At 39.0% G+C, this 243,793-nt stretch overlaps 2 protein-coding genes and 2 long non-coding RNA genes across 7 annotated transcripts; 2 read left to right on the top strand and 2 right to left on the bottom strand.

Moving 5' to 3' along the window:
- The first annotated feature begins 1,416 nt into the window (after window positions 1–1,416).
- On the top strand, window positions 1,417–43,068 carry LOC111092296. 4 transcript variants are annotated; one of them, XR_005378649.1, is made up of 4 exons: window positions 1,417–1,500; window positions 13,901–14,034; window positions 36,833–36,999; window positions 41,717–43,068. It is a non-coding gene; the product is annotated as an uncharacterized LOC111092296 (long non-coding RNA). The 4 variants fall into 4 exon arrangements; XR_005378647.1 differs by having other exon boundaries at window positions 13,901–14,036; window positions 36,830–36,999; XR_005378650.1 differs by lacking the exon at window positions 36,833–36,999 and having other exon boundaries at window positions 13,901–14,036.
- Window positions 12,425–13,624, bottom strand: LOC119877539 (ubiquitin-conjugating enzyme E2 N). The gene has a single exon (XM_038573760.1). It carries the CDS (start codon window positions 13,565–13,567, stop codon window positions 13,109–13,111), a length of 459 nt encoding a protein of 152 aa, XP_038429688.1. The 5' UTR covers window positions 13,568–13,624; the 3' UTR covers window positions 12,425–13,108.
- A 3,682-nt stretch (window positions 43,069–46,750) lies between the features above and the next one.
- On the bottom strand, window positions 46,751–148,012 carry ADRA1A (adrenoceptor alpha 1A). The gene is made up of 2 exons (NM_001195843.1): window positions 147,126–148,012; window positions 46,751–47,274 (listed from the first exon to the last, which is right to left on the bottom strand). Exons 1-2 carry the CDS (start codon window positions 148,006–148,008, stop codon window positions 46,757–46,759), a joined length of 1,401 nt encoding a protein of 466 aa, NP_001182772.1. The 5' UTR covers window positions 148,009–148,012; the 3' UTR covers window positions 46,751–46,756.
- On the top strand, window positions 116,305–118,047 carry LOC111092295. The gene is made up of 2 exons (XR_005378646.1): window positions 116,305–116,619; window positions 117,884–118,047. It is a non-coding gene; the product is annotated as an uncharacterized LOC111092295 (long non-coding RNA).
- Window positions 148,013–243,793: the final 95,781 nt, after the last annotated feature.

The raw sequence follows: 243,793 nt of genomic DNA, 5'->3' as shown, positions 1-243,793 counted from the left end.
CCTCAGGATTTTTGGTGGTGTCTTAAAACAGAAGTGCCTGATAGACAGGGCATACATGTCTTCTACAGTATTTCTAGAAAAATCCATGTTGGTAGCTCCTTGTTACCTTTAAACTAGTATAGTTTGGGCCGGCCTGGTCAGTGGCTGTGAATTTTAAGAGATCTGTATTAGTCAGAGTTCTCCAGAGAAGTAGAACCAATAGAGTAGAATGTGTATTCTGCAGAGTGAGTCAGCAGGATGGAGACCAAGAGAGCTGATGTGTGATTCTGCTCTACACCTGAAGATCTGATGGAGTAGTCCTAGCCCAACGGTCAACAGACTGACAACCTCATGATCCAGTTAATATTTGAGTTCTGGCCTGAAGGCAAGAAAATGCCATCGTCCCAGTTTGAAGACAAGTGGGCTTTCTTACTCATTAGAGAGTTGGCCTTAGTGTTCTGTTTAGGCTTTAAGCGATTGGCCAAGGTCCATCCCTATACTAGAGGCAATCTGCTTTACTCAGTCTACTGATTTAAATGTTTTTCTCATCCAAAAAACCCTTCACAGAAACACCTGGAATAATATTTGGGCACTTCCCCAGTCAAGTTGATGTATAAAATTAATCATGAAACTCTTGCCTGTCTCCGATCACATATGTCAATTTTTTATATCTTTTACCCTCTATGATTGGGGGAAGGGAGGAGACCAGAGTGAACATGGAATAGTCCAGAAGCACAGCATCTCTTCTATGTTTAATAGGACTACTTTTGGGCCCTGGGCAGGGGTCTCAGAGACAGAAACCCACACTAATCATAAGGAAAAGTGTCTTTGTAAGAATTGAAGCACAAGAACATACCTTATACCCCAATTGGGGTGGGTCCTGATTGACAGAGTACTTTTGGGAGGTGGGGAATTAGCTGCTAACAAAGCAGCAAATCTTCCGTGTCAAAGAAATACTACTCACATAGACCAGTGGTTCTTAACTTTGCACACCAAAACCCCCTGGGAGCTTTAAGAAATATGGATGCCTGGATCCCACCTAGAAATTCAGAATCAATTAGTCTGGATATGGCCTGGACATTGGGATTTAAAATAAAATATATATAGTAGTATTTACTTTTTTGGGGATATACGTTCTTATGAGTTTAACACATGTATAATAGACTCTTCTAACACCCATCACAATCAGTATACAGAACAATTCTAACAAATTGTTAGACAAGACAAGAAAGACGCTGGGTAGATTAAATTGTCCTGGTTCAATCTTTGAGATGAGACCCCAATTTGTCCTGGTTCAATCTTTGAAATCAGACCCCCCCCAACTCCACCTCCAGGCTCAGACTCTGGCTACTATGGATCTGTTCTTTGTCCCTATAGCCCCACCTTTTAAGAACCTCATGTAAATGGAATTATATGTATGTCATTTTTAGAACATTGGGATTTTAAAAAGATCTCCACATGACTCTAATGTGCTGCCAAGGTCGAGAACCACCGACATAGCCTGTATGGTTTATTCCTTCAGTAAGTGTGAAGGCTGCTTCCTTCTTAACTGAATGAGCAGGGACTTGGGATGGAGATCCTAAGAATATTCCAACACAAAATCCAAAAAGGCTTCCCAAAATCATTTTTAGAGGAAAACAGGTGATGCAAATTATCGAAAAGCTAGTCCAGATAAAAAAAATATCCTAAAATGGGATTGTTCTAGGAGCTTAAAAATAGGGAACAAGACTTTCTTGGCAAAGAGCAGCATCGGATGACATGCGAGAGCTCTGTCTCCTCTAATGGCCATACTTGAGGGTTTGCACATAGGGGAGGAAATAAGACACCATTCATTCAGTCCAAATGAGTAAATTATGATTGCCGCCAGATGTCCTCAGGCAAAAACGGAATTTCAAGCAAACGATAAAGCCTGTGTCGTTTTTTGTGGCACTTCTTTGTGAGATTGTCGCTGAACTACGATTATTACAACAGCGAGGTTCTAATTAAGGCACTGTGTACCCTGAGCCAATTCACCACGGGGGATATCTCAGATGGCTTCGAGGATAAAACTTATTGGTTTTTAGTGCATTCCTCTGTGTCAGGGGTTCAGGAAAGAGTTCCCCTGGAGGAATGACAGCATCCACCCGCTCCTTTATAAGCTAGTTGTGAAGGCAGGATTGCCTGCCTTCCTTGGACTATGACCCTATGTTCTTTTTTTATTTTTTTTTAAGATTTATTTATTTATGATAGACATAGAGACAGAGAGAGAGGCAGAGACACAGGAGGAGGGAGAAGCAGGCTCCATGCCGGGAGCCCGACATGGGACTCGATCCCGGGACTCCAGGATCGCGCCCTGGGCCGAAGGCAGGCGCTGAGCCGCTGAGCCCCTGAGCCACCCAGGGATCCCCCGACCCTATGTTCTTTATGCACCTTCCTCTCTTATTATTAAACCCTATCCTCAGGGAGCACCAGGAAGGGCATTGAAATTTAGACCTGAGTGGAGGGTAACTTTGAGGAGGCCCCTCGAGCCCATCAGCGTCCACCACACCATATGCAAATGTATTTTGGGGCGAATTTATAGTTGAGTATTTCCTAATGGAAGTAGAAGCCTCTCTGGGTAATGCTGGGAGGCCAGGAAGAAGAAAATTAAGCTTCATAATTTAATGTAACTGCCTCTTTTGGTTTTGTGAATTATATCAAGGGAGTCAGTGATATTGTAGATTTGAATTCACCTAAAAATAGCCAGACTGCAGACCTGAGACTGCAGAAGGTATTCTTCTGGCAACAGGGATACTAGTCTCTTGATAATAGAATAACTTGTAGACACTGTGTTTATTGAGAACAAATTGTGGTTTTCACCAAAAGTTTATGAGGGCTGGGAGCTTACTTGCTCCATTAAAGTCCTGACTTCAAGTCCTGAGACTCTGCATTTGAAGGCAAAGAACTCTTACTGTATTATTGTTGGTCCATTAAAAAATACATTTCTTTTTTTTTTCTCTGTGTGGGTCTCCCATTGGACTGAAGTTCAGGCTGGATGATTTTTAATTCATTTCCTTCTCAGTCAATATAATGGGCAAGTGTTGGGCAATGAAACAATAATTGAAATGGTCATCACCATCTGGATTGTTTTAACAAAAGTCAATCACATACTGTCTGGATGCTAGGGATCTGTTTGGTGGCTTAGCTATCGCCTCACTGCCAACAGTAGGTCTGGGCAGATACAGGTTCAGTTCAGTAGCCTGGGACCTCAGGGTTTTCCTCCTTCTGAGGTCTGTACTCTTGTGTATCAAGAAGCAGGTGATGGGTGCCCGGGTGGCTCAGTGGTTGATCATCTGCCTTTGGCTCAGGATGTGATCCTGGGGTCCTGGGATCAAGTCCTGCATTGGGATCCTCACAGGAAGCCTGCTTATGCCTCTTCCTATGTCTCTGTCTTTGTCTCTCTCTCTGTGTCTCTCATGAGTGAATAAATAAAATCTTAAAAAAAAAAAAAAAAAGAAGAAGCAGTGGTGTTGCAGCCCTCTATTGTCGATGGATGATAATGGTAAAGGCCTCAGATCAAAAGCCAGAGTGGGAAGAAGTGAATCTGATGTTCTCAAACAAGATTTAGAGTTTCCCAGCACAGACACTTTTGGCATTTTGTGCAGAAATCTCTCATGGATTGCAAGATATTGGCATACTTGACCCCAACCCACTAAATGCCACTCCAAGTCATCTTGAGAGCTCACACCTAACAAACAGTTAGCTAGCCAAAAACCCAATCAACAAATCCTGCTTCCATACACTTCCCAAATGCCTCAAGTGGGGAGTACTGAATATTAGAGAGAATTTCTGGAAAAGAAGACTATAGGGAATGATCCAAAATGATGGAAGTCTTTGTTTTCTTTTAAAGAGGTTGTTTTAATTTATTACAAAAGTTATTAAAAATTTAAGCAATATAAGAGTGTATAAAGTAAAAAGAAAATGTCTATAATACCCCTGATGACACATTTTAAAAAGATTTATTTATTTTGAGAGACAGAGCTTGGGCCCATGCAAGCAGGGGAGAAGGGCAGAGGGAGAAGGAGAGAGAGAATCTCAAGGAGAGAGAGAATCTCCATCTAAATCATCCAGCCTGAACTTCAGATTTTGTGTTGAGTGCGGAGCCCAATGCAGAGCCCAATGTCACGACCCTGAGTTAATGACCTGAGCTAAAAACTAAAAACAAGAGTCAGACATTCAACCTACTGAGCTACACAGGTGCCCCCTGATAATACATTTTTAGTAGTAAACAGTTAAAGACATGTCTATATGTGGACACAGCAATATTGTTTCAAGGAATCTGTTCCTTAGAAATGATATCACTGTTATGTAAAGATATATATATATATATATGAATGTTTGTGGCAGATTTACTTTAAAAGCAATGGAAAACAACCTGCATGTTCACTTATAGGAGAGTTGTTGAATAAGTTATGTTATGTACCATTAAAAGTGGCCAAAGTAGATCTAGCTATCATAATTCATCCCAGATACATTATTCATTCCAAATGTATTATTAAATGAGAAAGCAGGATATAAATAATTTTGAATAGCAGGATTCCTTTTTCATTAAAAAAATGTGTGTATGTATGTGTATGTGTATGTGTATGTGTATGTGTGTATCTGTATATGTGTATGGTTTAGACCCAGGAAAGAGATGTAGTGAATGGGCATTCTTTGGGGATGGGATTAGATGGGGGGAGAGAACTTGAGGGAGAAAGATGACTTTCTTCCTTGACATAATTTTAAAAATTATATTGCTGACTTTCAAATTTTTGTGACTTAAAAATGTTTTAGTAACACTTTTTGTTAAATTAATTTGGCCCTTTAAAATTATGAAATAGCATAGGAAGATCAAGCAGTTATAAAGCAGTCGAATATATTTGATGCATAGTAGACAATCAGTGGCATTTAGTGAAGTAAATTGGAAACGACAAATCAAACTGTGAATTTCACCTGGAGTTCTTAAAAGAGTAAAAAAAAAAAAAAAAAAAAAAAAAGGCTTTCCAATTTGAGATAATTGTAGGTTCACATGTAGAAAGCATCTCATGTGTCCTACCCAGTTTCCCTGGTGGTAACATCAAGCAGAACTATGGTACAATATCATAACTTGCATATTGACATTGATAAAATACATGAACCTTAGATTTTCCCAGTTTTGCTTGTACTCATTTCATACTGTGCATTTGTATCACATGTGGAGATTTTGTATCCATGACTTCCAGTCAAGATACTGAAGAATTCATCACCATGAAGATCTCTTCGCTGCCCTTTATAATCACATGAATGTTCATAGCAATTTTATTCATAATACTGCCAAACTGGAAAGAATCCAGCCATCCTTCCAGGTGGCTAAACAAACTGTGGTACCTCCATCCATATTCCTCAACAAGAAAAAGGAATAAATTCTTGATGCACATAGCAACTTGGAAGAAACTCAATGGAGTTCTGCTGAGGGAATAAAGGCTAATCCCCAAATGTTCCCTACTCTATGCTTCCATCTCTGTAACATTCTTAAAATGACAAAATTATAGAGACAGAGAACAGATTACTGGTTGTCAGGGGTTAGGGATGGGGTGGGTAACAATCGAGACACATTGTGGTCACAAAAGAGCAAGATGAAGGATCCTGGTGGTAGTGGAACTGTTTTTAAGTACTTTTCTTAAAAAAAAAATTGTAATATATCCTTTTTTAAAACAGAAGTAGGATCATTTTATATATACTTTTTTGAAATTAAGTTTTTTTCCATTTAATACACACTACCTATCTTTTCATAATGCAGGGGTATCTCATTTTAAAAAATAGTTACATATCATTTATAGGATAGATGTATCATAATTTTTAACTGGTCTCCTATTAATAGATTAGAAGGTTGTTCTCTATTGCAAATAGTGATACACATTTTAACAGTAAACTGTTATATAAAAATGTGTTTCAATAAGCATCTCTGTAGATACAGCTTCATGTGCTAGTATGACTTTGTAGAACAAATGCATAGAAGTGGAATTGTTTGGCCTGAAGCACATTTTAAATGTTGATATAGATTTGCCAAATCATTCTTTAAGGTATACTAATTTATACTCCCCTGTCTATTTCCATGTACTTACATATGAATTTTAAAAGGATAAAGGCTTGTTGGCCTACAGAAGTAGTAAAATCTGTTCAGAAATAGAAGCATGAGAGGGGTCAGGTTCTGTTACACCCAGGCCCATTCAATCAATAGGATCTCTGCCCAGCTTCGAGATCAAGGCCCATGGAAGCACCTCCAACTTTAAGAATGATCCAAATTATTTGTAGATTTGTATGAGGGTTTTCCAGAAAAAATAGAACTGATAGGATGGAGGTACACACACGCAGAGAGAGAAGGGAGAGATTTACTATGAAGAATTGGCTCATGTCAGTACGGAGATTGAGAAGTCCCATAATCTGCTGTCTGCAAGCTGGAGACCCAGGAGAGTTGGTGGTGTATGTGAGTCTGATTCTGAAGGCCTGAGAACCAGGGGAACTGTTGGTATAAGTCCCAAGTGCGGCCCAGGAGGAGATCTATGTCCAGTTTGAGCAGTCGGGGGAGGGAATGAATTCTCTGTTCTGCCTTTTTGTTCTATTTGGGCCTTCAATGGATTGAGTGAGGCCTGCCCACACGGGGGAGGGCAATCTTCTTTAATCAGTTTACCAATTCAAATGCTAATCTTTTCTGGAAACACCCTCAGAGACATAACCCAGAATAATGTTTAGCCATATAACAGAGCACCCCCGGATTCGGTCAAATTGACACATAAAATGAATCATCACAAGGCCTATACTTGCCAAACCAGGAAAGTCTCAGTCCATCCCAACACAGAGAGAGGGCAGCACATTGAATGGCTCAGGACAATGGCTGGTCCATGTAATTTCCCAGAATAACTGCATGCTTGCTTTTGTCTTCTGCTTTGTGTTCAACTCCTGGCTCTCAGAGCCCTGACTCCATGGGAACTCAGTGTCTGAGGTTTTTCCTTTCAGTTGTGACGGCTTCTCCCGATTTCCCTCTTTGATTGACTTGACCAGTCTTTGGCCAAGTTTTGTGAGTCCACCTTACTGTGGTATCCCTGGAGCCTTGCAGGAGTGACTCACTCTAGATGCAGTTGAGCACAATGCTTAGGAGCACAGACTTTGGTGCTAGACCTGTCCAAGTTCGAGTCTCAGGGTTTTTCAGAGCACTGATTCCAAGTATCTAGAACCAGTATCTCACTGCTCTGGCTCCTTATGTGGCTGCTGCACTGCTGCCTCACTTCTTTTGCTGGGAAGCCCTGTCTCTGTTTGTGACTACCATGGACTCCCTCACACTCTGGCCTGTGCAAGGAGGAGCACCTCCTCTGTTTCCCCCCAGCATAACTCTAGCCAAGCTATGCTATGATCCTCGCAGGCCTGGCCCTGGTGTGTCCATATCTCCTGAGGAGACCAAGTCTTCCCAGGGCTGCACTGCTGATAAGCAAGTACCTGGAAAAAGATGACACACACATCCCTCAAGAGCAAAAAAAAATTTTTATTTAAGGATTTGAGAGTCAAAATAAAAATTTAATAAGGATAACTTTTGTAGATTTCATAGATGCAAGCATGATTAGGCTCCCAAAGAACCTAAGTGAACTTACTAAATAGAACACTTAACCCTGAGCCTAGATCACCTCCATGTGAATTATTTCCTGCATCTGCAGAAAACATCTCCATAACTTAACAGGGCTCACAAAGTGGTCTCTTCCAGAACAAAGAGAAGTTCTATCTTGAAGAGAATTTTGTTCTTCACCATAACGTGCAAATACTTCTTGCAACATTGCAAATGCCAGCTTTGGGCCTTGGATAATTCAGAGCTGCCATTGTAGGGACCTATGCTGACCGTCTTTGGGCCCCTTGGAGGAGGCACACTCAGGCACTGAGTGATGTAAGCTATTTTCTGCCGCATGAGACCTTCCTAACAATCTTGAGAGATGAGGAGACCAGGAGTTACATTTTCCAGATGAAGAACTTTAGAGAAGCTAAATGACCGCACAGCTATATATAGTTGAACTGTGACTGGATTCTAGACTTTTGAGTCCCAATCTCAAAATTCACATCATAAATAGAGGTGATATCTACTGAACCCCCAAAAGGCCATCTTGAAGGCCAATCTTCTCAGCTTGTTAATAGTCTTTCAATACATTTCAAGTTTGGTAGAGTTGATTTCTTCTACTTGTGGTCAAGTATTCTGTGTGCTACTTAATATTTTCTAGCACATGCTGAGCTCAGTTAAGATGTACTGACTGTACTTGGACTTGAGTCAAATGATCTAACCCTCTGTTGGGAGCTTGAAGTCAAATGGTGGAGGTCACTGAAAACCAGGCTAAAGAGCTTGCAAACTAAGAATGTTTGAACCATGGAATAGTAATCATTTGAAAGTGAGAGACTCAAGCAATTAACTCATTCAAATTTAAAATTTATTTTAAAATTTATTTTAAGGTTTTTTATTTATTAGAGACAGAGAGAGCAGCGGGGAGGGGCAGAAAGAGAGGGAGGAGACTTCCGGCTGAGCAGGGAGCCCGATGTGGGGCTCCATCCTGGGGCCCTGGGATCATGACCTGAGCTGAAGGCAGGTGCTTAATCGACTGAGCCACCCAGGTACCCCTTCAATTTATTTAAGTAGATTTTTTTCTGGAGTTGATGGCATGCCTGGACATGTGTTCACATAGGCTGTATGTTCAAGCCTTTATACCACATTCCTCCCTGCAAGAGAATTGGACAACCAGAGGTGGGAGGATGCCGATTATTAAGCTTCAGAAACTTATGTTTGCATGTTTGAATCTGGAGATCAGAATTGGATATCTGGTTGGCCAAGTCCTGAGGGCTCCTCAAGGTCAGGTCTGGGATTTGATTTTTACCCTCCTTCCAAGCTGAGAACTTTGCCTGCTACTGTTTTGTGGAATCTGGCAGAAGAATCAAATCCCTTGAGTCAGAGATAAAGGGCTTTGTTATTCCTGACACATACTGATACTCAAAAATATTATTTCTTGTTCATCTAAAATTCAAATTTAACTGGGCACCCTGTACTGTTTTTTGCTAAATCTGGCAAGTTTCAGCACAGCACATTGCATGAACATCAGCAGATTTGTGTTCGTTGGTGGTCAAAGCCTTGCATCCCTGGCATGCCCAGCCAACCACGCAGGAACACAGGAGACCCATGGGGGCAGTGGCAGCTGCATTGGCAGGTGGCTGAGGAACTGTAGGCATCTGCGTGCTCCACAGCAGAAGTGTTTTTCAGTCATATTGGTGGGTGTGCGGGCTCCTGGCGACCTGAGCCAGCAGCATGTTTCCTCTCACAGCAGTGGCCATGTCTCAAGTAGCTGAGAGCCAAGTGTGGGCCTGAGGTTTTAAGGCCAGCTCTCTGATATTTGGGTAATAATTCTTTTTTCTTTTGCTCTCCTAGCCTTTCCCCACAGTCTTTTTTCTTTTGCCTTTGCAGCCACTATAGCACATTTAAAGCTAGCTCCCTGCATTAGATTTCTCTTTGAATTATTATTTATTTCTTTTTAAAAAGATTTTATTTATTTACTCATGAGACACACACACACAGAGGCAAAGACACAAGCAGAGGGAGAAGCAGGCTCCCTATGGGGAGCCTGAGGCAAAACTTGATCCCAAGACCCCGATCATGACCTGAGCCAGAGGCAAGATGCTGAACCACTGAGCCACCCAGGCCCTCTTTGGATTATGTAGAGTGATGCATATTTTCCTGGCTGGACATTGACAGATATACCTATGCCGGCATACTCTTACTTAATAAGACTGTGAGTATAGCCCAGTGCTCAGCATGTCATGGATGAATAAGAAATACACTTAAAATGAATTAAATTATTGCTGGAGATTCATAGGTACAGATACAGGGTAACATTATCCTAAAATAAATGGGAATCAAAAGCACTGGGGGATGTCACAGGAAAACCTTTTCAAGCCAGGTATAAAAAATGATGGTGTTCGAGAAGACATTATGTGTATAGTTTAGAAGTGTAGGCAGTGGAAGATAAGTTATTGGACTGTAAAAGTTTATTTTATTTTTAGTGCACTTTCATTCATAGTATTAATCACAGCATCAAAGTGTTATTCTCTTTTATAAATCTCCCCAAATGATGAAGTGAAATACAATATCACATTCACAGAAGAAAAGTATTTTAGTAGCGTGAGTATAAAAGTAAAATTGGATATTCTGCATTCATTGATTCAATATTTATTATGTGCTATGTGCAAAGTACAGGGTTTTAGGTATGTATTAAGTGACCTTTCAGATATAGTATGTCAGTGTACATGTAATGATTCTCAAGGGAATCTTAAGACATTCTTCTTGGAAGTGACGAGCTTGGTTTCTCAGCTTCTGTCAAACATAAATTGTCAGAACTGATTGAATGTGGGATGTGGGTTGAGAAGATTAGAGGCCAACTGGTATTTACATTATTATTTGGTTTGCTAATAAATATTGCTTTATTTCATTGCTCCTGTGTCAGGAGCCACTAGAAGAAGAACACTGCCTTTAATTACAAAAAGAAGATCCTGGAAAAATGTCTCACTCAAACTGTAGCTGGAGAGAACCTGCAGAAAGATTTAATGATTCCAAGTTGCTGAGTCTCTGATTTTAGGGATCAGTGGTTCAATGCTCATCCACAGAGTTGGGGCTAATTGCTACTCTTGTGTATCTCCCCATGATGGTTAATTTTATGTGTCAATTTGGGCCATGGAATGCACAGATATTTGGTCAAACATGATTCTGGGTCTGCCTGTGAGGGTGTTTTTGGATGAGATTTACATTTGAATTGGTAGACTGAGTAAAGCAGATTGCTCTCCCCAGTGTGGGTGGGCCATATCCAATTAGTTGAAGACTTGAATAGAACAAAAGGGCTGAGTAGGAGGGGACTCCTTCTTCCTGAGTGCTTGAACTGGGATTTTAGCCTTTTCCAGCCTTTAGACTCAAACTGAAATATCAATTCTTCTCCAGCTTGCCTTGCCTGCTGCAGATATTGTGACTTCTCAGCCTCAATAAATTCTCTCTGTAAACACACATACACATGTACACACACACACACACACACACACATTGTATTGGCTCTGCGTCTTTGGGGAACTCTGACTAACATACTCTCTAAGTTGAAGTAACAAAGGTTCCTGTGGGGAAGGGATGCAAGGAATTTAAGAAAAAAGTTATTCTACCTTAAAGAACTTAAACTATGGGAGACAAAGAAATACAGAAAGTTAAATAACATAATTCAAGTAATTGCTCAAATATTAGCATAAAAGATGTCAAAATGCAGTGCAAGTGTCCCTCAAATGGAAGATACAAACGATAAATGCTTATCCTTCATGCAGACATCATCAGAGAAGACTTTTTGGAGAGTTGAGGTTGAAGATGTGTCAAACGGATGAGAAAAATAAGAGAAGGATTTCTAAGTGTGGATATGGGAGAGAAAATTGTAGCTTGGTACTGAGTAGAAAATTCTGGTAGAAATGTCAACTTGAGGTAGAGGGAAAGGAGACATAAGACTGAAATGCAGGCTGAGGAGATTGCAGGGGGCACTGAAAACTGGGCTAATGAGTCTAAATTAAATTAATAAGTTATGCATTGCTAATGAAGATTTGCCAAATCATCCTTGAGAAGAATCATTTGGTGGGTATAGTAGGTTGAATGGTATCCCCCCAAAGGATATGTCCACCCAGAACTTCAAAGTATAACCATCTTATTTGGAATAAAGATATTTGCAGATGTTATTAAGTTAAGGATCTTGAGGTGAGATCATCCTGGATTAGTTTGGAACCTGAATCCAATGACAAGACTCCTTATAAGAGACAAGAAAGAAGGAGACACTGAGAGATACAGAGAATGCCACATGAAGATGGAAGCAGATATTGGGTGATGCAGCTATAAACCGGGGAATATCTTGCAATTACTAGAATCTAGCAAAAAGTCATGAAACAGATTCTCTCCCAAAGCCTCCAGAAGGAATCAACCTTGCCCACACATTAATTTTGGACTTCTAACCTCCAGAACTGTGACAGAATAAATTCCTATTATTCTAAGTCTCCAAGTTTGTGGTAATTTGTTATAGCAGCCCTAGCAAACTAATGCAATGAGGATGTGTAGGTAGATTATAATGGGTAATGAGCCTAGAGATGGAGCAGCTAGCTAGTAGTAGTATATTTCAACAATTCAAGTTATTTCTATGAGCTCTACTTTGTCAACGCAGCGTGCCTGTGTTGATTTCTCATAAACTCTGTCTACATGACATGAATACTAAGTGGTTGAAAAAAATGAGTCCAAATTTATGTATCAGAAAATACATATCCTAATAGGAAATTTAAAAACATAATCAAATGTTTATAACTGTTGTGTGATGGTTAATTTTATTTGTCCACTTTTTTTTTTTTTTTTTTTTTTTTTTTTTTTTTTTTTTTAGAATAACAAAAAATATTTTACTAAAACATAAGATTTACAGAAGTTTCCAGACAAGCCATACAAAATGGTCACAAGCTTTTTCTTGAAGGAAGGATTCTACACTTGACAGCAAAGTCACAATGTTATTAGTGAGGGCTGTGATGTTTAATGTTCCCATTTTGGTTCAAACAATCAAGCTTGTCCATCTACAGCGTCTAAATAAAGTTAGACTTGGCTAGAGAGCATATTCTAAAGAACTGGTTAGCTGCTTTTAACCGATGCAATTAGATCACCATAAAAAGGGGGAAAGGAGCCCATAGAATTAAAATAAAACTACCTCTCCCCCTCAAAAATAATAATAAAGAAAAACACCCACACCCCTGCAGCTAACCCTGACAACTACCTTCATTCACAGTGCTTTATACTTAAACCATGATGGGGGAAATGAATAAAAGCAGAAGAGGGGCCACTGCTTTTAAACGTTTCACAACAATCCAGATGGTACTTCTAGCCTCTGCTCATGCTTTACAACAGTGAATCAGGACAAGACATAGATTTGCTAATGTGCATTTAATCACCAAAGGACTGAAGATGTCTGGGCTTTTATTCTGTAATGTTTCTAAGACTGTGTCCATTAAATGCAAACAAAAAAGGAAGAAGTCTTGGCAGAACAGGAGAAGTGATGCACACTTGATGATCAGATCGGTTTTAAATATTATTCATGGCATATAGCCTAGTCCATGCTCTAGCTGTTTCTATGGCTTGGGCTTCGTTGGTCTTCCACTGCTCCGCTACATCATTTGCTAACGGATCATCTGGATTGGGAGCACTTAACAAAGCCTGGATCGATAGCAGAACTGTGCGGATCTGCAGTGCTGGGGACCACTTATCTTTCAAAATATCTAAACATATTCTTCCCAACTTGTCTACATTAGGATGATAAATTTTGGTCATGAAACGTACTTTAGGGGCTGCCATTGGGTATTCTTCTGGAAGGAATAGTTCAAGTTTAAAAGTCCCTCCCTCAAAGGGGGAATCCTGGGGGCCAGCAATGACCACATGAAAATAACGGGCGTTGCTCTCATCTGGTTCTGCTTTAATGCCAGGAACCGGTTCTGCCAGCAAACGCTGGGTTTCCTTGATAATCCTGCGGGGCAGCCCGGCCATCTTGTCAGATCCCGAGTTCGGCCTCTGCTCTCGACTCCCGCTCCGCTCGCCTCACGCACGAGTCTTATTTGTCCACTTGAGTGGGTCATGGGCTGCCCAGATATCTGGTTAAACATTGTGTCATGGAGTGTCTGTGAGGGTGTTTCTGGAAGAGATTAGCATTTGGTGAACTGAGTAAAGCAGATGGTCCTTACCAGTGCAGGTGGGCATTATCCGATCTGTTGAGGGCCTGAATAGAATAAAAAGGCAGAGGAAGTTTGAATTCACTCTTTCTGCCTGATTGCTTGATCTGGGACATTGATCTTCTCCTGTGTCTATTCCCCTGGTGCTCAGGTCTTCAGATCCAGGCTGGGTATACAATTTCCACCTTGGACCTCTGGTACTTGGACCTATGAACAACACCACCAACCTTCCTGGGTCTCAGGCTTGTGGATGGCAGACTATGGGACTTCTCAGACTCCATAACTGTGTGAGTCATACCTCATAATGAATCTCTTTATAATAAATATAGTAAATCTTTATATATGTAGGTCCTATTGGCCTGTTTCCCTGGAGAACCATGACTAATACAGTTGTGTTTAAATAAATTTCATGAGATAATTTCTAAAATGGATGAATCCTTAAGGACACACTCCTACAAGTTTACTTATTTTCCCCCCTCCTCCTTTTTAGTGCAGCCCATCTCCATCATCATTCTGGAGGTATTTGCTGAATTAGGATGAGTTACGCAGGAGCCTCCACGGGCTAGGCTGAGGGGATTCAATTCTATAAATGAAGATGGCTCAGGAAAATGATGATACTGATGACATCCACAGCAACTATGGTTTTGAGGATTAGGAAATGTTGTAGACATTTACAGGCATCAGTTCATTTCATTCCCCCCAGTGACTTCCATCTTATCACATAAGAAGTTACCCAGGCTTTGAGAGATTAAGGAATTGGTCAAGATCACAGAACTGGTCAGTGACTGCCTGAGCTAGAATCTAAGTTTGTTCAGCTCTAAAGGATTATTGAACTCTTCGCCAATCTCCTCTGTAAGTAATCATATAATCATGGAATTGTAGAACATTAATGCTGGAATTGCTATTAGAGATCATCTAATTTAGGGGTGAGGTTTGCTTACATACTAAGGCCTTAGAGTGTGGTTTTATCTGACCTGGGACCTGGATCTAGGGCTTACCAATAAAGACATTTTCTGCAGTACTTTCGCTGTACAAAGGGAAAGATGGTATGGCATGGAGAGTATTTGATGGCATTCAGTTTTCTTTTAAGAGCAAAGAGCTTTCTAGGAAAAAAAAATAGCAGTAATGCAAAGGTCAAGGCTGATGTCTTGTGGGAAGAGTAGGGCAGATTGATTTATGGGGATTGGAACAGAAAATGTGGTTTAAGAATGACAAAGAGGAATAAAATAACATGGCTTGGCTAGGCAGGTATTCTGATGCTTGTTTATATGATCCTGGTTAGGGAAGGCTTAAGAAAATGCCATTTAAGGGAACTGAGGCTGTCATTTGCAATAAGGTGAGAAAATTTTAAAGCCATAATGAAAAAGAAATTAGAAATTCTTTGGTTAGTGTTAAAACTGCAACCCCACTTAATTTATTCTTCTGGTTAACAGATATTTTGAGTTATTGCTACGTGCCAGGCACTGCACCAGCCACATGGATGCCACTGGAATTCTGGCAGAAATGGTCCCCACCCACATGGAATTCAGTCCAGTCAAAGAGACAGATATTGGCCAAATAATTACAAATTAGTTATGTAATTATTATTTAATAAGTGCTACCAAAAAGTATGGGATACTGCAAAGCTCTACAAAGAGGATCTGACTTAGTCGTGGATCTAGTGGTGCTTAAACTGAGATCCAAAGGATGAGTAGAAAGAGACTGAGTGGACAGGGAAGAACCTTCCAGATCCAGGTGCAGGAAGCAGGTAAGTCAAGAAGCTGTAAGGCAGAGTGAAAGGAGAGCAGTGAGGGGAAGTGAAAGAGAGGCCTGCTCAGCCAGGGACTTTTTAAGATTCTGGATTTTTCCTTGAGAGCCATGAGAAGTTGTTGGAGGGTTTCAAGCGGGGAGTGACATAATTGATTTGGCAGGAGACCAGAGAGGGATTTGGGCCAAATCCTTGTTAGTAATGATTAGTTGTCACTTGCCTGGCCTTGCTCTTCTTGCCTAAATGGCTTAGAAACCCAGCAGGAATAGTTGTGGGTAAAAATAAGATGCCAGATTTTTGGATCCTGACTCCCCTCCTCAGAATCCTTTTTTTTTTTTTTTTAATTTCTTTATTTATTCATGAGAGACACAGAGAGAGAGAGAGAGAGAGGCAGAGACAGGTCAGGGGGAGAAGCAGGCTCCCTGCGAGGAGCCTGATGCAGGACTCAATCCCATGACCCTGGGATTACGACCTGAGCCAAAGGTAGATGCTCAACCATTGAGCCACCCAGGCATCCCCCTCCTCAGAATCCTAACCTTACACTGCTGGGGGACTGGGGCATCTGCATAGGGCTTTGCCTTGTTCTTTCAGATCCTGCTAGTGTGGGACCAGATGATCTTGTCTGTGCTGAATTCTCATTGGAAGAGAGCAAGCACATATGGTGGGGGAAGTTCTTAAAGGATAAAGTTGTGTAGTTGGCGATGGGCAATCAGTTCTAGAGCTGGAGCAGAGTCAGTCTGGCCAGTCACCTTCTGAAGGCCATTTCCATACTGCAGCAGGTGAGCTCTGGCCCTGCAGAAAACAGGGATTCAATTCAAAGGCCACAGTGGACTCAGCTCAAAAAATCTCCAGGGTGTAGGGTTTGAAGGTTGGATATGGCTTGGCATTTATTGCTCTCATCTCTTTATTCCTCTTTATCCTGCCCCTTAAACCGGCTGACAGTTCCTTAACCTGGGTATCCAGAAAGAAGGATTTAAGGGGTACTACTGCAGTCCAGAAATGTTGAAAAATAAATGCTTGTATTTCCAATGTGCTAGTATTGTCTATCCTAGGACTCAAACTCAGAGTTTGAGGGTTTTTTGTTGTTGTTGTTGTTGTTTTATTTTTATTTTTATTATTTATTTTATTTTATTTGCATTTCCTTGTCCTCAGAAACACTTTTTAGGTGCAATATTTGCTGAAAAGCCCAGTATCATCGTGGCTTCCCTGAGTCATTGAACATCCTTTGTGCCCTAAATGTATGCATAGGTAAGGGGCATTCCCCTGGCTCACTCTGCAGCCACCATGGTGCTTTTTAAAGTCTTCTCCATGTGTCCCTCACAAACCCCAGAATAACCTCATGTATCGGGACAGGGATTTCTAGAGGGTCATGATATAGATAATAGATCCTCAAGCACAGGCTTGGTTGCACTTGGGACAGAAAGAGCATATAGCTTAGACAACCTTGGTATTTGTTATCTACTTAGAGATATATCTGGAAAGACAGCTAACACTCATGTAGTGCCTTTTCTGTTTCAGGCCACCTATGTGTCTAAGCTGTAAATATATTTTGGCTCATGTAAACCCTACAATAGCCCTGCTAAATAGATGCTATTGTCACTCTCATTTTACGAATGAGGAAACTAAGGCACAGAATGGAGTTTTCATTGCTAGTAAGAGGCAGAGCTAGGATTAGAATCTAGGCAGTCTGGTACCAAAATCCATGAGGTCAAACACTCTACTACATGCCTCTCTAGAATGAAGAGCAGGGGACTGACTGGGCTTCTGGTCATCCATTTGTAGAGTGTTTTTTTTCTAAATGGCAGATGCTTTATGTCATATAGTCTGTCCAGCTTGCTATAACAAAATACTACAGACAGGTGGCTTATAAACAAGAGAAAGTTGTGAAGGCTGGAAGTTCTGAAGAGGACCACCTTCGAGATGATGCTGACTTCTTGCTATGTCCTCACATGGTGGGAACAGGGAGAGATTCCTCTGGGGTCTCTTTTATAGAGTATAAGTAGAGGCACTGATCTCTTTTATGAGGGCTCCACCCTCATGACCTAATGCCTCCCGAAAGCCTTACCTCCTAATACCCTCACTTTGAGTGTTAGGTTTTCATCATATGAATGTGGGGGGAACTCAAACATTCAGATCATAGCACCCTGTTTATAAGTCAGAGTGGAGACTGTGGCATTGGACAGAGCGTGCACTGAATTTGGCTTTAGGTACCAGGGACTCAGGGATCAAGAAGAAGATAAAGAGAATCTCTGAAATTTTGAAAATGGAATTTAATTGGAAGAGACACTGAAAGGAATAAGGAGTCCTCAGAAATAGCTTGAGAACCAGAAGGGCCACAATTCACAGTACTAAAATTTTCAGATAGTCACAGCTATTTCAAATAGTACTTTATGAGGGAGAAGTTAGTTTCTCTTGTTGATGGGTGCCTCTCCCCCACCAAAGAAAACTACAATTTAACCCTTTAGTGGGCAAAATCTCCCAAATGACTTTTAGTTCAGAGAAATACTCTTTTAGACTTGCTGCTGGCCTAGTAAAAAAAGAAGCCATGAATTATTTTCCTCTTCTTTCTCTCCATTTTTGTCTACTTACTCCTTTGAGAAATGTGAAGTGCCAACCATACTCCATGGCTGTGCTAGAAGTATGTAGTCTTGAAACCCACCTACATGTAGGGTATCCAGCCAAATAAAAGGATGGGTGCTTGTTTTGGAAGCTGCTGCAAGGAGTCATATCTAATTCTGAATTTGCTTCTGCTTTTTAAATTCTGAGACTGGGAGGAAATACAGAGCTTTTGAAAGGTGTGATTGATGGTTGTCTAGGGTTGGCCCTACTCCAGTTTTAGTGGTACTCATGAACATGATGTCCTGGCTCTGCCTGCTGAGGAGCAGACTCAAGACCCAGGCCCATGAGACCCTCTATTTGGGCTAAACCAGAAGATGGGATTGAAGGTTGCTATGACTCATATTTTGTAACTTAGAGTAGAGGCATCTAAAAAGATTCATTTTGTAGTACCATGACTTCTCTACAGGTATAGGATATTGAATTGATAGAAAAGTCAGTTTAAAATATAAAATTATAATATGGTGAGAAAATTGATGAGATATTTTGAATATCTCATACCTCTGGAATACACTGAATTTGCTTATCTATTGCATTTGGGTGGATGAGAGCATTGAGTACACTTGGAAATGGAAAATAAATGAAATGGCTTCTTTTTTTTTAAGATTTTATTTTTAAGTAATCTCTACACCCAGTGTGCAGCTCAAACTCACAACCCTAAGATCAAGAGTTGCATGCTCTATGAACTGAGCCAGCCAGGATCCCAATGAAGTGGCTTCTTGACTTACTATTTACATTGACACCAGAATGAATAAAATTCAAAGATTTCTGGGCATAAGAGAAAAGATGTATCTACCAAAATTCTGGGGGACTAAATGCCTACCTTCTTTATTCCATGTCGGTTTATAGAAGCAGTGATGAGAACTGAAGGTTAGTCATTGGAATTTGTTGGAATTAGATAACTATTTAAAAAAATAGATTTAGACCTGACCTTATATCATAAACCAAAATAAATTCCAAATTGAAGGAAGAGTTAAATATAACTTATAAAACTGGAAAGATTGAGAAGAAAACGCAGGTGAAAATCATGTTGTGGCAAAAGTCTCTCTAAATGTAACCTAAATCGGGACACCTGGGTGGCTCAGTGGTTGGGCACCTGCCTTCAGCTCAGGTCGTGATCCTGGGATCCAGGATCGAGTTCTGCATGGGGCTCCCTGCCGGGAGCCTGCTTCTCCCTCTGCCTGTCCCTCTCTCTCTCTCTCTCTCTCTCTCTCTGTGTGTGTGTCTCTCATGAATAAATAAATAAATCTTTAAAAAAATGTAACCTAAATCAGAAATCATAGGAAAATGGTAACATTTGACTGGTTAAAATGTTTTTAAAAAGTGAAGCAAAATAAAAGCCTGTCATATAAAAACACAACATGAACACAATTTAAGACAAGCAAAACACTCAGAAAGCATTTGCAACATAGGTAATAAAAGTTGAATTTCGGGTCTGCCTCCAGCTCAGGGCATGATTCCGGAGTTCTGGGATCGAGTCCCACATCGGGCTCCCTTCAGTGAGCCGTTTCTCCTTCTGCCTGTGTCTCTGCCTCTCTATCTCTCATGAATTTAAAAAAAAAAAAAAAGAGAGTTGAATTTCTTGGTATATAGAGTCCTTACAGCTTAATAAGAAAAGGCTAACACTACAGTGGAAAAAGAGACACAGGATGTACAAAGAAATGAAGATATACAGATTGTCAATGAATTTATGAAGGAATGTTTCACCTTCCTAGGAATCAAACCATACTTACATAGCAAAAGGCCATTCGGGTCTATCACATTGAAAAAGAAGACAATGGGATGATAACAGTGGCATGAGTGGTGTGAGAGCATTGGGACATCTGTGTTTGGGAATGCTGCTGGCAGAAAGGTAAATTGACACTTTTCAGATGGCAATGTGGCCATCTGTATCAAAGACTTAAAAATAGGCATGAGCTTTCAACCAGAAGCTTCACTTCTATTTATTATCTCCACGAACTAATTGTGGGTATGTGCAAAGAATTAGCCATGAGGTTGTTTATAGAAGTGTTTTATAAAAGCCAAAAATCAGAAATAACCTCAGTGTCCAACAGTGGACATTGATTATGGAACTCACGCTCTGAATGAATAACAGAAAATTCTAGCTATGAAAGAACTAAATAGAGCCCAGCAGGGTTGAGGGCTCCCCTGTTCTGGTCTCAGTGACTTTGTGCTGTTCCTCCCTCCCTCTGTGGGGCTGGTATGGTTGAGCCCTTGGAAGGATGTCCCCTCTACATGTCCCCACTGAGAGATGTATGAACCTTTGCCCAATCCTGCCTTCCATCCCCAGCCTTAGCTGGGTTTAGGTGTGTCCCTGCTCAGGAGGAAAGGCCCCTAGCAAAGATATTAATTTATGAACTAAATGCCATTTTAATAAAAAAAAATCCCAGTGATTTTTTTTTTTCTTAGAACATGACAAACTAATTCTATGGTACTGAAAATTTCCGGTAGATTAAACAGTTAAGGCTCATCAAAAGCTTTTGAAAAAGGAAAAAAATCATGTGGGGAGCTTGTCGCAGTAAGTCATAAAACATACTATGAATTCCCCAGCAGGGTTTTTTTCTAAAGATAATAAAGCATAACTTGCAAAGTTCCTGGGGATTGATACATGGCGGTTGATATCATTGTATTCCTGGTATAGTTTAGATACATTTGCTGGATTGGAGGTACAATAAAAACAGTGCCTGCCTTCTCATCTCTGCTGTTGAAATAAGGATTGAGGACTTCTGTGTGGGATGTGAGGAAGGGGTTGGTTTGGAATCCAAAGAATGTCCAAGGTTTGGAACAGCAGTGGAAGCAAGTGATGCTGATCTGGGACAGGTATGTTGAGGGCCTGAATAAAATTGGAACCCAATCAATCAATCAATCAATCAGCATCGCTCTACAGTTCTGATTCTCTAGCTGCTTGACCCCGGGCAGGTTACTTTATTTCTCTGGACCTCTGTTCTCTGATGGGTAAGATGTGCGTTAGAACTACCATCTGTAATATTGCTGTGAGCAATAGAAGTAGTGCATGCAAAGCAGTTAGCATACTGCCTGGCACATGGGGAGCATGTCATAAGGGGGAGAAATGATTGTTTCTGAAGCACACAGTTTTGTGAGGCTATGCAGGGCGAGGATGACTGAGCTGGGGCACTGAGGCCTCACAAAGTCTTAGGCTCCAGCCATGGCAAGGAACAAAGTAGGAGACTGAGAACATGGAGCCATCAAGAAAGATGGAGATGATTTTCTTGATGTTTCCAAGCACACCAGTAGTCATCCTGGTGGTCTTCGATTCACGTAGGTCAAGATCAGGCTTATCCACGTATTGGCTGCCATTCACTGCCGATTGCTCTGCTCCGGCCCCAGGAGTCCACTAAGCCCTTTCTCTGATGAAGTCTGAAACTCAAACCATCTGTCATGTTGTTTTTTCTTTGCAGACACACTATTTTAAAGTTGCACGAGTGGACTGATGGAGGAATCTATTTCTTGTCGACAGGCCCAGCTTGACATAGGCCTACTCTTGACATTTCTGATCAAGGCAAGAGTGTCAGTGGAGGCCCAAATGCCAGCATCTTAAATCAAATCCAGTCCTCCTCGCTATTCCCAGATTCTGTATTTGCAAAATTGTCTACTTGCTAAAAATTTATTTATAGCTCCCAGATCAATACTTGTGGCATTTTTATGATCATTGGTAGGTTCCCAGCTGAGGTCGAAAAAAGCAACACTGCCTTCCTTATTTCAGCTCTCGTATTAAACAAATGTCCTTTTTGCTTAGCTAGTGTCACTTTTTTTGCACTTTTGTGCTTTTTGGGGGGATTTTGCTGTTTAAAATCACCTCCAAAAGTAGTGCTGAAGTGCTATCTGGTGTTCCCAAGGGTGAGAAGGCTGTGACGCCTTCCAGAGAAAACATCTGTGTTAGAGACGCTTCCATCAGGTATGAGTTTTCATGCTGTTGGCCATGAGTTCAATTGTTGATGAGTCAACAATACATATTCACTAAGGTGTCTTCAAACAGAAACGCACTTTAACAAGGTTATGTACTGGTGAGTTGACAAAAAGTTGTGCTCAAAGTTTCACAGGAATATGACCCTGTATCTTCCTTAGGGGCAATGATTCAGAGTTCTCTATTTCAGGATTTGTGATGACTTTATCAAACATAACTGCTGTGAATTAGGAGATTTGACTCTATGTTCTTCCTCCTGCTAGGGCAAATATACATTTAGAATGACCTAGAAAGCAGCTTCAAATGGCACAACCTGTGCTGGAGAGGTGACCCCTGGCCTGAGGTTCCCATCTGCCTTCCCACTCCCCAACTCCTCTATGTGCCCGTGTCTGGACTCTGGGGGCCACAGGTCCAGGCTCTGCCCACAGCCCTGGAAAGCAGCCCCTTGGCCACTCCCTGGCCTGAGGTGGGGAGATGTGGGGAGAGGATAGGGCAGACTTGGGAAGCAATTTCTGGGTTACCTGGCAGGGCATTTGGAGCCTAGGGTACTGGACCGTGGTGAGAAGTTTGAAGAGGTCACCCTGGCCTCATAGATTTCTTGCCATACCCAAAGGGAGGCCTCTGAAGGTCAAGGCTGAGGGCTCTATTGCCTGTCTGGACAGCTGTTAACCCCAAGCCCATGGGAAAGTGTTGCTTGCCAGTCAGCGTGATTTTCATTTCTCTTGATTGTTTCTCAGGTGACTGCTGTCCAAACACTGAACAGGGACCTTGCGCCTGAGGCACAAGAATCTGTCCTGCTTCATTCCAGCATTTTCTCCTCTAAGTTTACACCTGCTGCTACAACTTGAAGATGTCTCTTCCAAATGTGGCTGTGAATTCTTCTCATAACTCAGTATTCCTGGGTGGCCACAGGGAACTCAGCCTGGAGAGGAGGGTTTTTTTTTCCCCTTACTAAGTATTTAATCATAATGTCACAGGACCTGTCTTGTCCTTCCCAGAGGCAACAAGCAGTGATCAAATCAGAAACTCCCAATTACCAGCCAACAGAGGGGGGGCGCAAGGGTATTAACTCAAGCTGCCATTTTTGCAAGTACTGAGGAAGAGTGTTCTTGAGATGAATTCTAGGAGGAACTTTTTCTGGAAGTAATATCTGGAGGATTTCAAGATGTGAGTTCGAAAGGAGGCTTCCAGCTGCGAGGCTAGTAGTGACTGCCAAAGGAATAATAATGTGCAGTGCCTTGATTGAGTGTTGACATTTCATTGGTGCTAGGTCTCTCATTGGTTTCTTTCTAGAAAGTCAGCAAATCTGTCATACCAGCTCACTCATGGGATCATGAAATTAGTGTGAGGGCTCCTTACTGTAGCTGAACATGGGAGAGTTTTTTTTTTTTTCATATTAGTTTCTGGTGTACAACATGATGCTTTAACATTTATATACTTTATAGGGTGAAGACCAGGCTAAATCTAGCTAGGATCTGTCATCATACAAATTTGTTACAATATCTTTAACTATATTGCCTATGCTGTACATTTACATTCCCATGACTTATTATCTTCCAAAATTTATTTATTTTAATTTATTTTGGAATATAATTATCATAAAATGTAGTATTTGTTTTAGGTTACAACATATTGACTTGACAATTCTGCATATTATCAATCTCACCACAATAAATATAATCACCATCTGTTACCATACAGTGTTATTACAATATTATTGACTACATCCCTTATGCTGAACTTTTTTTTTTTGTAAATTTATATTTTATTGGTGTTCAATTTGCCAACATATAGAATAACACCCAATGCTCATCCCAACAAGTGTCCCCCTCAATGTCTGTCACCCAGTAGCCCCCACCCCCCCCACCTCCCCTTCCCCCACCCCTAGTTCGTTTCCCAGAGTTAGGAGTTTCTCATGTTCTGTCTCCCTTTCTGATATTTGCATGGGACAGTATTAAACTGACAATGCTTGCTTTGTGAACTGGGGACTACTGTCCCCAAGCAAGGGATGTCCAGGGTGTCCAGGGATGCTCCATGGCTAAAGATCCTGCCTTGCTTCAGAAACCCCATGTCTTAATTTTGGGAAGAGAAAATATCGTTGAATGTAGGTATCGAATATGCTTTTGCAGAGAAGATACACTAAACATTTTGTTAAAAGCTTTATTATGCACAATGCTGTAATTCAGGGTAGCATTTGAATATGTCTGCCTGGCCACAAGTTTCTCTTTCTTCTGGGCCAGAATGTGAGGTTTGTTAGAACCAGAGAGAAAATATGGCTCTGGCATTTAACAGCTGGGAAATGGAACAGGTGCTTAAATCCCGCCGTGCCTCAGTTTGCTCATCTGTAAAAGGAACATACTATGTGCTTTAAAAGCTGGCTGTAGGGGCACCAGGTGGCTCAGTAGTTGAGCATCTGCCATTGGCTCAGGTCGTGCTCCCGGGGTCTTAGGTTCAAGTCCTGCATCGGTCTCCCTGCAGAGAGCCTGCTTCACCCTCTGCCTATGTCTCTGTCTCTGTTTGCTCATGAATAAATAAAATCTTAAAAAAAAAAAAAAGCTGGCTGTAAAGAGCAGGTTGGGCAGAGTGTCTAGAGTACCTGCCACATAAAGGTGTTTGAAGCCACGTAATGAATGGTGACATAGTTGCTGACTCTTTGCCCAGGGTCCCCAGTTTCATTTTTGGCAGCTTCTTTAATGCCGGGATAGCTCCTGATTTTAGACATTTGCAGGTAGTCAGCCCATCCACTTTGCTTCATCACTGGGTTTTTGTACTGCCTTGAACTTGGCTTCTTACTGGACTTGGGGCCCACTGCTCCCCTGACCTTACAGAGCATCCTATGTGCTTGGGGTTAGAGGGAGGAGCTTTTCCCTACTATTTATCTTTCTTTCCATCCATCCCATGGAGGAGCTTAATCAGATTGAAGAGGTTGGAAGAAACAAGTAGGGCAGGCTCAGCTCGGGCTCTTTGTCTTCTTTTATCCAGTGAGCTGGCCTCTGGGAGTCGCAGTGTCCTTCTGCCCCTCCAGGCTATGCCATTCCTAGGTGGCACCCTCACCCCTTGGGCCCTGGGCCTGCCCTTCCCCCAGGGCAGCCCCACACAAAGCTCATTTGCCCGTTCATATAAGCTCAATCCTCCAACTTGGGGTTTTACTAGCAAACTCCCCTCTGACAGTCCAATTTCCAAAGCTATCATAGCACATTGGTTAAGGGACTGGTCTCTGGAGTCAGAGAAACTGGTTTAAAATAGCTAGCTTTGCTACTAAGGTTTGTGTATGTTTCCAAACTCCTATATCCTGCTGGGCCTTAGTTTCTCTTCCATAAAAGGGGGAAAATAATCAAATCCACTTCATAGGTTGGTTGGGAGCATTTGATGAGTTAGCATATACAACACATTTAGAACAATCCTTAAGTAGTAAACAAGTGTTAATTAATTGCCATTCCCTGACCAATTTTTTTTTCTTAATTTATTCAGAACTTGCTGAGGGAAGGTGGATAGTGGGTCCCAGGCCCCTCAGAGACCCAATTCGTCCTCCTCCATGGGTCCCCTCCACTGCTGCCATGGCTCCCGAGCCAGGGCCTCTCCTGGTCATTCCACCTGCCTTGGCTATGATTCCCATGAATTTCTGCTCAAACACATATACATTACTTTTCTTGTTTTATTTTTATTTATATCATTTATTTATTGGTTATTTTAAAAGATTTTATTTATTCATGAGAGAGACACAGAGAGAGGCTCCCTGAGAGGGAGCCCGATGCAAGACTCGATCCCAGGACCCCGGGATCACAACCTGAGCCAAAGGTAGAGGTCGATCACTGAGCCACCCAGGTGCCCTTTTGTTGCTTGTTTTTATTTTTATTTTTTTTTTGTTTCTTGTTTTTAAACAGACTATTCTCTCTGCTGAAGAAGAAGGGAACAAGATGGAAATTGAGTATTTGTCTCGTGTTCTATTATTAGTTGTCACTACCCCATCCTGTCCAACTATGGGCCTGTCCCTTACTCATCCCATGATTAATTCAAAGAGAGTTAGTACACCTCTATTTCTTTTGGCAGACTTCATAACATTCTGCTTGTTTTGGATTTCCACCTTTAGGAAATCATTCGGGCAGATATGAACATCTGTGTGGTAATTATTCTTGATAATTGGCCTTTTATTGATCTTTAGCAGGCTTCTTTAAAAACTGAGCTGCTTAAGGAGACATCTCACTGCACCCACCTCCCCCATACCCTTTTACTACCCAATCCCCTTTTGCTCTTGGAAAACCTTTATTGGCTGGGTGCGGTGTGTCAGGGCTATGGGAAGGCAAGATACCCATTGCCCCAGAAGAATGTGCAGTTCAGTGCTGTATAAGTCTTGCTCTAGGGAGTCTTGAGGGTCCCATAGAGGCCACCAGGGAGAGGTCGTGTGTGTGTGTGTGTGAGTGTGTGTGTGTGTGGTTGGGGCTTTACACTACTCCCCACATCATTCCAGTACTGTTCTGCTTTTCTTTGTTCTGCCATAGTGTGCTTCTGTGTAAGATTCCATCCAAAGAAAGGATTGCACTGTTTTTTTTTTAATAGTTTGAAAACCATTGACCTAATTTTTTCCACTGAATTTATGCAGAATGGCTTTTTATAGTGGTTTAACTCTCCCAGCTTATGTTTGGCCAACAAGATGACAGAGGAGTCTAGCCAAGGCATCAGCACCAGTCACCCAGAGTCAAACAGGGCCGATCTCTGAAGTTGTCCCCTCAGCTAAAAGGCTCACCTTCCGTGTTGGAGCAAGACCTTTCGTGGTCTGGTCTAGTACTATTTGTGGCAATACACGGGATTTTTTTAGGGGAGGTACTGTATATAAATTGACCCCAAGGCAATCTCTGAAGAGTTCCAAAAATATTTTAAGCAGTGACAACACTGTTGAAATAAGTTTATGGGCTCCTAAATATGCTAGAAGCTCTAAAATAAGCTCTAAGTCTTTTTGTAGAACACATGATATCAAAATGTAACTTTCCAAAGGGCAAGAGACTGGATTTTGCTTAATTAACTTTGTAGGATGTCTGTAAAGGCAAAACCTCAGAGATCTAAGATAATTGGGGATTGACCAACTGCTTAATCACAGAACTATAAAAATGCATCCGCTATAACCGATCAGAATATCTGTGTATTCTGCTTTTATAAAGATATTTAAAAGATCCATATGTTTGCCTGCACACAGAGCATTTCTGGAAGATGCTCTAGAATGGATGTTTCATGAGGCAACATCCCTGGGTTTGTTTATTAATGGATCCTGAGATGGTGCCTGGCATATAATACATGTTCAATAGATACATGTTGAATGAATGAATTCACAAGAAAATGGTAATGGTAGTTAGTTTGAGGGAAGTAGGACTAGAGATGGAAGTATTACTTTTCAACTTACACTCATACATGATATATCTGTGGGGAGGGTGGGAAGAACGTCTGCTTCTCTCCTTGTACTTCTACCTCTGTTCATAGAAAGGAAGAAACTTTGGATTTATTTTCATTGGTGTCCTTTGCTCGTAAGGCCCCACCTCTGCCGAACTGAGGAGAAATGTACACTCTGCCTGGTTGTTCTTGGACCTTACATTCTTAGTGGGCAGGTTTCCACTCTTCTTCCTTCAGTTCCCATCCTCATTGCATTGTGATCAGAGCTTCACTTGGAGAAGTAGGATGTGACCATAATTATACTTTCAATTTTAGCTTTCTTTTTTAAATATTTTATTTATTTATTCGAGGGGGGCGGGTAGAGACACAGTCAGAGGGAGAAGCAGGTTCCACAGAGAAAGCCTGATATGGGACTCGATCCCAGGACTCCAGGATCATGCCCCAGGCCAAAGGCAGGCCCTAAACCTCTGAGCCATTCAGGGACTCCCCCAATTTCAGCTTTCTTACCAGTGCCTTGTTCATAGGGCTGAATGGAGTGGGCATTGGAGTTTGTTCTTAAAATCTGGACACTTCTTCTTCTTCCTCTTTTTCTTTCTTTCTTCTTTCTTTCTTTCTTTCTTTCTTTCTTTCTTTCTTTCTTTCTTTCTTTTTATTTATTTATTTTTAAGTAGGTTCCATGCTTAATGTGGAGCTCAGTGTGAGTCTTGAACTCATGACCCTGAGATCAAGATCTAAGCAGAGATCAAGAATCGGAAGCTCAACTGACTGAGTCCCCAGGTGCCCTTGGACATTTTAGACTCAAACAAGTTGGTTTAAGAGAGCGTAGGTGGAGGACACCTGGGTGGCTCAGTGGTTGAGCTTCGGCTCAGGGCGTGATCCTGGAGTCCTGGGATCGAGTCTGCATTGGGCTCCCCGCATGGAGCCTGCTTCTCCCTCTACCTGTGGCTCTGCTCTCTCTCTCTCTCTCTCTCTGTGTGTGTGTGTGTGTGTCTCTCATGAATCAATAAATAAAATCTTAAAAAAAAAAAAAAGAAACCATAGGTGGGAACAGAGCTCTAGGGGATGAATAAATTCTACTTTGGTTCTTGTCTTTCTATGCATAGTTCTTGCAGAAAGAACTGCAGAATGCCCTATGGTAGCATTCAGGAGCCCCAAACTCATCCCAACCCCTTGATGCTGCAGTGAGTTAATTATTTACTTTGTCGTGTACATATATTATTTTTGAAAAGAGGGTGTGGATCAGAACATAATAACGGAGCGAAGAGTGGGCACAGAGAGAGTAGTTTTTCTGTCCACCTACGACAGAATAATTATTTTTCACAAACTCTGTTGGAGGCAATTTGCATTTATAAACAGGAGAGATAATAATAATTGGCTCGCAGAATGATTTGGCATTAAGAGGCTCTTTGAGGAAACTGGCTCACAGGATCATTAAATGGTTATGTAAAAATGCCAAAGAATAGAATTTCAGTAAGAAACTTTTGCAGTCTAGAACAGAGACTAACAAACTCAGTGGAAGTGGAGTGGTGGTAAGGAGTCAATGTAATATAATATCAAAAAAAAAAAAAAAAAAAGGATCACAGTACTACCACACATATTCCAGAGGAGTGGCTGCACTAGGAATTAAGGATGAACACTTCTGCTCCTCGGAAATGGTTTCTGCTTTGTGCCTATACAAAGTGGTTCTATGCGGTAAGCACAGAAATTCTTTACATGTTTCAGTCTGATGAGAAAGTGTTACCATTATACACACAGATGGGCTTAGGCTACACACTAGTAAGGGGCACAGATGGGACCTGTGGTGTGCTGAAGGTGGCTGTACAGGCTCCAAAGGGGCAACCGTGTCCAATCTGTTCCTCAAGATATGTTCTATGATGTCATGTTGGCCACTTGATATCTGTCAGTGTAGGAGAATTTACATCACAGAAATTGGCAAATACACCACATGGTATGCTTTTTTAAAAATGTGTTTTCCTCTGACATATGGTTGCTAAACTTTTACTGACACATCACTGGTTAGGATTCAAACCCGGACAATGTGATTCCAAAGCATTTTGACAAAGATGCATGTTTTCATGTCAAATTATTGATAATAGTACCATAAATTATAATCAGTGGCAGAACTGATCATGTCTCCTTTGTTTCTGTCTTCCATAGTTTAGATCCTGGGGCAAAAGCTAAATTAGTTGAAAAGAGAAGTCATCAGGATAACCCAGTAATGCTAGTCCGCAAACTAGTTATGCCACTTCCAAGCTCTGGGAAAATAAAGCCTGAGCAACTGCAAACTTTCATGTATCTCCGGATGCTCTTCCATCCTGTATCTGCCTTCCACTGCCCAAGCTCGGGGGGGGGGGGGGGGGGGAGGTCCAGGGCCACCATCATGACAACTGAGCCATCATGACAACTGAAATGTGACCAACAGAACATCTGCAGGACCACCATTTGGCAAAACCCAAATCAGTATAGGAGATGTGACTCTATCATTTGATTTAGACGCTAAGGGTTTTGGGTAAAAAATATAATGACCCTTCATCACCAGGAGGGCAGTGGTCATCTTTGTGGGCAGTCACACTGAAAATTGCTGGTTACCAACTAGATGTCAGGCATTTTTCAAAACATTTTACAGACAGTGTTTTATTTTATTATTCCAGCAGTAATCTGAGTGATGTATAATAATCAACCCTGTCTTTGAGAAGAGAAAACTAAGATACAGAAGGGTTGAATAACTGGCTTGAGATCATATAAGTGGCAAGTGGCTGAAGGAATTTGAAGCCTGTGACAATCTGACCCCACTGTTCTTGTCCCCAGTGATGCCATCATGATACCTTGAGGGAATGGGGCTCAGAAGGTAATCCTGAGCCTTGCAGGTTCTGAGAACGTGGTCAAATGAGAATCTCCACTGAAGAACTCCTGTCAAATCAATCATGTTGCCCATGACCTTCTCCTGACCACTAGCCTCCCTAACCTATTGCCTTGGCTTTGGGTCACTTAATATACCCAGCCTTAAAGACATTCAATGTTCTCCTATGCCTGATTCCACTACCACATTTCCCTCCCTCTAATCTGGATGATGCTGTTGGATTTTGGCTCTTACCTGTGCTTGAATGCTGCCAACCAGCATATTTTACATCTGTGCTCTTTGCTGGTCAAATCCCAACTCTCCTTCTCTGAGCTGCCCACTCCACTTCTCAACTGACATGTTAACGATACATTATGATCAAAGAACCAGGGCGCTGTGTGTCTAAAAGAGGTTTAAAATATTTTATTAGGGAACATACATCAATATTCAACAACGCTTAAATATTATGGCATCCATATTTAGAAGGACAATATAAATGCTTATAACCTGAACAGTCACTTTATTAAACAAATAAAATAAACTCCTTTTAAACAGTGAACTGTATGATTCATAAAGTATATTTTTTCAATAATTTATTCATCTGCTTAGGAATATGTACATTTGTTTCCTTCAAAAAAAATAACCGATGTGATTATTCACCACATCACATCATAAAACAAATGAACCTGTAAAAATGGGCATGTAGAAAATTCAGGAACACATAACCAGCACATTTCAAAGATACTGAATCGATTTGAAAGGAATTAGATGCTTCAGAAGCCATTGCAGTCAGCCTGGGTGTCATATATATGCATCAATACAAAATGCTGCAGCAAGTTCAAGTATAATGACTCACATACATGAACAACTTAGTCTGACTTGGGTGACAATTCTCTTTTACAGCATAGATCACATACCAAACTCAGCAAGGCTCAGATGAATTTTGTTTGTTCCACGGAGGGCAAGGTCATGATATCAACTCAATCAACCAAATACTAAAACCTGGAGAAGATGGCGTAGTCCACAAATACTGCATAGTTAGAAAATGTCCCTGCAGGGACCTTATTCACCGTGACAATTGCAAGGGCTACAGGAAAATCATAGCAGCTAAAATCAGCCAGTCAGCCCACATTTGCTTCTCTGGCAAAGTGGAAATGCCATGTTTGTATTTTGAACAGATCTAATGAGTAGACAAGCAGAAAAGCTGCAGTAAGCCAGGAAATGTTTTTAAAGCCAGGTTCATGTTTAAATGGCATCAGCTTTATTTACTAAAATATAGTTTTAATTTCACAGACAGAATGAACTTCCAGAATTATTTTCCTTAGTTCCAGCAAGTCAAGTCCTTCCCAACTGCTAATTGATTGTAGCAGTGCAGCTACACTCAGGTCTCATTTTATTTCAGTTGCTCCCACCACATCTGCTGCATTGGGTTTGCAAAATCTGCCAGTTACCCTTTGCTACTATAGCAGTGTCTTGATACCCACCTTCCAATGATGGATGTTGTGAAAGTAGCCTCGAGGGACTCTAGTGATTCTAGTGATTTATATTCTGCATTTTTGCATGGTGGGGAAAACTCCTTTTTAAAATATTATATGACATTTTTGTGCTAAAAACAATTCTTCAATTTTAAAAAACACTGAATTGCATCATGTAAGATTTACTTGCAAAGACTTCCTAAGCATTGGGTTATTCTTATGGATTAGCCACTTCATGTTCAACAAATGTTTATTTGCACAATGAGAAATAGACTTTTTTTTTTCTGTTTAGCCATCCCACTGTAATGCTGTGTGCTAAGCCTTGAAAACAAAGAGAATCAGACAACTGAGAAACCAAGGCCTTTCAATATTCAGTCAAGCCTAACATAGGAGCTCTAGCAGGAAATCCCCTGGCTCATAATTTACGGGTTCTTCCTTGTTTCATCCTTGGCTTAAACAAAGTAGGAAGAAAATCAGGCATGATTTTCCTGCATGGGACTTGAGGTATGAGGTTTGTAGAGCCAACTGGCTGCCATGAAATAGAAAGCTGATTTCCATGTGACCTGTCAAGCTGGAGGGAGAGGCAATCCCAGCACGTGTGTGAGGTTCACCAGTCCCTGGGCCTTTGCATGGGTTCAGTCCTTAGTTGCTTGGAACAACTCCTTCTGTTTCCCACTCCATTTTGTCCTCCAGGATCCAAATTAGAAGTCACCTTTTTGAAAAGCCTAACTCCAAGGGTGGCTTGGGTGCCTTACACTAAACTCTTTTGGTTCTGTGTGAATTCTTGTGCCACAGAGCTTTACCACATTTTACTATAATTGTTGACTTTCCTGTCCTCTCCATAGACCTTGAGGACAAGGACCATGTGTCCACCCTTGTTTCCTCCACTGTCTGGAGCTCTCCTTGAATATTACAGAATGGACAGAGGAGCAAAAGACTGCTGTGTGCAATGACAGCTTCCCTTGGAAAAAGGTGATTTGGTTATGCAGCATGGCTTCCTCAGCTTTTATGGAGGTGCTAGAATTTGAGGGACATGAAGAGAACTTTAGTGTTTAATGTTTAAGAATGCAACAGGGGAAGTCGTCCTGAGCAAAAATTGCACTATTTTCTCCCTAAATGTGTCTTTCTGTCTTTATATCCACAGTCACTCCTTAAATCACTATTGTCCCAGCACTGACAAGGGTAATATATTAGACTTGTGTCTTAGATGAATGCTTGATAAATAAGTAAATCCATGTGGCAGGTAAGAATACAGTTTTCAGAGTTGGATTCAAAAGACAATGGGTAGCAGGAAAGGGACCTGGGCTGGGCACCTACTTCATTGGGCCGTGAAGACAGCACTAATGGACATGAAGTTGGCTTCATGTAATGAATGAGTATATGTTCCCTCACAAAAAAGGCACATTGACCTTTAATGAATTATGTTAATACTTTTAATGTACCAAGCATCATGTATCAACATGACTAAGATTGTACCCGTTTGTAGAGTGTAGAGTAAGAATTCTTACTACAAACTCAACATATCCGTTTTCACGGTTATCTTTTACTTTGGTAGAGCTGGTTCTTTTTAAATGGAGGCCCATATTTATTTCCCTGTTGGTTAACGCAGTTCCGTTCTGGTCCCTCTGAGGTGATGTTCTCAGTTTTCCTTCCCCTAGCACTGAAAGAATGAAAAAACTTTTAAATGTGGGCCAACACCAACCCATTCACCCTTGCCCATAACTCGGCTTCCCAAAACCCAGAAGACCAAAATAGCCATAGACCGTGTTTACACAAAGCAGAGTTGGGCCAAGAACTTTATCCCCGAAAGTGACTTTCCCCTTCCATGTAAAACAAGTTTGAGATTCCGAGTTATGAGAAACCATTTGGCAGGGAGATGGTGGCAGGTCCCTGTCAAGCACAGCCTCTGAGTATGGCTGCCTGCCCCACACAGACTGAGCCATGGGGAGTGGAGCTTGCAGTATGGATTTTCCTGTCAAGCCACCTGCATGGAAGGGGCCTGCAGATCATTTAAGAGGGTCCATAGAAGTACCAAGGTTCTCACTGACAACTTGAAATTAGAGCTGAGACTGAGTTGATGTTTCCATGATGTGGGTTTCAGTTTTGACTGAAATAAAAACTGCCTATGGGTCATGACTGGGAATTTGCTGTTTTATCTTCTAAACACTTCTGACAGTAACCCAGGCCAGGTGGTGCCCTATTTCTTTAGATGGTTTTAAACCGAAACCTTGCTTCAAATTTTCTACTGCCTTCCAGTGGCCAAAATCATTTCTCTTTCTCATAGCATCATTTCCATAAACACAGACACACAATCTTTTATATAATGACTGCATGCTACACAGTGTCTTTCATAGAACAACCATCATAACAAAATACTTCCTACTGCCAAGTAAGTAGTTAATTTGAAAGAGATTACAACCGCTGGCCCTCAGACAGGTACTCTTGTTCTGGGCTGCCTATAATCTGAGAACTTGGCTTCAAAGTAGTTCAGTGAGTCTGATTTTTAAAAATTAAAGCAGAATGCTCTGGTGAGGGTATTTCTAATCCAAAGAAAATAGCATAGTTGTGGTAGGCAGTGGGGGCAGTGGGGGTGTTGATAACAGAAACTTGGAATTTGGTGCCTGCATTCTAAACTTAGGAATGATAGCCAAGCAATGGTACCACACCTCTTGTGACTTTCTCATGAAAGACTAATTAGTGTCTTGAACTGGTAACGACCCACTTCTGGACACAGATCAACCCGAACTGGGATTTATGGAAAGCAAAGTGAAAGACTTAATTCCATCTTTTCCTGCTTGTGGAGTTCTCAGTGCTTTAAGATACCTTAAAGGTGTTATAATAAAGTTGTATTTATATAGCATTTGGGAGGGGAAATGAAGACAGAGAAAGAGTGCTAGCATTTATTGGGGGGGTCTACTATGATTCTGTGTGCTGTATCAGCCCATGAGGCATTTTCATGTGTGCCAGTTTATTTGCTTACCTCATTTCACAGTGGAGGAAAATGCAGTCAAAAGAGGTCAAATGACTTGTTCAGGATGTCTTAGGTAATAAGATGGGGCCTGGAATTCAGCCCAGGCCTTGTGGCTCCCAGTCCATGGCTCTTCCCACAACCCTACTGATAAGATCCTGCTAGTTCTCCTCTGATGACTGGTTCTCGGTGGAAGAGGTAAGGTCAGGCCAAGCCAATGGCCAGGACAGGTGAATTAAGTGCAGGAAGAGGTCCTGGAAGGCTCAACTCTTTCCAGTCTTTGTCCTTTTCCTTACTCCCTGCAGACTTTACTCTGTATTCTTCTCACACCCATATCACTGTACCGGTTCTCTGTGAAAACGCTTCTTTTGTAAGGTGACTGTAAAGTCTTACATTTTAGAGGAGCTGGATGGCCCAGGCATTTGAGCATCTCTTGATTTCTGCTCAGGTCATGATCTCACAGTCGGGAGATTGAGCCCCACAACAGTCTCTTTGCTGGGTGTGGAGCTTGTGTGGGATTCTCTTTCCCTTTCCCTCTGCCCCTCTTCCTGCTCATGTACTCTCTTTCTCTCTCTTTTCCAAATAAATAAATTAAAAAATAATCTTACATTTTATCATTTCCAAATGTGCAAAGGACTTGGCACATAGTAGATGCTCTAAACGTATTTTCTCCTACTTAAACTTTATACCTCATCACAGTGCATCATACGGAGCGCACTCATTTCCTTGTCTGCAATATTGGGTTAAGTAGGTGTGGTGTTACTGGAAAGTGGGCTGCCTGTGACTTGTTATACCCTAGAGACAAAAGGAGCTATTTTCTTCCCTCTGCATTTGATGAAGAAAGCATGTGTTTTGATTCAGGCTTTAAAAGCTGAAGCAAATTTTCTGTTGCAGAATGTCAGTGAGTGTGTGCTGAAGTTTAGCTATCAGGGTGGCATGTGATGTTCAGGATAGGAAGGCAGAGGGTGAAGTGAGCTCCTGGAGATGGAGATATAAGCAAGTGTGGGACCCTCCTTTTTAATCCAATTAGCCCCTAGACAATGTTCAACTCCCCCTTAAGAGAGTATGTAGAAAACTAATAATTATTTAAATGTTTGTAATACTTGCTTGTTTTGCTCTTTTTTTTTTTTTTAAGATTTTATTTATTTATTCATGAGAGACATAGAGAGAGAGGAAGAGACATAGGTAGAGGGAGAAGCAGGCTCTCCGTGAGGAGTCTGATGCGGGACTTGATTCTGGACCCTGGGATCATGACCTGGTCCAAAGGCAGACACTCAACCACTGAGCCACTCAGGCAGCCCTTGTTTTGCTCTTAAAAAGATTTCATCACTTTACTTTTTTAATAGCCTTCTTGTCAGATTGCATTTGGGCACCCTTTATTTTTGATTAAAGCTGCCCATCCACCTACCTATTCATCAAAGCTCCCTCTTTCCCTGCCCTCTACAAGGACTGTCATCTCTGCCAGGACACACGGGCTGGGTGGGGGAGGTGCTGCGGACTGCAGAGCATTCATCCTGCTGCTCCCCAGCTTTTGATTAATGAGCCAGAGGCTTTCCAACCTTTGAAACTTCAATTAGCCAAGCTGCAGAGCTGAAACCTTTTCATTATGAAGATAAAGCTGGGTTTAGCAAAAGGAATGGAGACCAGACTGGGGAAGAAAAACAAGTTTTTTTCTCCCTTCTCCTCCTCCTCCTCTTCCTCCTCCTTCTTCTTCTTTCTTCTTTCTTCTTTCTTCTTTCTTCTTTCTTCTTTCTTCTTCTTCTTTCTTTTAGTGGATAAATCAATAAGCCATTGCTACACTCAATCAAATCTGTTATTGGATGGTTTGGGCTTAAATACACTTACTACTCTGGTAGGCCCTGGCTTTTCACGTGATTTTTCCTCCTGTAATTTCTAGATGGGATTATAACTGGTGAAGCACAAAGTTTTAGCCATCAAGGCTGTTCCATTGTGATGGATATTGCAGGGCCAGAAACCCTTCCAATTTGAGAAGTGCCCCAGGGAGGGGGCAGGGGCACGGGAAACCAAAGTGGCATTGTTCCTTGCCCAGAAAGCATGACGGGAGATGCTATGCAGTTAGAGCAGTCCTGATCCTTCCAAATGAGGGTAAATGTTCTTTGCTTCTCAGCAGGAACCAGGCAGGAGAGAAGATATCATTCCATGGCTGCCAGGGAAGTACTATGCCAGCAATCAATTTGTCTACTATAAAAGGCTTAGGTGGGGTTGATGAAACAGAAATGGGACTGAATTTCTCAAGAGAAGCAAGGTGACCAGGCCAAGACACTCTAAAGCCACATGGTATGGACAGCAGCACTCGACAGGCAGGAACTGCCATGGCTAAGACCCTAAACTAGAGGCTCTGAGGGCTGGGGCAGGACTACTGGGAGGTGGTCTCAAGAGGATTAGAATTAAAATGCCTTTGAGCAGGGAATGGCTGTTTCCCACTCATATCCAATCAAGTTAAGTGTCGCTTCCTTTCCTTTATTCTTTCTAGGTTGTGAGACATGGTGTAGGAAAAGCTACCTGAAGGCTCATTAGCACCCATTTTCCATGCTGCTATTGACATAGGGCAGACATGACTGAAATGGCGTTAGGTCCCCCATCGCTGGGATTGGGGCCCCGAGGTGATCACAGCCTACGGCGTGCTCCTCTGTGACCCATTTCCTGGCACTGGGTTCTGCTGTTGATTCTTCACCCGATTTTACCGCATCTCACCTTGCTTTCAGGGTGCAGGGGCTGTCCCATTCATAGACAGTGGTCTGCTTTCCTGGATGCAGAGGTCTCCGAGATTCAGTGCTTGCCTGACTCAAGATAGCAGATAACTTGGGATTCCCCATGGCTGTGCTCTGCACTCTGATTAGAATCCCACTATAACTTTTCAGAAGTCCTATTACTACTTGAGCCTTCCTGGTGGGGCATCTGATATTTCCAAATGCCCTGTGGACCTGGTCTCCCAGCCCCTGCCTGTAACTAGTGCTTGGCTCTGGTCCCTTGTCTCTTTTTGCTCAGCAGGAGCAAGGATCCTTAGCTAGGATCCCTCGGGGGCTGAGGACAGTTCTGGGCATCCGAAGTGTCATGACAGCTCCCTCTCTCCAGGAGTTTTAATCTGGTTGAAAGACAGAACTTGTATGGGTGCAAAGTACTTTTAAAGTGAAAAAAAATATAGATTTTTAAAAAAGCAACAGAAAGATAAAAAATAGAGTGCACAATTAACTATCGAACACAGTTTAGAGACAAATACTGTAGGAACTCAGAGAAGATAGTCAGGAAGGGCTGAATCTGAACTTTTGATTTGGGGGAAAGAATTGTGGATAAGATTTTATAGGCAGAAAGGAGAGAATGGGGAGAATGGTTTATGGGGTAAATTGTCCCTTCCCAACCCCAATTTTATATGTTGAATTCCTAACCCCCAGGACTTCAGAATGAGACTGCATTTGGAGAAAGTTTCTTTAAAGAGGCGGTTAAGGTTAAATGAGGTCATTGGGGTGGGCCCTGATGCAATCAGGCTGTGTCCTTAGAAAAAGAGAGAAGAGGGAAGAGGGAAGGTGATGTACGGACACTGGGAGAAGGTGGCCAGCCACAAGCTGAGGAGAGAGGCCTCAGAAGAGACAACCTTGCAGACCCTCGATCTCAGATGTCCAAACTCCAGAACTTTGAGAGAATAAACATCTGTGTTGAAGCCTCCAGTCCGGGGTACTTTGCTTTGACGCCCCAGCAGACTACCACAGGGGGTTACACATGCATGGAGCTGTGTCAGCAAAAACAGGAGAGGACCCTCTTCGTAGAGGAGAGAGGTTCCTGGCACAGAGTTATGATGAGAGAATAGAGAGAGTCCATGAACAAGTTCCAGCGGCAGAGTTGCTGGCAGGGACGGGGACAGATGGGAGCACCAGCCAAGGAGCACCTGTCACCTGGTTGAGTTCTGTTCAGTTTTGCTTAGGGTATGCCTTCTGAGGGAGCAATCATTGCTTAATGCTAACCTGAAACCAGGTTTGCTTTGGGATTAATCACGTCTTGAAGGCACTAGGGCCTAAGAGGGAGAATGAAAGGTAAAGGCACACAGAGGCTAGAGACAAACGATGCAGAAGAGAATGAGAAGGTGACATCGTAGGGCTCAGTAAAGACTTCCAAAATGTCAGAGCGAGAGGTGGCGACTGGTAAAAGAGGTGCTCACCCATGGGTGGGCATGGAAATAACAGGAAACCACACTTGACCAGCAGCACGTTGTGTCTGCACCTGCTTTCAAGTGGAACTGACAAGTGCAGACAGACAGTCATGGGGGCACAGGTATAAGTCCTCACGGGGGCGCCCATCTCCTGCCCGGGGCTCCCCGAGGCTTCAGGGACACCAGCTTGCAGTCTCAGGCCTGACTTGGGGAGGGGACAGAGGAGCTGCGGGAAGCCCCCTTTGCCACCCAGGGCAATGCACAGAGCAGGGTATCCATGGGAACAGGCACCCTCTGGGGCCAGGGTACCTACCCCATCATTTGTTGCTTGTCAGTCTGAAAAAAGTAGAGGGTGAATCATGGAGAGAGAGGCAGGGACAAGGAAAGGAGACTGGGAAGGACGGAGGGACAGGATCAAAGCTGAAGGGAACACAGAGAGGAAGGGTAGCTGCCACAGAGCACCAGCCCAGGCCTTCCTTTCTGGGCCCAACCGAGGCACTGCTGTTAGTACCAATATTTTTGATAGTGTTCCATTATTTCATATATTACTGATGTCATTATCAATATCTGCAGGTCCTTTCTCATCAGTTCTGCACCTGCTACCATCCCATGTTCTACCCCCCTCGCCCCGGCCCTGGCCCTGTCACCGAGTCTCAGGTCTCAACACTGTGGATCTTGTCCTAGGCCACCAGAAGAGCACCCCTCGTTTCCAACTGACAGCATCTGTCTCCCCTCACTGCCCGAGAGGACGGGGACGGGCATGCTAGCTTTGAGAGTCATGGCTTCATCGTTGCAGGGGATGGCTGAATGTTTCTCCATGGCAATGTCATTTTTAGTCTAGTAAGGTGATTTCAGGCTTAAACTGAAATGAGAAACAGGGAAAGAAGAAGGAAAAGGATGAAGAAGAGAAGAAGTCCCGCTCGAAGTGAATTTTTGTCTTTGGAAGATGTCCCTCCCCTCCAACATCTCTTTCTGTTACCCTGTTTCTTGGTGATCCCCAAGGTGGACCCTCAGATGTCCTGGCACAGGGTACCACAGTCAGAAGTCCTTCCCAAGGAGCCAGGTATGGCCCCCAATGGCCTCTTGGGACCACCACTTCAACAGGCTCCAGTGCTCCGGGAGGGATTTCACATCAGCTGTGGGCAAATGGCACCCACGGGTTGTTGCTACTTGCAGAGTCAGCTGGGTTATGCTGGGAAATTTTGCCAGTGGGGTGAAAAGCTGAAAGACCCTGTCTCCACCCCATGGATGCCCTGGACTTCTGCTGCCTACCTGTTCTACAGAACCTAACAGTAGGCAGGGGTGGTGGGTGTTTCCCTCTTGTCCCAATACCTGGGTAAAAGTTACAATGACCTGCTAGAGTATGTCTTTTGGGTGAATGGGTTACACAGAGCAGCCTCCTCCTCCCCCCAAGTATGAACTTGTCACTTCATCTAAAAAATCATGCAGGTTGGAAATATTAATGTGGTCAGGTAGAGATATATCAATGGTATATTTAAAAAAAAAAAGATGCTTGTAAGTTGAACACTGAAATCCACTGCTTAGCATTATTATTGTTCCTATACCATAAGTTAGAGATAGCATAGATCAAGGATGGCAAATTAGGACAATGGGCTAAATCTGGCTCATGGCTGTTTGTTTTTTTTTTTTGCTTCTTTGTTTTTTGTTTTGTAGGGTTGTTCCCTCAAAAAGCAAAAAACAAAAAAGAAGATGCGACAAAGAGTGTATGTTAATGCCTCAAATATTTACTATCTAGCTATTTACAGAAAATGTTTGCCAACCCCAGGTGTACATTAAATATATTTTATTTTTTTACTTGGTCTGGGAACACCCTTCTCCTCCCCCATCTGTAACAATGATTCTTGGAAAAATTTGTTCTTGACTTGCAACAGATGAACTTGGAACACACCCAGCTCATAAGCTGGGGATTGTCTGCGCCTCTTGGGACTTTTTTTTTTTTTTTTTTTGGTGCCAAATGCAGTGCCTGGTGCAGGAGAGGAAGCAAGCAGCTTGCTGACAATGACAAAAGGATGTAACAACAACCCTCAGGCTCACTGGAAGAGGAGCTTCTAGAAACTTCTTTTGCGACCTTTGCATTCCTGAGGTTCTTAAGGTGTTAATCACTGCTGGCTTTGCCTTGCTTGTCACCCTGTTGAGCAAACCAAGAATCCCTTGCCCCGATTACTTCCTTAGCTCTGGTGCTGCCTATCTAGGGAGAAAGAACAGAATCACATCTGTTTGTCCTTTAGCCAATGAGAAAAGCATAGACAAATATGCACTCAGAACAATCTTGTATTGCCCAGCCGCTGGCAGGGGCAGAATAGGAGAGAAGGTGCCAATGGAACTGAAAATATGGATCAGAGATGAACGAGTGACATAGGAAATTCATGGTCTCAAGAAACACAGAGGACCCTGGGGATACTGAGGGTATCATGGAAAACAGAGTCAGAGGCTGGATTTGGGGCTATTCAAAGCATCATCCTTAAGTCTCTATGTCTCCATGTTTCTTCATATGTTAAGTATAGATAATACACCCTTCCTTCTCTTTGTCCCTCACAGAGATGACTTGAGATAGGCGAAATTACTTGGATAAGTACACAGTGTTACATAAATGGGAAGATATACAAGCTTATGTTGGGACTTCCTGTCTTAGCTTCTTTTCTATTGCATCTGAAGGCACCTCCTGTACTCAGGCTTCTTTTTTTTTTTTTTTTTTTTTTCGTACTCAGGCTTCTTAATAGACTGGTGCCTTCATTATTGTTTTCTACAAATGCAGTGTGAATTTGCTTGTAGATTTTTTTCACCTGATTAAGTCTGTATTTCTCATAGTTTAGCTCTAATCATTTCCAGCTTATGATGTGGCCATGTTGACTGCAATATAGAGGGAAAGTGATGTAACGACTCCTGAGCCACATGGAAAGGAAAGACAATCAGTTTGTCTTTGGAAATGAAGAAGCAACCAGCTTCAGGACAGTTCCTTGCTTATCAGTTGCAGCAAAGTGTTACTAAACCAAGCATCCTGCTTTGAGCGATGTCCAGGGTAAGTCTTCCTCTTCCTTCTCAACACTGCCCCCTGCCCACCATCATAACCTTCCTTTTAGGTAGGAGACTCAGGAATCCGTGTTGCGGTAGCAAAGAAGAAATGATATTTTCCTGCACAGAGCAGATAAGCTCCATCCTGTGCCCCCACGACATCTGGGTCTGGGGCAGGGGGCATGAGTGAGGCAGTGCTGATGGGAACAATGGAAGAGCCTGGGTGTCCTCTGCCGAAATCCTAACTTGCTTTTGCCAGCCCAGTCACCAAAGTCATCTCCACTTGCTCATCTTGCAGGGACTTTGGAGGGCCAGGAGGCCACTGTTGTCATTGCTTTTTGAAGACGGTGGACCCCTCAGCAGCCTGGACTCAGCCCTGCTCCCCAGCACAGTATGTAGACAAGGAGCAGGTGCCAACAGTGTTCCAACCAGGCTGGACCGGAGCTGTGTGCAGGTGGTTTCAGGATTAAAAGTCCTAGTAGTATAAAAAGAAATCAGAGTAACAGTGAGCACACCTCTATTGCCTTCCTACTGGCCACCATTGCCTTCTTTTTGGTCACCCTATTTTTGCTTGCAGAGTTTACCTTCCATGTGCTTGGGCTCCCTTCTCCCTTTGTTGACGAGCAGAGCTCTTTCCTTAATTAAGTCAACAAGTACTCATACGCAGAGGCAGCATCTCTTTTGGCAAGAGGACCTGTGCAGAACCAACCCCAGAAGCAAATGAGAATGTTTGTCAAGCTCTGATTAAGTAGCTGTGATTCAAGAGTGAATAATTACCTGCCCCAGCAAAGAGTTCCTAAAACGTTCTTACTCCTAGGCCGTGACCACGAGACTTACTAGACCAGAAGGTCTGGTGATGGGTTGGTTCACTTTGAGGCGCTGAGGCAATCTGAGATACTCAGGGCATAAAGCTTTCATTTGCAAAAAGGAATCCAAGAACAAGTGGACACCAGCTAACCCACAGCCATGGCTGCCAACTGGTTATTCATTTTCAAAGACTGCCTATGTCTCTGGGCACCTGGGGATCAGCATTATGAGCTGTTCCCCTACGGGGACATGCATGAAATCCACGTGTTTGACGTGCTCTCTGGGCTCTGTGTAATACCTGGTGAAATATCTCTTATTCCTTCTCTCTGTCTCTTCAACTCAAATAAAAAAAAAATGTTGGAATACAGGTGAGAGTGATGTTGTATTTGTTTATATTTATTGTAAAAAGGGATATACTTCCTGAAAGTGTGTCAATTGACTGTGATTGGTACTCAATAACCCCGACATCCTAAGCGACGTGTTTCATATCCCCAACTGGGTTTTGCTATTCTAAGCCAATGTGGCCTCTTCTGCATTTTCTTACATGCTCACCTGCTCCCAGTTTGATAGAATTTATCTTTCTTGCAAGGCCCGAATAACTTTCCATGCCATTATCCCCTAAAAAATGGTGCAGTCTGAAAGGTAGGCACCCAACCCTTCTGATTATGGTCTGTTTTGGGGATTTGGCTGGGCTGGAGTCTGGCAGTAGATGTACAGAGGTTTAATTGGAAGGCACATCCCCAAGAAACAAAACGTTAAAATGCTGCATGGTTTCATATCCTCAGCATAACCAATCCGAACTGGAGTACATCCCCCCTTACTGCCCCCACTGTTTAGGAGGCAGAGGCACTGGAAAAAACGTGTAGACTTTAGTGTTAGGCAGATCCAGGATTGAATCACGGTTCCTCACTGGCCTAGGGTGAGTCCTTAATCACTTCTAACAATCAGATTTTTCCCTTTGAGATAGAAATGTGAAATTGCTATGAGGTTTATAGATAATGGGGTATGTAATGCCCTGTCAATGCCTGGCCCACAAAAGAAGCTAACAAAAAAGACTTAAAAATATATGTATTTACCCCCCAAACCACTGTCCACCACAGATGGACAAATCCAGGTAAGTAGTGAGAGTCCGAAACCTTAATATTTTGGAGTGTTAGCAAACACAAAGTGATGACAGGCAGAACGATCTTGGATGAGACAGGAGTAAGGCAAGCGGAAGAAAACTGTGACAAGCAAAATGCTTTCTTGAAATCCTTGCCATAGCTTAGGGAAATGTTTAAGTAGAAAGACTCAAGGTCTTTCTTAATGCATACAATTCAAACCACAGAAGAAACTCAAATTTTGCCTATCCCATAATGTCAAGTGGATTTTTTTTTTGTGATGTTTAGACAGTCTCAAAGCAACTGCTTTTTATAACACATTAGAGAAAACATTTTGACCACTGTTACTCTGGGTAAATTCTTCGAACTCCAAATAGAAGCAGTAAACATGTGAGTATAAATATGACAATCATTTGTTTAACTGTGACAATTTTAGAGAGTTTTTTGGCATGCTCAAAGGTACAGAGATTTTTGTGGATGAGTAAAAAATAACTTGAGTATTGTTTATCCCACTTCGACTAAGTCTTGGGTGACATTATCAATTTTTTTGTAAAACTGGCGTGTTTATACCTAATATTGTGTTATGGGAAAGGAAATAAATGTTAAAGTTTGCCTCCCTGGAGGGACTGGGGTTGGTGAAGAGTGTAGCAGATAATTATTTAAGGACAGTTTCACATGAATACAATTGTCATGGACTTTTATCTGATGACCAAAAGATTTTCTACTTGTTTGTTTTGATTAGAAGTGGCTTTGATGCTAGTTTTCTGGTCATCCTTAGTTTTTCAAAATCTAAAATTTAAATTTGTCTGGAAACGGTGTTTAAAGGGAGCCATATTTTATGGAAGCAAAACAATTACCATTCTTTTCATGGGCGTGCTCTTCCTGGAAAAGGGAGCCTGACCAAAGTGGTTTTTAATATTCAGATCCTGAAAGAAACTCAACAATGAAATGTATCTTTCCTATCAAGGCAGAAGACAAGTGAAGTTTGCATAGTCAAGTCCTTCTCTGATGCTTTTATCCATAATAGGACACCACATCTGGTAGAGCTGTTATGGGACATGCAGACAGACTAGAAGAATCTAAAAATCCAGCCAATATCTAACGCCAGAATCAACGTTATAAGCACAAGGCATAGCGCCTGTCTGGTCAGCAAGACATTCTCCAGAAAAGGCTGAAAAAGCAAAACATTCAATGTCCAGGCATGGCCGACAACAGCCTCAAATCCACATGCAAACATCCCCCCGCCCCCCACCCCCCCAACCATGGCAGTGCGCAAAGATATTAGCCTTCAAGAAGCATTTGAAGACATTTGCATTTTGCCCCATAGGAAGAAGAAAAGATAAGGAGCCCCTGCCTTGGCTGTGAAAGCTCAACAGGAGCCACAACCTACTTTGAAATTCATAGAGGAAATTACTCAAATAGGGGGAAGAGGTCACCGAAATGGTCAGTCCAGCAGTTTCAGATCAGCGATTCTGGTCACCAATTATTCCAAACCCATAAATCGTATTTTAAACTCTTATTGTGGAAAGTGAAAAATATTTTAATTCGTTACATATGATAATCCTCTTCCTCTCTAGTCATAAGCGGAGTTATTCAGGGTGACCAGAATTTGGTATACAGAAAGAATGTTCCCCAAGTTCCCGTAGAAAGTGGGAACAGATGAAGTGAACGGGCTCCTGGATCTTTCAACGGGATTAAATGGGCTTCTGTTGAAAACTATTTGCAAATTCCTGCTTTAGACGATTTTCTGGCGACCAGTCAGTATCCTCCCAAGCTAAGCACGTGTATCTCTCAAAGTTCAGGAAGGATATACCTGGATCATAAGGCTCATTCCACCATGCTACATGTGCATTCAGGACCTTGAACCTCATTCATTATGCAGTAGCAAAGCCGCTGAGGAAAAATGGAAGTCCAGCTGTGCCTCTCAAAATAGTATAAGCTCTGGATTTTCATAATGGTGTTCTGGAAAAGGTAAGCGATTTGCCAAGAAAAGCCTTTCTGGGCCACATCGAAAAGGCTGTGCAGGAAGTTTGCAGCCTCTTAGCATGAAACCAGCACCCACCCCACCCCCTTGATCTTTGAATATGTTTCACGAGAAGCCTTCCTTGATTTGATCTTGGAACTGCTTACTGGAATTCTTTCTGTAGCAGTAAAGTTGAAAAAACCAACCCTCATCTCTACGGTCTCCCATGAGGAAGAGCCATCTTTTTGCAGACTGTCTAGACTCAAGCATAGAGGGTTAGAGGGTGTGGCTCCACCAGTTCAGACACATAATGAGTGCCCCTCACCCTCATCTCTAGGGAATCGGGGGAAGTATCCGCTCAAATTGCAGCAAAAGGTAAATCTCACTGTCAAGTTTCACCCAAGTCAAGAAACGATATGGTCAGAAATGGTGGAATTTAAAACGTGCTCTAAAAATAATGTGCCTGGATATTGGCCACCATCTTAAGGCTCTTCCTCTCAGGGCCCTCTCCTCATAAATATCCAACGTGGCTGTCAGTAAGTTTAGCCTGAAAATAAAATCCCCTCACTCCATCAAGAAATAGCTCCAAACTTAGAGTGTGTGCTCAAAATATTCATGATGAAATCATAACCTTATATTTATAGTCTTTTGGATTGTGTATGACATTCTGTTTCCCATGGTGTTTTTTGTTGCAAGGGCCAGACGTGGAAAGCAGCCTCAGAGGATGACCGAGAGAGCATTAGCCTCAAGGAAATGCTGTTTATCATCATTTTGAACTGGATGGTTGTGTGACATCCTCCTTCTTCCCCAAGCCCTACCCACTGCCCAAGAGTCGGGTCTCTTCCCCCATCCCATTCCCAGGCGGTCCCCAGTCTCATAGTCCTGTCTTGTCCTCCAGGAAGAGTGAACTGACCTTCCAAGTAGGAAGTGGGATGGGTGCCTAAGCTCATCCCCCTCAGTCCCCTTCCTTCTGACCTTTCCTGTCCTCTAGACTTCCTCCCCATTTTCACTGAGGGAGATGGTGTGGATCTTAATGGTTGGAATTTGGTGGTTCTCTCCATGGCTGGGGGTCGAGGGCCCCATGCAGCAGCACACCTGCAAAAAGCTTTTACTTCTCACCCGGGCTGTGGTGCAGGCTGACTGGTCTTTGGACACTGTAATCCTGGCAGATTCACGGGGCATTGAAGAGAAAACTTTCCATTCACAGACCCCATCCGTCTTGGAGATCTTATAAAAGGTCTCTCCTGATCCCACTGGAATGCGCACCAGCTCCTTGGGCTGCCCCTCCAGGGTGTGGCTGGGCTGGTGCAAGGTATAGCCCAGGGTGTGTTTAGAAGACTGCTTTCTGCGGAGACACTGGATTCTCAAGACATTCTGAAAGGCCTTTTTAAACTCTTGACTGGAGCACGGATATATAATGGGGTTGATGCAGCTGTTTAGGTATCCGAGCCAAAACGCTATTTTAAAAACTGTTTCTGAGGGCTTGAAATCAGGGAAGAAAGACCCTGGAAGAAAACACAGATTGTACATATTATTTGCAAGCCAACAGGCCAATTGGCTAGGAAAACAAGCAAAGAAACCAACACACGTATTTTTACATCTCTAAAATGTTTCATATGATTCCAAATGCATCTGCGTTTCTCACGTTTGACTGGTTAGCCCCTATGTGTCATATCCTCAGCGGCTGTTCTCACCTCGTTCTCATGTGCAAGAGCACGTGAGAGCAGACCCACTGGGTGGGTTTGTACCACTTCTCATCAACATCGCTGGATGGCTACGATGCAGCTTTAAACAATGAAAAAATGAAATTTAGGCTGAGTCCACATATGTGAGTTGTTTTGACTGCGTTTAAAAACAAGCTGGAATCCATTAAAATGGTCCATATTAAAATAAGGTTACCTAAATATTCCCTTTGTTCTTTGATGTGGAGTTGCATAGACACAGCCTAAGTTAGTATGCATCCCTTCTCTCCTGAACATGGAAATTGTGTTTTTTAATGAGAATCCAAAATTCACAAAATATTGGCTTTGCCAACTTTTGGCCAGCAATTTTCTATTATGCTGAAATTATGCTGGTTATTGTTGATGATGCCTTGTGATGGTCTAGTATACTCCCCTGCTCAACATGCGCCAAGGGCTGCCAAGTGTTTGTCAGGCTCCTGACACTGAAGATCCTTCACCGTATGCAATGTAAGCTGGCTTCTAGCATTAATACTTTTACTCTAACCAGACTCACTATGAACTTGACCCATCATGGCTCATTTTTCAGTCCTCTCAAGTTGTGTCTTGATGTCTAAAATGTTCTTTCCCATCTTTTTTATCTTCTCCAGTCTTATCCATTAATTTACATGGGAGGAATCACATTTCAGATCTCTTGACATCTTACAGAGTAACAGTCACATTGTTCTTGGTAGCAGAATGACAAAACAATGGAATCTTAGAGCCTGAACGATCTTAGGGATTATCTTATTTAATTACTCAATTTTCAAACTTAAAAAACAGTGATTAAAAAGGTTGTTATGAACTTGATTCCGACAGTGAGGGATAGTCACTGCCATGGTGATGGGTAACGGCATACAGAACTCATAGCATTCTTTATCCTCCGCACAACTTTTTTTTCTTTTGCATGAGCCCCAGGTCTTGATTTCATGTCTTTCTTTTTCTCTCTGCTCGACAGATGCATCAGAGTCATGACAAACTGTTGGGAGTGCTTTAGATACACTCTGGCAAACATTGTTCTGAAATTCAGCAGGGAATCTCACAAAGACAAGTGAAAAGTGAACTTAAATATTCTAGAACCAAGGAAGATGAACTGGTACAGTGGTGGAAGGGAGCATTTACTACCTCTAAAGCGTGCACACACACACACACACACACACGATTGTTGTTATGTGAGAAAGTATTATTTTTCAGCTCCAAAGCTTTTAATGTTTTCCTATAATTTTAATGGAATTTACTCATATTGAGTGCCTTGTTTGCAGTAAATGCTTTATATACAATTTTAAAAAAGATTTTATTTATTTATTCATGAGACATACAGAGAGGTAGAGACATAGGTGGAGGGAGAAGCAGGCTCCCTGTGGGGAGCCTGATATGGGGACTCGATCTTAGGACCCCGGGATCACGACCTAAGCCAAAGGCAGATGCTCAACCATTGAGCTACCCAGGTGCTCCCTTCACATGCAATTTAATCAGCATTAGTAACATTAAGACTTATGTGACTCCTATCAATATCCTTATTTTAGAAAGGAAGAAACTGTAGTTTAATGGGGTTGAATAACTCAGTTCAGGTCACTCAGGCAGATAATTAATTAATGGTACAGCTGGAATGTGAAATCGTCCAGTCTGACTTTAGGATCTGTGTTTCCTTATGGACTCTCAAAATATGTTGGGATAACAAATTTTTTGAGAAGGAAGATGGTGTGTGGGGAGTGATGAAGTACGCAGTTGGAGGAAGTGAAATTGAAAAGAATGCTTTTCAAACTTCATCTGAGAGGCAGAGAAAATGGCCATTGCCATCATGGCTGGTGGTTTTGTGTGAATATGGTCCATTCCAGAAAAAAACATCATCTTACATTATGGTGCCTGTATATTGTCCACTATTTCTTTCTAATAGGGATGATGACATGATTAAGGGAACCTGAGTCGCACACCTTGGCCTGGGCTTAATAAGGATATATTAGCTCGGCACACCTTGTCTGGGGATCTCACCATTCTGTGAATCAGACAGGCAGGGGAGTGTATTTCTTTTATTTGAAGAATTGCAATAAAAAAGAAAAAATATATGAATTATAAGTTATGAATGTGAGTGCTAATAAAGTGATTTGAAAACCCTAAAATTTCCCACAATCTCATCAAGGACACTGTCCTCACAGAGCCCAGTTTTGCATTCATGAATCTCAATAAATCTCTTCTATCCCTTGAACCCCCTTGAATTCCATGTTTGGCTTACTCAGAGTCGGGCTCTTGGGTTTTCTCTACACTGGCCTTCCTGCATAGTTTAAGAGGTAAATACTGGTTTCCCAGTCCTTGTGCTCAAAATACCATCTCCTTCCTGCAGCTAAGGTAAGACAGGGAGATGGTGAATTTACACCAAGATTGGAATGTTAGATGGTCTCCAGCTTTCAAATTCTAAGGGATATTGTCTTGGGTAATCTAAGCAAATCTGTACATGTTGGCTTTTCAGACTAATTGAGAGATTCTTCTGGACTACTGGCCTTCCCATGAATGACCCCTTTTAATTTATCCCATTAAGTGTGTGACAGCACCTAGATATGTCTAAACCTAGCACAATCTACCCATTCTCAATCTGACAGTCCCATAGCTGCAGGTTGTGCGATATATTTCTCCTACTGGCCGTGTTCATCCTCTCTTGGGTGTGATTCTCTTTCAGCAGCTGCTGGCAAATAGAAGAGAGACACTCACAACTGTACGTTCTTCTGGAACTTTCCAGAAAGATGAGAAAAGCTGGCTGGGGCAATTTCCCTTCTTATTCACATTCTTCAATCTCTTTCTACCTTTCATTATCTCTCCCCTAGGATGGGGAGATTGAGCTGGAATCTGGCTTGGAAAAGAGGTGCTGCTGTCTGGTCTCCAGCAGGCCTCCCTTATCCCATCATCTCCTTCTCTGTCCAAACCTTTCCACGCAGGTACTGTCTTCTCAGCAATCCCCACTCTGGCTATCCTCAGCCTCAATTTCTTCTCATCTCCCTTTCTTCTTGATAACGATGATGCCTTTTAGGGTGGGAAGACTACTGGATCATGCTTCTCCCTGCTTTCTACCCACCACAGCGTGGAGCACCAGGGTAGGACCCACCCGTTCCAGGAGGGGTGTCTCTGACCCAGTCACTAGGCCATAAACCCCCTCCGAGCCTATGCCGTGTCCGCGTTGCTCGCTGGTGGAGCTCTAGAACCCAGCACAATGCTGGCATCTCAGAGGCTCCTCCCAGTTACTGCTGAGTGAGTGGCTGACTCCTGACCTCTCCGTGACTGGCCTGGCTTTCTTCTCTGCCTGACAGCTGTAGCTCTGATTTCTCTTCCTGTGTGTGCCTTCCTTCTTCTTCTGTTTTATTATTTTCTTTTCTTTTTTCCTTTCCCCTTTTCTGCCCAGTTTCTGTTCAACTGTCTGGTTTTCTCTCTGATGGTGTTTCGCTACCTTTTGTACCGTGCTGTATCATCTGGTATCAAATACTATCATTTTTCTCATAACGTTTTATGGGAAGAACCAGACTTTTGAATAATAGGAGCATAGGGGCTCCTATTTCTCTTGTCACCATATACTTGCTGTGCTCCTCAACACCCCCTGCCCCTTGCCCAGACTCTGCTTCAAAAGGAGCAAACTGCTCCCAGCTTAATTCTCTGAACCGCTCAGTCAGCAGGTCACATCACCCCTTGCCTGTGAATCTGCCTGGTTAAATTCTTGAGCTTTGGAAAAATCCCCCAGCCCCTAGGGACTCTTCTCTTCAACTGAGTTTCCTTCTACCACTTTGTCTGCTGCAGAATTTCTGACTCTTTTCTTTTCAGGTCCCTCTAAACATGTCGGTCAACTAAAACATGGCCAGATGAGGTGAGTACAGTATGAGTTCACCCTTGAACATCAGCATCTTCCCCCTTGGAGATTCAGAACCTTCACCTCTACTGTTGAGGCCTCTAGATTTTGAGGAGGAATTGAAACTTATGATTTCAAATGATGCCACTTATGTCTTGTCACTGGATGTCCTCTCTTTTGGGAACATGTGACCTTCCATTTCAGACACTGGGGTTATCTGTAGGTTTAAGGTGGGGAACACTGGAAGCCATTCACATGAAGGCCTGGCCACTTTAGAGTCACATTTCAGCTACCAAGTTGCAGCAATGTTTTCCCTCAATGCCCCCAGCACAAGAGAAAGCTCATTTTTCTGCCAGTGTTGGTTTTCTAGGTGAGTTTTCTCCCCCAGTGCTTCAGTTCACTCTGAAAGGCAGGGAGGATATAAATGGAGTTTTCAGATTCCAACCCAGTACTGGTAATTAGAAGGTTCTTCTTCAGTTCAATTCTCTCGCAATCAGGATGACTTGGTATGGAAGCGGAAGGCTGGGAGTCAGTCTTCTTGGTTCTAGCATTCCAGCTTCTATGCTTCATTTCACCCAACTGAAAACTTCACATCTTAATGACAACTTTGAGAGACTCTGGGTTATGATAAGCCCTAATTAGGCAGAGTCACAGAATCCCAGAAGGTGGAGACTGGCAGAAACTTAGTGCAGAGCCAGCACTGCCATCCTTCCTTATGGATGAAGACCGGAAGGCCCAGGAGGGGGATGGTTTTCACAGAATCACCTGGCTCATTTGTGGGCCAGCCAGGATTAGTCTCTGGTCTGCTTCACCCATTTCTGCTCCTTGTCTTGTGTGCCATTTAGCAACCCCTCTGGAAGTGGCACAGGAAGTGTTAATGGCAATGATGTGTGGCTGTTGTCATAGGATGACAACAGGTTCTTCAGAGATAATGAGAAACAAAGGGGAGGAGGGCAGCGCCATCAATAACTATAGCATTTAGAAAGTCGTAATGTACTGTTCAGACACTGAAAAAAAGCACAGTGGGTGATGATCTTGGAACAGCCCGTCTGCAGGCTATCACATTCTGAAAATTGGAACTTAAATGACTCCAATTAAAAATATGCGGACTCCAAAGGAGAAGCTAATGTTATGTGACAATGGGAGCAAATGACCCTTAAATGTCTCTCCCCATCCAACCAGTGGTCTCTGTGTGTGTGTGTGTGTGGTACCAGTCGAATGTGACTGGTACGCATCCAATAAACAGAAGGAGACACAAGCTGTCACACAAAGAGGCAGCCAGCTCCCCAGGCCAAGGAGTTCCAGTGCTGAGCAACATTCAGGCCAGATCAGTTGGCATCTTCCTACCAAGAAGAAAATTCTGCCCTGTTGAACGAAGCCCCAAAGAACAACTATTGGAATAGGACGATGAGCACAGGACCAATTTTCTTTATCACCCCGGAGGCTACCAGATGCCTCCCTGCTGGGCTGCCAGTTTGGCTGTGTCAGTGCGACATGCTTGAGCCCTCCTGAGGTTCATCTAGGAGCCACCCTTGGGCAGTTCTCAGCCAGACAGGTGTCTTTAGGTTATCCACCTAGAGTTGTGGTCAGAAATATCTAAGAATGCTGGCCAGATTGACCAAGGAACTAGAACCCGAGGCTCTTAACATTCATGGATAGACTTCCCATGAAATGAAATACAAGTCTGTGTACATACAGAGATTCATTTTCCTGAGGAGAGGGCTCTAGCTTCCATTGGCTTCCCACAGAAGTCTTGGGGACACAAAAGTTGCCTAAGCCTGGCTCCCGGCTGCCTCTGTGCCTCTGGCTGGCACACCTCACTGAGCCCATTCATCCTGATGACAGCAGCAAGCTTACAAATGGGGCAAAAGGATGTTAGTTCAACAACTCTTTAGAAGGACTTGTTCTTTTCTTCTATTTAACCGAAGCTGGAAATAGTGTAATTCTGGTCTTGTGCCCATTAGGGAAGTATGTGATTCTTCCTTTCAGAGAGTTTCTATGTTGAGTCTTTTCTGAACTTTCTGGCAGGAAGGTGGGATAGTGGTCAAGGGGAGGAAGGACTGGAGGTGTGCGAACGTGCAGTGAGTAAGGGGAAAGATGCACACCAAGTGCTGGGTACACAGCACCGAACAGAACAAAGCCTGGGGTACTATGGGGACTGCCCAGTGTGGATGGGAGTGCTGCTCCTTTTCCTTTTACCAGGGGTTGAGGGCATTGGCCTTATGGTTTCTCTTGTCAAGAACCACTGCCCCTTCCAACCCAGGCAAGGAAAGAGGTCAGTTGGGGAGGCATTCTTCTCTCATATCTCACAGTTCTGCAAGTGGGAAACACTCTTCATGGGACCCTTCTGGCTGGCTGAGTGTGGCTCTGCAGAATGAGAGATTTTACTCCGGAAGAGTACAGGCTGCTCAAAGCAAAGCTCTACAAAGGGTTTCTCTAGCCAGTTACCAAAGCCCCAGCCAGTATTCCTCCTTTCAGAAAAGGGGACCGGATCTTCCAGAACATATGTATTTGGCCCCAGCACCCATGATAACTTGAGGGAGAGGAACTCGGGCCCAGCTCTGGTAACCCCCCTGCACATTTCCCACAAGAGCATCTGTGTGGTGTGTTTCCTTCAGAAATGAATCAATAATTCAAATGCTTTCAAAAGACAGCAAGATTCTTTTTTCCCCTTTACTTAACAAATGATAGATAACTTGATTTGGGAAAATGCCAGCAATTAAGCCGTCGTCTTCTTTTATAGGTTGATTCTTTAAAAGCGCTCTCCTTTCATAAACCAGCCCATTTTCCAAATGTTGCCACTTCCATGAATGTCATCACTGTCTCCCGAGTCTCTCGTTTGAGACCTCTTATCTCCACACAAGAGCTTTCTCCAGCCACCTGGTCTAAAGAAGAGTAGTCCCCAAACTAGTGCGGTTTCTCACTTTTGTGGCACATATCATGGTTTGTCAGCTTTCAAAAAATTTTTTTCTTGTGATGAGGATTTTTTAGATTTCCTTTCCTAGCACCTTTTCAAGTACCCAATACCACATTATTAACTGTAGTCCCCTTGCCATACGTTACGTCCCGTGACTTGTTTGTTTCATAACTGTGTGTGCCTTCTGAGCCCCCTCACCCATTTCACCCACTTGCTGCCCCCCACAAGCTTTCTTGTTCACTGTGTTTTCTTTGATCGTCTTGTCTTGCAGAGTATGCAACAAGCTCTACAGTGGTGGGGGCCCAGGCTGTGGTTCCTGCTGGAGGGCAAGCCCAGAGGCTGGCTCAGTCCTGGAAAGGAGTGTGTGTATTTCACTCCTCCTCCTCTTTATCTCTTATATTCCAGCCAGTCACCAAGCCTCACTGTTTTCCTTTGAAACACCTTTATGAGACTTGCCGTTCCCCCGCGCAGCCTTCCCTGCACCCCTGCATTGTGGCAGTGGAGCACGGAGGGTGTCTTCACTTCCGGCCTTGCTCACTGCTAAGCCAAGGGTGCCTGACTCATCATCCCCATCACACCTTGTCAGGACAGTACCACTTTCCCACTTAGAGATCAAGGGAGTTCAGGTCCAGGGATCAAGAAGCCTTGGATCGTCGTTGAAAGCTGGGTAAGTCACTTTCCCCACTGAGCCTCAGTTCCCACATCTAGAAAAAGGAACGTTTTGCACCAGGTGATGGTTGCCGCTCCTTGCCCCCTAGAAAAGCATTCACCTCCGGGGAAACTGAAACCGTCAAAAGTGAACATCAGGCCCATGTGAGGCAGGATGGTGAAGGAACCCCATGGGGATTGGCCAGAAGAGAAGAGGACAGACTGGGAAGGAGGGAACCTGAGGTTTGGGGTTAGGTTTTGAGGAGGACATTCTACCTTCCTGGAGGTTCGTGTCTAGGCTAGAGGGGAAGAATGGTTGAGAGGAGACATCCGAGGGCTGTGGTCACGAGGGCCACTTGTGCAGGGGCCCATGTGATACTGAGGCCCACTGACAGTGAGTTACACTGAGCAGGGATAGGCATTTGTTCTTTTGCACAGAGCCCAGCACGTTCATGCTGCTGGTAGCTCCAGGGCTCCCATGCCCCTTGGTAATATGGGGGCTGCACACACACACATCTAGGGCCTGAGAGGCTAAGGCCCTGGTCATCTGGTCATCTCCAAGGGGATGGGACAGAAAGAGAAGAAAGTGTTGGAAGCCATATGGCAAAATTTTCAGAAATAACTAAAAGGAAGGGAGGGTTTTCAAGGGTGCTCAGTAATACAGTGAAGGGAACCTCTTAATGGGGAGATCTGTCAGGATGTGTGTTGTGAGTGATCTTCATGCTGCTGGTAAGATCTAAGTCAAGTTTATCACCTGTCATTCCAGGCCCTTCATCATTTGGTTTCACCAGCCTTATACAACGTCCTCTCCCATTATTCATTCATTCATTCATTCATTCATTCATTCATTCAACAAATGATTCGCTTAGCATCCTCCATGAGATAGGCACTGTTGTAGATATTGGAGATGGAAGGAAAATGAGTATGGTTCCCGTTTTTGGAGTTTGCATTCTGTGAGTATCTCCAATAAGTGCCAGTGAAATTGAACTGTGGATTTCCAACACCAAGGCCTTCTTCTTGCCATGGCAGACTGTTCACCGTAACTCTATTAATCCACCAAAGTGACTATGGCCTCAGCTCCCATGGTTCTCCCTTTCATTCTCCTGCTCCTCTCTCAGTGACTGTCCCTCTCTCCTATTTCCTCATTCCAGCTGGAATTCATTCGGACTGTCCATCTTCAAAGCTGTGTTCAAAACCCATGAACCCTTCCCACATGGTGGTCTATTTTGTTTTCTCTCCATTCCCCCAAACATTGGACCTTAGCACTTTTCTCTGTAGTACTCATCACCACCTTCTACACTTATTTCTTACCCCTCTTTTTTCTTGAATATAAAATCCCTGAGGGGCAGAAGTTTTTGTCTTTCCATTTCACTGCTGTATCTTCAATACCTACAATAGTTTATGGCATATGGTAAGCCACGATAAACACTGCTGAATGAATGACAAAATTAATCCTTATGGTTCTAGTCTCTCCAAAGACACACACCACTTCTTATTTCTCACTTACACCTCCCTCAGTGATAAAATGAAAAATTTTATGTAATGAAATTACATAAATGATGTAATGAAAAATTACTGAGAAGTAATTGTTTACTGAATCAGTGGATGATATTTGCTGTTGGGAGAAAATGGCATTTTGAATAAAACTCCTGCTTCAAGTACTTATAGCTGGAAATATACTCTTAAATGGAGAAAGAAGGGGTGTTTGAACTCACATTCCAACATTTATCTTCTCCTTCCTTGAGACACTCATATTTGCATGAAAACAAAATCATTCTACAAATAATTTTGTACAGCTAACTCATAGATATTACATGAAATTGTTACTTCCAGTACTTATAAAGACACTTTACAGGGTCTTGTAGGAAAAGTCGAAGCCTGTAATTAAGACAATATTGTCAGCACCAGACTCTCATATTTGTGGGATATGAATCCAAGGCCAAACCCCACAAATCTGAAACAGTGGCACAAGCAACACAAATCGGTCACCCAGGGAGAAAGCACAGAAGTTTCTCAGAATGATGTCTCTTCACATTCCGCTTAAAGGCTCAGGCAGGTTGCATTCCAGTCTTCCGGGAAGGACATGGGTGAGTCAGGTGGCGCTTATGTAGTAAGAGGTAAACAGGCAAGCAGGCAGATGGACTTTTGGTTCTGGACTGCCTGTAAAGATGCCAAATCTGGGTTCTCTGGATAATTCCCTACTTGGAAATGACATACCAGGTCCTCTCACTGGGTCACCCAGACACGTCTCCTGATACTATGGCCATCCTCCAGGAATATAATCTAGTTCTGTTTAAGGCAGAATATGAATAATTCTTTGGTCTCCCAGTTCTGGTACACCCCTCTCACCTGCCCAGGTTAAGCCAGGGACGGAAGTTGTCTGTGGACCCCTGCTCACCTTTCCCCAGTCCTTGGCTCAAGTTGGGCCAGACCAGCTAAATGCCTCACCTCCATCAAAAACAGGTGGTTTCAAACTGACATAATATATATGTGTGGGTATCTTAATAGCTTGTTTTCAAAATAAAAAGTATCTTTTTGGAAACTATAATATGGGCAAACTAATTTTAAAATGCAAAAGGGATTGGAGAAATTTTCTCTTTGATTTTAAAAGGCAATAGAGTATGGCACTGTTTTGATTATAGACATCTTTGAAAAAAAGAATTGACCATACTTCCCATCTATCAGCATAAATGCAATATTGAGAAATCTCAGTTTTTCTGACAGGGGACAAAATCATTCTTTCCAAACTTTGCCAAGCCTTCTGGAGTCTCAGCTAACTGTCTGATAGTCACAGATGGAAGAAAGACACCGGGGAAGCTTATCCATTTCTATGGCTTTGGTTTCCTTCTTTGCCTTGCTGATGTCAAATCTCTATCCTAGTCCATCTCTGGCTCCTGTTACAGTTCTACATATACAACTATTACCACACATCTTTCCTGATGTTTCCAAACCATCTCATCCTTACCATAACCAAACTGAACTCATCTCTCACAAAACCTACACTTTCTTCTCTGCTCCATCCTCAGTAGATGGCACCCTTTCCCCTAAGTTGTCCCAGCTGGAAACCACTGTCACCCTCAACCCTTCAGTCTCCCACCTCCTCCGTGACCTCCAATCCAATTTCCCAGTCCAGATGACTGAACCTTCACTCTCTTTGTCACCAACCATTCTAGCTCAGGCCATGATCTCCAGCTAGGACCTTATATCAGCTCACTAACTGAGCTTCCTGCTTCTAGCCTTCCTTCCTTCCAATCTATTGCTCCAATTATAGCCCCAGAGATTCTGGGAAAACAAACTTGATTATATCTTCCTTGATCAAATCATTTCAATGACTCTTCACTGAGTTCAAGATCAAGTACAAATTCTTATGAAATTCACAGGTCTAGGAGACTGAAAATTCACTTTCCTAGATAGCTAGTTAATAAATATGCTGATCCAAGTGCCCAGTCAAGGACTCTAGTTAGTACTGCAGAAAGATAGAAAATTATAACCCAGAGGAGTTGAACATTTGCATAACTGTTAACACAACTAAGTGATACAGTATCTTTAGTTCACTAGGATGTGGTTTGGGGTCATAGTGGTTGATGTGTCATAGTTTAAAGAATATATGGTATCCAGAGGCAGCATGTCCACTAAGAAGTCTTCCCAAGGCCAGAGCATAAAAACCACTTATGAATTTCCAACTATTCAGTGGTAGTGAATATAGTGGATCAGAAAGTTTTGCAAAATTCCCGAGTCAGGGAAACAGAGAAAGAAACAAACCAGAGGGATTCTTAATTCTAGAAAACAAACTGAGGGTTGATGGATGGGGGTGGGTGAGGGATGGGATAACTGGGTGATGGGCATTAAGGAGGGCATGTGATATGATGAGCCCTGGGTGCAACTGATGGAACTCTGGATTCTATCTCTGAAACTAATAATACAATGTATGTTAATTAAATTGAATTTAAATTAAAAAACCCTCTCGAGTCAGGAATAAAGATGCCTGAGAGATAAACCCAGAAAACAGGGAAGAAAAGTCAAAATCAGGGACAAGTGCATTTGAGGCTGCCTGAAAAGAACTAATCCTTGCCATGTGGTGTGATGTTCTGTTACAAAAACCAGTTGCATTTCTAAGGAAAGGCTGTTCCCCACTGTTGTGATGCCCCTCTGAAATGTCCACCCAATATTTGGTCAGATCAGGTGATACACAATAACTTCTGGAGATACTGCTTGAAACAGTAGCCTTTCTGAGCACTTCCAACACAGCTGGGTTCATTTCCCATAGTTGTGAATGCCATGGGATTTTTACCTGGTTGTGGCTGTCAACTTGTCTTTCATTCGCAGACAAGTTTACATGGGAAGAGAAGGAAGCTACTCTAGTTTGTCAAAATGAAAATAATGATGCTAATGGTTTTTTGCTTATTCCAATTTGGTGCTGGTGAGTTAGAAGTTAGCTCCACTTCATGTCTCAGGATAGGTATCAGTGTTAGCAACTAGATGGCACACAAACATGCTAGAACCTGGCAGGTTCATTTTCCTAATTGTTTTTCCTAAGGCTTACATTTATCTAGGAATAACTAAAGAGGGAGGCTAGTAGGGTCCAGCAGACCAACTAGGAGACTAGCACATTGGTCTGGCTTAGAATTCTGACCAATGGCTAGAAGCTATTGGAAGACAGATTTAGGCCACCCTGGAATTTGGTCTTCCTACCAATGAAAGTAGCCTAGGATAGGATGGATAACCAGTCCCTGAGGTATCATACCACGGATTCAAGCATATTAAAGCATCCTATTAAGACATTCTTTAAAGTACATTCTAACCCTGAAGTTTAAGAACTTCCTATGCAAGGAAACACTACTTGGGAAGAAAAGTTGGTTGTTCTGAATGTCTTGCTTTCTTTTCAATATGGCAATAAAAAATTGTGCACTGGAACATTTTAAGAGGTACACACATAGAAGGATATAGATATGTTATTGGATCTGACAAATGATTTTGTTTTTTGTGAGTGGGACAAGTCTACATATATTTCAACAGTTCCTAAATTTTATTCTTTAACTACGTGGGATCCAATATATATATTTGGATCTAAATTGTTGTTGAAATCATTTATAACTATCTCCTATAAACTCTTGAAGCACCAAAAGCCACTCTGACATCTGGGCTACAAATAGATAAGGATGTAAACATGCAGAAAGAAAGGGTAAGACAGCTGCTCAAGGTTACAGAGCTGGTGAGAAGGAGGACTAGATTAATAACTTTGGTCTTTACCTCAAAAATCTGTTACTAATACATTAAAATTTTCAGTTGCAAGAGTATACATATCTCCAGTTATTTGGGAGTCTTCAGTGAACCAGCTCTAAAAAATATGGATACTTTCAAGATTAATATCTGCAGCTAGTATTTAAATATAGAGTGTATAGTTTGAGTCTTTGCTTATTTTTCGAGTTCATGATCCATATATGCATTTCTCCTTAGATATCTACAGGAACTTTGATATTAATGTGTGTAATATGACACACACTAATCTGCTTGTCTTCTAGTATTCCTTATGTCTACAAGTGGTTATTAACATTCACTCGTTTGTGACCAAAGCTTGGCAGTCAGCCCTGATACCTTCTCGATATCTCCAGTAGATTGCCCACCCTTTCCACATCTCTCTATATCCAGTGTCATGGCCTACCCCAGGCTACCACCACCATCTGTCACCTGTAAGATCCTTCTCATTGATCTCCTGCATGTATGCACAGTCTTCCCTTTTCTCTAGGATGCTCTTTATGAAATGCAATTCCAATTTGGTGATATTTCTGCTTATATGTCTTAAATGTTTCCCAGTGCTCTTAGATGAAATCCACAATCCCTCATCAGGCCAAATGATCCGGACTTCACTCCCTCTTCTGTCCTGCCTTGCATACCTTCCTTGACTCCTCCTTGATCACTCTGATCTTCTCTTGATTTATTCAATGCGTCTGTGCCCTAGGACCTTTGCACCTGCTGTTCCCTTTGCATGGAATGTTGCCTCCATTTCCATGCCCTTTGTGGTGGTAATTCTTCTTCCTCCTTTAGGTCTTTGCCTAAATTCCACTTCTTCAGGAAAACTATCTGTGATCCCCTTCTACCCATCCACCCGCCCCAGATGACATGCTAGGACAGGTTCTCTTGCTAAATGCTACCAAAGCACCCTATGCTTTTCATTCACTGCACCTGTCATGGTTGTTTTTGTAAGACTGCAAATGTGATAACTTGCTTAATGACTCTCCCTATACATATAAATTTCATCAGGATAGGAATTGTACCTGATGCATTGTAGGTATTTAGTAAATACCCTTTCGTGAATAAAGTAGACATCATGCACTTACTACATGCCAGACATCATATAAATTATTTCATAAACATTATCCCATTTAATTCCCCTGTACAGCCCTATGTGAATGTATTATCAACATCATCTTAAAGATGAAGAAACTGAGGCTTAGGGAGTTTAATTCATGGCTAAGGGAAATGTCTGAGCTCAGATTAAAATCCAGACTTGTTTGATGCCAAAGCTCATGCTTTTAATCTTCAGAATACACTAAGAAAGAGTCAGCCTGTGCTATACTAGCATTATAGTGAAAATAGGGCACAGTGTTATAATGTTCAAAGTTCAGTACAAAAACAATCAACAATCATCTGAGTGGCGAAGAAGCTTAATCATACATTCCATGTACTATTTTTCAGAAAGTAGAGAAATGCATAACTCAAAATGCTAAAATAGAAACAAATTCTTGAGGATTCATAGTTTTGTGTGCTCAGGACAGACATGGTTGGCCAGGTGAAAAACTATGAATGTTATACCCTGTCAAAAAACCTTTTGACAAAAATTTATGAATAAAGTATGCTTAGAAAACAATCAGGTAAGACTAGGTTAAAGGGTATGAGTGATCACTTATAAACACTAGACAAAGTCTGAACCTAAAAGGAGAATGGAAATACGTAGTTCCTGAACATGAAGAGTAAGGGAAAAGTGAAGGAGAGCAAATAGTAATCATGATTATCTATCGTGCTGTGCAAAAATACCAATTCTCTGCCACAGGCTTTTATTTTTTAAATTTTTAAAAAAGATTTTATTTATTCATTCATGAGAGACACACACACACACAGAGGCAGAGACATAGTCAGAGGGAGAAGCAGGCTCCCCTCAAGGGGCCAATGTGGGACTAGATCTTGGACTCTGGGATCACACCCTGAGCTGAATGAAGGCAGACTCTCAACCACTGAGAGGCATCCCATCTTGTCATTTTCTGAGACATTTTAAAATTCTCTTCCATCAATGAAATGTAATCATCCTAAATGCAAGGGACACTAGAAAAAGGCTTAGTGGCTCTTCAGTGGAATTCTACCAAACATTTAAAGAAGAATTAATACCTATTCTTCTGAAGCTGTTTCAAAAAATAGACATGGGAAGAAAACTTCCAAACTCATTCTATGAGGCCAGCAACACCTTGATCCCAAAACCAGACAGAGACCCCTCCAAAAAGGAGAGTTATAGACCAACACCTCTGATGAATATGGATACAAACTTTCCACCGAGATACTAGCCAATAGGACCCAACAATACCTTAAGATTACTCACCATGATGAAATGGGATTTATTCCTGGACTGCAAGAGTGGCTCAACATCCGCAATCAATCAATGTGATATATCACATTAATAAAAGAAAGGACAAGAACCTTATGATCCTCTCAATAGATGCAGAGAAAGCATTTGACAAAATATAGCATCCTTTCTTGATTAAAACGCTCTGCAGCGTAGGAATAGAAGGAACATACCTCAATATCATAAAAGCCATTTTTGATGATCCCACAGCGAATATCCTTCTCAATGGGGAAAAACTGGGGGCTCTTCCCCTAAGGTCAGGAACACGACAGGGATTTACACTCTCACCACTGTTGTTTAACATAGTATTGGAAGTCCTAGCCTCAGCACTCAGACAACAAAAAGAAATAAAAGGCATTCAAATTGGTAAAGAAGTCAAACTCTTTCTTTGCAGGTGACATAATACTCTATGTAAAAAACACAAAAAACTCCAGCAAAAGATTGTTAGAACTGATACAGGAATTCAGCAAAGTGGCAGGATATGAAATCAATGCACAGAAGTCAGTCGCATTTCTATACACTAACAATGAGGCAGAAGAAAGAGAAATTGAGGAATTGATCCTATTTATAATTGCACCAAAAACCATAAGATGCCCAGGAATAAATTTAACCGAGGTAGAGAATCTGTACTCTGAAAACTATAGAACACTTGTGAAAGAAATTGAGGAAGAAACAAAGAAATGGAAAAATATTCCATGCTTCATGAATTAGAAGAACAAATATTGTTAAAATGTCTATCTACCCAAAGCAATCTACACATTCAGTGCAATCCCTATCAAAATACCATCAACATTTTTCACAGAGCTGGAACAAACAACCCTAAAATTTGTATGGAACCATAAAAGACCCCAAATAGCCAAAGGAATGTTGAAAAAGAAAACCAAAGCCAGAGGAATCACAATTCCGGACTTCAAGCTGTATTATAAAGCTGTAATTATCAAGACTTTATGGTACTGGCACAAAAACAGACACACAGTTCAATGGAACAGAATGGAGAACACAGAAATGGACCCTCTTAACTCTATGGTCAACTAATCTTTGACAAAGCAGGAAAGAATATCCAATGGAAAAAAGAGTCTCTTCAACAAATGGTAATGGGAAAATTGGACATCCACATGCAGAAGAATGAAACTGGACCACTTTCTTACACTATACAGAAAAACAAATTCAAAATGGATGAAAGATGTAAATGTGAGACAGGAATCCATCAAAATCCTAGAGGAAAACATAGGCAGCAACCTCTTTGACCCTGGCAATGGCAACTTCTTGCTAGACACATCTCCTGAGGCAAGCGAAACAAAAGCAAAAATGAACTATTGGGACTTCATCAAGATAAGAAGCTTTTGCACAGCAAAGGTGATTATGATGTGTCAGTGTAGGTTCATCAATTATAAGAAATGTACCACTGATGGGGTTGTTAATGGTGGAGGTTGTGCATGTGTGAGGACAGGGGTACATCAGAAATCTCTGTACTTTTTCCTAATTTTGCTGTGAACCCAAAAGTGCTTTAAAAAATAAAAAAAAATATTAAAAAAGGACAGACTCTCAGAGTTAAAAAAATAAATATGTATGGTTTATGAAGGAACCGAAATACATATGAAATAAAAACCAAATAGCATCCCATGGCTATAAGAATAATATGGTTTAGAACTATATACAAAGCCAAGGCAAAAATAACCTGGGACAGCAATATTAATATCAAACAAAGAATTCAAGCTATGAGGTATTTCATGGGATACAGAGGCTTATTTTACGTTGATCAAAGGCGTACTTCCCAACAGAGCTATATTTGTTAAATTTTATCTATGAAATGATATTGAATACATATGTATATGTATATATATTCTAAAAGCTCTTAGACAAAACTGATAAAGCTATACTAAGAGTAGAATGACCAAAATATAGACACAGTAATGTATCTATTGGTAATTTTTCAGGAGAAATCAAAGGGTGACTTACACAGTACTGAATTTTGAATTTCATGTAATTTTCATGTGTCACAAAATACATTCTCCTTTTGATTTTTAAAAATCATTTAAAGATGTAAAAATCATTCTTAATTCACAGGTCTATGAAAAAAAAAGATGCAGGTTGGATTGAGCCCAGGGCAATAGTTTGCTAACAACTAAAGTGGAAAAATATTGGTGTGAAAGCAGAAGTATTTGTTCTGTCCCTTCATAATTAAAAATGTTTATTATGAACAAGACAAAAATATCTAAAATTAGAATTAATGAACAGTGTTTTAGGAGACTACATCAATGCCATGACAGAAGAGAAGAAACAGGAGCTATATATAATGGAAAAGACAATTTATTATTATTTGTATATTGTGAACTAATGCTTTATTACCTGCAAAACAGATGGTGTATTCTAGCTTTAAAAAAAATCTTATTTCCTAGTGTTGACTACTAAAAAGACCTAGGAAAAATGAGCAGTGCAGTTTTAATAAACACGCCATGAGTTTGTTATCCTCTAAATACTGTTTTTCACTAAAAATAGAATGAAGGGCTCTTGGAGAAACGGCTTATTCCAGGTCTGGGCAGGAAACACAAAAACAAACACACATGGAGTAGCCATGAGAGACCACAGGATCATGTCTAAAGTATTTAGGCAGTAGCCTAAGGAAGTTATCACTGGCCAAAGTTCTTATGGTTTGAGACTTAGTAAGGATTAAAAAAGACCATTAATCATCCCAATAAGGATTAATAATGTGTTTCAGTCCAGAAATTTTAATGATCCTGAGGGTGGAGGGATCCTCACTGATTACCTTTGAAGGACGCTAAATGACCACTTTATTATTTAAAAAATTGGTAAGCAAGTAAAGAAACAAGCATATATTCTGCCTTTATTGTAAAATCTACACCCCAGTGAAACAAATAGTTGATGAGTGGAAGTTGCTCTTTATATATGTTTTCAAGCTATAACAAATGAAGACAGAATGATAGAATTAGGATGTCACTGTTTTTGTGATCCTGAATAAATAAAGCAAATTGATGAATCTGAGCTATGGTCTTCCTTATTGAGATCTTAAGAGAGTCAATAAAACGTTATGTACTTCCTGGTAAAGGCTTCTGGATCTAAAGCCTGACCAATTGCCATGAACTATAAGGAGAGAAGGAACACATTAAATGATGCTACAGGAATGAAGTCACCAAAATCTAATCTATAGAAAATGATCTGTTCCAATAAAATAAAAATAAGAATTTCAAGGAAAGGGGAAAAGAAGTGAGATCAAAGGGGAACTTGTAAAAAAGACTCAAGAAACATAAAACCAAACACAATATATGAATCTTATTGGATCTCAGTTCAAATAAAAAGATTCTGGAAGTATTACAAGAAATTTAGAGAAGGGGACCCCTGGATGGCTCAGCAGTTTAGCGCCTGCCTTTGGCCCAGGGCGTGATCCTGGAGTCCCAGAATCGAGTCCCGCATCAGGCTCCCTGCATGAAGCCCGCTTCTCCCTCTGCCTGTGTCTCTGCCTCTCTCTGTGTGTGTCTCATGAATAAATAAATAAAATCTTAAAAAAAAAAGAAAATTAGAGAAATGTGGATGCTAATTGGGTATATTAGATAATAAGAAATTGTTGGCTTTTGTCCTAGAGATGATAATGGCATTATGGGAACACCTTTCAAAAGAGTAATGTTTAGGGGTATATAGTGAAATATTTACGGATGAAGTGACATGCTACCTAGAATTTGCTTCAGAAGAATTTGTATCAAGTGGGAAATTTGAATAAAACAAAACTGCCTACATTTCTACTTAAAATTGTTAAAACTGGATGACAGACACACCAGCTTTGTTGCACTCTTCTTTCTACTGTGTATATTTGATAATATCCATAATATAATTTTTAAAAATTTAAAAAAGAATAAAAGAATTTAAGTATAAAAACAGTTCACTTATCTGATTTTTGGGGCGCTTCTTATCTGTATTTCTAAGTTTCTTAAAGCTCTCTTGAATAAGTTTGCTCTTTGGCTCATTTTGCTTCAAGATCAAATATATTCACAATGGTGAGAAACACAAAGAGTTGATTGAGACTTTGTCGCTTACCTCCTGGATCCATTTTGAACCAAGACTCATAGAGGATCCACCAGTAATTTACAGCAGAGAATGCCATAAAAAATGTCAGAGATGGTCCATGAGGAAGGGAGAAGCATTCATGGAGGAAAGACTGCAGGACAAAGGACCCTACATTGGGCCTCAAGGATGGACAGCAAACAGGTGAACCTGTGAGGCGAAGTAAGGGAGGGCACTTCAAGTGAGGAGAACTGTGCCAAAGGATGGTAAAGGAACCCGGATGGAAACATGATTAAATTGAAGACAGTGGGCAGAGATGAAAGGAGTCCTCAGAAACAGGCAAAGGCATTGAGATTGATAGAGTGATATTCCAGCAGCCTCTGCAGTGTGTAATCACAAAGAACTCTGGCATATACACAGCCTTGCGTCTATGGTAGATATTTTCAGGATTTATTAGAGACGTTTATTCACTCGCTGAGCAAATATTTATAGAGATGGGATTTGAATCAAGTATGAAGTGAAGAGAGTCATATTCAAGTATCAGTTCTCAAAGCTCTCTTCCAAAGGGGCTGCAAGGTGGGAAATAGATTTTTAATACCACTAGGACATTGTTTGCTTTTTTACACAGTGGAATGTTCTAGAGCGGACACAGTGTGGGTTATTGTGACAGACTGAATACAGAAGTGGGGATGAGGATCCAGCTGGTTTTGATAGCCAGATATTAAAGAGATTTGTAAAAATATGAAACAATGTTACTTTTTTGCATTTTTTTTTAAATTTAGAAAATATAGTTCCTTTGCACAAAAAATGTTATGTCTGTTAACATTCATGGGTTTCCTTATTTTTATTTTACAAGAATGAGTATTTAAAAGATTTTTCAGTTTTAATTTCTAATAGGTAACCGATATAAACTATAGAAACAAAAGCTCTTTGGGGTTTCAATAATTTTAAGAATATCAAGAAAGAGGGAGACCGAAAAGTATGAGGACTGGTGTTTATTAAGGATAGGAAGAAAAGAAGGGATTTGAGGGGGATTTCAAGGCGAAGTGGCCAAGACTTGATGATTACTTCAATAAATGATCATTAAGCACTCACTATGTCCAGGGTGCTGAAATGAAGCAGGGCGGCAGGGGATAAAAGGTGTCTTCAGGCTGTCAAGCTGGTTGTCTGTGTGATTCAAAGTCAGATGCAAACTGTTTATCTGCATTGACAAATAAGTTAGTTTTGGATAGCTTCCCGTGATGCTCCAAGTTATTTGCTCTTTTAGCTGAGTTGGCAAAGTTCTGCATCTCTCTCACTCAGAAAAGCATAGAGCTTTATTAGCCCACATAGAAACAACATGTTCTAAAAAGGAGTCCTAATATATTAAGCAGATCCAAATATACTTATCCCTCTGCTTACACTGCCATAAACACTGTCACCTCTCACCTACCTTCTGCTTATTCTCATTACTTTTGTTCCAAGGACATTTTTCATTCCTTAATTATTTCCCCAGACAGAGATAATAATTCAGCTGTCTTGACATGTCATTTAATGTGTGTGTAGAGAAAGCCAACTGATTTGACTATCTGAAGTCTAATGAAAAATAACACTTGGATGGTATCTGCCTGCAGAAAAGACACAAAGCTTATAAAATGTTCTAAAGTTTACAAAAAGAGGATATTTGGTGGGTTATGTGGATCACCATTCTTCAAAAGCCAAGTAAAAGGTAACTTCTTTAAGAACCTTATCCAAAACACCACTCACCCACCACCAGCCCCATGTCAAAATTAAACACTCCCATAGAGTAACCTTGAGCATTTTGATTTTCATCTTATGTTTTATTAACTTCTTGTATATGACAATTTGTTGTGTTTCTTTCTCCTCTGTCTCCCTGCCCAGGGAGATCCTTCAGAGCAAGTATTTCACTTTACTAATATTTGATTCTCAATAATGCCATACATGGTGTCATATTTCAACAATGGATGTTGAATTTAATTAGCTAAAAAATCCTGAGAGTTAGCAACATCACATTTATTTATTGTTTGTAGTTATTCAAAAGTTTATCACTGGGTTCCAGCCACAACACAGTAATGGCTATTGACACCCTCTCCTGCCATAAAAAATAGTAGAATTGAACACAATATGTGAAGCACCTGTTTTTAGGCATTTAGGGTTTTGATCCTGAGAGAAGAAAACACGTGAGATGTGCTCCACATCCACCCTGGCTTTCTCCCTAGGAGTATTTTTTTAAACTGAGGCACATGGAAGTGACACTCAGAGAGTATCTCTCTGGGTAGAGGGAAACAGAGGTTGTGGCTCAGGGATATTGAGATGGATGGAATCTGAAAGGCAGGGTCCTAGAGAGGAGAAAGTGGTGTAAGCAAGTCCTAACATATTTGCAGATGGCAAGTATGGACCCCTTGAATGTGTCCCCAAATATTTCACTGTGTAAGCATAGGACAGGGATCTCTTAGAAGACATGTCAGGCAGATCAGTTTAATTCTAATGAGACTTGGCTTTGGTTTTATTATTATTTCTAAGGCTAGAGTAGTCCTGCTCCTGAGGCATAGTTTTCTGGGTTCTCAGCTGGGCCTAGAGTACAGAACAAGGTCTCCACTGTAGCTGGTTTCATCTTCAATGTATCCACATGTGTATGACCCCTGGAACTTCTGTTGGGCTCACAGCCCTTAGGGATAATAAATAAGTATTTTGGACTTCATGCCAATGAATTCAACAACCTAGACGAAATAAATTACTTGATACACAATTTTTCAAACCTGCTGTACAAAGAAATAGAACATTTCAATACATCAATTTATATGGAAACACTAATGATCTAAAATTTCTAAGAACAAAGTTGGAGGAGTTATGTTTCCTAACCTTGTGACTTACAAAAAAGATCTAGTAATGAATACAATATTGTATCTGTGTAAGAATACAAATGAATGGAAGAGAACAAAGACTCCAGAAATAGACCCCACACGTGAAGTCAATTGATTTTCAACAAAGGTACAAAAGCAAATTCAATGAAGGAAAGGAAAAGTCTTTGCAACTAATGATGCAGGAATAATTGGCCATCTGTATGGAAAAAAAAGATGAACCATGACTTGTACCTTACACTCACATAAAAAATTACTTGGTAAGGATTACGAACCTAAACATAAAACTAAAACTATAAAGTTTTGAGGGGAAAACATACCAAAACACCTTTGTGATCTTAGAGTAGGGAAGCACTTCATAGGCAAGGCTTAGAAAGCAATAATCATAAAAGCAGATAAAGAAGCTTCACCAAAATGAAAACTCCTGCTCATCAAAATGTTATAAAAATGAATAGACAAAATATAGCCTGAGGACAATATATGCAATAGAAATATCTGAGAAAATACTTGTATCCAAAATATTCAAAGAGATTCTACAACTCAATAATAAAAAACAAGGTAATACAAAATAGACAAAATTCTTGAATAGAGAAGACATAGGAAGATATATAATGGCTAGGAAGCACATGAAAAGGTGCTCAGCATAATTATTCATCAGGAATATGTAATTAAAGAGCACAGTAAGATACTACTACAAACCCACTACAATGACTATCATAAAGACACAATACTACATCATGGGGAGCCACCAGAATTTTCACACATTGCTGGTGAAAACGGAAAAATGCTCTGGAAAACTGTTTGAAAGCTTCTCATAATAAATTTGTATCTATCATATGACTTAGCAGTTCTACTCCTAAGTATTTCCTAAGAGAAATGAAAATGCATACCCACATATAAAGCTTAGTACATGAATGTTCAAAGCAGTATTATTTATAATAGGCCCCAAACTAAAAACAATGCATATGTCCATCCACAGGCAAATGTATGAATAAATTACAACATACTCATAGAGTGAAAAATCATCAGTTGGAAAAAGGAGCAACTATTGATACTCACATAGGATAGATATCAAAAAATATGCTGAGTGAAATAAACCAAGCACAAAATACTGCATGTATGGTTGGATTTACATGAATTTTTGATAATAGGCAAAATTAATCTATGCAGATGAAAATCAATACTATGGTTTGACGATGAAGAGCATGGATTCATTAAGAAGGGGCAGGAAGTGATGATTTCGTTTTTATTTCAATAGGGGATGGTTAACATGGGTACATACATATGTCAAAACTCACCAGAAATGTGGACTTAAGATGTATTTTATTGTATATAAATTATACTTCCAAAAAACACAGTTACTCAACAATGAAAGAATAAATGATCAAATTTAAAAATGGGCAAAGGTTTTGAATAGACATTTTCCCAATGAGAAACAAATGACCAGTATGCACATCAGAAGATGTTCAGAATGGGGGCACCTGGGTGACTCACTTGGTTAAGTATCTGCCTTCAACTCAGGTCATGATTGCAGTGTCCTGGGATCGAGCCCCGTGTTAGACATCTCGTGCAGCAGGGAGCCTGCTTCCCTCTTGCCTTCTGCTGCTCCCCCTGCTTGCTCTCTCTCTCTCTCTCTCTCAAATAAATATATAAAATATTTTTTAAAAAGATGTTCAGCATGATTAGTCACTAGGGTAATACAAACTAAAACCACGGAATACTATTTCATACCCACTAAGATTGCTTTAATGGAAAAGATGGACAATAGAAAATATCAGTGAGGATATGGAGGAACTGCAACCCTCATACATAGCTGGTAGGATTGTAAAATGGGACAGCCATTTTGGAAAGTGGTTTGGTAGTTCCTCAAAAATTTAAATGGAGTTACCATATGACGCTGCAATTTCACTCCTAGGTATATATATATTTAATCAAAATAATTAGAAACATGGCCACACAAAACTTGTATGTGAATGCTCAAGAGCATCATTATTCATGATAGCCAAAAAGTGTAAACAATTGATGAATGGATAAACAAAATGTGGTATATCCATTAAATGGAATATTTTTCAGCCATGGACAGGAATGAAATACTGATATACGTTATAACGTGGATAAACTTTGAAGAAGCCAGATACTGAAAGTTATCTATTGTATGAATCCCTTTATATAAAATATCTAGAATAAGTAAATTCATAGAGGCAGAAAGTAGATTAGAGGTTATCAGGGATTGGGGGAGTAGGGAATAGGGAGCTATTGCTTAATGGTTACAGAGCTTCTGTTTGGAGTGATGAAAGCTTTTGGAAATAGATAGTGGTGATGGTGATACAATATTATAAATGTAATTCATGCCACTGAATTGTACATTTAAATTGGTAAGTGAATTTTACAGCATGTGAATTATATATCAATAAAAAACAGCATGAGAAACATACAAAAATAAAACATATAGGAATATAAAGTGGATTAATGGCTACATTGAGGCATGTATAAATATTTGATAAGAATGGGCATATAGACAATCACTGTGTAACTCTTTCAACTTTTCTCTAAGTTTAAAAATTTTCACCATAAAGGGCTGGGGCAAAAACAGAGAGTTCCTATCCTGGCATGGCAGCATAAGCTCCTTATATCTCTATCCCTCTTTCTGATTAAAACTAAAATGTCTGGACAGATATGAAAAAGAAAAACCTAGCTGAAGACTCCTAAAAGTAAGCAAAACGTAAAAGTAGAAGATGCTAGATGATGGGTGGGTGTCAAAAATTTAAAGAAGCAACTTTTGGGGGTAGGCAGGGGTGGGGAAGGTTTCTGATTTGTTTTGTTTTCTCCTCCTCACTGTTTTGCCTTGAGGGTGAGCCCCAGCTATAAAACTAAATGGTGGTACTAGCATGGATAGCTAAACTTCTCAGAAAAAAGGTCCTGCTTTCTGGCCAGGAGTACCATCACAAGGTGTCCTTGTGGGACAGAATGCAGGAAATCTCAAAAAGAGATGACTGGAGAAGTAATATTCCCTAATTATGTGTTTGAACCTAGAGAAGTCTCAGGATCTTATCTGAGCCACCATGCACTGTGCATATGTGGGATCAACCCCCCAAAATATAGCAAGGTCTTAGAGAACTGAACTGAATCATTTCTCACAGAAAACAAGATACAATTTGCAGTCTCAAAGAAACTTGATATTCAAAAATATCAGGGCACCTGAGTGGCTCAGTCAGTTAAGTGTCTAACTCCTGATTTAAGTTCAGGTCATGATCTCAGGATAGTGAGATTGAGCCCCGGGTCAGGCTTGCATTGGGCATGGAACCTGCTTAAGATTCTCTCTCTCCTTCTCCCTTTATTCCTCCCTGCTCCCTCTCTTAAAAACAAACAAACAAACAAACAAACAAACAAACAAAAAAAAACAAGTTTCCAGAGGATTACAATGGGACCCAGGATCCATGCAATATAATATTCACAATGTCCAGGATACGATCTAAAACTACTCAAAATACAAAGAACAAGATGGTCAAAGAAAAGTCAATTAAAAGATATCAGCCCTAAGATGACCAACATGTTTGAGCTATAAGAATAGCTTTAAGTTTTTATTTAAACTATTTTCTATAAGATAAAGGAAACCATTTGTAATGAATGAAAAGATATGTATTCCTAGTAGAAAATTCTAGAGAAACCATCAAGAAGAACCAAATAAGCAATTCAGAATTTTAAAAAAGATAATATATGAAATTTAAAAGTCAGTGGATGAGCTCAGTAGCAAGTTAGTTATAACAGAAACTAAAGATAAACCAACAGAAATTATTCAATCTGAATAACAGAAAGAAAAAAATAAATGAAGACTCCGGGACCTAGGCACCAGTATCAGGGAATCTAACATACATGTCATTGGAATTCCATAGTGAGGAGAGAGACAGTGGGCAGAAAAGAATATTTGAAGAAATAAGGGCTAAAAAATAGCTCAAATTTGGCAAAAGCCATAAATTTGCAAATCCAAAAAGCTCAGCTCAGTGGACCTCAAGCAGAATAAAGTTGAAGAAATTCATGCCAAATACCTCATAATCAAACTGCTGAAAATCAAAGATAAAGACAAAAAATCTTAAAAGAGCTGAAGAAAAAAGAGATTACATTCAGGGGAACAATGATTCAAATTCTTGCAAATTTCTTATTAGAAACCATGGATCAGAAGACAGTGAAATAACATCTTTAAAATTCTTAAAGGAAAGAACTGACACCCCAGAATTTTATGTGCAGCAAAGGTATCTTTCAAAACTGAAGGCAAATGAAGTCAGTTCCAGATGAAGAAGAAGTGAGAGAATTTGTCACCATGGATCTACTCTATAAGAATTGCTAATGGAAGCTCCTTAGGATGAAGGAAATTGTCACCAGAGGGAAATGTGAACCTTCAGAAATAAAGAAAGGACAACAGAAATGGTAAATATAAAAGACTATTTTTTCACTCTCAAGTTCTTTAACTCAATGTTTATTACTGTTGAAGACGAAAATGGTAATGTCTCATGGAATTTTATGAAGATAGAATACATCTCACAATTATAGCACAAAAGTCAGTGGTGGGGACTTAAAGACTCCTATCTGGTTGCAAGGTTTCTATATTTTGTGCATAATATAAACTCTAACTAGACAGTGCATGAATGTATGTAAGTATATACATACATGTGTATTGTAATCTCTAAAACAACCTTTTGAACAATCTTTTCATTATTGAAAAATAATGCAAAGATATACGGAAAAAGGCCAATAGGTACATTGAAAATAATACAAAAAATACTCAAATAATCCAACAGAAAGCAGGAAAGGAAAAAGAGTGAACAAAAAACAAGGGATGAACAAAAGCAAATAATAAAATGCACCTGGGTAGCATCCGACTCATTTTTTAAAAAGATTTTATTTATTTATTTATGAGAGAGAGAGAGAGAGAGAGAGAGGAGGGAGAGAGAGGGAGAAGCAGGCTCCATGCAGGGAGCCTGACGTGGGACTCAATCCTGGGTCTCCAGGATCACGTCCTGGGCTAAAGGCGGCGTTAAACCGCTGAGCCACCAGGCTGCCCAGCATCCAACTCTTGATCTCAACTCAGGTCTTGTCTCAGGGTTGTGAGTTCAATCCCCAAGTGGGCTCCAAGCTGGGTGTGGAGCCTACTTAAAAAATAAATAAATAAAATGGTAGACCTAAATCTGACTACATAAATAATCATATTAGATATTAACTAGTCTAATGAATCAAATTTCTGGAAAGGCAGAGATTGACAGAGTAGATAAAAAGCAAAGTCCTACTATATGCTGTCTATAATAGAAACACTTAAGACAAACACACAGATACTTTACATACACATGGAACCACTCTAAATATACACACAGACATATTTCAAAATTGACACAGAAAATTTTAAAGGAAATAGGAAAAGGTACCATGCAATCAGAAAGCAAAGAAGGCTAGAATGGTTATCTTAATAACAGAACAAGTAGATTTCAAGACAAATATGAGAGAGAGAGAGAGAGAGAGAGAGAGAGAAAGAAGGGCATTTTATAATAATCAAAGAAAAAATTCATCAGAAAGATAAAAAATTACAGATGTGTGCCTTCCAAATAACAGACCGTCAACATCCACACACCAAAAATTGACAAACTTTAAGGGAGAAAGAAGCAATTCTACAACCCAAAGGCAGATTTTTAATAGTCCCCTCCAGCAAAGAATGAGTAGACAAAATTCAGCAAGTCATATACACTCTGAATGTTATCAAGCACCTTGACCTATCATTATTTATATAGAACATTACATCTGAGGGTGAAGAGTACATATAGTTTTCATTGCATATGGTGTCCACATTCAGATAATCCATAAGCTGCTTTATGAAACAAGTCAATTCACTTAAGATTGAAATCCTACAAAATTTGATCACATAAGAAATTAGTAAGTATAATAAATGCAAGAAAACCCACACTCTCTTATAAAATTACACATTTCTAAATAATTCATGGGTTAAAGATGAAATTGGGAGAGATATTAGAAAATATTTTGAGTCAACAAATAATGAACATAAAGCATACCAAAATGAATGGATACAGCTAAAGCATCCAAAGATGTAGCTAAAGCTTAAGAGGGAAATTTAGAACTTGAAAGGATTACATAGGAAAAGAAGAAGGGTCTAAAATTAGTGACCTAAGTTATACATTAAGAAGCTAGAATAGGGCAGCCCTGGTGGCTCAGCGGTTTAGCGCTGCCTTCAGCCCAGGGCATGATCTTGGAGTCCCGGGATCGAGTCCCATGTCAGGCTTCCTGCATGGAGCCTGCTTCTCCCTCTGCCTGTGTCTCTGCCTCACTCTTTCTCTATGTCTTTCATGAATAAATAAATAAAAATCTTAAAAAAAGAAGCTAGAATAAAAAAGAATAGTAAATTCTAAATAAGTAGAAAGAAGAAAAGAATAAAGTAAAAAACTAATCAAATAGAAAATTGACATATGATAGAGAAAATAAACAGTCAAAAGCTAGCTCTTTAAAAAGATCAACAGAATTGTCAAATCTCTAGCTAGACTGATCTGAGAGGGGGAGGGAGGGATAGAGGGAGAGAGGGAAGGAAGGAGGGAAGGAGAGAGAAAGAGAGAAAAAAGGAATCCCTGATATCATGAATAAGAATGGTGTTATCACCACATATTCTATAGACATTAAACGGATAATAGGAGAATATTATGAATAACTAACTATATGTCAACAAATGTGTCCCCATAATATAAGAACGTTTCCATCTTTACAAAAATCAAATGATAAAATTCACCATATTGACAGAATGAAGGAGAAAATCATATAATCATTTCAAAAGATAGAGAAAAATCATTTGACAAAACTAAACAATTATGATGAAAACTCTTAGTAAACCTAAAGTTTTACTCTAGTAAAACGCCCTGAGCCAAAGGGAGAAACTCAACCACTGAGCCACCCAGGGGCCCCTCATTGTGATTTCAAATGACATATTTTAGGTATTACCCCTGTATCAGTGGGTAGTTTACAAATATTTTCTTCCATTCCATAGGTTGTCCCTTCACTCTGTTGGTTGTGTCCTTCGCTATGCAGATTTTTACTTTGATACAATCTCATTTGCCTATTTTTGCTTTTGTTGCCTGTGCTTTTGGGGGTCATATCCAAAATATCATTGCTCAAACCAATGTCAAGATGCTTATCTGTACATTTTCTTCTAGCACTTTCATGGTGTCAGCTGTTGCATTAAATCTTTACTCGTTTTGAGTTGATTTTTATATATGGAATAAAATAAGAGTCGAATTTTATTCTTGTGCATGTGGAAAACCAGTTTTGGCAACATCATTTATTGAAGAGACTATCCTTTCCCCATTGCACATTTTTGACACCTTTATGAAGGATCACTTGACCATAAATACATGCATTTAAGTCTGGACTCTTCTCTTTTATGGGTCTATATGCGTGTTTTTATGCCAGTACCAAGCTCTTTTGATTACTATAGTTTTGTAGTATATTTGAAATCAAGTAGTATGATGCCTCCAACTTTGTTCTTTTTACTTAACACTGCTTTGGCTTATCACAGTCTTTTGTGGTTCTATACAAATCTTAGGGTTTTTTTTCTATTTCTGTGAAAAATGACATTGCAATTTTGAAGTGGGTTGCATTGAATCTGCAGATAATTTTGGATAGTATGGCCATTTTAATAACATCAATTCTTTTAATGCACGAACACAAGATATGTTTCCATTTATTTGGTCTACTTCAATTTCTTTCATCAATGTTTTATCATTCTTAGTGTACAGATTTTTACCTTCTTAGTTATATTTTATTCCTAGGCATTTTATTAGTTTTGATGTTATTATAAATGAGGTTATTTTCTTATTTTCTTTTTTATCTAAATCAGTTAGTGTATAGAAATGCAATAGATTTTTGTATGTTGATTTTGTATGCTGCAACTCTAGCGAATTGATTTATTAGTTCTAACAGTTTTTTGGTGCAGTCTTTAGGGTTTTCTATACATAAGATCATGTCATCTGCAAACAGAAAATTTTACTTTTTCCTTTATTTCTTTTTCTTACCTAATTATTCTGGCTAGGTTTTCCAATTCTATATTAATAGAAGTGATGAAAGTGGGCATCCTTGCCTTGTTCCTGATCTTAGAGGGAGAGCTTTCAGCTTTTCACTGTTGAATATGACATTAGCTTTGGGCTTCTCATATATAACCTTATCATGTGAAGGTACATTTCTTCCATAAATAATTTGTTGAGTGACTTTGTCATGAATTTTGTCAAATGCTTTTTTCTGCATCTATTGAGATGATCATACAATTTTTGTTCTTCATTCTGTTAATGTGGTGCATTACATTTGTTGACTTGCATACATTGCAACATCTTATTACCTCAGACATAAGTCCTACTTGATCATGGTGTATGATCCTTTTAACGTGCTATTGACTTCAGTTTTCTAGGATTTTGTTGACGATTTTTGCATCTATGTTCACCAGGGATATTGACCTGTAATTGCTTTTCTTGTCTGGCTTTGGTATGAGGGTCATGCTGGCCTCGAGAAGAAGTTGATAAATTCCTAAACATATAGCCTACTAAGACCAAAGCATGAGGAAATAGGAAGTCTGAATACACCAAAAAATGAAAAAGGAGATTTCATGATAATCAAAAATCCCCCAACAACAAAAATCCTTGACCCGATGGCCTCACTGGTGCATTCTACCAAGCATTTAAAGAAGCATTATTATCAAACTTTCTCAAAGTCTTCCAAAAAACTTTGGAAGAAACACTTCCTTTTTTTAATTTTTAATTTTTATTTTTTTTTAATTTTTAAATTTTTTTGGAAGAAACACTTCCAAACTCATTCCAACAGGTTTTTGTTTCTTGAAATCAATAAGCTGACTCTAAAATTTATATGGAAATAAAGGCATCTAGAATAAAGACAGCAATTTTTAAATATTAATTCCAGGGCAGTTAATATACAGTGTTACATTAATTTGAAGTATACAATACAGTGATTCAACATTCCATCAAGACAAGTGTACTTTTAATTTCCTTAAACTATTTCACCCACCCTCCCACCCACCTCCCTCTGGTAACCATCTGTTTGTTCTCTATAGTTAAGAGTCTGGTTTTTGGTTTGTTTCCTTCTTCCCTTCTCCCCCTTTTTTTTTTTGTTTCTTAAATTCCACTTATGAGTGAACTCATATGGTGTTTATCTTTTTCTGACTGGCTTATTTCACTTAGCATTATACTCTCCAGACTCATCCATGTTGTTGCAAACAGGAAGGTTTCACTCTTTTTATGGGTAAATAATATTCCATTGCATATATACACTGCATCTTCTTTATCCACTTATCTATTGATGGACACTTGAACTGCTTCCATAGTTTGGCTATTGTAATCATGCCACAATAAACATACAGGTGAGTATATCCTTTTGAATTATTGGTTTTGTATTTTTGAGTAAATACTGAGTAGCATGATTACTGGATCATAGTGTAGTTCTAGTTTCAATTTTTTGAGGAACCTCCATACTATCTTCCACAGTGGTTGCACCAGTTTGTACTCCTACCAACAGTACACGATGGTTCTTTTTTCTTCACATACTTAGCAACACTTGTTGTTTCTTGAGTTTTTTATTTTAGCCATGCTGACAGGTGTGAGGCGATATCTCATCGTGGTTTTGATTTGCATTTCCCTGATGATGAGTGATGTTGAGCATTTTTTTCATGAATCTGTTGGCCATCGGTTGTATGTCTTCTTTGGAAAGATGTATGTTCATGTCTTCTTCCCATTTTAAACTGGACTATTTGTTTTTTGGGTGTTGAATTGTATAAATTCTTTATATATTTTGGATACTAATCCTTTGCAGATAGGTCATTCATAATTATCTTAGCTTGAAGATTCATCTTACCTGCTTTCTAGACTGCATAAAGCTAGAGAAACTAAGACAGCTTGGTATTGGCAAAAAATTAGATACGTAAATCAATGATGTATAACAGATAGTCCAGAAAAGCTCCTCCCTATATACTGTCATTTGACTTTGGACAAAGATGCCAAGGCAATATGTGGTACGCAGAATAATAGGCCCCTAAAGATGTCCATGTCCTAATCCCAGGACCCTGTGAGATATGTTATCTTACATGGCAAAAGAAACTTTGCAGATGTGATTAAGTCAAGGATATTGAGATGGAAAGATTAAACTGGATTATCTAGATTGGCCCAATGTAATCACAGTAATCACAGTTCTCTTAAGTGAAAGGCAGAGACAGACGGGCCAGAGTCAGAGAGAAGGAGATGTAACAATGGAAGGAGAGATCAGAGTGATAAGAATGCTATGTAGATGAAAGAAGGCCACGAGGCAAGACAAGTAAGCAGTCTGTAGAACTCTCTAAAAACTGTTTCACCTCTAGTACCTTCATAAAGAACACAGTTATGTCAATACTTCAATTTCTAGCTCTGCAAGACACATTTCAAACTCCTGACCAATATAACTTTTTTCTTTAAAGAGTTTATTTATTTATTCATGAGACACACACACACACACACACACACACACACACAGAAAGAGAGAGAGAGAGAGAGAGAGAGAGGCAGAGACACAAGTAGAGGGAGAAGCAGTATCCACGCAGGGAGCCCGACATGGCACTTGATTCCGGGTCTCCAGGATCACGCCCTGGGCCGAAGGTAGTGCTAAACTGCTGAGCCACCCGGGCTGCCCCCAATAGAACTTTAAGACCATAAACTTGTATTATTTTAAGCCATAAAGTTCATGGTAATTTGATACAGCAGCAATAGGAAACTAATACATATCTGATAGTAAAAGAAAATATATTTTCAATAATGCTTCTGGATCTTATTATTCATATTGAAACAAATGGATATTATCCCTTTATCATTCCATACACAAGAATTAATTCAAAATGGATCATAGGCCTAAGTGTAAAGCCTAAACCTATGAAATTTCTGGAGAAAAATAAGAGAAAATGCTTGTGACCTGGGGTTGGCAAAGATTATTTAGGCAGAACACTAAAGGTATAAAATATTTTGGGAGTTAAAAAGTTAAAATACACATCTCTCTTGTGTCTCATTTATTTTTCTCCTAAATATTCCCTGGGTGAAATGGAAACATAGGTCCATACAAAAGCTTATATACAAATGTTCAAAGCAGCTTCATTTATAATAGTCCCAAACTGGAGATAGTCCAAACATTCATCAATAGGTGAAAATATAAACATTATAATATACATATAATTCAGCAATAAAAAGGAATAAACTATTGAAACATACAATGTAGATAGTTCAAAATCATGGAGAATGAAAGAAAAGAGGGAAAAATGTACATACTACATGATTCCACTCATGTAAGATTCTAGATGTTCCAAGCTAACATATGATGACAGAAAACAGGCTAATGTTTGCTTGGGGAAGAAGTCCATGACTTCCTGAGGGAGGGCCAAAGTTGTGCTCTGGATTACTCTAACATTTATCACTGTTTGTTTAATGAACAAATGATTACACAGACTGGAAAACTCTAAACTAAAAGTTTGGGGTCTAATTCCAGAATGACCACTGACAAGTCAGGTAACCTCTGTGTGTCCCCTCAGGAGAATATCTAATGCTGTGGAAGTTGGTTGTATTAGAGATCAAATGAGATGACATGCACAAAAAATAACAGCAATTGTAGGGTCTGAGAAATTTAATTTATTCTTATTGTTTGTTATTAACAGTTAAGGAGAAGCATGAAATTGGGATTTCACAGCTCATCATCAGTGAGCATCAATGGTGTGCATTAGAATCAATTAAGGACACACACATACACACACACATACTTGGGCTCCACAGATATCTGGGGCATAGCTTAAAATTCTTTTCTGATGCCACTGGTGATTTAGATGTTCATTACTGGCCCCAAATCAAATCCTACATGATCACTTAGCTGGCACCTCATTGAGACCACTGAAAATGGAGTTACATATGCCTACTTATCTCCTTACTCTATATCACCTTCCTAGTTTGCCCAGAGCCATCAAAGTTCATGCCTATTGGCATAATTATTCATAGTACTTTTCTTTTGTTCTCTAAAGTGTTGGAGCTGGACAACAAATTCACACTGAATACATATTTAGCCATTAGAATCTCTAAGGTAGGCATAATTTCCACTCTAAAAATGAGGCCAAGTGTTTGCCATAGTGAAGGGCGACAGCACTCTGGTTAACCAAGACCTACACTTACTGCTGGTTCAGTACATGTTTGGTACTTCCTAAGTGCTTTCCATGTATTATCTCATTTAATTTTCCAGAAATCTTATGAGGTAAAGTACTCTTACAGATGAAGAACCAGGGATGAGAGGCTAAGTAACTTGCCTGATACCATGAATAAGGAAATGGAAGAAGTGGGTTTGAACTCTTACAATCCAGTTTTGCAGCCCATGCTCCTGGCCCTTACAGGCCCTCGACCTTATCCCAGGTGGCTATCCTTTTTGCTCGATGAGCTGCATGTTCAGTTAACAGTTTTCTTCCTCTGAAGGAAGAAAGGAAATGTATATCATGCTACCACTTTCACTCCACCTCTGATCTCTCCCCCACCCGAAGCATGACCCACTGTGGGGAATTATTACTGTCCTATTTTTAACTGGGTTGCAGTTCATTCAGCCTCCTGTGTTTGTATCAAAATAATTTCCCCACAGTTTTCCTTTGGATGCAGCAAAACTGGCCTCAGAAGCTCACTGTTTATGCTAAAGAGTTTACTTTCTAAATTGAAAGCAGGCTACTATTCTGCTCTTCCCTTGTAGTGCAATAGATAAGAGGGTGCAAAAAGCTCTTTATCAAGTTAATATAGTGGCCCTAGGTGGGAAAAAAAGAGCACAATTCAAGTTTTCTGTGACTTCTGGCTTGGTTTTAACGGAATGCAAGTGCAATGCCAGAGCCTGATAAAAATAGAAACTCTCCCGTGTCCAGGCTCTTCTCCAGATGGTGCATGGGAATCCAGATAGTAACTCATCACTGTGAAGGGTCGCTATTAATTAGCACGAAGATGTCATGCCTCACATGGGGCAGTAAATGAAAATGGCTCAGGGTTTAGAGTGGAAATGCTGATGTTGCCAGAGCATCTGGGTTGCTCCCTAATTCTCTCTGCTCTGGATTTAATTGAGAGTTTAGTCATTACATAAAACATGCCTTGAAGGACGAAACAGAGCAAGTGCAGTTGGCTCTGGTTAGAAATGACCCAAGGGAAGTTCTGGAAAATGCAAAAGAACTGATCATGTATTCACATAAAGGGTCAGTGACATTGTAGACTCTTCTTAAGAGAAGTAGATGGAGAAACAGGACAGAGCCCACCACCTGAAGTCACCAGAGAAAAAGTGACATCTGTGGTCACCAAGAGAAGATGAATGGGAGGGAGTAGGACCAGGCTCACATGTCTGACTACCCACTTTCAGGTTATCTGCTTCTTTACGAGGGCCCACAGAGCTTGACTTTGGCTTTGCTCATAGTGTAAAAGTCACATAGGAGAAAATGCTATAACAACGAATGTGTCCACTGAATGAGTGATAAATTCCAGACACCCTTAGCTCATCAAGGTCTTCTAATTGGGTAGAATCAATGTAAGAAGAGAGCCTTATGATAGTTTTCACAAAAATAATTCCTTTCCTTCATAAAGATTAAAACTTAACTCCTTCCCATTAAGCACTGCCTCCTAAAAGGAATTTGCTTTTGGCCTTGGGTGAGCCACTTACCTCTCCAGATCTCCCCCTCTTTCTCGATATAATGAGGATGATCACAGCTATCCTCACAGGACTTCTTTTAGCAATTAAATAACAAGGTATATGTGCAAGAATCAGGGAGGGTGACTAAGCACATAGGTGGCTAAAATATTAATTTAAGAAATGAAAGTAATACAAATGATCGGCACAATTAAGTTAGAAAGACTGGTGTTACTCTGATATTGCCTGATTTGACCACAGAGAATCTCTCCCCTGGCCAATTCTGACTAGTTTTTACAATTTAGAGTCAATGGCACCTCTCTGAGAAGCTATTCCAGAATGCCATGCTGCATTATTAATCTCGGTGTCTGTGCCTCTTAACAGTGAACACCTCAAGAGAGGAACAGTGCATCGTTTGGGTCTGGGGTGTGCCACTGTGTCTAGAGAATGGAGGTGCTCAGACATTTATTGAATAAAGGAATGAAGATTTGTGTTGATGGGAAACATGGGGAAGAGCACTTCCTTTGGTGGGAATGTGGCATGAACAAAAGTGAGGACATAGAATATTCAAGAAAAGATAGAGGAGGGTCGCTTGGCTACAGCAAAAGGACTGGGGAGTCCTGAGAAAGAGATCCACCAGAGAGGCCAGGACCACCTGCGTTTGCCCCTCACCTGTAAATTCTGTTCCCTCCTTCCTTTTTAAGGACTTCACAAAGTAGCTAATTCCATTGTCATCTCCTGCTCCTCTATGGAGGAAGAACTAGTTCCTGAGTCTTTTATGCTAGACATAGGGCTCTCTGCACTTTCTTATTTTTTTAAAGTTCATAGTTTGAATAATTAATACATTTACTTGGTTCAAAAATTAGACCAACCTAACAAGGTATGCACTGAGCTATCGTGCTCTTAGACTCCATCTGCCCTAGACTACCCTATCTCCCCCCTCAATCCTTACCATTTTTATTAGGTGATCATTTTTATTAGCTTCTTGTTTATTCTCCCAATGTTTTGTTTTACACAAATATGAGGAAGTATTTCTATACAGTCCTATTTACTTTTATTTCCTACAGAAGAGGTAGCATAGTATTATATACTTCTACATTTGGTTCTTTTAAAAAATATAGATTTATTTATTTATTTTTTAAGCTTTTATTTAAGTTCTGGTTAGTTAACATACAGTATGATATTAGTTTCAGGTGAAGAATTTAGTGATTCAACACTCACACTTGGCTTTGTTCACTTAAAACATCTTGGTACTCACTTCCTTATCAATGTATAAAGACATCTTCATCCCTTTTAATAGCTGGATTACATTCCATTGTGTGTATTTAGTGAAGTTTATTAAACGAGTCCCCTATTGCTGACTGTTTGGCTTAGTCTGTATTTTTCCTACTATAGACATTGAGAAAATAGATAACCTAGCAATTTTGAAGAATTTTTCTTTTCTTTTTTTTTTTTTTGAAGAATTTTTCAATCTGTTTTGTTTTACTTGTGGCTGCCTTTTGTCCCTTGGTGATCTCAGCCATTCTTAGAACCCCACAGCTGATTTCACACTGACAACAAAGCCTACTTTGCAGCACAAGTCTTCTCTCTCCCCTGTCCACCTGCCTGTGTAGTGCTAAATACGATCTCACAAACAACTTCATTGCAACTCTAAAATTGACCTCATTCTCTTCTTCTGAACCTGCTTATAGGTTTTCCTAATAAAAAACGTATACACCAAGATGTCACGCTCACTCTCCTACTCACTAAGACGTGAAACTTCTGTTGGCCTATGATTTCTTCCCTTACTTGACCTTGACATCTAGTGCAGCAACAAACTCAATTTTTACTCCCCACGTACAACATTTTGGGCATACATCTTTTCTTTTTGTTCTGATTGCTACTATCTAGTTCAGGTCCTGGTTAGCTCATATCTGTACATTTTATTTTATTTTATTTATATTTATTTTTTATACCTGTACATTTTAAAAAACAATATAGAATTTCCCTCCATTATAACCATCTAGAAAGCTTTGGGAGGGAGATGCCCATAATTTTGATGGGATTATTTCCATCAGGCTATCCCACTGCCTAGTGAGGAAAGCTTACATCACTGTTTGTATTAAGGGATTTAGATGTCTATGTATCAGTGAGCTCCCTGAGAGTAGGGACCTGCCTACCTGTATGCCATCTTATCCCTACCATCTTCCACGAGGCCAGGCATGTGCTGTGTGCTAAGCTATTTGTGTGTGTGTGTGTGTGTGTGTATGTGGCTAAGCTATTGATTTTGTTTCCATGTAAATCCAATGGGCATTCCAATTTTATCTCTCACTAATCCTTCAAATGAACTTTATACCAAAGCTACCTGAACTACTGCTGAGATATGCCTTTTTGGCTCTCATGACTTGGATTATGCCATTCCCTCTACCTGGAATGTTTTTCTCTCTTCACTCTGGCCACATCCTGAAAACTCATTAGTCTCTAAAATCTAGCGTCTCTGAGAAGTATAATATGGAATCACCAAAGGAATCAACTTATTCAGTAGAGGAAATTGAGCCGGAATACTGGTGTCTCAGCTTCCATAAGCCAAGAAACAGTAGAGACTCTAGGATCAGGAATTATTCATTTCTATTTCCCAGTAAACCATGTCATCCTATCATAGAATGCCAGACTGATACTTGTCTTGCAACTTGTATTGAACAGAATAGGGAGGATCCCATGGATTAATACATAATAACTATTTGTAAACAAAATCTTTTCTGCTTCAGTAACATATATTAAACACTTAAACTCAAAAAATAAACATGAGTTAAGCTTGTGTCTCCATTATATGCTGGCATTGTGCTATACATGATGTTCAGGGATGATCTCTTCCCTCAATGTGCTGAGAGACAGTCATGGCCACGGCCTTAGCCTCATAAAATGCAAAATGATATCATCTACTCAGACAAAGACAAAAGAGTGATAATCCTGGACATGGCTTACCTCTGTAAATGGCTTGTTGTATAATTTTGGAAAAGCCTCTCAAGCAATTTGGTTCTCAGATTTCCTGGACAGTTAATGGAACCTTTTTCTTAGATTGTTACACCCTGTTCTGTGTCTGTGCTTGCAACTTTCAGGACAGCAGTGGAACTCGGGTTTCAAGAGAACTTACTGTGAAAACTGGCTGCTCTTCCCTTGACTAAACTCCAGTGGCTTGCACATATCTTTTTTGTTAATTATTAATGCTTTGAACTCCGAGGTCAAATCAATAAAGCCAAAATCTTGACTAACTTATGGTCAAGTACCAAAGCCATTTTTACCAGAGTATTCATGCAAGTTCTAGCAATGCAGGCAAATTCCACTTTGGGTTAATTCCACAATGCATTTCTGAATTCCCACTGCAATTTCTAGTGAATGTAGTCATGACTGTGGATTTTTTCCTCTCTCCATCCTTAGAGTTGGTGACAGGCAACAAGCTTAAAACAGCCGCTGTGTTTCACTAGGGAGACAGGCTACATGTGTACTCTAAATGAAACCATCTGTTAGAATCTTCCAGCAGTGTTCTAAGGAAGGAAATGGTGAAGAATCTTTCAAGAAACTCAGTTAAAGGTAACTAAGTACTTATGGAATGATATAAAACATCTCAAACAAGATGTCAAGCCCTTATTAGTATCCTACTCCTATGTCACACTGGCAATGTAGACCAGGCATATTCAGCCTAAAATATGTCCAGTGATCTTTCTTGCAGAAAATCAGTGAATTTATTAGAGATTTGGCATTGAGTGTTTGATGGAGAATAGAGGCCATATTTCAGGACCATTTCTAAACCCTAATATATTCACTCCCACAGAATCATGTACTGCCAACGCACCTTTCTTCCCAGGATAGAGGTTCTGCAATCATTTATATGTATATATATAACTAGTATGCTTCCTACTTGACTGACCCCCATATAATGGGAAAGTAAAACTTTAAAAAAAGGTTGCTTTAATTTAAAAATATGATTAGTCAATTATTTGGAAAAGTAACTGAAAAAATAAAAATTCACCTTGCATGACATTTTATTCTTTCATAATTTCTTCTAAATGTGCTTTGGTGTTACACCACCTTTTAGAGTTAACCAATATGAAATTATAGTTTTAAAGGAAATGATTTGAATCCATGTGGGACATTCTATGTCAAACACTAAGTTCACTGACAAACATAGACTCACTCTGGGTGCATTCAGTTGTCCATCATTTTCTGTAAGACCCTTGAGGGAGAAACAAATGTAGAAGGCTGGATCCTGCCTGTAGAGGGCTCACCATCTAGGTGTCTAAAGATAAACTGACCCTTTATCCCAATCTGTCTTCACTCATTGCTATTAAAGTCTAATCACACAGAATGTGTAACTAACTCTTTATAAACCCATGACAATGTGTAAATGGGGATCAACTCTCAATTTCTTGCATTTTTTTTTAAAATATAAAGTTTTCAAATCTTTAGTGTCTAGCTCAGTGGTTTTACACATAGGAAGTTGTTTCCCAGATTCAGATCCAGAATATTTCTAGCACCTCATAAGACTTCCTCATGCCTACTTCCAGTCAATGCTCCTCACAAAGGTAATGACTATTTTAATCTCTAACACCATAGCTTAGTTTTATGTGCTTTTGAACTTTGCATAAATTGAGTCAGGCAGTATGTACTCTTTTGGGTCTGACTTTGTTCATTCAACGTCATGTCTGTGTGATTCCTCCATATTGTTATATGTATCAGTAGTTTGGTTTTTTATTATTATATAGAATTCTACTGTAAGAATGTAATGTAATTAATTCACCTATTTAACAAGTGATGGACATTTGTTTGTTTCTTGTTCAGCTATACACATAAAACAGCTATGAATATTCTTATAAATATATTTTGGCTGGCAAGACATCAGCCTTTAAAAATATCTTATTTGATAAATTGGTTTTATATGATATATTTTCTTTTTGGAAGAAGATGACAATTGGTCTATTGAAGCTGAGAAAACTGGACTCTGGCCAGATGAATCTAGAGATGAATCCTCTGCATAATTGTGTCTTTTCTGTCTTTAATGCTCCCACTCCTGACTCCTCCTTCTGCCTCCAATCATAGCAATGGCAACTCCTAACATCCATTTTTGTTCTGAGGCATTCTTCATATTCTTTCAATTTATATCTACTCAGAAAAAATATAAACAAGGAACTAACATTTAGGTTTAAATAATAATGATACCACTTTCCTGATGATGCATGCCTATTAATAGAAAACAAAGGAAACATAGTCTATAATTTTTAAGCATTAATTACAACCATATCTGTCTTTTAAATTGCCAGCCAAGAAACAGGTAATGAAAGTTTATCCTTCTTAAATAGTAAAACATTCTAGAGGTAGATTTTTCGGTTAGAGTTTCAGAGTAGTGAAAGCTGTCCGGTTACTCTGAAAGAACAAAAACTGGTGTATATTGCTTCTTCTCATTATATCTGGCATAGGCTACCTATTCCAAGCCACCAAAGGAGCAGGCAAAATGATTTTCAGTGACAAGACTAGGATGATGATTTTTAAGAAAATATTTTAAAGAAAGAAGGCAAAACAAATGCCTGGTATCCTTTTATCTTTCCTTTCCCTTTTCTGCCCCACTGATCCTATTCCTTACAAAGAAGTGGATTAATGAAGATTCTTCCTAGAAGGGATCCTGTTGCTGAAAGAGATCCTAACTATTCTTGCATCTATCCATCCATCCATTCACCCATCCATTTCTCCACCCAGCATCCATCCATCAGCTCATCTCACCCAATGATTCATCAATCTCATCCATCTACTCACCCCAACCCACCAAGCCACTCACTCACCAATCCAACCATTCAGCCACACATCCATATACCTACATACTCATCCATCCTTCCACCCATCCACCCATCCATCTACCCACTCACTCCATCCATCCACCCATCTACTCAATTCTCATCCATCCATCCATCCATCCATTCATCCATCCATCCATCCAATGCTTGGATACTAGACCAGTATTTCACACTGGACATTAAATCTGTGTTTAGCTCTTTTCAGTGATATGAAACTCACACAAACCAGTCACTTCATTCCAATAAAGTTATAAGGTCAATAAGCAGTTTTCATGAGTTAGCATTCTTTTATTCTTCTCATTATTTTATTCTCAATTGCTTTAACATTTATTTCAAAAACTGGACAATAAGGCATTAAAAACAAACTAGTTTCACACACAAAGTTCTTTTAAGATCATCCTCTAAAACTCAATCAAACTGAAGGTCGATTCTGAGAGCTGAAATTTTTCTGTAAGATTTGAAGCAGGAGAATAATTTTTTTACAAGTGGACAATGCCTTGATTCTTATTTGGTCAAATTTTGCAGCCTGGGGCCCACAGATGTGTTGTTTGGTCAGCACCATATTCCAAAATGCTGAATTAGCTGTTAAGTTTTAGTATTATACTATTTCACATAAACCTTAAGTCTGGCTTATCCTGACAAAAAGATGGTGCTTAATGACTTTCATGATCTTTTTTCTTAACATTGAAAAATATCTTTAGTGATTACCACCTAATGTGGTAAAGAAACACTTTCTGGAATTAAATGGTTCCTTCAGCTTAGCTTTAGTATATTTTTTATTTCTGTTAAATACATTAAATTTAATATTTTAAAATAAAAATCATATATAACACCATTTAAAAAAATTTTCCATCCATCTATCCATCCAATCATTCTTTCAATAATCCATTCATTTTTCTTTTTTTTTTAAAAGATTTTATTTATTTATTCATGAGAGACTGAGAGAGAGAGAGAGAGGCAGAGACACAGGCAGAGGGAGAAGCAGGCCCCATGCAGGGAGCTGGATGTGGGACTCAATCCTGGGGCTCCAGGGTCACGCCCTGGGCCAAAGGCAGGCTCCAAACCACTCAGTCACCCAGGGTTCCCATCAATTCATTTTTACCATCTGGAGTGATGTGCTAAGTGATAACGGTGGTTATTTCTTGATAATGGGATTTTAACTATTTTTGTTTTGTTTTCTGAGTTGCCATTTTAATTCTTGGCTTGAGTTTTTTTTTTTTTCTGAGTTGTAGTTTTAATATTCAACACATTCAGGTTTACATAACAATAGTCCTTGTCATTTAAAAAACTCCCTTAAAATTCAAATATATCTTTTCTCCTTTATCTCTTGAACTGAAGTTTTAATGAATGTGGTTCAAAAAACCTAAATTAATAATGAATGTCATTTTTCAGATTACAGGAAAAAGACTCTAGAGTTTTTTTTACTAAGTCACTTCCTCCTTTAATATCAATCTTTAAGCATTTAACTCATTTAAAAAAGTTAGAAAGACATATGTATTATTCCTTTGTTGTTCCATATCATCTAGACATATGGACCAAAATGTCAAAAAATTTCACTACCAACTTCTCATCAAGACATATTGAATTAAATTCTATGGTACCAAATAGTAAAATAGTATTCTTAAAAAGACTAAAAAGCCACATGTAGACTTCCATTTCTGGAAGGAGGCAAGATATATTGACAAATCTCCTGTAGCAGAACACCTAGACATAACAGATAAATTTAATAAGCCCCCACCCCCCTGCCTTAAATACATAGCTAAGCGGCAAGATGGCAAAAAGGTCTCCAAGGCCCAGCAAAAAGTAGTTGGAAACAGTAGTGACATAACACTGACCTAAATCTGCCTTTTGGGCATTTGTTGATCTTGATTATCAAGAGATGGAACTTTTCTGAACCACACAAGGGTAGAAGATGAGGCCTTGAGTCTGTATAAGATTGAGTGGAATATACTGAGATCCTTAAAGGAAATCTGAAATCATGAGAGGGCTAGGCCTCCAGTGAAAAGGTAAATGAGTAGGAACCTTATCAGTCTCAGCCTGGATCCTGTTGTGGGAGAGAAAAGTTTTTGCTGGGAACTGAAACATAACAAAAATTAAACATAACTAAGCTTGTAGGATGCGCTCAAAGCAGTAGATAGAGAGAAATTTACCACCATAAATACTTTGATTAGAAAAGAAGAAATCTGAAAATTAATAAGCAAGGTATCTATCTCTGTTCTATATAAAATAGAGATTGATGTAAGGATTAAGTAATAATGCTTTACTTGGAAGGTCTATTCCCGGGCAGAAAGAATGAGAAAAAGGAAAATGAGGAAGGAAAGGTAGAAACACCATGAAAGGTGATGTGTTAGAACACTAGTCTCACTGATTTATGATAAGCCGTGATAAGATTCACCTGATTGCTTGACAGGTGTATCAGTTTGGCCACTTTTTTATATCTCCAGATAGCTATCTAGAGAAACAGAGCCTGAAAATAAAATCTTGAGAAAGTGTCCCTTCTTATGTAGGCCTAGGGGAAGCTAATAACAGCCCTTGCAAGAAAGGTATAAAATCCCACCTGGATCCTTCTCTTCTATATCCCCAGTAGAACAAAAACCTAAGCTGATATGGGAAGGGCAATAAACTTTGTCTCTTTTAAAGCACTAGAGAAAACCAAGCAGGATAGCCACAATAAAAAACAACAAAAACTACTCATAACCAGAGACAAAGAGAGAATTTAGAATATAGGTAGAGGGGAAAAATACACATTATTGACAACGAAACAAAAATAAGAGTAATGGCAGAGTTCCTTTGAGAAACAATGCAAACCTAAACACAAAGAAGTGACATTTCTGAAGTGTTGACCAGAAAAATGTCACTCTAGAATTTGATACTCAAAATATCTTTCAAAAATGAAGGAGAAACGAAGACTTTCTCAGACAAGTGAAAATAAAGAGACTATTGCCAACAGTCCTGTGCTGTAAGACACGTGAAAGGAAATTATTCAGGTAGAAATCTAAATTTACACACACACACACACACACACACATTAAGAACACTGCAAACGGAAAAACTGAAAGTACATGTAAAATCATTTCTCATTTTAATTGTTCTACAGCTAACTGACAAAAGAAAATATAGTAGCAATTATTGTATGTTTATAACATTTGCAAAATTAAAATACATGATGTTAACTTAAGGAATGGGAGGAAGGAATTGGGAGTATACTATTGTAATGTCCCGACATTATAGGTAACCAGTATATTATTCAGGGGCAGAATATAAATAATTAAAGATGTATCCTGTAAATGCTTGAGTATTCATTAAAATTTTTTAAATAAGCACAAATAATAAGTCAATAGTAGAGATAAAGTGAAATAATAAATAATACTCAATGAATCCAAAAGAAGGCATGAAAATAGAAAGAAAAAGCTCAAAGATGGAATAAGTGGGAAGCAGCTAGCAAGGTAGTAAATTTTAATTGAAATAATTACATAAATGTAAAGACTAAAGAGATAAATTAAAAGACATAAATTATCAAACTGGTTATAAAGCAAGACTTAGCTATGTGTGTGTGTGTACATATATATATATATATATATGACATACGTTTATAAGAAACCAATTTTAAATATAATGACATATATATGTTAAAAGTAAAAGGATGGAAAAAGATATACTAGGAAAATATCAGCCAAAACAATGCTAGAAGAGTTGTATTGACATCAGAAAAAGTAGCTTTCAACCAGGGATAAAGAGGGACCCTACATAGTCATTTTTCGAGGAAGCTCTAACAATTCTAAAGAGCTTCAAAACACATAAGAAAAAGACTGACAAAAATAAAATAGACATATCCATAATTATAGTTGGAGATTTCAATACTTCTGTTAAGTAAAGAGAAAAAGTAGGGATATAAAAGGCCTGGAAAACACTTCAAACAACTTGATTTAATTTACAGAACTCTTCACGCAACAGGAAAAAAGTACATTAAAAAAATACATATTCCTTTAATCAAACATGAAACATTCCCAAACATGAAACATTCTGGCCTTTAAATACACCTTAATGATTTTAGAAGAATTGAAATTATTTCACATATGTTTTCAGGCTATAATGGAATTAAAAGAAAAATCAATTACAGAAAAGATAACTGAAATATCTATAAATACTAAGAAGGTAAACAACTAACTTAAAAAAAAAAGATTTTATTTATTCATTAGAGACACAAAGAGGCAGAGACATAGGCAGAGGGAGAAGCATGCTCCCTGCAGGGAGCCTGATATGGGACTTGATCCCAGGACCCCAGATCACAACCTGAGTCTAAAGCAGAAGCTCAACCACTGAGCCACCCAGATACCCCAACAAATCACTTTTAAAAATTTCATGAATCAAAGATGAAATTGCAGAATCTAGAAACTCTTATTTGAATGAAAATGGAAACATAATATCAAAAAATGTGGTTTGAAGCTAAAGCAGTACTTAGAAACAGACCCTACAGGTATTAAATTACTAGTGAAAACGTTCTACAAACAATTCTATGATCATATATTCAACAAATTAGATGACAAGGAAAAATACATTGAAGGCATAGCTGCAAAACTTATTCAAAAAGAAGTAAATAGCCTAATGAGTCTTATATCTGAGAAAGAAATTCAGTGTACAGTTGAAAACCTTACAAGAAAGAAAAATCCCTGCCCTAGTGGGGTCCACTGGAATTTCCTACCAAACTTTTAAGTAATAAATAGTATTGTTTATACACAGACTCTTTCAAAATACAGAAGATGAAAAAATACTTCCTAACTCATTTTTGAGGGTCAGCATTACCCTGACGCCAGATAAGACACTATTAGAAAGGATAACTACAGACAAATATCTCTCATGAACAAAGATGAAAGAAAATCCTCAACAAAATATTAAAAAATTAAACCTAATAATATGTAAAAAGCAATAAAGCACAACCAAGCGGGGTTTATCTTACAAAAGCAAGACGACCTTAATATTTGAAAATAAATCCAGGTAATTTACCATAGCAAAGATTAAAGAAGAAGAACATATGATCATTTCAATAAATGCAAAAATCATTTGATAATATTTAATATCTATTTGCAATAAAATCTCTTGGAATGCTAGGAATAGATAAGAACTCCCTAAAAAAAAAAAAAAAAAAAAGGAACTCCCTTAATTTGATAAAACATAGCTGCAAAAAAACCTGTAGTCAACATCATAATTAATGGTGAAAGATTAAATAATTCTGTCTAATATCAGGAATAAGGCAAGGATGACTTCTCTCACTATACACATTTATCATTATACTAGAGGCCCTAGCCAGTGAAGTAAGAGAGAAAAAGAAATAGAAGTCACACAAATAAGAAAAAAATAAAAAGAATATTAAAACTATTACTAGTCATAGAAAATTTCAAACAATCTCCAAAAAACAACTAGAATAGTGTGTTTTACAAAGCCATGGGATAGAAGGGCAAATTATAAAAATTAATTGTACTTCTGTGTATGAGTAATGAATGTTGGAAATTGGTTTTTTAAAAAAAAGTATCATTTACAGTACTACCAAAAACCATGAAATACTTACTTATTTACCTAAGTATCTTACAAAACATATAAGATATATGGCTGAAAGTGTCAAAACATTACAAAAAAAACTATACTTTCTTTTATAAAATAAATAATTCCCAGGGATATAATGAACAGCATGGTGTCTACGGTTAATACTACTGTATTGTATATTTAAAAGTTGCTAAGAGAATAGATCTTCAAAGTTCTTATTTCAAGGATAAAATTGTAACTGTGTTTTAATGGATAGTAACTAGACTTATTTTGGTGATCACTTCACAATGTAGCAAATATCAAATTACTATTATTATGACATAATATTATATGTCAATTATATCTCAGTTGAAAAAAAGAGAAAAAAGAAAAAGAGAAAATAGTTTAATAGATGAATTACCCAAAATAAATGGAAAGATATACCATGTTGATGAATAGAAGACTCAATAGTGTTAAGGTAGAAAATTTTCTCTCAACTGACCTATAAATTCTACACAATTCCAGTGAAAATACCAGAAAGATGTTTCTTAGTCATTGATTTTAAAATTCATGTGGGAAGACAAAAAACTAGGGTAGTCAAAATAATTTGGAAAGAAAAAAAGAAGAAAACTTACATTATCTGATTTCCAGATCTACCACAAAGCTGCAGTAATTAAGACAGTGTGATGTTGGGGCACCTGGGTGGCCTAGTTGGTTAAGCATCCACTTTCAGCTCAGGTCATGGTCTCAGGGTCCTAGGATCAAGCCTTGCATCAGCCTGATTCTCCCTCTCCCTCTGTCATTCCCCCTGCTTGTGCTCTCTGGCTCTATCTCTGTGATAAATAAATAAATAAATAAATACATACTTTAAAAAAAGTCCATCGGAGAAGGACAAACATATGGTTTCATTAATACAGGGAATATAAAAAATAGTGAAAGGTATTATAGGGGAAAGGAGAGAAAATGAGTGGGAATATAGAGCGGGTGACAGAATAGGAGAGACTCCTAACTCTGGGAAACAAGGGGTAGTGGAAGGAGAGGTGGGCAGGGGGCTGGGGTGACTGAGGGACGGGCACTGAGGGGGGCACTGGATGGGATGAGCACTGGGAGTTATACTATATGTTGGAAAATTGAACTCCAGTAAAAAGATATACAAAAAAAAAAAAAAAAAGAAAGAAAAAGAAAAAAAAACAACCTTGCTGTTCTGGACAAATAAGGAAAAAAATGTGTGATGTTGAACAAAAATAGGTGTATATCAATGCAACAGAATAGAGGATATACGAATACTCTCATTTATATCTGGCCAATAGATTTTTGACAAATATTTTAAAAGCAGTTCAATAAAAAAGTGTAGTATTTCAACAAATAGTACTGAAAAAATTGGAATATTTATTTGCAACAAAATGAACCTCAGTCCTTGCCTATTACCCTTCATAAAAATTTAATTCATATGTAGAACCTAAAACTATAAAACATCTATAAAGCATTTAGTAGAAAAGTCTTTGTGACTTAGAGTGAAAGATTATAGGGCTGGTGAAAGATTTCTTAGCTATGACTCCAAAAGCATGATCTATAAAACAAAAAAATGATAAACTGGGCATCACTGAATAACATGAAGAACATGTTATTCAAAAAGACTTTGGTAACACAAAGGCAAGCCACACACTGGGAGAAAATATTTGCAACTTTCTTATCTGATAAATGACATATACCCAAAATATTTAAAAGGCTTCAAAACTTAATAAAAATGTGAACAGAAAATTTGAACACACACCTCACCAAAAAAGATATACTAATGACAAATAAGTAAATGAAAAGATGCTCAACATCATTAGTTGTTAGGGAAATGCAAATTAAAACAACAAGATACCACCACACACCTATTAGAATGGCTTGGCTTAAACCAAACAAGTAAAAATACCCTGACATTTGTCATAACTTGCAGAACTGTGCACAAAAAAGGGATGACTTTTATTCTATGTAAATTAAATGTTAATTTTAAAAGAAGGAAAAAATATTAAGTAAAGAAAATTCCCTGGTATCTCACTATCTAAAGACATTATTAGCATGTTTTTGTCTTGAACATTTCCTGGAATCATAAAGAAAGCAAACAAAAATATACCTGCCACCTTTTATTTATTTTTTTTTTTTTTATTTTTTTATTTTTTTACCTGCCACCTTTTATACACAAATAACAGGCCCAGAAAATTTTGCAGAAGAGTTTTACCAAACTTTCAAGGACTTGGTAATTTAAATATCTTTTTTTTTTTGTAATTTAAATATCTTAAAGTACAGAAAAGGGAGCAAAATATCCCCAGCTCATTTTACGAGTAGCATTTCTTTGATACAAATCCAGGTGAAAAGATTATTAGAAAGGGAAATTATGGTCCAATTATACTTGCAAAGATGAGGGAAAAGTACTAATCGAATAAACTGAATCCAGAACTATATTTTATTTTTTTTAAGATTTTATTTATTTGACAGAGAGAGAGAGAAAGAGAGAGAGAGAGAGAGAGAGAGAGAGAGAATACAAGTAGGGGAGCAACAGGCAGAGGGAGAAGCAGGCTCCCTGCTGAGTAGGGAGCCTAATGGGGGGGCTTGATCCCCAAACTCTGAGATCATGACCTGAGCCAAAGGCAGACACTTAACTGACTGAGCCACCCAAGGGCCCCCAGAACTAGATTTAAAGTATATATATATATATATATATATATATATATATATATATATTTACAATTATATATCTAAAGTATAGACTATGCATTTAAAAAATACATATCATCACATTACTAATATAGATCATCCTAATTAAACCAGGAATGATTTAATATTAGAGAATTATTTTGTCTATTAGAAAATATGAGAACGATCTATTAATGTGATTCACCATATTAGCAGATTAAAGGGAAAAACAACATATGCCTATCTCAAAAGATTCAGGAAAAGCACTAATAAGATTCAATATCCATAAATGACAAAACCTCTTAGCAAACAAAAGAAAAAGACACATTCTTATTTTTTAGGTAGAATACCCACCAAAAACTTATGCCCACACAAAGCTCAATGGTGAAATGTCAGAAGCATGCTCTTTAAAGTCACAGGTAAGAAAATGGTGGGTCCTGGACATTTGTTTTCAATCTTGTACTGAAGGTCTTGACCAGTATGGTAAAATAGAAAGCAAGAAATTGGAAAGGAAGAAAGAACTGATCCAAATGCACAAATGATATACATATTTTTTAAAATGTTTTTTTGGTTTTCTTTTTTAGATTTTATTTATTCATAGAGACACAGAGAGAGAGAGAGGCAGAGACACAGGCAGAGGGAGAAGCAGGCTCCATGCAGAGAGCCTGACGCGGGACTCGATCCAGGGTCTCCAGGATCGCGCCCTGGGCCAAAGGCAGGCGCTAAACCGCTGCGCCACCAGGGCTGCCCAAATGATATATTTTTTTTGCACAAATGATATAAACGCTACATAAAAAATCCAAGAGAATCTACAGACAAATCATTAGAATTAATAAAAACTCAACAGTTTTTCTGGATAACAGGTTTTCATTTAAAAAAAATTTTTTTATTGGAGTTCGATCTGCCAACATATAGCATAACACCCAGTGCTCATCCCGTCAAGTGCCCATCACCCAGTCACCCCATCCCCCCACCTACCTCTCCTTCCACTACCCCTTGTTCGTGGGTAACAGATTAATATGCAAAAATAAATTTTGTTCCTATACCTGGCAACAAACTGTTAAAGCATGTATTTAAATAAATGCATTTCACAATAGCATCGGAAGGATAAGACATCTAAGACAAGGAAGAGAAGATTAGATCTTTCTGGAGAAAATGATAAAACTTTAAAAGACATTGCAAAACCTAAATAAATTGAGAGGTATTGTGTTAATCAAGGCTTTCTTGAGAAACAGAAGCAATAGGATACATGAAAAGATAGAGAGAAAGAGGTTTATTATAAAGGACTGGCTCACACTATCACAGAAGCTAAGTCCCACGATCTGCCATCTGTAAAGGCTCAGGCAAGCAGGTGGAAGAGTCCCCATTCAAACCCAAAGGCCTTAGAACCAGGGAGCCAACGTGTATAAGCCCCAGCCTGAGTCCTAAGGCCTGAGAACCAGGAGCCACTGATATCTGAAAGCAGGTGAAGATATGTAAAGCAGCTCACAAGGAGGGAGTGAATTCACTTTTCCTCTGCTGTTTTGTTCTATTGGGGCCATGGATGGATTGGATGGTGCCCATCTGTGTCAGTGAGGTCAGTATTCTTCATTCAGTTTATGGATTCAAATGCTAATCTCTTCCAGAGACATACAGACACAGCTAGAAACGATGTTTTATCAATTATCTGGGCATGATATTAGGTTAATCATTGCAGAGATATCATGTTTTGCATAGAAAGACTCATTATTGCGAAGATCAATTTTCTCCAAATTAAACTTATAAGGAAAATCAACAGAAAAAGGTGGTGGAACTCAATTTCCTAAATATCAAAGTATCATAAAGCTTTTGTAACATAAGTTATATTGTGTTAGGAGTCTGTTTAGGTGTAAACAGATCAAGGAAAAGAATGGAGAGCCCAATGATAGTCCTGTACATATGGAATATTAATATATGACAGAGATTGCATTGCAGATTAGTGAGGAAAAGATAGATGGTTCAATAAATGGCCATGGGAAAACTGGTTAACCAAGTAGAGAGCAAAAGTTAAACTGAATTCCAATCTCCTATCATACATAAAAATCAGTTCCAGGTGGATCATAAACCACTACTTCATGCAATAAAATGAATGCATCTCAAACGTAGTATGCTAATGAAAGAAGCCAGATTCAAAAGGCTACATACTGTATAATTCCATTTATATGACATTCTTAGAGGGACAAAGAATGTAGATTAGTGGTTGCCAGGAGCTGAGGGTAGGGAGAGAGGCTGATTACAAAGGAGCAGGAAGAGTTTTCGGGATGATGGAACTTTTTCATGCTTTGATCATGCTGGTAGTTATGCAACTGTATGTGTGTGTTAAAACCCACATAACTGTGAAGCAAAAAAGAATTTACCGTACCTAAATTACACCTCATAGGCAACATTCTATTAAAAACATAGTAATTATCCCTTATGAATCTCTTAGCATGTGCCAGGCACTGTGGTTAGTGTTTCTACATGCATCCCACCCTTTAATTTTTCACAATCACCTTATGAAATAGATACTATAATTATTTAAGTGAAAAAGATTTGAAGAGACAGAATCATTCATCAGTTTCTTCTATTCCATAAAGTTGCCTAAGTTCTTTTAGAAATTCTTTAGATCTCTTCTCTAGGAGCAATTTCTTGATTAAACATCCTTAATCTCCTTTGACCTACAACTGCATTTCCACTCAGTTGGACAGTGTAAACGTTAATTTTTCTATTAGACTTTTTTATTATCTTTCCTAAGGCATAGACCAAGCATTCTCTGCTTCTCTGATACTACCAACCACCCTACCGAGCTATGCCTTTGTGGGAATATGCACACCCCTATACAAAAACACTGGTACAAAAGAGAATTGGCCTCATTACACTTAGACTATGAAAAGATGCAGCTTCTATACAGAATGGGTGCATAAACTTAGTCATATTCTTTAAAACTTAAAATTTATTTTGAGATAATCGTAGATACATGAGTAATAGAGGGAGATCTCTTATTACTTGGTTTCCTCTATTGGTAGCATATATAGTGCAATATTATTCTGAGGATATTAACACTGATACAGCCAAGATACAGAACATTTTTATCACTGCAGAGATGGCACCCCTATTTCCCTCCCAACTCCACGTCTTCCTCAATCTCTGGCCACTATTAATCGGTTTTCCATTTGTACAATTTTGTCATTTTTATAATTTTGTCATTTCAAGAATGTTATATAAAGGAAGTATTTAATCATTTTGGGATTGGCTTTTTCCTTTTTCACTCAGTATAACTCTCTGGAAATTCATTCAGAGAATGTCACATGTATCAATGGCTCCTTCTTTTTATTGCTGAGTAGGAACGTTATCACAGTTTGTTTAACCATTCCCTTGCTGAAGAACATCTGGGTTGTCTTTGATTTGGGGCTATTACAAATAAAGCTGCTATAAATATTCCTGTACAGCTTTTTGTGTGAGCATAAATATCAATCCTCTGGGAAAAACGCCCAGGAATGCAATTACTGGATTGTATGGTTAGTTGCATGTTTAGATTTTTAAGAAATTGTCAAACTTTTTCAAAGTGTATCATTTTACAATTGCCACCAGAAATTTCTGAGTGATCTGGTTTCTCTGCATCATTGCCAGCATCTGATATTGTCACTATTTTTTATTTTAGCCATCCTGATGGTTGTGTAATGATATCTAATTGTGGTTTTAATTTGCATTTCCCTAATGGATGATAATGCTAACCATCTTTTCTTGTATTTACTTGCCATCTGCATATCCTTTTTAGTGAAATGTCTGTTCATGTCTTTTGCCCAAGTTCTATTTGGATTGCCTGGGCATTTTTAATGAGTTCCTTATATAATCTAGACACCAGTCTTTCATTGGGTATATGGTTTGCAAATAATTTCTCCCAGTCGGTAACTTTTCTTCATTCTCATAACAGGCTCTTTTTCACAGTAAAAGTTCAAAAATTTTTAAAATAAAAACCAATGTATTCATTTTTCCTTTGATGAACAGTGCTTTTGGTGCCACGTCTTATCTAAACCTAGATGTCTGATTTTTCCTTTATTTTTCCTAAAAGTTTTATAGTTTTATGTTTTATACTTAAGTCCTGATGCATTTTGAGTTAATTTTTTTGTATAAGGTATCAGATTTAGGTCAAGGTTTAATTTTTACCCATGGATATCCAATTGCTCTTGCATCATTTGTGGAACAGGCTATATTTCCTCTGATCTATTGCTTTGGCATCTTCATAAAAAATCAGTTGGATATATTTGTGCAAGTCTAGCAAGTCTATTTTTGGAGTTTCCACTTTGTGTGTCTGCTCCTTTTGTCAATCTACACAGTCTTGATTATTATTGCTATATAATAGGTTTTGAGAGCAAATAAAGCGATACCTCTTACTTTAAACTGCTTTATTCCAGCTCTTTGACTTTCCATATAAATTTTAGAAGAGTCTTCTGTTGTATATAACTACCAAAAGTCTTGCTAGGATTTTGGGAGCAACTGTATGATAAGTGGATATGAATCTGGGGAGAATTAACAACTTTACTATGTTGAGTCCATGGGCACAATATTTTTCTCCATTTTTTTCAGATCTTCTTTGATTTCTTTCATCAGCATTTTCTTGTAAAAAGCATATGCATACTGTACATACATCGTTAGATTTAAATGTAAGGATATCATTTTTATGAGCAATTATAGATGGTATTGTGTTTTTAAGAGATTTTATTTATTTATTTATTCATGAGAGACACAGAGAGAGGCAGAGACAGAAACATAGGCAGAGGGAGAAGCAGGGTCCCTGCAGGGAGCCTGAGGCAGGACCCAATCCCAGGACCCCAGGATCACAACCTGGGCTGAAGGCAGATGCTCAACGACTGAGCCACCCAGGAATCCTGGTATTGTATTTTTAATTTTGGTGTCCATGTGCTCATTATTAGCATATAAATAAACATTTGCTTTTTGTTTTTCTTGTATCTTGAGACTTTGCTAGACTCATTTTTTAGTTCTAGAATTTGTTTTTAAGATTTCTTGTAACTCTCAACAGAGATACTATATCTACAAATAGTGATATTATATCATCTATAATTAATGAAAATTTTCTTTCTATTTAACCTGTATGTCTTTTCTTGCCTTATTGCATGGGCTAGAACTTCCAGCAATGTGTTGCATAAGAGTAGTGAGATGGGTATACTAACCTCGTTCCTGACTGTAAAAGAAAAGCATCTACTTTTTCGCCATCATGTTTAACGTTACGTGTAGGTAACATTACCTACCTATTTTATGTAATCTTTATCAAATTGAGGGAGTTTCCCTATCTATTCCTAGTTTTCTGAGAGTTTTTTTTTAAATCATAACTGCGTGTTTTTCTGCACCAATGGATACTATCATGTGATTTTTCTTCTGTAGTGTGTTAATATGATGAATTACATGGATTGATTTCAAATACTAAACTAACCTTGCATTCTTGGAATAAATCCTACTTCATAATGATATAGAATCCTTTCTATGTTGTGAATTCTATTTGCTCTTATTTTCTTAAGAAATTTTGTAAGGATAAAGGGTATTGGACTGTAATGTAGTTCTTTCTCTCCTCCCTTCTTCTTGCCTGTCTACCTGTCTTCCTTCCTTCTATTCTTTCATTTCTTGTCATTAGTTTTGTGCTTGCTCCAAAATTAGTTAAGAAGTGTTCCATCCTCTTCTATTATCTACAAAAGATTGTGTAGGATCGGTTCAATTTTTCTTTTGATAGAAATCTTCACTGGAACCATCTAGGTCTGGAGATTTCTTTTCTGGCAGTTTAATAGCTATGGATTCAATTCCCTTAACAGTTATAGGGCTATTTAAATGATCTGTGTTACATTGCATGAGTTGTGGTAATGTTCACTTTTCATGAAATTAGTCTATTTCATCTAAGTCAAATTGATGTGAATAGAGTTGTTCATGGTATGCCCTCTCCTTTTGACATCTGCAGGGTCTATATTGATATCCTGCTTCATTCCTGATATTGGTAACTTATGTTTTCTTATTTTTTTCTCTTGGTCAATTTTGCTAGATGTTTGTTAAGTTTATTGATCTTTTCAAAGAACCAGCTCTTTGTGTTACTGATTTTCTCTATTGTTTTTCTGTTTTCAGTTTCACTGATGGCTGTTCTTATTTTTTATTTCCCTCCTCTTCTTGCTTTGGGTGTATTTAGTTTTTTCTGTTCTAGTTTCTTGAAATAGGATTTAGGTTATTTATTTGAGGCTTTTCTTCTTTTTATAATGTATTTATAAAGTAATTATGTCCACCTCAGCAGTATATTAGCTGTGTCCCACACATTTTGATGTTTTATTTTCATTTTCATTCAGTTCAATGTAGTTTTTAAAGTTTGTTGAGATTTTGTCTTTGGCCCATGATTATTTAGAAGTGTGTTGTTTAGCTTCTAAGTGTCTGGAGTTTTCCCTATTATTTTTCTGTCATGGATTTTTTGTTTGATTCCAAACAAGCATGATTTTATTTATGATTTTACTTTTACATTTGTTGAAGTGTGTCTTGTGGTCTAGAATATGGTCTATCACGTAAGTGCTTGAGAAGAGTAATTCTGTTGTTGTTGGGTGGGCATATTCTATAAATGTCAATTTGACCCTCTTGATTGATAGTGTGTTGAGTTTTACATGTTTGCTTCTTTTTTATCTGGTTCTTCTGTCAACTGTCAAGAGAGGAGTGTTGAAATCTCCAAGGATATCTGTGGATTTGTCTACTTCTCATTTTAGTGAGATCAGTTTTTACTTCACATAATTTGCAGCTATGTTATTTGGTGCATATACATTTAGGACTGCTAGATCTCATTGGATTAACCTCTCAGTCAGAGTGATTTGCGTGCTCTGAAGACTATCTGATTTTATGTATGTATGTATGCATGTATGTATGCATATTTTTTATTGGAGTTCGATTTGCCAACATATAGCATAACACCCAGTGCTCATCCTGTCAAGTGCCCCCCTTAGTGCCCATCACCCAGTCACCCCATCCCCCTGCCCACCTCCCCTTTCAGTACCCTTTGTTCATTTCCCACTGTTAGGAATCTCTCATGTTCTGTCACCCTCTCTGATATTTCCCACTCATTTTCTCTCCTTTCCCCTTTAATCCCTTTCACTATTTTTATATTCTCCGTATGAATGAAACCATATAATGTTTGTCCTTCTCTGACTGACTGACTTCACACAGCATAATACCCTCCAGTTCTATCCACGTTGAAGCAAATGGTGGGTATTCATCGTTTCTGATGGCTGAGTAATATTCCATTGTATATACAGACCACATATTCTTTATCCATTCATCTTTCAATGAACTCCAAGGCTCCTTCCACAGTTTGGCTCTTGTGGATATTGCTGCTATAAACATTAGGGTGCAGGTGTCTCGGTCTTTCACTGCATCTGTATCTTTAGGGTAAATCTCCAGCAGTGCACTTGCTGGGTCGTAGGGTAGCTCTATTTTTAACTCTTTGAGGAACCTCCACACAGTTTTCCAGAGTGGCTACACCAGTTCACATTCACACCAACAGTGCAAAAGGGTTTCCCTTTCTCCACATCCTTTCCAATATTTGTTGTTTCCTGTCTTGTTAATTTTCACCATTCTCACTGGTATGAGGTGATATCTCATTGTGGTTTTGATTTGTATTTCCCTGATGGCAAGTGATGCAGAGCATTTTCTCATGTGCTTGTTGGCCATGTGTAGGTCTTTGGTGAAATTTCTGTTCATGTCTTTTGCCCATTTCATGATTGGATTGTTTGTTTCTTTGCTGTTGAGTTTAGTAAGTTCTTTGTAGATCTTGGATACTAGCCCTTTATCTGATATGTCATTTGCAAATATCTTCTCCCATTCTGTAGGTTGTCTTTTAGTTTTGACTGTTTCTTTTGCTGTGCAGAAGCTTTTTATCTTGATTAAGTAGCAATAGTTCATTTTTGCTTTTGTTTCCCTTGCCTTCATAGATCTTGCAAGAAGTTGCTGTGGCCAAGTTCAACAAGGGTGTTGCCTGTGTTCTCCTCTAGGATTTTGATGGATTCTTGTCTCACATTTAGATCTTTCATCCATTTTGAGTTTATCTTTGTTATGGTATAAGAGAATGGTCTAGTTTCATTCTTCTGCATGTGGCTGCCCAATTTTCCCAGCACCATTTATTGAAGAGATTGTCCTTTTTCCAGTGGATAAAGACTATATAGTTTTAGAACAGCCATTCTTGCTTATTTATTTATTTATTATTTATTATTTATTTATTTATTTTCAACTCTCATATATAACTATATTGGAAGTAAGTTTCTTGTAGAAAACATAGTGATGAATCATGTTTCTTATTCAATTCACTCTGTTAAGTCTGTATATGTGGCAAAAAAGGAAACCTGGAAATTTATCACTGGTGTTTCTTGAGTCTGAGGGTCTCTAGCTGATCTGCCCTCTATCTTTCAGAATCTTCTTATGTTTATTTTATATATAATGCCTGGGATTTCTAGTTGTAATTAAGCAGAGAAATAGCTAAAGGTATATCCATTCCATCTTCCTGGAAGTAGAAGTCACTAGTCACATTTTGCAAGTCTTTTTGTTGTTGTTGCTATTTCTTTATCAGGGGTACAATATAGTATGGTGGTTTATTGAGGAAGTTTTGTTGTTAGACCAGTCAATATCCCCCACTCTTCTGCCATACATGATCTTGGGAGGGGAATAAATATGTTCAAGATTTACAGTCTTCACCTGTAAAGCCATGCTTACCTCATCACTTGATTTGAGGGCTGAAAAATGATTATATGTACAAGTGCTTAACATACAGCTATTGAGAACTGAAAATATGGCCAGTATGCCTGAGGAAGTAAAGCTTTTAATTACTCAATTCTAAGTCATTTAAATTTAAATAGCCATACATGTGGCTATATTAGAAAATGCAGAGTTACATTGTTATAAATGAGGATAACAATAATCCTCATAGTATCAATGCAGGGTAAAAAAAAATATGGAAAACCACCTTGAAGACACTAGTATATAACCTAAAGAAGTGATATTTGTAGTCAGTATAGTAAGTCAAATATGCCTTGGATAAAACTCTCCCTGGAAAGTTATTTTTCCCCTTCCAAATGAGAACTAACAATTTTTGTTATAGACATAAGTAGAAGAATAAGTACTATCAAGAAATGAATGAAATGGAGGAGGACTGCAAAAGGAAGCAAAATGCATGATTAGCCTTCCTCCAACGTGTGCTCCTTTTTGAGTCCCATTCTACGTAATGGCTCTGTGCTGGATGCTGAGCATGGAGTTACCTCACGGAACACTGCCTCACATGGACCTCAGTCACCAACGAGAAAGTGGTCTGTCATGAAAAACTGGTCCCAGGTGAGCCCTATTTCAAAAAGATTCCCCTCTGATAAAAAGTCATCCAAGGGAAGTAGATGAGGTTTATTGACAGATTATTTAAAATCTCTTTACTGCCCCTCCTACCCCTACCCCAAACCCACCCCCAGAACCTGTGGATTCCATTCTGCAAATGAGCTAGCTCCAAGAGTGCCAAGATGGGTATTAAGCTGCCTGAGTTCTTTACTTATGCTTGCCACCAATCATCTATTTGGTACCAGGAAACTCCACTCCATTTCATCCTGTGTGAAATGGAGGCTCAGAACTCGATGGTCCGAGACCTCCATCAGGATCATAATTCCATTAATTATATCTGACATTTGTACATTTTTTTGACTTCAAGGAAACAAGTACTCCCTGATGTATATTATGATACAGTTGTAGATATGAGAAATCAGAGGCGCAATAAGGCCATGATTTGGTCAAAGCCTCACAGTGAGATGGTGGCAGAACTGGAAATGAAATCCTCCAACTCCAAGCCCTTGCGACCTTGCCCTATACCATGTTGCTCAGATCTCATTTAGAGGCAAGTGTTGCTCAGGGCTGGAAAGTGAAATTTCTAATGAACAGAACTGCTTCTCTCTTCTTCCCTTTCCTGTCCTTGTTTAGCCCTCACACCTGTTAAGACCAGCCCTGGTTTGGATGCATAGAAAAGAGAAGAAAAGCAGAACAAAAGAGACAGGGAGGAAAAAAAGAAAGAGAGAGAGAGAGAAATGTAGACAATGTGTTTAATAGTTTCCATATGTCCAGAAAGAAAGGCACTGAGAGTTTCCAGAAGAGCCAGCACCTTCACAGAATCATGAAGTTAAAGAAAGTGAAGATGGTGAGGTGAAGTGGCTTTGTCCCCTTTGACAGAGGTCTATTTAGAAAGCAGACACAGGGACAGCAGCAGAGCCTGTGAATTAAGGCCCACTGGAGTTCCAATCTCAGCCTTGCTGTTTTCCATCTGGAGAACTTTGGTCAGGGCAGCCTCTCTGAACTTTATTTTTCTCATCGCTGTAGAGGGGGTTGTGATACCAACACCGCAGGTCTATTGTGAGGATTAGATGAGAAGATATGTGTAACACAGCTGTCCAAGATAAGAATGCAATAGCTGAGAAAATTTATTAGTTTGTACTAATAAACAGATACTCTTTCAATCAAGTGATCTTCCCCTTATAATACGCAGGCTCTCCTCTTCTCTCCCTCTTACCCAATGCCAACTCATTCTCTTAAGCCCTCTAATTAGCTAAATAAAGAGTGCAGACAGGGCCTATGTAAAAAAATGCTCTCTGAGCCAAGTGAAATCCCCAGGGAAGGGAAGAAACCCACATGGCCAATTACCATAGCATCATTTCATTTCCTCGGAGTGACTAATACCCAGAGATAGTCACTTAAACACTAATTGCACAAGAACAGGTAGAAATCATGTTAAATGAACCCATCTTTATTTCTGGGGAAGAAGACAGCAAGGCTCTCCGATCCCTGAGTGCACTTGCTTCTTAATCTGCCACAGAAAGAGAGGATATTGGACATTGGATTTCGATTGCATCCGCAGTCGTTCTTAAGTGAGTGGGGAGGTTTACGGTGTTGGAACTGAATTACCAGCATAACAATGTGCCAGCTCCATCCTGTCAGCGTTTGATTTTTCTAAATTCAAGCACTGCATCCAACAGTGATGCTGGCATGCTGCAGAGAAACCACTGACACCCACGTGTCTCACCTTGCACCTTCTAGATCCTTCAGGACCCCGGTCTCCATACTGCTGAAAGGGGGGCGGGGAAAGAGTGCCTTCTTTAGGAGGGTTTTATGGGATCTCTTTATGGAGGGCCACTGTGAATCGTCACTGCCCACACCCAAGTTTGTTTTCTGCTTTCCACTTGTACCTTCTTTTTTCTTTCTCTTTTCCTCCTGCTTTCAACCATTTTTCTATTTGATACCAAAGTCACAGTTTTCTTGTTTCATAAAGGGTGGAAGGCAAGTAGGGAGGAAGATAGATATCCTTCATTTTCTAATTCTATCCTGCTTCCTTACCTACAAAGTGACCAGGAGCACTGACGATCATACGGTCTCTCTTCACTGAAAGGCCATGTTTACCCCACCTGCAAGCCATTAGCCATTCCTATTCAAAATATCCTCATGCCTCCTACTTAAATTTCACTTATTTCCTAAATCTCAAGTCAAGTGCCACCTCCTCCAAAAGTCTTCCTTAACTACTTCGGCCCTGACACAACTTCTATCACTTCATTATAAATAAAACCCATAAAGTTTAGTTCATTATAGTACATTAATTACATACAAATTATATTGTGCATGTAATTTAGACTCTTCATTCTGATTTAATGATCCCTGAGGGAGGTGACCAAATCTCTCACCAATCTTGGATCATCCGTATGTGTTTTGGTTCAAGGCTATGCACAACGTTCACTCCCTATTTGATACCCGCTTAAAACAGAAAACTTACTTCCAGGTTCTGCACCCTGGTGTTTGCATGAGGACATGAGCTTGGTAGGCCACAGAAACAACTTTCCATGGTGCAAATGGTTCTATTTAGCATAGAACATGTTTCTAGAATGCCTTCAGTTTTCTAGGTAGTGAGCTGGCTGCTGGCCATATCAGAAACACATTCTGTCCAGAGCAGTCTTTACCTCTTCTTTACAAAGAGATAACCAATTGACCTCAAAGCTGGTCTTATTCTCATTGTGGAGATAGTAAAAACACAGTACATTCTCACTGAGCTAGTTCTTGATGCCTGTCAAGCTCAGCTCAAGTTCAGTTTCCTTCTGTGACCTTCCCCAGACTGTGGAACCATATAACTGTGTTTCCTAAAACAATGAAATGAGCAACACTAGAGTAATTGAGTCAGAGGATCTTCTCATGGGATGACTTTTTGAATCTATATCCATGTGACAGCTGGGTGTTTCTGATTGGCAGGTAATTCTACAGACCTTGTGCAGGGACCCAGGCTCCTTTGACATGTGGCTCTGCAATGCCCCAACACTTTAGGGTGACCTGGATCCAGGAGGAATGGCAAGGTCACATGGTGGCTTTCATGGCTCTAGCTGCTTTGGCCTTCATGGGCTCCTTCTTTCATACAAAATATTACACATTTTAATGTATGACTCAATATAAAGATGAAAATATTGTGTATTGATATATCTTCTTTGATCTAAACATTTTTAAGATTCTGACTTTAAAAATTAATATATTTCTGGGAGCCCTTAAAATCTTGGGTCCCTAAGTACTGAGTTCAGCTAGTCTGTGCTTATGTCTTTTTGGTCTAAACCTCTGTAGTGCTGGCTGCCCCATGCCCTTGGCACCCAGCTCACACTACCCTGCTTTGTCCACTTGATATGTACACATCAGCCTTACCAGACAGCAGGACAGCAGGATCTGGGGCCTTTTGCTAGCTCTCTTGCGATGCTTTGCCTAGAGTGAGGGCTCTAGTTGTACAGATGACACAGCTGTCATGGATTGACCAATTTCCTTAACTCACTAAACCTCAGTTTCCTCATCTGTAAAATGGAGCACAGGATCTGAAAACCCCTCATGGCACTGCTGTGTGGACGAAATGAGATGATTCATGCTTACACAGCATCTGGTACATGATACATGGTAAGCACTAAATAAATGGTAACTTTTTATCATTATGATTGAATATGACAGTAACTCATATTTATAGATACTTGGGTTATCAAAGAACTGCCAAAGGATGACAACATATCTGGGTTTTTAATGTCGCAATGCAGTTGAAGCTTGTTTATAGAAAATGGTAAGGTTTAACGGAAAGGTTCTGGAATAAGACAGATGTGGATTTAAATTCTACCAGCTGGGTGACGTATCACACGTACTCAATCTGTCTGAGACTCTGAGACTCTGTTTTCTCATCTGTAAATCAAATGACAGTAGCACTTCCTTCATAAGTACTAAAAAATTATTCTGGGTCATTCTGTCACCAGGCCACCTTCTTTTTTTGTTGAGGAAGAAGATTAGTGTCTAAACAAATACCTCCTACTTGTCTGTGGTTATGAAAGCCTCAGTGTCCTTATGGGAGGCCAGGAAAATCTGGTGGTAAGCTCAAGAATGCTAGCTCTTTCTCTGTCCTAGCCCTGTTAGAATCAAGCCAGGGAAGCCCTCCATCAATCATTAACAACTTTATCTAAATGTGCTTCTTGTCTCCAAAAAGCAGGTTCCATCAGCCGAGGAAAGGAGGAAGGATTTAAGAACCCAAGGCTGAGGATGAAAGGTCTGGGATGCTGAGAGCTGACTTTTGTGTGTGCATGTGCTCTCTCTCTCTCTCTCTCTCTTTCTGCATTGCCACAATATGATGAAATCCTCTTGGTTTTAGAGTAAATACATTCCCTGCCTGTACAGCTCTCCTCTTCTAAATGAAGTCTTAGAGTATGAATTCCAATTATTTCAAGGTTTCATGGTAAGTCACTTAAACCCTCAAAATAAAAATCATACCTACTGCCTAGTGAGCTTACCATCCACTAGGGACATGTCATGACCACATGCAGGACATCCTGGGTGAGAACCTAGGACCTGACTTCAGTCCTGCCTTTGCTACATAGCAGCTCCATGAGCGGTATCACTTAGTCTTGGGATTCCTTTGTTTCTTCCCATATAATCTAAATAGTAATACAGTACCTACCTTATGGGTTGTATGCAGGAAGTGGTTGGTGTATGTCAGGTTTACTGCGTCTGGTACATAATAATTTTGCAAAAGCATCACATCCCAGTACAGCAGAGGGACACTATATAAGTAACTGCTGGCATCTGGGAGACACGCCAGAAATGTGGGGAACAGCCTTCTAGCTGTCTTTCACCTGAGCCAGGGATAGAATTGTCACTCACACAGACCCAAGGGGCCAGAGGCGGCATGTCTGCCCTACTTGCTGGCAAAGCCAGAATCTGGATAAACCCTGCTGGATTCAAGACCATGAAAGAGGGTGAAATAGAGGGCTGACAAAAAATGACTAAAACAAAACTACTGGTAGTATCCATAAAACAGAGCTGCCTGGGAAAGGAGCAACAGGAAGACAAAATGGGTCCTGAAGATAATTCTAAAAAAATGAGAAAATGAAAATATATGCAGGCTCCTTAAAGCAAAAAACACACGGCAAAGATTTCAATTCGTCCTATATTTTTAATAAGTCTAAAATAATCCACATGGGATTTTACTTGGCACTTAAAATTGTATTCTAAATTCTACCGGTAAGAAAAACTGGCAAGGAGGAGATGGATGATTCAATAAATGCAGAAAGAAAATAACAAGAAATGAACAATAGGCAATGTGATAAAATGCTTAATCACATATCAAAGAAATGCAGCTAGAAGTCACGTAACCCTTGGTTCCGCTTCCGAACACATGGAGCTTACATCTGGAGTTTATTATGAACATGGACAAGGAGGAAGCCACAGTACTCAGAAGAATAGCCTAACAGAAAATTAAAACTTAGAAAAAGATCAGTAGTTCCATAAGCCATCATCTCCATTAGACACAGGTCCATGTGCACCTGGTAAGTTTGTACAGATCTGAAAATCTTGAGCCAAGGAGCAGGCAAGCTGAGTGGAGGCAGATCCATAAGGGAAACAGTGCCTCCACATCCTAACTGCCAAGGGTGTGGAGGGAGGGTGGACTGGGATGTGCAAACTCTTGAAGAGAACAACAGGTGGGTGTGAGAACGAGCCTCTGCTAGACTCAACTCAACAATCGGCATCAGAGCTAGAGGGACCCACTCCGGCCCACATGAGGCAGATTTTGGGGGGTAGGCCTAGGAATCTATAAATTGAAAAAGCTTCCAGGAACATTCTAGGCCACCAAAGTTTGAAAACCACCACTTTAGCACCTCCCACACAGAGCTGTCCTTGCCACACACCCACAGGCTACTCTTGGGCAAGGCCCATTGGTCCTCTGTGAGGAGGTGGAGGGCTAGGTTAACACCCAAGACCTCTCTTACTGAAAGACACTTCATGACTTATTCTGTCTGTACCTACCCTTGAACTTTGGCAGCAGCCATGCATCCTCTTATTCCAAAGAAAGGAGAGAACATGGAGAAGCTTGGCTGTGAAATTATGATGCTCTCTATAATCTCATTCTTGTCAACCTAGTTCTGAGCCTGACTTTCTTCTGCTATCTCCAGAAACCCAAACTTAATTATCAGGACTCTCTGTTCTTGAGTGTGAGGATGACACACGTCTGGAACCACAGGGAAATGACCATGAAAGGATGAGGTTGCAGAGCCAGGCAATATTCTTTTAACACAAAAAAGGGAGGACTTGACAGGAGGTAAAACCAGAGATGGTTTGTCTGGGGGGACAGCATGGTCAAACCTTCTTATCAGTGTGGCTATGGCAGCAGGTTACAGAGATGATGGTTTACTTAAGGAATTAACTGAAAAATAAGCTGTTCTGCCCTCAATCATCTCAGCTGCCAAAATCCCAATTATTTCTTAGCCTGAAATGATCCTAAGAAAAGAACAGTCCAAGTTCTACAACAGCGTCAACTATTCTCTCTCAACTTTCTGTTAACTCCTTCGGAATATTAAAATATGATTCTTTGGTCTTTCGAACTGACTTGGGTTAGTGCAGTGGCCTCTCAGATGGGGGTCAGCTGGGGTCTCTCTCTCTCTTTCTTTGTCCCTCTCTCTTTTTCTCTCTCCCTCACACACATACACATTGTTTCCTCTTTATTTACTTATTTTCACAAAGTTAAAGAGTTTGATGAAAGCCCAAGATATTGGTCTTCATATTGATCTCACTGATGCATGAAACTTCCTGAACTTTAGGAAACTGAGGTCTTTTCAAAAGAAAGAGGCTCGGAGGCACCTCAGTGGCTCAGTCTGTTGAGTGTCTGACTCTTGGTATCAGCTCAGGTCATGATCTTGGGAGATGGAGTCCTGTGTTGGTCTCTGTGCTCTGCAGGGAGTCTGCTTCAGATTCCCTCTCTCCCTCTGCCCCTCCTCACCTCTAAGATAAATAAATAAATAAATAAATAAATAAATAAATAAATAAATCTTTAAAAAATAAATAAAAAGAAATAGGCTCAGAAGAGTCAGTGGGGCTCTGGAGCATGGGTACCTAATCATGTACCCTTGGCAGCTAAGGCAAGATCCCCTGCTGACTTGTCAAACTCTCACATGGACGTTAAGAAGATTAAGATAATAGCATGCCTAACATAGCTAATAAGAAAGATTTAAAACAATTGGCAAAAATAGATTGAGTTATGAAACGCTTATTAAGGGATAATGATTCTGTGTCACAATAACGGCATATAGGGTCGGCTTAATTTCACACACCAAGAAGGGAAAAGATGCAGACGATCCGGAGGCACAAAGAGACAGAATCTGCAATGCTTTGTGCCCAGTGCCCAACCTGGCAGGCAGAGACACCCTCGACTGGTAACCGGCACTCCCAGCAATACCCTCATCACTGATCACGGCCCGTTTGCGAGGGGTGGAGAGGTCACAGAGATGCCCATTCGCATCCGATGTCTCGGATATCAGAGAAGGTCTATCTATGTGCCCAAATATCCTAAATAGATTTTCCTCAATTTAAGAAGAGTCACATCAATCTTCAACCTTTGTAGCCCAGAGAACATCACTGACATGCCAGTTCTCTTCCTGTTCATTTTCGGGGACAAGAGCATAATCCTACTCAAAGAGAACTGGCTAAGGACTGATTCGGGTCCAGAAGGGTGGGGGGCACACTGCATGCAGATCCTTCCCATGCGCCTCCCTGCCTCTCCCATGCCAAGCAGTGCTCCTTTCACATCCCTGAGCTGGCAGCAGTGGCAGCCCCTGCCCTGGGACTCCCCTGCCCTGCACAGCCAGGAGCTCCAGGCTGGGAGGATGGGGTAGGAGAAGAGGTCTGCTGGTCTCCACTCCATATTTCTCATCTATTGAGAGGAAGCAGCCATCTGGAAGCTGAGGGGCTTTCTCAAGCCCATGGGCCTTGTCTTTCCCTCACCAAACTCTTTCCTTTTAAAAGGGAAGGGGGCGGGGTTCCTGGGTAGCTCATTCAATTGAGCATCTGACTCTTGGTTTTGGCACAGGCTCAGGTCATGATCTCAGGGGTCGTGGGATTGAGCCCTGAGGCAGGCTCTGTGCTCAGTGGGGAGTCTGCTTGAGAGTCTCTCCCTCTGCTCCTCCCCTCACTTTCTCTCTTTTCTCTCAAATAAATACATAAATCTTAAAAAAAAAAAAAAAGACAAAGGAGAGAGGGCACGTTACAGGCTGTAGTGAGAAAAATATCAGACCTGAACAAAGGCCTGATCAAAGATGAGCCTTTTAATTTTCAGGTGGGATGCTCAAGGTGGGAACGTACACAGTTGGCAACTCTCCTACACTGCTGGTGAAGTGGTGTAAAAAGAGTTTTAAGAAGGTTATCTGCAAAATGTTATTTTTTGCTTAAGGATTTTATTTATTTATTCATGAGAGGCACACAGAGAGAGGCAGAGACATAGGCAGAAGGAGAAGCAGGCTCCCCACAGGGAGCCTGATATGGGACTCAATCCCAGAACCCTGGGATCATGGCCTGAATCAAAGGCAGATACTCAACCACTGAGTCACCCAGGTTCCCTTGCAACATGTTTTAAAATGGAAAGCAGGCATACCCTTTAAGTCAGCAACTCTCTTCTCAGGAAACTATCTCATGGAAGCAAAAGCACCCACATACATAAGCATCTCTGTAAACCATGTGCACTATTTGGAGGCAAAAGTCTGGAAACCAGATGAGCATCCTATTGACAAGAGGAGTGAATGAATGTGATAGGCCACAGATGGCTCTCACACAGAACTAAACAAACAGAGGAAAAACATAGGCGAATACAGAACACATATGAGCATGTGATTTCTCGGGAGAATGTGGTACAGGACAAGAGATGGGCAGGAACTTCCCCCCAAACACAAGAAAAAAGAAAAGAAAAAAAGAAAAAGGATGACACAAAAAATTCAGGCAGGTGGTACAGAGAAGTGGGTTGAGGTTTATGGGATGTGCTCTCAGGATTGTATCTGTTGAAGACAGAAGTAAGCCAGGCCTCAGCCAAGCCCCATGGAGCTGGTAGTGCTCTGGACAGTTATCCTGAACTAGGATGAAGACCAGTCATTGGACTTGGGCTGATCCCAAGAAGAAGGCGGCTCCCAACAGAAGAGGGTGAGCATCAGGAGGAGAGACCACTTGGAGCTGTAAGGTTCAGCTCCTCACAGGGGATGGCCGCTTCAGTCTTCAGGGGAAGGGCCCGGCTGCATGGCCCAGCATCCACTGCAGGAGACATGATCACATTTGTGTGTTCATGAAATCATAGGTACAATGTGCATGCAGACGTATAAAAAAATGTGTGCAAAGAAGAGTGGCCTCTTTGACCCTTGGATTTTAAATTTATTTCTAACACTCCCAGTGATGAAACCTAGCCAGCCTCCATACCAAGGGGAAGCAGATGAGACTCCCAGCCTGGGCGATTCTGGTGGTAATCCTGCCTAATGATTTCCCCTGACCTCGTCACAATGGAAACCAGGCGCCAAGCTCCCAGCTGAACTAATGTCTGCTCCTGAGAACTCTGACTGCCTTCTATTTTTGCACGGGTTGGAAATAGAACCAAGGGATAAATTTTGTCTCCCTTTTGCTCAGGGTTGGGTACCTTGAATATGAGTTTGAACTGAAATCAAGCATAAAATACAGAGTAAGGACCCCATAAAGATAGCAAGGTAGAGCTATATAGGGTGCTGTAAAACTAAAACAATGGCTCTCACCCAGCCCTAACTAGGAAGCCCAGTGGTGGCTCAATGAGGCACCCCTTGAGACCAATTATGATGCTATAAAAAATACAGAGACCTCATAATTGGACATATAATCAGTCCCTCAAGCCCATCTTCTCCTTCCTTCCCTTCTCCTTCTCCTTCCATATGACTAAGACCAAGTGGACATAATGCATTCACCTTGCACATTTCTCCCAGGACTACCTTCCACAGTCATCTGAAAGATTTCACTTCTATCAGCAAGTGTTTGAGGGACAATGGAGAGGAAGAAGAGGCTAATACAGATGTTCTAGGTTCCGTGTTTCTATCGATATGGACAGAAAGCCCCAGCAGCCTGTCAAGTTCCAACAGGATATCTTCTTGTAATTAACATTGTTCTGGAAAGAATAGCTAAGGTCATCAGCCGAGAAAAAGGTGAGCTATACATACTGGAAATGAGGACCGGAGTTAGTAAGTGTCGAGTCTTTTGTATACCAGGATAACCCAAAAGAATTATGTGGGAAAAGATTGATTAGCACTAGAATAAGAAAGCAGGTAGATGGCTGATTAAACATTAAACATATTTTTAAAAAACCCCAAACATAAAAAAACCCAAACATTAAACATATTAGAAATAGATAGCTTTCTTATATATTAGCAAAAATTAGAATGTGACGGGGGACAAGATTCTATCATATTAACAATAAAAATATAAAATACCTAGGTATACATTTAACAAGAAATGTATAGAATAAACAAAGAGAAAGCTACAAAAACTAAGTGCCTTCAACGAAGTGGTCCATTCCTAGATGTGAAATTTTTATACTGCGAAGATATCAATTCTATTCATTTTTATATATAAGGTAACAGAATTCCAACTAATAGTTTATTTAGAACTAGATAATTATAAATTTCATCTTGAGGCATAAACACAAATGAAAACCCAATGTGAGATGGGTGCTGTCCTAATAGATTTTGAAATATTTTAAAATGACATTAATATATAAAATATGGATACCAAGATGGAAAGGCAGCCTGCTGATCATACAGTCACTTCTGATAGGTCTGGGAATAGCAGTTAGCATCTTCTCTTTTCTTATTTAACTATGGACTCCTACAAGTGCTATTTAGCTTTGTGGCCACCTTCCCCCAGGTCCCACCAGCCCAGGAAGGGAGCCGTCAGCCCCCATAGTCCTCAGCACCATCTTAGGAAAAACAGTTGTAGTCTTACCCTTTGGACCTTTGTTCCTTTTGATGATGCTGAGTCAGTCTCCAAGGTCAGGACATGTCCTCTGGTTGTCCCTCCAGGACACCAAACATCTGGGAGAGAAGTGACCCATCCCCTTGGAACCAACCCTTATGTCTTCCGTTTCCTGTCGGCCTTTCACTGGATGAATGAAATATGCAGATTCTTATTTTAATTTTTCACTTGCCTCCTGGACTTTTGATACCTCACATTCCATAGCTTCTCAAATCATTTGTGTGAAGGGCTAGTTTTTTCCAAATCCATCTTGCACCAGTACTCTTTTTAAATGTAAGAGAAAGAAATTACAAAAAGCAAACAAAAAAACAAAAAAAAAAAAAAGGAAAAAAAAAGTCAAGCAAATACAAGCCCCAACTTTTATTATTATATTCAGCAGACACAAAATTCCTATGTCATATTGCCACAAACATCTTTAAACACTTACTCTTTTCACAGAATGATGATGAACCATTGGCATCAGACCCTCTGCGCACCGACTACACTGTTCTTATGTCATCATCAACGGACTGGCTATCACTTTAGCTAAGGATTCTTCATGCCCCATGGGCTGTGTAACAGGACAATCTTACCTTCCTTCAACACTTTGCTTTTTTAAAAAAGATTTTATTTATTCATGAGAGACACACAGAGAGAGAGGCAGAGACACAGGCAGAGGGAGAAGTAGGCTCCCTGTGGGGAGCCCATGTGGGACTTGATCCCAGGACCCAAGATTATGATTTGAGCTGAAGCCAGATGCTCAACCACTGAGCCACCCAGGTGTCCCAACACTTTTTATAGCACTCAAATCTTTTCCCTCATATGACTATCCAATATTATTCTGAGATAATATTATTCTGAGACAAGTCCCATGTTCTGATTCATGGTCCTGGGTTCTTTCCACCCCTTGGTGGAATCCATGTATATGAGGATGAACTGCAAACTGATCAACTCAATGAGCCTAATTGCACAGCCCTGGCCAACCAAAGTATTTTAAGTGCTAATACTACAAAAGTCCCTTTCTGCCTTTCTTTACCCCATATCCTTGAAAAGAAAGCACCCCCAGATCGTCCAGCCTTGGGGCTAATGACATTGGTCTTACACTGCATTACAGTGTTAGGAGGAACTTTTTTTTTTTTTTTTTTTTATGAGAGACACAGACATAGGTGGAGGCAGCGACATAGGTGGAGGGAGAAGCAGCGACATAGGTGAGAGGGAGAAGCAGGCTCCCTGTGGGGAGTCTGATATGGGACTTGATCCCAGGACCTGAGCCCAGGATCACGCCCTGAGTTGAAAGCAGATGCTCCACCACTGAGCCACCCAGGTGCCCCATGGGAAACATTTTAAATGATCCATAGTTCTCAAAAACGATAGCAAATCTCAAACTGCAGCAATGTCACTAAAAACTCTAATTAAACTCTTCAGCATAGGAAATTATTTAGGCTACATGGCCATAACAGAGGTGGCATTCCTCACCTCCTAGCTGCTTTTCCAAAGTGCAGGTACAGTACATCATGTAAGAGCAAATGAGTATCCCCCCTGTGTGCCAAATTTGCAAATTAGAGTACGAAGATTTTGGAAAATTTCAAGCAAAATCACTGTTGATTATTCAGAAGGGGATGTTTTTCTCTGTGTTCTGCGGGACTGGCCAGCAGTGTGTTTGGGGTGGTTGATAGCAAAGCTAAGTGCTCAGGGTGTCTCTGGTTTCCTGCAGTTAAATGCAGTTCCAAAGAGCTTCAGGGATGCAAAGTACCGGCACAGGAAGGCAGCATGGTGCAGGGGAAAGGACTGGGTTTCAGAGTCAGAGGGTCCTGGCTTCAATCCCAGCCCGACACTCCCTAAATGGATAGTGGTCTTTGACTTCGGTGTGCCAACAGGATTGTGACTACTAAACAAAGGTATATATAAAATGGCTTAGCACATACATGCTGGAAAATTCTTGCCTTTGCAAATAGGAAAAAAAGCATACAGAGTTCACCTTCGTCTACCAGGCATCCGCCTCTAAAGGTTTTTGGGTTTTGATTTATTTTTCCTCTGCACTGACTCTATAGTATTAAAATAGCTTCAGGTGGGGTGCAGAATCCACATGAAAAAACACTGTTAAAAAGAGGAGTAAGAATCCCATTGAAGTCTACCCTAGCCATTGGGTACTCAACTGGATAGCCTGAGGGCTGACTCATGTCCACAATGGGGATGTTTGATAGGACAGGATATAAAAGCTTTGCTTTATGAAACAATTTTTTTGGGGTATTGACGCCCCCCTCAAGAAACTAACATGTGGAAAAGATCTACCTATGGCTCAGTGTGCTCCCACCTTTGCTGGCTTTGATCCCTATCCTCACACAATACTTTAGGCAACTCAGAGGACAGGGAAGTAGAATCATCTTTAAGTCACTGGAAGCAATACAACATACAATTAGGACAATTCAATTTTTTTTTTTTTTTTGGCTTGAGTTGTCCCAGTTGGCTGTCTACACCGATCACAAGACTCCTGTTTCTCAGGACTGTGTAAAGTTAAGCCAAGTAACTGAGTACAAACCAGGACAGGCATTCAATCATACAGATGTTTCATGCCATATTTTCTTCTCTGGCACCAAAAGACCCTTGGAGACTTTCTTAAGTTTACAAGACCACATTTTAGTACTTTGGATAACTGAATTTTTTCCCTTTCTATTTAAATATTTAACAACAGGAATGCCTGGGTGGCTCAGCTGGTTAAGCATCTACCTTCGGCTCAGGTCATGATCTCAGGGTCCTGGGATGGAGCACAGTGTGGGGCTCCCTGCTCAGTGGAGAGTCTGCTTCTCTCCACTTCTCCCTACCACTTGTGCATGCTCCCTCTCTATTTTTCTTTCTCAAATGAATAAATAAATAAAATCTCTAAAAGAAAAAAAATTAACAACATTAAGTCCAGGCCAGACTTTGCCTGAATGTATATCTGAAGAAGGAAAGTTTGGACCAGCTTAAAGATCCAAGTCAATGATGCCATCCTTCTTCAGAGTGTCTGTGGCAGGGAGAAACCAAACCCTTGGTTCTGTTATTCACACAAAATTGATCAGGGTCTCTGCACTCTACATCCAGACCAGTTTCATCACTTCACATATAGAACTGGATTCTGAGTCTTTTTAACTTAATTCAACAAATGTTGCTACTGTGCTTAGGCCTTGAGGATTTGAAGGTGATTAGGACTGATTCAGGTTGCCTATCGAATATAATTCAGAGTCTTAGAGACGATCACCTAAGCGAATCCTGCCATTCTGCTGACAAAGATTTGAGGCCTGGAAAGAAGAGACCCTCCCAGAGTCACACAATAAGCGAGTGTGAACCCTCATACTTCGAAATCAGGATAAATCAAAAGTTTAAAATCATAGTTATAATGTAGGTGCCATTACTATCAAAGAAATGGTAGAAAATAAGACAGATGGGTGAAGATAAAAGGACTATGTGCCAGTGCCCTAATATGTAGCTTTTGGACAGAATTGTCAAACCACTGTTCCTAAATGCAATACACGGGCTGTCTGCACGCTGTCTGCACAAGGCCACCCACTCACACAAACTGCCTGTGGATCCTCCAATTTGTCCTTCGTTTCTGAAGGCAGAGTCAAGGGCACTATGACCCTTACTATGTTCTCAGCTCTATTCTGGGTAAGTCAGATATTGAGCCCTGTATAATAAAGACCAGGTGTTCACATTTGAGGTTTTGATAATCTAGGGAGATATCAGGACAGACCGGCATGCAGATGTATGCCATAAAGCCTATGTTATCATCATGGGATGTGCACGTTAATAACATTAGCAGGTTATGGTTCATGCTCCTCAAGTCACTCCTTTTAGGAAGCCTTTTTAATATCATGCTCCACACTCCACCCCAGACTGGAAAACCAACCTCTTCCAACCACGCCCATGTATTTATCATGACCCTGTATTGGGTTCAGTGATCTGCTGGTCTCCACCTTGAAGTCAAGGTCCACTTGTGTCTGCCACCCAGGAGGCTCTCAATAAATTTCTTGCATAAAGTAAATAAAAAAGATATTTTGAGATCCTAGTCCACTCTGGGGTGGCTTCCCAGAAGAGGAAAGCTGGGATTTATTTTAAGAAATGGAAATGGCTTGGTGGCAGGAGGCACATTTCTTTCTTCGTTCCCTACCCTACGCCTGGAACACAGAGGCAGCGCTTGAGGCGGGTGTAGTGAGAAGGGCATGGGGGAGAGGAGAGGCACACACTGTTCCCGAGATTCTCCCACAATTGGAGAGAAATTCTCAGGGGCAGGCTCACCCTGCCAAAGTCCAGGGTGACAATAGGAAAAGAAGTCCTGACCCTCGGCATGGCTTCACTTGGCCCGTCACACCGTATGTTTCGCCACACGAGAGACATCGTTGCAGTGACCTTGGGAAATCACTTCCATCTGGAAGCCTGGGTGAGTCATAGGAAGACACGATGCAATTTCTCCAGTTTGCATTTGGCCCGGACTATCAAATCTACATTCTGACCTTTACGAAACACTATTACCCAAGAACATTCTGATGGGATGCAACATTAGTAAATCAAAAGCCTGTGGTCCTAATTCCCTTCCAATGCACACAGTTAGACATAGTCACAGTTGGATGCAGCCTATGGTTTGCCTTTGGAAGGATGGTGGATTTTGGGAAGCTCTGGGCACTTGGTCAGGACAGAAGCAAAGTGCAAGGGTTTGGGAAGGTAGTGATCGGGTGAGAGAGGTGTTGCATGCAATATTTTTCTATCTGGTTTTTGTCCCAGGAGATCCATTTGATATCGACACCTGAACTTTGTAACATAGCCGGGTCCTGCTCCACTGGCTTCTCCACAAAAAGCATGATGCAAACCAGCTGGGGTTAAAAAGAGTTACCATGGAAACCCCAGACTTTAGTTTGAAAAGTAAAAGTGATATTTATGATGACCGCAGCTATGGTTTGTACCAATGCACTTCCTGGGAAGTTTCTTTTTATCCTGAACTTTAGCATTCCTTTTTTTCCCCCCTGTGGAATTTGGCAAAAGAAAAATTTTAAATCAGATTGGAAATATTACCTTCCCAGTTAAATAGCTAAAACAGGAGGTCTTGATTTATTCAAACCATATTTGTTGAAGACAAATTTAACTCTAAATGGAGAAACTGCTTAAAGGTCAAGTTTTGTCTTGGATACTTTGAAAGAGTTGCTAGGCATTTTGTCCCCCGTGAAGGCTGGGCTGACACCAAGAGGTGTTATTTGTTACTTCCCCATGATCATTTTCCACCTCTCGGGAATGAGGGGAGAATTACAGCTACAGAGAGCAAACACGTCCTTATGTGGGCATGCTCACAGTTGTGGCCAAGCCAGTCATGGCAGCAGGAACAGACTGGTCACGTTAGAGCACGGGCCTGAGATACAGAGAACATTAAGGACATGAGATTGGGCACCAGAGAGAGCCAGGTCGCCATTCCTACTCTGCCACTCATACTTGTTGCATGATCCCGGGCAAGTGACAACCAGCCTCTGCCACAATTTCCTCATCTCAGAAACAACAATCAGAGAGTACCTACCACTCCAGTTTGCAGGGATTGAATAAAACAACACGTGCAAAGCATTTAGTATCAGTACTTCATAAACTAAAATCCAAAATTAAATCCATCTCTAACCACAGTTTACCCTAATGGCAAGGAGGACAGATTATCTTGGGTCAGCGGGGTTGCCAATGCATATGTGCACTCATGTAAACATATTCACCTGTATACATCTATTTTTTTAAAGCAGTTCTTCAAATACAAGTGTAATTACTGATCTTTATAATTAAACAGTATTGAATTAATTGCCATATGTTCACAGTAGTATCATGACCCCTGTACAAGGAAAACAGAGCCTTGTCCTTAAAATCCTAAACAGATGACACAGACATGGACCAATACTAAATGCTGTGTATAGCTGTAACAGTCTTAGAGAAATCTAGAAGGCTGGGTTGTAACCCTATACACAAAGGCAAAGGCCTAATGCAGTAAGAAAAAAAAAATCAAAATCATACCAATCAAAAGAAAGAATCCAGTGGAAGGGTGGTAAGGAAGCTGTGAGAGCAAGAGCAAACAGACCAAGCTGACACATTCTCTGTCTTCAAGCAACTGTTCCATCTCAGGGTCACAGCAGCCATTAGCCTGCCCATGGTTCCCCTGATGGCCACCGCTGAGCCCCCCCCAATCAAGCCCCCTATCCTCGTGCCATCTTTCTCATTCTATCCCAAGGGCATTTGTTTCTCAGGGGTACCCTGTTCTAATCCTCTTAACCAGTCTTTGATGATTCTCCCTTCTTTTGTCCCCATCTTCTTCTTCTTGGAGGAAAAAACAATGATTGGCCATGAAGCCCTTCATGGTAATAGCTTGGTCTCCTTCCTCCCTCTCCCTTCTGCTGCCTACTCCACATTCTTCCCTTTACCCCTCCTTACAAGCTCTCGTTCCCACCGCTGAAGTTGGTGGTGCTCCTATTTGACGATACCTCGGCCTACCCTCCATCAAGTTTCATAGGTCACCAATGACCTCAGATCCCTAAACACATTTTTTTTTCTTCTGGTTCTCTTTCTCCTTAACTTTTCTGCAGCATCCGACATTGGCACCACTCCCTCCTCACTGACATTTTCTCCCTTTCCATTGCCAGGATTTTATGCTATGCTGAGTCTTCCATTTTTCCGAAACCCCAGGCAATGTTTGTTTTTTCCCCTTCTGCCTATTTTCCCAACTTCATACATGTCCTAAAATTCAGCCCTAGGTCCTCCTCCTTGCTGGATGACCCACTGACTTAACGTCACCGGTTCCCCATTCCCCTCTCAAGAACTACCCCGTCACCAAAACGCGGATATTCACCACCGATCTCTGGATCAGTCCTGTGCAATTGGACAATACGAAATGATGGAAATAGTTCTATGCCTGCCCTGTCCAGGAGGGTAACCATTAATCATATGTAGCTAATGGGCACTTGAAATGTGGTTAGACTGAATGAGAAACTGAATTTATAATGGTGTCTTATTTCTATGAATTTAACTCACATTTCATTCAGTACATGTGGCTTGCAGTTCTAGATGCTTTCACTTAAGCACCATGATTTTGAGTGCAATATGGTCACAGCTAAAGGACTTCCAGAATATATTCTTCTTCCTAGGATCTCTGTTCACACTCCAAGCTCAAATGTGACAGGGGTGCCTGGGTGGTTCAGGCGGTTAAACATCTGACTCTTGGCTTCGGCCTAGGTCATGATCTAAGGGTCCTGAGATTGAGCCTCTAGTCAGGCTCTGGGTTCAGCGGGGAGTCTGCTTAGGAGTCTCCCTCTCTCTCTCCTCTGCCCCTCCCCCACCCAGGGCATGTTCTCTCTCTTAAAATAAATAAATAAATCTTAAAAAAAAAACCCTCTCAAATGCTGCCTTTTGTTTATCCCACTCCAACTCCTCATAAGCAGTCTCTGGTTCCCACTGACTCTACCTGGAAGTATCCCCATTCTCTGCATCACCCTGTATCAGCCCTATGTCTCATGGCCATACCCCATATAGGTCTTTATTCAAACCTACACAGTCAGCTGGGTCTCTTGCTTCAACACATCTTGCCATCACTGCTAATCTAATCTGACTCCAAGCACTGTTCCACCATGTCACTTACCTGCCCTAAACCTCACATTCTCTTGCATCAAGGCCCAAATTCTTGTCTTCTTTTCAAAAATTCACCCAGGAGAATGTGGTGCCATCAAGCCTGGTCATGCCATCTTCTATGGTTCTCCCTTCATGCACATGCACACACACACATACAATCACCCTTTCCAGGCAGATCAACTCCCCAGCGTATGGATATACATGTTCCCTCCTGCCTTGAAGCTTGGCTTTTCTAATTCTACCTTTCAAGATCCAGTTGAAGACTCCCTCCCTACATTTTTCCATTTCTCTGGAAATCCAGAGATTTCCAAGCCCTGTTTGACATGACTTGCCTTTGAATTGCTAGAGCATTTATAATGTCATCTTGTTCTGATAACTATTGTTCCAGGACAGTCTTATCCTTTTTTCCACAATTAGACCTCAAGGCAGTGAGTCGTCTTCAGTAACCTCCAGAAGACATAGCTCAGGACTGGGCATGTGGTAGACGCTTAGTGCTTCATAAACACTTCTGGACGAGTCAGCAGGTTCAGAATAAGAACTGGACATGACATCAGGGAAATACAAATCAAAACCACAATGAGATACCACTTTACACTGGTGGGAATGGCTAAAATTAACAAGATAGGAAACAACAAATGTTGGCGAGGATGCGGAGGAAGGGGAACCCTCTTACACTGTTGGTGAGAATACAAGCTGGTACAGCTGCTCTGGAAAACAGTGTGGAGGTTCCTCAAGAAGTTAAAAATAGAGCTACCCTACGACTCAACAATTGCACTACTAGGTATTTACTTCAAAGATACAGATGTAGTGAAACAAAGGGGCACCTGCACCCCAATGTTCACAGCAGCAATGTCTAAAAATAGCCAAACTGTGGAAGGAGCCACAATGTCCTTCGACAGATGAATGGATAGAGAAGATGTGGTTTATATATGCAATGGAATATTAGCCGTCAGAAAGGATGAATACCCACTATTTACATTTACATGGATGGAACTGGAGGGTATTATGCTGAGTGGAATAAGTCCATTGGAGAAACACAACCATCATATGGTTAAACTCATATGTGGAATATAAGAAATAGTGCAAGGAACCAAAAGGGAAGGAGGGGAAAGTGAATGGGAAAAAACCAGAGAGGAAGACAGCCATAAGACACTCTTAAATCTGGGAAACAAACTGACTGGGTGATGGGCAATGAGGGGGGCACTGCGATGAGCACTGGGTGTTATGCTATATGTTGGCAAATTGAACTCAAATAAAAAAAAATTTAAAAAAGAAACAACAACAACAAAACAACCCCCCCCCCAAAAAAAACAAACTGCGGGTTGCTGAAGGGGAAGTGGGTGGGGGGATGGGGTAACTGAGTGACAAGCACTGAGGAGGGGACATGATGTGATGAGCACTGGGTGTTATACTAAATGTTGGCAATTTCAATTTAAATTGAAAAAATCAATTTATTAAAAAAAAAAGAACTAGACATGAAACTACCCAAGAACACAGTGAACATTAAACTCACATCGTTAATTATTTACTCCCTGTTCTTCCCTCTATTTGTCCTCGCCTTTCCCAGGTTCAATTCTCTCCTATGCCTGCTTCTTCCCTTGTTCCAGGAAATCATATGAGCTAATCATGACAGGTCAGGGTACAGAGCGAAAGATTTCCTACTGTCTCCTGGAGATAGTGGCCATGGTTAATACTTCTTAGGCTACAGAATCAACGTGTTTCTATTGAGGAAGTTATGCTATAGACCATAGAGGTAAAGTCATGACAGATGTCTGTTATTTACTAGTTTACTGTCACTGGATAAATGATTTAACCTTTATGAGCCTCATTTCTTAGGCAGGTAAAACAAGGATGTGAATGCTTCATCGTAACTTTACAAGGGAACTACAAATTTAAACAACATAATACTTGAATAATGGCTAAGGATATAGGATTAGATGTACCAGACATAGAATGCATGTACCTCAAGGATGATCTAGACGTTTTCATGGTAGAGAATGATCTAGACGGGCAATAGTGAAGCCAAAAGAACTCTGGAAAGTGCAAAATTCCAGGCTGTGTCAACTAATCTAAAGAAGAACCATCTAGAAATCACAAACAGTCCATGATGGCTGCACAGGGCTACATAGAGGTGAGAGGGAATCTGGGAGGGTCTGTTTCCTCTCAAGAATGATGAAGCTGAACAGAACCAGAAAGGGGAAAAAAGCAGTCCTCAAACAGAAGCCAGAGCAGACAGCGGCTACCCAATAGCAGGAGGAAAACACTCCTTAGTTTCCCACCCCCAGGAGCGAAGCAGGACCTTGAATTCTAGACAAGCCCTCTCTTTTCATTTCCTACTGCTAAGAAAAAGAGGCTCAGAGAAACCACTCCCACCTTTTCACTGCCCAGTATTGCTTTGTTATTCTCCCCCACAGAACCTAGGCTTTTAAAATTTTTAAATGAGAAGGAGTAGATACAATGCCTAACACATTGACTAACATAGGTCAGTTGTGCCATAAATGCTAGTCACATAAAAAACATGTGATTATTTATTTCTCCTCATGTTTTTCTAAACAAAAGCAAAATATCATGAGAGTTTTGAGCATCATGAGACAGATAATCTGTGTTGTCCTAAAGGACAACACAGAGGGATACAGGTCTACCATTCCTTTTCCAAAACCTTTGGAGTATGTGAGTTTTGGAATTCAGGATTTTTCAAATTTTATAAAGATAATACAGGCCATATATTGCATGCCATAGACCACCACCGGAAAAGCGTGCAGCAGCACTCTACAACCAAACACATAATCTTTCTGCACCTTAATGTATGAATATAAAATCTATAAAATATGCTCTATATTCTGAAATCCAGATTTTCATAAACCTCATAAAATCTACAGATTGACATGAGTGCAAATTGGGTTCTCTGCCAAATGTGTTCTGATCAGGTTAGGTTTCCGGCCCTAAATTAGTAAAGTAGAGCTTTTCATCATCAGAGTTTTTTAACATAGGAATTCCAAAGGAATTGTGTCCCTGTACTATTTTACCTACTTCAAAAAGAGGTGGTCTTTTTGAAAGAGTCCATTAAGCTTTAGGAAATGTAAAAAATAGTGGGTAGGAATTTCAAAACTTATTACAAAGCTACAGTATTCAAAACATTGTGGTACTGGCATTAGAGTAATAGACATGTAGACTATGGAAGACAAGAGGCCAGAAAGGAGTCAAATACTAATTATTAATTGAATTTTGACAAGGGTGCAAGGGAAGAATAGTCTCTTCAACAAGTAGTTCTTGGGCAGTTTGATTTCCACATGTATAAGAAGGAAGTTGGAACCTTATCTCATATCACAGATAAAAAGTAACTTAAAATGGGCCCAAAGCTTAACTATAAGAGCTAAAACTACAAATCTCTTAGAAGAAAGTAGAGTGATAAGTCTCTATGACCTTGGATGAGACAATGTTTTCTTAAATATGACAACAAAAACATAAGCCACAAAAGAAAAAGTGGATAGATTAGACTACATAAAAAGGAAAGACATTTGCACATCAAAGGACACTCTCGAGACAGTGAGAAAGACAAACCCACAGACAGAATGTGAGAAAACATTTGCAAAACATATATCTGATAAGGGTCTAGTATCTCAAATATATAAAGAACTCCTACAACTCAACAGCAAAAAGACAACTTAATTTAGAAATTGGCAAATGACTTGAACAGAAATCACTTTAAAGAATATATGCAAATGGCTGGCAGGTACATGAAAAGATGTTTAAGATCCTTAGTTGTGAAGGAAATGCAACGTAAAATCACGAGGAGATATAACTTTACATATACTGGGATGGTTATAATTAAAAGTAAAGGAAAATAAGTATTGGGGAGCATTGAGGAAACTGGAACCCTCATCTGTTGCTAGAAGGTATGTAAAATGGGCAGGAGCTGTGGAAAACAGCTTTTTGGTTCCACAATAAATTAAATATAGAAGTACCATATGAGGGTACCTGGGTGGCTCAGTGATTGAGCATCTAACTTTGGCTCAGGTCATGATCCCAGGGTCCTGGGATTGAGTCCCACCTTGAGTTCCCCCCAGGGAGTCTGCTTCTTCCTCTGCCTATGTCTCTGCCTTTCTCTTGGTGTCTCTCATGAATAAAATAAATAAAATCTTTTAAAAAAAGAAGTACTATACTACTATACCACCCAGAAATTCTACTCTTACATATGTACTAAGAATTGAAAACATATATTCAAACAAAAACTTTTACATGAATATTCATATCAGCACTATTCACAAAGGCCGAAAGGCAGAAACAACTCAAATGTCCATCAACTGAGGAAAGGATAAATAAAATATGGCATCCACACAATGAAATATTATTCAGTCATGAAAAGGAATGGAGTACTGGTTCATGCCACAACACGGATGGAGATAGAAACATGCTAGGGGAAAGAACCCCGACAAAAAGGCCACATATTACATATTTCCATTTATTTGTACTATTGAGATTAGACAAATCCAGACAAAGGAAAGCAGATTGACAGTTAGTAGTGGCCTCGATGGGGGAAATGAGGAGTGACTGCTAATAGGGATAGGGTTTCATTTGGAGGTAAAAATGTTTTGGAAGCAGATAGTGGTGATGGTTGCACATTATTGTCGATGTACAAATGTTACTGAATTTATACACTCAAAAATGATTAGAATGGTGAATTTTATGTTATGTGAATTTTACCCCCAAAATAGTGGGTAGACAATTAGGTGCTATTTAGGGAACTTACGGCATCTGGAAACCTTAGTTATTTTTGGAATGACTAGCCAGGATGTTGGAGACACACGAAAAAGAATCTGAGTAATAATTAAAATCGGTGTCGTGCTTTTCTAAAGATGTTGACAGATTTTAGGAATTCCTGCAATAGAAATGAGAGTTCATCAGTCTTGTCACTACTGTCATTTAGGACTGGATGCCACCATGTGGTGGGGCTGTCCTGGACACCGCAGTAGGTTTAGCAGCATCCCTGGCCCCTACCTACTAGATGCCAACAGCATTTCCCAGCCCAACTGGGACACTATGACAACCGAAATTGCCTCCCTGTGGTGCCAGATTGTCCCTGGGGAGCAAAATCACCCCTGGTTGAGAACTACCATTACAACTTTCCGCAGGACAGTTTGTTTTTCTGGGATTTCGCCTTCTCCCAGAGTATCCTTTAAAAGACTCCACTTCTGAGATCGTCCTTTAGTTATTTCCTAACGACGCTGAAATCATTAAAAAAAAATACGGTTGTTGATTGCAAATAAGCTTCAAAAAACACCTCTCTCATTATATGGGATCAACAATGTGATCAACTTGTAAACAGCAGGTTTCTCACTGGCAAGGACATGCCCTGGCAATAAGCTAAATGTGGACAGCACATAAAAAGAAGGAAGAAAGAAAGTTAGTGCAACGTTCCCTTTTCAAACCCTTTTTGGGCAAAGACTACGGCTCTGCCAGCATTCCAGAATAATGACAGCCGATGTGCCCTTTATCAACTTTCCCTCTTTCTCCTTTGAAAATGTGGACCTAACTCCTTCCAGAACCTCATCTGATACCCTCTCACTGAGTCTGGAATCAGACATTGTTAGCATAGAGAGCAACCTGTGCTCTAGACAGCTCCCCCTCCAGTGGCTGCTGCCAGGGAGGCGAGGCTGAGTGTCCAGGACTCCAGGCCCCTGGCTGCTTTACCCAGTCCAGTGTCACTTTTAGCTCTTTAATATCTTGGGCTTCTGAGAAGCTGGAGTTTCATTTGATTTCATGTGAACAAGGAGTTCTGCAGTTGAGAAGCTTCGAAGCCACTGGCCTCACACAAGCCCATTTTTCTGCCTATGAGGAACCAAAACCCAGACTCTCACTTCATTCATGGCCAGACCACTCTCCTCTCTTTCAGGGAAGGCAGCCAAACAGCTCCTGTAAGATGTCACTCCACTTCCATTGTGCCTCAGTTTCTGCTCCTCTACCTGAGTACACAACTGCTACCTTACAGGCTTGTTCTGGGAATTAAATTGATGCAGTAAGTGGCAAATAAGCACCACTGCTATGGGCTGGATGTTTGTGTCTTCCTCCAAAGTCATATGCTGAAGTGTTAACTGTAATGTGGAAGTTTATGAGATGGGACCTTGGGGAAGTGATTTGGGATAGGTGAAGCCATGAGGATGGGGCCCCCATGATGGGATTAGTGCCCTTGTGAGGAGATGAAGGGACCAGAGCTTGTCCCCTCCCTGCCACGTGAGGACACAGTGAGACCCTGGCTGGCTATGAACCAGGAGAAGGGCCAAGCCCCCAACCATGCTGTACCCTGATCTTGAACTTCTCAGCTTCTAAAACCATAAGAAATAACTGTTTGTTGTTTAAGACAACTGTTGTTTAAGACAAGATATTACAGTATCCTGTAAACTGCTATGTAAACTACTTCATTTTATTTTCTAAGAAGAGACTTGTTAACGCTTCACTTGGATCCATCTAAACCTCATATGGTCAGAGCCACCAGAGAAGGCACAGCCACTACTGTGCAGCCCCAGAGTTATCTTCCTCTACCTGCCTTGTCTGGAACCACATGCTTCCATGGTGCCAAAGGAAATGGTCACATGTCAGGTTATTCTCATATCTGCTTCACATTTTGATATCAACATGAGAGGTACCTGAGCTGAGGGGGTGACGTCAAGACCAAGCTGAACTCCCTCATCTCTTAAGTTCCTAGTAAATTTAAAAGAATACACATAGATGATATTTTATAGCACTGCTGAAAGACATGAAGGAAGGGCAATACCTATGAGCCAGAACCTCTGAGAAATTTCTGGAAACTTCAGGTTGGTCAAAAGCAGCCTGAATGAAGGACTGATAAGTCCTCAGTTTATCTCAAGGGAAGGGGGTAAACAGAAGATGTCTCCCAGTTGCTGCACAGTGACGCCCCCCAGGGGCTTGAATAATGATTCTGGAGACACAGGCAGACTCAGGGGTAGCTTTTCAAAGACAAATCTCAACTATACTCAAGCATCTGAGACGAGAACAATGCTGAGATTCACACAGGGTGGGAAGTTTCTCACTTTTCCCAGGCAAGGTCGGCAGGGAAGTAAAGAGAGGCTCTCAGGGACATGGATCCCAGAAGGCCAGTCATGCCACCTGGAAGAGAGGCCACCACACCCCCTGTGCCAAGCAAACAGGACAAACAAACCACTGCATAAAACCAAAACCTATTCTTTCTATCACCTTCTTTGCTCCCTATGGATAGAAAGGTCTGTACCCTGGCAAACTTAAACTACGACAAAGACAATTCTTTTCCTTCCCCCTTAATCTGAGTCTGAAAGATTGGCACAGGAACCCACTCAGTTCCACCCAGGGCCCACTTCATATTTTACCAGGTCATCCTTAATGAGATTGAACAAAAAGAGAAGGATTACTGTTCACATGAAAAGATTCAGCTGTTCAGTAGACAAGATAGAAAATCTCTACGCTGTATTGAAATGAGACATAAGGAGCTACTAGGCTTAAAAATGAATATTGGTGGGACACCTGGGTGGCTCAGTGGTTGAGTATCTGCCCTTGGCTCAGATAGTGATCTCGGGGTCCTGGGATCGAGTCCTATATCAGGCTTCTTGCAGGGAGCCTGTTTCTCCCTCTGCCTATGTTTCTGCCTCTCTCTGTGTCTCTCATAAATAATTTTTAAAAAATGAGTATAAGCAAGAATGACCATAGAGCAACATGCCAATAAGATGGAATGGAGCAGAGAGAACATGGGGGAAGACTTGCATACCAAGGCTAACTAGGTAAAATGGAACACAAATGTGAGAAACTTGAGTGGAAGCCAGAGGAAGACAGAAGATGACTAATATGACAGGGAAAAAGCAAAAGGAAAAGGAGGACGATACAGAAGATCCAAAATATAGCTAAAATGAATTTCAAGGGAAAGAGTGTAGCAGAGAAAGTGAGCACTGAAGAAGCTATCTGTAAATTCAGGACCAAAAAACACACAGTGGGTTCCAGGTAATAGCAGTGAACACTGTCCACAAAACAGAAATTTCCAGGAGACATTTTTTTTTTAATTTGGGAAAAAAATTCTATTGGCATCATGGCTAAAAAATTATACATAATCAAAGAGAATACTCAACAAAAAACAAGTTGACCTCGAGTCATTTATATAGTTCTAAATACCAAGAAACAAGGGAGTAATGACAGCATTTGAAAGAAAAAGAATATATATCAATTCAAGTTCTATACTCAGGAGAAGTTGTTCATGTGTTTAGGCTCAGGCTTGTAAAAGCTTAGAAAATGTGTTTTGCTTTTGTCTTCACTGGTAAAATTTTATTTGGTGTATACTCTTCTTTAGTATAATAGTAGATATTTTAAATCTTGTGAGCCATGCAGTCTTTGCAGCAACTCCTTAAGTTAGCCACAGTAGCATGGAAGCAGGCATGGATGATTTGTAAGTAATGGGCATGGATGTGTTCTAATAAAACTTTATTTACGAAAACAGACCATAGTTTGCTGGCCCTTGTTCCACAGGGTAGACAAAGCAAAATCCTGACCTCATGAGTAAGTAAATCACAGTATATAATAAGAGGGCAATTAGTATTACTAAACTAAATTATAGAAAGACGCAAAAACAGGGTAGATAATATAATCATTTAATAGCAATAATCTAAATTTAAAATGCAAAATTTTATTAACCCACAGATGTGATTTTCAGGAAGAAAAGAAAATCCAAGTATGCTAAACTTCTTCCCTTACATAAGCAAAGGTGACTGATAGAAGTTGTGGTAAGAAAGAATTGAAGGTTAAAAAAACACTTTTCAAAAGCTCTAAACAAAACTAAACAAAACAAAAACCAAAAAAGAAAAAAGAAAAGCTCGAAGATAATTTCTCTTAGAAATAATAATAGGAGACAACCTTTCTAAAACATTACAGAATTAAAAGGCAAAGAAAATAAATGGTCCAATCTGCAAGAGACAGAAACAAAGAAAAGGAAGCAAGCATAAAGCCAGAAAGCATAAAGCAGGAGGACAAACATCAAGCCAAATATATCTGTTACAATTGCTGGAAATTAGTCAAATCCCTACTAAGAGACAAATACCCAGATCAGATGCATACAGTATAAAAAAAAATCTATGTGATGCAAGATACACAAGCTGGTACATAAAAATTCAGGCCAAGGTACATTGGCAAACAAAACACATTAAAGATTACAGTATTGGGACACCTGGGTGGCTCAGTGGTTGAGCATCTGTCTTCAGCTCAGGGCGTGATCCCATAGTCCCGGGATCGAGTCCCACATCAGGCTTCCTGCATGGAGCCTGCTTCTCCCTCTGCCTGTGTCTCTGCTTGACTCTCTCTCTGTGTCTCTCATGAATAAACAAATAAAATCTTAAAAAAAGATTACAGTATTAATTTTTAAAATGTGCATATCAAGGAAAAATAAATAGAACAAAAAATCTATCTTTAATGAAGATACTGACTCAGTCTTTTAGGTATCAAGCAACTGCGTCAACATATATAAAGCAACTTTATTAAAAATAAAAGAATAATTGGAGAATTATTCTTCCTACGGTAGCTGTGGGAGGATTTAACCATACCTCTCTCAGTATTTGACAAAGAAAGTAGATGATGGATAAAGAAGAGTGAATTGGGAAGATCTTAAAAATGCCAGTATTAAAGTTTAGTTAACATATACCTATTAAATATGAATTCTATTAAATGTCTAATTACTGGTCATATATTGTCATAAAAGATACCCTCAATAAATTCCATAAGCTAGAAATTACTTAGTTTCATATTTTCTGACCACAATGTAGTAATACTTAAATTGATTTTTTAAAGTAGGGGATTTAAAACATCGATTATTTTCAAATTAACAAACAATAAGAACACCCCAATGAATCCTCTTCTGTCTACATAGGACAAAGGGAATATTAAAAGGGGAAAAACAAACCATAAGAGACTCCTAACTCTGGGAAACAAACAAAAGGTTGCAGAAGGAGAAGCAGGTGGAGGGATAGGGTAACTGCATGATGGTCATTAAAGAGGGCATGTGATGAAACGAGCACTGTGTGTCATACTGTATGTTGGCAACTTGAATTTAAATAAAAATTTAATTTTTTTTTTAAAGAGGAAAGACAGCAACTAAATGAGAGCACTGCTTAGCAAAATATAGGGCAAGGAGCTCAAGTTTGCTTGAAAGAAAATGTACAGCTTTGACTGTCTTGAATCTTAAATAAGAATCAAAATACCTGAAGCAGATATTCTGTGCAAGGTAATAAAAAAAAGAGCAAAATATAATTAGAAAAAGTGAAAGAAAGAAACTTCTAAAGTTTAAATTATTGCACTGGAAAAACAGATTAATATGATCAATACATCCAGGACATTGATACATCCTGAATCAATACATCCAGGACATGTTTTTTCCTTGAAAAAACAAATAAGACAGGCAATCTCTCAGGATATCTCAGTGAAGACAAAAAGAAGAAAACATAAGCGCATGATGTGGGAAATGAGAAAGGTAGAATAGAAATTAAAAATTAAAGAATTTCCTGTAGAATTCTATGTGAAAATGTTAAGCCTCAATGAGAAGGGAAATGGAAAATAAGAAAACAAAGATTATCAAATCTGACAATCAGAATAGATCACTATCCATGGAAGAAATAGAAACTAGTCTCAGAATTGCATCCATAAAAGGAGCTGTGCCTAAACGTTTTATGGGCAAGTTCTTTCAAACCTTCAAAGAACACATAATTCTTAGGCTATTTAAACTGTTACAGATTGTAGAAAAAAATGAAAAGTGTCACAGTTAGCTTTATGATGTTAACATAAGCTTGATACCAAAATGTGACAAAAACAGCACAATAAAATAAAACAATACATTCACTTCACATAGAAATATCGATACAGTCCAGAAATAAGACATTTAGTATAATGCAGTAGAATAAAAAAGAAAAATGCCACTGATCAAGATAGAATTTAATCCAAGAATACATGGATAGGTTAATATTGTGAAATAAAATTTATCAGATCAGTGTCAAAGAAAAAAGTTGATAGTGATGGGTATCAAAAAAGAAGCATCTGAGAAAATTAAAAATTCAGTTTTGATAAGATGCTTCTATGAACTATAGAAAGATACTGCCTTGATACGATGAAGTGTGTTGATCTAAAACCAATAATGAGTGCCATATCTAATGCTGAAATACCAAAGCAGCATTTCCCAAATCCACTATCATAATAGTTTTTCAGGACATGTTTTTCTTTTTTTTTAAGATTTTATTTATTTATTCATGAGAGACATAGAGAGAGAGAGAGAGAGAGAGAGAGGCAGAGACACAGGCAGAGGGAGAAGCAGGCTCCATGCAGGGAGCTTGACGTGGGACTCGATCCCAGGTCTCCAGGATCCCACGCTGGTCCCAAGGCAGCGCTAAACTGCTGAGCCACCGGGGCTGCCCCAGGACATGTTAATAACTGTGATGAAAAGTAAAGTGTAAACAATAGTTCAAAAGTAGTTAGGGAAATGAATGGAGCAACATATCACATATCTCAACAGGAAAACTCGGCATGATAAAGATGTCTCTTTTCAAATTAATCTATAAATCCTAAAAATTTATGATTAACATGTGACAGGATTTAGGTATGGTGTGGGGTGAGCAGGGGACAGGGTTTTTCTGGAAAAATGAGTGTGCAAGGACGGACAAGATAATTTTGAGAAGGAATTTTCATCCAGGGTCCTTAAACCAGAAAATGCTAAAATGTATTATAAAACCACAGTAATTAAAATAATGTATAAAACTGTCAAATTACTATGATGTATATCTGAACTATATATAATATTTATTATATTAATGTACATAATATATTCTATTATTATACATTATTCTATCATACATACAAATACAATAAATATAGTTGTTATAAATATTATATATTACATAAATATTATATATAAATATTATATTATATGTCAACTATACTACGATAAAAAAGAACAAAAATTTTAAAATGAAAAAAATAGTGTGGCACCCAATCCTAGAGCGGAGAGACATAAATTATGGAACAGAAGTGGGAGTCCCAAGATTCTTTTTAACATAACAAAGGTAGTTTTCCAAGTAAGACAGGAAAAGATAGATTGATTGTTCACTAAATCTTTTAAGATAATCTGGCTAAAAAAAAGAATACCTGGCTAACCATTTCAAAATCGATACAGATTTCAAAATCACCTACCAAAATACAGATAGGTTACAAATGCTGCTCTAAAAGAACTGGGGAAAAAACAGGTTATCTGACTGGCATTGGGGAAGATCTTTCCAAGCATCCCTGGGAAGGTACAATTTGTAAAGAAATAGATTAAAATATGTGGCTACATAAAAATGTTAAATGCCCATATATTTGTAAAAACCACAAAACAATAAAATGCAAAAAATTCCAATGGGAAGCATAATTGCTAAATATGCACAGTAAATATAATATTGTTAAATACCCCTCATCTTTCTTTCCTTTTTAGTAAGCCTCTCTGTCTCTGCGATCCATGTGCCATTCCACTGAAGGTGGATGCCACCTTGGGAGGGAGGAGGACATGATTCAGGGGAGTGTCCCATTTAACCAGAAAGAGGAAGGGAAAGTCTTCCCCGTCTACCCTCTATAGGTAGGGACTGTGGGGGGAAATGGGGGAGGAGGTAATGGAAAGAGGCACCTGGGTGTTTGTTCTGAGCTTCCCTCTTAACAAGGACCCCAAGGCATTTAAGATAAAGGTGGGAGTGAAGGCGATTTTTCCCACTCTCCATTCTGGGTATCTGGGAGATGGCACATGACATCTATCACACCCATGAAAGTTACAGCCAGCATGGCTGGGCAGAGAGTGAATCCAGCCAACCTGCCTGTGTGGTATGCGTGGTGTGTGTGGTGTGGTGTAGTGTGGTGTGGTAGGTGTCGTGTGTGTAGTGTGGTGTTGTATGATGTGTGTGGTGTGGGGTAGTCTGGTATGGTATTCTGTGTGGGGTGTGGTGTGGTGTGGTGTGGATGGAACCCATGGGGCTCTCCATGCCTTGAGATGGGATAAAACATTGCTGAGGATTTTAGCTCAGGAGCAAGAGGTGATCACTGGGGCTCTAAGGACTAAGTGTCTCCTTGACCAATGGCAAAAGAGCCGTTATCTCCCCTACCAGGAATGAATGGACTCACAGACATACCTTGAGGCTCTGAAGTCCCATTGGGTCATCAGGTGGGACGACGGGCCACAAGGAACAGCCTCAGACTCATCAGGGGACAAGAGCATGGGCTGGGGACTAATGTTGAGTCACTAGACTATCCCAACCTCCTCAATATGGGGCGCTAAAAGTCACACTCAGGGGTCAGCCAAGGGTCCCAATTTCCTATCCACATGCCCAAGAGATCATGTGAGCTCCTGGACCTGGTCAACAACTTTGCAGTAAATCTGAAAGGTTTGCGTTACTCTAAAGAGGCTAAATATATAGAGACGCAGCTTACATGATTGGATCAGGCTGAGCTTACCGGATTTGCCTAAAAGTGTGTGTGTGTGTGTGTGTGTGTGTGTGTGTGTATTTCCATGGAGTTCATGAAAAAGATCACATCGGTTTTTGGAAAATAAAGAAGCTACATTTTCTCAGCAATATCTGAATATAGCATGAGAAAAAAAACTGGCAACCCAGGATATACTATAAATAAGTGATTAATATCTTCAATGTATAAAATGAGCTTACAAATAGAAAAGAAATAAAAATAAAAGGGCTTATAAAAAGCGGTCAAAATGCACAGACAAGCAATTTCACATTACAAAAGTCGAAATGCAAATGACTAATAATACGGGGGAAATTTTTCAAAGAGCAAAGAAATAATGCAATTTAAAAATGAGAAGCCACTAGGCAAGTGTCCAGTTGGCAAAACAAAAAGCGCTAAAATACAGTGAACTTGCGAGACAAGGAAGATCGGTCCTTCCATCCGAGCCTGAAACCATGAGACAACAAAACACAGCTATGCCTTCGTCCTTAAGTGTTGTCTCCTTCAAAGTAATGACTTGCCTGTCTGTAGCCTCATTTGAGAGTCGGCTATTGTTCAAAGCATTTTTGGAACTCATTCTAGATGTTTCCTGAGCCTGCAGCACATTCTTTTGAATATGACAGTAAATCTTCATTGACAGTTTTGTCTTGTGGAAAGAGCCAGAATTAATTTAAAGCCAAGTCTGGTTATACTATTTGTGATCAGAGAAAGGTTTTCTCATAACTCGGCTCTGGAGGCAATGACAAAGAGGCATTCCAGAACTATGTAGCAGTTCACGGAAATAAGTATTCGCAACCGCAGGTGAGAAGCATCATACTCAGCCGGACATCTCCCTCCTGTCCTGTGTAAAGATCTCCCACTGGCCTGTCTTGAGTCCTCTTTCCTCTAAGCCTCCGACAGTTTGAAATATAGGCTTGGTCATGTCACCCTTGTTCCTGATCAAAAACTCATAAGATGGCTCTATGAGCTAATTTGGTCTGGCTCTGCTCTCTCTGGCTTCATTTGTTACCAGTTATCTCACAGACTTTCACTTCTGGCCACACCAGCCATCTGGAAAATCTTCATGGACACCAAGCCAACCTTGTCAGAGTCCTTGCCCATTCTGTTCTCCCTCTCACCCTTTTAGCCACCGAACATCTCCCCATTCTGCACATCTTGGTTCGAAGGTCAAGCCCTCCTCTGCAGCAAGCCTTTTCTGCTCTCTCTGCTCAGGGACACTCTTATCCACAGTATATGTTTTCAAGGTACCACCCACATCCTCTTCATTATACAGAGTTTGGATTTTTTAAAAACATATTTTATTTATTTATTTGAGAGAGTGAGTGAGAGAGTGAGTGAGAGAGCACAAGCAGGGGGAGCAGCAGGCAGAGGGAGAAGCAGACTTCCGGCAGAGCAAGGGAGCCCGATGCGGGGCTCGATCCCAGAACCCGGGAACATGACCCGAGTTGAAGGAAGATGCTTAACTGACTGGGCCACCCCAGTTTGGATTTTTTTAATCAGACATTATCTGATTAATCTCTTTCTGTCCAAAGAGATTAGAAACCTGCAGGAAGGCAAGGACCCAGATTCTTTTTACTTAGTGTATTGCATAAAGCCCAGCATATCGGAAGTTCTCAATAAATAACTAGTAGATGAAAGAGAAATATTATTTGATATGCTTGTGAAGGTAGACGTGCTGCAAGGTGGTCAGAGTAATCCTCTCACCCACTGTGCACCTGCCACTTGCCCATCAGGACGTGAATCTATGTCCTTCCCCTTGCACCTATGTGGATCTTGTGACTTGCGTTCACTGCAGAATGAGACAGCAGTGACACTGGGCCAGTCAGGTCTGGGCCTAGCTCTTCAAAGCCCGGCAGGGTCTGCCCTGGCTTTCATGGAGAACACTGCCATGCTGAAGGAAAGCTGGCCTAGGGGCATCTGGGTGGCTCAGTCAGTTAAGTGTCTGACTCTTGGTTTTGGTTCAGGTCATACGACGATCTCAGGGTCGTGGGATCAAGCACCGCGTCGGACTCTGCACTCTGCAGGGAGTCTGCTGGAGATTTTGTCTCCCTTTCTGTCTCCCTTGATCCCTCTCCTCACTCATGCTCATGCTCTCACTCTATCTTATTCTTTCTAAAATAAGTAAATAAATCTTAAAAAAAAAAAAAAAAAGCTGGTCTACACCACTGGAAGAAGAGAAGCCACAAATTCTGCGAGCCAGCCCCAATGATCAGATGTGCTGGGTCTTGACTCATCCCTGACCTACAGAGTTACGAGGTATAAAATGATTGTTTCTTCAGGCCACTATATTTTGGGATGGTTTGCAGTACAGAGTAATTGAGAAACTGGCCTCCTATCTTAAAATCATAATGGCTCTTAGATTCTCTTCACATCATTATCTCTAAAGGGGTCAACCTTCTCCATTTAGAATCGGAGGCCTGATCCCTTTGTGCCTGTAGCAAATCAACCCAATGTCTGGTTGTCTTGGGCATCCATAAGAGTTAGGGTCGCTATATGTCATTTATACATCAGGCACTTGCTCTTCTTCCTTGCTGTGTCTCACACACCACCATTTGAAACTTCGCTGTGCATTCCACTGTGCAGCTTTTCAGCTGCATTAGGGTAGACATTTTTTTCCTTGTCTTTATTTCCAGCGAGTCTCTAGCTGCCTGGCACATAGTAGGTGTGCAACGAGATTTTGCTGAATACACGAACCATTCTTTGCCTCACTGCTTCTACCCTTGCCAGCTCTGCTTTCCCTCAAACATCCCATTTTAAAACACATTCTCCAACCTCACCACCGCACGGTCTGCTATTTATTTTAACATAAATATCAAATATTCTATGTCCACAGGAGCCACAGCTCAGCCCAATACTGCCTCCTTTGACTCAGCAATGTCTAAGTCCAATAATAATGCCTGTTTTGTATTTAAATCAGAGAACTAGATTTCAGACACACAATTGTGCGTGCAGTAGACATTCCCCTTCATCCCTTTCTTTCTGAAGCTGTTTCTCAGATCTCCCGGGGCACCTACCCCTCATAGCAACATCCTTGTGTCACCTATGTCAGTAATGGTCTGTAAGACCCACATGCGTGGATAAAATTCACATTTATGGCCATTTACTCTCTGCTAGGCATTGTGCTAGGCAGTTGACCTGTATAACATGTCCTATTTTATGAAAAAGAAAGCCTAGCTTTCAATCTCAGGCCACCACTCTTTGAACCCAGCACAACAATGACTCTGGAACTGGCAGGAATGAAATAAGCAAAGATGACGTCCACATGTTAGGTGCTGGAGTTTCCCCCCAAGACACATTTTTCACACTTCCTCCTTTCACACGCTGAAGCAAACACCTTTGTACCCTTCCTCTTCATCTCCATGATCAAAACCTGGCTTTTAAAAACATTTACTCTGGGGCGCGCTTGGGTGGCTCAGTGGTTGAGTAACTGCCTTTGGCTCAGGTCGTGATCCTGGGGTCCTGGGATCGAGTCCCGCATCAGGCTCCCTGCAGTTATGAGGTATAAAATTGCTTCTCCCTCTGCTTATGTCTCTGCCTCTCTCTCTCTGTGTCTCTCATGAATAAATAAAATATTTAAAAAGAAGAAAAACTATCACTCTGAGGTATAAATGAGATAAGATCCTCAAACATGACACCACACCCCCTTACAAGGGGTTCTGAATTTCAACCAAACATTGAAGATGCAAAAAGAAAACAAGACCAGCAACACTAAGACTTGAGAGTGAGCAAGTCAGATTTACACCAGCAATCACACTTCAGTCCAACAATCAGCCTGGCCCTGATGGCAGGAGCTAGGAAGGAGGGAAGTGTGGAGGCTGTGAGGAGCCCTCTCATCTGGCTATCCTGGGCCGGTTCGCACACATGTGGGCACTTTGCTTCTCAGCTTTGTATACCACACACATCCCTGCCTGCCTTAGTTTCTAATCCGGCTGTTCTTTGACAGCCTTGCTCAGATTGATAATCTCTTCTTCCCAAGACAGTACTTGTCATACTTGAAAGCTTGTGTCCATTGTGTATAACATAATTATTAATGGTATATTTATATGCCATTTATTCTTCTATTCCCATTTTGCATGAAAGATGTACTTAAGACAGTTACTAACAACAAACAATATCTCACTGACGGCCCAGCAGAAGTAGTGCAGGCTTCAAGTCCCTGCTCAGTCAACAGTGGTACTTCTAGAAGTTTCCATAGTGACCTCCAGACACAGTTAACTGTTATATTCCTTAGCGCCTCTAATACCACTTCATAGACTTGTGATAATTGTTCCTAATTTGTTTCCTTAATTCGATTGTGATGCCCTTGAGGGCAGGGAATGTGCTTTATTCATCTTTTTGTTCTAAATCAGTGCCTGGCACTTCTTATACAGTCAATAAATCCTAGAAGAAATCGGCTCTTGCTCATTTGGTGGCATCAAGAAACTGTGGACCACAGATCCTGCTAGGTTTAGGGACCTTTTGCCTACTGAGCAGCATGGTTGGACTGCCCACTTTAAGTTCTCAATATTCCTGCTGTTGCACCCCCATTGCTAGGATTTAATGGAAGCCCAGTGATCTGGGTGTTCCTGTCTGACCACAACTTCCTGCCACCATAATATTTCACCTCAATGTTACTAATTCCCCAGGAGAGCAGATCCAAGAGATAGGCCATGGTTAGACCAGAGTTCCCCTTTGTCCACCATCTGACTCTTTATGACTCCTCGTCTGTTCTAGTTTATGTCCCTGCATAAATGCCTGTCTTTGCTGTGGTTCATAGGTATGGTCAATCATCAGCAACATTCCCCATAATCCTCAGCGTCTTCGCTATTAGAAAGTAACACAAAACCTTCCTGACTGGTCTTACTTTCAACTTATATCTATAAATCTCAAATCTGTCCTTAAGGACTTTCTAGGACTCTACTACCCTGGCTTCTCCCTCACTTCCCAACACTCCACTTGGGCTCTGAATCCCACCTCCTCCCTCACCTATACCATCAGCACCTCTATTCCTTTGTTCCATCAGAATATAAACATAATATCCTATCTCCTACCTTTGGAAACTCTCTCTAGATCCTTCGGTCTACACCCTATTTCCCTGTTCTATTGTCTACGAGAAGCTTCCCCAAGAGTTGTGTCTTCTCTTTTCACTGTTCTCACATCTTCATCTTTCATTTTAAGAAGCACACAGTCAGGCTTTTGTCTCCACCATGTCACTGAGGCTATTATCCCCAACGGACCTCCTCCTATCACCAAGGACCTCCACATGGCCAAGTAAAATGCTGATTCCCAGCCTTGGCTGAGCAGCTGCCTGTGACACAGCTGAATACTCCTGCCTTCTTTAAACATTTCCATTTGGCTTTGGGAACAATACAGCCTCCTGGTTTTCTTCCTACTTCCCTGGATGCTCCTTCTCAACTTCTTCTGCTGGTTGGTTCTCCTCCTCTTCCCAGCCCTCAAATACCAGAAGGCCCCAGGGCTCAGTCTTATCTCTCTTTTCTCTCCAAATGTCCTTCCTTGTAGATCTGTGCACTTCTGTGGGTTTAAATATGTTGAAGTGTCCACAGCTTACATGGTAGCTCCGCTGCCCCTCGCAACTCCAAACTCATGTATCTATCTGCCAGTTGGCATCTCTACTTAGATGGGTTTTGTTAAAAATGATTTTTAATTTTTATTTATTTGAGAGAAAGAGTGAAAGAGAGAGAAAGCACAGAGGGAGAAGAAGTAGACTCTCTATTGAACAGAGCCTGACGCAGGGATTGATCCCAGGACGCTAAGATCACAACCTGAGCCAAAGTCAGATGCTTAACCATTTGAGCCACCTAGGCACTCTTCCCCTTAGATGTTGAATAGATACTACTCAGAGTGGCTACACAAAATCAACACTTGTGCTTTCCACTCCTGCCAGCTACTTACATCACCATCATTCTCTAGTTTCCCTAGTTTCAGCCAAATGCATTACTGTTTACCCTGGTGCTTAGGCCCCAGATTGGAAGCTATCTTTAATTACCTCTCTTTTCTCTCATACCTTATGTCCAAACTTGTCAGCAACACCTTTGAAATAAGTGCTGAGCGTGATCACTTCTCACCACCCCCACCTGTTTCACCTGAGTGCTAGGCATCACGACCTTCCCACTCTTGGCTTCTCTGTCTGCCAACTGGTCTCGCTGCTTTCACAGTCATACACCCAAACAACCTACTCTCCACCCTGCAACCAGAGTGATCCTTTAAAAATATGAAACCAGGGGCACCTGGGTGGCTCATTGGTCAAGTGTCTGCCTTCAGCTCAGGGCATGATCCCAGGTCCTGGAACTGAGTCCCCAATCGGGCTCCCCGCAGGGAGCCTGCTTCTCCCTCTGCCTATGTCTCTGCCTCTCTCTGTCTCTCATGAATAAATAAATAAAATCTTAAAATACATATATATAAAACCAGCCACTCCCTGATAAAACCTGTCTTATTGGATAGTTTTCCATCAGGATTGGAATAATATGCAAATTCTACTTGGGCCAAAAAAGATCCACATTACTCTGACCGAGTCTGTCTCTGCTACCCTGGTTTGACCTTGTCTGCCCACGCGTTCATCTGTAGTTCAGCCACTGTGGCCTCTTTGCTCTGCCTTGACCAGGTCAGGCTCTTTCCCATCTCTGTATTTGCCGTTCTCTGCCCAAAAGACCCTCCCAGACTTGGCAAGCTTTGCTCCTCACTTCAGTTAGGCCTCTGCTCAAATACCACCTCTTCAGAGAGGATTCCTCTGACCATGTGCCTCGTCACCCTACTCATCTTGATCCTCTTATCCTGTTTACTTTTTAAAATAGTGCTTAGTAATCCTTGCCTTCTTAAGATATATTTATTTGTTTGTCGATCTCCACTAAAAGAATGCAAACGTTTTACTGGCATGGAGTTTGCTGCCTTGTTCGAACTATGTGTTTAGAGCAAGGGCCCGATATGCACTGGATGAGCCCGTGGATGCATGAATAAATTTTGGGAGGAAGTAAGAGATAGGATGCAGAAAAGCAGGGAAGCAGTGGCTCAGGTAGAGTGTTATGTAAATTAATTCAAAACTGTGATGTACTTCCAGGAACAGAGCAAGAATGATGGGCAGGCACAAGGGAAAGCCAGCTAGTAGACTCTGAAGGTCTCTCAAGCCGCCCTGTCAGATAGAAATTTCTGCAACGATGCAAATGTTCAATACCTCTGCTGTCCCAAACAGTAGCCACTGGCCATGTGTGGCTATTGAGCACCTGAACTTTGGCTAGTGGGACTACAGAACCAAATATTAATTTTCTTTAATTTTATTTCGAATTAAATTGCCACATGTGGCTGGTGGCTATGGGACTTGTGAAACTCTAGGACCTCAAGAATCTCTTCCCCCCACTTGTGATTTCAGAATAATAATAATGCATTCCTCACTGAGTTGTTGAGAGGATGTACAAAATAAAGAGCCTGGACAAATGCAGTTTTTGAGTTGGCCCTCAAAAACTAATAGCGGCTATTATTACAGAGAGTTGCAAATTCAAGTAATTTAAATACATGCCACTTACATTTGGCTCTAGAGTGCCAGAAACGAACTTCTATTAATTTTTATCATATTTTTTTTTTTGTTTACTAGAGTTAGTGGATAACCAATGTGTGTGGGTCTATATTTGAGCTCACAAACTAAAAATAGCAAACAACCATTTTGGGATCTCATGAAGGCCTTTCAGAGATAGTTGGCTATTCCAAGTGGATCAGCACAGAGGATACTTACAATGAGCTAATTGGTTTTGACAATAGCTAATTTAGCATTTGCAAAAATTGGATCTGTAACATTACTGTATTATTTTCAAACAGTGTCATCTGCAACTCCCAGAATGATCCTGGATGAGAATCCTGTTTGTTTTAAAACTATTAAAATAATAAAGGGGGAACGAATTTACTTATTGGAAACATTATGTCGAATTCTTTAAAGCTTAAATTCGTTTGGACACAAAACCATCCTTTTTTTTATATCTTCTTGTCCGTGGCTGGCCACACTTTCTTCCATACTGAATTCAGAAAATAAAATTAACACAGATATAGAACATAAGCAGAGCATTATGACTAACCCTTAGGGATAATCTAATCTAATAACAAAATTACACATTTGTTCAGAATAAGTATGGTGCTTATTTTTAGGCCAAGAGGATTTGCAGTCCATAGCAGCAGAGGTGAAAGTGGCATTCTACAAGCCTCTGCCTGAGTGTGTGGTGGAGACTCTGAGACTCCAAGGAAGAGGCATCTATTTAAATTAAACACGTGCTTAGAGGCATTAAGAAAAGCTGACGTTCTTATTAAGGAGACCAATTAATCTGCAATCTGTTAGAAGCCACTTTACCGTAGTTGAAAAAGTGCCCCAGGACATAATCATGTAAATGAGAGCTGGAGAAGAAAGGGAACTAAAATTCACTTTTCCACAAGGGAGCATTCATTTCCCAACTACCCCCTACCCCGCCGGGCCCGGGTTTCGGCTGTTTGAAACGCACATCCCTTTTCTGCCCCCCACCGCCTTCCCGACGTGAGTCTGGGGTAGCAGAGGGCAACAGGATGCAGATCTCTAAAATACCGAGGCCAGGTGTTTAAAAGACTTACTTACCAATGGGCATCACTAAGAAAAAAGGCAGCCAGCAGAGGACGAAGCAGCCGACCACGATGCCCAGCGTTTTGGCCGCTTTCTTCTCCCGGGAGAACTTGAGGAGCCTCACCGAGAAGTGCGTCTTGTTCTTGGCGCTGGACACCCCGGTGCCTCCTACTGGGGCGTTCTTCCGATGGATGCGGAGCGTCACCTGCTCCGAGTCCGACTTGTCAGTCTTGAGGCCAGACTTGAGGCCCCTGCTCTCCCTCTTGGCCACCACGTAGACCCGGCAGTACATGACCAGGATGATGGTCAGTGGCACGTAGAAGGAGCCCAGCGCCGAGAAGAGCACGTAGCCCGGCTCCTCGGTGATCTGACAGATGGTCTCGTCCTCGGGGGCCGGCTGCCTCCAGCCAAAGAGAGGCCCGATGGAGATGACGAGGGACAGCGCCCAGACACAGAGCAGAGCCATGAGACCCCTCTTCTGGGTGACGATGGTGGGGTAGCGCAGCGGGTAGCTCACACCTATGTAGCGGTCGATGGAGATGATGCAGAGTCCCATGATGGACGCGGTGCAGCACAGGACGTCCACCGCCGCCCAGATATTGCAGAAGACCCTGCCAAAGGCCCAGTAGCCCAGGATCTCGAAGATAGCCGAGAAGGGCAGCACGGTGGAGGTGAGCAGGAGGTCGGCCACCGCCAGGTTGACGATGTAGTAGTGAGTGACCGAGTGCAGATGCCGGTGGCAGGCCACGGAGAGGATCACCAGGATGTTGCCCAGCACACCAAAAATGATGAGGCCCCCCAAGATCACCCCGAGCAGAATGGCCTTGGATATGTTCACCGGTGCCGGCGGGTGGGTGCAGTTGGAACTGTCGGAGGCATTTCCAGAGAGAAACACCATGGTCCCAGCCGGGGCCGGCGAGGTCCGGCTCTCGAGAGCCACCCCCCGAGCGAGGGCGGAGGCGGAAGCGAGGGAGCGGAGTCAGAAGGTCTCGGCTCTGGGGAGCCTGGCCGGCTGGGGCTAGCTGGGGGGGAGAGAGCGCGCGCGGGTGGGAAGCAACCCGGGCCTGCCCTGCAAACCCGCAGAAGGCCACGCAAAGGGGCAGGGCAGTGGAGGCGACATGGCCAGGGGCGCGCGGGGCTGCCGCGGACCCCACCCGCCCGCTGCGCCGGCCCCGGGCCGCGACTCCCTCCCTCCCCGAGGCTTGGCGCGAAGCTCCAGGAGGCACGTTGCAAACTGCAGTCGCAGAATTACAGCAGCCCGCTCTTGCCTACCGTCGGATCCGTCCAGCTTAGGAGACCGGGCATCCCGCACGCACTCTGGAACTCAACAGTCTCGCCGGCGAAACCACAGTCAAGTACCCGTCTGCCGTCGACTCTCAGAGACCGGGGCCGCTGGCACCCGGGCGCTCCTCCCCGCCTGCAGGGACCCACGGCGTGACGGGCGCGCGGTTGGATCCAGCTTCCCGGCGCGCAGGCCGGGGGGAGCGGGTAGGAAACGCCGGCCGAGCCCCGGGCGGCTGCAGGGCGCTGCTTGCCCGCGTCCTCCTGGAAGAGCGCAAAGAGAAAGGCGGGGTGTGCGGCAGGCGCCCGCGGTGGGGGGCGGGGGGAGCGAGGCCAAGGCGGCTCGACGGGCGGCGGGCGGCGGCTGGGGGCCCCGCGGGCTCTGCGGTCCCGGAGCGGCGTCCCTGCAGCACCGCGGCCCTGGCTGCGCGCGAGGGCACCGCGCGCCCTGCCCCCGCCGCTGGGAACCTGCCCTGGCGCGCGGCCCGCGCCGCCTCCGCCCGGCTGCGAGATCCCATGCAAACAACCCCGAGCTGCAGAGGCCAGTTACGAGCGGCCGCACGGCGAAATTAAACCCCGCGAAGCTCGCTAGGCGGGACTGCGGCTGGTGTGCGTGCGTGTGTGCGTGTGTGTGTGTGTGTGTCGCGCACAGGCGAGCCGGTGGAAACTGGAGGATCCACCCGGCTGCCGTTTGAACAGGTTGCTTCGCAGCCACCTGGAGGGGGCGGCCTGGGAGAGGGAACCGCAGCGACTCGGGGACCGCAGGCCCGCCGGTGCCACGCGCTCGTTCACGCGGGAGGAATTCACACTTGGGTGCGCGGCGCGCGCCGGCCTGTGGACCCGCGAGCGGGCGGGAGAGCCGGGTCCCGAGCAAAGCCCGGCGGGGCCCGAGGGCTGAACGCCGCCGAGGTCGGTCCGGGAGCCCCTTTCAAGCAGCAAGTTCCGCGGTGCCGGAGGGCTGGAGCCTCGAGCCACACCCGGCCGGGCTGCGCGGGTGCAGGCGAAGTGGTGCTGGGGGGACGAGGGGGGCAAGCGGTACCCTGCAGAAGGGGCTTTGCAGGCGCAGGTCACTGCGGACTTGGTGGGCTCAAAGATCAAGACGAGAGGGGGCGCCTCGGTTTTCTGGGCCGGGGGCCACTGTCTGTGCGAGAAACTTAGATTTCCACGGCTGCGAGCCGACCGCAGGCACTCGGGCAGGAATGCCAGGAGTGGGGGGGGGGGGGGGGCATCTGGCCTTCTAAAGCACTCTGGCTGGGGGCGGGTCCTGAGGCGGGGACCCTAGGGGCAAAGGCCATCGCGAAAAATCACAAGTTCGAGGCTCACAGGTGGTACAAAAGTCAGCAACTGCGGAAAGCCTCTTTCCTCTACCTCGGGGCGGTAACACCGGCTGGAAAACCCCCTTGTTAACTAGGGGGTAACTTCCTAGAATATATAAGGGAAACAGGGTGGGGTGGGAATGCTGGTATCACAGCGGGTGAAAAATGCGGGGGTGGGTGGGGGGCGTTTAGGGGAAGCTGCGGGTTCCAGCTTAGCCCTTGGCGAGGGAGACTGGCGCACTCACCTGCAGCGGGGAGCCGACGGGGTTCGGTCCCACGAGCAGCCCTGCCGCCTCGTCTCTGGGGGAGGAGGCGACCGTCTCACCGAGGAACCAGTTCTGAGTTCTGCACCCGCTGACTCACCCCTCCACCACAGATGTCTTTAAGCTCCCAGCTCACTGTCGCTTTACCTGCAGAATTTAAAATAAAGGGTGAAATGGGACAAGAAAAAAAAAAAGCGCCAACCAGTAACTCCACATTCACCCTTTAAATATTCGGCTCCTCGACATCAGCAAAGAATGGCAAGGAACTTTGCAGCCAGCTCCCGCTGACGTCACACAGGCAGGAGCCCCAGCGAGTACGGTGATCCGCTGTTTACCGTATTACTCTGCGGCAACAGGCCGAAGGAGCACGGCCGCAATTTTTCCCCTCCCCCTTGTCTTGAGTGGATTGAGTTCTCGCTTTACTTTATAAAGATGTGTGTGTGTGTGGGGGGGTGGTGGTGGATGGCTTTTATTTATAGAAAATAACTCCTTTACATGATACGATTTTTTAAAATAAAGAAAATTGACACTTGCCGGGCAAATATTGTTGCGTGTATGGTGTGTTCAAAGAAATGACCCCAAAGTTCCTTTTGAACAGCTTTATTCAATTAACACTTGGCCTGGGATCTGTTAAACTCAAGAAGAGCATGTTGTTATGCCAAAGACGCAGGTAAATTATATTATTTGCAGATGTTTTAAGAGGAGAGGGAAATCAGATAACGTTTAATAAATCTGATTGTAATAAAATTGTGATTCCAGGAAGATAAAGTGAGCATATCTACACTTTGTCAAATATGATCCATCTCTCATTTCTTTGGACAAATGGATTTAAAAAGTATTGTAGTCTTGCTGTAGTTTCTTAACATGGTTTAGGGTTGGTAAAGTGCCACAAATTCTCTTTGAGTTTTTATAAGAAAAAAAATATTTTTAAAGATTTATTTATTTATTCATGACAGAGAGAGAGAGAGACAGAGAGAGGCAGACACAGGCATAGGGAGAGGCAGGCTCCATGCATGGAGCCCAACATGGGACTGGATTCCAGGTCTCCAGGATCACACCCTGGGCGGAAGGCGGTGCTAAACCCCTGGGCCACCATGGCTGCCCGAAAACATATTTTTTAAAAGGAATGTTATTTCTGTTGCTTCTCTTTTAATTTTCTTTGATTCATGAGTAATTGACATATGAAAAGCTGACATCACCAGTTTTATTTACTATTTTTTCCGGTAAATTCCATATTCTGTTTACCTTGCAATTGAATAAAGCCATATGCATTTTGGAATATTGGGAAAATACTAGAATTTTCTTCACTTTGATTCCCACCTCCTTCTTCATCTTCTTTCATCTTAACTGATTTAGACAAAATACACTGTTCTTAAAGTATTTACTAGGTAAAGTTCCTACCGGGTAGTATTACTACCCTTAAACCTAGTAACGAAGAGAAAACTTTGACGGGTAGTATGTATTGGAATTCTCTCCCCTAAACAAAAGTTTATTAATATCGTTTTTTTTCCCAAGGGAAATGTTTGGGAGGCCCTTTTATCACACCCTTTAATGCCTTGGAGGAGTGCTCATGAAAGGTCAGGGAGCACTATTTCTTTAAAGACCTAATATTTAGATTTCCTTTTCTCTTATACACAATACCTCCTACATCTCTAGGGGAAGTACCCACAGCTTTCACATTTGATTAGACTTGAATATCATTTCATTTGACTTTATTATTATTTTTAAAATATATACAAAAATGGCTTGCTCATCCATAAACTGAATTTTAGATTGTAGAAGCAGTGTGGTGGATAAGGACACAGAAAATCTGGGTTCACTCTAGTTCAGTAACCAAGTCGCTTGCTTTCCCTGGGATTCAGTCCCCTCAGGTAGAGTAAGGTAGAGTAGAGCTGGACTATAGTTCCCTGTAACTCTTACATCTCATCCTCAAATATGTATATAATGTATGTTCTTTAGAAATCGCATCTACCAGAGAGATATATTATTGTTCAATTTCATATTCATTAATTCTTTACCATGAAAGCAAACTTTCTATTAAGATCTGTTCTACGGGGGATCCCTGGGTGGTTCAGTGGTTTAGCGCCTGCCTTCAGCCCAGGGTGTGATCCTGGAGTTCCGGGATTGAGTCCCACGTCGGGCTCTCTGCGTGGAGCCTGCTTCTCCCTCTGCCTGTGTCTCTGCCTCTCTCTCTGTCTCTGTCTCTCATGAATAAATAAATAAATAAATCTTAAAAAAAATAAAAAATAAATTGTTAAAAAAATCTGTTCTATGGTAGATAAGGGAAATAGTGTTATCAGCAAGAAAAGCAACCCCAAATTGCTTAGCTCTGCAAGGTTAGAATAGAACAAAGGTCTTTGGGACTCCCAGTCCTCCAGCCCCCAACAAGCAAGCATGCAACCCTTCCTTCCCCTCACCAGCTAACTAGCTGGAGCCAAGTCTGAAAAGAGCTGCCTTTTATTTCTAGCTTGGTCCCTACACACAGCCAGATAGGTCTTTCAAATCTGCTTCTCAGCCAGTGAACATCAGTCTTTGAGACACACTCTCAGAACCAATTTTTCCTGGCTAACCATAGAACCACACAAGCAGATAAGGATACATCTGTGGATTACTCTTTAAAGACTGGTTGGAATGGATGTTCCAGTAGCTGTTGAGTTAAGATCCATGGGAAGGTGGGATGAAGAGAAAGTAGGCCGTAGAGTCATAAAGAAGCTGTTTCTGCACTCCTAAAACCAGGGGCAAAACCCAGCTTTTCTGAGCCTCTACTTCCTAATTTGTAAAGGGACACAATCAAAATCCCCACAGTTGTTATTAGGACCTAGTGAAATTATATCTCATGGAGCTTATCCACTCTCTTGTTAGTAATCTTATTGACCCTTTCCCTTTCTGTTCATTTTGTGTGCTACTTTACAGTGAAACATTCTTCTCATCCAGAGTGGCCCCAATCCCAATTTAACATGAGCATGACGTATTCAGCTGGAGAAATCTGTGCAGTGCCCTGAGAATTATGCCCAAGCCCGCTGCTATAAGCAGAGTGACCCAACATGGCCACTGGCTACTCCCCTTTTCTTCTCACTTCCCCTTGTCCTACATCTTGAAGGGCCATGAAAATATGTGCAAATACTTCAGTCTATACATCCAGACAGCTGTCCCTTAGCCTTTGGCCATGGCCTGCAAAGCTGGTCTGCCCTTGAGAAAATGTGCCCAGGAAGAAGGCCTAAGGCCCCGAAAGTCATTATGTGGCTATTTGGAGCAGAAGATTCTGAGTCCCAGAGCATAATCTAGAAAGAAGGGTGTAGGCTTCAAAGACTCCGATCAAGAATATTACCTCAGTCTTATAGTCTTATGGATTCTGGAATCTCTAAAGCCCCAAACCCAAGTTAGGGGTCCTCTTGCCTGGACCTAAGGGTGCTACTCTATAGACTTGAGGTGTGATGGAAGCCGAGAAATTCACAGCAGAGGAGGTTCCAGAAAGGCTCATGGGAGGATATGGCTTGATTTAGGGCTTGCAGGATAAGCAGGAGTCAGACTGGTAGGCAGAGGTGAGGAAGGTCAGTCAACAACAGCTGTACAACAGAATGTGTGTGTGTGTGTGTCTATAGGTGTCTGCATGCATGCATGTGTGTGTGCTCATGTGCATGTGTGTGTGTGTGTGTGTGTGTGTGTGTGTTCGGAGACACCGGTGTCTGATTGGAGAATAAGAACTGGCAATCAACATACACTCGAAGCTTTCAGTTGGCAGAACTCTGATAGTGACTAGAGAGAAACTCAGTAAGTATAGGAGGCTTTAAGAAAAAAAAAGAATCTGTCAATCATTATCTTAGAAGACAATACGCAATGGAATTATGAGCTGTTTTCCCAGGCTTATGATTCCAAGCGACAGAGTAGAGGGCTTAATGTTAATATCTACCCCAAAGTCCTGGCTTTTCAAGTAATTCTCTTAAGGCTTAAAAAGTTAAAGTGGGAGGAAAATGAAAAACATTGCTCAGAATGATGTTAACGCAGTATCAAGTCACAATTCTCTCAACAAGCATTGTGTTCTAATCCTTTATCGAGCTGAGGGAACTGCATAGTGCAGAGACATTACTGAGGGAAGCCCTGGATGGGATAATAACTCTGCCCTTGTCATAATTTGTCCTGCTCATTTCCATTGCCCTGGGGAAATGATTTGTTCTAAGTCTCATATGAGTCATGGATCCATCCCTACATTGTCGATTATGGTGGGAAGACGGGGTCAAGTCAGCTTATGGCTTAGCAATCCAGGTAAATTATTTCTTTAAAACAAATCTTTGCTCTTGCATAGCAAATGTGAGTTATCAATCAGATTTGTCAAATATCCTCTAAAAGAGAAGTGAAACACCAAAATCAATACCTGTTCCAAATGTAGAAATGCTTCATCTCATTTCTCCACCTGCTGTTGAACTTCTATAGGCACATTAAAATGCTTATTGACCTGTACATCATTATGAAATACATGCTGATAATAGCACATTTTGAAAAGCTGGGAATGCATAAAAATAGAACCTATCTGTAATTCTGCCATTGGAGAAATAGCTGCCATTCGATATTTGATACATTTTCCCAATGTAATGGGAATTCCCAATGTAAATTATATAAAACATATATGAAATCCATTATACACATCTATTTATAATGTGTGTATATATGTAATATGTGTATAAATGCATTATATATAATACTGTGATTATATTATATCCACAGCAATATATCCTGCTTTTTCATTTAATGTTTTATGAACACAAACTCAAATTATTAAATTTTGCAAGAATATGATTTACAGTATCTGCATAGCAATTCCATTACATATATATATATAGCATAGCAATTCCATTACATATATATATATATATATATATATCAATATATTTCATGATAAATTTAACTATTTGGATATTTGGGTTTTCCAAAAATGTTTGATTTAAAACTTATACTGTGGGGATCCCTGGGTGGCGCAGCGGTTTGGCGCCTGCCTTTGGCCCAGGGCGCGATCCTGGAGACCCGGGATCGAATCCCACATCGGGCTCCCGGTGCATGGAGCCTGCTTCTCCCTTTGCCTGTGTCTCTGCGCCTCTCTCTCTCTCTGTGACTATCATAAATAAATAAAAATTAAAAATAAATTTAAAACTTATACTGTGATAAATACTCAAAAAATGTTTTACTATACTTTTTCTTTAGATTAACTCCTATAATAAAAAATTATGAACATTTAAGAAATCATAATACATATTGCCTACTAGACAGGTTTTACAAATGTAAATACAAAATGTAAACTCATAACAGTACCGTATGACAGAAACTGCTTTTAGCTTCTTGCTAATCTTGTGTATTTAATAAAATAGACAAGTTTGTAAATATATAAATGAAATAAGCCTAATGAATTTAGTAAGAAATATCTCATTAAAAGTGCTTATTCTTTAATTGTGAGCATATTTTCATACATTTATTTGACATTTCCATTTATTTTATGATTTGGTTGTTTATGTTTCTATCTATGAGGATTCAGTCAGAACTGATGTGGATATTTCAAGTAGGCAGTGATGTAACGCAAGGAATTAGAGGCTTATAAGCCAAAGAAGGGGACCCCTGGGTGGCTCAGTTGGTTAAATGTCCACTTTTGGTTCAGGGCATGATGTCAGGGTCCTGGGATAGAGCCCCACATTGGGCTGCCTGCTGGGTGGGGGCCTACTTCTTCCTCTCTCCCCTGCTTGTGTGCTCTCTCTCTTGCTCATATAAGTAAATAAAATCTAAAAAAAAAAAAAAAAAAAAAAAGAAAGAAAAAAGAAAAAAAGAAAAAAAATCCAAAAGATTAAGAAACAGGTCAGGGAAAACTGCTATTTGCTTTCAGGAAATCTGAAAGAACAGGAATATTAGGAAACCACAATGATGAGCTCTGTTGCCTGAAGCATCAATAATCTGCAGGACATCCAGAAGCTCCTGGCAAAACTTCACACATGCTGTTGGCTGAAGCCTGCCTTCCCGCACAACACTGTTACAGGACAAACAGTGGCATCTGCTTCCTTTTTACTTTCAAAATCTCATAGAAATTCCTCTCATTGGTGGATTGTAATCAGAATCCTTCTAATGGTGATTCTTCGGGCCACTGCAATGCAGAGAAGAACATAGAAAGTGGAAATGGGTCTGAGTAGGCAATTTAGTAAAATGTCCATTGGACCATTTTTGTACTAGTATTTTTTCCCTTTTGTCTTATGCATTTGTAAAAAACTCTTTATATATCCTGACAACTGTAAAAATGTACCCCTCAGATCTCCTGCTGCATACTTGGACATAACTGAATGACAGTCTCGGATTTTGTCCTTCTGGATCCGTCCCTGTACTCATGCCACACTTCCTACAGGATGCTCCCAACCAATGGCTAGGCATGGCAGAGGTTCTAATGGAGGCCCATTATTGCTAGACATGGGATTTGTTGAATGGGAGACTGTCCTCAAGCAATTCCTGTCAGTCAGCCAAAGCTCTCTTATAACTGCAATAGTCTGACACTTTTCTTTCCCAAACCTCCTCTCCTCCCCTCTGCTTTATAGGAATTTTTTTTTTTTTTGCTTTATAGGATTTTGACTTAGATTATAGTCTGAAGGCTCTCCTTTTTTGACTCCTCATTTTTTTCTTCATAGGGATTTCCTCTAATAAATCTTTTATATGATTAATAATATCTTGGTGTCTATTTTTTGAAGGACCTAAATTATACACTAAGGATTTCAGTCCTTGGGATATTTGTTGTCATTTCTTCCTGTCACATATATTTAAGGTAAAAGACTGTATGAATTTCTATAAAGAGAGAGGCTATACACATAAATTCTCTCATAATCAACAGAAGGTGACAAATTTATACCTTGGCAACCTATGGATGTAACTGTCCAATATCTTGTGCATAATTTATAGGAGTTTATTGGTCAATGATTTTTCTGCATGGTAAGAGTGGTTGACTTCACAAAAGAACCTAAGGGAACAATAACAACAAAGAACCTAAAGGAACTTCCTTATTCCTCTTTACTCAAGGAATTTTCTTTCCATACTTAGGATTTCTGACAAGACAGAATTTAACCCATATGAAGCAGATGTAAGCAAATTTTAAGAGTATTCTAAAATAAAAATCTTGTACGGTAAGCATTGAAGAGGAGAGGTCTTGTAATTTTCTCTGTCTGGAGTTGAGCGGAAAATACATGATATTTCTCAATTCTGAAAAGGGATGTCTCTTCTCCCTTAAAGAAGGATAAGCTTAAGTTCTGAATAAGTAATCAGAGATTTTTACCTAGTCTTATTAATTCAACTGCTTTAATGCAGTTTCTTTGCCTTCTATAAGTCATGGCACATAAATTGACAACATGGTCATGCTCCTCTGTTCAGCATCAGAAAAAGTAAAACTAAACAACTTTTACTGTTTTTTTTTTTCACTTTCTGAAATCACATCATCATTTTTGCTTACTTCCTCATAGTAATCAAATGAACCCAGTTAAGGAAGTTAAAATGAGCCATAAGAAAAAAAAATCAGAAGACAGGCCAACCTGATCTTATCAGAAACACCAATTGTAATTGGAAAATTCTTGCAAAGAAAAGTTAAATTATCAACAGAGAAAAATGTCATGGGTGTGGGAGGAACAACTGGCGTGCTAAGGATTCTGAGCACCTATTTGATGTTTCCAGTGACAAGTGAGTTTCCAAATATGAGAACATAAATTTTTAAAAAGATTTAATTAATTTAATTAATTTATTTTACAGAGAGACATAGAGCACAAGCAGGAGGAGCAACAGAGGGAGAGGGAGAAGGGAGAAGCAGGTTCATCACCGAGCAGGGAGCTTGATGTGGGCTGATTCAAAAGCAGACATTTAACCAACTGAGCCACCTGGGCGCCCAAGAAAGTAGATTTTTAATGAAGCAAACTAAATACTAATTTGGAAGAGTGTAAAACGTTTGGTTCCCAGTAGCCTTCTCTTCATGGCACCCCTAAAAAACAAAATCTAAATTAAAAAATGCACTTGCTGCATAAACTCAAATTCAAGGCAAAAAACCCCCTCGACTTTCTCTCCAACCAGATTTGTGCTTCTCAGTTCTCATAGATACACATGTAATGACCAATAGTCTGTCAGAAAAAGTAAAATGCAGGTGCCTGGGTGGTGCAGTTGGTTTTTTATTTTTTTTTATTTTTTTAGATTTCATTCTTTCATGAGACAGAGAGAGAGAGAGTGAGAGAGAGAGAGACAGGCAGAGGGAGAAGCAGCTCCACGCAGGGAGCCCAACAGGGGACTCCATCCTGGGACCCCAGGACTACACCCTGGGCCGAAGGCAGGCGCCAAAACACTGAGCCACCCGGAGATCCCCTGGTTGGGTGTTTGGCTCTGAGTTTTAGCTCAGGTCATGATCTTGGGGTTGCGAGATTGAGCCCCAAGTCAGGCTCTATGCTCAGTGAGGAGTCTTCTTGAGATTTCTCTCCTGCCCTCTCCCTCTGCTCCTTCCACTGCTCACATGCTTATTTTCTCTCTCTCTCTCATAAATAATAAATAAATAAATAAATAAATAAATAAATAAATAAAACTTAAAAAAGTAAAGTGGATAATCAAGTCAATGATTATAACGGGAACATTGGGGAAACCAAAATGTCCAAAATCACTGTTGATTTTGATTAAATTTCTTGGTAAGATCCTCAGTTTGTTACTTCCTATATTGATTGCCCAGAGTCTAAATAAGAAAAATATTGCATAATGAAAAGAGTTTAGCAAAAGAAAGATTACTTGGTGGTGCTTGGATGTTTGGTTCTTTATATGGAAAAAGTAAGTGCACAAAAATAAATAAAACTAGATTTAAGACATAAATGTAAAAAATAAGATTCTAAACAAATAAAAAATATGAGAATATATTTTCACAATGGGATTTGGGAATTGTTTTTATTTATTTAATTTTTAAAAATTTTTTGTATTTATTTTAGTTGGGGGAGGGGCAGAGGGAGAGTCTTAAGCAGACTCCATCCTGAGCCTGTCACAGGGCTCAATCTCACAACTCAGATTATGACCTGAGCCAAAACGAAGAGTAAGATGCTTAACTGACTACATCACCCAGGCACTCCAGGGAAATGTGTTTTAAATAAGACACAAAAAAATAAAATTTTTGAGAAAAACTGATAAATTTAAATACATTAATATTTGATACTATTTATTAGTGTGATAAAAGTGACAAAAAGGCAATGTTAAATTATAACTTTTTTTTTTATAAAAATTTTTATTTATTTATGATAGTCACAGAGAGAGAGACAGAGGCAGAGACATAGGCAGAGGGAGAAGCAGGCTCCATGCACCGGGAGCCCGATGTGGGATTCGATCCCGGGTCTCCAGGATCGCGCCCTGGGCCAAAGGCAGGCACCAAACCGCTGCGCCACCCAGGGATCCCTTAAATTATAACTTTAACTGGGAGCAAATATTGTAAAATGTATAACAGATGAGATTATTTTCCAGAATGTGTATGTTCTATTATTTTCTAATCTCCAGTATTTCTGAGAAGTCAGCCTAATTTATATCATTTTTTTTCAGTGTAGTTAATATATAATTTTTCTCTACTTGATTTTAAGATTTTCCCTTTATTTTTGGATTTTAGCAGCTTGTCTAGGTATGGCTTTGTTTATATTTATCCCGCTGAGTTTCTTGCATCTGTAAATTTGGGTTTTTCACTACCGTTTGGAAAATTTCTTCAAAGATATTTTTCTGCCCCATTTTCTCTCTTCTTTTCTGGGATTTCTATCACATATGGATGTATGTGATGTATGTATGTTGGACCACTTGGTGTTGTCTCACTAGTCCCCAAGGTTATATTCTTTTTCTCTCTTTTTCAGATTGGGAATTTTCTATTCATCTATATTCAAATTAGCTGACTCTTCTTTTCTGCTATCTCCAATACACTGTTAGGCCATCCAGCTATTTAAAATCTGTTAGTGTGTTTTTTATTTGTATGTTTTCTATAGTCTTAATTTTTTTATTTTTAAAAATGATTTTATTTATTTATTCATGAGAGACACAGAGAAAGGTAGAGATATAGGCAGAGGGAGAAGTAGGCTCCCTGTGGAGAGCCTGATGTGGGACTTGATCCCAGGACCCCAGGATCATGACCTGAGCCAAAGGCAAATGCCCAACCACTGAACCACCCAGGCATGCCTATAGTCTTAATATCTTTGTTAAGATTCCTCCCATGTTGGGACACCTGGTGGCTCAGTCAATTAAGTGCCTCACTCTTGATTTCAGCCCAGGTCTTGATCTCAGCATAGTAAGTTTAAAGCCCTGGGTTGGGCTCCATGTTGATCATGGAGGCTACTTAAAAAAAAAAAAAAAAAAATTCCTCACCTGTTCATTCACTGTAACTATATTTTCCTTTAAGTACTTTAATATATTTACTATAGATATTTTAAATCTTTTTTTGCTAATTTCAACATTTGAATAATTGTGGAATTTGTTTTATTTATTATCTAAATATAGATCACATTTTCATACTTCTTTAAATGTCTAGACATTTTTATTATATACTGGACATTGTGTAAATACCTTTTAGGGACTGGATTTAGCTACGTTCTTCTGAAGAGTGTTGATTTTTGTTTCAGCAGGCAATTAATTTGCCAAGGACTCCAGCTCTAAACTCTGTCTCCCTTGTGGTAAGCAGCAGCTAAAGTTCCCTCTCATTTATTTTAGGTTCCATCTTAATTTTCACAGAGTTTCATGGAGTCTTCCCCAGACAGCAATATGTCAGCATTCAGCCAAGGATTTAAGCAGATTTTATATGTAGATTTTGTTGCTCATCTCCTTCCTACTATCCTTCTTTTGGGTTTTTCCTCTCTTAATTTTTCCACTGCTCTACCTGCTTTGAATTCTGTGTTCTAACAGCTCAAGCAAGTAAAACTGGAGATTTCTGTCACCCTATTCAACAAGCACTGGGAAGTGCTGTAAGGCAAATAGCAAACATAACAATCTTACCTACTGAAATTTCTTTAAAAATAGATTTTCCTCCATTTTCTGCCCTTTTCAGGTCACTATATATATAGTACCTTCATATAACTTGGAGACATATAGTCAATCTTCATTATTTGCAGATTTCATATTTGCAAATTCATCTGCTTGTTAAAATTTATTTGTAACCCTTAGATGAACATTCATTATGATTTTGCAGTCATTCACAGACTCGTGGAGAACAACGAAAAATCTGAGTCATTGTATGTTTCCAGTTGAGGTCAATCAAAGTGATGCTCTACCATCTTGTTTCAGGTATATGCTATAAATAAGTGCTCCTTTTATGGCCTACTTAGGGCCCATTTTCCACATTTTTATGCTTTTTGGTGGTGATTACATTGTTTAAAATGGCCTCAAATGAACTAGGGGTGGTAGAAGGGGAGGAGGGCGGGGGGTGGGAGTGAATGGGTGACGGGCACTGGGGGTTATTCTGTATGTTAGTAAATTGAACACCAATAAAAATAAATTAAAAAAATAAATAAATAAAATGGCCTCAAAGCATAGTGCCAACATGTTGTCTGGTGTTCTTAGGTGTGATAAGACTGTGATGTGTCTTATGGACAAAAGTATGTGTTAATTTAGCTTTGCTCAAGCATTACACACACACACACACACACACACACAATAAGATATTTTTAAACAGGTATACACATCTAACAAAGTTACACACACACACACAATAAGGTATTTTTAAGCAGGTATACACATATAACAAAGTTATTATATATTGATCAGTTGATGAAAATGTGACCAGAGAACCTAGCCCTGTATTATCAATAGGAACAACAATTCAGTACTTAGTAATTCAGTGTTTGCAGTGACTTTCTAGAGTATAACTTCTACAAATGAGAATAAACTGTAGGTGTCTGTATCTCACATACATACATTTACACATACACACACATAATCTAGGATTTATAATTGTTATGTGTAGAAAGATTACTATGGCAAAACTGCTCTACCATTTCCAGAAGCTAGAAACATTATTCAAATTTTAGTAGCTTTGTTGGTTTCCAACCAACATTTAATTGGAGCAAGAATTAATCTGTGGAGATTGAACATCTTTATGGTAGTCTGATCATCTACAATGATATATTTCTCCTTTTACTCATAATACATTCTTCAGCAATATTTAAACAATTTTTCATAAGCATCTTGCTTGACTTTGGTTATTTTAGATGCTTTAAAGTCTTTTTACTATTATAATTGGTGTCTTTTACCTCTTAAGTTTTAAATATTTTTTTGTTGACATAGGAATAGTATTAATTTTGTATACTAATCTTATTTGCTGAATCTCTTCTATTTTTAAATTAATATTGATTTTTAAATTTTGAATTATCTTGGATTTCCTACAATTACCTATATTTAATAACAATTTTATGTCTTTATTTCAAATTCTTATACCTCTTTATTTCTTGTTCTTTTTTTGTTTTTTTATTAGCCCTAGTATAATGTTGAATTTTAGAGGTGACTATAGGCATTCTTGCCTTATTCCTTACTTCACTGGAAATTCTTCTGGACTTCTAATATTTGACATGATGTTTGTATATCTTTCTACAATAATCTTATCAGTTAAAAGGGGTTCCCACCTATTTCTCTATTTTGCTAAAAGTCTTCTTTATTCCTGTAGCTCTTAAGATAATTGTATTATTTTTACATAACTTTATTAATGTGAATTACATGGATCAATATTCTTATATTAAATATTCTTTTCACTCTTGATATATATACTACTTGGTCTTAATATAATATTTTCTTTTACTTTCTGTTTCATTTTCTTTGTAATTTACTTAGAATTTTTTATAGTAATATTTATTAGTAATATTGGACTGTAGTTTCCTATTGTTTTTGTTCTACTTTGAAATTATAATTGTGTTAGATGAAAAAAATAATATCTAGTTCTTCCTGTTTTTGTGTTCTCTAGCACAACTTAAATAAATTGGAACCTATAAATAAATAAATAAATAAATAAATAAATTAATTAATTAATAAATAAAATCTGTTACTTGAAAATTGTAAAAGTATAAAACATCTCTACAGGGGAAAGTTTTGTCTATTGGTTCTATTTCTTTAATAGTTACAGTTTACTGTGGTTTTAATTTTTTGTTATATTTTAGTATGACTTGATAATTATTGGCACATGTGTTTTCAGGATATTGTCTCACAACTTTTAAAATATATATTGTACTTATATGTCTTTTTTTATTCCTAATATTTTTTAAATGACCTTTCTCTCCTATTTCTTATTTAGTCCTGTAAGAAAGCTGCTTTTAATTTTTTTCCCAAAACACTAGTTGTGATTTTACTAGTTACCTCCTTGCAGTTTTCATTTGTGTTTTTGCTTATTTGTATTTACTATATTAATTTCTGCCATTGTCTTTACTCTTTCTTTTCTTTCTACTACTTTTGGGTTTACCCTGCCAATAATATTTTAGTTTTTTGGTGTTGAATAACTGATTTCAATCTTTATACTTTAAAATGAATTTGTAGAAAAAAAATGGATTTGTAAGTGTCACTTTAGGTATGTTCTAGAAGTTTGATATCTGTCCTTTATTCGGTGGTAAATCACTTTAATTTCATGAGGATTATTCTTTAATTCATTTTTCTAATTAACGTTTTTATGTTTAAATAGTTGTAAATCACATGTAGTTTTAAGAAATAAAATGGAGAGATGCCATGTACCCTTTACCCAGTTTCCACATTGATAATGTCTTGCAAAACCATGGTATAGTATCACAACAATGATATTAATATTGATAGAATCAAAATACGTAATGGTTACATGCCCCCACCCCAAGGATCCCTCATGTTGCTATTTTATAGCCACTCACATTCTTTTCTGGTCTTCCTGGTCCATTCTCCTGACAACTCATTCTTTTCCATTTCTAAAAATTTGTTATTTCAAAATTTTATAAAATAGATTGATGTAGTATGTGACCTTTCTAGAGTTGACTTTTATGACTCAACATAATACCTTAGATATTTATTGAAGTGGTTGCATGTAACAAGAATTCATTCATCTTTATTGCTGAACAGTATTCCATGGTATAGATGTCCCACAATTAGTTTAACCATTCACCTTTTGAAGGACATATGGGTTGTTTTTAGTTTAGGGACATTACAAATAAAAGTGCTATAACCATTTGTGTATAGGTTTTTATGTGAATGTGAATTTTCCCATTTTTTAGATAAATGCTGAAGAATACAACTGCTGAATTCTAGGGTAAGTAGATGTTTAGGGTTTTTTATTTTTAATTTATTTAAATTCAATTAATTAAAATATAGTGTATTATTAGCTTCAGAGGTAGAGTTCAGTGATTCATCAGTTTTATATAACAAATGCACAGTGCTCACCATCACATGCCTTCCTCAATGCCCATCACCCAGTTACCCCATCCACCAATATCCCTCCCCTCCAGCAATCCTCATCTTCCTATGATTAGGAATTTCTTATGGTTTGTCTTCCTTTCTGATTCATTTTATTTTTCCCTCCCTTCCCCTATGCTCCTCTGTTTGTTTCTTAAATTCCACATATAAATGAAATCACATAATTGCCTTTCTCTGATTGATTTATTTTGCCTAGTGTAATACCCCCTAGTCACATCCATGTTATTGCAAATGGCAAGATTTCACTTTTTTGGTAGCTGAGTAATATTCCATTATATATGTATACCACATCTTCTTTACCCATTCATCTGTTGAAAAACATTTGGGCTCTTTCCATAGTTTGGTACTATGGACATTACTGCTATAAACATTGGGTGCAGGTGCCCCTTTGCTTCACTACATCTGTATCTTTGGAGTAAACACTCAGTAGTACATAGGGTACTCTATTTTCAACTTTTTGAGGAACCTCCACACTGTTTTCCAGAGTGGCTGTACCAGCTTGCATTCCCACCAACAGTGTGAGAGAGTTCTCCTTTCTCCACATCCTCACCAACATCTGTTGTTTCCTGACTTGTTATTTTTAGCCATTCTGATGGAAGTGAGGTGGTGTCTCATTGTGGTTTCGATTTGTATTTCCCTGGTGCTGAGTGATGTTGAGCATTTTTTCATGTGTCTTTGGCCATTTGCATGTCTTCTTTGGAGAAACGTCTGTTTATGTGTTCTGCCCATTTCTTGATTGGATTATTTGTTCTTTGGATGTTGAGTTTGAGAAGTTCTTTATAGATTTTGGATACTAGCCTTTTATCTGATAAGACATTTGCAAATACTTTCCCCCATTCTGTTGGTTGTCTTTTGCTCTCATTGACTGTTTCCTTTGCTGTGCAAAAACTTTTTAACTCGATGAAGGCCCAATTCATTTTTTTTGTTGTTTCCATTGCCTTTGGAAATGTGTCTAGCAAGAGGTTGCTGAAGCCGAGGTCATAGAGGTTGCTGCATGTGTTCTTCTCTAGTATACATTTATTTTATAAAAAAAACTGTCAAACTATTTTCCAGAACGGCAGTACCATTTTACATTACCATTAGTTAATGCATGAGTGGTCTGGTTTCTCTATATTCCACCAGCATTTGGTATTGTCACTCCCTTTTTTATTTCAGACACAGTGGTAGGTGTGTAGTGATAAACCACTGTGGTTTTAATTTGCATTTCTTTAATGGTTAGTTTTGTTAAACACCTTTCTATGTGCTCATGTGCCATCTGCATGTCTTTTTCAATGAGTTTACTGAAAGTCTCTTTATGTCTTTTGCCCATTTTCTATTTGGATTGGATTGTTTGTTTGTTTTTTTTTTACTATTGAGTTTTTAGATATGAAGATAGATAGATAGATAGATAGATATAGATATAGATATAGATATAGATACTATTTCTTTGTTGGATGTATGGTTTACAAAAGATTTTTCTTTTCTTTTTTTTTTTTTTTAATTTGGTACATTCATATTGCAATATGGTTGCCCTGGTAGCATTAGCTAATGTGTCATCACATAATTATCATTTCTTCTGGTTGTGGGAACAATTATGATTTAGTCTCTTAGCAAGTTTAATGTTTATAACACACTTTTTTTGTCTATAATCACTGTACTGTGTATTAGATCTCCAGGATTTATTTATCTACTAGTTTCAAGTATGGAACCTTAAGCACTTCTCCCATCCCCCCCAACCATTGCACTCTCTGTATTTTCGAATTCTTTTTTTGTTTTAGATTCCACATTTAACTGAGATCATACAGTACTTGTCTTTTTTTGTCTGACTTATTTTCCTTAGCAAAATGTCCTCAAGTCTCATCAGTGCTCTTACAAATGGCAGGATTTCTTTCTTTCTCATGGCTGAATAGTATTTCATATCTATACCGATTCCTTTTTATCCCTTCATCCATTGACAGACACTTAGGTTGTTTTCGTATCTTGGTTACTGTGAATACTGCTGCAATAAACATGGGAGTGCAGATATCTCCTTGATCACCTGTTTTTGTTCCCATTGGATATATACACAGAAATGAAATTGCTAGGTTATATGGTGGTTCATAATTGTTTTTTGAGGAATTTCCGTACTGTTTTCAATAGTGACTGAACCAGTTTACAATCCCATGAGCAGTGCCCAAGGGTTTCCTTTGCTCCATATCCTCACCAACACTTGTCATTTCTTGTCTTCTTCATGTTAGCCATTCTAATAGGTATAAAGTGATATCTCACTGTGGTTTTAATTTGCATTTCCCTGATGACCAGTGATGCTGAGCACCTTTTAATGTACCTGTTGGCTATTTGGTTGTATTCTTTGGAAAGATATTTACTTAGTTCCTCTGCCCATTGTTTAATCAAATTGTTTGGTTTTCTTGTTATTGAATTGCATGAGTTCTTTATAAATTTTGGTTTTAAGCTTTTATCCAATACATGGTTTACAAATATTTTCTCCTATTCCATAGGTTGCTTTTTCATTTTGTTATTGTCTCTTTTGCAGTGCAAAAGCTTTCAAGCTTGATGTAATCCCATTTATTGATTCTGTTGTGGTTGTTCTGCTTTTGGTGTCATATCCCAAAATTCATTGCCAAGACCTATGTCAGAGAGATTCTTCCCTATGTTTACTTCTATGAGTTTTATGATTTCAGGTCTTAAGTTTAAGTCTTTATCCATTTCTAATTTCTCCCAGTTTTTAGCTTTTCTTTTTGTGACTTTACTAAGAGCAAAAGTTCTTCTCATTGATCAGATCCAATTTATCAATTTTTCCTATTACGGATTGTACTTTTGGCATCAAGTCTAAGAACTTTGCTTACCCCCGATATATTTTCTCCCTAAGTTTCATAGTTTTAACTCATTAGTTTTTCAACATTGTGCCTTTCAGTTTCCATTAGTATTAGTTTTGTCTTTTTAAAGAAACCTGTGCTTTTATTGTAGATTTCAAATTAAATTGTTTTGAGACCATGACAACATGTTACTATGTGTTCTTTCATTAATTTCTGATCTTTCCTTTCCTTTTCCTCTTTTTTTCTACTCTATTAAGTTTTATTCTGCTGTTATTATTATGGCATGTTCTAACATATCTATACACACACATTGAACACCTTTCTCATTTATTCTCAAAACAAAGGCAATTTCAGTAATAATTTACCTCTAAATTCTGCTTAACACACCCAAAACAAAAGTTTGATTTGCTATGTAGTGCTTTCATAGTCATGTGGTTTCAAATATTTCACACATTCCATTGTGTTTTTCTTCCTTATCTATGAATTAAATAGGAGTGTGATTTTTTTTTAGAATCAAAATTTTAAGCTATTGTTTTAATGTTGATATGAATATTATTACATGGAAGTCTAGGAAAATCATCTATACAATATTGTCTCTTTAGAATTCTGCAGACTTAATAATTTAGTATATGGTTAATTTTGAAATGTTTCATACGTGCTTGAAAAAGATGCAATTATTGGGGATCCCTGGGTGGCTCAGCGGTTTGGCGCTGCCTTCGGCCCAGGGTGTGATCTTGGAGTCCCACGTCGGACTCCCTGCATGGAGCCTGCTTCTCCCTCTGCCTGTGTCTCTGCCTCTCTCTCTCTCTCTCTGTGTCTCTCATGAATAAATAAATAAAATTAAAAAAAAAAGAAAAACATGAAATTATTAAAATAAAACCATGCAATTCTTTGTTTATGGGCACAGGGATCCCAATACACTCATTACATAAAACGCAATTTTATGATGAAAATTTTACCTCTCCTTACTAATTTTAGGTCTGAGATTTGCTCTGTTTGTTTCTAATGTAACTAACTTAATGTCTTCTACTACCATTATGGATATAACGTTTTCTCGTTGTAATTCTGACAGTTATTGTATACATCTGTTGATATTAAAGCCAGGTCCATTCCAATGTATGATTATTTATTACATAATACTCGTAATGTTGAGAGGTAGACTAAGAAAAATCCTGCCACATCATAATGTAATATCCCTTTGTTTTTTCTATTAAGGATCTTTACCTGAAATTGTATGTGGTCTGATTTAATATTACAACACCAGCTTTGTTTCAGGCACCATATTTTTGGTTTATGACTTTCTAAAACCTTATTTTCAACTTTTACAGTAATTTTGTTATAGGACTATTCTGTATAGATACCATAAAGCTTCTTCATTTTTTTCTAAGTATAATCTGACAGTTCTGCATTTTAATAGGTGAATTTTATCTGTTTTCATGCATTATGATTATAGACGGTTAGGATTTATTTATATGTCTTCAAAAGTGAATTTATTTTAAATTATATTTTGCTTTCTGATAATCATCATTTTTCTGTTTTTCCTCTTGCTTTCCTCCTTTCTATTATATTGATAAAGTTATTTTGTATTCTTCCCTTCATCTAATTTTTGTTTGGAAATTGGTATATATTATTTCCTATTCCGTAACCAATTATTATAAAATTTTTGTTATTTGTGCTTAAATATATGTTTTTCAAACAAAAAATAATAGTTACCCTATGTTTTTCTTTCCTCACCTAAAACTAATCATTACAGACTCTAATTATCCATTGAACCACACTTAGAGTTGTCTCCTTATTGCTAATTACCTATCATTTAAAAACAAAAAATTTACAATTAATAGTTATAATTAAACCTACTGGATTATTTTCTAATTTTTGCTCACTTTGCTTGTATCTACCCATTCTTTCCCTTTGATTTCACTGCCTTCTTCATTCAGTAAATTGTTAAGAACTTTCTCTTGTACTAGACACTGTTTTAGGCAGTTGAAACACATTGATGAACAAAGGAGACAAATAGCTCTTCTTCCCTGAATGTTTAAACTCTTGTCAAAATATAATCTTTAATAGTTCTTTTACATAAAATTTGTATATCATAAAACTTCCTAAATCTGTGTATATCTGAAAACACCTTTGTTTCATACTTACTCTTGAAAGATAGTTCTGTTGATAAAATTGTATGTTGATGTTTACCATTTATTTCCTTTATGGTTTCCCAGTCTTGAGTCATAAAAGGGTTCCTAGCCCAGATAATAAAGATAGTTCATGTTGGGGCTTGACAATATTTGTTTAGTTGGGAATATCCCTTCTTAATAAAAGTGTTTTTATTAAAAAAATAAGTTAACATATACTTTCTCTCTCGTATTTAGATTAATTTTTTCTGTTGCTTTTTTATTTTTGTTGCTAATTTTGCTATCAATCGAATTGACATTTATTTGTATGTAATCTTTTATCTCTTCAGTAGCTTTTACTTTACCTTTTATGTTCCATAGTTTCATAAAATGTGAATTTGTTTATATTCTGTAGGGTGTTATTATGTCCTTTCAAAGTGAAGATTCATGTAATTTTTTATTTTTCACAATTCTTATTACTCTTTGTTTAAACTCTTAAAATTAAAATGAAACACGTATGCAGAAAAGTACACTAATTGTAAATTTATAGCTTGTTGGGTAATCACAACTGCCCAGGTTTCTCTATTACCTGATTGGTATCTAATTTTTTACTTGTGTCTATTTTTGATCTTTATATAAGTCATATGGTATATCTTCTTATATAAGTCATATGGTATATCTTCTTATATGTCATATGGTATATGACTATCTGCCTTCCTGAGTTCAAGATTATATTTGTAAGATTCAATCACCCTGTTCCATACAAATTATGTAGATCATTTATTGGCATTGCTTTGTAGTATTTCAGGGTATGAATAAGCCAATATTCAGTTATCCTTTCTTTGTTCAGTGTTTAGCTTTTATAGATAATGTTGCTATCCATTTTGTAAAAGGCTCTTAGTGTACATGTGCAGAATTTCCATTGGGTATATTTCCCAGAAATAAAATTTTTGAATCATAAGGTAAATTTTAAATTCTAAATGTTCTACTTCAGTAGATATTGACAAATACTTTTCCAAAGTTGCTGTGTCAATTACACTCCATCAGAGGTACAAGAGTCTCCATTGTTGTCTTTCATTTGAGCTATTTTGGTGTGTGTGTAGAAATAGCTTATTTTGCTTTAGTTCCCATTTTCTGTTTAGTAATTGAAGTTGATCCAGTTTTCAATGCTTATTGGCCATTTGACTCTCTTTTTTTGTGCAATATTCATTCAAGTACCTTTTTGAAATTTCTATTATCTATTTTTTTCTTATTTAGTTTTATTTTTAAATAAACTTTTTATTAAGGGGTAACCTATATAAAACAACAATAGTAGAATCGTATGTGTACATCTAGTTAGATTTTCACAAAGTAAACTCCCCCATTAAGAAATATAATCTTACCAGAATCCTGTAGGACCCTTCATGCCCACTTCTAATTATTAATATCTTATTCCTCCCAAAAGCAATGACTATATTGACCTCTAAAACCATAGATAAACTGCTTTTTAAAAGTATATATTTATGTGATTGGAATTCTAAGAGTATATTCTTTTGTGTCTAGTAACTCAATCTTATATGGGAGATTCTTGTTATAATTGCATGTAGCATTAGTTTATTTCTTCTCAGGCTTCTGGAGTAGCACTTTCCAATAAAGCTTTGTAATTATAGAAATTTTTTATATTCACACTATCGGATATGGTAGACACTAGCCACATATGGCTACTGAGCACTTGAAATGTGGTTAGTATGACTAAGTAACAGAGAATTTTATTTTAGGGGCACGTAGGTGGCTCGGTCAGTTAAACATCTGTCTTCAGCTCAGGTCATAATCCCAGGGTCCTGGGGTTAAGTCCTGTGTAGAGATCCCTGAACAGCAGGGATCCTGTTTCTCCATCTCCCTCTGCCTCTCCCCCTGCTCTTTCTCACTCTCTTTCTCAAATAAATAAAATATTTTAAAAAACTTCATAAAAAAAGGAAATTTTATTTTATTTGTTTTTAAATAATTTAAATTTAAAAAGCCACATGTGGCTAGTGGCTGCTATGTTTAGATATCATATCTCTAGAATAATGCATGTATGAATATGCCAAAACTATTTATCATTTCTACTGCTTATGGATGTAAGAATTGGTTTAATGAATAAAGCTTCCATGAACACCCATGTGCAATGCTCTTGGCACATATCTATACAGATTTTGTTGAGTATATACCTAGGAATGGAATTGCTAAATCCCAGCATACATGTATATTAAGCTTTAGCAGATAAATACCAAATGGTTTTCAAAATAGCTTATACCAGTTTATTCTTATATGTCAGTATATTTGTAATTACAGCTCTTCCACCTTTTCAAATGTCTATTTCATTTTAACCATTCTAATGAATGTGTATTGTATCTCACAGCAACTTTAATTTGCATTTAGCCAGTGCATAATGAGGTTGAACATCTTTTAAAATGTTTGTTACTTGTTTGGAATATCTTATTTTTTGAAGCATTTTATTCATTTTTCTAATGGATTGTACTTTTTCTTATCGATTTGTAGGAATTCTTAATATATTCTGAATACATGTGCTTTGGCAATTATATGTATGCAGCTCTCTTATCCTAATCTCTATGGCTTGTCTTTTCATTTTTTATTTGTTTATTTTATTTATTTGTTTTTTTAAAAAAGATTTTATTTATTTATTTATTTATTTATTTATTTATTTATTTATTTGAAAGAAAGAGAAGGAGAGCGAGCACAAGCAGGGGGAGGGGTAGAGGGAGAAGCAGACTCCCTGCTGAACAGGGAGCTTGATATAGTGCTCCATTCCAGGACCCTGGGATCATGACCTGAGCTGAAGGCAGCTGCTTAACCGACTGAACCACCTAGGTGCCTGTCTTTTCACTTTTTAATGGTATTCTTTGATGAACAGAAGTTTCTATTTTCATGTAACAGAAGTATCCATCTCTGTCTTTTATTTAATGTGTTTTATACCCCAGGTTGATGAAGATAATACCCTACATTATCTTTTGAGGCTCACTTGCTTTACCTTCCAAATTGATATTTAATTCACCTAGAATAGGTTTTGTGTGCAGTGTGAGGTAAGGATAAAGGTGAATTATTTTTCATGTGATCCAAATTACTTTTTATTGTTCAAAGACCCAGAATCATTTATTTAAATGATTCTCCTTTTCCCCCACTACTGTGCAGTGTTATTTTGGCCTTAAATAAATTGTTTGAGTCTATGGGGTTGGTTTCTGGTCTTATTCTGTTCTACCGATCTATTTATCTGTCATTGCGCCAATACCAAACTGTTTAATTCCTGTATCTTTCCAATAATTTTCCAATAACTTCGAATCTGACAGATCTATTTATCTGTCACTGCACCAATACTGAACTGTTTAATTCCTGTATCTTTCCAATAACTTTGAATCTGATAGGAATCCAATTATTTCCTACTGAAAAAAATTCAAGTGGTAAACTTGGCTCTGGTGCATTTTATTTCTCATTCGTCAGAGTAGCAAAAACATTGTCTTTTTCTCTCTATAATCCAAGTTCAATAAACCTATTTTAAGCTTATCCACTGCTTTGACTGTATCTGTTGTTTAGATCCACAGAGATATATACCTTATTTTAGAGTATATTTTCACATCTTTAGACTTTTAAAATGGTTGAAAGTTTTGTATATGTTGCAATTTATGGGAGTCAGAGAGAGCAAAGTAAAATAAAAGCTGAAATAAAGGGCCAAATTGACAAGAAATTCTCAATATATTTTCCCAGACCTGTTTCTCACTATTTTTCTTTTTTCAGTGAGCTCTATTGAATTATTTGCCATTCACAAAGCTTTGTTCCACTATTCATTCAGCCTGATTTGCTCCCATGTCTTCATGTGCAAATCATAACTATTTTTCCAAACTCTTCCAAATGTTACATCTTTCAGGATATTTTCCCTAATATTTTCCCAAAATGAATCTCTCTCTTAAACGTCCAAAATTTTGTTTATGTGGTTTGTTGATAGTGTCACTTTTTACTTAATTTCACAGTTATTTGTGTTTATTTTATCCTCTGTGATAAGGCTTAAATCCTCTGAGACAGGAACTATCTATTAAATATCCCTTTGCCTTATGTATGATTTCTAGCCTAGTTCTTGGCCCACCTGAGGGAGCCCAGGTTTATGTCACTGCCCTGATAACCAAGCTAGTTAGCACTCCTTCTACTCTCAACACTGTCCTGGTTTACATGTGATGTGATTTGATCATCCTTCCCATATTTGAGGCTCAAAAAAAAAAAAAAAAGAAGAATTAACAATAAACCAGTAATTAAATTGATGTTTGGTGAAAGGAGATACTTGTAAATGGCTAAGAAAATAGTTTGTGACACTAATGGAAGGTAGTCAGGAGGAGGGGGTCTGTGGAGTGGCTAGTAAGAGTGAGAAGTGTGGCTTGAACTTACTGAGTTTTGGGTGGAAGAATGCAGAGTTACACATAGAATGTTGGAAATAAAGTGATGGTTAAAGCAGAGGGAGTTAAAAGTAGGGGAATTAAAGCAGCACTGGGCTCACTGGGAACCTGTAAGGCAGATTCTATGTTCCTTATATAAGGATTTAGCTGGGAACAAAGTAAAGCTCCTGTTATAATGGAACTTAAAATATAATGGGAACAGATGCATTACATAACTATTTATAAGTATGATTTTGTTGTCTGGAGGATGAAGCTGAGTGGGGTCAATCAAAAATGTTTGGAAATGGTCATGTTTACAGGGCAAGATAAAGAAAGGGGATCCAGAGAATAAAGAATTGGAGGGTGAAATGTCAAAAATATCAGGCTATGAAAAAAAATGTATTCAGATGTCTAATGCTAAGGATTAAAAAGGAAACACTAAGGATTTAGAAATACTTTGTTGTACACAGTTTGTAAAGGCACACACTACTTGCTATCACCATTTACCACAATTTGTTGATGTCCTTAAATAACTTTCTTGGGGAGGAGAAATACCTTAAAAGTCTCATGGAAAGAATATGAATTCACTTTTTGTCTTATTTGTTGCCAGAATTTGGCGACATTAAATAGCTGTTCAAATCCTGAATGTATTAGACACAGTAGCATTGTGTTCACAACCAGCCAACAACATTTAATTGAATGTGCCTTTTCTCCTTACCAAAGTATGTCTTACTAACTTCCAGTAAAATCTCAATTTCTCTTTTTAGTTTCTAGAGAAATGAACCTTCACTCATTTTAATTTCAGGAAGATAGAAACTTTGGCATTTGAAAATGGATCTCTACAAATATTTTTTGAAAAAACAATTTTTTTGTGGTTTTCTTCTTCTAGTATAGAGAGTTAAGAAACCACAAGGTTTTTTTTTCCATACAAGTAATTTCCTACATAAGCAAAATAATAGCTTCTAAGCAAAGTTTGAAGCTTTCTAACAATTTATGGTTCAAACTAAATATTTCTTTGGGATTTTCCCACACTCTATCATTATCATTGTATGTATACAAATTAAAACATAATGTCATCAGAGTAATTCTATTTCCTATGAGTTCAATAACATTAAGAGTAGTAGTAGCTAACACTTAGAGTTTATAATCTACAAAAAATTTTGACATGTCTTATCTCACTGGAGTCTTTGAACAACCCTCTAAGATACTCATTCATTTCCCTTATTTTTAGGATGAGGCAACTGGAGCTTAGGGAAGTCAAATTAGCTGACCCAAACACACACTGACTTAAAGGTAGGAACCTAGGTTTCTGAACCTAAATCCTTCACTCATTTCAATAAGGAAAGGTCCAAGATAAAATGAACTTATTGTTGGGCTGGAGGTATCATTAAATTCTAAAGAATTGTGCTCACAGCTCCACATCAATCTGAACTTTTGCAGGAGTTGGTAAACTTTCTTCATGGGTCAGATCTGTCATCCTTGTCTAGTTTTTTGTACATGTCCTCTGGTTAAGAATGCGGCTTGTATTCTTAAAGTTTATAAAAATAAACAAAAACCAAGCAAATAGACAAAGAAAGATATGAAACTGATATGTATGTGATCTGCAAAACCTAAAATACTTATAATTTGGTCCTTCAGAGACAAATATTACTGATCTCTGTTTTTATAAAAATATTTTATTTATTTATCCACGAGAGACAGAGAGAGAGAGAGAGAGAAGCAGGCTTCATGCAGGGAGCCCGACGTGGGACTCGATCCCGGGTCTCCAGGATCACGCCCTGGGCAGAAGGCGGCGCTAAACCACTGAGCCACCCGGACTGCCCCTGATCTCTGTTTTATGGCATGGTTGATACCAGGTACACCAGGAGGCACCTGCTTTGCTGGCAAAATGCTCCCACAGGCTGATGAGTTTGGCAGGAGGGTCATCTTAGAAATTTTCAGGTACCTCTGACCCATATCCCCCAGAAAGTCTCTAGGAACTAACCCATATGTTTTCTGCAGCTAGTGACCTGATCTCCAGTGGAAAAGAACAATTCATTTAGGCCCGGCATCCATCTGGTTTCTGTCTCTAGGGGCAGGCTGGCTATGTCCCTTTGGTACTTTATGTATGGGAGCAATTTTGGAGTCATTCTGCACTTCAGACTTCTCCAGTAATGCTCTGGAATGTTGGGCTTAGAATCTACATCACTGTGGTTGCCTGTGGAGTACTTTTCAATACTGAGCACAAAACCTTTCCCATTCTCATATTCTCATTTAAAGCAGTTGTGTGAGGTATACACAGGGGATTCAAGGACTGGAGTAGGTTTCCTTCTATTTGAAATATTTATTTATCTATCATTTAAAAAATTTATATGGGACTCATAATTGAAATATATATTGCTAAATATGGCTTTTCCATCATATACTTTTATTGAATACTTACTATGTGAAAGACATTGTATCAAAAGCTAAGAATGCAGAGATCAACAACATCTGCCCTCTGGAATTCATGGACTGGTGAAGGAAGCAGTCATGAAAACAATTTCATTAACACATTATAATAGGTAGTGAAGAGAAATTTAATGAAAATACATAAATGCATTTTTTGGCATTGCGTATGCCTGGATCTTGACAACATCTATAGATTTTTACTGCTAAAATGGATTTTAGAGATAGCCCTTTCTCAATGACTGGTTAGTGTAGGTCCAGAAAATTCTACAAATATTTACTAGTATAGAAAATATAGTATATACCAGGCAGACCTTTTCACGCCCACCTAAGAAATTTATACAGATAAGATGCTAAGTAGCACCAACACCAAAAACCACTCAAGCCTCTAATTAAGTGTTGAACCAGGAATCCCACCATTGCTTAAGGGCAACTCAGATGGGCTCTGGCAACAATCAAATCTGTTTGCTGTGTCAACCTGAGAAAATTATAAGAAGCCCAGTGATAACTGACATCTAGCAATCAGAGCGTGTTTGAGAAATGGGAATGTTTGGCAGAGGGAAGTAGCTGGGGAGCTGGCACACGGATACATTTGTTACATGACAGCTACTTGGGGTGGCTCTGTCCTTAGTGTTTTGAATCACATGTAAATGTAACCTTTATCTGCTGCCATCACAGACTGGCTCTGCTTTTTTACTTGCCAGTTTTGCCTACTCACTTTCAGATGTCACTGCTTCTATTTTATATCAGAGTAAAATAGTCATTGACACCAAAAACACATTTGCTCATCGCAATTTCCCTCTATACTCAGAGGTTCCAAAGGGAGCATTTGCTTCCATCTAAACTAGCCTCAATTTCCTGGATGTTGCCAACTGGTGCTCACAGAATTACTTTCTCACACTCTGGAGTTACTTTGGCTATCAAGGCATTTTGAGTTGTCCCAGGTTTCCAGATAAATGGTGAGAAACTGGCAAAGGGAGCAGTGGTATCAAAACCAGAGAAGCGAAAAGTGTTGATGCCAGGCCAAGTTCAAATGGAAACAGTCATTCTCCTTTGGGGTCAACAAAAACTTAAGTTTATGAAAAGCATTCAGAGCAAGACTGTTCCTTCACTCTATCACCCAACAAATATTTACTGAGTGCATAACTTGGGTGCAGCATGCACTGAGAAGCCCCTCCTCTGCAAGAAACATCAAACTAAGGAAGTTGGAAAAGTAAGCGAACTCTATTTCAAAGGCAAGAGCAAAACTAATCTAAGACATTTTGGAATTTTGATATTTGCAGGAAGAAAAGCAAATAGGGTTTCATCCCTGTTTGTGAGCAAGCTGTGCTGCAAACGGCTTGTACTGTGGGGAGATGCAATGCTGGCCACTGACAGACAGACCGTGACTTCAGGAATGGAACATCTGGAAGAGAATGTTCTTTGAAGAGGAAGAAATTCAGAGTGAAAAATTTCCTTTGCTTTCAGATTATATCTGAGTCAACTCAGTTTGTTCCAACTATTTTTTATGGCAGGTTGTGAATGTAAGGCAATGCTTATCTATTTCATACCTTCAGGATGAGTATGGGCAAGGGAAGAACTGGCCACCAAAGCCATTGAGGAAAGTGATCTGTCTTCTGAGGACTTCCTTTAAACTCATCTTTGTGGAATTCATTCAGAACCATAGATTCCTTTTCCGAGATTTCAACCCCTTTGCTCCCTGAGACATACCACAGTCACCCAACAGTAGAGGGATCCGAAAGTCAGTGCAAAGAACATAGACATCCTCAAAGTCAGCCTGTAAATGTGAGCAAATAACTTCAAAGTTCTTTGACTCTACCAGCACAGATGCAGTTATATCTCTATTTTTCAGGATAACACTTGCTGAAGCTCCTACCTGCTGTATTAGAAGGAGACTTTATCTTCTTCCTCCTCTCCAAATTTTCTAAAACCACAAGGCATTACACAGTCTCAAGGAAGGACATTGGCTTCCATTCAGTGTGTTCATACTAACGTCCATTCAGTGGAGTGTAGTGGATGAAAGAATGGCATCTATGGCCAGAGTTCCTGGGTTTAGAGCCAACTTTACCATTTACTAACTATTTGATCTTGGACAAGTTATTTAACCTGTCTGTGCCTATTTTCTCCAATGGCGAAATATAGATAATAAAAAACACATATTCATTGGATCATTGTGAGGCTTAATTGAATTAGTCTATGTATATTAGTCTTCCTGGGCTGTTATAACAAAATATCAGACAACAGACATTTCTTTCTCACAGGTCTAGAGATTGGGAAGTCCAAGATCAAGGGGCTGGGAGATCTGGTGTCTGGTGAGAATCTTCTTCTTGGCTTACAGACAGCCTCTTACTTGCTGTGTCCTTACATGATAGAGAGAACTGGTCACTCTTCCTCATTTACAAGGATACTAGTCCCATTATGGGGACTCCACTTTCATGGTCTCATCTAAATTTAATTATTTCCCAAAGCCCCACTTCCTAATACCATCTCATTGGAGGTTAAGGCTTCAATATATGAATTTGGGGGAGCACACAATGAGTCCATAACAAGTTGTAAACTGATTAGATCAGTGTTTGCATTGACTAAATGTTCAATAAATAGTGGTTCTTATTACTACCATTGCCTTTGCTTCTCTCTGCCACATAGTGCCACAATGTCATGTGGCATCACTGTTGAGAGTCTTGTTTTCACCAGTCAGAGGCTGCTGTCCTCTCTGCAGTGAGTTCTTATTGGTCTAGCCCATGGTGGGAAGGCTTTAAGAAGACTCACATTGACTCCTGCCTTCTGATGTTCCTTCCCTTGTTTAGTCCCCTACCCTTGAGTGTGGGATGGCCCTAGTAATTCCTTCTAATGACAGGAATATTATAAGTGATGGCATGGCCCTCTGAGAAAGTTAAATTACAAAACAACTCTGGTTTTCATTTTGGGGTGCCATGTTGGGGAGAGGCCCATAAAGCAAGGAACTGAACTATTAGTCAATAGCCAATAAGGAACTGAGGCCTACTAAGATCCATGTGAATAAGTTTGGAAGTTCCCTTGAACCAGCAGTGAAGCTTTTCACATGAGACCACAGCCCAGCTGACATCTTGCCTGCGACCACATGAGGGACTGTGTACCAGGGGTACCTAGCCAGATTCCTGAACCACAAATACCAAGAGATGATAAGTGTGTTTTTAGTCATTAATTTCAGGGTTAATTTGTTAACAGAAATAGGTAACTAGGGTTGCTTGGGTGGTGCAGTTGGTTAAGCATTTGATTCGACTCCCATGATCTCAGGCTCATGGGATCAAGCTCCACATTGGGTTCCATGCTCAGCAGGGAGTCTGCTTGAGATTCTCTTTCCTTCAACCCCTCCCCCTGCTCACACTGTCTAAATAAATAAATAAAATCTTTATTTAAAAAAAAAAGAAATAGTTAACTAATACATAGGTTGACAAAGTCTTCTGAGGGCAAGTGACTGCCAGACACTTCCCTGGTTGGTCCTGGTTGGGCCTCTGGCTAGTTAATGTTGTCATAATTGGCTATTTTCCCAGGTTCCAAGCACTGTAACAAGCGGTTAGATTCAGAGGCCTCACTGAAGAAACAGTCCTTTTATATGGAAACTTAGGTCCTTATCTTGAATTCTCTTCAGCTTGGACTTCCACTTTTCTCAGTTACATTGAATTTCCAGGACTTCGCTGTCCTTCCCTGTCACTAGAACCTGTTTGAGGCCACCTTAGTCTATAACATAGGATTTTGCTCAATTTAAATCTTAAGAAGTCTAAGTGGTTTGAGTTCTTTCCCTCCCACATGGCCCCGTAATTTCAGGGCATGGTAACCCAAAATCAGCCATGAAATTTTTTCTTATACTGAAAGTCCGGAGCTTAGAAGATCTGTTTGGGTTGGTAATCCTTCAAAAGATCTTAATGTCTGCTTTGGTTTATCGTACTGCTTCCATGTTTTGTTTTGTTTCTTTCTTTTGGATTTATTTTACTATTCCTTTTATTTCCCCTGCTAGTCTGGAATTTATGCACTGTTTCCTTATTGTTACCCTAAAATTACCTAGTAGCTATCCTAGAAAGTTAGCATGTGTACTTGACCTATTAAAGTCTAATATTAATTAATCATTTTACTCACCTCTGAGACAATAATCTTGTTTAATACTCTCCTTTAATACTCTTGAGTTTTATGTTATTATTTCCATTTATTCCAAATTTATATATATATATATTATCCAAACAAGACCTTATTATTGTTTTGTACCATCAATGCTCTTTCAAGCTTATCCTTATATTGTTTTTGTTGTTCTTTTTTTCTATCTGCATCTCCAACCTTCTGTTTGAGATTGCTTCCTTTCTGCCTGAAGAATATCCTTAGGATTTCTTTTATTATGATTTCATGGGGACAAATACTCTCATTTTTGCGTATCTGAAAATATCTGTAGTGCAACTTTGTCCTTGAAGAAATTTCCAGTCAACATTGAATTCTAGGTTGGCAGGTATTTCCCTTCAGTATTTTGAAGGTGTTCTGATTTCTGACATTGCTACCAAGAGGTAGGTTATATTGCATTTTTCTCTTAAAGGTAGTTTGTCTTTTATCTCTGACTCCTTTTAAGATTTTCTCCTTACCTTTAGTTTTCTGCAATTCTACTGTAATACATCTCCATTTGGGCTTCTTTTTTATTTATCCCACTTGGGGCTTCTGCACTTCTTAAATGGGTAGATTGATTTGTTTCAATTGGATTTGAAAAATTCTCGGTTATTATCTTTTCTGTGCCTGCATCATTTTCTTTCTCTCCTTCTGGACTTCAATGGACTCTGTTAGACCTTGTTACTGAATTTCCCACGTCTTACCCATTCTTCTTTGATTTCATCCTTTTGTCACTCTAGTCCTTTCTCGTGATAGAATGTTCTGACCCGTATGCTAGTTACTAATTCTCTCTTAGATTGTGTATAATCTGAATTACATATTTATTTAAATTAGGATAACCATTAAAATAATAGTAAAACAGTGTATAAATTTCAGACAAATTAAATTCTTAAGTTTGATTATATTTTTAAGTTCTAGAATTTTGAGGGATTTGTTTTTAACCATGAAATGTTATTACTGTGTTAGATTCTAAAGAACATATGGAATAGAGTTGCTCAGGAGGGTTCAGGTTCAGAAAATTTTTGGAAGATGAGAGGGAGTTTGGAAGCCAGTTACAAGTTCTGACAGCTGAAAAAGGAAGTCACAAGAGACCAGTGAAAGCAGGAGAAAGTAGGAAAATGAGGCACAGATCCATCATCTCAGAAAGTCATCTAGAGCAGAATTCCTGAGCATTATTGATGAACTCTAAACCCAAGAGTGATTTACTCTTTATAATATATGCTTCCTGTTGGCTCTCAGAGGTCTGGGGACAGGCACTAAATGTAACTAGAAGGTAGAAAAAAATCCCATAGCTGAAAATATTCCCTAATTGAGACAAGAAAGCTAAAATTCCTTGCCAAACAATGATATAGGCTAACAAAATTTTGTAGTAAAGTCATAATATAAGTAATGTTTTAGTATTATTCTTTCTCTTTAAGTGCAGTATTGTGCATAATTTTTCAACTATTTTGCCTTAAGTAACTCTCACTATAAAAATAAATGCATTAAGAAAGGAAGAAAATATTATAAATCTAGAATGAAAAATTAGAATTAAATGTACAATTTTAAACTCTCTTTATTGATATGAACTTTTTAATCAATTTTCTTGTTATGATTTTAGGCATTTTGTAATTTTATAACTGGCCTAAATGTTTGCAGAGCCTTCCTGCTAAGGAAAAAACACATTTAATTCATATCACTTCTTCTATTCATTGCTACCACATTTCAAAGATTAACGTCTTTAAAAAATACTAGAGTCATTATATTATAGAAATGCAAATATAGCTCAATTAATGGATCTCTTGAGAGTAGAGCAAGTTTTGGAGAAAATCTGCTTTGCTGAAAATGACAATGAACTTTTTCGTCACTCTGGTAGAACCTAAGCAGTCAGCGGTGGCAGGAACCTGAGTGTCGGAAAGAGGATCTCATTGCTGAATTGCTGGTGGGGACAGCATCTGGGACAGGGTTGGGCATAGGGGTGGTGTTAATTACTGTAGCTTCTACAATTCTATAGCAGCATCAGGGAAAACTGTAGTGATTGTGCCCAAAGCCACAGCAGATGGCCTAGAAGAAATAGAGTCAGTGGTTCTGGAGTGGCAGGCATGTTGGCTTAGTTACAAGTCATGTGTCAGCAAGACAGACTCTAGGAATCAGAATGTACTTGCAGAATGATTCTTGGAGTGAAGAGACCTGGTTTCTTCTTTGGGTTCTGTCACCCACCAATGATGTAGCCTTGAGTAACTTGTCAATCACCCAAGGCACTGATTTCCATATCTTTGAATTGAGAGTGTTGGAATAAAAGTTCTCTAATATTTTTTCCCAGCTCTAATGTTCTCTAATATTATTGATGTGTCCTCATCCCTTATATTGATCCTTCCTCTGGGAAATCTTAAATTTTTATAATGAAAGACATTTTAAGCATAGTGAGAAGTAGAAAAAAATGTTATAATAACTCTCTAAATACTCCTCACTTACATTCAATAACTGCAACAATTTGCTACGTTTATTTATTTGTGCTTAATTTTTTGAAAATTATGGATGTCTTGATATTCACCTCTAAATAATAGAGACATTTGTCTATATAACCAGAATGCCATCATCACAAATAATGAAATTAACAACAATTCTTTGGCATTGCCTAATACCCAGTCTTCAGGCAAATTTTCCCAATTGCCTATTCCCAAGGTATTTTCTTCCTTTAGTTTACTTGAATCGATTAGGGTCCACACCTTTCATTGGGTTGTTATGCTTTAAAATAGTCTCCTAATACAAAGCAATCTCCTCTACCTTTTTTCATAACATTAACTTGTTGAAGAAAATAAAAATTTTGATGGCAAATAAGCTATTAGCTTACATCATCTTTCTTAGTAATGGTGCAATGTTATGCTGCCTTGGATTGGGTTTATAAGCACCATTTAATTCAAAGTTCCCTCTCCAATAACCCTGCTTTCAGTAAGAAACAAAACAGAACAAAACTGACATCTTTGGCTCAGACAGCTGTGACTCAAATCAACCAGCTCTTGTCCCCAGACTCCGGGTCACAATTCTTCAGAGAGGCAGAATGGGGTGTAAGGTCAGTGGCTGATAAGTGCAAAAGGAGACAGAAAGAAAATGTTTTCCTGGCTGAGTGGGGAGAAATTTAATGGAGGACATTAAATCTGCAATATATATGAGGGTTCTATTTTATTAGATACAAGCTTAGAGTTTCTTCAGTCCTAGGGGAATTCTTAAAAACATTCAGCTACCATTTTCCATTACAGAAACCATAATTTTTAATATACTTCTTAAGAAGATTTTAACCAAAGGCTATATAATGTTTTTAATTTTATTGAACACAGGTAAGATGAGATTTTGGGGGGACTTCACACTTTGATAAAAAAATTTGGAATGAGTCTACTCTTTATACAAGAATTGCGTTTGTGGTATTTACTTGCAGAATGGTTTATATGTCCAATATTTAGCATTAGCTATCAGTTGAACATTTGAATCTTTAATGCTAGCTATATATAGTCTGCTTATGTTCTTATTTGCTCTTCTGCCTTTCTGCCTACTATTTGTATATCCCCCTTTTTCCCCCACTAGTAGTATCCTGGTTATATAACTTTGTCTTCCAAACAGCTGACCTCCCGTAGTTGTGATTAATGATTTTTAAGTTCAATTGTATTTTTAAAATCTTGATGGAAACAGCTAAGTGTAAACAGCAATGAACATTAGTCTTATTCATTTATCCTCATTAAAAAAGTAATATATGCTATATGTTGACAAATTGAACTCCAATAAAAAAAATTAAAAATAAATAAATAAATAAATAAATAAAACCCTAAAAAAAGATAATATAAATACATCATATAAAATTATTGTAGAACAAGTATAGAAGCAGAAAAGAACCACAATAATCTGATCATCTGAAATCATTGCTGTTAAAATGGTAACATTTTGTTCTCATTTTTATGCATTTCAAATATTTACGTGCAAGGATGTATAGTCTTATATACATACATTTATTATGGAAAATCTCTGGGTGCCGGCACTGTAATAGATACTTGTGATATTTACCTATATCTTTGTGCCATTTACCTACATTTCTGAGTTTTCTCCTTTCACACATGGGGTAGAATTGGCATTCTCCGTCCCTCAAAGTTAGGCCTAAGCATGAGCCATTACAGACAGAAACTTACAATCAGATTCATGATTTGCTAAGTTCCTACCCTTTGCCGTGTGGCAGGTGATGTTCAGACAGCAGAGGCTCCATCACCCTGACTGACCAATCAGGGATGAGACCATGCATCCCTTGTTGGACTCTAAATGTGAGCAAGAAATAGGCCTTTGCCGTTTTAAGCCAATGGGAATTTGGGGTTGTTCCTTACTAGAATATCTGGACTGCTAAAGCTTTGACATGTGTCAGTTAATTTAATCATTAGAGTGATCCTAAGACATAGCTGTTACCATCCTCATTTAGCAGATGAGGATAGAGACTCCAAGAGGTCAGGCAACCTACAATATACCACACAGGGAATGAGTGCTGGAGCCAGAATCACACACAGGTCTTTGCAACCACTGCCCTGCCCCCACCAGCCAAATCTGCTTTTAACATACCCTGACTGCAGCAAAAAAATTTTTTTTCATTTTGTTTGAAACACTTTACACATATTTGCATAGGCTGCATAATATTTGATCATACTTGTGTTCCATGATCTGTTTGTGCGTTCTCCAAATTGTCAGACATTTTTCGGACATCTCGTTCATTGTTAGATGAGTGTGGTAACAGTTTGTACAATATATTTTGCCTGAACTACTTCCTGGGAGGCAGGAGCTGACTAAAGCTCACATTTCAGGAGCCAGAGGATCAAAGTGGGAAGAGTATGGTGCTAATCATGCGGTCTCTGGCCATCCAGCAAGCAGGCTACCACCACAAGTAAAAACCTTGGAGAACTACACAGGCTGCCACATCGAGCATCATTCCATAAAAACATTGAGAAGTGGTCAGTCTGGACCCTTGGCAATTGAGTGGAAATGGTGGGACAAACCAAGCAGACACAGGAGAGAGACCGTGTATTCTGGAGACACTCTCTGGAACGGTCCTGCTGGAAATAGAGGCAGAGAATTGCACTAGAGGAGCTGCCAGCACTTATGCAGCATTTACTGTATATTAGGTGTTATCTTTGCCAGCTCAGGCTGCTGTAACAAATAGCCTACTCTGGGCAGCTTAAACAACAATTTATTTCTCACAATTCTGGAGGCTGGGAGGCCCAAGATCGAGGTGCCGGCAGATCTGGTGTCTAGTGAAGTCCTCTTCTTGCTGTGCAGATGGCTCCTTCTTGCTGTCCTCGCATGGTGGAGAGAGAGGTCTGTGTATCTTCTTTTTTTAAAAAGCATTAATTCCATCGTAATGACCGCATCTTCATGACCTAGTCTAACCCTAACTATGTCTGAAAGGCCTCACCTCCAAATACCATCACATTGGAGATTACGGCTTTAAGACACAGAATTAGGGAGACACAAACATTCAGTCCATAGTAGACATTGTCTGGGAACTATGCATGAATTACTCATTTATCCCTACAGAGTCCTCATGTAATTCATAGAGATAAGAAATGATGGTTCATTTTATGTATCAACTTGACTGGGTTAAGTTGGCATGGTGTGCTCAGGTTAAACATTATTTCTAGGTGTGTCAGTCAGGGTATTTCTGGATAAGATTAGCTTTTGAATGTAGACTGAGTAAAGCAGATTGCCCTCTCCAGTATGGCTGTGTATCCTCCAATCCATTGAGGGCCTGAATAGAGCAAAAAGAGGGAGTATTGGTTTATTTTCTGCTCCCATATTTGAGCTGGGACACTGGTCTTCTCTCACCCTGAGACCAGGATTAAGACCATCAGCTCCCCTGGTTTTCAGGTCTTCAGACTCAGACTAGAATTACATCACTGGCGTTCTTTGGTCTTTAGCCAGCAGATAGCAGATCATGGGGCTTCTCAGCCTCCACAATTGTGTGAACCAACTCTTCATTTTATATATTATATTTAACAAATGTATAAGTATATTTATATTTAAACATACTTAAATAATTAAAAATATTACAATATAAAAATATATAACAAGAATATCTATATTTGTTTTTCTGGAGAATTCTGATTAATACAGAAACTAAAGCTCAAAAACGTTGAGAAACTTGTTCAAAGTCACATAATAAAAAAAAAAGTCACATAATAAATAAAAGAATCTGGAATTTCAATCCCAAGCTTGCCAGTTCCAAAATGTATATACCATCACGCTATACTGCTCATGGCTTTACCTATGAGTGGAAAGAAAGCAATTAAGGGCACAGAGCCCTTATATTATATTAATTATATTATATTATATTATATTATATTATATTATATTATATTATACTCTTAGATAACTTTTTACATAATTTTCCAAAGGTAGAGAAAAAGTTCTTGAACCAGAACAATGGGCTAATAAAAACTATTTTAAAATGTAATCCAAGCAAGACAGTACAAGTGAAATAACACAAATGCATAGATACAAAAAAATCCAATTCTTATAATTTTCAATGTATTTCTTTGAATTCTAGCTTTTACTAAGTTTGAATAGAATCCTCCCTCCCTTTTTTTTCAACTTTTAAGATTTCATAACTTTAAAAACTACACCTGCATCTTTGTCTTTAGCTCCTTGGCCAGTAAAATCAAAACTTGGGTCACTATTTGTCAGTGAGGATCTGTATGTCACTTTATCAGATGAGCAATAATCCTTTATGTTTTTAAAGAAACTTAGGTGACATACAAGTTTTACATTCACACTACAACTAAATAAAGTTAACTTTTCAAATACATTTAAGTGAATTATACAAGCATCTCAACCGATATTTCAGGGCTGGTTGACTAAATCTTCTGTATCATGAAGAAGCTTAAGTCGAAGGATGCTGCTTTTAACAGGAGACTCACTGTGCTCTGAGGGGAGCTCTATTTATTTGCCTTTCTGTGAATATCAGGCTCTTCACCTCCCACCTCTTTTATTCTTTATTCACTGCTTGGCATTCCTGAACCTACCATTTGTGTCTGAGCTCACCTCTCGGCCAGCTCATCTATTCCACTCTTATTTCAGTATCTCCTATTATCTTTATGGAAACTTCTCTGTACTCATACTTCTTTTTTAAAGGAACATTTTACTTTTTAGAGTAGTTTAGGTTTATGGAAAAACTGAGCAGGGAGTTCCCATATACCTCTTCAGTACCCACTCCCCAATTCCCTCTGTTATTAACATCTTGGATCCATAGATTTGTTACAACTGATGACCCACCCACCAGCACGTTATTATTAGCTAGCGTCCATAGTCTACATTAGCGTTCACTCTTGGTGTTGGGTCTTCTATGGGTTTTGACAAATGTATAATGACAGGTGTCTGCCATTACAGTATAATTCAAAATAGTTTTACTGCCTTAAGAATCTTCTGTTTCGCATCTATTCCTCCCTCCCCTACAATCCCTGACAGCCACTAATCTTTTTACCATCTCCATAGTTTCGCCCTTTCCAAAATGCTCTCAATAGAGTGAGAGTCATACAGCATGTAGCCTTATGTGTTCATCCTTTATTACCAGTCATGTCCTTATTGCTGACTGGCCTTACTGAATTCTCTTTTCTTACAGGGGTTGCTCCTGGCCAATTTTCATCTTTTATGTTCTGCAAATGTATTGTGTGCCCACCAGAAAAGTGTGGGCCTCCTGGCACAGCACTCAGATGGTTCTGCACAGAGAATAGATGTACAATTACTAATATTTATCAGTCCCCACTTGCAGACTGTCTAAGCAGTATTGACTTAACGTAATGTTTTGAAGGTTTTGAAGGTGGGCCAATGACTTGGAGGTTCCAGTGAATTTGATTCTCCAGCTAGGTTTATTTTAGGGAACTATTCTGTCATTTGGCTTCAGACATTATGCCACCTGAAAGGGACAGTGTTGATCTTCGGGAGATTAGTCCAGAGTCTCACATATATTCTCATACATTTCAGCGCGCTAAGTTCATCTCCAACAAGAATATTTAACTGCTTTTCATAATGCAAACAATAAGCTGTTAAGGAGGAAATTGTTGTCATAATCCTTGTTGAAAGGGAGTCCTCTGGCACCTACATCTTTGGAATAGAGTACGAGGACACCAGGAGGTGCATGTTTGGAAGGTTCTACTTTGCTGAAATGTTTCAGTTAAAGATTTCTATTGTTTTGATGTGAATATAAAGAGTTACTACTTCTACCAAGAGCTGAGCCTCTGTGGAAAGGTTCCTGGGAAACCAGTGAAAGATGAACATATGGATTGCTGAGAGAAAGCAAAAATTCAAGAGGAATCAGCTATGATGGGAGTGTGTGTGGGGGTCATTACGTACTAAAGTTGTACATAAAGGATACAAATGAAATATAAGCAAAATTAAACCTTGATAACTCCTTGAAGTGCCCATAAAATGTTTGCAGAGTATGTGGCTTTTAAACCAGAAATACAGTAACACAAAGTATATGCATTAATATATAGCATTTAAAAATACATAAAATGTAATTTTATGGTACTATAAACTGCACTATTTATTTTCTTTCTTTTAAAAAGAAAATCCAAGCGATTCTCAATGAATTTATGTGAGTAAGATATTGGCTGTTAGCTTGAGTTAAATATTTTTGTTATGTTAATGAAGAATATTTCTATCCTTCTTTATTTAAAGTTTGTATTAGTGATAAATGTTGATAATTAACTTATTTTGTTTTTGTTGTTGCCTCTAACAAGACCACCATATGGATTTTCTTTCTTTCTTTCTTTCTTTCTTTCTTTCTTTCTTTCTTTCTTTCTTTCTTTCTTTCTTTCTTCTTCTTTTCTTTCTTTTCTTTCTTTCTTTCTTTCTTTCTTTCTTTCTTCTTTCTTTCTTCTTTCTTTCTTCTTTCTTTCTTTCTTTCTTTCTTTCTTTCTTTCTTTCTTTCTTCTTTCTTTCTTTCTTTCTTTCTTTCTTTCTTTCTTCTTTCTTTCTTTCTTTCTTTCTTTTTTTTAATTTTAGAGAGAGAGTGAAAGTGCGTGGGGACTGGGGAGGGGCAGAGAGAAAGGGAGAGAGTGGATCTCAAGCAGACTCTGTGCTGAGCATGAGGCCCAAGGCAGGGCTCAATTCCTCAACCCTGAAATCATGACCTGTGATGATGAAAACAAGAGTTGGATGCTTAATCAGCTGAGCCACCCAGGCACCTGGATTTTCTTTCTTTCTTTATTGGTATGATTTATGTCAGTAGATTTCCTAACAAGTTAAGTTAACTTTGCTTTCTTGAGTCAAGCCTTTTTTGACTATGGTCTATTATTTTTTGAATAATCGCTAAATTTTATTTGCTTATATTTACTATAGTTTTCTTTCTAGTGCTATTATGTTCAGAATTGGAAATCAGAGTATGACAAATTGGGAAGCTTTCCATCCTTTGCTATGTTCTGAACAGGTTATGCCACATGTTAATAATTTGTTCTTTGATCAGGCTTCCTGCATGGAGCCTGCTTCTCCCTCTGCCTCTCTCTCTCCCTCTCTCTCTCTCTATGTATATCATGAATAAATAAAAAATCTTTAAAAAAAATAATTTGTTCTTTCAAATTTCAAAAGAACACGTTTGAGTATAAGCAACATTTATAAATGTTGATATATGAAGTGTTTTGTTATCATTATAATTTAAATAGTCTGTAATGGTGGCATTAATTTCTTTGAGTAACTTCAGAGTTATTTAGAAAATTGCCTTTTGATATCCAGGATTTTGGAATATTTTTGTTGTTATTTTTGTTATTTTGTTATTGTTGTGATTTTTTAATTGTTATTATATTCAATGTTATTGCATTATAGCCTGCACAATTTCTCTTCTTCTATTTTTATGTTGGTTTTTGTTATGACCCAATAAAAAACTTTTTTTCATGCTTAAAAAAAGAAGATATTTTTATGTTTAAATTGTAAAGTGTTATTATATCTATTTAATCATCTTATTAAGGATATTATTCAAATCCTCTTTATTTTGCAAATTGATCTGTCACAGACTGAGGATGTATGTTTGAAGTTATTCCACCACCAGTTCATTTATTAGTTCTGACAATTTTTGCTTTTGTGTATTTTGGTATAATATTATGTGGCAGAGAAAAGTTTGTGATAGCTATATTGAAATTATGTTTTGCAAATATTAAATATTTATTAAATATTTTGCAAGCATAAGATGACTTTTTCCTATATGCTCTTATGATTTGGGTTCCTTTCCATTTTATGTTGAAATTTCCATTGTTTGTATTTACTTGATATGTGTTTGTTATATTCAATTTTTTGACTTTTTTATATATATATTGTGTTTGTCTCATAAGCATCATATAATTGGCCTTAATTTTATGATATAATTTTATATTTTTGTTATTTGGTAGAAAAGTGTACCTATTTATATTTGTTATCATTACTCATGTTTGGGATTATGATTGCTATCTTAGTTTATACTTACTAATATTAATGGTTTTGAGTTTTTTCATTTTTTATGATGTTTTGTGTACATTATTTTTGTATTTTACTTATTTGTCATATCATGTTTATTTATGATTTTTTGTCTTTTATTTGTTCTGTAATGATTAAGAAGTTATATATAATATTTTATTTTACTATTGGTTACCTTTACATTTTTAAAGATAATCATATTTAAATTTATTTTTCCTAAAATTAAAGAAAACTTGAAATAGTACTAGCAGAGTCCCAGACACCTACACTATGAGATGAGAAATTTTCATATTTTATCACCACTACCTCTGCTATTCTTCATTCTACTTCTCAAATTTTATTTATATATTGTGGGATTTTTAGACCCAAATTATTATGTCATATTATGAATCATCTCTTTAAAAAGCTTTACACTGGGGGCCCCTGGGTGGCTCAGTTGATTGGGTGGCCGACTCTTGATTTCATCTCAAGTCATGATCTCAGGGTCCTGGGATCAAGCCCCTCCTCTGGCTCTGTGCTCAGGGGGGACTCTGCTTGAGGATTCTCTCTCCCTCTACCCCTCACCCTCTGCTTGCACACAATCTCTCTCTCTCTCTAAAATAAGTAAATAAATCTTTTAAAAATTTTTATGTTTTTATTAATTTTTATAATTTAACACAATGTGTATATGACATGTTTCAGGCGTTTGTGGACATTTTTAGGCTACTTTATTTCCTTTTTTTTTTTTTTTTTTTTTTAATGTGACTTGGAAGTTTATTTATTTATTTATTTATTTTTTATTTATTTATGATAGTCACAGAGAGAGAGAGAGAGAGAGGCAGAGACACAGGCAGAGGGAGAAGCAGGCTCCATGCACCAGGGAGCCCGACGTGGGATTCGATCCCGGGTCTCCAGGATCGCGCCCTGGGCCAAAGGCAGGCGCCAAACCGCTGCGCCACCCAGGGATCCCCTACTTTATTTCCTTTTATGAATTAACATAGGCCACTTCCTGCCATATAATTCTGAGTAAATTTTCTGCTTTAGTATGTGGATGATATGGTTTCTGATCTCAAAATGTCTTTTTTGTTGTTCTTACTAATGTACTTGCTTAAATACAGCATAGAATTCAGGAGTCTCAATATTTTACCTGAGAATTCCATAGATGTTGCTCCATTGTCTAGTGTCTAGTGTTGCAAGGAAATTTGATGTTATCCTGATCTTCATTCCTTTGAGTGTGATTGTTTTCTTCCATCTGCATGCCTTTTGGAGATTATATTTGATCTAAAGGTTTTGTTTTGTTTTGTTTTGTTTTTGAATTCTTAGAATGTCTTTGATCTTGACCTCATAGATGTAGGCACTTTTCACCCACAGACTCAGGTTTACTTTGGTTTAGGAAAATTTTCTTCTGTAGTTTTTTTTTTAAATTATTGTTATTCTATTCTGTTCTTTTCTTTTACTATTAAATATATTTTGTATTGTTTTTCAAGTCTCATATTTCATATCATATTCATTTTTTCTCATTTCTTCTGTGTTAGAGAATTTGTCAAGCTCATCTTCCACTTCACTGATTAGAACCTCTGTAGGAGCTACTCAGCTTCTGTAGCAGCTATTCAGCTACAATTTCTGAATTCAGAAATTGTAATTTTCATCACCTTTCTCTTTTCTGATCTCAAATAATTTCCTTCCTATGAACACCCACTTTAATCTCGTAATGCCCTTTTGAAATGGAGAACAATGATTGCACAATTTCTTTAAAATATTGGTTTCTAATAATAACTGTGGATTTCAGAAGATGATGTTTGTTCCTCTTATTATAAACTACAATGGTTTCAATGACTTCTGTTTCTTCTCCCTTCAGGAGGGAGGTCAAGGTTTGCCCAGGATTGGCTTGTAGAGTTAGGCTTTCATGGTTTTGTTTCAGAATGAAGAGTTCTATTTCTTTCTCAATCTTTCAGTCTTAGTGGAAAGGAGACAGGACAGCTGAACTTTTCTCTTTTGTTTTGTGTGTGTGTGTGTGTGTGTGTTTTAACTGCAATTCCTTACTGCCACACCATCAGCTCTGCTTACTGCCAGTCATCGGAAAGCATCCGAAAGCCTGAGCCAGGGCTAGGAGACATCTTAGCATGGAGCCTCTCCATGCTGAATCCCCAAGGGACAGTTCCCCTGGTGTTTGTCCCTGTTGTCTGCCTTCTGTGAGGCTCCATCTCTGGAGGATTTCCCACAGGTGCTGGTAGAGTAGAAGCATTTCACCCAGCTATTCGATATTACATTTATCACATTTAATAATGAATGTTGAAGGTAATACACCTGTGTCTTCCTCTCAGCACATCAGTACTAATCTTCATTCTTCTGTTTTCTAGAATTTTTTTTTTTAGATTTTATTTATTTATTCATTCATGAGAGACACATACAGAGAGGCAGAGACACAAGCAGAAGGAGAAGCAGGCTCCATGCAGGGAGCCAGACGTGGGACTCTATCCCAGGTCTCTAGGATCACGTCCTGGCCTGAAGGCAGTGCTAAACCCCTGAGCCACCCGGGCTGCCCTAATGCAGTTTTTTTTTTTTTTTTTTTTTTTTTTTTTTTTTTTTTTTTTTTTAGAGTTATTTTTCTTTCTTTTTTTTTTTTTTTTTTATTATTTATTTATGATAGTCACAGAGAGAGAGAGAGGCAGAGACACAGGCAGAGGGAGAAGCAGGCTCCATGCACCGGGAGCCCGACGTGGGATTCGATCCCGGGTCTCCAGGATCACGCCCCGGGCCAAAGGCAGGCGCCAAACCGCTGCGCCACCCAGGGATCCCCTAATGCAGTTTTCTAACTTTCTTCCTCTTATTTTCTGGATGCACAACACAGTAGTAGATGTGTTCTTTTTTTTCCCATCCAATCCCATCTTGCTGTATATATAAATGATTTCTTCAATGTTTCTTGGATATGTAATCTTTCCTTGAACTGTAGCACTGACATCTACTCATAATTTTTACAATCACTTCAGTAGGGATGGAAAAGGAACAATTCAATGTTTGTATACAACATCTTGCCTTATACATAGTATCTCTAGCTAGATGACAGATATCCAGCCTTAGGTTTTCTTATATCTTCCACAGAGTAACTAGGGCTTTGCATATCATTTATATTTTATAAACACTGAATGAATTAAATTGCATTCTAATGCAATCTCCCTCCCTCCTAACCCAGGCTTTAAATATCAATATTTTTGCTGACAGTGATTCTTCTAAAATAAGAATGGAGACTCTAGTGTTCTTTTTTGGTTTCAGGAATTAAAAAAGGTGACAGTACACCAGATAAAAGAAATTTTCTTTTAGTTATTTAATGCATAAGTAAGTTATTTGGTAAAATAATTTCATTAATATACCTACATCTGTGTCATTGCAAGTAAAATCCATGCTTCATTGCTTTTGAACATGGTCAATTACCCAGGGAGCCAATAGACTGAAAATGAAAACAATAGCTTGTTTTTTCCTGACTGTTCCTGCCCCCACCTTCATATGCAGCTTGTGTGCAAAGAACAGAACAAGAGGACAACACTGTTTAAATCTCTTTTGAAACACTCATGTATAGTTCTGCTGCTAGGTGTTATAAATGTCAAAACTAAGCCATTGAATTAGTTGAGTGAGTCACCTGTGAAGGCTGTGTCTGAGGGTGTGAGCTGATTAGAGATGGCTAGGCGTGGGAAAGATATCATTTATAGCCCACTTCTTGGCTTTATTCCTTACCTTCTCTTAGTGATTGACACAGCCACTTGGTCATATAGATTAGTGGTTTGACTCCTGCTTTATTGAGAAGCAGTGGCTTTGTCAGCTAGGCTACCATAACAAAATATTCTAGATGGGATGTCTTAAAGAACAAAAATGTATTTTTTCAGTTCTGGAGGCTGGAAAGTTCAAGATCAAGGTGCTAACAGAGTTCAGTGTTTGATGAAAGCTCTCTTCCTGGCTTATGACAGTTGCCTTGCCAGTCCTCACATAGCCTTTCCTTGGTGTATGTGTGGAGAGAGAGCAGGGCAGCAGGCTTTCTGATGTCTCTTCTTATAAGGGCACTAATCCTATCAGAACAGCACCACCTGTCCCTACTGCATGACCTCATTTAACCTTAATTACCTCCTTATAGGACCTGTCCCCAGACATAGTCACACTGGAGGTGAGGACTTCAACATATGCATTTTGGGGGAACATAATTCAGTTCCTAGAAGGTACACTGGGGGTATGGCTATATGTGGAGAGATTTGGACCAGCAATCAGAAAGTCCCCTGTTTCCCCTAGTTGCTGTGTGAATTCAGCAAGTCATTTAACATTTTGAGTCTTAATTATCTCATCTGCGGCACCTGCGAGAAAATTACAAGCTTGAACTTCCAGAATTTTATGGTTTATACTAACATCAGACATGTTCTAGCCTGTCTAGTTGGATCACTGGCCTATCATCACAAATACTTCCTATGCTCAGCAGGCATTATTCCTTTGTCCATGGACATCACTAGGTCCAGAAAGACTTTCTTTTACCAGACTATCAAATGAGATCCCCCCCAGTCTTCCAGAATACTTCATATTCATTCTTTTATTCAATTAGTCTACTTTTTTTTTTTTTTTTACTATCTTGTTTCTGGTGCCATTCTAGGTGCTGAGGCTGACCCTGCTTTGATGAAGCTTGCATCTTAGGAGGCATGAGTGGATAAAATGGACAATAAACAAGTATATGGCATGTCAGATGGTATTATGGAGAAGAAGAAAGCAAAGTGGCAGGATGTCATGGCTCAGCAGAAGGTTGGAGGATTGTTATTTGTTATAAGAGAGTGAAGAAAAAGCTTTGTGCAAGTATGTGGAGAATGTGAGCTAGCCAAGCACGTATGGGTGAAAGGGTTCCAGTGAGCACAAAAGTAATGCCTGGAGAAGAACGAGCACAGGAAAGAATGAATAGGAATAAGGCATGCACCTTAGTTCATTGTTGCATCTTCTAGATTTGTTAAGTTCTTTTAAAATATAATTTTAGTAATAGTCCCATCAAAGACAAAATCTGTCTTTTTCCCATTGCCAATGGTTTTATATGATTTGGTTTACTTTATGTTAATTGTGTAAGGAAAGTATAATTTTTTGACAAATAAATCGGAAATGATTAGGTTGTTTTGGTTTGGGAATGGAATATATGTTAACATGTATGTTAAAATGTAATTACTTATCACTGTATTACTGTATTAAAATCAATAAAAACCTTCTTCTTTACTATAAAGAAACAACCATTTTACTTTTGTTTTTACATTATGACACAAGAGAAGATTTTAGGTTGCTCTGCCTAACTTATTTTCCTAAATAACATAGTGAAAATAACCATTTCCTAAATGGTCAATTTAAATATGTTCATTACTATATTCTTCTCTTTACTTTTTTGATAAAAAGGAGTTCGTTTATATTGATCTGTTGCAAATTGTAGTTTATACAAGTCACAGATCTGGTGAAGATCAATTTGAGATAAGGTTGCAGAATTGTTATCATTCTTATTATTTTTCAAACTTGAATTTTGATATTATATTTTGTATTTTCTTTAACAAATGGTCCATTAAGGATATAAAGGGGAAACTCTAAGACTAAAATTAAAAGCAATTCAAACCATGGTGGCTAGTGGGATTCAACTGAGTGACAACGTGAGTGAGACATGAGTTTGTTCACTTTGAAATTCACTGGCCACTGTTCCCTTGATATGAAGTGAGAAGTTAGCAGAAGTTCCCTTTTTAAAAAGAAAAAATATTTAAAATCATTGATTTATTTAATGATTAGTTTTGAGAAATTTTCCTATTCTATTGACTGATAAAACTAGAAAGGAACAGGTGCCATTGTTGTGAATTACATGGCCCTTTGGGAATGTCTCCATTAAATCCCTAAGTGTTCTCTAACCACCAGCTGGGCAGAGCCACCAGAGTGAGAAAAGCCAGTGAAGAGATTTAAACAGGAAATACACAGGAAAATCAGATTTTCCTTTTAGAAAAGTCACTTTGGATTGGACAATGAAGCCACTGAAGCAGGAAGATAATTAGAAGTCGTCCAGGTAAAGGTTAGTGACTCAGGATGTAAAAGAATAAAGTGAAGAGATTTTTAAGTGGGAGTCAACAGAACATGGCAATTAAATTGGAGGAGAACAGGAGGAGAGATTAAGAGCCTAAGTGGTGTATGCACAGTAGACAGTATCTTGGATAAGGAAACCAGAGGAGAGAAGGGGACGTGTTGAGTTTCAGTTGCCTATGGGATTTGTATATGGACTGATTCATGGCATAGGTGGTTAGAAATTTAGATGACGGCTTTAGGGGATACAGTCATCCTCACTAATATAATACTTGGGGATTTTAGAAGCAAAGTATTTAAAGAACATAATTTAACTTCCAAACTCGTTCTATGGGGCCAGCATCACCTTAATTCCAAAACCAGACAAAGACCCCTCCAAAAAGGAGAATTATAGACCAATATCCCTGATGAACATGGATGCAAAAATTCTCAACAAGATACTAGCCAATAGGATACAATAGTATATTAAGAGGATTATTCACCATGACCAAGTAGGATTTATCCCCGGGACACAAGGCTGGTTCAACACTCGTAAAACAATCAATGTGATTCATCATATTAGCAAGAGAAAAAACAAGAACCATATGATCCTCTCATTAGATGCAGAGAAAGCATTTGACAAAATACACCATCCATTCCTGATCAAAACTCTTCAGAGTGTAGGAATAGAGGGAACATTCCTCAATATTTTAAAAGCCATCTACAAAAAGCCCACAGCAAATATCATTCTCAATGGGGAAGCACTGGGAGCCTTTCCCCTAAGATCAGGAACAAGACAGGGATGTTCACTCTTACCACTGCTATTCAACATAGTACTGGAAGTCCTAGCCTCAGCAATCAGACAACAAAAAGAAATAAAAGGCATTCAAATTGGCAAAGAAGAAGTCAAACTCTCCCTCTTCGCCAATGACGTGATACTCTATATAGAAAACCCAAAAGAGTCCACCCCAAGATTGCTAGAACTCATACAGCAATTTGGTAGCGTGGCAGGATACAAAATCAATGCCCAGAAATCAATGGCACTTCTATACACTAACAATGAGACTGAAGAAAGAGAAACTAAGGAGTCAATCCCATTTACAATTGCACCCAAAAGCATAAGATACCTAGGAATAAACCAACCAAAGAGGTAAAGGATCTATACCCTAAAAACTACAGACACTTCTGAAAGAAATTGAGGAAGACACAAAGAGATGGAAAAATATTCCATGCTCATGGATTGGAAGAATTAATGTTGTGAAAATGTCAATGTTACCCAGGGCAATGTACACGTGTAATGCAATCCCTATCAAAATACCATGGACTTTCTTCATAGAGTTGGAACAAATTATTTTAAGATTTGTGTGGAATCAGAAAAGACCCCGAATAGCCAGGGGAATATTAAAAGAGAAAACCATAGCTGGGGGCATCACAATGCCGGATTTCAGGTTGTACTACAAAGCTGTGATCATCAAGACAGTGTGGTACTGGCACAAAAACCGACACATAGATCAATGGAACAGATTAGAGAATACAGAAGTGGACCCTGAACTTTATGGTCAACTAATATTCAACAAAGGAGGAAAGACTATCCACTGGAAAAAAGACAGTCTCTTCAATAAATGGTGCTGGGAAAATTGGACAGCCACATGCAGAAGAATGAAACTAGACCACTCTCTTGCACCATACACAAAGATAAACTCAAAATGGATGAAAGATCTAAATGTGAGACAAGATTCCATCAAAATCCTACAGGAGAACACAGGCAACACCCTTTTTGAACTTGGCCACAGTAACTTCTTGCAAGATACATCCACGAAGGCAAGAGAAACAAAAGCAAAAATGAACTATTGGGACTTCATCAAGATAAGAAGCTTTTGCATAGCAAAAGATACCGTCAACAAAACTAAAAGACAACCTGCAGAATGGGAGAAGATATTTGCAAATGACGTATCAGATAAAGGGCTAGTATCCAAGATCTATAAAGAACTTATTAAACTCAACAGCAAAGAAACAAATAATCCAATCATGAAATGGGCAAAAGACGTGAACAGAAATCTCACAGAGGAAGACATAGACATGGCCAACAAGCACATGAGAAAATGCTCTGCATCACTTGCCATCAGGGAAATACAAATCAAAACCACAATGAGATACCACTTCACACCAGTGAGAATGGGAAAAATTAACAAGGCAGGAAACCACAAATGTTGGAGAGGATGTGGAGAAAGGGGAACCCTCCTGCACTGTTGGTGGGAATGTGAACTGGTGCAGCCACTCTGGAAAACTGTGTGGAGGTTCCTCAAAGAGTTAAAAATAGACCTGCCCTATGACCCAGCAATTGCACTGCTGGGGATTTACCCCAAAGATACAGATGCAGTGAAACGCCGGGACACCTGCACCCCAATGTTTATAGCAGCAATGTCCACAATAGCCAAGCTGTGGAAGGAGCTTCGGTGTCCATCGAAAGATGAGTGGATAAAGAAGATGTGGTTTATGTATACAATGGAATATTACTCAGCCATTAGAAATGACAAATACCCACCATTTGCTTCGATGTGGATGGAACTGGAGTATATTATGCTGAGTGAAATAAGTCAATCGGGAAGGACAAATATTGTATGGTCTCATTCATTCGGGGAATATAAAGGATAGTGAAAGGGAATAAAGGGGAAAGGAGAAAAGATGAGTGGGAAATATCAGAAAGGGAGACAGAACATGAGAGACTCCTAACTCTGGGAAATGAACTAGGGGTGGTGGAAGGGGAGGTGGGTGGGGGTGGGGGTGACTGGGTGATGGGCACTGAGGGGGGGCACTTGATGGGATGAGCACTGGGTGTTATTCTATATGTTGGCAAATGGAACACCAATAAAAATAAATTTATAAATTCAAAAAAAATAAAGAACATAATTTAGAACTGCATGGGAGCACATTAGGTTGTCAAAATGACTAGAAGGGGTACTACTTGTGTTTAAAATCAAGGGGCAGGAAAGAAGGATGCTGGATCCTCCTATAAAGCAAAAAATGAGGAATTGACTATCTAAATATCAATTAGTACTCTCAAAAAATAGTAGATGTGGTGGTAGAAACCATAAGCCTGTGTAAAAGGGTACAGAACTCTGTCTACCTATTAATTATCTATCAATGCTTTCAGCTACAGACACTGCTAATTAAATTTTTGCAAATACACCTATATCTATGGGTAATATGGCAGGTCATTTGAGGCATATTCCTTTAGTGTGGTAAACGTCAATAGATTTGTCTTCCATGGGTTTATAAGTACAAGGTAAGTGTTTTACTACCTGAGGAAGGGTGTTATAAGATCCTCTGCTTTGCCTTTCTCTCTCTGATTTGGTAAATTCTGTCCTTCCTCAAACTGCTTGAGATGCAAAAGTCTGGGTGGAGGTGGGAGTGTCACCGAAGATTTTGTATGAGGCACTCAAAGGAGGAAAAGGAGGGGAGCCCGGGAGGCTCAGTGGTTTAGCGCCGCCTTCAGTCCAGGGCCTGATCCTGGAGATCCGGGATGGAGTCCCATGTTGGCTCCCTGCAAGGAGCCTGTTTCTCCCTCTGCCTGTGTCTCTGCCTCTCTCTCTCGCTCTCTGTGTCTCTCATCAATAAATAAATAAATAAAATCTTAAAAGAAAAGGAATGGAATGGAATTCTCCTAACTTCTCATTAGGTTCAATTAGGTTCAAAGTTAGATCAATACGTTTGGGAAAACTTTGGTGACCCTGGAGATCAACGTTCTGGGGAAGTCAAGGGCAATAAATCCTCCAAATAAGATTACTTTGGGCCTGGAAATAGTTGTAACCAGTGGGCTGGTCCTTGCTCTGGAGGCAAAAGAGGTTGGTTCTGGGACTCTAAGGTGGCAGATATCTGAATGGTGTTAGTAGTTCTTTACCTGGCACATTGAAAAAATATGAGTAAATGTAGGCAGCAGATCAAATAGTTCTGCATCTGTAGGAATAAGTCTAGGCATTAATATTATCTAAAAACTCTCCAAACCATAGAATGGGAGAAAATATTTGTAAATCATATATATAATAAAAAAAAACACAATTGAAACTGGGCAGAGGACTAGAATAGACATTTCTCCAAAGAAGATAAGCAAACAGTCAACAAGCACATGAAAAGACACTCAACATCATTAGCCATCAAGTAGCAAATCAAAATCAAAATAAGGAACTTCACACCCAGCAGACAGCTAGATTCAAAATTCAGACAACAGCAAATGTTGGTAAGGATGTGGGGAAATCAGAGCTGTGATACATTGCTGGTAGAGATGTAAAATTGAACAGTCACTCTGAAAGTCCAGAATAGTCTGGAAATTTCTCAAAGGTTAAATGTAGAACCATTTGACTCAGCAACTCTACTTTTATATATATATAGGCAAGAGAATTATCAACTTACATTGACATAAAAGCTTGTACATGAATGTTGATAGCCACATGACCTGTAATAGCTAAAGGTGGAAACAACACAAATGCCCATCTGCTGTTGGATGGATAGACATGATGTGGCATATCACCACAATGGAATATTGTTTGGTTATGAAAAGGAACAGAAGCGTTTTTTAAAATTTAAATTCAAATTGCCAACATATAGTATAACAACACCCAATGCTCATCTCATCATGTGCCCTCCTTAGTGCCCATCACCAGTCACCCCCACCCACCTTTCCTTCTGCAACCCTTTGTTTCCTAGAGTTAGGAGTCTCTCATGGTTTGTCTTCTTCTCTGATTTTTCGCCACTCAGTTTCCCTCCTTTCCCTTATGGTCCATTTCACTATTTCTTGTATTCCACATATGAATTTAACCATATGATGGTTGCCTTTCTCTGTCTGATTTATTTCACTCAGCATAAACCCTCCAGTTCCATCCACTTCAAAGTAAATGGTAGGTATTCATCCTTTCTGGTGGCTGAGTAATAATCCATTGTTTAAATATACCATATCTTCTTTATCCACTCATCTGTCAAAGGACATTGTGGTCCCTTCCACAGTTTGGCTATTGTGAACATTGCTGCTATGAACATTGCAGTGCAGGTGTCCCATCGTTTCACTGCATCTGTATCTTTGGAATAAATCCCCAGCAGTGCAATTGCTGGGTCATAGGGTAGTTCTATTTTTAACTTCTTGAAGAACCTCCACACTTTTCTAGAGTGGCGGCACCAGCTTGCATTCCCAACAAGAGTGCAAGAGGAGGAATGAAGTTCTAATATATGTAACATGGATGAAGCTTGAAAACATGCTGATGGCAAGAAGTCTGTCACAAAATACTATATAATATATGACTCTATTTATGTAAAATATCCAGAAGAGGCAAATTTATAGAGACAGAGACAGAGAGTGGATTAGTGATTGCTTCGGGCTGGGGAGGATGGGAGCATGGGGATGGGATTGGAAGGGTGATAGCTAAAGGGTTTGGAGTTTCTTTTTGACATGACGAAAGTGTTCTAAAATTGTGATGATGGTTACATGGCTCTGTGAAAATACTAAAGGGCACTGAATTTTAATCTTTATTTTTCAAAAGATTTTATTTATTTATTCATGAGAGATCCAGAGAAAGAGGCAGAGACATAGGCAGAGGGAGAAGCAAGCTCCCTGCAGGGAGCCTGATGCAGGACTCAATTCCAGGACCCCAGGGTTATGCCCTGAGCCGGAAGCAGACGCTCAATCACTGAGCCAGCCAGGTACCCCGAATTCTAATCTTTAAATGAATGAATTATAAATTAGATCTCAATAAAGCTAGTACAAAACGAACAATCAAAACCTCCTGAAGTGATTCTAATATTCAGCTAGAGATGAGAAGCTCTAACCTATCTATTGTAACCCATTCTGGGAGGACAGAGAGTAGGGCATTGTGGGCTGGAAGCAAGGACAAACTTAGTTCTTAAAAATCTGTGAGCTATACCCTTGAGAACCAGGTCAATTTGGTCATGGATTGTCCTTGATTGAATTTCACAGTGGAGGTGAAGCCTGTGGTCCTCTTTCTCTTGTGGAAACATGGTAGCTTTGACAGGTTGCTGTATGAGTAGGAGCAGAAGGCTCAATCTGCTCAGTGACCCCTCAGATTTAGGGAGGAAACAGAGCAAAGCAGTAGTGGTTCCTCACACACTGGCATATTACTGAATCACATAAAGCGTATGGATTGAGATAGGAATAGCCTGGACTATTTGCTAATAGGCCATGATAGGCCATAATTCGCATCTCATTTGAGATATTGACATGCTATTTATATATGGGGAAGTATTCAGTGAGAAGGAAAGGGAACTGTGGGCCAACCTGTTTAATTGAATTTAATAATGTCAACATGGTGCTAAATCAATGGACAAAAGTCCATCTGTTGAGTAAAAAGATAATCAGTCACAGAATTGTAATGATGGATTACTCCTCAAAGAGTGTTAAATATAACATATTTTCTGATGACCAAATAGGGGCACCAAAAGGTGACCATACCAACATTTAAAAATCTGCTTAAGGGACTCCTTCCATCTTGAGGGGCACCTGGGTGGTGCAGTCAGTTGGGTGTCTGACTCTTGCTTTCAGCTCAGGTCATGATCTCAGGGTCTTGATATTGAGCCCAGAGTCAGGCTCTATGCTCAGCACTGAGTCTGCCTGGTATTCTCTCTCCCTCTCCCTCTGCTCCTCCCACTCGTGCTCCCTCTTTCTCTCTCTCCAAAATAAATTAGTAAATCTGTAAAAAATAAAGGGGGTGTGTGAAGAAAAGGGACCTTTTGCATTTTGAGATGGTAACTGTAACATTACCTGGACACAAGCCTATTGTCTCTTGTTCCTCTGGAGCGTACCCTTACACAGGAAACACAGCATCAGTTGTATGGACTATGGGCTTTGACCTCTCACTGTGGGGCTGAATTAATCTTGGTACCTCAGAGCAACAGCCCTGTATGTATTAGAAAATTCTTAATGCAGAAGGACCAGGAGAACATGCCGCCATTGTTGTACATTGAGTAGATAATGAAGGTTGAGGGGGTTGGTGAGGAGCAGCTGGAAGAGATTTCACAGAGGTGACATGAATTGAGAAGTGCCTTGAAAAAGGCTGCTTTTTGTCAGGTGAACAGGAGGGAGAAGGTAATCTAGTTGAGAAAGCAGCATGAACAAAGACACAGGTCTGAGATTAGCATGAGGAAGTAGGTGGGGTGACACAGAGAAAGCAGCCTGCCATGAATAGAGTGCATGCTGGGAAACAAGAAGAAACAAGCTGCAGGGATATGGTGCCTTGAAAACTAGAGTGAAGAATTTAGACTTCATGCTATAACAAGAAGCCACATTCTGGAGCTGGGCATTCAACTGGTGAAAATGGCATCCCAGAAATTGTTGTCCATTTAGTTAGCATAATATTGAGAGACAAACAACTGGTCAAAGCATTATTCTCCAATGGCTCCCTTACAACCAGTCACCTAAACAATCATAATTAAATGTATTTCACTTAAACTATAGTAACGGAAACTAATTCAGCAATAACAAAAATTTGATTTAATTCTGCTCTTGGTGTGCTGAAAATATTAAGAAGCAAATTCTCCACACTTCACATGGATTTTAGAAGTGTACCCCTATTTTTACATATGGCAAACTGAGGCAATTATTTCAGAATGTAATGTAACCATGTAACCTGATATTTTTAAGAACTGATGTAACGTCATCATTTTTAATTCAGTTTTTCTATTCTTTTTCAAAAATACTGTGATCAGTCTTGAAATATACTTGTACTCTGGAGATATATCTCTTTTATTTACCTTTTATTCATAGCCTAACTTTGCAAAGAAAATGCTCTCTTAATAATTGAAAAACTGCAGTGTGCTGCCAGTTAATATTTGACCGACATTGCTTCTCCCCAGTGCATGCTTAGGAACAGAGCCATTTCATTGTCACAGCAGAATAATTGCCACTTTCCAATTCAGCCTCAGAGAGGAGAAATGTAAAAATAATTTTACAATCAATAGCTCTCAGACCTTACATATGTAGGGTACATTCTAGGACAAGTGTTAAGATACTTACACTCATTCTCAGGTTCTCCCCAGCTATTAAAGAGAAACAGATAAGCCATTTGTCACAGTCACATTTAGAACTCCTTTAGAAATGCTAAGAAGAGGGGTACCTACATGGTCCAGTCCGTTAAGTGTCTGCCTCTGTCTCGGATCATGATCTTGGGGTCCTGCGATTGAGCCCTGCCTTGGGCTTCCTGCTCAGCAGGGAGTCTGCTTCTCCCTCTACCCCTCCCTGCTCCCCTCCTACTTATGCTCTCTCTTTCATAAATAAATAATTTTAAAAAAACTGGTAAGAAGATGATGATATCCCTAAATTTGAACTTGATGTGTGCAAACCTAGAAGACCAATGCAGTTGTTCTGATGCTTCCCACAAATTACACTATGCTCTTTTTGACATCTTTTTTCTGCCAATCAATCCAGATGTAGACACAGCCATCAGAGACTTGGGAGAAAATTATATATCTAAAGTGATTGATATTGTTCCTTTATTTCTTTCCCTCATAAATGGTTTATATCTCTGTTGCAAGAAACATGATCCCAAGGAAGTCATCTTCCCCTTTGAACTGCAATAAAACAAATCCTCCTTAAAGGTGACAGAAAGAGGGAGTTGAATTGAAGTGCTACAGAGATGAGGCGCTAAAGCACTGGTTCTCAAACCTAGTTGCACACTAAACCTATCTGGGGAGTTTTCAAAGATAATGCTTTGACCTCACCCTAGAGATTTGGATTTGATTAGCATTGAGTGCAGCCTGGGTGCTGAGATTTTTGAAAGCTCCCCAGGTGATTCTACTGCGCACTGAAATTTGAGCCAGTGGGGTAATGGCCATGGTTGTAAGTTGAGCACTAGCTGGAAGGTGTTGGGTTAGGCACACAGACTCTAGGAGCCTCATTTTTCCAGTCTGTGAAAATTAGATAAATACCAGCATCTTACAGGGGGTAATTGTAAGTATCAAATAAAGTAATGGATATGAAATTTCCTTGAAAACTATATAAAAAGCCACAGAAATGTGCACTATTTGAAATATATTTAGGCCTTCTTACTCCAAAGAAATAATTTAACAATCTAATTTGTACAAAAGGTCATGCTTCAATCACTTCTACAGGAAACAAAGGTCCTGCCAATTTTGAAGATCATTATTCACCACTCTACTCTGATAGATTTTAAAACCCAGTGACCATTCTGTATAGTATGTAGATTTTATGCTACAGAGGAATATTTCAATACTGTTGCTGAAATGGATATGTGTATAATTTAGCAGTCCACCAAGTTTTTTAAATAAAGTCCCCCAGGTGGAAAACTGAGGTAGATACATCGGCTATAGGATTTTGTCTCTTCATAAATTAGATGTAGCAAAAAAAGGAGAAGTTACAGATACAATAAAGAGAATGAAACCTTTCATGAATGTGCAGAAACCTGCAAAAGACAGAGAAATGGCTCATAAATAAGAATTTCTGGAAAGGGAAAGAGAAAAAGACACCAAATAGTGGGGAGCTTTGGGGCCAACAGAAAGTTTATTCATAAGGTATTGCAGCTACTGGAATATACTTGGATACAAGTAGGATTGATCCCTGGAGGTAGGAATGATTCACGGAGCAAGAGCTGATTGAAAGAAGTGCTAATTGCAGGAGTGAGGTTAAAACGCAGCTATGAGAAGCTATCCAAAGGATTAATGTCTGGTAAGAAAAGAGGTGGGACATTTGTAACAAGAGGGAAGAGATTATAGACATAGGTGCCAACTGATCATAAATTTGAGAATGTTCCAATTTTATCTATAAAGTGAGAAGCAAGATTATCAACTAGGAATGTCAGGGGAGAGATTCTTGCAGACAGAGGGGAAAGTATATAATATTTTCCCACAGTGTGGAAAGCATACTGACTAAGAAAACGAGGTAGGATTGCTGATTAGTGTTCTATGTCAGTTTATTGTTGGTCGTCACGAATTCAATACGAGGTCAGTCAGTACAATAGGTGTGGGAAGATGTGTGTTGAGGTTAAATAGCATGGTGGATTTGCCTAGGGAGGACAATGAATGAAGTTGTTCTATTAGTCAGTTTAGTTTCATGAGACATTTAATGAATATGTACCAGTGGGACTTGGGGGTGGGAATATATAGAGTGCCATTGTAGGACCTCTTCAAGTGTCTCTTTCTTAAATCAGAGCAATATTGCCTAGTCAAGAGCCAGATTTGGGATGGGGCCAACTTGGGAAGTTTCAAAAAGGAATCATGGTCTCTAAGGGGGCTCAAAATCATGAAAACACATCAGAAATACAAGACCAACTAACTCACGTTTCCATATCTTTTCTTTAATGACATTGGTGACATTGGTGTATTGATTGGTGGCTCACCAAGATATGTCCACCTGGAACCTGTAAATGTGATCTTGCTTAGAAAAAAAAATGATATTTACAGATGTAATTAAGGATCTCAAGATGAGATCAACATGCTAAAGGTGGACCATAAATCCAATAAGTGACTTTATAAAACAAGAGAAAGAGAGAGAAAAAAAAGAAAGAAGAAAGAAAGAAACAAAGAAAGAAAGAAAGAAAGAAAAAGAAAAGCAAGGAAGGAAGGAAGAAAGGAAGAAAGAAAGAACACACAAAGGAGAAGGCCATGTGAAGACAGAGCAGTGACTAGGGTTTTAGGGCCATAAACGAAGGAGTGCCTGGAGCTACTAGATGCAAGGAAGGATTCCTCCCTAGAGTCCTCAGAGGGGGTGTGGCCCTTTGGGCACCCTGATTTTGGACATCTGGCCTCAAGAACCTCAAGAGAATAAATTTTGGTTGTTTTAAGCCACTAAGTTCATGGTGATTTGTTATGCAGCCCTTGGAAACTTAATAGAACGGGCAAAATGTAAATAGTTCCTGCTCCCAATGAAATGAGCAGTCGCCTCAAGTAAATAGCAAAAATAATTAAAAAAATAATAAATCTTGCCAGTGCTGACCTAGGTTGAGGACATTTGTGCCATGCACGTGGCAACTTACAGGGCACAACATTGGGCCAAACACTAATCCCTGACCAGTGGGTTGATGGCAGCAGAGCCATCCAAAATCCTAAAATGGGAACGATGCCTGTTCTGGAGCTGTTTTCCAAACAAGAACGACTCATTTTCTTATCTAAAATTAAAAAGCACAATATCCCACCTGAGAACCTTTTTTTCAGAAAACGAAGATAGAAAACATAAGATAGAACAATTACAAAATATAAAGGAATGTTTTGTTGTTGTTTATGTCCCAGTGGAAGTAAATTAGTGATTTTACTCTTGCTCCTCCTGTTTTGGGTAAATGTTTCTTGCAAGGGATCTAATTCTTGTTTCAGTTTTGAGTAGAAATTAGAATAATATTTGATTTTCTGCAGTTTCAGATAATGTCAAGATACAATAACTGAAATTGATTACATTAGTGTTTTTCTTCCCCCCCCTGAAATCACAGCTCGTATAGTGAACTGGCATTTCACTGCTGCTGACATCAATAGCGAAGATTCTCTCTGGTGCCTGGGATCAAGCAAACTCTCATCATATTGTGTCATGAAAGTCTGAGCCCCAGTTAATGATGACTTTCTCTCTGCGGCTGGTAATATGTAGAGAAGAAACACAACACAGCAAATGGTTGGGTGTTTGTGGGGGATGGAAAGGGTGTCAAAGCAACAGTTTTGCTGTTGCCAATCCTAGACTGAAAGATATGGCTTGAACCTGAGAGCAAATGCAGCATTTTACTCTTGCCTTTGAATTTAACGTAATTGGCCCCCACTAAAGAGCAGAGTGATGCATTGAATTATCTACTCAGAGGCTGGAACAGAAGGATAAAGACCTGGTTGAGGCAGTTGGTGCAGTGGGAGCCAGGTCTGCACACTCCAGGAGATCTATGGATATGGAAGGCTATATCTATATCACTGAACATGAGAGGAGTTAGAGAAAAGGGAGCCTGGGTTGTTTTTTCAACAGGGTAGTAGAGAATACACCAACTCATGCCTACTTCTCACTCTCACCTACAATTCCACTCACTGAATCAGTGATGGAGAAGAGGGAGAGGTCCAAGTGGGGAAAAAGTCATTCTATCTTCAAGTTTCCAATAATTGCCGCTTCCCTGATTCAAGACATTATAGGTAATTGCTAATGGGAATTCTGTTTATGAACTTGTCTTGTAGTTAATAAACTGAAAATCACCAAACTGTATTTACAGTCAAAGATGTCAAATAAACATCCAAATTCTCTGTGGGAATTTCTCAGTTGAAGATGTTTTCCTCTATAAAAGTGAACCACGGGAGCCCTGGGTGGCGCAGCGGTTTAGTGCCTGCCTTTGGCCCAGGACGTGATCCTGGAGACCCGGGATCGAATCCCACGTCGGGCTCCCGGTGCATGGAGCCTGCTTCTCCCTCTGCCTATGTCTCTCTGCCTCTCTCTCTCTCTCCCTCTGTGGGACTATCATAAATAAATAAAAAATAAAAAAAAAAAGTGAACCACATCAGAAATTTAAAAAACAAACACTTTTTTTCCAGCATGAAAGCAAAAACAAAACAAAAACCTCAAACAAAACCAATAAAATGGATTTATTTTACCCTTAGTTGAGTGACTGATGCTATCTAGTTATGTGACAAACTGCAAAATGATAAGCAATTCCAAATATGTTATAGTGTTAAATTCAGTGCAAGTAATAAATCCCTTAGGTTGAACTCCGTGAAAGAGATATACACTTTCATTAATCATTTCAATCAGTTTGTGGATACTGCAAATCTTGTCCTGGCCCTGCCTGTTATGATGTGAGGCTAGGCCATGTCAGGGTCTGCAACCCAGGGAAATATTCAAACAAGAAAAGGCAGGTGACAAGGGTGATTTAGTGTTTATAATTCTGTGATACTATGTGGTTGAAACATACCACCTCTCCAGTTCCTTCTGCATTTTGGGGAATTGAAATGGTAATGAAGAGATTCATTAGCAGTGGGCATATGAGGCAATGCTTCTCTACCCCACTTGCGTATTTATACTATGTGACACATTTATTAACTTCTTTTTGAGAGATACTCATATCCAGTTATATTATTAAAACCTGTCAATATCAAGGGAATGGATTTTTATGAATGTTGAGGCAGTAATTTACAGAATTTAATAAGTTTACTCCCTTAGAGCTGGAAAACATTAGGGATACTCTGCCCATGTTAAGACAGGACCATAGACAAGAGATCTGCAAGAACGAAAGGAAATTAGAGGTGGGAGGGAATCACTTTGGTCACATTGCCAGGAAACTGATGACTCTGCTTCCTTTTCTTTATGTTCCTATTAGCTCATCATGTAGTACACCTTAAGGACGTACTTTTCATAGTTTCTTCAAGAGAGTACAGATGGGACCTCTTCTCCATTATTCTCAGTGAAAAAGTGACATCCTTTTCTCAGAGAACCATTGCTTACTGTTTATTGTCAGCCATGATCCAGACACCGATCTACATGCCTTATATTCACTAATATATTTAAGCCTCATGGAAGAACATATAATTACGGCTTTTATGCCATTTTCCAGATGAGAAAATGGCTGACACTCAGTCTGACTCAAGCCCACACTCTTAACCAATATGCTACTCGTTTAGTCTCTCTTGCTTCTTCAATGACCATTTTGTTTGTGAGGATTCTTGAACTGTTTCTCCCCTGAGTCTTCTTCCTATAAAGTTTTCTGATAAGTCGCAAAGAGATTAAATGACTTGCTAAAATTTGCACAGTGAGCAAGTGGTGGAACTGAACTTAAATCCAGGCCTTCTGATTCCAAATCCTATTATCTTTAATGACATCACACTACTGGATATAGCTGAAGTTTTCAATTTAGGAGGAATTGGCTCTGAAACAAAATAGCTGGCACTATTTCATTTCTTTCAGAAATAAATTCCAGATGGATTTAAGAATTAAATCTTGCAAATGAAACCATAAAAGTACTGGAAGAAAATTTTGGTGAATATTTATGTAATCTTGGGGTGGCAAAGGCCATTCTAAAAATGGCCTTAAAGTACAAAAGATGGATACATTAGATTTCACAAAAATAAAAAAAAAGTCCACGTAGGAAAACACCACAAATAAAAAGAAAAGGCAAACAACTCAGTTTGGGAAAGCAATTCTCTCTTTTTATTGATGATTCACTTATTCATTCCAAAAATATTGGCATCAGGGTCAGATGGAAATTAGAAACAGATGTTTCCCTTGCCCTCATGAAGTTTATAATCCAGAGGAGGAGTCAGATCCTGATTGATGAATGTGCAATTGTATGAAACAAAAGGGACGTAGTTCTACGACAGTAGGTAGCAGATGAACCTAATGATGTAACATCAAATGAGATGACAGAAAAGATTTCTTGTAGAGGAATGTTTGAGTGGAGATCAGAAAGATGAATCCACATTGAGGGGTAGGTGGCAAGAGAAGTGTTCCACACAGAGAGAACAGCATACTCTTCTGGGGATGAGTCTTGATTCATTTGAAGATAAAGAGACCAGAAGACTCAAAGCCAGAGAGTAAGAATGTGGACAGGATGAGGTGGGGAAATAGGTGTCATTCACTAATAAAGGAACCGTAGAAGATGAATAGGGTTGGATAGGATGGAAGATCAAGAATTTGATCTTGGACATATTAAGTTTGAGATATTCTAGAGAAGTCCAAATAACTGGTTGGATATAACGATCCAATGTATAGAGGACATTACTGGTCGAGAGATATAAATTGAGAGTCATTGAGGATACACACACTCACACACACACACACACACACAGCGATGGCTGAACAAAGCCGTGGTCATGAATCAGAATATGTAGAGAGGACAGAGTGAAAAGAGGAAGATCCCATGACTGAGCCTTGAGGAATGCCAATATTTAACAGTCAAGTAGGGGATGAGCCTACACATGTCACAGAAGATTGAGCCACTAGGAAAGCCCAGGAGAGTGTGATGTCATGAAAGCAAAGAAAGCAAGTGTTTCAAAATGGAGAGCCAGAAAAAGTGCCAAACGGTGTTTAAAGATCAAAAGAAATGAAATGAAATGAAATGAAATGAAATGAAATAAACTAGAAAATACTCACTGCGTTTAAGAGACTAAAAGTCGCTAAGAATTTTAGTGAGTGCTTTGCGGGTAGAATAACAGGAACAGAAATCATATTGGAGTTGGTTAAGGGGTGAGTGAGGAGGAAGGAAATTGCAATAACCAGTATATAGCATATTTAACAAATTTGCCTGTGAACAGGAGAAGTGAATGAATGATAGCCAAGAGTCACGTAGGATTAATGGAAGGTTTTGTGATTTATTAATTTACTTCAGATAGAAGAGATTTATGAATATAGTGGTATGAATCTGAGTTTACAAATCCACTGTGCAGGAAGACTAACTTTTTAAAATTTTTCTAAAACTAGACATAAGACAATGTCTTATGTCACCAGATTGGTAGAAATTTAAGCTCAGTTAATTCATAACGTTTTTCCTTTCCTCAAGGCAGTATGTACATTCTGGATGGGTCCACTCAGGCATCACCTAGCTCCTATAACCTCTCACAAGAGATGCCCCATCTATTTGTGACACACTCCACAGACTCTACTTCTTTGGGTCTAGCTGTTTCTTGGGATCTCCCAGGAGTAGAGGATTCCTCATTCTAGAACTCAAGGAGCTCTCTCTCTTATACTTCTCCCTTATTCTTTCCCTGTACATAGAAGCATCTTTTCCCAGTCTGAGTGGTGGGTGCAGTGGAGAGGAAACCTTCCTCTCTTCCCTGCTTCTCTAATATGCCTCTTGATTTCACTATGATCTGATGGAACCCAAATGAAGAAGACTTGAAGGCATTCTTTTTTTCTGTCCTATCCCTTCTCTGCAACTAAAATGCATTCAGGTGATAGTTCTATTCTCTTTTTAGCAAAACTGGTTATAAGCTCTTGGAAGGCAGAGAATAGGCTATCTTGCATGCTATTATATTTCCAATGCTCATAGTAGTGTCTGGCAAAAAACTTTCAGACTATCTGCTGATATTTTTTTTAAAAAAGGAAGAAGAAAGGAAGGAAGGAAAAATGAAAATATGTGAGGAAGGAAGGAGAATGAAGAAAAAAGATGGCAGCAGGGAGAGAGGGGAAAAAGAGAGAGAATTGTGTCCACTTCACTTAGCACTCCTCAATGTCAACTGTAAGTTGGGATCCTGCTAGCCTTTTAGCAAAATCTCCACTCTGTAATCCTTTATTAACTGATGCATTACTTAAAGACTTAAAAATTTTCTCACCTACTGCCCATGAATACCCAGAAGACCCTTTCCACATACTCTCCAAGTGGGCTTTTTCCTCTTCATATGGTGACTTGCACATGAGCTGGCCCTTCCTTCAATCCAGCTTCTTTTTTCTTGCAGACATCTGTTAACATTTCTGGCACTTGGGTGCTGGGCTTCTCTAGTTTTCAGAGCCAATATAAATTTTTACCTGTGCTGCATTCTTAGGTCATTCCAGTCAGGAATCTAGAGGAAGGGGTAAGTAAATACATACTTTCCATCTTGAATCAGAGTCTGTGTAATTGTAGCAAATATTCATTCTGCAATAGCCCTGGAAATGGAAGCCCACTGACTGTCCAACATAGTCAATGGACCCTTTGAGAAGGTTGAAGTCCTTTTGCTCTAACTCCAACTAATTTCATTAGAGCCAGAGCCAACTTGGCCAAGAGAAAGACTGCAATGTTTCCACTAATGGATGTCTAAGTCTTATTTCCTTCCCTGCCAGAAAGTGCCCCCAAGGCCAAAGGAAGGGGAAAAAGAGACCAGTTGTCAGAGAGAGGATTTCCTTGCTCTCTGACCATGCCCAGGACAACTTGGCCATCAGTAAGTACTGCTAAATTGTCAGGGCCTGAGCAGAGAAACATGTTCTTGCATGAGAAGAGCATGTGACTGATGGTCCTCTCTAAGTCATCTCTGCTGTCCCTCTCCTCTAAGAGAAGGGCTTTTACAAAATTGGCTGGAGGACTGCTGGGAATCTTTTCTCATTCTTTTCCTCCTTCTTGCTTAGTATCAGGCACTCTCTCTAACCTTTTATGGAAGTAAAGCACAGCCTAAACAGTGGTCCTCAGTAGAGTGGCTCCACATCACTCCACCCCCATGAGACATTGACAATGTCTGGAAACATTTTTGATTATCGTGATTGTGTGGGGAAAGTTGCTACTGGCATCAGTGGGTAGAGGCCAAGGATGCTGCTAAACATCCTATAAAGCACAGGGCAGCATCCCACAATAAGAAATCATCTGGTCCAAATGTCAACAGTGCTGAGGTTGAGAAATTTTGATGTAGAGATATAAATATTCCATCAAACAATCTCTTGGAGTAAAAACAAAACAGAGCAGAAAGGCATGATACTGAGTTGGCCTTTATTATTTTTTGTGTTTTTGAGGCAGGGGAGAAGATAGAGAAGGGAAGCTTTTATTTTATTTCTCATTTATTTTACTTCTCATTTATTTTACATACAATTCTCAGATATTTCACAAATAAAGGGGGATTTATAGATATGAGGTATGGAGTCAAGGCAACAGACTTGGTGAACCATAACATGTGGTCAGATATACTTAACTTACTAGACTCTTTTTCATAATCCCCACCTCAAAACCAAATTCAAAGCTTCTTTAAATATCCTTGGTAAAAAGACACATCCACAGTCCACAGTAATGTATTGTTTGCGTACTTCCTTTTTTAACTTTAACAGCATAGTATATTTTCCTACTGCTTTTTAACTTTATAGCTAATTTTAATGGTCAGTTTATACCTGTTCCTTCTTTTAAAGATTCTGTGAAACTGTGTCCAAAAATAAAAGTACATTGATTTAATGTAACAGCATTTTTACTATCATCTCTAAATTATTGAATTTATGTGCCTTTTATTTTCATAGTGCACTGATTTTACTTGTTTCTGAGACTAAGTTTATATTGCTTGACTTAATTTCACAAAAATGCTTATAAAAATTTCCTGTTCTTGTTGTAAATTTCGCTTTGAATTATGAGCACGTGTTTTATACACAGTCACAATATCTTCATTAAGAACACCCAGATGGTTAGGAAATTACTCAAATTGGGATTTCAAAAAGAACAGTGGATACATGTTTAACTTCTCTAGAATCGACTCCTCAAAGGCAATTTTTAGGACATCGGATTCTTTATATGTTAAATGTGGTTTATCACTGGGAGATGCATTTGGTTGTAACTGACAGGAATGAATATTGGCTTGAGCAGGACAGAATTTTATTTTTTTCACTCTTAAAATAGGTCTGGAGACAGGCAGTCTGGGACTGATACAGTATGGTTGGCACCATACCGTCATCCCGAACTGAAGCTCCTTATTCTGAGTTCCTTCACCCTCAATGCGTGGCTTCTATCTTCAAGGTCCCCCAGAGTTCAAGTCGAAGCCTGGAATTCCAAACATCACCTGCACATTCCAGGCCAGAGCAGAGGAAGAGGGGGGACAAAGAATGACCTTACTTTTCAAGGAGTCTTCCCGGAAATCTCATGTAATACTTCTGGCATTTCATTGGTCAGAGCCTCATGTCTATGAGGGAGACTGGGAAATGTAGTCTTTTAAGCTGTGTACCTAGCCATCTCATAAAAATTAGAATTCTGTTACTAATGAGAAAATATTTTTATAAGCTAAACTTTTTTTTTTTTTTTAAATCTTCTTTAGGAATCTACTCATTTTCCCTGATTTCTCCTGATACTACTTTTCCCCCTCCCAAAAGTTTTGGATTTCCATAGAATTCTAAGGATTCCATAGGTTTGAAAATTATTAACTAAGATCATTTCTAGGGTTTATACAAATTTTTAAATCCTGATTCTTTGTTTATGATTTTCTTTATGTCCAAGATACTTAATATCTAAAGAATCACATTTCTCAATTGATGTGCCTTTGAAAATTGTGGTTGCTAAAATGTAGGTATAAAGATGCAACATTTTAATTAATTTTCCTGTATCTGAGCATTCCATATGCATGAAACATTAGCTTCTCTTTCCCTCCAGCCCCCACCAAGTTCTTAAAATGGACAACGATGAATTAGATTTTACCTGAATACATTGTTTTCTTAAAAAGATTTATTTTATTTATTTATTTGAAGGAAAGAGAGAAAGAGCACACAAGTGGGGTGAGGGGTAGAGGGAGAGGATCTCAAGCGGACTATACATTGACCTTGGAGCCCAATGTAGGTCTTAATCTCACAACCCTAAAAGCATGATCTGAGCCAAAATTAAGAGCCAGAAGCTTAACTGACTGAGTCACCCAGGTGCCCCTGCCTGAATACATTGATAAAGAAATCTTTTTATGTACTTATGTATTTATTTATTTTCTGTTTTCCTCTTAGCATGTATAAGCAAAATGGTGCTGGATAAAGTTATTTGTCCTGAAACCTGGATAGGTTGTGTTTGACTGCCTTTTGTTTTCCAGATTATTTGTAAGGTACATTTTGTTCCTCCCTGTAACTCTAAAAGAAATTTGCATTTAGGAAGAACAGAGGTATTGAGAACACATTCCTCAAGTATTGTTTCTGCCACTAGTTGTGAGATCATAAACTAATTTTCCTAAAAGTTTCGTCATTTAGGGGCACCTGGGTGGCTCAGTGGTTGAGCATCTGCCTTTGGCTCAGGTCGTGATCCCGGGGTCCTGGGATCGAGTCCCACATCAGGCTCCCCTCGAGGAGCCTGCTTCTCCCTCTGCCTACATCTCTGCTTCGATGTGTCTCTCATGAATAAATAAATAAAATATTTTTAAAATGTTTCTTAATTTATAAAATTAACAATAAATCTATCTTGTTGATTTTTAGAGTTAAATGAAATAATGCATTGTTGGTGCTCTATAAGGGTTAGTCTCCTTTTAGAGAGTAAAAGTTATTTAAATCACAAGTAAGCTTTAGACTCTTTCTTCAAAAGTGAAGAACTAGAGGGGGATGGGTGAATAGAAGGAATCATAACTATTCAGAAGGTTTGGTCTGGGGACTCATGTCAAAGAAGCAAGGAGGCAACCACTAAAGGACACAGGGTTGTGGATTTAATCTCACTCTTAAATATAGTATTATTGTTTCACATCCACGCATGTACACACACACCTACACACACACACACACACATACTATGTGAATATGAAACATGAAGCATCAACAGAAGTGTGAAGCAGAAGAGAGTTTATAGTTTCTAGAAGAATAGTCTGATCATGATTCTAAATTTTTTTGGCTTCAAAAAGTGGCATTTGTCTGATTTAGGTTTATTCTTGGCTCTTACATGAAAACAGCAGTCCTGGCCAAAGGCTAAATTATGAATCTTTTAAGTCTGACTTTGGCAAGCATCCTCCTTCCAGCATCTTCCTGACCACCAGAATAGGGTGGAAGAAAAGAATGGGGAGGTAGTTACCAAAGAAAGAAAAGTTTGGGCATTATCAGCTTCAAGGATATGAGGGAATGATGCAGAACACATCAATCTGGGGTAGAGAGTTCCTACCTTGAGAAACGTTGCCTTAGGAGAAAGTCTCTAATCATGTTCACTCTCTTCATGAGACTATAGCTGTTCAAAATATCTCACCCAGACCCAGCTTAGAGTGAGGTCTATTACTATTTTTGTAAAAATATTAAAATTATGTTATGAACACACCTGTTGAGGGAATCACAAGAGACACTCTCTGCAGCAGCTTTTTCTCTTTCTTCATTTATCCTTTTCCTTCATTTATCAACCTTTCTTTATTTAACCCATTTCATAGGTACTGTTTGCCTGCTACCTACAATCTCCAACCGTGCCAACTATGGGCTTTTAATCCCTTCAAAAGCTCAATCAGCCCCAGGCTCTGTACCTATCTGTGAGACCAGAAGTATTTTTGCCCTCTTTCTCTTACTATTCAGTGCCTGGGTTGATTTATTTGTGTGTTTGGGTGCCTGTCTTGGTTTCCTGATCTGCAGTCCAGCTCCTCTTACGCCTTCAGTAAGTTCAGTAAAGCCAACTGCAACAAGCTGTGCTAGAACCTTGCCACTGCTGACCAAGACTAGATGTCTTTCACGACGGACAATCTCATCCTTACCTCACACCAAGCTTTCTGGCTGAAGTTTGTCAAATACTTCTTACTGGAGGCTTGTGAATTTCTATTGCCTGAACTGTAATTTGCACCAAGTTTTCTTCCCTATTACACTTGCTCTAACCTGAAACAGGTCTGTTGAGCCTCTTTGGATTGTTGGTCACACCCTTTGCAGACCAACTACACAGAGGAGTTAGACTTTCTACAGCCAAACCAATCTGGGTGGACAAGGCCAGCATATTTCATGACCGAGCTCCTGAAAAACAGTGCTCAGTATAGGAATGGTTGCATTTGAACAATACAATTGTGCAATGAAATATTGGCGTGAGATGTTAGACCCTGAAAGAATATCAGATGAAGCTTCTTTTGAATGCTCCCTTCATATCTTTGTTAAATTCCAACATATTTTTAGGTTGGTTTTTGGACACAGTTTTATTCTCTTGGGCTTTTAGTCTATTAGTGTATCTTTACCACACCATTATAGTTATTATAACCTTAAAAACATGTTTTAGTGTATTGTGAAAAACTTTATTAATTACTTACTTTCTTTTTTTAAAAAAAGATTTTATTTATTTATTCATGAGAGACACAGAAAGAAAGGCAGAGACATACACAGAGAGAGAAGCAGGCTCCCTGTGAGGAGCCTGAAGTGGGACTCAATCCCAGAATCCCAGGATCACAACTTGAGCTGAAGGCAGATGCTCAACCACTGAGCCACTCAGGCATCCCTCTATTATTTACTTTCTTTCTTTTTTAAAGATTTTATTTATTTATTCATGAGACACACACAGAGAGAGAGAGAGAGAGAGAGAGAGAGAGGCAGAGACATAGGCAGAGGGAGAAGCAGACTCCATGCAGGGAGCCCAATGTGGGACTTGATCCCGGGACCCCAAGATCACACCCTGAGCCAAAGACTGACGCTTAACTGTTGAGCCACCCAGGCATCCCACATCTTATATGTTTCTTTTCACAGTCCAAGAACTAAGTATTTCTTCTAGGATTCCTAGTTTCTTTTATTGGAGAAATGTATTAGAAACCAAGATCTGGGCACTAGGAATGTTTATTGCCATGGGAGTGTCATTGCTTTTGGAACCTCTTAGCTGACAAAGCAAGACAATATGTGTCCATAATGACCCAAATATATACACATATCTATAAATATTTGCACATGTATCTATCTGTATCTGTACTAAGCTAAACATGAGTTTATATTGATGCCCCCAAATCTAATCCATTGCCACATAGATCATTCCAGCATCTTTTTTCTATCTATAATATCCATCAGTATCCATGCATGGAGCCTGCTTCTCCTTCTGTCTATGTCTCTGCCTCTCTCTCTGTGTCTCTCATGAATAAATAAATAAAATCTTAAAAAAAAAAGCATATAAGGTGAGTCCAGAAAATTTATAGCACCAGAAAGGAGGGGAGTGCTAGAGTTGCAGTGATAGGAGTATGCCAAAGGGACACAGGAGCCAACTTAAAGAAGTTCCAATGGCCAAAGCTAGAACTTTCAGCAACAAAGTAAAAAATAAGTAGAGTAGTAATGGATCATAACCCAAGTATAAAGGAAATATTTGTGGTAGCATACTTATTTAAATAAATAAGTGAATAAATGTGGAAGATCAGACAAATAAATGATGCAGAAAATTTCCAAATAATTTATGTAGAAGCTCTGCCTTCAAGGAGGTGAAACATAAATCCTTACTTCTTGTGTGTGGACTCTACATTGTGACTTCCTTCCAAAGAGTATAGTGTGGATGGTGAAAGAAGAGCTTTGCAGTGGAGAAGTCTATAAGCTCAGCCTCAGCCAGGTGAGCAAAGTCAGTATCAGCTATCATAAATTATGTTAGCATGTTTTCTTGATGGGATGGGTTGAAAATGGCACTTTATCACTGTGCTCTTACTCTCCAAAACATATAACCTTGGTTTAATCATGAGGAAAATAAATCAGCTAAATTCCAATTGAGGTGCATTTTATAAAATGCCTGACCTACAGTAGTCCTCAAAACCGTCAAAGTCATCAGAACCAAGAAAGTCTTAGAAGCTGTCATAAGCAAGGAGAGCCTAAGTAGATATGGCAACTAAAATTATTACGGTATCCTGAGTGGGATCTTAGAATATAAATTGGACAATTGGTAAAACCTAAGGAAATCCAAATACCGTATGGGTTTTAGTTTAAAATGTTATAGCAATACTGCTACATTAGTTATGACAAATGTACCTTATAATGTTAAGTGTTAATAATAGAATAAAACTGAGTGTGGGGTATATGGGAATTCCTTGTACTATCATTGCAATTTTTCTGTAATCCAATATTGTTCTTAAAAATAATGTTTATTTTTATAAAGTTACCATGGCATTTTTTTTCTCTGCATTTTTTAAAACATTGTCAGCTCTCTTATCATCTCAGTCTCATCTTTCTCTATTTTTACATACAGTTTTGTTTTATTTAGCTTTCTTGTGAAACATACCAGATGATATTTAAAATTTCATCCCATTTCTTGTAAGTTTGAAGACTTCCATTTCTAACCAAAATGAAGCAATGGGGACTCTCTGGCTTGAAACAACCAAAAGACTAAAATAGACTATGTATGAGACAATAGTTTTTAAGACACTAGACATTAGCAATGAGGGACAGTGGTCCTTAAGAGATGGAAAACAAATCAAATTAACATTATAATTGTCCAAGCTTACCACCGTGAGATAGCATTTAACCCTCAGAACAAGGAGGGGAAACCAGGTGAATTGAGGACTCAGAGCTGAAAGTCTGAGTAGAAGAGTTTGTAGAACTGTGAACTGGAGAAGAGAAAACTGCAGTGAAAGAGAATGCTGGTAATGTCCAAAGTCCCCTTGAGTGGTCAGCAGAGTACACACACAGCACCAAATGAGAAGGAAAAGAATTAGAAGAAACAGTTCCTGGGGCTCATAGTGGGCTTAAAAAAGTGCCTGTTTCTAATAGCTAGACTAGGAAACTTTATTATTAATTGAGAGTTGGATAGAGTACTGAGAAGATTCTTAACTCAGTAGTAGGAAATAATTATAAGTAAATTGGATGCTGCTCTGGTCCTGTCTAGAAAATCTTATTAGCACAATCAAAAGGCTCCAATTATTTCCCAAATACTTAATTGCATCCCAGAGCAATGCTCAAAAATCTTTATAAGAATACAAAAATAACTGGTGTACAATAAGGCAAAGTTCACAATATCTGGCATCCAACCAATGATTACCAGATATACCAAAAAAGCAAAGAAATATGACCCATATTGAAAAAAAATAGTCAATTGAAGTCAAACAAAATTGAGACAGAGGCACAGAGTTAGCAGAAAAGGATGTTGCAACAGCAATCATTAAATTCTATACATTTAAAGTGTTAAACAGAGACATGGAAATGATTTTTAAAATCCAAATAAATCCTCTAGAGATGAAAAACTAAAATATGTGGGATGAAAAACACATAGATGTGATTAATGGCAGATTAGACATAGCAGAAGAAAATATTATTAAATATGAAGACAAGCAATAGAAACTATCAAAATTAAACACACAAAAGGGCACCTGGGTGGCTTAGTTAAGCATCTGCCTTAAGCTCAGGTCATGATCCCAGGGCCCTGGAGTGGAGCACCACATCAGGATCCCCTCCCTCTGTGTTCTCTCCACCCCATCCCACCCCTGCTCGTGCTCTATGGCTTTCTCTTTCTGTCAACTAAATAAATAAAGTCTTTTTATAAAATTAAACACATAAAGAAAGATGAAATGAAAACAATATTAATAAGGTATGGGACATCATTAAACACCTGGTGTATGGTATTAAGTCTTTGAAGATGAGGAGAGATGGAAGTACAAAAAAAGTTAAAGAAATTGGGGCTGAATGTTTTCCAAATATGATCATAGTTATAAATCCTTAGCTTCAAGAAATAAACAAACCATGAAGAAAAACTACATCAAAGCCTGTCACAATCAAACTGCTCAAAACCAATGATAAAGAGTATTTAAAAGGAGGCAGGGAAAACTGTACATCACACAGAAACAAAGATGATGGAAGATTTCTTAAAAATAATTTAAGCAAGACAGTGAAGCAACATCCTGAAAATAGTAAAAGAAAAAGCTATCAAACTGGTATTCTATCCCAGAAAAAGAAATCTTTAAAAAACAAAGGCAAAGTAAAGACTTTTCAGGTATAAGACAGGCAAAAAACTCATCAGCAGCAGATCAGAATACAAGAAATGAGAAATGAATTCCTTTCAGGTGAGGAAAAAAGATTATCCCACATAAAAACATTTGCAAAAAAAATGAAGAATAACAGAAATGAGGTTTCCCCTGCTGTTCAAAAATCATGTTCCTAATAAAAACTTTTGTAAGTGAAATGGCATAAAACAGAATATTCCCTTGCTTTCCAAAATTTCACATTATGCCACTTCCCTTTTAGGAAATCCCTTCATTAGTACAGTATTTTGTTTTGTTTTGTAAAAGTGAAAATCCTCTTTGGATTTAATTTAGTTAACTAAAACAGATACAAATATATGCCTTTCCTAAAAGCAAAGCAGTGGAATGCAAACTTTTGGAAAGTGGGGATAATGTGTACTAACTACACAGCGATTATGTATTTTCTTTATTACTATTTAAATATTGTTAAAAGGTAACTGTTTCAACAAAAATAATAATATATTTATGAAGCACACAGGGTATGTCTAAATAACATATATTACAAAAATAGCATGAAGGACAGGAGAAAAGAAATGTATGTATACTCTTGTAAAGTTATTTCACTATATGTGAAATGGTATAACACTGTATGAAAGTAGCCCGTAAAAAGTTAAAAATGTATACTATAAACACTGAAGCAAACCCTAAAATAACAAAATAAACAATGATGGTTTATAAAGCAATAAAGAAGTTGAAATAGAATCCTAAGAATACTCAATTAATTCAAAAGATGGCAAAAAACAAAAACAAAAACAAAACAAAACAAAACAAACAACAACAACAAAAAAAAAAAACGAAGGAAGAAAGGAAAAGAGAACAAAGAACAAATGGGGCAAATAAAAACCAAATAGGAAGTTAACAGACTTACACCTAACCTAACCAAGGGTTAAATGTAAACGATCTAAACTCTCCAATTAAAGGGCAGGGATTGTCAGGCTGGATTAAACTATGTGCAAACACACGTTGAATACAAGAACACAAAGACATTAAAAGTGAAAGGATGGAAAAGATATACCATGGTAATAATAGTAATATTGTTGAAGTGGCTATAGTAGAATCAGATGAATTAGATTTTAAAGAAAAAAATCAGGGGTAAAAAAGATCATTTCATATTGATAAAGGCTCAATTTATTAAAAGACTAATAATAGAGCTTCAAAACATATGAAGCAAAATTTGATAGAACTACAAGGAGAAATAGATCCACAATTATAGTTGGAGACTTCTATACCTCTTGCTCAATAATTGATAGAACAGATATATGGAGAATCAATAAGGATACTGAAGACCAACTTAACCTAATTGATGTTTATAGGACATATCACACAATGGAAGAATATATATTAGTTTCAAGTGCATGTAGGACATTTATCAAAGTAGAATGTATTCAAGGCCACACAACAAGACTAAATAAATTTAAAGAGATTAAAGTAATAGAGGCAGCAAAGTAGGAAGACTCTAAGCTTGTCTTGTCCCATTACCACAAGTAGATAACTATCAACTCATTCAAATACCCCAGAAATTGGCCTGAAGGCTGACGGAACAAACTCCACAAGAAAAGGAAGAGAATAAACCACATCAAAGAAGGTAGGAAGTAAAGAAACATGGTTTAAGGAAGAAATAAATCACAGGTGCTGTGGAGACGAGGGAGCTGTGGTCACAGAGAAGGGCAAGAGAGAAAGGAACACACAAGAGAATGCACAAGAGAGACATTTCCCCCAAAGCCATTGGTTTGGAAAACAAGAAGGGCTGAATTTTGTGAGTTCTTGCAAACAGCAAAGCTTAAAGCTTGGAGTTTTAAAGGTCAGTGAACTTGACTGGGTTAGAGCCAGCTAAGCTCACCTGGAGATAAAGTAGGCAACCAACCCGGGTGCAGACGGTGTGGAAGAACACCTGGGGCACACGGGGAGGAGATTACTCCTTTTGTATAGCATCCATAGGAGGCAACTTTCACAGAGATGCCTCTCTGGGAACAGGGAAGCAGGCCAGTGCCACTTCCACCCCCTGCTCCTTCATAAACACAGAGCCACTGGCAGGTGGCAGAAGAGTGCCAACACTGGCTGCTTAACTTGCTTACACCAAGTTCCACACCCCTGCACTGCGGCATGATTGTTTGCCTCCTTCAAGCTTGCCTCAGTCCCAGCATGGCAGGCCCCTCCTCCAGAAGGCTAGAACAGACCCCTGCCAACACCACATCTCTAAAGCCTAGAGTTTTCAAGGTCAGCAAGCTTGGCTGGAATAGAGCCAGAAGGCAGACAAACAACTCAGGGGCAGACAGCAAGGAAACAGTGATGTGAAATATGCCTACTGCGCACAATGGGGAGATTATTTGCTCTTCTAGGAGCTTCCCTGAGAGGTAGCCCTCAGGGAGACACCTCTCCAGAAACAAAGGAATGAGCTGGAGTGATTTCCCTCCCTCACCTCTCGGCATAAACATAGAGCGACCTGAAGGAAGCAGCTTAACACAGGCCTTGGCTGCCTAACTTGCTTAAACCAAGCCCTACCTCCCAACACTATGATGTGACTGGCCTTCCCAATCAAGCTTGCCTCAGTCCCAGTGTGATGGGCCTCTCCCCCAGAAGACCAGCACAAACCCCTTCCCACACCATGTCTCCCAACCAGAGACTTCCACAGGGCCTCAGTTCTGGTGGAGTTGGTGTCAGGTCTCATTTCACAAGCAGACCAGAGGCAGCTATTTAAAACTCACCGCACTCTAGCCAAGGACCAAACACTGCCCACTGCAGGCAAGGAGAGCCTCTGCAGATAACTGGCCTGAGGATAGAGCTGCCAAAACACAATGGCAGAGTGCATACACTGGAGACATGCCCTAAAGTGCCAGACCCTGGGCACCACATGACCTCTTTTTTATAAAGCCGTTACTTTCTGGAACAGAAGACATAACTGCATTTTCTAACACAGAGAAGAAGGGAGATACTTAGACAAAATACTAAGATGGAGGAATTTATCCTAAATAAAAGAACAAGATAAGACCACAGCTAGAGATCTAAGCAAAAGAGATATAAGGAATATGCCTGGAGAATTTAAAGCAGCAATCATAAGGATAATCACTGAGCTTGTGAAAAGAAGAGAAAACATCAGTGAGACCTTTATAACAGAGATAAAAGAGTTAAAAAAGAATCAGAGATGAAGAATACAATAAATGAGATTGGATACAAGCTTGTTGCAATGAGCTGCCAGCTAGAAGAAGCAAAGGAATGAATTAGTGATCTAGAAGACTAATGAAAAATAATGAAAGCTGAACAAAAGACAGAAGGAAAGAATCAAGCAACTCAGTGACTCCATCAAATAGATTAACATTAGTATTATGGGAGTCCCAGAAGAAGAGAAGAGAGAAAAGAGGGCAGAGAATTTATTTCAAGAAATAAAAGCAGAAAACTTCTCTAATCTCGAAAATAAATTGATTCTATTTTATTTGTTTTTTTTTTCTTTGTTATTTCCTTCCTCTCTTAAATTTAAGGTAAGTTTCTTCTTTTTCTATTTCCTTGGGTTGTAATGTTAAGTTTATTTGAAATTTTTTTCTTAATACAAGCTTTTTATAAAAAAAGATTTTATTTATTTATTCATGAAAGACACACACACACACACACACACACACACACACAGGCAGAGGGAGAAGCAGGCTCCATGCAGGGAGCTCAATGTGAGACTCAATCCTGGGTCCCCAGGATCAGGCCCTAGATTGAAGGTGGCGCTAAACTGCTGAGCCACCAGGGCTGCCCATCAATACAAGGTTTTATAGCATAAATTTCTCTCTGATATCTGCTTTTGCTGCATCCCAAAGGTTTTTGGAATATTGTGTATTTCTTTTGTTTTGAGATATAGTTTGATTTGCCGTTTGATTTATTTCACCATTGCTGTGCTAGTGTGTTGTTCAATATTTACATATTAAATATTTAATATTTACGTTGTAGAATTTCCAGCTTTGTTTCATTATGGATCTTTAGTTTTGTACTATTGTGGTTGGAATATATACTTGGTATGATTTCAGACTTCTTAAATTTGTAATATTTGTTGTATCTCCTTTTATGTGATTTAACCAGGAAATTATTCTGTGTGTACTCGAAGAAAATGTGTATTCTATTTTTCTTGGATGGGATGTTATATATATATATTTAGAACCATGTATTCTACAGTAGGCTTCAGGTAAAAGATATTCTTCTTGAAAAAAAAAATAATAACCTTAACTGAGGGTACTGATTTAAAAGAACGCATATCAGAAAGGAGATGGGCTGGGGGGGTGGATGAAATAAGTGAAGGGGATTAAAAATACACTTATCATGATGAGCACTGAGTAAGGATGTATAGAATTGTTGCATTACTATACTGTACACCTGAAACTAACATAGCACTGTATTTTAAACTACTCTGAAATTAAAATAAAAATATTTAAAAAATAAATTCTACATATTTGTGAATTTCCAAAAAAGAAAGAAAAGAATAAAAATAGTAAAAAGCACATTTCTTCAATTCAGGTGAATTATTTTTGAAATCAATAATAGATCTTTTTTAAAATTTTGAATTTTTTGGAAAACAAATAATACTTCTAAACTCAACAATTGAAAAGAAATCAAAAGAGAAATTATAAAGTATTTTTAACTGAGTGAAATAAAAACTGCATATCAAAAAAAATAAAAAAAAAATAAAAACAGCATATCAAAATATGTAGAATGTCACTGAAGTAGTATTTAGGGTGGAATTTGTAGTATAAGCCAACTATACTATGAAAAAACAAAGTTCCCAAATCAGTGATCACTGCTCCAAACTCAAGAAACTAGAAAAAGAACAAATAAAATCCAAAGTGAAAAGAAAAAAAGTAATAATAAAGATCAGAGCAAAAATAAGTAATGTAGAGTACAGATAACATTATATAAAATCACTGAAATAAAAAACTGGTTCTTTAAAAAAAGTACTAAAATTGATAATCCTTTAAAAAGACTAGAAAAAACATTTCCAAATTACCAATATTACAAATAAGGTGATATCATTACAAAATCTACAGATATTCAAGGATAATAAAGGAGTATTATGAACAATCTTACATCAATACCCTCATCAACTTAGATCAATTGCATGATTCTTTGGACTACACAACCACCAAAGCTCATTTAACAAGAAACAGGGGACGCCTGGGTGGCTCAGCGGTTGAGCATCTGTCTTTATCTCAGGGCATGATCCTGGAGACCTGGGATCGAGTCCCACATCGGCTCCCTGCATGAAGCCTGCTTCTCCCTCTGCTTGTGTCTCTGCCTCTCTCTGTCTATGTCTCTCATGAATACATAAATAAAATCTTTAAATAAATAAATAAATAAATAAATAAATAAATAAATAAATAAATAAATAAATAAATAGAAACAGATGACTACTTCTGGAATTGTGTCTATGAGCTCCATGGACCCATTCATCAGCAAAACAAGCATAACCAGAGAAAGTTATAATAGACATCTAAGAATTTTAAGCCTCTGGAGATTGTCCTAATAGCATACAGCACATGAAGGAATACTTATGCAAGAAAATCTACTGACTCTTGTAAGAAGAGCAAGAGTCTGTGGTGTTTGAGACATGATCTTTCTTCTCATGTTCACTGCACCTCAGTACGATAAAGTTTTACTCTGTGCATTTGTGGTCATTATGATGGAACTCTCTTTTCCCTAAGTTAAGGGCTATGGTATCTTTCTGGAAGAAGCAGGTCGCCAACATTTCTCATTCCTCCCATTCCATGTTACAGACGCAAGATTCCAGATATGTGCAGCCAAGATTTCTTTACTCACAGAGTGGAGGCTCTTCCCCAGGCATGGAAGGGTGAGATTACCAGGGTCCTAATCATCTTCATCATAGCTTTCTCATGGTACAGAGTTTCCACATTGATATAGGCAAGCTGAAATGACCAGAACTTACTGCCCCCAGTCAGTGCCTCACTCATAAAATTATAGTGTCACTCAAAGAGAAGTGAACCATATCCTTGTTCTCAGCTCCAAAATAGTGGCTTAGAGATTTTGCCCAGTGGAATAGGCAGGTCATAAAAACGGAATGCTCTAATGCTCTCCCCAAAGGAACTGATTTAATTTGGAACAGAATGTATGGAGTTTAAAGCTTAAATATTCTTTTGAAAGTAATAGAGATTTTGGTAGTATACCCTGAGCAAGGTAATCAGAGGCTTCGTGCTATGGGGAAAATATATTTAACTAAAACAGTTCAGTCAAGTAATTAAACAAATAAACAACTACAAGTTCTGGAGAATTGGGGAGATTGGGATGGAATTCAGCATCTAGAATTGCTGCAATATATACTAAAAATGTACAATCTCCAACAAAACTTATGAGACATGCAAAAAAAGCAAGAAAGTGTGACTCATTCCAAGCAAAAAGAAAGCAAGAAAAATGGCTTGTAGAACACTCAGATATAAAATTTAACAAAGACCTCAAAGCAGCATTATATATATGTTCAACTGACTAAAGGAAGCCATCCTTAAATAAGTAAGGCATAATGACAGTGTCTCATTAAATAGAGAATACATAAAAAATGAGAAAATATAGAAAAGAACCAAAGGAAAATTCTGATTTAAAAATTCAATAACTGGCAATGCCTGGGTGGCTCAGTGGTTGAGTGTCTGCCTTTGGCTCAGGTCATGATCCCAGGGTGTTGGGATTGAGTCCCACATCAGGATCCCCACAAAATCTCTGCCTCTCTCTCTGTGTCTCTCATGAATAAATGAAATCTTTAAAAAAAATAAAGATTCAAAAACTGAAATACAAATTTCACTAGAGGAGTTTAACAATAGAGTTGATCTAGCTGGTAGAAGAAAGAATTAGCAAACTTGAAGAAAGTTTGATAGAATTTATACAGTCTGAAGAACAAGAAGAAACACAGAATGGAGAAAATTTAAATAAAAGTAATGTGTAACTATAAAAGACAATATAAATGTATATTTTAAAATTTTCTCCTCTTAACTATTTTTAAAAGCAAAAAAAAATTGTATGAAATAACATGTTTATAATTGTGTTATTGGGACAATAAAAAATATAAATATAACATGCTAATAGTCCAAAGGAAGTGGGTGGGAGTAAAGTGTATTATTGTAAGAAAATGACACCAGATAGTAACTTAAATCCACCAAGTAGAAAGTCAGAAATGTAAAAAGGTTAATATAACAAACTATAAATAAACATTTGCTCTCCTTTCTTCACCTTAAGCGACATTAAACTATATAATGTCATATGAATGTATTTAAGTGACATAAAAATTATATAAAGTAATAATTATAACAAAGTATTATAATGTTTGTAACATATATAGTCCAAAATATAACAATAATCACACAAATAAGAGGGAGAGGGATAGACTTACATAGAAGCAACATTTCTATATTCCAATGGAATTACATTAGCATAAATTGAAGTAACTTCTTTCAAGTTAATATGTAGACATTAACATTCATTTCAAGTGCACATAGACTATTCTCTGATATGCTAAGATATCAAAGCCTCAACAAATATAAAATGACAGAAGTAATACAAAGTACCTTTTTTAAACCATAATGGAATAAAATTAGAATTAATAATGGCAAAAAAATTGGAAAAGAACACACTTTCAAATAACCAATGGGTCAGAAAAGAATTCTCAAAATAAAAGGCAAATAAAAAAATTTTGAAAAAAAAAATTTGAGATAAGTGATTGAAAAGCAAGTATACTGAAACTTAGAGGATATAGCTAAATTAGTACACAGAGGGCAATTTATAGTAGTAAGTGCCCATATTAAATAAAAAAAGAAAGAATTCAAATTAATAATCTGATCTTACACTTGAAGACACTGGAAAAAGAACAGCAAACTAAACCTAAAGAAAGCAGAATAAAAGAAAAAAAGAAAGCAGAATAAAATAATTAATTGAGATTAGAGTGGAATAAAGTGAAATACAGAATAGAAAAACAATAGAAAAAAAATTTTTTTAAAGCAGCTGGGTAGCTCAGTGGTTGAGTGTCTGCCTTTGGCTCAGGTTGTGGCCCCAGGGTTGTGGGATTGAGTCCCACATCGGGCTCCCCACAGGGAGCCTGCCTCTTCTCCCTCTGCCTATGTCTCTGCCTCTCTCTCTGTCTAAAAAATAAATAAACTCTTTAAAAAATACCAAAGATATAATAAAAGAAAACTACAGACCAATGTTCCCCCCTCCCCTGCCATGAAACCAGATGCAAAATTCTAAACCCATGGCACATTATATCCAACGTCATATAGAAAGTGTAATATATCATGACTAAGTAGAGTTTATGTCAGGAATGAAAGACTGATTTAACACTCAAAAGTCAATGTGATTTAGAAGCACCACCTCCCCCTTGACACAGGAGAAATGATACAATCATATTAATAGATGTAGCAAATGCATTTGATATAGTCTAAAATTTATTCTGACAAAAATTGCCAGAAAACTAGAAGGGAATATCCTTGACTTGACAAATGTCATCTATACAAACTTATAGTCTCATATATACAGGTGGGGGGCCTGCTTCTCCCTCTCCCTGTCAGCTCCCTCTGCTGCTCCCCCTGCTTGTACTGTGCATGTGTGTGTCTGCCTGTCAAATAAATAAATACAATCTTTTAAAAATATATGAAATATTTAGAGAAAATATTACAAAAAATGTTTAAGACCAGGACACAGAAAATTACAAAACATTACTGAGCAAAATTAGAGACCTATATCATTATTTACTCTTTTGTTGCTATATTTGAATTTGTGACTTAAAATTGTTATAATTTTAATCCTCCTCAGATGGATCTGCAGATTCAACACAATCCCAATAAAAATCTCAGGAATTTTTGCAGAAATTGACAAGATGACTCCAAAATTCAAATGGAAATATAGTAGGTCTAAAATTGCTTAAACATTTTTTAGAACTAAGTTGAGGTTGAGGATAGGCACTATCTTATTTCAAGACATTTTAAAGCTATAGTAATCAAGACATGTGATATTGCTAAAAAGACAAAAAGATCAATGAACCTGAATAAAGTGTCTAAAGTGTCCAGAAATACATTAAGTGCTCATTACCTTTTTTTTTTTTTTTTGCCAAAATTCCCCAGTCATTTCTTGATAGGTTGAAGTTTCTCCCCTATTAGATTTTTCCAGAAGGGTTTATGAGTACAGCATTCTCTAAGGACTTGAGGGTTATAAAAGTTATCCATGGGGGGCACGTGGGTGGCTCAGTTGGTTAAGTTTCCAACTCTTGATTTCGGCTCAGGTCATAATCTTGAAGTTGTGAGGTCGAGCCCTATGTTGGGCTCCATGCTGGGTGTGGAGTCTGCTTAAGATTCTCTTTCTCCCTCTGCTCCTCCTCACTCCCTCCTTAAACAAAACAAAACAAAACAAAACACAACAAAAACAAAAACCCAGACACAAAAACAGTTATCTATAGCATTGATACTTCAACATTTAGCTGGATATAAATTCCTTGTCTTCTCACACTATTTTTCTGAGTTTCTCGAATATGCTGCCTCACTATTTCTGTGCTTTATGCGTTTCTCTTGAGAAATGTCATACCAACCTAAGTTTCTTCTTATAAGTTGTTTGGGTTTTCTATCTGGATGCCCAGAGGATTTTTTCCATTGCCTTTAAGATCTACTTGTCTTTCTAGAATATGCCTCAGATTCAATTGTCCAATTGAAGCTCAATTTTCTGAGCTATGTTCTAGACCCTTTCAATGTGTACATTTGTTTTCTTTGGTGTCTGAAAAGTTTTCTTGAATTATAGCTTTAAATATTAGTTCCATTTTCTTGTTCTGGCTTTCTTTTTCAGGGCCCCCACTTGTATATGTTGAATCTTTTTTTTTTTTTTTCAGTCTTATTTTCAACCACTTTCTCCTCATTTCCCTTTGCCTGTTTATCTCATTTTTGGTCTTAGTTATATTCATGCCTTTCTTCATTATCCCATATTAAATTTTTATTTGACTTTATTCCACCAGGGCTTTGGAATTTATTCTTCATTCTCTCCCTCAGCTTTATTGAGGTAGAACTGTCAAATAAAAGTGATATATTTAAGACATACAATTGTATGGTGATGGTACAATGCACCACATTGTTTGTGGTGAGAACACTTAAGTCCACTCTCTTAGCAAGTTTCAAGTACACAGTGCAGTATGATTAACTACAGTTGCTGCATACTCTTCATTTCTGAGTTGATTTATTTTTAGCATGTTTTCTTTAATTTCTTTCCTGATCTTGATGAGCGCCTCTCCCATTTTTTTCTGTGTTTTGTATATTAATATTTGTTTGCATGTTTGTACTTAAAAATATATCTAGGTGCCTGTTTGAATGCATTTAGTTCAGTTTGGAATAGTGTGTGAATTCTTCTGTTTTTTTCACCGATTTGGGGGGGATACTTTCCATTTTCTCTTGTCTTCTTTAAGTAACTATGTGTAAAGTTGATCCGATATCTCCTGTTCCTGGGCATTTTATAACCAGAATAGTAAAAATGTATTTCTTTTAACACATACTGTTGGGAAAGGAGGGGGAAATTTTGGAATGCTTTTCATTTCTGCAATATCTTTAAATTCCTCTCTTCCTTCTTTCTTTCCCTTCATTGTCACACATACTGGGGGTAGGAGGCTATTTATCTCTATCTCCTTCTCCCCTGGACACAAAGCTTCTCTGAAGCTGCCACCTCATCTCCTTTTCAAACCACATTCCTATAGCTGGTTCCATGAACTTCTAAGTCTCAGACTGGCCTGGATATTTTAATACTTAGTGTTGTCCTTTCTTTCTTGGAAAGTGAGCAGGGAGAGGGAAATTTTGTTGCTTGGAGCTGGAGTAGCAGCTAGAACTCAAGCTGTGTTGGAATTTGGTATTAATTTCCCTGCTTGCAGGCAATTTGAGGGTGATAACAATTCTATGCTAAAGGTGCTGGTCATGTATGGCATGATTTGCACTCCTTGTTGATCTTAGGTCTTTTGGAGAAGTTGTGTGAAGAGATTTAAATTTAGATGGCTTATCCTAAGGTTAGATGGCATTCACCTGACATAGGTTTTTGATCTGTGTTAGAAGGCAAATTTCTGGTGGTAGGATTCCGTTCTCCCAGGGCCCATTCATGCATCTATTTTCTTTTGCTAGTTTTCTTGAGAAAGAACTGCTATACTTCCCTAAGTTTAGGTGGGGAGCATGATGATTGGATTTATATATGTTATGAAATGATTATCACGATAGGTAGAGCTATCACCCATCAATATAGATACAATAAAAAGTAAAGAAAGAAAAAAGGGGGATAAATTTTTCCTTGTGATGAGACATGTTAGGATCTATTCTCTTAGCACCTTTCCTATAGTAAACACAGCAGGGGTAGCTGTAGTCATCATGTTGGACATCACATTCCTGCTACTTATTTACCTTATAACTGGAAGTTGGTACCTTTTGACCACCTTCCTCTAATCCCCCCCTTCCCCTACCCTCTGCATCTGGTAGCCATGTATGATCTCTTTGTCTATGAGTTTGCAATTAAAAATTTTTTTGTCTTTTTTTTTTTAGATTACATATAAGTGAGATCATACAGTATTTGTCTGAAGTATTTCACCTGGCAAAATGTCTTCAAGATCCACCCATGTTGTTGCAAAAGTTGGGATTTCCTCATATGTTATGGCTGAATAACATTCCATTATGCATACACACACATGCACACACCCACAATCACACAAATGCCACAACTTCTTTATGCATTCATTGATTGATGAATGCTTAGGTTGTTTCCATGTCTTGACTACTATAAATGATGCTATGAACATGGGGACACAGATATCTTTTTGAGTAATTATCTCTCTTTCTTTTGAATATATTCCCGGAAATGAAATTGTTGGATCATATGGTAGTTCTAGTTTTAATTTTTTGAGGATCTTCCATACTAATTTCCATAGTGGCTATATCAATTTCCAATTTCACCAAGAGTGCACAAGAGTTCCCTTTTCTCTACATCTATATCAGTATTTGTTATCTCTTTCTCTCTTTCTTTCTACAAATAAATATATGTATATATTTTGATGGTCATCCTAACAGGTGTAAGGTGATATCTTACTGCAGGTTTAATTTACATTTCCCTAAAGAATAGTAATGCCAAACATCTTTTCGAGTACCTGTTGACCTTTTGTACATCTCCTTTGGAGAAATGTCTCCTGAGTTTCTTTACCCATTTTTTGTTCTTTTCTCTATTGAGTTGTATGAGTAATTTATTCATTTTGGATATGAATCCCATATCAGTTATGTGGTTTGCAAATATTTTTTCCCATTTTGTAGATTGTCTTTTTACTTTGTTGATCATCTCTTTTGTTGTGCAAAGGCCTTTTAATTTAATGTAGTCCTGCTTGTTTATTTTTACTTTGCTGCTTGTGCTTCATGCATCATATCCAACAAATCATTATCCAGATCCATGTCAAGGAGATTTGCTCTTAAATTTCTTTCCCTAGGAATTTTAAGGTTTCAGATCTTGCATTTAAGTCTTTCATCCATTTTTAATTAATTTTTGTGAGTGGTATATTATATGGGCCCAGTTTCATTCTTTTCCGTATCAGTATTCATTTATCCAAGCACCATTTATTGAAAAGGCTATCCATCTTTTCTGCATTGAGTATTCTTGATCCCCTTATCAAATATTAGTTGACTGTATATGCTTGGGTTTATTTCTCGATTAGATTCTGTACCTTACTGTTTTGATAAACGTTAGTTTTATAGTATAGCCTGAAATTAGGAAGTGTGATACCCTCCGCTTTGTTTTTCTTTCTAAAAATTTGCTTTGACTGTTTATGGTCATTTGTGGTTCTATATAAATTTTAAGGGTGTTTCCCCACTATTTCTTTTTTCTTTTAATAAATTTTTATTTATTTATGATAGTCACGAGAGAGAGAGAGAGAGAGAGGCAGAGACACAGGCAGTGGGAGAAGCAGGCTCCATGCACCGGGAGCCCGACGTGGAATTCCATCCCGGGTCTACAGGATCGCACGCTGGGCCAAAGACAGGCGCCAAACCACTGCACCACCCAGGGATCCCCTCCCCACTATTTCTGAAAAAAAAAAAAATGCTATTGGAATCTTGATAGGGATTGCATCAAGTTTATGGATGGCTTTTGGTAATAATGACATTTTAACAATATTAGTTCTTCCAATCTGTAAACATGACTACCTCTCCATTTTTTCATGTCCTACTTTTCTTTCGTCAGTTGTGGTTTTTAGAGTGGAGACCTTTCACCTCTTTAATTAATATTATTCCAGGGGTGCCTGGATGGCTCAGTTGGTTGAGCATCCAACTCTTGGTTTTGTCTCAGGTCATGATCTCATGATTGTGAGATTGAGCCCTGTGTCTTGCTCTGCACTCAGCATGGAGTCTGCTTGAGATTCTCTCTCTTCCTCTGCCTCTGCCCCTCTCCTGCCCACTCACATTTCTCTTTTGCTCTCTCAAAATAAATAAATCTTAAAAAAAACTATTCCTAAGCATTTTCTTGTTTTTGATGCTATTATAAATGGGATTATTGCTTTTTCAGAAAACCCACTGTTACTGTATAGAAACACTACTGATATTTGTATTCTGGAAGATCACTAAATTTATTGATTAGCTCTAACAGTTTTTTGATGGAATCTTTAGAATTTTCTATACATAAAATCATTCATCTTCAAATAAAGAAAATTTTATCTTCTCCTTTCAAATCCTGATAACTTTTATTTCTTTGTCTAGCCTGATTGCTCTAGCTAAGACATCTAATGCTATGTTGAATGTGAGTGCTAAGGGTGGGCACTTGTTCCTGACTATAGAAGAAAAGCTTTCACCACTGAATATGATGTTAGCTGGTAGCGTGTCATATATAGACTGCATTATGTTGAGATAAGTCCCTTCTATGCCTAATTTGTTAAAAGTTTTTTATCATGAATAGATGTTAAATTTTATCAAATTCTTTTTCTGCATATATTGAGATGATTATATGATTCTTTTCTTTCATTCTGGTAATATGATGTATCACACTGATAGATTTGTGTATGTTGAATCATCTTTACATCCGAGGATAAACCCCACTTAATCATTGTGATAATGATTTTTAATGTAGTACTGAATTCACTTTGCTAGTAATTTATTGAGAATTTTTGCATTTATATTCATCAGGGAAATTGGCCTGTAGTTTTCTTTTCTAGTAATGTTCTTTTTGGGTTTGGTATAAGGACGATGTTGGTCTTGTAAAATGAGTTTGGGATTGTTCTTTCCTCTTCAATTTTTTGGAAGAGCTTGAGGGGATTGTTGTTAATTTTTATTTAAATATTTGGTAAAATTCACCATTGAAGCTGTTTGGTCTTGGACATTTCTTCATAGGGAGATTTTTTATTACTGATTCAATCAATTAGTAATTATTCTGTTCAGATTTTCTATTCTACCTGATTCAATCTCAGTAAGTTGTATGTTTCTAAGAATTTTTCCCATTACTTCTACGTTGTCTAGTTTCTTTGCATATGGTCATGGTAGCATTTTATGATCCTTTGAATATTTATGGTATCTATTATAATGTCTTCTTGTCCATTTATACTTTTGTTAATATGCGTCCCTTTTCTTTTTGTCTTGGTTAGTCTAACTGAAGGTTTGTCAATTTCATATTTTCAAAAACCAGCTCTTAGCTTGGTTAATCTTTTCTATTCTTTATTTTATTTATTTCTGGTATAATACTTATTATTTCCTTTTTTCTGCTACTTTGGGCTCAGTTTGTTTTTTTTTCTAATTCCTCAAGGCATAGAGTTAGGTTGTTTATTTGGGATCTTTCTTGCTCCTTAATGTAGGAGTTTATTGCTATGAACCTCCTTCAAGGGGTATCCTTGCTGTATCTGATAAGTTCTGATACTCTGTATTTCAATTTTTGTTTGTATCAAGAAAATTTATAAATGCAGACTTTTTAAATCTCCTCTTTTATATCTTATTTGATCCATTGGTAGTTAAGGAGAGTGTTGTTAAATTTCAATGTGTTTCAATCAATGTGATTTTTCCAGATTTCCTCTTGCTATTGATTTTTAGCTTCATACCACCATGGTCAGAAAAGATACTTGATATGATTTCAATCTTCTCGAATTTGTTAAGACTTGTTTTGTGGCTTAATTAATATATGGTCTATCCTAGAAACCATCCCATATATGCTTCAGAAAAATGTGTATTCTGCGATTGTTGGATACAATGTTCTGTATATGTCTGTGAGGTCCGTTTGGTTAATAGTGTTATTCAAATCCATTATTTCCTTATCAATTCTTTGTCTGGATAGTTTATCCTTTGCTGAGGGTGAGGTATCAAAGTTCTCAAATATTACTGTATTACTTTCTTCTTTTGTCTTTGTTATTTTTGCTTTATATATTTAGATGTTTCTATGTTGGACTTATAAATACTTTAAACTATTATTTTTTAATGTATTGTTCTCTTTATCATTATGTAATGATCTTCTTTGTCTCTTTTTACCATTTTTAGTTCATATTCTATTTTGTCTGATATAAGTATAGTTACCCTTGCTATTTTTGGTTACCATTTGCTTGAAATGACTTTTTCCATCCTTTCAGTCTATGATTGCCTTTAAGGCTAAAATGAGTCTCTTGTAGGCAGCATATAGCTGGATCTTTTTATTTTACTCATTCAGCCACTTAATACTTTTAATTGGAGAATTTATTTCTCTTATGTTTAAAGTAATTATTGATATGTAAGAATATTATTGCCATCTTGTTAGGTTTTTTTTTTTCTTTTGGTTGTTTTATAGATCTGTTGTTGCTTCTTGTTTCTTATTCTGTTCTCTTTGTTTTTGTATTTGTATGTCATTTGGTATCAATATACTTTGACTTCTTTATCACATTCTTTTGTGTAATTACTATAGAATTTTCCTTTGTGATTACCATGAGTCTTACATAAAATATCTTAAGTTTATAACACCCTATTTTAAACTTAAAACAACTTAACTTCAATAGAATTCATAAACTTCACACTTTCACTTCTCCTCCCCCTCATGTTTTAGGTTGTTACTGTTACAATTTACATGATTTTTAAAAATTGTATAACTAATAACAGACTATTGTAGTTATGGTTATTTTTGCTATGTCTTATTTTTTAAGCTTTAAAAATAGAGTGGTAAGTGAATTATGTACCACTATTATCATACTGCAGAATCTAACTATGACTATATATTTATCATTACAAGTGAGATTCACATCTCCTTTTATATTTTTATGATGTTAATTAATGTTGTTTTACTTTCGCTCAAAGAACTCTCTTTAGAATTTCTTGTAAGGCAGGTCTGGTTGTAATGAAATTTCTCCACTTTTGTTTGTTTGGGAAAGTCTTTATCTCTCTTTGTTTCTAAAGCATAGCTTTAGCCGGTATGAGATTCTTGATGAAATAATCTCGAGATTATTTCCTTTCAATATTTTGAGTATGTCATCCCATTCTCTCCTGGCTTGAAATGTTTCTGTTGAGAAGTCTATCAACAATCTTATAGAGGTTCTCTTTCCTGTAACTTCTCTCTTTCCTCTTGGTGCTCTTAATATTCTTTCTTTGCCTTTAAGTTTTGATAGTTTAATTATAATGTGTCTTAGTATAGCCCTATTTAGGTTCAACCTATCTGGAGTCCTTTGGACCCCATATATTTGGAGGTCTATTTCGCTATTCAAGTTTGAGAAGTTTTCAGCCATTTTTGCTTTAAATGTATTTTCTGTTCCTTTCTCTTACTCCTTTTGAAATTCCCATAATGAAAATATTGATATTTCATTGATAATATTTCATTATCATATTTCATTGATAATTCCTATAGGCTTCTTCATGCTTCTTTATTCTTTTTTTTTTTTTTCTTTTTTCTCCTCTGACTAGATAATTTTCAATGTTCTAGTCTCCAGGTCACTGATCTTTTTGTATGATCAAGTCTGCTTTTGAAACTATTGAATTCAGTTATGGATATTCAACTCTAGGATTTCTGTTTGTCTTTGATGGTTTCTATTTCCTTCTCAAACCTCTTTTTGTTCAGGCATTGTTTTTCCAATGTTGTTTGGCTACCTGTGTTTTCCTATAGTTCATTAAACTTCCTTCACAGGATTATCCTGAAATCTTTGTCTGACAGATCATAGATCTTCATTTCTTTAAGATAAGTTACTGAAGTTTTATTAGTTTCCTTTAGTGGTGTCACATTTACCTAGTTTTTTTGTGATCCTTATCTTGGTATCTGTGCATTTGAGTAATAGGACTCCTCTTCCAGGATTTACAGGTTTGCTTTGCAGAGGTGGTTTATCACCAGTCAGCTCAGTTTGAATTTCTGGTGTGTCTGCTGGAAATGTCTTTGGGCAGGTGGGGCCTGCTATTATTGTCTATTTTGGGGCAAGGCTACTGGTCAAGCTCTGAGAACAGGAATGGCAGTATGTGCCAGTGGCCAAGAACAGTTGGATAGGACTGCTGGCTTGGTTCCCTACCCTACTAAGACTGCAGAGTAGGCTCTGTTTGCCTGGATTCTCTGGTTAGGATCCAAACTGGTAGATCTCCATCCCACCTAATTCCTTGGTCAGACTGGTCTCAACCCAGTTCCATAGATGAGCAAAGCTACTGGTTGGTATTGCTACTTGGACACTGCAGGAATAAATTTGCTCTGCCAACATCTATGCACTGGTCATTGCAAGCCCCTCCCCCTTTCTCTGTCACAGTGAGATTCTCAGTAGTTGAACACCCAGATACCCCTGCAATTCCCATGGTGTGAGACCAGGGCAGGTACTTCTGCAAAGTAACTCCAGTGCTGAGAGAAGCTGGTTTTCCCCATTTTTTTCCAACTGGAAAAACTGTAGGCTCAAGGAGGACCTCTCTGCATGTGCTGCGCTGACCAGGAAGAGGCCATGCAGTCATCAACCAGCTGCTTCTCTTACCCTTCCAAAGCAGTCTGCCTTGGTCTCTGTGTGATGCAGAGTGTGCTTCAGCCTCACCACAATGTTCTAGGATTCTCTCAGTGGTGTCTTGTTCTTGAATAGTTGTTACTTCTTCTTGAGATCAAACTCAGGAATAGCTTATATTGCTATCTTGGTTACAAAAGTCAATCCACATCTCCACTTCCTATTCCTTCATGTTAGTAACAATAAGAGGGCTTCTCCCTGTCTCCACTTTCATTCTGCTACCTCTAGCCATTCTCTCAATAGGAAGATCTGCTAATCAGTTATCAACTCCATAGGTATGAAATCCAAAGCCAGTTCTTCAAAACTTGTGATGATGAAGTGGCCTCCTTCTCTAGGATCCAGCCCTCCGGCAATTCCCCCTAATTGTTCCATGCCACTTGTCCAGCAGTGCTGGCAGGGAGAACTTGGAGGGAGGACCGTGCTGACTCCACAGTCTTCCGCAGAAGCACAATAGATACTTGTTTTGTGGGAAATAGTTTATTGCCTACCAGGTTGCCAGGCACTTATGTAGGCACTTTGAATGTCAGCCATTTAATCCCTAAAACAACTCCAATACTGCTCTAGAGCACACTGTTGAAAAAGGGATGCAAGCAAATTCAATGTGGTTTGTTTATTCCATATGCAACTTTTTTTCCCTTCCCTACTTGTCTTTAATATTAAAAAATTATCTCAGCAAAGTGAAAGGCAGTTTTTCCCCACACTTGAAAACTGACTGATCCTTTCATAATGGATGCCTATACACACACACACACACACACACACACACACACACACATATATATATTTATCTATCAATAATCTTATAAGGGATAAGTGGATAAATACATTTATATATATGTCTATATGCCCATACACACACCTGAACATATATAAATATGCATTTATATATGTAATGTATATAAATATATATAATTTTTTTCTTCAACTATGCTTTGGCTAAAAATTTCACCTCTCTTTCTGACCTCTAGATATAAAGAGCTATCAGATATATCCTCTTCATAATTAAAAAGAAACACCAATTAAACCCTTTTAAAGATAAAATCCTTTGTGTTTGGTGGCAGAGAGTCAGTTTAGTTGGGAGAATGTTGAACATAGTAAAGAATTCCTGTATCTTCTGGGTGGCCTAAGCAAGGGACTTCACTTTTCCTGAACTTGAAATCCATCAGGTAAGTGACAATATTCAGTTGGACTTCTAAATTTCTTCTTGCCTTTAATATTCGATAATCCCACTCACTTACAGACCTCCCACAACATGCACAGTCATCACTCAAATACAGATGACCCCTGCCCCATGAGTCAGCTCTCTGGGTAGCCAACATTAGCTTATGATTTCGATTCTACTTGAAGGAACACTTGGAATGAAGCTGAATCTAAACTTTTATAGATTTGGATTATTGAAGATGATGATAGAGCTTTCTTGAGGTTCTTTTCATATTAGTAAGAGATGATAATGTTAATTAATTCATTGACATGATTTGCTACCTAATGAGATGATTGCACTCTGACGCACTGAGCCTGTGAGACTTGCTAACCTTAGGGTTCCTACAATTTAGTTTTACTGACTAACTTTAGTGCTACTGACTCACATTTTTCTAATGGTATGAATCAGCTCTCATTTTAACTCCTTTGCATCTTTTCTAATTTCCCTGCTGTAACACTTCCTGCCTGTATCTTCAAGACAACAGATTGGGGATTTTTAACAGGAGAAATGGAGAACCGCTGAATGAGAAGGCAATTAGTAGCTGAAGGATGTGCCAAGTGTCACTGGAAATATAATTTTCCCCAGATTTTCAGGAAGAGATTTGGTTACACAGAGTGCTTCTCCACAGTGGTGTTTTGGGCTATCATACTTGCCAGGTCTGTAAATAGGCACCTGAACTTCATATTCTTGGACCAAAACCTAAAAGTCTACATTTTATCATATTAAGCATGTCTTCAAATTTAGTTTCAACTTTCATTGATTTACTACTTGATTAGGAATCCTGAAAAATGGCCACTTCTCCTTTACTATTTTGCAAAAATCATGTTAGTGATCTCTGTAGACAGGATAAATGTGCCTTAAATATTATTGCACTTTTGTATTTTGTAATCGTTAACCATCTATCCTCTTTCAGGGACAGAAATTGTCAAAAAAAGAAGACTAATGTTCCCTATCAAACTAAACCATTCCAGAGATTAAAAAAAAAAAAAAGCCCTGGAAATGATAGCCATCTCACTTTACAGATGAGGAAACCATGATGCTGAGATGTTGAATGTCATGTTCAAGGGCACAGAGCTGGTTATTGAGTAGAGTCACATCTAGTGTCTCCTCAATCTAGTGCTCCTCTCCCCAAACCACATAGTCTGTCCAATCATGGCTACTGGCCTGGTGGACTAGAAAAACAGGGATGTCACCAGGGTGGGCCTAGAGGACAGAGCACTGAGCCAAAGATTATTTTTGAGGCTTAAGATCTAGTGTAATTTTCTCTACTACCTTTCAGACTTGCTTAGACCCAACACTGCTTCCTTCTTTTCTATTTTTCTTTTCTCTTTTTTTAAGATTTTATTTATTTATTTGATAGTGAGAGAGTGAAAGCACAAGCGGGCGAAGCAGCAGAGGGAGAGGGGGGAAGCAGGCTTTCTGCTGAGCAAGGAACCCAACATGGGGCTCGATCCCAGGACTCTGGGTTCATGACCTGAGCTGAAGGCAGACACTTTCACTGACTGAAGAACATAGGTGACCCTATTTTCCCCTTCTAGAATGGGAATATCTATCTTATGCCTGTCTCATCATTATATTTTGGAAGCAGATAACTTGCATTCTGGTTTCATAGGTTCACAGCCAAAGGGGAATTTTGACTTGGGATGGATCATACCTTGAGTGTTTCCCATATTGGATTTGAATCATCTTTAGTTAAGATTTTCGACTTCAAGTTGATACTAGAATAGCTTCCTTTTGGGGACTGTTTTAATGGGGTGAATGTATTTTGCATATGAGAAAGACACAAATTTTGTGGGTAAAAAAGGTTGAGTATTATGGGCTGAATTGTGTCCCTCCCCAAATTCTTATGTTGAATTTTCCTATGTTATTCCTAACCCCCAGTCCCTACCATCCCCATCATGTGACTATATTTGGAGAAAGGGGTTTTAAAGAGGTAATCGAGGTAAAATAAGGCTGTATGGTGAGCCCTTAATCTAATATGACTGATGTCTTTGTAGAGAGAGAAGATTAGGAAACAGACGTACACAGAGGGAAGACCAAGCTGGCAAGGGTCTCAGAAGAAGAAGACAGCCCTGTATAAGCCAAGGAGAGAGGACTCAAAAGAGATCATCCTTACTGGCACCTTGGACTCAGACTTCTAGTCCCTAGAGCTGTGAGAAAATCAATTTCTGCTTGTTGAAGCCACCTGACCTGTGGTACTTTGTTATGACAGCCCACGCAAATGAACACACTACCCTTGATTATATTGTCCAAAGCACAATCAGTATTTCTGGATGATCATGTTTTTTTTTTTTTTGTTTTTTGTTTTTTGTTTTTTTTTTTGATCAATTTCCTCACAACTGGATATTCCTAGGGTTCTTATTGCTCAGCCCATACACATTGAGGATGTGGCTGCAGTGATGGAGGACTTGGATGGAAGACTGGAAATAGAATAACAGTCATGAACTCCACATTCCCTGATTACTTGTAAAAGTGGAACCTTCTTTCTGGTTTAAGGAAATATGTCTAAATAAGGGAAGGTCTAAAAATGGAAACACTGTAGAGTGTTGCTTCTACGACAGACAACTAGGTTGAGACGGCAATATTATTCATGAAAGAAAAAGTGACTTCATGCTGAGGATATATAGAATATCCACAAAGAACCAAGAGAACCAACTCTTTCCCTCCATTCATGTCTTATTTTAAAGCCTACGTTAGAAGCCACACCTGTCTATCTAGTTACTCAGTGCTTCAGAGATTAGCTTGAC

This window comes from Canis lupus, chromosome 25, assembly GCF_011100685.1.
Source record: "Canis lupus familiaris isolate Mischka breed German Shepherd chromosome 25, alternate assembly UU_Cfam_GSD_1.0, whole genome shotgun sequence".
Classification (NCBI taxonomy): domain Eukaryota; kingdom Metazoa; phylum Chordata; class Mammalia; order Carnivora; family Canidae; genus Canis; species Canis lupus.
Note: the sequence above shows the minus strand (reverse complement) of the source record. Positions and strands in the feature narration are given on the sequence as shown.

Bases quoted from the DNA above. Each gene is read 5' to 3' on its own strand.
- ADRA1A (NM_001195843.1), bottom strand. From the start codon at position 148,008: ATGGTGTTTCTCTCTGGAAATGCCTCCGACAGTTCCAACTGCACCCAC. The intron at 47,275-147,125 runs GTAAGTAAGTCT...GTTTTCTTCCAG, and splicing joins TTTCTTAGTGATGCCCATTG to GGTCTTTCTTCCCTGATTTC.
- LOC119877539 (XM_038573760.1), bottom strand. From the start codon at position 13,567: ATGGCCGGGCTGCCCCGCAGGATTATCAAGGAAACCCAGCGTTTGCTG.